General features: G+C 46.7%; 5 protein-coding genes and 4 long non-coding RNA genes across 11 annotated transcripts in view; 4 read left to right on the top strand and 5 right to left on the bottom strand.

Annotated features, from left to right (window-relative positions):
* The window catches only part of LOC135399944 (uncharacterized), a 10,473-nt gene extending 4,616 nt beyond the window's left edge, over positions 1–5,857 (bottom strand). For both annotated transcript variants that reach the window (XR_010424463.1, XM_064631683.1), the window contains exons 1-3: positions 5,695–5,857; positions 5,567–5,639; positions 4,534–4,804 (exon numbers count right to left, since the gene is read on the bottom strand). The gene's annotated coding sequence lies outside the window, so the exon portion shown is untranslated. The remainder of the gene's footprint in view (positions 1–4,533; positions 4,805–5,566; positions 5,640–5,694) is intronic.
* An 11,915-nt stretch (positions 5,858–17,772) lies between these two features.
* LOC135378346 (luciferin 4-monooxygenase-like) lies at positions 17,773–129,918 on the top strand. The gene is made up of 10 exons (XM_064611363.1): positions 17,773–18,068; positions 51,310–51,517; positions 62,796–62,902; positions 63,441–63,640; positions 64,112–64,283; positions 80,686–80,857; positions 112,124–112,224; positions 117,849–117,993; positions 123,430–123,684; positions 129,775–129,918. Exons 1-10 carry the CDS (start codon positions 17,946–17,948, stop codon positions 129,897–129,899), a joined length of 1,608 nt encoding a protein of 535 aa, XP_064467433.1. The 5' UTR covers positions 17,773–17,945; the 3' UTR covers positions 129,900–129,918.
* On the bottom strand, positions 36,370–36,727 carry LOC135378349 (uncharacterized). The gene is made up of 3 exons (XR_010418334.1): positions 36,593–36,727; positions 36,476–36,524; positions 36,370–36,410 (listed from the first exon to the last, which is right to left on the bottom strand). It is a non-coding gene; the product is annotated as an uncharacterized LOC135378349 (long non-coding RNA).
* Positions 43,432–45,665, top strand: LOC135378481 (uncharacterized). Its single transcript, XM_064611534.1, has 5 exons — positions 43,432–43,560; positions 43,648–43,777; positions 43,915–44,058; positions 44,877–44,961; positions 45,313–45,665. The coding sequence occupies exons 1-5, from the start codon at positions 43,448–43,450 to the stop codon at positions 45,663–45,665; spliced, it is 825 nt and encodes a 274-aa protein (XP_064467604.1). The 5' UTR covers positions 43,432–43,447.
* Positions 102,234–104,050, bottom strand: LOC135378347 (uncharacterized). Its single transcript, XR_010418332.1, has 4 exons — positions 104,011–104,050; positions 103,866–103,928; positions 102,693–102,755; positions 102,234–102,595 (listed from the first exon to the last, which is right to left on the bottom strand). It is a non-coding gene; the product is annotated as an uncharacterized LOC135378347 (long non-coding RNA).
* On the bottom strand, positions 105,664–106,585 carry LOC135378348 (uncharacterized). Its single transcript, XR_010418333.1, has 3 exons — positions 106,319–106,585; positions 106,056–106,254; positions 105,664–105,714 (listed from the first exon to the last, which is right to left on the bottom strand). It is a non-coding gene; the product is annotated as an uncharacterized LOC135378348 (long non-coding RNA).
* Positions 129,919–145,287: 15,369 nt separating the features above from the next.
* On the top strand, positions 145,288–146,267 carry LOC135399955 (uncharacterized). 2 transcript variants are annotated; one of them, XR_010424466.1, is made up of 4 exons: positions 145,288–145,371; positions 145,939–145,995; positions 146,056–146,127; positions 146,188–146,267. It is a non-coding gene; the product is annotated as an uncharacterized LOC135399955 (long non-coding RNA). The 2 variants fall into 2 exon arrangements; XR_010424471.1 differs by having other exon boundaries at positions 145,353–145,371; positions 145,936–145,995.
* A 16,781-nt stretch (positions 146,268–163,048) lies between these two features.
* Positions 163,049–172,916, top strand: LOC135399966 (neuronal calcium sensor 1-like). The gene is made up of 4 exons (XM_064631698.1): positions 163,049–163,277; positions 163,522–163,755; positions 164,815–165,024; positions 172,733–172,916. The coding sequence occupies exons 2-4, from the start codon at positions 163,523–163,525 to the stop codon at positions 172,914–172,916; spliced, it is 627 nt and encodes a 208-aa protein (XP_064487768.1). The 5' UTR covers positions 163,049–163,277; position 163,522.
* A 20,277-nt stretch (positions 172,917–193,193) lies between these two features.
* LOC135378350 (diacylglycerol O-acyltransferase 1-like) overlaps positions 193,194–288,358 on the bottom strand; it is a 99,960-nt gene continuing 4,795 nt past the window's right edge. Inside the window, exons 2-15 of the mRNA XM_064611365.1 lie at positions 214,234–214,321; positions 211,419–211,459; positions 209,975–210,060; positions 205,622–205,674; positions 205,440–205,542; positions 201,687–201,815; positions 201,497–201,592; positions 200,762–200,865; positions 199,831–199,911; positions 198,489–198,533; positions 198,212–198,324; positions 197,787–197,940; positions 196,398–196,460; positions 193,194–194,704 (exon numbers count right to left, since the gene is read on the bottom strand). Coding sequence (XP_064467435.1) covers positions 194,543–194,704; positions 196,398–196,460; positions 197,787–197,940; positions 198,212–198,324; positions 198,489–198,533; positions 199,831–199,911; positions 200,762–200,865; positions 201,497–201,592; positions 201,687–201,815; positions 205,440–205,542; positions 205,622–205,674; positions 209,975–210,060; positions 211,419–211,459; positions 214,234–214,321 — 1,318 coding nt within the window. The 3' untranslated portion in view covers positions 193,194–194,542. The remainder of the gene's footprint in view (positions 194,705–196,397; positions 196,461–197,786; positions 197,941–198,211; positions 198,325–198,488; positions 198,534–199,830; positions 199,912–200,761; positions 200,866–201,496; positions 201,593–201,686; positions 201,816–205,439; positions 205,543–205,621; positions 205,675–209,974; positions 210,061–211,418; positions 211,460–214,233; positions 214,322–288,358) is intronic.

Below are 288,358 nucleotides of genomic sequence, written 5' to 3' on the forward strand. Positions count from 1 at the left end.
CTTATTGGCACTGTAGGCAACGACTCGGAGGCGACCGGTACAAGCGGCAGCTTTATTGTTATGAACTAGAACGCTACATGAAACCTCGGTGGAACGGGCACGAGCCCGAATTCCGATGCGATGCAGACGAGGCTGCCACATGGTTCCCTCTCCTCGGAAAACGCAGGTTGCAGACCAGGTGTTGACCAGGTGGTGACAAGGTGGGTGGAGGTCTGGGTGTGGACTAGAAAATCCGTGTAACGGCGAGCGGTCGGGTCCATTGTACAAGTCTGAGTGGCGCAGGAAAGACGTAGTATAGGGTTGATGACGGCGTCGTAGGTTGATGAAGAGGGCGGCGCACGGCTGTCATGGCGGAAGTCTGGTGACGTATGCAGTGGGGTCGTCTGGCGGAACAGGGGAACATGGGGCGAAGAACCGCCCGGAGATGCGGAGTGAAGTGCCATAAACCAGCTCTGCAGCAGAACACGTCAAATCTTGCTTGTAGGCGGTTCTGATGCCAAGGGGAATAAGCGGCAGACGGTCACACCAGTGCGTAGGATCTTCAGTAGCTCGCAATGCAGCTTTCAATTAACGATGAAATCGCTCTATCATCCCGTTTGCTTGAGGATGATATGCAGTTGTTTGGATGTGTTTCGTGCCAAGGGTTGCGCAGATGTGACGGAAGAGGTGGGATGCGAATTAGCGGCCCCGATCCGTGGTGATAGTTTCAGGCGGTCCAAAACGGGCGAGCCAAACTTCGAGAAACGCACGAGCTACCATCTCAGCAGAGGCATGAGGCAGAGGGCACACTTCGGGCCAACGAGTGAAACGATCAATGCACGTGAGTAGCAAGATCTTGTTGCGGGAAGGAGGAAGGGGTCCGACAATGTCGATGTGGACTTGCTGGAATCTCAGGATGGGCGGAGCAAATGGAGCCAATGGTGCGACAGTGTGGCGAGTAACCTTCGATCGTTGGCAGGGTATCCAGTTCTTGCACCAACGTCGAATGTCGACATTCATACTCGGCCATGCATAACGGGATGTAATGAGACGTTGCGTGGCATGTATTCCGGGATGCCATAAGTTATGCAGCAAGCGGAATACGGTGGGTCGGTAAGCCGTGGGCACGAAAGGACGAGGTGTACCGGTGGAAACGTCGCATGTGAGGGGTATGCTCGCTCCAGGTCGTGGAGCACAAGGGAGGGCTTGGTGGTGGTGATGTGGTGAAGCTCTTCGTCAGCACGTTGGGCAGCGGCGAGATCGGCGGGGTCGAGATTGGTGACATTCGGTGAGCATGACGCCAAAAGCTCGCTGACAGTCGGACGAGACAAAACGGCAGCAACCGCGTTCTGGGCTCCCGAGATGTACTGTTGTAACGAGATGTAACGTCCGAGGTGAACTCGCTGATAAAACTGAGGTGGCGCAATTCACGGGGAGAGTGGTTCTGCGAAGCAACATGAATGGCGTGGATGAGGGGTTTGTGATCTGTGAAGACCGTGAATGGGCGACATTCAAGAAATGGCGGAATGCCAGGTAGATGGCAAGTAATCCACGTCTAAAAGTGCTGTAAAGTGTTTCGGCAGTCGACAGCTATAGCGGGAAAAGAAACCCAGAGGAGTGGATGTATTCCCCGATGTGCGCTAATGGAGAGCTGCACCAACGGCAGTACTTGAAGCATCCGTCATGAGGAAGAGTGGGGCGTCTAGTATAGGATGAGCGAGGAGCGTTGCTTGTGCGATGGCTCTCTTGATGTCGGTGAAGGCAGCTGTGGCGTCAGGCGTCCAAGACAAAGGATGGGGGTTTGATTGCGGACTGGCCAGGAGGTTGTTTAATGGCACCAACGTCTCCGCGCAATGAGGGATAAATCGCCTGTAGAAATTTACGAGGCCGAGGAATTCCCGCAACTTTCTGTGAGAAACAGGCTGGGGAAAGTCTTGAACGGCTAGGGCTTTGGAAGGGAGAGGCGTGATGCCATTGCTGTCATTGATGTGTCCAAGGAACTCTAACCTGGTAACGCCAAACTCGCACTTAGCGGCGTTGACAACGATCCCATGTTCACGTAGTCGTTGAAAGAGTTGGCGTAGGTGGTCCTCGTGTTCCTCAGGCTTTCGGCTCGCTACGAAGATGTCGTCGATGTACGTGAAACAGAGACCACGGAGGACAGAGTCAATAAAGCTTTGAAGGGTCTGCGCAGCATTCCTGAGCCCGAACGGCATACGGGTGAATTCGAACAGGCCGAAAGGTGTGATGATGGCCGTCTTTGGAATGCTGGCTCGGTCGAGCGGAATCTGATGATAGGCTTTCACCAAGCCGACTTTGGAGAAATAGGTGGCTCCATGGAGATGCGCTGTAAAATCGTGGTAGTGGGGAATGGGGTAGCGGTCAAGAACGGTGTTGTTGTTGAGAGCACGATAATCGCCACATGGCCTCCAGTCTCCAGGCTCTTCTTTTGGGACCATGTGCAAGAGCGAAGCCCATTCACTAGAGGACGGGCGCACAATGCCAAGCTTCAGCATGTACTCGAATTCCTTGCGAGCTATGGCAATGCGGTCAGATGGTAATCGTCGGGCGCGGGCGTGCACAGGTGGATGTGGGATGGGAAACTGGAGCTTCCGGGTTGAGGGGTTGAGTGATCTCGGGAAAGTCCTTGATGACGCGCGAGAAAGGTCACGGGGGAGGGCTGGCGGCACAAATACCAGTGGATGAAATTGACGTCTTGACACCGTTTACCGAGATTCTTGTAATACAATCAATGAGGCGGCGACGGTGGGAGTCAATGAGGAGATCGTAGTACCGTAGGAAGTCTATGCCCAATATAGCATGGGCCCACGTCCGCGATGATGAAAACCCAAGTGAATTGACGTCGCAATCCAAGGCGAACGGCGTGGGCACGCTGACCATAGCAAGCTATGGGAGATGAGTTGACGGCCTGGAGTTGATGAGTTGGTTTTGTGTGGTTGCGATCAGCTGGAGTCGGTGGAAGAATACTGACTTCAGCTCCGGTACCGATTAGTTATCGCACACCTGTAGTCCGATCAGCAATGAAAAACAGACGGCTGGGCTGTGTCCCGGCGGCATTGACCGTCATTGGTCGCCGGGAGGCGGGTTTCCCGACCAGGTACAAGGCGTCCTGCAATTTCGAGCACTGGCGCTAAGGTCTGATGATACCAGCAGTATGGGCCAGCAGGCTGTGACCGACGAGAGGAGAGACGCCGAGGGCTTGAGTAACGCCGCGGGGTTTGACGGCGGCGACGAAGTGGACTCGGAGAACGGGGGCGGTCACGAGCGACGAGGGCGGCCATCAGCTGAGTGAGCCTGTTGATGGAAGATTGAAGCTGATGTACGCTCGCAGAGAGTGTTGCAACACTGGCAAGCACAGGTCCAGCGGGCGGGGCAAGGGCTCGTACTGTGTCATGGTATGCTGAGTAGCCGCGACAACTGGAGGTAAAGAGGTAGCCGGAACAGCCAACGGAAGGCTGGCATGAGCCGAAAGGTCCACAATCTTATCGGCAAGTCGAGCCTGCTCCTCGAGAGTGATGTTACCAGGAGCTGTGAGGACAATCTGAACTTGCGTTGGCAGACGCTGCAGGAATAACTGCTTCAGAAGCGGAGTGTCAGCAGTATGATTATCCAGCAGCTTGCGCATCCTGCGGTGTAGTTGTGGTGGTTTCCGGTCCCCGAGGTGTTCATCATGAAGCAGTTGTTGTAGTCGGCGTTGTTCCGACGTCGAGGTGCGGAGGATGAGCTCCTACTTCACTACGTCGTAAGGTCGTTCCGGAGGTTGCGAAATAATTAAGTCACGAATTTCAAGTGCCACGTCCGGTGGTAGGGCGGCAAGAACATGACAAAATTTGGTGGCCTGGCTGGTGACGTACCGTGCCGTAAATTGTGCTTCAACTTGGCCGAACCAAAGCACGGGATCGCTGGTCCTGAACGGTGGCAGGTGCAGAGGAACGGTGACAGAGTCGTTGTGGCTGGCTCCGGCTGATGCTGGGGGGACCGCTCTAGCTACGGGAGTTGCTTGGGGATCGCCGGTGGCCGAGGGCGGATGCTGATCGTTCATCACGTCCGGGTCACCACTTGTAGGCAACGACTCGGAGGCGACCGGTACAAGCAGCAGCTTTATTGTTATGAACCAGAACACTATATGAAACCTCGGTGGAACGGGCGCGTGCCTGAGTTCCGATGCGATGCAGATGAGGCTGCCACAGCACAATAATGTGCCAGAGAGAAAGAGAGAGCGAAAAAAAAACAGTTTTGGTGAAGAAATGCTGCCAATGCACAGTGCAGATCCCTTGAGATAACGACAATCTGTATTGACCATGAAATTATGAAATCACTGAAAAGGTTAGCCAGCTGTAGGACTCGAACCCACACCATCTGGATTACCGGTCCAGGGCTCTACCAACTGAGCTAAGCTAATGTATTTGTCCCTTCTGTGTGTTCCAGACTCAGAACATCAATTGTCTCTCGTATTGACCAGTTTCACAAGATGAAAAATGCAAACACTCTAAAAATGAATGCCATGATGATAAAGCACTATGGTACACTCACCTTTGCTTCTTGTCTTGAAAGAGGTTTGAGTTCACTTGTCACACGTGTACTTCTGCGGTGGGACCTGTGTAGTCGCAGCCACCTGAGGGAACAACCAGAAACTACACTGAGTAGCACACTCAATGGAGCACTTGCGCTGGATCTGCTATTGGAGAAGCATCGGAAGGCTTTGTTGGCTGTAGTTGTCCCATAGGCGGCGTCACACAGTGGAATAGGGAAGGTTAACTGTCTCTTTGTGTCACGTTGTTAGACCCAAGCGGCTGGGTGGGTTCTGTCGAGCACAAAATTGTGATAAATACATATATGTATAATATTTGCAACATTTCGAGGTACATATGTAGCATATGATAGCCTTATTTTAGTCATCAAATGGCAGAGTGGGCCTGTTGGTACATGACTGAATTAAAACTGGAGCACGAAACATGGACGAAGAAACACACAAGACGACACTTGCCCAGTGCAACAAGCTTGCACATGGAGCATGTGTCGCCTTGTATGTTTCTTCGTCCGTGTTTCGTGCTCCAGTTTTAATTCAGATTTGTTTTAGTCAAAACACTGTTTTGTCTGAAACAAGGTACAGAAAGAAATGCCACACCTCTACATGAATATCTGCATTCAATTTACTGATCAAAACCCATACTGTAGTGCACACCAAAATGAACGAGTTAAATAGCATGAGGCAAGCGTGCTTCTGTACATGGAACGCCATGCCATAGGGTCTAGGGCAGGGGCCATATCCAACCAACTTACATAATGCGCTCAAGGTTCGAATGTGAGTCTTTTTCTTCCATCACATTCGCTTACCAAACTACGCTAGCTTCAGGTCATTTTGTGGCAGTTGCCAATGATGCCATATAGTCCTCTCAATCACTAGCTTGTGTGCCACGCACTGTACGTTACGCTACTGCTCCACATTTCTGATTTAACTCTGCTCGTCATCAGATTTTTGCATGGTACACATATAGGCTATGCACTGCATTCACGACAAAAGCTGCGCATTGCCCGTGCAACCGGACAGCGTATAGAACCTTACCTGTCCGAGCTAGCTCTTCAAACACGTCCACGTTGGGGGCATGCGATTCATCCGCGAGGGCCTCCTCCACCAGCTGCACAGACAGTGACTCAGTTAACACAAAAGCAGAGCATACTTTTCCAGCTCACCTCTTCTCGTCTTCTTTTCGCGAGCTCCGCGTTTTCTTCTGAAGCAGCCGGCTCATGCATGTGGACAAGAACGGCACCGGGCTTCAAAAGCTCCGCGAGCTTTCCCGAGGCCAAAAACAAACTTCAAGCGATCGGCTAATTGAAAACTGTCCAGCAATGCGTGTTCAACCATGTGACCACAACAAAACGCCAATGACGCAGGCCTGCACAGTGTTGCCTTAATTCCGCTTGCGGCGAAGAGCGGGCAGCATAATTCGATTAAATTCATTTTCTAATGTTTCCGATCGTTTCAAAACGAAATATTCCGGTTACATATCTTTCAGGCACCCACTATTCCGACCGCACCGTCAGTTCAACTGCGTTTCTTGTCCGGACACCACCTTGAAGGCTGACACGGCCAGAGTATGTAAATACAGCAGCAATGAAGTCAAGGAGTTGTCCAAGAGACAGAAATCCCAGCGGCAAACCCATCAAGGCAACAGAGGGCCAGGAACTGATATCGCCTTCTCTCCCTGTCTGCCTCCAGAAGGATAGAGATCTTGATGTCTAATGACTGAATCCAAAGTTGAATGGCTGCTGTCTGAAGCGGAAGAGTGGGACCGATACGAAAGACCGGGTGGAAGGTATGTGCGAGCTGTGCTCAAGGCCAGCTGGTGACCATAGCTCGGCGTTTCTGGCCTTCGAAACTCACAATCCTGCTACGAACTCACGTGAAGGTCGAAATGGCGTATCGGTTAGCTCGATCACGCCGCATATTAGTGCACTCACCGGATAACATCACACTTGTGAACAGAGCAGGTGTGATGTTATCACGCCTTATTCGATTATTGTGATTGTGGGTTTCGAAGGCCCGAAACGCCGAGCTATGCTGGTGACATGAAAATCCGCAGGACATTCTACAACCGGTTGCCATGGTCGGTGAGGACGCGTGTCCTTCGTAAATGCGCCGCTGGTGGGTAACCGAGGAGCATCGCAAAATGTAAGGCTATATGACGCGACATTCCATGATGTATCGCGTACCGGTATACGTGGTGCGAGAGGCATCGTCCGCGCAGACTTCTACGTATTTAGAGTATTGTATTTAAGGTACTGTATTTTAAATACTATTATTGACATCTTGGTATCTTACTCAATACTTTTCCGGGGGAGTATTTGTACTCTATTTCAAATATATTTTGTGGTATCTTCTACTCAATACTCTAACAACTTTTTGGATCGCCTCTCAGTTTTCGATTTTCTCTCTCTCTCTCTTCCTTTTTTTTTTTTTTTTTTTTGCATTGGCATGCTTGCTGTTCAGGAATTTCCATTCCCGCGTCCATTCAACCCCCTATTGTTGACCTTTCTGGAAAATCCGAATTCAAGAGCAAGGGTTTTATGATGAGTGTGCCCTGCAGCTGCCACAGAGTTCTAACCTAAATATCTCATCTGGCTCTGTTCTGGCCCTCGAGGATACCCCTGCTTGGCAAGCTTCTACACTTTATCTTTGTAATGTATGTCAGATCGGTCAGTGACTGCCGCAGGCCCTGCTGGGGCTTTTGTATCTAGGGGCGCAAAGAAGTCATTCTGCACGTTCGTCGTCGTTCTACAGTCGTTCTCCGTTCTCATCAAAGTCACGTGTTTCAAACTCAAACGTGTGTCAAATCACGTTCACGTTTTTTTCTCATCCGCCTACCAAAGTATCTTAAGTGTATCTTAAATAATTTTGGAATTATTTGCTACTCTAACTTAATTACTTTAATTTTCAAGTATTTATACTCTATCTTAATTACAATTTTGCGGCAGTATTTGCTATCTTATTTTAAATACTGTTTCAGGTATCTTGTATATGTCGTCCGGTGCCAGGTCGCGAATTATCGCCGCCTGGCAAACCCCAGTGACGACTCAGCGTGGCCCCACAGACGACAGTACCGTTCTACCTTGGGTTTCCATGACGATATGCATGTTGCCTAGAAACGATTTTGAAAGATGAAAAGAATTAGTAATTTGTTAATTCTTTTCATTTTTCAAAATCGTTTCTAGGCAACATGCCTATCATTATGGATTAGTAATTTGTGTAATGAGTGCCTATTTCTCCATTTTCTTCTTTTCTCATCAACTCACCTGAATTAGTAATTTGAAAGATGGCCAACGGTCTAATCATTTGATGGGCAGATGTGTTCCTTGAGGGAGAGAGAAAAACTATTTTGGAAAAATTGTAATCTGAGATGAGGCTGGACTTGCGCGGGCAGTCGATGAACTGGTACACTACGCGGTTAAATGACCCGATATCCGAATGTCACTCATGAATATGTTTACTACTGACCTCATACTAGAGCACTGCACGGGCCTAATTTTCAGGCCCGTGCCCGGCCGAGTCCCGGCTCCTACGGCCCGCACCCGGCCCGGGCCCGACGTCTTCTATATATTTCCAGCCCGGGCCCGGCTCGAGCCCGACTCCGTCGGCCCGGGCCCAGCCCGTACCCGACTGTTTCCATGCTCAGGCCCGGTCCCAGCCCGCCTCTGTTCTATCTGTTCTCGTGGTTCGGTGGCGTATTTACATTTACTAAAGAGCACAGCGCAGCAAGGAAAAGGACACAGCTAATTGGTGGAGAGTCAGGAGGTGCACTCGAATGCAGCAGCGGCTGTGTTTCTCTGCCGGCAAGCCGCTCTGTGCTTGGTGCTTGCTTGCTTGGGAACGCAGCGCACAGCGGCCTATGTACATTGCGATTCAAGAGGGACTCATCGCCGCTCTATTGCACATGCTCCGGTGTTAGTTCCCCTTTCTGAAACTCTCACGCGAACGAAATATATGTCAGAACACCTAACCTAACCGACCCTCTTTCCAGACTCTCACAAAAACGAGATATGCCAGAACACTTAACCTCACTGACCCTCGTGTCGGACCCTCACGAGAACGAAATATGTCCCAGCACCTAGCCTAACTGATGCTCGTGCAGGACCCTCAGCGCGCCCGCCACATCAATCGTCCCCAAATGTGTGTGAGTGCATGCGTGAAATTCAGACCCATTCACTAAATAAGCATGATCACATGTATTTTATTTACAGTAGTTTATTTTTCAACGGGGATTTCGATAACTTTATTTTGAGGTACACCCAATTTTTCGATACCGGTTACCGGTTCCATCTTTCGACACTGCTTGCTGGTTGCGCGTGGGATGACCCAAAACCTTTACCCGTCTGTCTTTGCACCGAGGACAAAGTGAGGTCTACTGACGAAGGTAAGGAAAAGCTCGGGGTCACTGGGGATTATCCGCTGAACTAATGACACAACACTGAACGAAAGGTTTGGTGTAATGTGAACTACCCTGTGAAAACCAGGGAGTGTCTAAAAATATAGTACTGAAGTTTCCGGGCAATACTCAGCGCGTAATGAGGCGGAATTTGTGCTCCGAGACCTTCGCGTCAAGTTCCTTTCATTCCATTCAAGACATTTGATCGAACGTCGTTTGGTCGAACGCGGGACATTTGATCGAAAGCCATTTGATCGAACACCGTTTGATCGAAACGGCAGCGGTCGTCTGATCGATTTTTTAATTGGTTCGCTTGGAGCGTTGATGAAACAAAAAAGAAGAATAAAACAACAAAAGAAAACTTCAGTTCTAAATGCTGTTATCCTAAGGAATATTTCACTCCGTGTAATCCGCTTGCCCATAAACACATTCCTCATCCTAATCCACCTTTTTCACATCCAGAAGGCGATCCGACAACTTGATAAGTTTTTCCTCTCTGACAGATAGTGACTAAACATGGCATACATGCCATTCACCCCTAGTCCCCCAACACTTTGTCAAATAATAATTGATGTCAATTGTCAAATAATCAACATTTTTGACAAATAAATAAATCAAATAAATAAATAAATGATATTTTTGAATGAATTATTCGCGTCGAACGTGGACAAATTTTAACAATGTATTATTTAATTTACGCTTCAGAGTTCTCCAAAAAAAAAGAAAAAAGCACAAATTCATTTTTTCACATGAAATACGAACTGCATTGTTTCCTACACTGACACATCGTGTTATGTTGTCAAGCGACCGTTATTATTATTTCTTTTTTTTTTTTACCCTATGTCCTTTTATTATTTGTCGCATCGTTCCTCTTGATGTCCAAAAGAAACAACCTCTGTTGGAAATATCGCGACTCCCGCTGCGAGGCCCCGCCGTTCGACCTTGGCTGGTTTCGTGTGTGTCGACCCAAAGCCTTTATCCTCCCCCCCACCCCAATCCCCCTTTATTTGTACGGCTTGGTAAACGGGGACGATTAGAGTCACTAAGTAGGAGGATAAGTCAAAACAAAGCGTTCAAAGCGTTTCAAAGCGTCGAGGTTAGTGTAGTTTCCCTTTCTTTTATTAATAACGCGCCCTGGAGTAGCCAGTCCCGAGTGGCTCGAGACTACCATCTCCATTTTTTTCTTTTAAAATCAATCAAAAAGGAAGGTCTCTCTTACTGGGACTTCCCCTCTGACGTCATTTTTCGGGGCTCGTGTAATGTGAAAGAAAAAGAAGGAAAAACACGGGGGAAAGGAGTCTGTAAAATATATTACTGAAATTTCCGGGTAATAATAAGCAGTGTATTTTGCGACAGAAATTTTGTAAAGTATTTTGCACCAACGCCTTGAAAATGAATTCAGATATCTCGTAATACCTACATACCAGAACTATATATCCCAAAATGTCATTTTTGCATGAATAATAGAGGTATTATCAAGGTAAATTGCATGTAGGCGAGTGCAGGAATAAAATACTGTTTCGAGCACTAGATTTTCCAGTTCGGCATTGTAAGCGCGGTGTGCAAGCAATGTTTATAGCCTAATGTACCGCCGCTAGTACAGTCAACCCGCGGTTCCCCGAAAAATTGTTCATAAATCGAGGGATTCATAAACCGAAAAATCCGTGACGTGAGTACTATCGAGCAAATAGAACAGTATTTCCGAGTTGGGATTGTGTTTATAATGTAATATATTGTGTAGTGTTGCTTTCGACCACGCCTTCTGCTGTATCAATGTCACAAAGAACAGACTTTAGCACATTCACACTCTGTTTATTATGCAATACTAAATTGTTTAATTTTGCTTTGGACCTTCCGCTGTGTCAATCTTGTAAAGAAGAGATGTCGGCACATTCGCATTCGACTGGTCTCGGACTCTAATCTCCGGGTGACAGCGGCCATCTTATTCCAATCAGGAACACTTCGTCGCCCCTTGTGCGACCCCGGAAAACCCGTTTGTTGTTCGGATTCCGAGGGGTTAAGAACCGAGGGTGCAATACCTGGAAAACGTTTTGTCCATTCAGGCGTCATTCATAAGACCACGGAATAATCCCTTTGAAGGTTTCTGTTGGCCTCGGAACGATCTGTTCATAAATTGAGGGCAAAAACGGTGGGCAACTCCTAGTTGGTTCCCAGAAATTCCATTCATTATTCGGATATCGAGGTTCATAAAACGAGGGAAGAATGCATGTAAAAAGTTTGGTTTCTCGTGCTCGTGTTCATAAAACGAGGGAATTCATAAATCGAAGGTTCATAAATCGAGGGTTGACTGTACATCCACTTGAGAGCCTTCGAGATACCGATATCGCAGGAGAGCTTTGATAGCACATGAAGTAACTTTTCCGTGGTCATTTCCTGATTTCTTTACGACGTCATCGGCTCCATTCCAGAACACACCCGGGTCGACCCGAGAGTAGGGGGTAGCTACTCTCCGCGTTCCGAAACCTACTGGATGCGCGACTCCCGTTCCAAAAGCGGGTAGCCTACTCGAGAGTAGCTATTCGAGATCAACTCGCTCTACTTCCTATCAGACAGGTGTAGGTAAGAGTAGTGACGTCAGAGCTGTCGTGTGCATTGAAAGCTACGGTCGTCTGCTTTTGCTGCTGCTCGTCTCGGCAGCATCATAGAGGACCCAGGAAAGGTCCAATAGGGACTTTGCAACCTGATGTTTTCTTCGGAGCAACATCAACGGAACCATACATACAACACACATCAGATCGTTGCATGTGAAGGTCGAAACCTGTTTATGTGCGTTTCAGAGCTAGCTGCGGACGAGAACAGCGCTACCCTTTCTCGGAACGTGCGGTAAGTATCCCTAATTCGTGGCGTGAATGCTTTACGAATCCACGCAGATGTCCCCATACCGAAGTCAACAGCGTCACACTAAAGCAAAGACGCGGATAGCGGTTCTTATGTCGCGGGGCCCAAATGTCAATGTCGTCTGCTGTCGCCATGTTGAGAATCGTACTCGAGCCTGTTCCACAACCTACCCGAGGGTTACCCTACTCCCATGGTCACGTGGTACAACTCTGTCACGTGACCAACTCCTACTCGAGGGTTAGTTGTGGAACGCACCCATCGAGTAGGTTTTGGAACGCGGAGAGTAGCTACCCCCTACTCTCGGGTCGACCCGGGTGAGTTCTGGAACGCAGCCACAGCAACGCGAAACGCAACTTGCGGATGGCGCATTGCATTCCATGCCAGGAGATCGAAGTAAACTTATGAGACACTGAATAACAGGTATGTTGGCAACTTTTTTCATTCCTGCACATCATTTCACACTACACTGTAGTCATACGTGGATGCATGGTGCCTCGCGATGCTGATGGATGTGCATGGTTCTAGTTTTTTTCTTCTTCTTTTTTTTTTTTTTTTGCGTAACCGGGGTATCGGTACCTGTCGCGTTGTGGCTTACATGTGACCAAATAAGTGTCATGATGGTCCTCATAGCGCTTCCTACGAAAGACAAAACCAAACATGTGGGAAGGCATAGCGGTTGAAAAAGGACGTTTTTGATGTTTCACATAGAAAAATGTATCGTTTTCAAGTTGCGGCTGGTGTTCCATGTGCCCGCACCTGTCCTGCGTGTGTGCTTAAACCAACGACGTCGCCCACCACTGCGCAAGTGTTCTGAGCACACACGTTTCCACGTGAAGCCTGCAGGTAACTTTTGCAACTTTCCCTTGTAACATAGAGATTCTGAATTTACATCTTGTTGCTTAAGGCAATTCCGAATGCACAAGATGACACACGCTTACAACGTTGTGACATCAGTGCAATGGTATAGCCAGAAGGGGGTTTTGCGGTTCAACCCTCTCTCCCCCCGAAATGATACCTTTGGGAGTGCATTTTGGAGTGGGAAATGAGGGGGAATCTTTCTCTCTCATATAGAGTACTCACAGAACCCCTCCAGAAATATTTTTCTGGCTACGCTACTGCATCAGTATGACATAACTGTCCTTGAATGGTTATTCATATTTAAAAAAATCATTGTCTCGAATATGTCTACCTATAATCAATAAAAATGTCTGGTTGGTGACATGGCTTATCATCATGGCCAAACAAAAGCGTATGTCATTTTGTACAACACCCTATGTATTTTTTTTAGCTATTTCAGAAGGACATAAACTATAGAAGTCAGCTCCTGGCATATGCCCCTGTGGAGTAATTTTCTCGGAATGCACAACAAGAATTTGGTCACAAAATGACAACAACAACAACAACATAGATGAATGGATGATGATGATGATGTGGGATGTTTCCCTGCGTTGAGTGCAGGACCCTACTCCATTCCAAAAAGGTTCATATGAAAGGATGACGAGGAAAGGAAATCCCTACAGTTCGTGAAGGAGGCCGGTGGCCCTCAGAAAGAAAAGAAAAGCGCCAAGTGCACGGCACTGATGTCCAGGGTTACTCCATGGGCCGAGAACTTTGCAGATGTTGAATGGCCTCTGATCCAGCATTTCAAGTTGACATTTAAAGGCCCGTCGCTCGCGTACGTACTGGCTGCAGCCTTCGAGAATGTGTTGGATTGTTGCCGGGAAACCACAAGTTGTACACAGCGCCGTGTTGCTGTGGCCCAGCCTATACCGGAGTGCAGGGGTGAATGCGACGCTAAGTCGTAAACGACGCACGAGAGACATAAAGAGGCGAGGGAAACCGCCTGGCATTTCAAATAAAAGCGTTGGGTCAACAGCATACAGAAGCGACCACCGGGTGATGTCATGACACCATTCCTGATGGGCCCAAGGCGACGTCAACGCGGACAAGAGGGAGCGCCTATCCCCATTCGAAAGCATGATGTGGACTGCTGAGCGGCGATGGTGAGCCGCAGCAGCTGCCCGATCCGCTACTTCATTGCCTCTTATTCCAATGTGGCTAGGGACCCATTGGAGGGTGAGCCGGTGACCCCTGTCTTCTAAAACCTTGAGCGTCGTCAGGATGCTCACTACCACCGGAGCCAAGGAGCCACGGATGCCCATGTTGTCTATGCACTGCAGCGCTGCCTGCGAATCTGTGTAAACCACCCAGAGGCTGGGGTGGTCATCCAAAATAGACTTTAGGAATAGCAGGATGGCATACAACTCCGCAGAGGTGGCCGAGGTGCGGTGCGATAGGCGGAACCCACGTGAAATTGACTCCTGTGGAACTACAAATGCCGCAGATGAGCCGCCAGTAATGGAGGAACCGTCCGTATATACGGCGGTTTGGTTTCCGTATGCAGCGTCCATCCACTCCAGAGTAGCCTGCTTGAGGACTGGAGCAGGGGTTTGGCTCTTCGGCCCCTTGATCCCCGGGATGTGAGACGAGATGGATGGTTTCGGCAGTGTCCATGGTGCTACTGAAGAAGCGGTTGGGGCAACAGTGAAGGCAGGTATATGGTCCGTTAGTTCTTGCGCACACTGCGCGATTTTGCTGCGGTTCCGCTTACGAAGCTTCTGTACCAGTGGGTGGCGACGATGGTGAGCGCAATCGCAAATAGTGGCGGAAAGTTTCTCTCTTGCGGAGGACGCCAATTGGGAGTTTCCTGGCTTCGGCTACCACCATCCTCGTCTCAGTGCAACGCGGAACGCCAGGACAGGTCCGCAAGCTGCCCGCCAAGACGCAGCGGAGCTTGCGTTCGGACGTCCGTGATAGTCCGTGCAACACAGGAAGGCTGTAGACTACTGAGCCACGAACAAGCGCTTTGTGGAGTGCAAGAAGGTCCCGCTCACTACATCCCCAGCGCAAGCCGGCAAAGTGACGTATCACATTTCCCCAACGTTGCGCCTTTGAAGTGAGATAGTCAATGTGTCTTGCCCACGACAGCTTGCGGTCCAATACAACACCGAGGAACCTGTGGTGCCTGACCTGCCTTAACGGGGATCCCCCGATGTGTACTTGGAACCGGCGCATCTCTTTCCGGGTAAACGGAAGGGTAGCACTTTTCTCAGTGGAGATGTCCATCCCTGCGTTCAGGAAGTAGGCATGTATGGCATCAAGTGAGCTCTGGAGCCGACGCTGAATTGCAGGGCGGGACTTGCCAACCGTCCAGACGCAAATATCGTCAGGATAGATGGACAGATGCACCCTCCGAGGAAGGCACCCCTTGAGGCCCATCAAGACAATGTTGAATAACAGGTGGCTAAGGACACTTCCCTGAGGAACTCCCTGTGGCACAGTGATCTTTTCCGTGTCCCCCTCGCCTGTAGTGACGAAAATCTTCCGTTGACGGAGGAAGTCGGAGAGCCACGTCAGCGCCCTATGAGGCACCTGGGCTTGCAACAACCCAAGAATAACACAAGGATGGCTTACGGAATCGTACGCCCGATTGATGTCCAGGAAGACAGCCATCGCTATTTTTCTTCGCGCCTTCGCTTCTTCGACCGAAGAGACTAAATCGAGCACCGAATCCATGGAGTTACGGTGCCTGCGGAAACCCGCCATTTCCTGAAGAAAAACAGATCTTCGCTCCAGCCACCACTCGAGCCTGTGCAGTATCATACGTTCAAGGACCTTGCCTAAGCAGCTGGTGAGGCTCACGGGTCGGAAAGACGCCAGATCAGAGGGTTGTTCCCCGGTTTCAGGATGGGGACTACACGTGCCTCCTTCCACGCAGCAGGGACCTGCCCATCCCTCCATGACGTGTTATAAACCTCTAAGAGCGCCAAAAGGGATGCGTCGTCCAAATTGCGGAGCGCCACGTATGTGACCTTGTCTGGACCCGGCGACGACTTCTTGTGGGAGAGTGCCAGCGCAGCCTTGAGCTCGGCAAACGTGAGGTCTGCGTCTATGCCAGGGTGAGACACTGACGGGACTTGACTAATAGCATACTGCAGCTCCAATGCATGGCTCCGAAAGGCTGCACATTTAGCTGCCTCGGACCTTGCTGCCAGAATTTTGCAGAAGTCGTGGGCAACTTCCTTCTCAGGCCTAGATACTGAGAGTGCCAGAAATCTGAGGGGGTTCCTCGCGGGAGGAGTTTCGCGGAGACTCCGCGCAATCCGCCAGACCTTCGCAGGGCTGGAAAACGGAGTCAGAGACGCGCAAAACTGACGCCATCTTTTTTTTGTCAACAGCCTCCAAGGTTTTCTGTACCGATGCATTCGCACAACGCGCGACTTGTGCATCTGCAAGTTGGCCGGATCACCGAGCCTTCCGCTCTGCCCGTCTCCGAATGGCACGCAAACGCTCCACCTCCGGATCCGTACCTGCGTGGCCAGCGCTGATCTTTGCAGTCATGGTGGAAGACGTCAGAGAGTTCACAATATGGCCGGTAAATTCGCCTGCGGTCATTCCCACGCGCACGTCCTTTTTGCACAGTTCACGAAAGGACTGCCAATTTGTTAACCGTACGGTTCTGCGGCTTGCCCCGGATGCGTACTTGGAGTAGGAGACAAATATGGGAACGTGGTCACTACCTCTTCCGTCCAGATCCGTGGACCAGGTCAGGTACGGAAAAACGTCCCTCGAACAAAGCGAAATATCTAATACGTCTGTTGAGTAGTCCCGGCGGAGGAATGTTGGAGACCTGTCATTTAAGACACAAAGATCCAGGTCTTCAATCATATCGCACCACAGGGACCCCTTGCTGTCTCGTCTGCGACTCCCCCACAAGGGGTGATGAGCGTTGATATCCCCAACAACAAGGAAGTGATCACCCACCCCTGCCAGGGCTAGTGTTAGGTCATGGGCTGTCGTCTGGACTGACGGCGGCACGTACACGCTGAGAACAGCCAGTGAAAATTTCCCAAGAAGAATCTTGCAGGGGACACAGTCGAAAGGCAACTGACTCGCCGTGTGTACTTGCGTCACAGCCAAGTCTTGTCGCACACATAGCACTATCCTCCAAGATGACACCCCCTGCTGACCAAATTCGGAAGTCTGGCTTCACGTATGCTTCACAGATGGCCAAAATGGGAGTCCGGTACTTCAATAAAAACAACTTGACTGCCGCATAGACTGCTCAGACTGCCTCATTCGCGGAGGGAGCGGTGTGCTTGTATGTGCACCAATTTGTGGAACCGCAGCGGCCCTCTGGACGACATCCGTATCGGTCTGGCGCAAGGGAGGCGAAAACGTCTGGGGGTGCTGGGCATCCAGGCTAACCGTTGGGGAATGAGTAGCATGTTGCTTGAATATTGGGAGAATGTAACAGATACAAATATCGTATGACACAGTATCGAAATAAGAGATTTTTCACAAGGGATACATGAAACACTGTCACGTAGTATTACAACACTTGAACATGAACACATAACACTTTTGGGGAGCATACAACAGAGTGATTTGTAATACGCCTGATTTTTTTTCCTTTTTCTTTTTTTGCCGAAATGAGACTACATTTGGTGAGACATCTTCGGCCGAACTGGGGGGGGGGGGGGGGGGAGAGACATCGGCCGTAATGATTCGTGCTTTTACGTGAAAATGAAATAAATAAAATAACGACATCACGTATTGGCGAAGTAAAGCTTGATTTCTTGACTGACAGCACCCCAAACGCGGTTGCCCTGCCTTGGGGTCGTAGGAATATGATTACATCATTCCTGGATCACCTCTGCTCATTGTTCCAGGGATTGGATGTGTCAACAGATTTACGCCACATTAGACGTGATTTGATCGGCCGTAGAATTATGGCCGGAAAAAGTGATAATCATTGATGCCGTGACTGAGACAAAATTGCCCACATACTAAAATGGGCTTCAAGCGACAAATTCAGAAGATATCGCCTTATTTGCTACTGTAAACGCGTGCAGTCACGCTCTATCTGTTTGCCGACGTTATCTCACTTAACAGAGGAAGGCTTCGACGGCAGATACACCCACGTCATGCTACTATTTGCAATGTTTTATTGCAGTCACCCACAGTAAACCCAACCCCCGGATCTTTTGTTGCACCCAATTTCCACATGAACTTCTGCAACCTTATAGCGGCATCTTCTGTTTCACACGAGTGCTTCTGACAAGCTAGCCTTCACTTGCCATCTTCTGCGCCTAGAGGAAAATGGCCGTCGTTGTCGAGGATAAAGTAGTGAAATCAACGTGTCAAGATCTCAACATTCCCGATGTCGATGCAGCAGAGTTCTTCGTGGAAAAATTTCGGACCTTTGAAGACCGCACCGCACTGGTGAGTGTGTTTCCCAGCCAACTTTACCAGTTTTTCCAGGTACTGATTGCACGCTTTATACTAGTCCACCTCGGGTAGAAATTCCACACACACACACACATATTCAGCTATCTGTTTGGAGAAGACACAAAATGCAGGGTAGCTCGTGAAAAATAATATAGAAACGAAAACACTGAGACAGATGTACACAACTGTTGTGTCGTCCATATGTGTTCCTCAGTCTCGTGGATTTCCTTTCTATCAGTATCTGTTTATTGATTGATTGACTTACTGATTGATGCTCTGAAAGCGAGCATTACAGAGGGGAGTGTTGATAATGTTCCGAAAATTATCAGTATTAATACATAGAAGTGAAGGTGGTAAGATGGCTCCAGTCCGTACTTGTTTTTCGCAAAAATGATTTCAAGAATGCGTCTGTCCTACAATGGGGTGGAATGCGTACTTTGTGTTGATGGTCGACACGAGATTATATGTACGATGAGAAGGATTTCTTTTGTACGAGCTAATGGATAATGGTTCTACTGATAATGTAGATTTCATTGATGTGACGCTTGCGATTCGACTGAAGTTGGATAATATGAAGCGAATGGGCACAGTCTTGGACACTTTCAAGTCAGTCGATGAGTACTGAATGGTCGGGGTCCCATGCAAATGATGCATACTCTACTTGGCTGGATTTTTAAAGTGACAATTTCAAGTTGATGGGGGTCATGTAAAAAAAATTTTGCGCTTTGTCGTGTGCGTTTTCTTTCTGTGTGTTTGTGTGGGAGCGTAGGCACATGTGCGGTTCTCGTTTTCATTCCATAACCACGCTATTTTCTTATTGCACGTGCTTGAAAATGATACCTCCCTTACCCGTTTCGTAACATGGCTTTCTATGACCAGTCATCAATGTGAGTCTGGTATCGGAGGCTGGTATTCATGGGCTAGGTAGTTGAGCCCCGTACAACAGATGCAGGCCTTCCGCACCTACTCCTGCTCTCACCCCTTCTGCAAAGGGCCAGTGAAGCGCCATAGAAGCGATGAATGGTTCATCACATCATCATTCCATGTGTGCACATCCATAGGCACGAAGCTTTCATTTTGTCGGGGGGGGGGGGGGAGGGGGGGAGGCGTTGCGGGCTTCGGTCCAAGAGCGAACGCAAAGTGCGTAAATGTATGTGCGTGTGTGCGCGTGGGGGTGGCGGGGGGTGACAAGAGCACGGTTTCCCCGATGAGCTCCTCCATGTTATGCGTGCATATACGGCGCCGAAGGGGCATCACCGGACTTCCCTCTTGCACGGCGACTTTTACGCGTTTACTATTGCCGCACACGGAGTTCCTAACTTCTGCGCAGGCAAAATTTTCTTGGATACGTTTTGTGGTATTTCTGTTACGCGCTTTGAGTACACTCATTCCAAAACTCGCAGTGATCTGTGTCCTATTGACATGGGCCAGAAAGAACAGATGTAGTTGTTGTAGGTAGGTTGTGGAAACTCTCCCCAGAACGACTAAAGATTGTTGCATGTGCGTCTCGCAATTTTTATTCGATTTCTACACTGAAATCACGAGTGAAACGAAATGAGATTTGGAACAATTCCTACGCCGTGGTGAAAAATGCGTTCCTTCGCACTGCGTACCATCCCATGAACTCGTCTGCAATGGTATCAAGGTTTAATTCGCGGGCGAGCTCTTTGTGGCCGTACAGAAGCGTCGTGTGGTTCAGTCGGGCTTGGGACATTGTTTATCTCAAATATGTTTTGATGCGACGGAGGCAGGAAAACGATTTTTCTGACGTGCAAGACGTCAGTGGAATGGTCAGTGCGACTTGTAAGAGTTCTGTCATTTCCGGTAAAAGGTGTCTCGCATACGGCTGCCGTCATCGCCCGAGAGGAGTTCTACAACATCTTGAAATGCTTTCAAGGGCATGACGCAACGCTGCTTAGCAATATTGATCGCCATGTCCAGGTGTAACTCAAGACGTCCCTCATCAAAATCGGCACCGTAAAAATTAGAGATGTACGTGCTGTTGCTTCTCCCTGTGACGAAACTCTCTATGTGCCATATGCTGCCACATAATTGGTGGGGATCTATCAACTACCGATGATTGCACACTGTCGACCCGCTGTCGATACATGTCTTCCACTGACTGGAACGCGTGAGCGTTCGATCCCTCATCATACCGCCGGGGCACCTTTGTTTGCCTTGAAACCGGAACACATGGCTCTTCAATGGCAAACTTCTGGGTAGTTACTTGTGTAATTAGATAATTATGTTAATAGAATATTCTGAATAACTTTTTCGCCTCCAACAACAACAAATAAGTTAATGATAATGAATGGGGAAATTCGCCACGTAAGGTGCGGCCCACTACCCCAAGGCACAATGGGGCAGGATGTGATGTGTCCTGATGATGAGGTGATGAACGATGCTAAATAGGGATAGTCAGTGGAGTCAGTAAGACATCAGAACGGTAGGCAAAACCACAGCACACAAAAACACACACACAGCACACAGGTACGCAGGCAGATCATAGGGTAGAGAGGAGACCAGTGTCCCGGAGAAAAATCTTCAAATACATACTCAAGAACTTGACGATGTTTCGCCTCCGTTTGCCCCGTTTCGTTCGAGAAGCCGTGCCTAAGTTCAATAATACTCCCTTTGACGTTTTCCACCATTTGTTCTGCTCTGTCAAATCTCAATCCCGGTTTCTGGAAAGCTGAGCTCACGGTCTCTAGTCTTGAGAACACGAGGGTCAGGAGCCTGAGCATAAAAAACGTCTCGAATCTTGATAATACCTTCGCGGACCCACTTGATTTCGCTTCGGCCTCATTTCGTTCCTGTGATGCAATCTCATCAAGAAATGTCATCAGTGGCTGTAATTCTGAACGCCTTCAGCGTGTGGGCAAAATTTTCGTAAGCTTGTGTTTCCGTCCTATTGTTCATACTCTTGGAACGCATGGAGGCGCTCTGCAGCAACAACAACAATAGATGACGACGATGAAATGGGGTGTTTCGCTTTGGAGAGGACATGACGAAGTTTATCGAGTTCGTTATGACGCCCAAGAAATCACGACACATGTCCAATCGCTGGCTCATGTCCTGATGCGTTAAGAACATGCGCGACACAGTGCACGTATATCGCTCGGGGCTCTTCATGTCGTACCAGAGCTTGACGTCCACTGTGCTGCCTTTTCATGTTTGCCACGCCGTCGTAGCACTGTCTACGACACTTGTCAATAGGAAGATTGAATCGACGTAGGATTTGTTTCAAGTTGACGAAGAGGGTTGTCGCTCTGGTGTCTGCTGTACTAAAAAGACGCAGAACGACTCCTCAACTTTTAAGTTTGCTTGCACTGTTCGGAAGCATATTGACATTTGTTCCTTGACGGATATGTCTGTCGTCTCATCCATGATCGCGGCATAATGCCCCACTTCACGGATTTCATATTTGTCAGGGAACGAAGTACATCATGAGTCATCATTTCCAACTGTTCGTTTAAAATGTCGTGCGAAATCCACTTGAATTTCGTGCGGCGAAACCACGACTGCACCTCCGGTACATGATTTGCGCGAAGTTCTAAGAGCTGTTGCGGATTGTTCTCTTTGTCGTCACGGCCGCGTATTGCCAACTCTTGGCAAGCTAGATACTGCAGAGGCAGAGACGATGGTGTCGTTACTAGTGCATTACTAGCATTCGATGCAGTCCTGTGAAAATTTGTCTCTTCATGTGGCCTGAAATCTCTCGAGAGCTTTCTTCCAGTTGCTGAACCCATTTACCACAAAAGTCCGTGTAGAATTCTTGTCTCTTGAAGTATTCGGAAGAGGTAGTACGTTCATCTCCGAAGCAACGCGGCAAATTGCACGGAACGCCTTTTCTTTGTCGGTATCATATGAGAGCTCCCAGCTGGACTCCTAACGTCGCCCTTTTCTTCCCTGAGGGCATTCAGTTGGGACAGCAGCTTGGTTGGAGGAAGTCGTTACGGCACCATCTGAAGAGCCGCGGCTATCCTCGGTAGTGCGTAGGTACGTAAGTACGTAGCCCGATCGAAAAATCCATCAGAGCCAATCCTAATGGAACCACTAGGGCAATAGACCTATCGTAATTTCCGACATCTCCAATAGGACTAACGGGTTAGCGGTTTGATGGGACCATTAGGTCCTAAGGGTCTAATGGCCTGCTGGGAGCGCCACAAAAGTAAAAAAAAAGTAAGAAAAACTGTTTCTTTCTGTCTTTTTTCCGACTCCTGTCATAACAGAATTTAATTTCTCTTGCGTGAATTCTTGCCTTCGTTTCCAAGACTTTTCAAAATATACAATACGCGCAGCATTTCAAGAAGTGAACAGAAAAAGTAAAAGATAAAATAACATAAACGCTCTCCAGAGCTGAAGGACCAAACCCTCACTTAGGATGGCAATGTCCATTTCCTTTGATGCATTGGCAGTGGATGCAGACAGCACATATATACTATGCTTATAGCTTGTTCTCCGTGATTTTGCGAATCCGATAGCCCTGTTTGCTGCCGCGGTTAAACAGAAGGGGTGAGGTGTCTCCATTTATTTAATTTACTCACACGCAACATTGAAGTAAGGAATGGATTGGGGTATTAACTCAAGACTACCACAACGTCTGTGTTTTTTACTCATTTTGGTTTAGAGACTCTGTAGATCCATCGAGAATCGATCTTCTGTAGTGAAATCGTGCGTTTTTTTTCTCTCTCGCAACACTCCATTCCATCAGAGAATTCCGTCAAGACTAGGAACATTTTTGAAACTGCCGACACGCGACATCCGGCGGATATACAGAAAGCGACGTCCACCTATGAAGCACCCAGTCGTTTTGTGGATGCTTATGGTACTCGCGCATCGCACGTTGTCTTTTATAGAAGATGGTTAAAAATCGGGCTGTTCGGTATTTCATACTTTAAACGAGCATGGAAATGATCGGAATAAAATATGACGGGAGAAGTAGAAATTACGATTCTGAGCCCTGTGATACATATTCGCACAAAAAGTTTGAGCGTAGCGCGCAATCCTGGAGGCGAGGGAGCTTTGAATCTCGCGGCAGAAATGCCCCCTCACTCGGCTGCCAGCCGCTGACGTCATATGGCCGCGCCGTCTTTTTCTTTCTTTTTTGCGATTTCTCCGGCGTCGCGGCGCCGGCAAGCCGACCGAGCAGGAAGCGTTGTTGTGCATCGGACGTCGTGGAAAGGACAGGTGATGAACTGAACACTCTTTGGGCGACACGTCTGCTCTTCTTGACGAAACGTGACGAAACGTTTTATGGAGTTGGAGCCTAAGCTCTGCCAGCTTCGATTTCGCCACACGAATGTACCGGAGGCTGGTAAGTGATGCTCCAAAGTGTGAACGAACATTCGGATTGAAATAGTATAGTGCTTCCTCTTGGATACAAATGCATAGTCATGAAGACGCGGTGCAGTGACCAGTGTTTTCACTTGAAGAGGTCGTCGACCATCATGACTTCTCCGTGTTGTAGTCAACACTATGGGCTCTGAACCGCATGGACACTGGCATCTTTGAGGCGAAAGAGCGGACCGATGAATCCATAGCTGTGTAACATTGGGCTTACCATATCTTACTGATACCAGGAGTGCAACGTCTCCACAAGCACAACAACATAGATACCAAAATAAAGTCAGTAGAGTTCATCTGCTAGCGATCTATGGGAAACCCCAAAACACATGGCCAAATAAGCATTTTCTTTTTTGAATGGTCATACGCAGCATACAACAATGGCACATGGAATAAACCTCCAACTGACAGGAATGTATTTAGTCGTATGATATATATGCTGCACACACAGGCACAATACTGTTCACTAATTAACGACACCTCAGCACAATCGGAACAGAAACCACAACCGCGTACGACCCCCTCAACCCGGGCCGTCACGGCAACACAGAGGCCTAGCCACACCTTTTACATTGCCCGCAGTCTTGTTTTATGCAAAACGTACGAGACAAATCATGTAAGAACGCAAGTGAATGTCAAACAGCCCCCCCCACCCCCCGATCTCAGTCGGTAAGTCGCCACGATTCCGGAGCTAGCAGACGATTCTGGCGGGGAGCGGACGCTTCCGGCAGCCAATCAAGTGATCGGCCGCCTGACGTCACCCACGCCAGACTCGGCTTGGGGGAGACTGTCGCCGCGGAGCGCATTCTTGCTAACTAATTTTCTCAGGAAATTCGCGCTTTTCGAAGGAAATATTTTGCGTGACAGTTTATGAAGGTAGTATGTTCATATCAAGCGGTGCAAAAATATGTGTTCCAAATGATTACCATGCTCCTTTAAAAGCGATAAAAACCCCGTGCCGGGAAACAAACAAAAGGACGACACAGCACACAGCACAGACTGACAAACGAGATTTTTATTGACAGACCTGCTTCTTAGGGTGCGTTCCAAAACCTACTCGAGTCAACTCGGGAGTAGCTCTCTACTTGAAGCGCCGTTCCAAAACCGGGTCGAGTAACTCGATGACGTCACTACCCGCGTTCCAAAACAAGGTGGAGTAACCAGAGAGTTAACTCGATTCAACTCTCCTCGGAAGGCCGGTCAGGGAAGGTTCGCTCGAGTAATGACGTCATGCTTTTGTCGTCTGCTCTTTTCCCCGAAAGCGCGGTATCGAAACCAGCTGAACGTGTTGTTGTCGAACACTCTTCCGATGCGGATTGTGCGACATGTTTTTGAGGACCAGGCGAACGCCCAAAGACATGTGAGCCGGATACATTTCCCAGAACAAAGTGACTCTCGCTGGTGCGCTTTTCTGTATTGTCTTCATGTACGTTGCTTTTCCATTATCTATTTAGTATATGTTCACTAACAGCTGCCCTGCAATGTTTATTTGTTTCACTGCCTCGTAGCCACGTGGTCCTTGTAAAGGCACAGCTCTATGTGAAACGTTCAAAACTATATTAGGAGCAAACTCCCCGTCAAAAATTGTCTGGCGCGCTGCAGTAATTACCCGGAGTTCTCAGTGAATGACAGAGTAGAATTGCCGCTAACGGTTGCATTTTAGGGGTCTCCTTTAGACACCAGGCTTTGTCAGGTATCACAAGAGGGTCATGAATTGCATTTTTCCCAAATTGGAGTTCTCATTTCTCTCCCCGCTTCCAAGACTGAAGCAACGGGAGTGACGATGCCCTCATTCGCACATTGTGGTGTTTTCTAGAAGGACGGAAATCCCCGGACATGGGGGATGAGTGACCTGCAGCCTCTAACCAAGATACCCTTCATTGCAGGTGGCTAACAATGTGGAACTCGAGAAAAGCCCACAAATACGGGAGGATGAGATATGTGTATTTAAGTGTATTTTAAATATAAATACGCCTAAAACGGCATTTAAATATAAATATAAATACATTTTTCTTGCGTGTATTCAAATACGTATTTTAAATGCATGTATTTATATTTTAAATACAATGTATTTAAATACTGCCCATTCCTGGTAACTACATACACAAAGTGCTGAAAAAGCCAAATGCCCGCTGGGCCGACAAGACAGAGTTCAACTATGTCCGACGGGGCATGGTGACTCCTGTAGACAGCTCACAATACATTCCCAGTCATCGTTATCGTCGTCTCTGTAAAATAACTCTGACGCGCGCGAGATGAGAGCGGTGACGACACCGGCCTCCATCTTAACTCGGTCGGAGTCCCCCATGCGTTCCCAAAGCTACTCGACCGGGCGCGTACTCTGCGGTCACATGGTACAACTCGGTCATGTGACCTACTCGACTCGAGGGTTTGTTTTGGAACGGACCCTCAAATAACCTGAGCCAGCAACGCCCTCTTCTGCAAGGTTACCCTTTCACACCCTCAAGCCTGCCTGGACTTAGGAGTTGCTGACAGGAGGGACTCTTGATAAGTACTGTGCTTTCGAAAAGATTACCGAGAACCTTGCAGAAGAGGGCGTAGCTGGCTCAGGTTATTTAAGAAGCAGGTCTGTCAATGAAAACCTTGTTCGTCAGTCTGTGCTGTGTGTTGTGTCGTCCTTCTGTTTGTTTCCCGGCATGGTTTTTTTTATCGCTCTTAATACCTTGTATCAGAGTTCGAGGTAACTCGTTACTGTAACTAAGTTCCCTTTTTTGATAACTTGTGACTTAACTCGGTACTCTTGGGACGTGGTAACTTTCAGGGGAACTCGTTTCTTTTTCAGGTGACTTTGCCAAAGCAAGTTGCTTTTAATTCGCTTTTCACTCACGTACACATATTTCTTGCTTTCTCTCCGGTTCTTTCATGGCATTTTATGCCATAAAACGTGATATTCAATCAGTGACAGTATTCTATTCAGGAGGTAAGAACCGCTGCCATTGAAATGAAGCTGAACCATTGTGAGCCCGCAGGGAGTAAGATGCAAAGCGTTCGATTTGTTGGACATAAACGAAAGCGATCTAAGCGTGTGCGGTCTGAAGGAGTTCGAAAGGCGGACGGTCATTTTTTTCCGGATCTCCAACAGAATAGACAGCTTTGCGTTGAGTGAGTAATACACAAATGATACTGTTTTGTATTTTATATCGCTTTTATATTAAACTTGATAAAATTGTCCATTTCGAGTGCCGTTTTGGAGGCGATTTTGCCAAACGCGACCTCTCAGGGTGCAACAGGGGAACAAGGTACGGGGTTCAAACCCAGTGATCTTACTTCCAAATATACATATTACAAAATCAGCTTAGGACATCTTTAGTATTACTGTTATATCAAATGATATCAAGCCCCGAAGTTGATGAAATTGGCCACTTGGCCATTTCGAGTGCCGTTTTTGGAAGCGATTTTGCCGAACGCAACCTCTCAGGGTGCAACAGGGGAACAAGGTACGGGCTTCAAACCCCGTGATCTTACTTTCACATATACATATTACAAAATCAGCTTAGGCCATCGTTAATGTTATTGTTATATCATATGATACTAAGTCCCGAAGTTGATGAAATTGGCCATTTGGCCATTTCGAGTGCCGTTTTGGAAGCGATTTTGTCAAACGCGACATCTCAGGGTGCAACAGGGGAACAAGGTACGGGCTTCAAACCCCGTGATCTTACTTTCACATATACATATTACAAAATCAGCTTAGGCCATCATTAATGTTATTGTTATATCATATGATACTAAGTCCCGAAGTTGATGGAATTGGCCATTTGGTCATTTCGAGTGCCGTTTTGGAAGCGATTTTGTCGAACGCAACCTCTCAGGGTGCAACAGGGGTACAAGGTACGGGCTTCAAACCCCGTGATCTTACTTTCACATATACATATTACAAAATCAGCTTAGGATATCTTCAATATTATTGTTATATTAAATGATATTAAGTCCCGAAGTTGATGAAATTGGCCATTTCGAGTGCCGTTTTGGAAGCGATTTTGTCAAACTCGACCTCTCAGGGTGCAACAGGGGAACAAGGTACGGGGCTCAAACTCCGAAATCTGGATTTCATGTATACATTCTATAAAACCACCTTAAGGCATGTTTTATTTTATTTTTATATGAACTCATGTTAAGCCCCAGATTTGATAGCATTTTATTTCTTCTTTTTTTTGCCTTCGCGAGTGTTGTTTTGGAAGCAGTTTCTTGAAAAGCGGCTTTTTCTTAAGAGGTTTTTCTTAAGCGGGTTTCTTAAAGGGGCTTCGCACGTTTTCAAGGGTTCGATCTGCTGCCGAACGTTGCGGTAGCCTCTGTTACAATCCTAGTACAAGCCGTTCATAGTATCTTTTTAGCACCATGATACAACTCATTTGAGTCATTGTAAAGGGCCCTGCAGCCGCCTTTTCCAAATTTTGCGGGGGTTTCCGATGCAATCACAGGAGAGGGGCATAACATAAGCCATCGCGTCTTTATATGTGTGTAAAATGTCTGCCACCGTGATTAAAGGGCTCTGCTGCAGCCTTTTATGGAGTTTCCGGCCGCGTCCGTTATAATTAGGGTTTGTGGTTTTCGGCATTTATTTTCAACCCAATTCGGGGGGTGTTTATCGGCATTTATATGGGGGACTATAAATCGGATTTTTTCGGCATCTATATTCCGCCCAAGAAATAAATGCCCGAATACGGGCATCTATTTATTTCGCATGAAGGAAATCCTATTTTGTGCCAAGTAACAAGGAACCGAAAAGAAGTGAAGCGATTCATGGCTTCATTAACAATGTCTTTTATTGCCTGTGCCAAACCAGCAAACAAGGAGACTACCTCTTGTTGTAATAGATGCAAGCGTACATCATCATGCTCGCATCTGTCATAGCGGCTCGCTCCTTGCGATTAATAACACACAGTTTAGAGAACGCGCGCTCAACATTAGCACTAGAAACAGGAATAGCCAGTATGCTTAAGGTGCACTGCGATAACAAAGGCCATGTGCTGGAACGGGTCGTCCTAAACTGAATAGGAGATATATCTACCTGAGGGGCAGGGCATGCAGCATATTCGAAAAACTCGCGCTTTATATCATCCATACGAGATTCATTTCGTAGAACAAATAAGAATAAGTCCTCATACAGTGAAGTGCCTCGAAGTGCCTTGGAGTGCCTCATGAACGGAAACAAGGGTCACTCCAAGTCGTAACTGGAGGGGGGTAGATAGAGGAATATAAAGAACACAGAAATGAACTAGAAGGCTAGGGCAGGGGATCAGCGATCGGCTTTTGAAACCGTTTGGGAGCTCCGTACACTCGTGATCTCTTTTTAACCCGACAACAACAGACCACAAAGGTTCTGAATAGTAAATTCACTAAAGAGAGGTGTGCCACTAAGTACGTGTCCTGCCAAAAGGCGGTCACCGACCGCACAACAGAGCTGAGGTCATCCTCCTATAGGCGCTTAAGCACAACGAAACAAGGGCACAGCCCGAAGATAATAATAATAATAATAATTTATTTCACCAATGACACTTGGTGGGGGGATACAGACAAAAAGCTGCAAAAACTGCAGCTTGACGAGGTCTGACCCCCTTTGTACAGATAATGCCAAGCTCGAGAAATAGTCGACAAAGGGAGATTCCAAGGGCATTTCCTTTAACGGTTCCGCGAATGGCAGCTGTCAGGATACGAGAAATTCGGATTTTTTCGGAATATTCCGAATCTGAAAAAAATCATTCGGGGGGTGTTTTCCGGCATTTCTCGGAGAATGCCGAAAACCACGAACCCTAGTTATAATTCCAGTAGAATGGCAATAGCATAAGCCGTTGCGGATACGTATATGACTTTGGAACTATGATACAAGGGGTATCGACCGTTTTAAAGCGCTCTGCTGCCGCATTTTCCGTATTTTGCGGTAGCCTCTGTTACAATCCCAGTAGAAGGGCATAGCACAAGCCATTGATGACATGTCATTGGCAGCATGATCCAAGGGGTATCGCCCGTTTTGAAGGGCTATGCTGCATCCTTTTCCAATATTTGCGGTCGCCTGTGTTATGATCTCGGTAGAATGGCATAGTATAAGTTGTTGATAATAAGTCTTTGGCAGCATGATACAAGGGGTTTTGCCCGTTTAAGAGGGCTCTGCTGCCACGTCTTCCGAATTTGGCGATCGCCTGTGTTCTAACTCCATCAGAATAGCATTGCACAAGCCACTGATAACTTTCTTTCTTTCGCTCCATGATACATGGAGTGTTACCCGTATTAAAAGGTCTTGCTGCCGCCGTATTCGAATTTTGCGGTCCTCTCTTGCGCAATCCCGGTAGAAAGGCATAGCATAAGCCGTCATGAATATGCCTTTGGTACCATGATACAAGGGGTTTCGTACGTTTTAAAGGACTCTGCTGTTTCCGAGTTTTGTGGTCGCTTCTGTTGCAATCCCAGTAGAAGAGCATCATAAGCCGTTGATAATATCTGTTTGGAACCATGATTAGAGAAGTTTCGCCAGTTCTAAAGGGCTCAGCTGCGGTCTTTTACGGATTTTGCGGTCGCCTCCGTTACAATCCCAGTGGGCAGGGCAATAGCATAAGCCGTAGCCGTCTCGAATATGCCTTTGGCACCATGATTCAAAGGGTTTTGCCCGTTTTAAAGGGCACTGCCGGCGCCTTTTTCAAATTTTGCGGTCACCGCTGTTCCCAGTACAAGGGCCTACAGTATAAGTTGTTGATAATGGCTTCGCTATGCAGAATACACCAGTGACTCTTTGTGGTGTATTCCTTGGATACCCCTGCCATCATCGGGGTTGCAGAAAGGTTACTTTTTACTTTTCTGAAAGAAGTTCAAGTGATGCGATGTTTCAGAAGGAGCCTGTGGGTCATTTCTTGCAGGTACACGTGTAAGCGAATCATAGACTTCTCTATGCGTGCTGCACTTCGAGAAAAATTGGTTGATTACCATGAACAGTGAAATTCAAACGGCTTCGTAACGGATATGTATTTTCATCTATGACGTCTTTTCCTCAGACTTCAGCACCAGTGCCCGTAAGTGTCTGCTTCCGTGTAAATGTTCGCACTGCCGGAGCTTTTAGTCCGTTGCGCAACTCTATCAGCACCGAAGAACAACGACAATTTCTTCCTTGTCATTGTTGTTGTTGCTGGCACTATCATCAATACGCATAGAAGTCAAGATGCGGTACCCGGCGTGATAAGATGTCTGCGTGATTTCGAGTGGAGCGAACCATAGGGGGTATATCTTTATGGATACGCATATATATGGGTATATGCATTGGTGGCAAAGCTGTATCAGGAAATCTCATGAATCACGGAGGGGGGGGGGGGTTGGAAAAATCCAGCGGGAGTGTACACCTCCCTGGGGGGTGGGGGTAATGAAACCCTTGGAAAAGACTGCAATTCTAGCAAAGTACATTAGCGTAAACAGCTGAGCGGTATAGTTATTTAGCATTCGCATATACAATTCATCAATGAAAAACTTCACTTGACACACGAACAGAAACAAATGAGCTTCTTTTCCAAATGAGACTCTGAAAATTCGAAAGGCGTTTCAAGTTCTTCGTACATAGTTCTTCACGAACGATTATCCCAACGTTCAGGAGCACAAATTGTCGGTTTACACACTGTATTGTTGATTCTGCTTGCATTTTCAACGTGAAAAAGAAAAAAAAATCGGGGAAAGAGAAATAATTAAAAAAATTTCACACAATGACCCTCGTACTTAACTACTCCATCTCTTTCCCCCCCTTTTTTTCTCTGCGCCTCTCTGTGCTCCGTATAGTTTTTGGCGCATGATATCCGGAGAGGCTGCTGCTATGCTGCAAGCCCATAAACTTAGTGTAACAATTAAGATGATGCCATTCTCTGCACTTGTTTCCACTATTACTTCTTAATTATCACATTACTTACAGTGTAGTTTATCAAAATGCACGTTCAGACCAGATCGCTATAACTACTTGTTGAGGTTCATGAGTCACAAGAACTGCTCGAATGTGAATGTACGTACTTCCTAACGTCGACAGGAGCAGCACTAGATCGAGCAAGGGTAACAACAATGCCTGAAAACCTGTTTTCATTCCGAATTCTTCATTATTGGGGGGGGGGGGGGGAGCAGCTTTATTCTATTTAGTGGTCAAGAGCCCTCGGGGCACAGAATAGCTGACCGCAAGCCATGCACATGCGGCCCGCGTGTGTAAGAGCCCTGATTATCCTGATCTAAGCATTCCTTCACCTTAAGCGAGAAATAAATAATGTACTCGAGGGCGCGTAGCACTCCTTTAGCGTTATCTCCAAATCTGCTAATGAACAACTTTATTTTTGACGTTGGGGTGTCTAATCGCCACCGGCGATATTCTACCCTGTTCGAGTTTCTACTCCCCTATACAGGCTATACTCAATGCCAATCTTCATACCATGGATCCATACAACTGGTTATTGGAAATCTACAATAAACATTCGAGATCAAGTTGAAAGCTATAGGCTGGGATTGGCTTACATTTTCCACGCATAACTTTACTACTGAATACAACAGACATCTGTCGACGTCTGTACGCCGCTCATAGCCACAGTTACTTCGCGGCGCTAACACGCAATAAAAGAAAATAACTGAATACAACAAGATCCGTACGGTGCATCCGATGCACCCTACATTTGTAGTTGTAAGGGACGAATATCGCCTCGGTAGAAATACCTTCACCCGCTGGATCACGTCACGGAAATGTTTCCTTTCCAGGCGGGGGGCGGCAGACGTGCATTGTCATTTAGAGATGCGATAACAAACCATCGAGCGCTTTTCAAAATGAACCCACAGCAAAAAGCTCATTGTCGTGTTATTTTGGTTTCGTCACTGATTTTCGTTTCCCATACTTCAGCCAATCAAATTTTCCTACCTGCGAAAGGCAAAATCTGAGATGGGACTTTAAGTTAGAAACTGCAATATATCTGTTGTAATTGTCTGTTCTTGTGTTGTTGTAAACTGCCGTGTGACCTATCCACCTGCGACTATACCTACAAGTATGGGTAAACAGTATTGTAAATACACTCAAATAAAATCCACTCAGTGTTCTCTACTTCTTCACCGCCTCGTGTGTCGGTAACCTTGTGTATTCCTACCGACTGCTGGGATTTGGGAATATACACCCCTTTGATTCTGAATGTATTTAGTTCTGCACCAAAATATCTGGTCCAACGAAGTCGCCACAGCACTCGCAGACGCCAAATTGTCCATATCTTTCATTTCATTTAGTAATAACTCTGGATATAAACGTGATATCGAAGACGTCATCATTTAGTTACGTAGTCTGTATATCCATGGTTAATAGCTATGAGTCCGCTACCCATACCTGTTTCCCTTGCTACAGCCTGCGAAGTAGCGTTGTTTATTGACCCCCCCCCCCCCCCCTAGACCGGAGGTTGACGAAGGCAGGGCTGGAAGACGTGGCGGAAGTCGGCACGGCTGCGAAAAGGCGGGGTTGTCACCGCGGATTCCCTGATAGGAAGGAAGCGGGAAGGATGCGACCTTGCGGAGAGTCTGGAGCCCAATTGACGCATCGCGGAGCTGGTAGGGCAGCCTGCGGGAGTGAAGGGCGAGGAGGCAGGCGCCGAGAGGTTGGTGCTGGGGAAAAGTCCAGGAACGCCGGCTTGACGCGGTTTATGGATACGACCTCGAGGCGATCCGGAAATTTGAGGGTCACTGTCTTGTCTTGCCTCGAGTGTACCAGGGAGGGGCCGTCGTAAGGAGGCTGGAGTGGTCGGCGGATGGCGTCGTGGCGAAGAAAGTCATGGGTGACGGTGGAAAGGTCTGGGTGCACGAAAATCGGGTGAGAACACAGTAAATCCGAAAACACCCTTCTAAGTGTAAATGACATGTTCCAGGGCGCACTCCTTTTTGTACACCTCTCAAATGAGAGTGTTGGAGTACACCTTTTTGAAATGGTGTTTTCTACGAGAAACACCTCTTCTAAATGGTGTATTCTGCAATGAACACCATTTGAAATGGTGTGCAGTGTTAAAAACACCTTTTTACACCCATTTGTATCAGTGTTTTAACAGGAATACACCAATCCGCATGGTGCCCCTGACCAGAATGGCACGTGCAACAGGATGTACTGAAGCCCAATTAACACCATCCTGCGTACGATGTGAAGAGTTTTTGTGGACTTTCTGTGGCTTGAGCGAAGTTCGCGACTCCAGCGAAGCCGTAGCCACCTGTCTGCGATTTAGAAAAGCTGCGAGTGCAGGTTCGAGATCGCGTCGGGGCAGGGAAGTAGTACAGCGGTACACGTTTCTCTTGCTTACGGACAGAATGCTGGCAACAAAGAATGTACGAAATCGAAAGCAGGAATGTTGCAGTACGAATTTCTTCTCAGCATGTTGGAAATACGCCACGGTTTCTTTTCATCATTTCCTAATCAAGAAGAACGGAACGAAATTCTCATATGTGTTTACCCATCGCACGGCTTTCATGATCGACTGTGTCGCCGTGGTTTCATCTTAATATCAACCTTATCGGAATACAGAACAAGGAACCGGCATTTCTTTGTCTTGCTGACATGTATGCATTTTCAAACTTCATGCAAAGTAAACAACATCACTGTACTAATGCACCGTAGACAAGCATCCACTATGGGTGTTCTCTGTGAGAGAAAGCTTCTGTCTGGTGGCGCACACGTATCAACGAATGACTTGCAAAGATAAAAGTATCAACCAAGTTGTACGTGAATACCAAGAGCAGTGCAGAAAAAGAATACTTCACGTGCGAGAGCATGTTTGCAGCACTCAGATTTTCGCCGCGCAGCATATGGCATGGTAAGTAATTGCACATGTATGGTGTTAAGTGAAGACAAAGTGTCAGATATACACGTGTGTGCCACGGGTTTTCAAAATATATGTATCGTTCACGTAAGCCTTTGACATGCAGTAAGAGTTCTACAAACGTCACGTCATATGAGCACGATTTGTCATCACCAAACGAAACAAAGGCGTGTTCTCTTGAGTTCTTGCAAATGCCCATGTGTACGTTAACTTGTTCACCACAATTTTTTATGATTACTTGTGCCTCAAAGTTCGGACAAAACTCTCTAATTCCTAGAGACGCTACACTTCCAACGGAGCTTTTGTTCATTTGCAGCACTCACATACTACGGGACTATCGGAGGAGAAACTCAAAAATGGCATTACCTTGCAGACTACTAATCCACATTCCAAAACAAATGCTAAGTCACTCTTCTTGAGTAACAAATCCCTCTTCGCCTTCTTAGATTCTAAAATGCATCCTTCGTTCGTTCGACTCACGTTTGTAAACAAACTCTGACGACGGAAACTTTTTTGCCTACTTTTCTGAGTTGAACTGGCACAGTATGAGATAACCAGAAGACAAAATTAATTCCTTTGTCATGAAGCACGTCAATTTATGCATATGAAAAACTGAAACAGATTAACATAATGCGGTCGACACCGCAGTCCCTACGCTCGCTTTGCACGGGAGACCTGGGCCCGCTTGCACGAAACAATCCTAAGTGTAACACTTGGCAAGTGTTGCACTAACGCGTTAGTGCACTAAGTTTAGGGTTGCGGTTAAGTGGCTTGCACGAACACTTCGACGACCGCCCTAAGTCGAGTATTCTAAAGTGGATCGTGGCTACGAGCAGTAGCAGTTTTCGGAGACTCTCATTGGTAGAAAGAGAACTTCCGGAGTTCATCCCAGGAAGTCGTGCGTCACGGCATGTTTGGATTCTGGGAAGTCGTCTGCTTCTGCCGTCGCACGTAAACAGTTTGTAGAACCAAAATAAGGTATTGTACTATCATTGTAGCTGCAAGAACGAGTTAGGTCACTTGTTGCGTGCTTTTGTTAAATAAAATAAAGCCTGTGGCCCAAAGTATGTCTCGAATTGCTCGATGATTGGGAACTTATCGCCAACGGCAGTGCCGGTGAGAGGCACTTCGCGTGCGGCGATCATTTTGAGAGATGTTGCTAACGAAAAGCACAACACGTTCGGCACCCACAGCATAAAAAAATGAGACGTTGTTAGTATTGCGAGGAAAATGCGTACTGTATTGCGAGATACAGTTGGGGCCAACGACGAATCTTCGATACACGGTTCATAGCGGCCGACATGTTAGTCCTAAGCTTTAGTGCGGTAGTTTAGGGTGCTCCTAGGACCCTTGGCCAGCGTCCTAAACTGCGCGGAGCGAGCGCCACCACTTTAGTGTTGTAGAAGTTTCGTGCAAGCCACTTACGGCTCCGGCACTACACTAAGTGGGGAACTCGTTAAGTATTACACTAAGTTTGTTTCGTGCAAGCGGGCCCTGCACTCGTCCGCCATCTTGGAATTTCGGGGCGCCACCTATAGTTCACTGGAGTCGCGACTCGCTCACAACACGCATAAAATACACGAAAATAAGTACTGCAAAACTATATACGTATCTCTTTTATTCCGAAAATGCATACCTTGAAAGTGGTATCCAGTGTCGACACAATCGTACAAAACATCCCGCGCACACAATAGTGAAGTATTTCACACGTACACATGCTTCATGCGACACAGTGTCGCGTCGCACAATTGACTGAGTCAATGACTGGCTGCAGTCTGAGTTCTTCTGGCGACCCACGGTGAAACGGCGACGTCCCGGAGGCGCTAGAGAGAAATGTGTCTGAAATAGGGCGTTCAATCGCAAATTAGTAATGTTCAAAGGCAAGTGAGTAAAACTGAGTAAAATGGTCATAGCAACAACGAAGTTGGTTCACCCAGCTTACTGTTCAACAAAGTAAGGCCTGCAAAAACGATAATGAAATTAGCAGAATCAACACCGGCCACGAACTGATACTTGTACACTTACCTGACGGGACGCAGGACTGCAGCCGCCGCTCGAAACAAACAAAAACCTACAGCACAACAGTCATGGTATGAATACAAGTGAAGCTTGACCACACACTTCTATCACACAGCTTAACCGTTACGACGCAAAATCATACACTCCTTTGTTCTTTCATGGCCTGCAAAAACGAGAATGAAATTAGCAGAACCAACACCGGCCAGGAACTGATACTTGTACACCCACCTGACGGGACGCAAGACTGTAGCCGCTGCTCGAAACAAACAGCAAAAACCTACAGCACAACAGTCATGGTATGAATATAAGTGAAGCTTGATTACGCACTTCTATCACACAGCTTACCTCTTACGACACAAAATCATATCCTCCTTCGTTCTGTAATGGACGAGCGAACGCTGAGACAATTGAAATATGGTGCAACCGTTCCAACGACATTCCAATGATGCTAATGGCGATGACTCCTTCGTGACGAGGCGAGGGCGAGGCACGGAGGCGCAGAATCAAAATGTGGAGCAAACCTGTCGCATGCGCATGATCCTCATGTGGTCGTATAAGTTGGAAATATATTGTATACTGAACTGAAGTATAAATAATACGAGGAACCGCCTTCTCAAAGCCTAATGTATTTAGAGTTTAAATATCTAGCTAAAAGGTGGCAAAGTGGCATTCAAGCTATTACATTCAATCATAAGTTCAGATTCAAATACCGCTTTGTTTAGAGAGCCGATAACACGAATCTCTCTACCCTCCAGGAGTGGCGTACACCCCGCATTGTTTTTTGCAGCACACCCAGAAATTGCTGATATTACCCATACAGTTGGTCTCCCAATGAATAGACCCACAAATATGCCTCTACACACATATACCCCCCCCCCCCCCCCCCAGCAGTATGGGATGCTGGGTACCCCCCTGAGGTCGACCTCTAGTGCCTTTGCAACGTCGCATGGGATCACACTGACATGCTATTTCTTCCCTAACTTAACTCGCTTTTGAAAACACCCTTTCTGACATGCTTTCGGTTAAAACGGTGCAACAGGGGGTGCAGAAGGGTGTAAATCACTTCAGCACCTTTTCTGATCCCAGCATCTGGAGTTTAAAAGGGTGCTTTTTTCAAAACCCTTTTTTAAACACTGCCTGTTACACTCTTCATCATGGTCACTGGAGTAAAAAAAGGGCGTATATCACTTTTTGGATTTACTGTGAAGATAAATGGCGTGGGGTTGGTGAGCGAAACTCAGCCACATGCTCTTGGAGGCGTGTGGCGAAGTGAAGAGGGTCTGGTGAGGGCTGGGCTAGACTCGCGGCGTCGAAGAGCTGCCCTGGGAGACTCAAGACGGATGCGAAGACGAGGGTGGATGGTGCAACGCCGCAGTCTACCTCGGAGGTTGCAAGAATGCCGAGGAGCGTTAATGACAAGCGCTCTACCCAATAGGTCGGGTCTTCACTGGCGCGTAAAGCGGTCTTCAACGTGCGATGGAACCTCTCCACCCTCCACCAGTCCGTTGGCGCTTGGGTGGTAAGCCGTGGTGGTAACGGCGGGAGCTCCAAAACGCGTCACCCGCAGGAGGAGAGGAACGCGAGAGCTGTTGTGTCAGCCGTGATATCCTTGATAGGTGGCGCTTCCGGCCACCGGGTGTGTAAGGTACAGAAGGACCAGTAGGCAAGGCTGAATGACAAGAAGTGTTTAATGTGGCAGCCCGGCCACAACTGAACGAATGAGAATGATACGCGCGCTCGATGGAAAATCATACGCGAGATACGCGTCGTGACAAAACGTCCGTGGCGGCGCTCGTCGTCCATTTCCGTCGGCTGCTACATGCCCCCCCCCCCCCCGGCTAGTGGCAGCTTGGAGCTGTCGGCCCACGTAACGTGTCTCTCGATGGGCTTCGGACATAAAGGGGAAGGGTGGTTGACGCCGGGAGACCAAGCGTTGGAGGGAAACGGTGCCCGTCGGCGAAATCGGCGGGGCAAGGTCCATGTAGGCCGGCTTTAGCCTGTCGACAGCAACGACGTCTTCTTGGCTGTTGATAGAGATGCGTAAATTCTTGCCCTTGCGGCCGAGGACGGGATGAGGACCGGAGTAGGGCGGCGTGAGCGACTTCCGCACGGTGTCAGTGCGCAGGAAGACGTGCGTGGTGTACCCAGTGTGCAGGCAGGTGGTGTACCCAGTGTGCCCTGTCCTCTTGGGCGATGAGGGCGGCTTTCAAGTTGCGATGAAGGCGCTCTACGAGGCCGTTGGATGCAGGGTGATATGATGTGGTTCGGACGCGAGTTGTTCGGAGGACGTCGCTGAGGCCCTTGAACAAAAGGCTCTCGAACTGTGGGCCGCGGTCCATAGTGACCTGAGAAGGCACGCCGAACCGAGAGACTCACGACGCGACGAAAGTGTGGGCGACAGTCTCTGCGGTGGAGTCTGCCATCGGCGTGGCCTCGGGCCATCATGTGAAGCGGTCGACAGCGGTTAGGATATAGCGGTAGCCAGCAGATGGTGGGAGAGGGCCGACTATATTAAGGTGCACGTTGTCGAAACGCGCGTCAGGAGGCTGGAACTTCCTGAGGAGGGATAAGGTGTGGCGGTGGACCTTCGCACGCTGGCAGCGGTGACAGGAGCGAACCCAGGCGCGGCCGTCTCGGTTGATTGAAGGCCACACGAAGCGGTCTGCGACAAGCTTTTGAGTTGCCAGGGTGCGCCAAGTCGTGGAGAGAAGAGAAAACGGCCCGGCGACACGCGACAGGAACGAAAGGCCTAGGTTGGGGAGACGACGTGTCGCAACAGATGGTAACGGAAGTGCCGGTAACGGGGAAGTCTTGCAGCTTGAGGGAGGTGGTGTTAGCGGTGCGCAGACGCTTCAGCTCTTCATCGTGGAGTTGGCAGAAGCGAGGTCCTCGTGCGAAAAGATCTGCGTGGTGGAAGGAAGGGCGGCGACGCGACTTAAAGCGTCGACAGGAGCGTTTCCTTCTCCCGGTACGTGCCTGATATATGCGCACATTTCAGCAAGATAGGCGAGCTGTCGAATCTTCCTTGGGGAATACCGGCTGCTGGTAGAGTGGAAAGCGTAGGTCAGGGGCTTGTGGTCGGTTAGGATGGAGAAAGGGCGACCTTCCAGGAAGAAACGGAAATGCCTGACCGCGAGGTATACGGCCAGCAACTCGCGGCCGAAAGTGCTGTAGCGCTGCTCGGTAGGCTTCGAGAAGAAAGCTATGGGGCGCCATGCTGTGCCAATCTGCTGCTGCAGCACCGCGCCGACGGCTATACCAGAGGCGTCAACCATGAGTGTAGTGGGTGCGCCGTGCCGGGGATGGCAAAGAAGAGAGCAAGTGGCGAGATCGGCCTTGATCTTGAGGAAACTCGATTCGGCGTCAGAATTCCACAGCAACTTCTTCGTAGCTCGGTTCGACTCACCCCTTCGACTTGCCGTATCCAGATCCGCCGCTGGGCCGCACAAGAGGCGCAGAGATTCATTCGAGAATCCGCCCGTTTCAACGACTTCCTTCGCTCCATCGACCCGGCGGTGGAGTTTTCCCCACCACGACGTCTCCAAAGACCACAAGAGACACTCCTCCACCGACTGCGCCTCAACTTGGCATACACGCCACCGCTCCAGCGCATGATGGGGAGGCAGATCTCGGCCCTCTGCGATGCTTGCGAAGTGGTTGCGGACACATCGCACCTCCTGCTGACCTGCCCCAAGTACACCAACCATCGGGCTACCCTTTTCCGCTGCCAAGCGAGTCGTCAATGTACGCCAAGATGAAGGGGAGGCCCCTGATGATGCTGTCTATAAAACCTTGAAACGTTTGGGCCGCGTTGCGGAGACCAAATGGCATTCGCGGAAACTCGTACAGCACAAACGGAGACGTATTTGCCGTTTTCTTGATGTCTTCAGGGGAGACGGAGATCTGATGATACGCATTCATAAGATCGATTTTACTGTAGATGGTAGTGCCGTGAAGGTTGACCGTGAAGTCTTGCAACCGCTGGAGCGGGTAACGGTCAGGCACAGTAACAAGATTCAATGCATGGTAATCACCGCAAGGGCGCCTGTCGCCGGTCTTTTTGGGCACCATGTGCGAAGCGGAGGGCAATTGCTGGAGGAAGGTCTGGCTACACTGATGGAAAGCATATGCTCAAATTCCGCTTTTGCAATCGTGAGCTTCTCAGGAGCTAGCTGACGTGCCCGGGCGAAAACAGGGGCTCTGGTGGTCTGTATATAGTGCACGACATCGTGTGCGACTGGGCGCGACCAATCTGGTCGTTGCGTGAGACTGGGGAAATCCTTGAGGACGGCAGCGTATGGCGAGTGAAGGGCAGAAAGAGATGCCGCTGGGAGGGCTCGCAGAATGAACGGAGAGAGCCTGAACTGACAGATGGGTGGACGTATCTACCAGGCACTTGCGGACGACGCCCACAGATAAGCTGAAATGGTGTAAGAAGTCGGCGCCCAGGATGACTTGGCCGACGCCGGCCACAAGGAAAGGCCACGGGAACGTTCTGCGAAGGCCCAGATCGAGGGTGGCAGATAGCTGTCGGAAAACGGGAATGCCGGTGTTGTTGACAGCCGTAAGATGGAACATGGTTGGGCGACGCTTGTCACTTCCTGAAGCGGGGAGCACGCTCATTTCTGCGCCGGTGTCAACGAGGAAGCGGGTCTTTGATGGCAGAAGCTAGCACTACCGCCATCATTCCGGTATGCGGTTGAAGATGTGGCGATGTAAGTCATGGGGAACAAGAGGTCGCGGTTTTGCCGCCAGAAGTGTCGCATAACAAAAGCCTCAAGGTTCCGGGATAAGGGGGCTTGTGGATGTCGAGGTACAGCGATGACTGAAGAACGGCAGGCAGGCAAGGTAGATTGTGGGCCAGGCCAACAATGTGAGCTCGAGAGAGAGAGTCCGCAACGACGTTAGCGATACCAGGAATATGCCTGATGTCGTTCATAAATTCGGCAATGTAGGTGAGGTGACGGATTTCTCGAGTCGAGTGAGAACCAGAGGCAGACGTGATTGCGTAGGCGAGAGGTTTGTGGTCACTGTACACGACGAACTGGCGTCCCTCGAGAAGGTGGCGGAAATGTTTGATAGCCAGGCACACGGCCAACAGCTCGCGTCGAAAGCGCTGTACCGTGCTTCGGCGGTCTTGATGGGTTTGGAAAAGAAACCCAGCAGTTGTAAAGGGTGAACCGCATGGCCCGAAAAACTCGCCGAAAACGGGACGAACTGAATTCGGAGCCGAACTTTTTTCGTGCCCCACCCAGATGGAGGCGAAGTGCACGCCGAAATTCGGCCGAAAACTATCGTGGTTGCTAAGTTCATGTGCAGTATCTGTCTCATTACATATATTGTGTATGCGCTTACTTCGACAGTGTTTTTGCGTATTCCTCCTTAAATGAGTTTTTATGCTGTGTTAAATTTCCTGCATCGCCGTACTACGCTTGGTAAGCTCGAAAATATGAATAGAACTTTCCAGATGCGAAACTGCGGCGCGACCAGTTGCCCTCTTCATCGTTCTCGATTACTGCGTTCGCGTTTACCTAACTTTGCATTGCGAATTTGCGATTATTCTTCCAAATACCGATTTCTCGCTTCGTGTTGTTCGACGACCATGGAGAGAAGACGACGGTTGCTGCTGCTGAGGGAAATCTTGCTTCTAAGGGCCGGGTCCCATAGCTTTATGCGAGCAGCAGCAGCAAAGCAGCAGCGGTGCGGCAGCAGCAACACGGCAACATGGCAGCAGAGCAGCTTTCTGCTGCCGCTGCTCTGCTGCTGGAGGCGTCCCATAGCTTCGTTTTGAATTAGCGGCAGCAGCGGCTTAGGAAACACAAAACGTGTTGGCAACTGTGTCATTGTTTACATTTCGCACATTCCGAAGGCGTACGCAGCGGCTAAGGGCTAAGCCTTTTAGTGCACACACCTAGGAACGCAATCCTAGGTGAAAGGCGTTTGTGTGAGAGATATATTGTGGATTTGGAGCTCATAAGTGAACTTTGAGATGAGTGTGGTGGTGGTCTGAGCCTCGTATTACCTGACTCTTCGTTGATGTGTAGTCAGTTTCATGACATTCAACGTAGGTTCGTCCTACTGCTGTGCTGTGCAGAACAGTCCTTGCTGTGTTGTGTGGAGATTCTTCTACGGGATCTTGTCGTATAAATATTGCCTCGTTACTATAGTATTCGACATTTTGATTTACGGTAACTGTCAAATGCGTACGTTGCTCTTAGTGAAATAAAACTGTCTAACGAAAACAAAGGCCCCTTCTGCTAGTACTCACTGCTTTCTGCCTGTTTTCACAAGGAATGGGTTCATTATCTATCTCTATCGAACCTTTTTTTGTTGTCTGAACGTTGTCTATCTCCTCTACCCTTTTCAAGGGTCAGTTTCATTTACAACCACCTAGCAAGGTCTTGGAATACCGACCACAAGAAATTTGTTCGGTTTGGTTTTCACACGGCATGGACGTGAAAGTAATTTGCTTGTACGTTATCAGGTCACGGGTTTTGAAGTACTTTCCAGAAAACAAGCGAACATGTAGCTACAACTGGTACGCAACATATGTATCACGTAGGTTCGGTCGAACACTTTATTGAACTTTATGAACTGAATTATGTCCTGAAAGCGCACTTCACGCAGTCCCGATGATTGAACACTCGCTCCAAACTACTGGCAATCACAAGCGTATCCAGGTCTTCAGAATCAAATCACAGAACAACCAGAAACAAACCTTCTGCCGTCACTCACCGCCCTGCTAACCCTAAACACCGTCGAACGAAAACAATACCAACCAGCCTCCTGATTGGCTTTCGAGACCGGCTGCTCAGGCTGCAGAGCAACAGGGCAGCACAGCAACCAAAAATTCGGATACGAGAGCAGCAGGGAATTTCTGCAGCTCGGCAGCGCTGCTGCTCTCGCCCAGTGCTATGGGACCGCTCGTGTCGCTGCAGCTCTGCTGCTCCGCTGCTGTTGCTCTGCTGCTGCTGCTCAAATCGAGGCTATGGGACCCCGCCTTAAAGCAACGGCAGCGCGTGTACCGCTCTTCGTGGGTCCGCCCTGTACGGAGAAACAGGAAAGACGAAAGCGAGTACTTCACTGCGGTACGTTGTCTTGTTTGTTGTGCTCATGACAGAGATAAAATCCTCCCTCTACGCTTTACAGATGAAAACCATGAGAGAGACAAACCCGGAGCTTTTCTTTAAGTTCTACAGGATGACTCCCGAGCTGTTTGACCAGCTCCACGAGATGGTCAGGGCACAGCTCACCAAGCAGCATTGCGTGAGGGAGCCAGTTTCTTCCGGCGAGCGCCTCGCCATGACACTAAGGTAATGTGAAATGAAGATACTGGCCTCAGTGTCAAAATGCTGCATTTCAACGCAATAAAAACAAATGATGTACATGAAAACACGCAGGTACCTCTCCTCTGGCGACCCAATACAGGATATTGCTCTCAGCTTCAGGGTCGGGGTGGAAACAGCTCGTGAGGCGATCTATCTCACGTGCCAGGTGATTTGGGATACCCTCTCACCATTATACATGAAGGTAACACGCAAATCAACAATTCCTCGAAGACAAGTGAAGATGCTTGTTTATGCATGCAGTCGTCTGGATAGTTGTTTATGTTCCTGTACTTTCATGGCTTGGCATCTAATCTCATATGTATGGTATTGGTTTTCCAGCCTCCCACCGAAGACGAATGGAGGAAAATAGCGGATGACTACTGGCAACGTTGGCAGTTTCCAGCATGTGTAGGTGCCGTCGATGGCAAGCACATACAGATAGAATGCCCAAAGAAGAGTGGGAGTCCGTTTTTTAACTACAAGGTACTTACACACAGCTTGTAGCTTTTTGTAGACACATAAGAGCATACTTTTCCACTTATTTACACTGTTTGCATATTTTGCACATTTTTGTCCACATTGGTGTTGATACACTCTTTAAAAAAGGGGGACTTTTTGGGGAGTGCAGCCTTGCCACATATAGTATTAGTCGCTTTGGAGTGTTCGATTACTCACCAGTAGGGAGGTAAAGGGTCGTAAGGAACAATAGGAAAATGCTGTTGTGCTAAAGTTGCAGACGTTATTGCGGTGTATCCTTAAGGCCAGTTCCCACATATAGCGCTTTGCTTCATTCAACCGTGACGTCGCGGAAGCTGAGCTTTCGATCACTGCTTCCGATCACTCTAAGCAGCAAGACAGGAAGGCGACGATGACGACGTGAAAATGGCCACGAGTTTCATCTGCCAGTGCATGGGTGTTTGGTTATATAGTTTGGTATCGCGATCACAACATCAAAAGTGTCATCCCCAGTGACCTCCAGTTGCTTCAGGCACGAAGCAAGATGTCGTTTCTATATAGTATGCATGTAGCTCTAGCCAAATAATACCCGTAGCTGTCTTATGATTACTTCACGTAGCGCACATGTTCAGTGCTATATACTTTACCAGCCAGTCTTCATTTCCACAAGGGTAATAAAAAAAATGCTGTTGCTTATTAATTGCTGTCTTGTATTGTATTATAATGCTATTGTTTATTAATGCTCTCACATTAATAAACTTCAGCAATAGTAACATGTTAATATATTCTGTAACGTGTTATGTATATATGTTATGTTATAATATCTCGCCCCACGTCTATTTCAGAAAACGTTCTCTGTAGTCCTGATGGCAGTTGCCGACAGCCGATACAAGTTTGTCTTCATAGATGTAGGTGCATCGGGATGCACAAGTGATGGGGGTGTCCTCAAAAATTCTGCTTTTGGATAGCGGTTGGACACCAACACTCTTGGATTGCCTGGGCCAACTTTCCTGCCCGGCACAACAACATTAACAGAACACGTCTTCGTTGGGGACGAAGCCTTTCAATTGCGGAAAGACTTGATGAGGCCCTTCCCCGGGAAATCCAGTAGTGAGGTCACCACCATCTTCAACTACAGGTTGAGTCGAGCAAGATACACCCAGTATATTTTTGGCCTTGTTGCTTTCATATTATTGAAACCAGAATCATCGTCATTACAGCCAAAAATAATGCAACATTATAAGCATATATCAAAATACCATACTTTTTCACCCTTTACAGACGTTGTGTGGAGAATGCATTCGGGATACTCGTGGCACGGTTTGAGGATATTTAGATCACCTCTCAAACTGGACCCGAGCAACGTTGACAATGTTGTGAAAGCTTCTTGTATGCTGCACAACTTTTTGTGCACACACATTGGATCTGAGACTTTGTACTGCCCTCTTGACCTGGTGGACAGTGAAGACAGAGCGGGGAACTTCTGTGAAGGCAGGTGGCGCCAAGAAATGCAGCGGAGCTCGAGCGTATCCGAGCTGGAATCGTCCCATGCCCGCAACAGTAGCAGTGCTGCGGTTGCCCTCCGAAACACTATAGCCGCGTACCTGATGACTGAGGAAGGCTCTGTGCCATAGCAGTGGAAAATACCCGGTGTACGAAATGGACCCCAGCATTAAAGCTGTTTTTGAATGTGGCAATTTGAGCATGGTTTCTCAACCTAGTAGAAGGAATCCCCGAAATGGGTTCATGAAACCTAGGGCTCTTCGGGTGGAGGAGCGCTGCACTTTCCTCCACTCGTTTGAGCCTAGGCTTATTCATGAACTCGGCTGTATGACTAAAATGGAAATTGAAAATGCAGAGAGAGTGGCTTTTAAAATCTTATAATTTATTGCTACACAATAAATTCACTGGGTTAGCTGTTTTGCTGGCTTGAATATGACACCGCTAATCTCAGGAGGTCGACCTGCATTCGCCCTCTGAGATGTGCTGGACACTTTCTTAAATGGTCAGCCATCACGTGCCCAAAATACTCCTCCGCATCCGGCTTATGCGTCAAAAGCATATCAAGGCGTTCAATTTCCCTGTCATATGGCTTGCGACGCTTTTTTGTCACTGGTGTGCGAGATGCACAGGTTACAAGCGAAGGGTCGGTTGTGATGTGTGGTTCATTCCGTCTTTGTGGCTGCATCCCCACTAACTCATCAATGTCATCGTCGTCTTGGCTTTCATTATACGAATACATGTCCCTGAATATTGTCTCAGCAGCAGACACAGAAGAGCTGGAATCGGGGGTCATCTGTGGCTGTGTGAAGTCCAGCTGCAGTGTCTGTGCTTCTGGGGCTGGACAATTTCCGCTGCCTCTGAAACGTAAAATTACTGAGATGCATAAAATTTTAGTTAGTAGTGCAATGGCCATGCAGTGAGCAATAGTATTCAGAGTTCCCGCTGTTGTTTACTTTCTGCAAAAACTATTTTTCTGCTATTTCACAGCACACGATAAAACTAGCTCAGAACAAAGGCAATTCATAATGCACATCAAGAACTGGATGGAATGCAGCAGAAATATGTGTAATATGTACTAAAAAACTTGTTCGTTGAACACTGCCACTGTTCAAATATTGGCTGCCACCAAAGTGAGTGACAGGTGAGCTACTAACCTTCGGAGTTCTACAGAATCTTTCAAAAATAACAAGGTTTTGAAAAATGGCCATGTGATGGCCACTGCATCGTCGGCACCGTCTCCACTGCGCCCGCTCGTTTTGAACGTCTTAAAATGGCGCTTGAAGGTATCGCGGAGGCCCTCCCACCGTTTGCGACAGTCATCAACTGAAAAATAAAATGAATTTTTTGTTCGAAAAATGGTATCGAATCGTAACAAAGGCAAAACATGCATAACACCAGCAGCACTTACCGGGGACCTCCAGCACAGCGGCTACCTCATTCCAGAGGTGATGCTTTAACGTTGCGTTTTTATACCGCGCCGAACACACTTCCCACAGTGGCTTCCGCTTTTCCATCTCGTGAATAAGTTTTTCGTTGAATTCGAGTTTCGCAGATTTGCGAACAGGAGCCATGCTGTGGTCTGTCAACGTCAATGCATGGCCGGCACATGTGCTCTTGTTTATAAGCCGCCGCTGTTGCTATGGCTGCCATGATTCCCTTTCCGGTTGACCAATCATTGGCTGCCTGTCGGTTTTTCGGTTGACGACACTTCCCATTTCGGAGGAGAAATCTGGCGTGGCCAGATCGGGCCGAACTCGGTCCGGAATTCTGTCTTCCGAAAAAAGTTCGGTCCCGAATTCGGTTCGGAAAGAATTCGGACACTTTTCGGGCCATGCGGTTCACGCTTAACCGGTCCTGCGGACCCAGCTGGTGCAGAGCGGCCCCAACGGCTTCTGAAGAAGCATCCACGAAGAGTGCGAGTGACGAGTCTGAGATGGGATGAGCCAAGTGTGAGCCGGAGGCGATGTCCTGCTTTATCTTCTCGAAAGCTTGTTCAGCGGATGGCATCCACTCGATGGTTTTGGACGGACCGCCAGGACCAGCAAGCAAATGACAGAGCGCCTTAATGGTGTGCGCGCAGTGGGGTACGAACCGGCGGTGAAAATTCACTAAGCCCAGAAATTCGCGAAGCTTCCGCCGTGTGGTGGGGCGGGGAAAGCGGTCAATGCCGTCAACCTGCTGGCGCAGAGGGGTGATGCCACAACAGTCAATGCGATGGCCGAGGAGAGTGAGGGAAGGAACACCGAGTTCCCACTTAGCAGGATTGATGACTATGCCATGTTGGCGTAGACGCTGGAACAAGTGGCGAAGATGTTCGGCGTGTTCCTCGGGAGAGTAGAAGTAGCCACCAGAATATCGTCGAGGTATGCGAAACAATAAGGCAGACCGCGAAGGACCTCGTGAATGAATCACTGGAAAGTTTGAGCAGCGTTGTGGGGGCCGAAGGGCGTTCGAATGTATTCGAAGAGGCTGAACGGAGTCGTTATTGCGGTCCTCAGAATGTCACTGGGCTCCATGGGAATTCGGTGGTAAGTCTTGACTAGATCTTGGAAAAGTGTGAGGCGCCATGGAGGTTTGCGGCGAAGTCGTGAAGATGTGGTAAATGGTAACGGTCGGGTATGGTGACAGCACTGAGCGCCCGATAATTACCACATGATTACCAATCTCCCGGGTCCTTTTGGAGCACAATATGCAATGCAGAAGCCCATGGGCTGCTGGACGGACGAATGTACCCCAAGGCGAGGAGATGGTTGAACTCGCGACGAGCGATCGCAAGCAGGACTGGGCAGGAATAGTCAAAATTTGTATTATAATACAAATACATAATACTTGCTAAAAAATGGTATTATAATACTAATACATAATACATTTTATTTTCAAGTATTATAATACATAATACTATTACTTCCCTGTATTACTCAAGTAATACTAGTAATACTTTTGTGCCGTGGCAGACAGTTATTAGAAAAGGAATCTCAGACATATTTCTGAAGCCACCGGTTCGGTCACCGCAGGTTTATTGCAGTTGATTGCACTTAAGAAGAAGCATCTTTTCAAATACGCCATCTTCTAACGATCGCCTGTTTGGTCTGAGTAGAAACTGCCGAGACGGTCAACCCGATGCAGAATTTATACCATGCGTAGCTGTAACAAGGAACACTGCATTCTATGGAAGACATTGTGCCTGTGACTTAAACCAGGAACCAAGAGCACAGTGGTCAGGTTGTTCACATTTAGGCTACGTGCCTTCCTGGAACGACAAGTACTTTACGGGTTAACCCTGGAGAGTCCAGGAAAAAAATGACAAAAGATCACGACGAAGTGACTAACTGACAGCTCTCAGGGCACTCTCTCGCGGGACGCAGGTGTGCGTGTCTATAATCCCCTTTTTTCTGCCTTACTTTCTGACGCACTGCCCTGGCTCCATTCTATGATATCACCCCCTAAGGCCTCCGGGTTGTTCACCCAGAGTGGAGAAGTTTCTCAGAAATTTGAGTCAGCCAGCTCCTGTAATCGTCCCTTTGTTGCACGTTGAAGTGTGATCCTCTGTTGGCAGAACTAGGTCGTGTTCGTAGGATTGGAATGGTACCGAAAGCATACACGTGCAAGAGTAAGACCCATCACCTCAGGCAGGACAGGTCATAAGTATTACGAGTTTTGCAGTAATACAATGCAAGTAATACTCGAATTTTTTGTATTATAATACGTAATACAAATACTCTAAAGTATTACAGTAACGGTATTATAATACAATGTATTTGTAATGCTGCCCAGCCCTGATCGCAAGGCAGCCAGGCGGTAGTCGGCGAGGTCTGGCATGCGCCGGGGGCCTTTGGTGAGGACGTGGTGCGTGGTGGTATGGAGAGGGGGTGCATCTGTAGGTTCAAATGGACGATGTCGGGGAAATCGTTAAGGATGTCACGGAACTGCACAGGTGCCGATGGGCGGTTACAGAAGGCGCACAGAGCCAGTGCGGTTACAGAAGGCACGAATTCCGAGGACAGACAGGCCAGTGCTGTTATCAATGAGACGGCGTCTCTTCACGTCGAACATCAAATCAAAGTGCCTGAGAAAGCACCGATGATGGCATCAGAGACGTCGGCTATGATGAAGATCCATTGAAAGTTCCAACGCAGGCCCAAGTCCAGGGTGAAGGGGTGCTCACCGAAACATTTTATTGGTGAAGAATTTACAGCTTGCAATGAATGCTGAGAAGTGCTATGACAGTCCGAAGAATAGGGTGGAATAATACTGACTCCAGCGCCAGTGTCGATGAGAAAGCGAAAATGGTTGATTGTGTCGTTGACGTAAAAAGCATAGTTCGAGGTAACTCGTTACAAGTAACTCATTACTGTAACTAAGTTCCTTTTTTTGGTAACCTGTAACTTAACTCGGTACTTTTGCGCCGTGGTAACTTTCAGAGGAACTCCTTCCTTTTTTAGGTAACTTTGCCAAAGTAACTTAAGTTAAGTTCCAAGTTACTTTTAACTCGATTTTCACTCACGTCCACATATTTTCTTGCTTTCTCTCCGGTTCCTTCATGGCATTTTTTTTTTTTTTGCCATAAAACGTGATATACAATCAATTACAGTATTTTATTCAGGAAGTAAGAACCGCTGCCATGAAGCTGAACCATTGTGCGCCCACAGGGAGTAAGATGCAAAGCGTTCGAATAGACCTCTACCGGAGAAACGTCATCATGACATAGACAGACTGAAACCGAAACAAATCGGAAGGAGAGGGCTGGGTTCCACGAACGGGCTTTTGTTCGCTGCCTCCCATTGAAAGAAAAGTAGGACCGAGGGTCGCGTCCCTTTAAGGGACCATATCGCAATCCCCTCTAGACCGTGGCTCTTGGACGCGACCTTGTTCACCTCTAGCTTCGAGCGTAGTTCAATTCTACCAAAGTTTGGCGCTGTCGAACACTATGACGTCATTTGTTTACAAACAGGGAGAGGTCTATTGTTGGACATAAACGAAAACGATCTAAGCGTGTTGCTCTCCTCCGCAGGCAACTCAAGGTCTAACTCAACTGCTCACACGCGCTGCACCTGCGTAATGCTATTTTGTGTCCGAAGTAACTTGGAAGTAACTCGTTCTCTATTTTTAAGTAACTCAGTAACTGCGAGTTACATTTCAGGCTGAAGAACTTCGTTATTAACTTAGTTACATTTTGCACACGGTAACTTAACTTGTAACGCGTTCTTTTTGACAGGTAACTTCTCAATCTATGGTAGAAAGAGGCGGCTGTTATCAGCGGCTGTTAAAAAAGCATTACGGAAACTTCATTATATGAACTGAGACCTTTCTGCAAATCGATATTTCACCCCCTCTTTATTTACCTCTTTGCTTACCTTTTCTTTTTGTTTGTTTTCCTCTTCTGCGTTCTCCTGGCTTTGTAGTTATAGTTTTTGTCGCTTTGATTGTTGTTCCGTTCGTTTACACTATTTGTGGATTTATCTGTGTCATATTTGTTGACCTATGACTCCTTGGATCTGTATGTGACACGTCGCTGACTGCTCCAGGCCCTGTGCCACAAGCCTTCCGACTTAGACGTGTCTGTTTAGGTGTATGTTATTGTTTATGTTCCTGCTGTATTATTATTATCAGTATTATTCTTATTAGTGTGCTACTTTTTTTTTCAAACTAACACGTTGCATAACAGTTAGAGAAGGCAGTTGTGGGTGAACATGCCTGCTTTTTGGCCACGAATGAATGTTCGTTGCATACATAACCGAACCTTTAGTTATTCTTCCCTTTTTTAAATTTTCCAAGGTTGACTACGCAACTGGATCAACGTTTACGTACAGCGAGCTAGAAGACGTAGGTCATCGAGTGGGTGCTGGTCTTCAGAGGCTGGGATTCCAACCTGGACAGAGGACGGGTATCCACAGCGGTAACTCACACGACTGCCTCCTGGCAGTGCTCGGTACAATATTGGCCGGTGGAACCCTAGTCTTCGCAAAGGCAGCTCTCACACCGCGTATGTAGTCTGTGTATCTCAGAGACCGTGTATCTGTGTATCTTCACGTATCACGCAGACGTAAGCGATGATATGCCAAGTGATATGAACACCTAGGTTCTCTTTTTAGTTGTGAAGGTGACAGTTTATGCACGATGTCCTACAAACTTAGCGCATTAGAGTCCTGCTGCGCTTGCGCCGTACGCATTTCTTGCGTGAGCAACGAGATGGCGCCACAGGCGCCTCGGCTAGGCAAGCCTGTTCCAATAGTGACAAGCAAAGGGGTCTACTCAGCTGCCTAGTCAGGCGGCTTCGCGGGCGCGAGGTATTGGAACGCAGCCTCTGTTTACAAACATGTGACGCCACGAGAAGACTGGTTCGAGGTGATATCTTGCTGTGGAGGGCAAGAAGGGGGGGAAACGCGTCGGCTGATAGGCTGACGAAGCTGATAGTGCCGATCAGTATGCTTTGCGCGGCGACGTTACGTTATCAACGACGTAGGGGGCACAGGTCGTCTACGGACCTGTTTCACGACGTTTGGGGGCATTCCGAACCGTATTCTGCAGCGCCATTTGTGGTCGTGTAGCCGGAGGTTTTTCCGTACATAGCGATGTATCACCTACGCTGCGGCTCTGAGAAATCGTGGCGCAAGGTTTTACACAAAACAGATGACGTTCCCGCTACGGCGGTAAGGCAGGGATCACGCCGGACACGACCGTCTAGTGATCCCACTTTTCATGCGGTACGTATCGGGTGCCGTATTTAGAGTGTACGCTTCGTCAGCAAAATGCGAGGAACAAACGTGCCGAACGTGCAATTCTTCTGCCACGACAAGAAGCCTGCCGGCGATTGCTGCTTCCAACTGCCGTTTGGCGTCCCTGTCGTTGGGCTCGTGAAATGTCATTTCTGGTTCGCCCCAGACGATTTTTTGCCGTCAGAAACACCATGATGCGTTCCCGAACTCAGCAACACGTTGCAGTTTCACCACTGAGCGAAATTCACAGCACTTTCGAAGAAATAGGTTGTTTCATACACGTAGCCATGCACAACGCCATCTTCAAAGCAGACGATGTCTACAAGAGAAAATGGGGGAACGGCGCCGGCGGCGCACCGCCCTGGCATTGGTCCTGTTGGCTCCTACGTCACAATGATGTCATCGGAGGTTTCGCTGATCGAAAAAGCTCGTTTATTTAAAACCCAAACATTTCTCAGCAATGAAAATCAGTGAAATCGATTGTCGAATGATGCCAAGCATTCTCGTAACCATTTCCTGCCCATGTCTCTGGATGCGATAGGCCCTTTAAAGGAAATCTGACCAGAAGCTGTGGGAGCTCTTTCGTACTTGCAGTCGATCAAGCACCCAAAAAGGGCTCTCCGTGCGAAAATTCATGCATTAAAACCCCACAGTTTCTCTAAATTCGAATTTAAACATTCGACTTCATCCGAGTGCAGCACGCCTAGCGTCAAACTCAGAAAACGTACGTTTATATAGAATACCCATCCGGGCCCCCAACAAAATGACGTCGACAGGAGGGCCACTGACAACACCCACAATTGGCTCAAACGTGTCACGTGGCCACGCAACACCATGTCAATTCCCTTCATGAAATGACATTTGTATGTCAATATGTCTTTGTTACAGAGTCTCAAAAAGAAAAACATACCCTGCATTTAACACCTGCAGTAGGTTTTACGATTGCCTTTCAATTTGGGCACAATGTTCCGTATGGTTCCGTATCCGGCCAGCTGTCATGGCTGTCATGGTGTTGGAGTTGTCTGAAGAATTTTCGAGCATGTTGTTCGCCATATTTTGAACGGTTCACCTATCATTGCGGCGTACTGTTATTGATATGCTGCGAAGCAACGAACTGCAACGCCGTTACACTCGTCTCAGCGAAATTCTCTCTGCTGCCTCTCAAAGGAGTATCGGGGCCTGATGATGCAGTGCAAACTTTGCGTGCAAACCAAGTGTGCTCTCGTGCGATCCTAAATGAAAGGGAGCTTTAACAAGGTTAGTATATTTATTTTTCAGTTCCAAGTCTACGTACTGAAAACCATGCAAGCGTATCTAGGAACCTATTCTCGTCAAAGTAAGCGACCTGGATTACTTTGTGTTTCGCCTATCACTGGTCGCTACGTGAATAAGGCGTGAAGAACAGAGGTGTATGTCACGCGCCCTTAACCAATTGTTGAGCACTTGATCCTGCACCACCTGCACCCTTCATGGTTTATCACAAAGATTGCAAGGTCAAGAGCTCGACTATGGTTGAGGGCGCGTGACACTGACTTCTGTTCTGACATCACATGTTCACATCGACCTCGATTACTTTGACGAGAATAGGGCCCCTGATCATTGTAGTGCACGCAAGTTAGGAGTGCATAGACAGAGTGCCCTAGTGAGATTTGTAGCTGCAGTGTAGGAGGTATGCTTTCTTATACATCCCACAGAACCCTCCGCTTTATAAACTCAGCTATGCTTTATATGTAACGCTTTCGGTTTCTTACTAGGCGATGCCGCTCTGGAGCATTGAGATGGTGGATGGTCGTGGTGGCTGCACCTCTGCTTTCGAATGATGAGACAGTCATTCCACACTGCGCTTACTGGCTGCGTATCGAGTCTAACAACTCCGACAGACCTGAACTGCCTCTTTGCACGAAAGTTTGAAATGTAAGTATGTGCTACATTGGTTTCGCTTATCCACACTACATACTGAATGTATGGTACATCATCGTACTTTTGATACTATAGCATATCTAGCGTACAGTATTATTCGACACCTACAGCAACCTAGTGGTACCTAGTGTGGCCAACTTGACACCAGGCCATTTTATTCTTCTTTCATTTTTTTTTTCATTTGCGGAATAGCAAGCCGACATCTCGTTTGGCTGACCTTTTTTGCCCCGTTTCTTTTACCTTTGGTCTAAGGAATATACCCCCCCCCCCCCGACACCATGCCAACAATTGCTTCTGCCTTTTCTTCAACTGCCATTGTACAATTGAAGTGCCAGGTTTCCGTTGGATGCTATGCTATGGCCAGATATATTTTTTGCTTTCGTTCTGGAGTTGTTTTTGTTTCGGAAGAATAGTCACTGTGAGGTTTGTTTTAGGAAATATTAAGGGAACTATTACCAAACAGTTTTGTTTCAGAGCATGCCTTATGCACCCGCATTTCAATGGAGGTTTGTGTTACAAGCATGACAGACCACTCAACAGTGATGAACACTCGAAGGTGAAAGTCGTGGCACGAAGATGCGTTAATCTGTGGGAAAAGTGCTTGGTATGTGTCGAGGACATAGGTATCAAGCTAATTCCTGCCTTCAGAAGAGGCGACAACGGTGTTCCTTCAATCTACCGACCAGCTCAACAATTTAGTGTCCCCTGTAAACAAACGGAGAACATCATATATTAGCACATTGTTAACCATCTCGAGTCTATCAATTTCGTTTTCAAATACCAGTATGGTTTTAGAAAAGGGTACTCAGGCCAAATTAACGTAGTGGAATTCATTCACAACATTTAAAACTGTCTTGAATACGGGTCCACATAGATTTAATACTTTTTATTTTGCAAAGGCTTTTGACATTGTGCTTTACGCTCGCTTGTCGGCCAAACTAGCCTCATTAAAATTTCATGCTGCCACCATTAACTGCCCCTGTCCCTCTTTTCAAGTTCACGAGATGCACTATGACGCTGACTTCAAGTTCGGGAGGCATTGCCTGAAGCAACTTCAGCAACTCAAAACAATTCGTTCGCAAAAGGTTTACTCCTGTTTCAGTGCTTCATGACGGGACCAGCTGTAGCAGGGCCGGACTATCACCAAATGATGTGTAAACAACCTTATACAACGATTTACGGCACGAGTAACATTTTCATTTCCTAGAAAATGTGCCTTACATAATGCATCAGGCAATTTCTTTTCTTGGGCATTTCTTGTGCACCATTGTAAAACATCAGTTTGTTTTAAGTATCCACAAGGCTTCGAAACTGCTGTACTTACTGCCACCAGGGCAGTAAGTACAGCAGCAGCGGCAGTCTTTAGTTTAGTAAGTACAACAAAAGTTAAGTTTTCCAAGAGGTGGATTCGGCATTGGACAGTATGCTACACTACGTGGGGTCAATTAAGCACTGTGCAGACAAAAATTGAGAGATGGGGGCAGATGTACTGACCCCCACCTTACTGACAAAAGTTGCATATAAAAGTGCATAGATATTGCAAAGTAACTTAGTTACAAGTAATGACTTACCAAGCAGTTCACCAGTAACCGCAATTAATAACTCTTTCTTGGAGAACAACTTTCATGGTGAATGCCAGCCTGTGGCAGGTAGGGAACAAAGATGTCCCATGTTTCTGAAACTGGAGAGACAAACACGAAATTCTGAAGTAAAACTACTAGCTGTTGTTACAGCTACTTTACAATTACCTGTTTATCAGTCTAAATTGAGAAACTTGTCGTGTCGCCCTAGCTGTCGCCGGTTGGTATTCACCATGCAAGTTGTTTTCCAAGAGAGAGTTATTCATTACAGTTACTGGAGAGCTGCTCGGGGAATGATTACTTGCACCTAAGTTGCTATTGAATACTCATGCAGGTGTTAGCACATGGAAAAAGGGTACTGTTAACACTCTCCCCAAATGGTAGGCCCAATTGTTCAGTAAAGTTCATCCTTCCTAAACTTTTGTATAAATGTCACATCATGCTCAGGGACTGTGAGATTGTGTTTGTTAATGAGGTTGAAAATATTTTGGGAGGAAATTTTTGCTCAAGATACTGTTGGTATCTTGTCAAGATTGGTAGCAACGGTACACAATGTCACGAAAGGAGAGATCATCTATCGTCCCGCAAGACTCATTAAAAAGGACTTTAGTGTTGTGTTTCAACACAACATATTGAACTCATTGCCATGCATCGTCCTGCATGGCTAGGAATCATACTAAAATACAGATACTGAATTATTCTAAATGCGATAGATAAGCTGTGCGAAGAGGTACCTCCAGGTAGTATCTTGGGTACTTCAAGCCTGTGGCACTTTCTGCGCGGCGGGCTTGCGAGATCCTGTTCACTGCACAAGCTGGGATGACCATCCTCTTGTTTTCCCAAGCTTGTGCCAAACCCACCTTGCAAACTGGCGATACGCAGTGTATCTGCATTGTCTACACAGAAGTATATAAAATATAGTTAGGCAAATTGGTAACCAGTCACAGTACAGGGTGTGTGGCTCTCCACACACTCCACAAACTCCAGTGGCATTTCCACATGTACCTATGAGCCACTGCAGTTATAGGCACACATCCTGTATATTAAACTACACGTATTGTATTTTTAGAAACCATAATTTTTACTTTTCACTGAATCAATCAAATCACTGAAAACCTAAGCGCAGGTCCGTCTTTCAAGCCAGTTCGAGACATGTTATCCGTCGGTCCTTGAGGATCATGCGCTCCATAAGTTGGATGTTCTCAGGAATTCTGACACCGGGCTCTGAGCCGCCCCGGCCGGGATCGTCCTACACTGATGTACGGCCGCCTCGGATCCGTTTGCACCACTCAAACGCTTTGCTGCAGCTAAGTGTATCGTGGCCGTACTGAGCTTGAAGTCTTCTGTGAATTTCAGATGACTTTACGCCTTCATTCAACGAGAAACTTCATGACAATTCGCTGCCAAGCGGGGTGTACGGGATGCTTGAAAAATCTCTGCGGCCCGATTTTACGGAGCACAAAATTGAAGCATTTGTTGAAGGTTATCAAGCAAAAAAGTGCGCCATTGACGCTTCGGGGATGGTCTCGAAGGTTCAGTGGCAAAGTGCAATGCGTGGGCGCGTATTACGGAGTTTTTTTGGCCGTCTCCAAGTCCACTGCTGCCAAATACGCCGCCATCTTTCCTCGTAAGACTGCTCGGGAGCTCTCGCAGGATTCCGCCGTAAGCTGCGAAGATTTTGAGACGCGCGCCCTTCGTGGATCTACACTTCGTCGTAACTTTCCCGTACAACGGAGTTACTACAGATTCCGTCGCACGAGCTTTTTGCGAATCCGACCCCTGGATGTCTTCTCGAACCATGATAATCCTGGTGTCTCCAAGTAACACAAGGTAAAAGGGTAACCGGAGTAGATTTACACGTACGGCGTGTCAGCCTCTTCGTGTGACGGAAAGATAAGATGAACTGCCAGGTACACAAAACACAAACGTATAAAACCTGGACTGCTGTACCTAAGGGGGAAAGTGAGTGGGAACGCCCGTCATGAGAAAGGAGAGAGGACAGCTGTCTTCCCTTCTTTCTGATTACTTTTTGTTTTAATGCGTGAGCATTAGAAGCCCCAGTTCGAAGAGAAGTCGTTGTCGTAGTGGAGTGACCAAGGTCAGGTCACCGGAGCTCATCCAAAACTGCCGTCAAACTAAGGAAGCCGCCATTAGGTGTCCCCGTGTTGCCAGGCCAGAACTGGCGGAGCCCGCTAGTTTTGGCGGAGGAAATCTGAACAATGGTTTTGGTTCATGTTTGTCGTTTTGTCACTGTGTGTACCAAACAAAGACGTGTGAAACGTGATAAAAAGCGATTAAATCTAGAGTGGGGTCATATCCTGTGTGTTTTATTGTTCCGATGTGTTCTTTTAGACTGGCCTCCAGCTAGCTTTCTAACTCGAGCCTACTTAGATTTCGGTTTCTATTCCGTGGTTGTCAAACCTGTCAAGCCATAAAACGCGTGAACGTAGCTTTAATTAGTGAGTTTATTGGCGATTTCAAAGATATCGTGGTTACCGATGCCTTTAAATGGAGCCGAAATCCGAGAGCTTCGACGTTCAGTTCCAGAAGTCAGCAACATAAACATAAAACTCCCCATTGGCCTCTGGCGATGGAACTCCCCATTCATAATCTTAAAATAAAGTTGTTATTGTTGTTGCCCAATAAATGCATCAAAGAGAACTACAAGGGATCAGGAGTATCTTTCCTAAAGTAAGTACTTTTGAGTAACTACTTTCATGTGTGTGAAATTCTTCCACTATGTTTTTGAGTGAATTAAGTTTGTCTTTCCCTTGCCGTGCAGCTTTGTACATCAGAGTGCCAATATATACAAACATAGCTTTATTTTTGTAACATTTACGCAAACTTATAAATTTCAACATCAGAAATATTTTACTAACACATGCAGCATTGACTAGAGGGCACATGCCGCAAGGTAGCATGCAGCTTAGCACCCACCTTATCCCAGTTACTTATATTGGTTTGATCCCATCTGCAATGTTTTTGTTCAACCGTCCGAGAAAGGGTACCGAAAGAAGCAGTGCAAGTTACTAAGAAAATAATTGCATTTCAGATACAAGTACACACACATATAGGAGCACCTTGTATTTTCCTCAAGATAATACAAGCACTCAGATATTTTCACTCTGGGAATATGCCAAGCAGATGCTGCACCATCCCATGAACAGCTCCACTCGGGAAGGCTCTGTTGCGATGGGGATGCATGCACCTGCAGCTCGAGATCCTATAGCTTTTTCCTACACATTTGAAGATGTATTATGCATGTGCTACATAATGATAAAGAGGGCACTACTTCTGTTGTTTCTGTAATATTGTTAATGAAAATTTGTCGCCCTCACACGCTCCCACAACAACATACGAAACGATATTCGAAATGGGTCCAGCGACTTGAGGAAGTGAATGTGAAATCCTACAATGACTGCAAACACGACCTCATGTGCTCCACTCATTTTCAGCAATGCTCCTTTTATGGTGGACACAGTCGAGCTGTACTGAAGCCTGGTGCATGCCCTAGCGTTCCGGCACCAGGTCAACAAAGTATACATGTTCAGTATCACGGTGGGTCGCTGCCTGCGTTATGCATTGCGCCCCCCTCAAAATGAATGGACCTGTCCGCTCCCGCCAACTTCCGGCCGCCGCTAGGGTGGCGCGGCGCGAAGAAAAACGCCACTCGCGTGTTCCGTGGACTTTTGGCGCAAGCTGTACTTTATCTCGGTAACAAAGCTATCACTCGCAGCTCAGTTGTTCGGTTCTTGGGTATTAGAGAGTTTTAGTACATCGTACGCAAAGGCGATAGCGTACTTACCAGATAGCGTTCGTGGTTCTGCGCATTGCGCGATGCTGTCTTTCTGTTATGGGCGTGCGCAGAACCATCAACGCTACCCCTTACGTACGCAAAGGCGATAGCGTACGATATACTAAAACTCTCTATTGTTAGCTAGGATCTTATGTGTGAAAGCTACCTGGAAGTAAGCCGGTTGGTTGCTATCGTTTGACACTCTTCTTGGTGACGAAACTCCGCCGGAGAACAATAGGTCAGGCTTGCCTAGGGCGAACCGCCGCCGTGCGGAGGCGCGCGCGTCTGTACTTGGGGAAAACGGCGGCTGATACGGGGCAACACCATAGATTGAGAAGTTACCCGTCAAAAAGAACTCGTTACAAGTTAAGTTACCGTGTGCAAAATGTAACTAAGTTAATAACGAAGTTCCTCAGCCTGAAATGTCACTCGTAGTTACTGAGTTACTTAACAAAAAGAATGAGTTACTTCCAAGTTACTTCGGACACAAAATAGCATTACACAGGTGCAGCGTGCGTGAGCATTTGTGTTAGACCTTGAGTTGCCTGCGGAGGAGTGCAACACGCTTAGATCGTTTTCGTTTATGTCCAACAATAGGCATCTCCCTGTTTGTAAACAAATAACGTCATAGTGTTCGACGGCGCCACAAATTTGGTAGAATTGAACTACGCTCGACGCTAGAGGTGAACAAGGTCACGCCCGAAAGCCATGGTCTTGAGGGGATTACGATATGGTCCCTTAAAGGGACACGACCCTCGGTCCTGCTTTTCTTTCAATGGGAGGCAGCGAACAAGTGCCCATTCGTGGAAACCAGCCCTCTCCTTCCGGTTTGTTTCGATTTCAGTGTGTCTACCAATGACGTTTCTCTGGTAGAGGTCTATTCGAACGCTTTGCATCTTGCTCCCTGTGGGCGCACAATGGTTCAGCTTCATTTCAATGGCAGCGGTTCTTACTTCCTGAACAAAATACTGCCATTGATTGATTCAATGTCACGTTTTATGGCAAAAAATGCCATGAGAGAACCGGAGAGACAGCAAGAAAATATGTGGACGTGAGTGAAAAGCCAGTTAAAAGTAACTTGGAACTTAACTTAAGTTACTTTGGCAAAGTTACCTGAAAAAGGAACGAAATCCTCTGAAAGTTACCACGGCGCAAAAGTACCGAGTTAAGTTACAAGTTACCAAAAAAAATGAACTTAGTTACAGTAACGAGTTACTTGTAACGAGTTACCTCGAACTCTGGGCAACACCTCTTCTTCTGTCAGTGTAGACAGACTTTCTGAAATTCACGTGCATCCTTGGACTGTGAGCAGATTTCGGCTGCGTATCTCTGCATGCCGCAGACGTGTTGTGTCGCTCGGGATATGATAATTCTGGTGAAAAGGTGTCGTTTTTTGCGTTGCTGACCGCTGCAATCGAGCGAGAGAAGTCCAGGAAACAGCTGAAGGGCTTCATCTTTTTTTCTTTTTTTTTAGATGTCGGTTGCACTTCGTTTCTCGTGAGTTAAAACATGCAGCTTAACCTGGCTACTCCCAGATCACGGTGGCAGAAAAGATTCACCACTGACGATGAGCAGTGCAAGGCCAGGGAGACCGACCTCAGCCGGAGGCTTTTTAGAGAAACGTTGTCAATTTTGGGGGCTGGGAACTGTGTCAGCAAAGCGTCTGTGACCTTCGGCCCTGCTTTGGCGAGCCTTTTGGACTGTCCCTCCTCCCCCACCTGATGTGTTAAAAGTGTGCGGTTGTCGATTAAACTTTAGCTGTGTTTGGGACTTTGTGTTGTGTCGTCTGTTTTTCGTCTTTTTCCCAGTCTCGGGTTTTCGTCATGGATCTTAGCCACCAGCTCGCTTGCTTTTTAACCATTTTATCTGAGTGCAAACAAGTCTGGCCATCCAAGGCAGCAAGACATTTTGACATTCCATGAGTCACACCAGATCATTGTTTTTGCTGATTAACATAATTGATTATGTAAAGCCCAGTCATTCATGAATCATGACCCTTGATGTTCTACGATATAAAGTCCTCATTGCCCCCCCCCCCCGCCACTGATTGTGATCACTAGAGCGCGGGAAAATATGCGCTAAAAACTGCCGAAATATGCATGCAACTATGCACTGAAAATCTTCTAAATATGCAGTGTTTTTCATTGTTTTTGGTACGAAAGCACCAAATGTTTACTTAAAAAAGGAATAATTGTGTTCTGGATATCATAGGGTAAAATAAAGACACATTCGTTCTGCAGAACACAGTAAAGAATACTTGCGCCACAGTTATGAATCATGGAGCTAAAGGCTTTGCGTTCGTGATTGATAAAATAGCGTAAACGCAGTCTAGCTGGTGGACGAAACTCATGACGAAACAAAAGCCTGAGCATGGGTAACACGAACAAACGTGTCGCATTTTTCGTGTTGACCATGCTCGGGCTTGTTTCGTCATGGCTTTGATCTCGCCACTGCATCATGCCGGTTAAAATGCGAACACCGCCTGTCTTCGTAACGGTAACGTGGTGAAGGTGAAGTACGGCCCATCAGCCATGCACGCTGTGGACGATGGAGCAGCCAGGGTACGGGCTCAACACCCGCACCGCAACATGGAAAATGTTCGATTCCGACCAGATTTTTTTTTTTTTTTTTGCGAAAGATGACCCAACGTCGTCCCGAAACCAGCACAGAAAGAGTAGCAAAGGACCGTGCTCTCGGTTTATTACTCACCGACTTATCGCGTCATGAAATTCGGCATACTTTCGTTGCATCGTAAATTTTGACCTGGCTACTAAACCAAAATTACAGACGTTTTCAAGTCAGAAGAAAGGGAAAAGCTAGAACCGTCGCTTCGAGACGCTCAAATTGACAACCGCCGTCAGTTCTCCGTCAATTTAATGCTGCGGAAGAAAACGGTGTCCCGCCTGTTCGTGCTCCATTGGCACTGTTGTTTCAGCCTAACTGGCGTGTACCCTTGCAGCCGCTCTCAGCAGAAGCACCGAAACGGTAACGTAAGGGTTCCTTGTCCTCTTTTAGCGCTTCTTGCATTGACGGAGAACTGATGGCGGCCGACAATTTCCGTGTTTCGAAAACGAAGGTTTCTCGTTTTGTTTCTTCGGTGTATGTTTTGCGCCTTGAAACGTACTATCTAACGAGTATACGGTGAGTGTGTCCAGTGCAACTTGAAGCAACGCATGAGTCTAATTGAAACGGTCAGTTCATTAAAGGGCAACTCTAACGAGGCTTTGGTGTCCGGCATTGTATTTCCAGGAGAATTACGCTACCAGTTTGAAGATGCACAACCGGACGTGGTGTTCTGCGATCAAGCGAACGCTTCCAAGACCCTGGAAACTTGCAAGTTCATTCCCTCGGTTAAGGTAAAATAAGATCGCACGAGATTTAACTCAATAAGAACCTCGAAGTGGCTCTCGCGGTACTCAGTTAACAATACTCTAGTATTTATTTCGTTCTGTTTCTAATACTGCTCATTATAATGTCGTGTATATAGTACTGCTGGTCAGTTTGAAGCGCTCTCGCTGTCAGTTTACTCTCGTTTGAGTACAGAAATAACGCAAAAGTAGTGCTCAAGCATGGATGTTTTGAACAAGTCTTTCTGAAGGGGACTTGGGGAAACCAAATTGAAGCAGAAGCCCGAGGTCTTGAGCCACGGATGTTCTGGAGAGATACTTTTCTTTGGAGGCAAATCTTCAGGACTTGGCTGCATTCAAGAGACCATTTTGGGCACAGTTGTGTGTGACTTGAGCCGGAAGTTATCATGGTGCAAAACAGGAGAACAATAACTGTGTTATTATAGGGGGATACACAACATTGGGAGTACCTAACATTAAGCCACCTTACATTTTTTTCACACGTATTTTCGCAACAGTTGTGCAATGAAAATCCATTTTGTTGCAGACGCTGGTAGTATTTGGTAGCCACGACGGCTTCGTGTCTTTCGGTAAACTAAAGTGCTGTTCGAGATCCGACTTCTTCCCTGTTCCCAAGCGAGATGCCGGGGACGCCCTGGTGATTATGTACTCAAGTGGAACGACGGGACTTCCTAAGGGCGTCTTGATCTCCAACGAGAATTTCATCATTATGTGTCTTCTTCCTTCGTGAGTGCTTCCCTTCATCTATGGCCCCTTCAGTCAACAAACGTAGCTAGGTTGTGGGTACTGGGTAGCCTGACCTTAAGCTGAAGGCGGGCACAAACCACGACATAAAACAGACAGACAGACACAAGAACTTGACAACGAGTCTGAAAACAACCAGGAATGAAATGTTTATTTCATCAGGGGCTCAGGTTGTAGACAGAGGGAGCAAAACAGAAAGTTGACTCCCTCCTTCCTTATGCCAACCTGAGCCCTTAATGCAATGAAGTTTTCATTGCTGGTTTTCAGTCTCGTCTGTCAAGTTTTTGTGCCTCTGTCTGTATTTTTTGTGCCACATTTCTGTGCATGTCACAAGCCCAAAGTCATGCTACTCACAACTTTCCTACACCAGCTCGCTTCTCCGCTCGTTCTTGTATCAACTGAGTATTAGCTAAGCTGGAGGATAACTTCAAAATATAATTTATCGATGAACAGGCACGAATCAGTGCAGTGCGCCAGCAGAGACGACGTCTACTTGTGTGCAGCACCTCTGATGCACCTCTCGGGGCTGTGGAGCACATGTTTCTTCTTTGCGACTGGATCTTGCGTCCTTCTTCTCACTGCTCCTGAGCCTGAATTAGTATTCCCCGCCATCGAAAAATACAAGGTACGATCATCTCGTCAGAAACCACTATGGCACTATGGCACGTTCCACATTTCTTGGTTATTCGTCAAGTGCACTATCAACTACAAGGTCCTCTCATGAGCTTATCAAAATCTTCAGTATGGAAGAGGCTCGAATGTCGCCCCTTAGCAATTCATCTCGTACATTTTTCCCATTCATTCCCACTTCCAAGTAGACCAGTGGTTCCCAAACTGCGCCGCCGTGCGTCCCATAGACGAGCTCGTCGCGACCCCCCCCCCCCCCCCCCCGGTCTCCCTCGTCACGATGCCTGACGTCTTCCGACCTCAGCGCTAGACGGTTAGCCAAACCGCTACAATAACATTTTATTGGAGCTTCATTCAGATCGAGTTCTCTGGGTCAAAAAGTCTTGCACAACGGTCTTGCGGGAGCGCACGGCCATGACAGCATAGCTACCTGTCCCTAGTAATTAAGATGGTCCGGTTTCTTTCTTCTTTTTTTTTTTTTTTTTTGTGTAGAAGGTCTCTTCGATTTGGCTGCACTCTGAACTAGTTCAGGCGGTGCGCCACTTTCGTATTCGTGCGAGTGTCGCGCGCGCCCACTGCACTCTCGTATTCGTTTTGCAGTGGTGCAGCACTAGTTCTGCACGAGTTCACGGCCGGCCTGCAGTTGTTGGATAGGAAGTGCAGTACGAGCGCGCGCGGAGCAAACGACGCGGGTCCGCGTAAGCGGCATTGATGTTGGTATACATTGACGGTTCCTCCTTGGAGCAAGACAGTGGACATGAGTGCGATGCAGCAGTCAGTGAAGTTGCATGGTCGCAACACGTGGGGGATAATGCGGTTATCATTTTGAGACCTAACCGAGCGGATTACTCGAATTCTCGCCTGCACGGTATAGTTATTACGCTTGTCGTCACTACTCCGGCAAATGACGCAAGCTTTGGAACGGCTGGGACTAATTCTTACTAAAAATACACACAGATGAAGGACCAAGTAGGAAAAAATTACAGGACGGTTACGACCCGTGTAACGCGAACTTCAGCGTCAGCTGTGCGTGTGGTGAAATTAGGCCGGATGAAAGTATGTAGACAAATTTATTTAAGCGTGATGAATATTGATTTGTGGTCGCTGAAATAATTGGCGAGGTGAGTGGTGTCCTGAACGAGGGGGCTGTTCTGGAACACAAAGTCTATGCATGAGCCATGTCTTGTTGTGGGTTGGCGGATGTCGGTGTTCTTGGCCAGTGAAACGTTCACGTTGAAATATCCTACGACGAGAAGCTTGTGCGTGCGGTAAGGCGCGAGCACATACACGATAAAGTCGCAGATGCGTTCCGGCGCCGCGCGAGGCGAAAAGTAGCACACAGCCACCACGAGCCCTGTGGGAGGCTGCACGGCACAAATTTCTCCGACATCGTCTCCAGGAAGGGCGACTTCAAGTGGAGTAGACTAGACACTAATTCGGCACACGGGTAAGTGGCAACTCCGGCCGCTCGGTTGCCCTTGCCACTGCGACGTATCCCGCAGCAGCACTTGAAGCCGTCGACTTGTATCAGTCTCTCCGTCTTCATCCACGTATCGGAACGACACGGAACTGATGTCTTACGGAGGACATAGTCGTGTGCAACGTCTTCTGCGTGGAGCTGTATGGAGCGTACATTTAGGGCTGGGAGTGTCAACGAGTGGGGCTTGTCTAGTTGTTTCACGCACTGCGTAGTGATGGCGGGTAGGTGGTGGCTTTGGAGTCGATGAAATTCGTCCGCCAAAGTTCTGTCGATATTCACCTTTACATGATTGAAGTTGAAGTCATCGCCAGCTCACTCAGCTGTCTCACTTTCCATCGATAGCGGTTGTAAACTGGCGCGATTCTCCTCCTTACTGCCGGCGCTGAGCGCACATGCGACAAGAGTTTTATGCGGACATGCGAATGCCGGCGACGCCGACGCGATCTCCACGACACAGCTGACGCTGTAAAAGAGGATAACTCGTGTTCGTATTATCTGCCACAATGTTCTCGTGATAGCCGGGAACACGATCACTATCTTCCCTTTCTTTCGCGCAAGCAAGTCGAATGCATACGTCGTCCACTCGCTGCGTACAGACATTGAGCCATAACAAACACTTATTCCAACGATATAGTAAAGCGAATGAAGCACAGCACACACAAACAGTGTACATGAAAGAAAAAGCAAGCATAAAGAACATGACAGTGGCTGGGTTTCGGACAGCAGACGACTAGCCTGCTCCTCACTCGCTTCTTCGTTTTGGAAGCGACCGCGCAGCGCTAATACTGAACCTACACTGGCACTGTCTCAATCGGCAGCGCACGCGATTGCACCACATAGGCACTTCCCTGAACTAGTGCCGGAGGTACAGGCCAAATCGAAGAGACTTATAGTTTCTCGAAGCGAGGACGGTGTTTGACACCGCAACCCTCAGTCCAGGCTCGATCTTGAGCTGTGTGTCTTGAGTGTCGCCAGAGCGGAGAAACGAAGCTCGCATAAGTACGTTGTCGCAAACAGAAGCATTGTTTTCGTGGCTTTTCTCGTCAATATTGGGTATTCCGTGGCCAAAGCTGCCCAAAATTCCGGAAGTGCTTATCGCGGAAACCGCAACCTCAAACTTCGATCTGAACTCAGGTCCATGAACTGCTCTCCGTCTGCTGTACTAAAACCTTCGGGAAGAAAAATCGTGCCAAATGGATCCCTGATGCTGTCGTATCTCTTGAACTGGCTCTGCGGGAAGTGCTTCTCAAACTGAAGCTTGAGAGCCGAGATATATCCTTTAATATAACCGAGGACTTCAGCTGTGTCACACGACTCAGCACAATGCGCCACGACTGCGCGGTGCGCCGTGAAAGCCGTTCGTGTATGCCGCGATAGACACAGACGCCGTGACCTTTAGTGGGAGCGAGTGTTGTTCTCACGACAGAGACTTTGGCCCTCGTGCATAAGTGAAATCAGGCGTGAAAGCGAGGCTGTGTGATGCATCGAAAGCGTCGCGTACCCCGCATGCAAGCGCATTTATGAGAAACATCCGGATCTCCTGCCACGGGCTTCCTAGTAACCTAGAATAGCAGGCACGGCGTGACCTCTTTTTCTTTTTTTTTTTTAATTTGTGGGGCGCTTCGCGACCCCCTCGGAACATGTCGCAACCCACAGGTTGTGAACCATTGAAGTAGGTAAAATCTGAGGACGAATAAAACACTTACGGATTTCAGTATTCGTGTAACAAGGAAAGACACGTCATCTAAGATACACTCACTGTTCTTGGTTTCTTTTCTTTTTCAATTGGGTTTTGTTTCATTCTTATTGACACTATGTGCCGAGCGAATTCCTTGCTAGTTGTTACCCGAGATATAAAATCGATGTACTGTAAGAAACAGTTCCGTATTTTTACTGCACAAGTGACTGCTAACTCTGTTGAGTGTAACCTATATTCTGCGCAACTTCCGTTTGCGGTGCACGTTGCACAGTTACGGACTGGGCTTTCGCAGTTTAAGCTCCCCTTAATGCAAGTGGCCCTCCTTTCGCTTATGGGAGTTGTGCGAATTTTGTTTGCAATAACTACTTTACGGCAGGTATGGGGGCAACACAGTTAGCACACTGTAAAAAAGGAAAAAAAATAAATCTGTAATTTTACACACAAGTTACTGCTAACCCTGTTTCTGGCACATGTGCCGTAAAGTAGTTATTGCAAAAAAAATGTTTGGAGTGCATACTTCACAGCTCTCATAAGTGAAAAGAGAGCCACTTACATTAAAGGGATACTAAACTGCGAAAACCCAGTCCGTAACTGTGCAACGTGCACACCAGGCGAACAGAGTTAGTACTGTAGAGGTGGGCGCCGGGACCCTTTTTGCCGGCGGCGACGTGCTGGTCGAATTGTCCTTCGCGGCGGCGGCGGCGTCAGCGGCGCGGCGTGTATTTAGACATGGCGGCGGCGCCGAGAACCGTAGATTTCCATTTTGGGATCACCACGATCACCTTTAATCATGCCTTCAATCTTGTGGGTGTAGTGTCGTTACTTTGATGTCCTGGATTGAAACCCCCCTTGATGATTCATACACATCTCGACGCTACGGTGCCATTTTGTCAAAAGACCTCCTTATTCGTCACCCACCAGGCGGCACCCCGCCAATCATTCTGCACCACTCACACAGGTGGAGCCACAAACACTACATCTTCTTTCTTTCTTTCCAAACACAAACATCCATCATAAGAATAATCCCAATCTAACTATCTCGGAAAACCATAATCCCATAAGTCCCAAAAGTTCACAAACACCTAGTCCCGTAAGTCCCAAAACTTAACACGCACTTGCAGTTAATAAAAGTTTGTGCGGTAGAGCACATAATCCTGAAATCTTGTAGGTTGGCGTACCTGCCTCCGCGGCCTGTTCACCAATGTTTCTGTTCCTCCGGCTCGTTCCGTAACTTCGGATCTTTCCTGTGCCGGCACACATTGCGTGACTTGTTGCCCTTCTGGTTCTGATGTATCTGCGGTATGTGGACAAAATACATCCTCATACTGCTCAGTATCGCCAAGTCTTCCACCGAAGAACTTCTTTACGTGGGTTACATTTCGCTTGCGCACAACACCTTCATTGTCTTGCACTGTTATTGTTGGTCCATATCTATTAACAACTTTCCACCTCTTCGGCCAGTACTCCGTACTCAACTTGTCCGTCTTCGTCATTCTCTTTATCAATACTTCGTCTCCTCTTTGGATATCCTTTTCCTTCGCTCTTCTTCTCCTGTCCGCATATTGCTTTTCATACAACTTCCTTTCTTTGTCATGCACATTGACATTTCCTCGCTTCTCCTCAATCTTTACCTCTGGAAGCTTTGTTCTCATGGATCTTCCAATTAGAAGTTCCGCTGGTGACCTTCCTGTCACGCAGTGTGGTGTACTTCGGTATGCTTGAAGAAAACTCAAAAGCATGCCTTTTAAATTCCGGTTCTGTAGTCGACCAATCTTCAGTGCTTTCAGGAAAGATCTATTCAGTCTTTCCACTTCGCCATTCGCTTGCGGCCAATAAGGTGTAGTCCTGTCGTGTCTTATGTTGCACTGCTGTAAATATTCCGCAAAATCTCTCGAGACAAACTGAGGTCCATTATCCGTCTTGATACTTCTAGGGTAACCAAATCTTGCAAATAGTTCTTTTAGCCAGGTAATTATCACGTTGGTTGTCGTCGTCTTGACGATCACAGCTTCCGGCCATCTTGAATGATAGTCCACCAAAACCAAAACATATTCTGCAGATGGCAAAGGTCCACAAATATCAAGTGCTAACTCTTCCCAAGGCCTGGCAGGTAATGGAGTCGACTTTATGGGCTGTGGTTGATTTTCTATTGTTACAAGTTGACAAGATGGGCACTGTCTTATCAATTCCTCCACATGTTTGTCCATGTTTGGCCACCATACTTTGGTTCTCAGCAACTGTTTCGTCTTAACAATGCCTTGGTGTGTCTCATGAACTATGTCCAACACTCTTGCCTGGAGTTCACTGGGAATTACAATTCTTGTTCCTTTAAGGAGTAGTCCCTCTTTCTCCGATAACTCAGACTCCACCCTTTTGTAGACACTGTCTTCATTGTTTGGTTCCCATCGTCCTTTCCGTACCTTGTCCAGTACTCTCTGCAGAACAGGATCTCCTTTCGTGGCTTTCCGAAGTTCATCTTCGCTCAGTGCTTTTGGCGTTGCTTCTTTGATCACAAAGTTTACGTAGTCTTCAGTTGCAGTCCTTTGTTTCTCACTTCTCTGTTGCATAAGTCTTGATAACGGATCTGCAATGTTCGTCTTGCCTGGCTGGTATATCACCTTGTACGTAAATGGCATCATTCTTAACAGCCACCTTTCAATCCGAGCTGACGGTTTCGACCTTGGTCCGTAGATTATTTCTAAAGCTTTGTGGTCAGTTATGAGTTCAAACTCCACGCCGTACAGGTAGAGTCTACATCTTTCTACAGCCCATACGACTGCTAATGCTTCTTTCTCTGTCTGAGAATATTTCTTTTCTATGTCCGTCAATGCTCTGCTCAGATACACGACTGGTCTGAACATCTCTCCTCGTTTTGCTTGCAGTAGAACTGCTCCTACTCCAGTGTTACTGGCATCCACCACGAGCCTTGTCCGTGCATTTTTATCGTAGAAAGCCAAAACAGTCTTGTCGGTCAGACAGTTCTTAAGTTCTGCAAAATCTTCATCATGCTCCGTTGTCCATTCCCACCTGACTTCTTTCTTTATGAGTTCTCTCAACCTTGTAGTCTTTGTAGCCAAATGTGGTATGTATCTAGCACAAAAGTTGATCAATCCAAGGAAGCTCCTCAACTCCGAAGCATTACTGGGTGTCCTTGCATCACGTATAGCTTTAATCTTCTCAATGCTTGGACTGATGCCATTGCCAGAAATGGTATGTCCCATAAAATTAAGTTTACTGAGCCCAAAATGGCATTTGCTTCTGTTAAGCGTTAGACGTTTCTCTCGAAACCTGCGAAGCACTCTATCCAGTCTATCATCATGTTCTTCTTGGTTTCTCCCGTACACAATTGTGTTGTCTGAGATGTTACGTACTCCTTCACATCCTTGCAGCACATCTTGAATAATCTTCTGAAATACTTCTGGTGCACAAGAAACACCGTAGATGAGCCTCTTGAATCTAAAATTTCCAACATGTGTCGAAAACGTTGTTATATCCCGTGATGCTTCGTCCAACTCAATCTGGTGGTATCCTTCTCTGTGATCTAATTCCGACAGCACTTGTGCTTCACCAATCTCCTCTAAGACGTCATCCACAGTCGGAATGGGATACCTTTCCCTTTTTACAGCTTGATTCGGGATTCTCATGTCCACGCATAATCTTATTTTGTCATTCGCTTTGGGCACCACCACAACGGGAGATGACCACGTGGTTGGTCCATTGACTGGCTCAATTACATCTTCGTTCAACAATCTTTGTAGCTCTTCTTCCACTTTCTTTCTCAGCTGAAAGGGGATTCTACGATGTGGCTGTGCTACAGGCACTACTGATTCGTCTACATGAATCTTCAACTTGTAGTCTTTCAGTTTTCCCAAGCCTTCAAACACTTCTGCGTTTGTCGCGATGACGTTCTCCATCCTTGTCTTTCCTAGCCTAACTTCTAGCCTGTCTTGTGGTAGTACGACGAGTTTTAGATCAATGCTTGTTTGCTTTCCTAGCAAGGATACGGACTTGCCCTTCATCACGTGGAAATCAGCTTGTACTCGCCTGTCTCCTTTTGTAACTGGCGCTGTAAACTTTCCGATCAGCGGTAAAGGCTGTTCCATTCCGTAGGGAAACACCTTGGCACTTGTCTCGGACAGGTAGAGACCATGTCTCTGAAGTATGTTCCACTGCGCTTCATTGATAATGTTCAGCGAAGCTCCCGTATCCACAACCGCTGGAATGTCAACATCGTATAGCTTCACCATGACTGTATCATGGCAGTCTTTCGCTGTCACTTTGAACAGTTGATACTCGTCGCCCGAATGTTCCGTTGTTGTTTCATTCCTTTCCATCTCTCCTTGAACATTGTAGGTCTTGAACCTTGGTCGATTTCTTCCGACATTCGTACGACAGACACGTGCAAAGTGTCCCTTCAAACCACACTTGCTGCATGTTTTACCTTGCGTTCGCTGACATGAATCTCCAAAATGTCCTTGTTGTCCACACCTGGTACACATTTTCGGTTCTTGATGACCTTTTATGTTGAAACGTGACATTCCTTGTGTACACCTCTTCTGCGTCTGTCGATGTTCGATTCTAGGCCTAGCCTTCCTCGCGACCAAATTTACTTCTTGGCGTTGGATTCCGTTGTTTTCTTCCATCACAGTAGCTTGTTTATCGCTTTGTTCCAGCAGTTTTGCCAGTTGTACTGCTCGTTCCAATGTGAGTTTTTCTTCTTGAAGTAGTCGGCGTCTTAAGTTCTTGTTTCGGCACCCATGCACAAGTTTATCTCGTATTACATTCGATTTCTCATTCCCGAACTCACAGTTTTCTGCAGCCAACTTAAGTCTTTGCATGAGTTGATCCACCGTTTCTTCTTGTTGCTGCTCAATCTTGTGGAACAAGTAGCGTTCATATGGAACGTTCTTCTTGTCTCCGAAGTGTGCGTCCAGCGCATCCAAAGCTGTTTTGTACGTTGTTCCTTGATCCGTCAGTGTAGAATACACTTCTTGGACTTTCTCTCCAGCCAGATGAAGAAGCAAAGCTCTCTTTCGCTTGTCGGGAATTTCCGGTTGTGCATCGATGAAGAACTGCCATCGTTGTTTCCATTTGCGCCATGCCTCACTTGGATTCGGGCCATCGGGGTCGAAATTATCCAGGTTTCCAAAACATATTGGCACCTCGATGTTTGTAGATCCTGTATTAGTCATTTCGTTGCCGCTCGTCGCCAAATTTGTAGTGTCGTTACTTTGATGTCCTGGATTGAAACCCCCCTTGATGATTCATACACATCTCGACGCTACGGTGCCATTTTGTCAAAAGACCTCCTTATTCGTCACCCACCAGGCGGCACCCCGCCAATCATTCTGCACCACTCACACAGGTGGAGCCACAAACACTACAGTGGGGGTCAAACAGGTGCCTCTGCGTCTCTGCATGTCATGGCAGCATGGCACTTGATCAAGCAACTACACGATGAATCAGAGAAAATGTAGGTTAACGCCAGTACTCCCTGTGAGCAACAATTATGATGCGGCATACGAGCAACAAAGTTACCTTCATAATTTTTGAAGTACACGAACCTACCCTTGAAACGGCTTTGAAGCGAAAACGTCCTCGAAGAACGCAGGCATTCATTAGAAAAGTATTCTTTTTCCGTACGTCGACACACATTTCCAACGTTCCAAAATACCGTCACACATAGCTAGCTTGCTCGTCGACGACGAAGTCAAACTGTGTAGACGTGGAACTTTCTGCTCCTGAAAATCTATCTGTTGTTTCCTCATTCCATTACCATATCTGCGCCTGAACTCGGACAGGCCCTGCCCTACTGTGGCCTGGGGGACCCCTCCTAGCCATGGAAGTCGTCCGAAGCGGCGACAGCGCCTCGTCTACCGAAGGGGCTGGTGCCGGTGATACCGACTCCTCTTCTAGCAGCAGAACAATTATCCTGCGCAAGAGGCAGATTGATAGAGACATCGCTTTCACATCATCTGATGACGACGACCGACCCTTCGAAGAGGTCCCCAAAAGAGCGCGAAAGACCGTTCGCTCAAACATTGGGCAACACCCTGCGCCCACGGGAGTCACGGTGATATTCGCTCCCCATGACGCAGCAACGAACCTCGCCAGGCTGAATCACCTGAAGATATCAGACTTCCTCACTTCCGAGTTCCCGGGGAGGATTAAGGAAATAAGACCGAATTTCGCGAAGAACATAATCGCGGTGGATGCCACTTCCCCAACAGCAAAGGTCTCCTTTTTAGGACTCGACCGCATCTGCTCAATCCCTGTTCGAGCATATGAACCCCGTCCCACTGGCTCTTGCTACGGCGTCATCACTGGTGTGGACGCCTCACTATCGGACGACCAAATACGGCAGGCCATCAGGTCCAGCCCAGCGGTCATCGCTGCGAGGCGGATAAAGAAGGACTGTGGTGCTGTGCGGCTGACCTTCGCCGGGGCCGCGAAGCCGCGTGAGGTCAGCCTCCATCTACTGACCATGCGTATAAAACCTTACCTACCGCCGACGCCGCAATGTTACAACTGCCAGAGGCATGGGCACGTGGCAGCGTGTTGCACTCGAAAAAGGATCTGTGCCAACTGTGGAACGTCCCACGACTCCCCCGACTGCCCCCAGAGCGTCCCCAAGTGCGTCAACTGCCAAGGCAACCACCAAGCAACGTCGATCGATTGCCCTAAACGCAAGCAGCAGAGGCTTATTGCCAGGGAACGCTCGCGCTCCAACAGCAGCTACCGTGAGGCCAAGGTCAAGATCCACAACGAAGAACGCCGCAGGCACCGTAGACGGCGGAAGCGGCGACATCGGGCAGGCTCTAGGTCCGCTGACCAGGTAGCTGGAAGGCCACCTATATGGAACATGGGTGACTTTCCCCCTCTGCCTGCTTTGGCCTCTCAGGACGCCCCTCACACAGCACCGATCCCCATCACCACGCCCACTCCAATAGCGACGTCTGAAGCCGCCAGCAGTCAGGCAACTTATACTCCGAAAGTCCGCCGAGAGCGTCCAGCCCAAACAACGGCCCACGACTCTGTCGATATGCAGATGGTGATGGTTAAGCTGCTCTTTGCAGCTCTGAGGGCCATCATCACTGCATGCCCCGAGTGCAAAGCGCTCCCGGAAGTCCAATCGATCTTGCAGTTAGAGAAACTAATTGCCCCCACTCCTGAGTACCCGGTACGTGGCCGGTAGGCCCGGCCGGATCCAGCTACCGCTCGTTCTCATGCTGCATGGCTGTACAATATCAAACGACCACGATTTTCCAATGGAACGCAAGAAGCCTTCAGACGAAGCTCTCAGAGTTCCGCCAGTTCGCGTGGAGGTATAAGTTCCTAGTAATGTGTATTTCAGAATGTGGGATTCGGGACGACTTTCGCCTATCCAACTACATCACCTTCGTGTCGCAGCCCAACAACGCTAGAAGCCGAGCGGCCATTTTCGTCCGATCAGACATACCGGCTGTGAAGAGGTCCCTTGTAGAAACAAGTGGAGGGGAGTATGTCTGCTGTTCAGTGCGAATGGGTGCGCTTGACTTCACTGTGATTTCCCTGTACTTGCCCCCAGCGACCCGATATGACGTGAATAACCTCAAGAACATTCTGGACGGCCTGACACCACCGTTTGTGTTATGCGGGGACTTTAACGCCCACCACGTCAGCTGGGGGAGCGCACGCTCGGACTCACGGGGAGAACGACTTGCTGTGCTCTTCGAGGAGATGGACCTCCACCTCCTCAATGATGGCTCCCCGACATTTGTACAGTCCCCGCTGATATCATCGTGCTTGGACCTCGCAGCTGTGTCTGGCTCGATTGCACAACGCTTCACCTGGCAGGTCGACGCTGACTCCCTTGGAAGCGATCACCTTCCACTGCTAATCAACGTCCGCGGCGCGCCAGGGGCTCAGCTGAGGCGCACGGTCAGAAAGACTAACTGGAACAATTATAGGGCTGCCTTCGAGTCTAGTTCCGCTGATCTTAGGGACGCTAGTCACCACGACTTCTGCCGCGCGGTGGTCAGCGCTACTCGCAGTGCCACCAGCGTCTTCCAACTTCCCGTGAAATTTGCCGCCGTCGATACAGAGTACGCTAAGTTGCGTGCGATACGCCGAAGGGCTGAAAGACGCGCCCGCCGTTCCCGTCTCCCCGCCCACAACCAAGAGGCCAAACGAATACAGAAAGCGGTTCAGAGGCACCTCTACAAGCTGGCTAGGGACCACTGGAGGAGCTTCGCTTCGTCCTTATCTCCGCGCACTCCGCAATCCCGAGTCTGGACGGTGCTAAAAGGGCTAGCCGAGCCGGTTACCCAACGCAACCCGTTCCGTTCATTGTCTTTGGCCACGGGTCGCTCAGAGATGAGGTTGGCCGAGGAATATTGCGGCAGACTAACATCGTTGCCTACCGACGGTTTAACGTCTGCTCGAGACATACCTGTGGCCGATGTCCCACCGGCGGAAACTTCCCTCGATCATATGTTTTCGCTTCCTGAGCTGGAATCAGCCTTGAGACATTCATCACAACATACCTCCCCAGGCGCTGACCAAATCCCCTACAAGGCCCTACGTAATCTCCCCTTGCGCGGACGCCATCTTCTTCTTCAAATCTACAATGATTCGTGGCGCACAGGGTCGGTGCCTCCAGACTGGAAGTCCGCAATGGTTGTCCCTATCCTAAAACCCCGTAAATCACCTCATGATATTGACTCCTTCAGGCCGATCGCCCTCACCAGCTGTTTGTCGAAGACGATGGAGCGCATGATTCACTCACGGCTAAGCTGGTTTCTTGAAAGTATGCGGTACTTCCCGGAGGTCATGGCTGGATTCCGGCAGGGCAGGTCATCCATCGACAGCGTGATCGATATCGTCTCTAGTGTTCAGCAAGCGCGGTCTGAAGGGCAGCTCACAGCAGCAGTTTTCTTAGACGTCATGAAAGCATACGATAGCGTCTTCCACAGCGCCGTCGTCGCAACTCTGCAAGAATCTGGTGCAGGCGCCCGAGCCGTCTCCTGGGTCCGGGACTTCCTATCTGATCGCACCCTTTTTGTGCGCACTGCCCACGGCGACACAGCTCCCTTCCCGGTAAGCCGCGGGGTGCCGCAGGGCAGTGTGTTGAGTCCATTGCTGTTCAACCTTGTCATCGCCTCACTCCCCGCACACCTACCTGCCAACGTCAAGATCACCATTTACGCAGACGATGTCTGCATTTGGACTTCAGGCACCCGGAGAGACGCGATTCAGCGGCGCCTGCAGCAAGCCCTCGACGTCATTGAGATATATCTCGCCGACAGAGGCCTACGTGTCTCCACAAGCAAAACAGTCGCCATGACGTTCACCAACCGCTCATTTAAAAACTACCCACTCTACGTCGCGGGAACGCCACTTGATTTCGTCCCCCGCTACAAATATCTCGGGGTCATCGTAGACAAACGGCTGTCATGGTTCCAGCACATCAAGGCCCTCTCTACCAAGACGAAGAAATTCGTGAACGTGCTACAGCGCATCTCTGGAGCGTCGTGGGGTCCCTCGTGCAGTGACCTCCGACACGTCCATAACGCACTTGTGCTGGTACGGTACCACCTCCCAGCGCTCCACGGGATCAGTAGGACGGGTGAGCGAGACCTCCTCAATGCCCAAGCGCGCGGCCTGCGGGTATGCCTTGGACTGCCACGCACGGCTGAAACCTACACCGTACTTGCGGAGGCGCAAGAGACGCCCGTGCATATTCTACGGGACCGAGATACGCTCCGCATCTTTGCGCGCCTCGTCACGCAGCACCCTTGCCACTACCTGCTGTCCATTGAGGATGCCCGCCCCGCATCGGCCTTTGGCGGAGCCGTCCGCCGTCTTAAGGCTATCCTCCCGGATCGCTCCTCACGTGTATCCTACGCCCCTCCTTTATGGGCCCTTGCCAAGCCCCAGGTATTGACCAGCGTCCCTGGCCTAGGCCGAAAGAGGGAGACGCCGTTAGCCGTTGCGCGTCAGCTCGTCCTCGAATACCTATCGACGCATCATCAACACCGTCAAGCGATCTATACAGACGGATCCGTAACACTTGATGGGGCCACTGCGGCCATCTACGTTCCTCAAGGTAACATCGAGGAAGCTTTCAGGCTCTCCCATACCACCTCCTCCACCGAAGCCGAGCTCTTCGCAATCCACGCGGCCCTCCGGCACATCACGACATCGCCCCCAGGAACCTGGACGATCCTGTCGGACAGCAAGGCGGCACTGGAGACACTCGACTCATACTGCACCAAAACAACGGACGACCTACACACAATGGCAATGACCCTAGCCAACACCGCCCTTGCTTCCGGGCACAATATATGTCTGCAGTGGATACCCAGCCACATTGGCCTCGGCGGGAACGATCGAGCAGATGCTGCGGCCAGGCGCGCACACGAACAACCCGACGCCGCGGCGCGCATACCGCTCACCCCTTCGGCTTGCCGCATCCAGATCCGCCGCTGGGCCGCCCAAGAGGCGCAGAGATTCATTCGAGAATCCGCCCGTTTCAACGACTTCCTTCGCTCCATCGACCCGGCGGTGGAGTTCTCCCCACCACGACGTCTCCAAAGACCACAAGAGACACTCCTCCACCGACTGCGCCTCAACTTGGCATACACGCCACCGGTCCAGCGCATGATGGGGAGGCAGATCTCGGCCCTCTGCGATGCTTGCGAAGTGGTTGCGGACACATCGCACCTCCTGCTGACCTGCCCCAAGTACACCAACCATCGCGATACCCTTTTCCGCTGCCTCGAACGTTTCGGGCACAACCAGCTCACGCTGGCCGCACTTCTTGGCCCTGTGCCTCAGCACCAACAGTGGGCCATCACAACTGCTTTACTGCACTTTCTGAAGTGCACTGGCCTGGCCTCTAAGGTCTGAGCTGCGCGCTCCAGGAGCCTCACCTTCGTTTTCTTTCCTCCCCTCTTTTTTTTCTTCTACTCTTTCTTCTTTCTTCGTTGCTATTTTTTTCCCTTTTCACTTCATTTTTTCGTTTTTGTTTTTCCTCCTTTTTACGGAGACTCATCTTTTCCTATTCGTCCTTTCCTTTCTATTTATTCTTCGTTCTCTTTTGATTTTTTTTAATGGAATAGCATGCCGACCTTGGTCTGGCAGACCTTTCTTTTCAATAAATATATATTCCCCCCCCCCCCCTTGCTCGTCGAATTGAGCGTTACTTGAAAATTTCTCACATGCGCTTCGAAAACTTTATCTGTACCAGTAACAGCGGATTCGTCGTCGTCCGGCTTTATAAAGCGTTCAAAACCTTGTATCCGTAGGGCGTACCGAGAGCAGGGCAATGCGGGTCGTGCCCCCCCCCCCTAAAGCTTCAAGGTCATTGTGAACATTGTGCGTTCTTTATTCGTAGGTTGTTACGATTTTTCTGAGATGTGATAATAATATGAACCCCTGAACACGCGGACTGCCCGCAACGTTCGTCGCCAGGAAGAGAGGTGAGAGGCTTGCATCCGTCTCTATGAACACCTTGCCCCTCACCCCTTGGGAGAAATCCTGGCAACGCCCATACGACACAGTACTAATGCACACGATCACGGACACAAATGCACAGACATTGAGACGCAGCAGACCCGGTTTTTGACCGTTTTCGACCCACGCGCCGACCGTTATGCTCGACGGCAGCGCACGCGTCTAGCTTAGCAGCACTTGTGCAGTAAAACTATACGTATATTTTTCTTACAGTACAGTCACTGTTGTGCGTGGCTATACATACATGTTACCAGGCATGTGCGAATAGTAGGATGTTGCGATTACCGGAGAAAATAATTTTATATCCGATTCGATTCCCGAATCGTATCCACCTGTCTTCCAAGCCGCATATATTCGAATAGTTCCAGAAGAAAACAGCGCGAACCGCAGAAAACAGAAGAAAACAGCGCATGCCGTGAACTATCCATCGCTGAACCATGAACAGCCTGTGAACTCAAGTCGTGCCATCTCATTCTTCAGCGCCCCACTCTCAACCTCAACGCATTAACCTCTTTTCTTTTCTTTTTTTTTAGTCATCGTTTGCTTCAATCCATCTCATCCCTCTTTCACCGTTTGTTAGTCATCTTTTTTTAAAAGTAATCTTTGTTTTTAATCTATCTCATCCTTTCGCCTTTACTTAGTTTATCCTTTATTTCCTAATTATTTTCTTTATCTTATTCTTCTTATCTTTCTTTTTCTTTTTCAAGCCGACGTCCCGTTTGGCTGACTTTTCCTCCCCTTTTTCTTTGTTCTAATAAATATATCTCCCCCCCCCCCCCAATCGCTGAATTTCGGTATGCAAATGAGCCAAATGGAAAAACGCGCACATCAGGAGCGGATCACCCACCACCCGACCTCATCCCATCGTCATTCATGTAGTTGTTGTTGTTGTTCAACCTCGCCCACGGAGCCAGCTGAGCGGCGCCTACTCCAATCATCTCCATCGCTCCAAATCATGTGTCCATCTGACGTGAAATGAACGCTGTAGTCACTGCGTTCCTGGTCGCCGCGGTTTTGGCTCATTTGCATATCAAAATTCGGGGATGGATATTTGAACGCACTCTCGCGCGTTTCAGGATTTTTTAGACGTGAAATGGCTTGCAACTACAATAGTCTCTCAATCTGTTATCTCGATTTTGCCCGAAATCCCCTAATTAAAGAGTTAATTAATGAATTTTAGGTAATTAGTCATCTTGTAGTTGCATATTTTCCTCGAGAGGATGTCCGCCTGGCCGTGGAACTCAACTGCAAAAACAACATCTATGCTGCTTTCATAGCTTTTTATAAGAATTCTGCAAAAGCTTTAAAAAAAAAAAAGCAGGAACACCTTGTGTACATGTATACTGCATATGTATCCGTTCTGGGGCTTAATCGCTTGCACGCGTTACGAGCTAACGAGGGGCGGTGCACTCGTCGAGAAGGGCACTGATAAAGCACGTGCACGGCGCTCTTCGCGCGATATGTGAAGGGCGTGGTATACGTCACACGCAATGTGTCACGTGCCCATCATTTTGAATTTCCTGCCCGCCTTTTTGAATTTCCCGACGCTCGTTAGCTTGTAACGCCCGTAACGACAACGCTTCGTACTCGCTTCGGGTTTCGCACATGTCTACACTTGCCCTTCTTATGTTGCTATCATCGTGAAAGTGCAGATATGAGCACCATGAATGCGGTTGGCGATCTCAAATTTTTTATCTCTGATTTTTTTTTTTTTTTCAAATACAGACCACGACGATGATTACATTTCCCACGGTAGCACACAAGCTACTGCAGAGTCCCCTCATTGATGCACACGACATCGGCAGCATGAAGGAGATTATCATCGGCGGGAGCCCCATGCCGTCGGTGGTGGCGAAAAGGCTTATTGCAAAATTTAATATTGGCTACTTCAGACAAGGTAGGTTTCAGTTAACATATTAATACTTTGCATTCAAACATGCAGGGTGACCCACGTAAGTTGAATACAAGCTTTTAAGAACTGTTCACTGTGTACGCGAATTAATTGACACTAATTAAATTTAAAATCTAAAGAAGATTAAGAAAAGAAATTAAGAGAAGAAAAGAAAATTTAAATTATCTAAGAATTTGTTCATATCAATTTTGTGTGGCGAATTGCTGCACGCAGGGTACGGCTGCGGGTTATTTCGACTGCCTGGGGTTCTTTAACTGCACTGGCGCAAATATCCGACACAAGATGCTGGAAGCTAAAATATGAATCTGATAGTGCCTATGTGCCAACTGTAAATGCAGTCCAGTACCTCTTTGCGTCTTGCGTGTTTCTTTTCCCCATGATCGAAGGAAGCACGCGAAATTAAAAAAAAAAAAATGCCCACGTGACTACTCGTTTGGATTGCACCACTCTCAAACGTGCTCTGGACGAACGAAGTCCTCCTCCGCCTGCCGGCTTAGTGGCCCGTGGCCCCGGAGAAGGATAATAAAGGACCGGACTTCGTTCGTTCAGAGCATGCTGCACAGCGCTACAATCCAAGCAAGTAGTTACGTGGTATTTTTTAAGATTTCCCAGGCTTTCTTTGAAGCCTTAGAGGAGTACAGAGGGCCATCCAAAAAAATTTCAGATTAAGACGTGTGATGAAAGTGTGTGTGTCATTTTACCGAATAGCGCGAAAGGTTTTGATATGTGCAATTTGTTTCCCAGAAACAAACTCACATAAACATGGCTCCGCGCGTTCACCCTTAACTCGCCACTCCAGGTATAACGAGGATGAGAAGGTATGATGCCACGTCACCGATGACGTTATAAGGAGAACTCGTTCTGGTTCGCCGGTCAGTGGGGGTCAGCACCTTGTCCCTTTGTCGCCGTAAATCAGCTTTGCCAGCTCTCTCGGGATAGAAGGAGCGGGCGAATCATTACCGAGCCAGGAGGAAGGCTTTTTCAGAACCCCCAACAGCCGAGTAGCAGCCGACAGAGGAGTAGCAGACAACATTTCTCTAGGAGTCATTCCAGCTGAATCGTCCCAGTCGCGTGGCCCGACCATCGCGGATTTCCGAGAAAAAAATTTATAATGTTGCCATTGATGGGAACATGAACCACACAAAGTATTTTTTCCCGGAAGCGCGTTGAATGGCCTCTAGGGGGCTTTGAACTCCCGCACGAAGCAGTAAACCAGGGCGCGCGCGAGCGCGCACTGGGCGAGTGCGGCTTCACAATGGTAAAAAATTCGAACCGGACTGTCTTCACAAAGCCTGGTACTAGCTCCACACCGGTCCACACCTGTCCGCCGCGGATCATTCGCATGGGAGCGTTCGGTGAAATATCCTCTAAATCCACTGACTTTGCGATTTTTTGCCGGACTACAACAACAACAATAAATGAAGAAGTGATGATGGCATGGGATGTTTCCCCGTGGTAGCCACAGGACTAACGGACTAGCTATTAATGAAACTTCCAACAACTATTTTTTTACAAGTTCAGACCTGTCCAAGTAATGAGCAGAAAAAGTTTCAAACTCGAATACCGCACGTTTTTTTTTTAAATCGCAAAGTTGCGTGTTCAAGCAAAAACCCGTAACTTTGTTGAGCCGCCCTGAACTTTCTGAACATGCTGTGACATCGAAACCGGCTCGGAACAGTAGTCCAATGTCAATAATCATAACAAAAATTTTCTCAGAGGTGTTTTTCATTTAAAGCGCGCAGCGATTTTTTAAAGTTACCCTGGTGCAGCAGGCGGCCTGCAAGGGCCGACCTAGTCTCAACCGAAGCACGCGCGACACGGCGGCTTCTTTTGTATTTCGTTGAACAAAGAGAGATTAGGACCACCTACAGCGACAAACCTGGGCTCATGTACCACCGTATTGACACGACATAATGAGTCTTCCGGCGACCACTACACCTTTCACCGTGAGGGCAGCTGAGCACCTCCATGAGCAGCTGTCGCCTTCTGTCGGACGAAAGACCTTGATCAGCTAATCCTTTCGCGGTAACACAGACTCGCTGCCGACTTCTTCCTCTTAGAAATAACTCTCAGACCTGGCGGCGTCTACATGCAGGAAGTGGTGGATGGGTGAAGGTATAGTTAGTGCACATAACCAAGTTCGTGAGAAACAGAAAGAAGAAGGTAACATATCCTTGAGTCTGAGGAAAAGAGGGACAACACAGGGAACGAGGAGAGACGAAGTGCACACGGAGACTCACAGAAACAAACACAGAGAAGTCGGTGCTGTTATCATTCGTGAAATCCCAGTGGTTTGCTTCTTCAGTGACTTGTGCATTGTAGTTGTGCGGCCGGCGACGGTGCGCGTTGCTTATGGAAGGAACAGCTGGTGACAGTGGCTCAGTCGCATGAGATCCTGAGTCGCCGTGTTTATGCTCGTTGGGACGTCAGAACTGCACGGAAACTGGATTGCTTGATTTTTCGTCTCTAGAAGATGACGAGCGGTTCCTTATATCGTCCAGGGCTCGGCGTGACGGCAGAAATATCACGAAGATATGCCGGTACCACTATGACATGTGCGTTCGGCACTACCTGCAAACTTTAGCGTCGAAGAACCGTGTTAACCCGTTTTCCAGTCACAGGAAGAAAGTGAAGGGCACGAAAAACATTAACGTGAATTTGGCACGAAGGGCTGCATCACTGTCTCGGATACCTAGCGATCGTCTTTGCGTAACGTGCTACTCGTACAAGCAATGCCTGAAGTTTGAAGAAGAAAGCGTTCCCTGCTGTCTCCTCACACGGCCATCTTGCGCCTCTTCGACTGACGCCCACAAGCAATCGGTTGCTGATGCCCTTAGTGGTGTTGATTTTGGCTGCATGGCTTGTGACCCTGTCATGGACCTGGACTTTACCATCAACGAGTTGCAGTCAGCAATCTCCTACTCTAGGAAAGTATCCTCACCTGGGGCCGATGGGATTACGTATCAGGCCATAGCCTCCTTAGGGGATGCGTCGCTTGAAAAACTGCTGTGCTTCATTAATGACTCCTGGAGAACTGGTGTCGTGCCTGACGTATGGAAAGCGGCTCGAGTTATCCCAGTTTTGAAGCCAGGGAAGTCGCCAAGGGAACTGGCTTCATTTCGTCCCATTAGCCTCACAAGCTGCTTGGGCACAACAACAACAACATAGATGAATGGATGATGATGATGTGGGATGTTTCCCTGCGTTGAGTGCAGGACCCTACCCCATTCCAAAAAGGTTCACATGAAAGGATGACGAGGGAAGGAAATCCCTACAGTTCGTGAAGGAGGCCGGAGGCCCTCAGAAAGGAAAGAAGAGCGCCAAGTGCACGGCACTGGTGTCCAGGGTTACTCCATGGGCCGAGAACTTTGCAGATGTTGAATGGCCTCTGATCCAGCATTTCAAGTTGAGATTTGAAGGCCCGTCGCTCGCGTACGTACTGGCTACAGTCTTCGAGAATGTGTCGGATTGTTGCCGGTAAATCACAAGTTGTACACAGCGCCGTGGTGCTGTGGCCCAGCCTATACCGGAGTGCAGGGGTGAATGCGACGCTAAGTCGTAAACGACGCACTAGAGACGTAAAGAGGCGAGGGAAACCGCTTGGCATGTCAAATGAAAGCGTTGGGTCAACAGCATACAGAAGCGACCACCGGGTGATGTCATGACACCATTCCTGATGGGCCCAGGGCGACGTCAACGCGGACAAGAGGGTGCGCCTATCTCCATTCGAAAGTATGATGGAGACTGCTGAGCGGCGATGGTGAGCTGCAGCAGCTGCCCGATCCGCTACCTCATTGCCTCTTATTCCAATGTGGCTAGGGACCCATTGGAGGGTGAGCCGGTGGCCCCTGTCTTCTAAAACCTTGAGTGTCGTCAGGATGTTCACTACCACCGGAGCCAAGGAGCCACAGATGCCCATGTTGTCTATGCACTGCAGCGTTGCCCGCGAATCTGTGTAAACCACCCAGAGGCGAGGGTGGTGATCCAAAATAGACCTTAGGAATAGCAGGATGGCATACAACTCCGCAGAGGTGGCCGACGTACGGTGCGATAGGCGGAACCCACGTGAAATCGACTCCTCTGGGATTACAAATGCCGCAGATGAGCCGCCTGTAGTGGAGGAACCGTCCGTATATACAGCGGTTTGGTTTCCGTATGTAGCGTCCATCTGCTTGAGGACTGGAGCAGGTGTTTGGCTCTTCAGCCCCTTGATCCCCGGGATGTGAGACAAGAAGGATGGTTTCGGCAGTGTCCATGGCGCTACTGAAGAAGCCGATGGGGCAACAGTGAAGGCAGGTATATGGTCCGTTAGTTCTTGCGCACACTGCGCGATTTTGCTGCGGTTTCGCTTACGAAGCTTCTGTACCAGTGGGTGACGGCGATGGTCAGCGCGCAATCGCAAGTAGTGGCGGAAAGTTTCTCTCTTGCGGAGGACGCCAATTGGGAGTTCCCTGGCCTCGGCTACCACCATCCTCGTCTCAGCGCAACGCGGAACGCCAAGACAGGTCCGCAAGCTGCGCGCCAAGACGCAACGGAGCTTGTGTTCGGACGTCCGTGATAGTCCGTGCAACACAGGAAGGCTGTAGACTACTGAGCCACGAACAAGCGCTTTGTGGAGTGCAAGAAGGTCCCGCTCAGTACATCCCCAGCGCAAGCCGGCAAAGTGACGTATCACATTTCCCCAACGTTGCGCCTTTGAAGAGAGATAGTCAATGTGTCTTGCCCACGACAGGTTGCGGTCCAACACAACACCGAGGAACCTGTGGTGCCTGACCTGCCTTAACGGGGACCTCCCGATGTGTGCTTGGAACCGGCGCATCTCTTTCCGGGTAAACGGAAGGGCAGCACTTTTCTCAGTGGAGATGTCCATCCCTGCGTTCAGGAAGTAGGCATGTATGGCATCAAGTGAGCTCTGGAGCCGACGCTGAATTGCAGGGCGGGACTTGCCAACAGTCCAGACGCAAATATCATCAGCATAGATGGACAGATGCATCCTCCGAGGAAGGCACTCCTTGAGGCCCATCAAGACAATGTTGAATAACAGGGGGCTAAGGACACTTCCCTGAGGAACTCCCTGTGGCACAGTGATCTTTTCCGTGTCCCCCTCGCCTGTAGTAACGAAAATCTTCCGTTGACGGAGGAAGTCGGAGAGCCACGTCAGTGCCCTATGAGGCACCTGGGCCTGCAACAACCCATGAATAACACAGGGATGGCTTACGGAATCGTACGCCCGTTTGATGTCCAGGAAGACAGCCATCGCTATTTTCCTTCGCGCCTTCGCTTCTTCGACCGAAGAGACTAAATCGATCACCGAATCCATGGAGTTACGGTGCCTGCGGAAACCCGCCATTTCCTGAGGAAACACAGGTCTTTGCTCCAGCCACCACTCGAGCCGGTGCAGTATCATGCGTTCCAGGACCTTGCCTAAGCAGCTGGTGAGGCTCACAGGTCGGAAAGACGCCAGATCGGAGGGTTGTTTTCCTGGTTTCAGGATGGGGACTACACGTGCCTCCTTCCACGCGGCAGGGACCTGCCCATCCCTCCATGACGTGTTATAGACCTCTAAGAGCGCCAAAAGGGATGCGTCGTCCAAATTGCGGAGCGCCACGTAGGTGACCTTGTCAGGACCCGGCGACGACTTTTTGTGGGAGAGTGCCAGCGCAGCCTTGAGTTCGGCAAACGTGAGGTCTGCGTCCATGTCAGGGTCAGACACTGACGGGGCTCGACTAATAGTATACTGCAGCTCCAATGCATGGCTCCGAAAAGCTGCACATTTAGCTGCCTCGGACCTTGCTGCCAGAATTTTGCAGAAGTCGTGGGCAACTTCCTTCTCACGCCTAGATACTGAGAGTGCCAGAGATCTGAGGGGGTTCCTCGCGGGAGGAGCTTCGCGGAGACACCGCGCAATCCGCCAGACCTTCGCAGGGCTTGAAAACGGAGTCAGAGACGCGCAAAACTGACGCCATCTTTTTTTGTCAACAGCCTTCAAGGCTTTCTGTACCGATGCATTCGCACGACGCGCGACTTGTGCATCTGCAAGTTGGCCAGATCGCCGAGCCTTCCGCTCTGCCCGTCTCCGAATGGCACGCAAACGCTCCACCTCCGGATCCGTACCTGCGTGGCCAGCGCTGATCTTTGCAGTCGTGGTGGAAGACGCCAGAGAGTTCACAATATGGTCGGTAAATTCGCCTGCGGTCATTCCCACGCGCACGTCCTTTTTGCTTGGGCAAGGTAATGGAAAGGACCGCCTTGACTGGTTTCTGGAGTCCCGGACGCTCCTACACCCGGCGCAGGCAGGTTTCAGGAGAGCTCGTTTTACAATGGATTGTGTCTTGAATGTGGTAACCCACGTAGAATAGTCTAGATCGGATGGTCTACTAACCGTGGCAGCATTCCTTGATATTAAGCGAGCCTATGACACTGCAAGCCACGGCGAGCCACTCCATGAGCTTTTCTCACTGAGCGTTACTGGGCGAGCTCTCAGGTGGATAGCCAACTATCTACGTGGTAGAACTGTCTTTGTGATGACTTCGGATGGTGAAACGTCTCATCACAGCACAACAGCAGGTGTCCCACAGGGCGGAGTCCTCAGCCCACTCCTCTTCAATGTCGTGATGGCTGCTCTACCAGCTCTCTTGCCACGGGGTGTCAACATCGGCTTGTATGCTGACGATATATGCATATGGACATCCGGCAAGCAGTGGCCAGCGCTATAGCGCCGCTTACAGTGTGCCCTTGATGTTGTAGCTGCTTTCCTGGAAAACAGAGGCATAGACCTCTCTCATGAGAAGACTGTTTTTTTGCCTTTTACTCGCCGTCATTTGAAGAACTTTCAGCTTCATATAGGTGGGAATGTCGTGCGGCGTGTTACACACCATAAGTTTCTTGGTGTGGTTCTTGACCGCTGTCTGTCCTGGAGAGCGGAGGTTCGTTGTCTGAGAGGTAGAGCTGAGTCTCGACTGAGTGTCCTGCGATACATCTGTGGTGCCCGCTTGGGGCTTTCTACAAGGGCATTGCTTGGTCTGCACCGGTCCCTCATACGACAAATGTTAATGTACCATCTTCCAGTGTTGCATAGTCTTTGTCCTTCGTCTGAACAAGTGTTGGAAACCGTCCTTGCAAAGAGCATGAAACAGTGCCTTGGTGTCCACAAATCAACGCCAACTGCCCCTGTCATGGCTGAAGCCAAGGAGCCTTCGCTGGTCTTTATGCGGACGGCACAATCTCTTGGGCACTACATGAGGCTCTCCACTCGCCACTACCGTCACACATTAGTGCGTGACATTCTTCGGCGACCAGCATCCGGGTACTGCCAAGCCGTTTTAGCTCACCGCAGCCTCATTCCAAAGCATAAAAAACTGGTTCTACCCGCAGTCCCTCCATGGGCCCTTCAGGCACCATCTGTGCATGTCAATGTCCCTGGCTTGACTTCCAGAAAATCGGCTACAACAATTGTTCTTCGCCAACTCACCCTGAGTCTGCTTCATCGCGATGAAGGCAGAATTAAAATCTTTACTGATGGCTCATCGACACAGACCGGCTCTACCTGTGCATTCGTAATCCCTGAGCTGTCGATTGAACGAAGCGCTAAGCTGTCGCACCCGACGTCGGCTGCTGTGGCCGAGCTGCATTCCATTCTTATGGCGCTTTCCTTCATTGTGTCCCGTCAACCACCGATGCACTGGACCATATACAGTGACTCCAAAACCACCCTCCAAGCTTTGCAGTGCACCCTGGGCTCGAGCTCCCTCGCTCCACTGGTGTGTGACGTCCTCAGGGAGTATTCATGTGCTGTCACACAGACACATAACATCACCTTGCAGTGGATCCCAGGTCATTGTGGCGTCCCTGGGAATGAGGCTGCCGACCTACTTGCGAGACGGGCTCATGTGGCACGAGGCATACCGACGCACCCTACGTATTTCACCCAAGCGGACGCGAAGCAAGCAATTGGTACTCTCATGGGACGTCTGTGCAGTGAACACTGGCGCAGAAGTGTCCCTTCTACGTCGTTCCTGCGCAGGGTGGACCCAGATCTCCGTTTTTATATGCCGTCAGCGCTTTCTCGACCCATCACGTCGCTCATCTACAGGCTTCGCCTCAACGTGCCATACAGTGGACGACTTTTGTTTAAGCTCGGCATGGTCCCGTCCCCCAACTGCAGTCTGTGTGATGTAGTTGAGGACGTGGATCATATACTTCAAGACTGCCCGAGGTACAGTGCACACCGATGTACCCTTGTGTCGTCCCTGTCTCGCCTGGATAATCGGCCATACTCCACCGAAAAGGTTCTTGGGTGCTGGCCAGCAAATCAGCTCATACCTGCCATGCTCTCCCTTGTGCAATTTCTCGTCTCGACGGACCTCTTTGACACATTGTGACACTCTTTGTTTTTAGTGCCTTGAGACTTCGCTTCTGGTGACAAGCTCGGTGATGATGTTCTCATTTATTCTTTCAAAGCGTTTCAAAGCGTCGAGGTTAGTGTAGTTTCCCTTTCTTGTATTAATAACGCGTCCTGGAGTAGCCAGTCCCGAGTGGCTCGAGACTACCATCTCCATTTTTTTCTTTTAAAATCAATCAATCAAAGCGTTCCCGCGCCGCAAGGAGCCCAAGCTTCTTCCGCTAGTAGGTAGACATATGCCAAGAAGGTTATGAAAATACAGACGCGTGCGAAGTCGATTATATCAAAAGGGATTGGAGTAGACCTCGGCGGAGACTCAACCGACAAAACAGCCATGGGTGGTGACTATGAGAACCTCCTGTACGAGCTCAACGAAAAATACAAGGACGAAGTTTCGACAGCTATAGGAAGACTTCAATTCTGACCCTAGCCCCTGCCTCCTGGTCGAGGCAAAAAGTGACAGACTTCTTTGGAGCCCCTGAAAGGCAGGTGCGAAAAGCTAGAGAACTAAAGCATAGCACTGGGGTCCTCGCGGAGCCTTTGCGTCGTAAAAGAAAACTCATGGCCGAAGAAGTGAAAACGAACATACGAAATTTTTACGAAGAGCACACAATAACGTACTGCCTTCCCGGACAAAAAAGACGTTATTAAGGGGCACCAGAAAAGGATAGTCCTCGTAGACCTACGTGAAGCGTATGAGGCATGGAAGAGCAGCAATCCCAGCCTGAGAGCGGGGTTCTCAACATTTGCTAGCCTTCGCCCAGCATGGTGCGTTCTGACTGGGGCACCTGGAACACATTCCGTTTGTGTGTGCCTATATCAGAACCTGAAGTTGATGCTGCAAGCTATAGGGTTTAGAGAAAGTTACACGGAGCTTGTGCGACTGTTGGTGTGTGACATCGGGAAGGAAGAATACATGCTTTCACGCTTTGCACGTCGCCCTGGGGTAGGTCATGTCAGGCAGCACCTTGAAGACCAGGAACTGCTCTCTTCAGAATTTTGGGATAGCGTCACATTCCAACAGTGGTTTACCGGCCACCATACTAGTCCTCAGACATGCGTCTTGTCAAGTGACGAATTTAGGGACCGGCTACTGCACCAACTGGAAAATATAAAGTTCCGCCACTTCGTCACCAAGGAGCAATCCCGCTATTTGTCATCGCTAAGCTGCCACCAACGGAAGCAATTGTTGTGCTAGATTTTGCAGATAACTATAGCTTCATCGCACAGGACGCCCCACAGTCATTCCATTGGGAAAACACCCAAGAGACCATTCACCCAATTGTTGCATATTATGTCTCCGATATCGACGGGAGCCTGTTGCATAAGTCGTACGCCCTAATTTCTGATTGCACGACGCACGATACCGCTGCCGTCCACACGTACATCAAGGTGTTCCTACAGGCCTTCCTTCCTACTGTGGAGAAGATTGAAAAAGTACACTACTTTAGTGACGGTGCTGCTTCGCAGTACAAAAATAAGAACTTTCAGGCTGAATTTGTGCTTCCACAGCAAAGACTTCGAAATCAGTGTAGCGTGGAACTTTTTCGCCAGGTCTCATGGCAAGGGACAGTGTGACGGGGTTGGCGGAACATTAAAAAGGCTCGCAGCTAAGGCAAGTTTGCAGAGGCCTCATGGAGAGCAAATTCTGTCACCACATCAATTATTTTTGTGGGCACAAAAAGAGTTAAGGGAGATCACGCCACTGTGGGTCTGCGCAGACGTCGTGCAGAAGGAGGGGCAGTCGCTATCATCTCGTTTCGCTAATGCAGTTCCTGTTCCCGGCACTTGGAAGTGTCACTACTTTGAGCCTGTTTCCTTTTTTCACTACTTCGAGCCTTTTTCGAGCACGTCCGGGCATCAGTGACATCAACGTCTACCGAGAGCTCTGTGTTCAAGGTGAGTAGGGACTGTAGCAATGAATAGGTCACAGCGTTAGTGCTTACGCTAGTATTTGTGTTCTCCCACGCCTGCATAACTGTAAATAGACCAAAATAAAAATCAAGGCAAGTAGTTGTTGCTGTCTGTGGTTTCTGTTCGCGTTTTGTTTGAGCAAACGTAGGAAAGCTCGCTCCCTCCCCGCGTAATACGGCTGAGACTATAGGTTGGCCCTTGCAGGCCGCCTGCGGCACCACGGTAACTTTAAAAAATCGTTGCGCGCCTTAAACAAAAAACACCCCTGAGAAAATTTTTGTTATGATTATTGGGACATTGGACTACCGTTTTGAGCCGGTTTCGATGTCACAGCATGTTCAGAAATTTCAGGGCGGCTCAACAAAGTTACGGGTTTTTGCTTGAACACGAAACTTTGCGATTTTTTTAAAGAAAAACCGTGCAATATTCCAGCTTCAAACTTTTTCTGCTCATTACTTGGACCGGTCTGAACTTATAAAAAATAGTTGTTGGAAGTTTCTTTAATAGTTAGTCCGGAAAAAAATCGCAAACTCAGTGGATTTAGAAGATATTTCACCGAACGCTCCCATGCGAATGAACCGCGGCGGACGGGTGTGGACCGGTGCGGAGCTAGTACCAGGCTTTGTGAAGAGAGTCCAGTTTGAATTTGTTACAAATGTGAAGCCGCCCTGGTTTACTGCTTCGTGTGGGAGTTCAAAGTCCCCTAGCGGCCATTAAGCGCGCTTCCGGGAAAAAAATACTTTGTGTGGTTCATGTTCCCATCAATGGCAACATCATAAATTTTTTTCTCCGAAATCCGCGATGGTCGAGCCACGCGACTGGGACGATTGAGCTGGAATGACTCCTAGACCAATCAGCGAGCGTTCTCCTTATAGCGTCAGCGCGAGGTTCTAGGCAGATCACAAGCTGGTACTGCTCTTCACCGCCGTTGCACACGGTCGCTTTTTGCGGCGTACTTTAAATTTAATTTCTGCGATAATTATGACTCTGTTGTGTGAATTACTTCGCATGGTGCATCTTACTGGCCTACTTAACAGTTTTATAGGGAGAAAACAGGGTGTTAAAAATGACTTCTGTGCTACTTTAATATTGTCACGTAAGAGGTATTTCATTGCAAAAAAGAGAGTCCAGGGTTTCTCAAGGGCTATCAGTATCAAATTGGCATTCGGCTTTAAAATTGATGGCTTAAAATTCATAATTAGCATGAAATAATGAGTTAGGAGAAAATACTTGCGCAAAACGTGATACGGAAACAAATATTTGACAAGATTTTCTATAAAGAAGCCACATTACTATGAATATTCTATGTGACAGCTTTAAAGCATTCACATAACATGCATTATAAATTGTCTAATTTACAAAAATTACAAATTGCTACTGATTATGGGTCTTTACACACCATGAAAATGCTACTACAAGGTCATATATACTGCAAGCTATGCACACATCACCACAAAAAAAGAAAATAAGCCACTGCGGGGAAAAAAGAACAAGGTGTACGCCAGAAAGACTCTGTGCACAAAAGGAGCTAATGAGTGCCTGGCTATATGAAAATACAGGAGGGTATACACAGTGCTAACCACTGCAAGTAACATCACTTTACAAGAAGAGTAAGCATGCGGATCTTGTAAAAGGAATGTAGAGCAGTTTCATGATCACAGAAAAAATTTGGAACTGCGTCAATACGGCAAATGACAAGACCTTTTGTGGTCCAACACAGAAGGTCACAGTATGATAGTTCAGAACAAGCAAGCTGCATCTGCATCTTGCAAAATATGCAAGACAGATCATGCATATTTTGTGCCTAGGTAAAACCGTCTGTCTGCAATGTCCTGAATGGCAACAGCGCTGTACTGCTTGCGACACGGTTATCTCAAATCGGCACCCTGTGGTTTATGCCATCTGAAACCTCGAGGTGTTGCAAGATCATTTATTTCGACTAAGACACATATGCAGCATGTGGTCTAGCTTTAAATACAATATTAGAACAACATTTTCGAGGGCACTCAAGGAAATATGAGCTGCCGAACTATTGACAGGCGATTTCAGACTACCGTGTCGCGAGCAATACATGTATGGGCACTTCATCTCGAGCAAGCCTTCTTCACAACAGTCACATCTTACTTTGCCGTCAGGACTTGCAAGGTATGCCATAGTAGGATGGACATAAAGGCCAACACATACACGTTCAAAGTTTTTATGATAGATCCGCGTGTGTTCAGTGTACTCTCTAGGAGCTGTGTTCCTCATGTTCTAGTCCATGGCGAACCGCAGCAGCGTTCCGGTTGCTTCGTTCAAAGCACACCAGTGGTGACTCAGTCAATGCCACAGCCAAGTTGCTGGCAGCTGCTGACGACTTGCACTTGACAATCTTAGGGAAAACTGACGCTGTCAGACGGCCACATCTCTGCTCATACCATGCAAGGCAGAGCCTTTGGTCTTTTGTTGCTGCCTCAGTTTGTCGTCTTTGAAAACCTGGGAGGCAACATAGTTCCTCAAAGCTGAGCCACTCTCGTCCCTCTTCATTAAGCTTCTTGTGCTCCGTTGCTAATGTAGCAGGCAGGGGATCTGGCAGATCAGCTGCAGCACCACAGTCATCTGCACTACCAGTTGCATATGACCAGGCGCATATGCATATTGTGCATAGGCTGTAAAAATCACAGCTCTTGGTAGCACTGCCTTTTATGGTGTCAAGTCTTCAGAAGGCTTGCAACTAGGGTTGCCACCAGGCCGGTATTATACCGACACGGCCGGTTATTTGCTCGCTCTGCCGGTTGCCGGTAGGAAGCCGATACCGGCAGCCTTTTGCCGGTATTTGTTTCTCAGGACCTTTCATAGGGACTTTTGCGGGATTTTCCCTTCAACATTCCACTACAGCTTGAATAAATCTTGGGCACAAACCAACTCCGCAGTCACCAGTTGTTTCCTTAGTTATTCATTATTATTATTATTATCATTGTTATTCATTAAGTCTTGTGTTCTGAAGATCAGTGGTTGTGTCGACCCAGCTAGAACTTAGGCCGTATACAACCATCATGTGAGATATCCGCCTGCAAAGAAGGGTTTGTTTGCGTCGATGCGTTTTTCAAAGTAAGCGGCAGTCCAATCCGGTTGCTCAATACGATCCAGTGTAGCGTTCATGCCTGTTTATAGCAATTTCTAACATCAATGATCCAGCCACATACAGGAACATATGTTTCCTCGTATTATCTCTCTCTCTCTCTCTCTCTCGTTTTCTGTGTGTGCTCTTCTATCCCTCACCCACTTCCCTTTCCAGCGAGTCTTTCCTCCTTTCCTTCTATTCCACCTCCTCTCCCTCAGCCGGTATTTTTGACTACAAAAGGTGGCAACCCTACTTGCAACAGGGTGTGTTGGGGCCACTGCGCTTCCTCTGATAGCGTTGTTATATTTTTTCATACTTGTGCTTCACCAAACGCAATTGCTTCACTAGGGTTTGCTCCGCCCCGAAATGGTTGCTTTTGTGTGCGTTCCTTTGTAATTGATTTGCATTTGGTAAAATGAACCCTCACCAGGGGAAGTCGTTGTACTTGGAGGTCTCTTTCTCCAGCTTTTTCGTAAGAGCGGCCATTGCTAAAAAGGAAGTAGGATGCTGGACCGGAACCAGAAGTGACTTGCTGCGCTATGATTGGTTGCTATTATTGGCGCGATGATTGGACGCCCGTTAACTGACTTCTGCGTGAAATATCAAACCTGGGGTCGGATTCACAAACAAGTTCGTAAGATTCGCTACGATGTCGTAGTCTACAACCGTCGTAAGACATCGTCGCAAATCGCGGGGTTCAGTATTCACGAAAGGATCGTAAAGGAGAGGGAGTTTCACGATGGGCAGAACGAGCAAGAAAGAGCAGCTGACGTGCTTCCTGAAATGTGACCGTGGGATTAATGAGCGATTGGGCCCGAGGTTATGTTATTGTTATAGCAACGACGTCAGCTCAACCAATGGGGCCCGTTGTATCTTATGCCACATGCCACGGTGTTTGTCAACAAAATCGCTCGGTATTTTCAGAAGTGTGTTCTGAAGTTGATATAGAAGTCACTCATCGGGCCTCAAAGCGTGTCCACCGGCCGAATTTTACGGAGAGTGAGATAGAGACCCTCGTGGAAGGGTACAAAACAAACAAAAACGCTATCGACGCCAGTGGAGATGGAGCAGCAGGAGCTAAAGACAAGCAAAAGGTCCCTAAGCACATCACTGCAGCCCTCTTCGCGGTTTCGGGAATTACACGGAACTTTGCAGAAGTAGAAGTGGACAGACTTTAAAAGTTCGAGCAAAAGAGAGGTATACGATGTGGACGTTCGCAGGAACAGCACAATGGGAGGGTTCATTGGGAATTACAATAGTTGTTAGGGTGGATATTACAGAGAGGAAAGGAAAGGACGGCTATGAAATTTCATAACATTCACAAGTATATTAATTTCAAACGTCAGGAGCAAGTGTAGACCGCAGCGCGGCTAGTACTGGTGACGATACTGGAGGAAAGAGTGGTTGGGGCCATTGACCGAACTGCTGTCCATGATATTCCTGGCAGTTTCGATATTGGTATGTGTGTGAGGGGGGATGAGTGCACCAAACACCCTCACCACAAACTTGTGTTAATTAATTCGCTGAGAATGCTGTGCTCAGCTCTGACTCAGCACAAGAACTCACCAATCCAGGCACATCCCATCGACCATGTCCAACGACGCCTCTTTCAGGGGCTACGTTTTCTCCCATGTGTACTTACCTTCAGAAAAAGCGACTGCGAATGATATCTATGTAGAGCCTGCCCAGCAGCCTCAGGCATCCGCCTCATGGTCAAGCAAGGACTCATGTTTGAGCAGGGGCATTCAGAGTAGAACCACGCACAGAACCACAAGCATACTGTACCTCCTCATGCTTCGTCACGTGCATTCACAGTGTACAGTCAATTGAGTCAATAATTATATGCCTCTCTTCTCAGATTAGTGTGTGCATGGCATTTCATGAAGGCGTCAAGATGACAGCCGCACTGGGGCAGAGGAAGTTTTGGAGACTCACAAGAAAACTGAGAAACATTTAGCAGGCCTGCTTGTCCTGCAATGCGAATGCTTGCCATATAGAGCAGCATAAGTATGGGGTGAACACATTGCCAGGTGGCAGCTTAAACCATGGCAACAGTGAATAGACTGCGTACATAAGAATGTGGAATCTTCATTTATTTAGTTGACTTCAGTTACAAAATTATTTAGGAGCGTATTCAGACATAAACGTGTTTTCTAAAACAACCACACTTTCCATCCCCCGGGCACTCCTCCTGCACAATTTCAGAACATGCACACGTATACGGAATGTTCATAGAGAAGGACCTTGCTTACGCTACATTGCATGACAACTGCCTGGACATGACCAAACATAATTTACCCAGGGTGTTTTTTAGAAGTTCACTCGGTGTGCGAATGAACTTCATTTGAGCGTCCACACTGCACTTGTTACACCAACGACGATGCGGGAACAACTGCTTTGTTTCACGGCCGCCAAATCTCCAATCACCAACTGGAAGCTTCCACTTGAATAAAAACGAAACGCAACCATCACCTGCACGTCCCCGCGAATAGCGTGGCACCGATCAGTTGGTCACCTCAAGGAGGGAGCCAACACGTACGTCGCACAGGCTATACGAATCCCAGCACTTGACATCCTATGATAGCGTAGCAAGTGATGGCTCTCGGAGACGTCAAACAATGTCACACGTTTCCAACAAGCCTCTCACGTCGCAAACCTCGTCGCGGTTCCAACTGTTCGAAATCCACACCGGCCAAAGTAGGCAGCCATGTTTGCTGTTGATTGACTTACGACAGCTCGGGGGCTCTCTTAGGATTTCGCCGTAACTTATGACGACCTTACGACGCCCGCGCTTCGTGAACCCGCACTTTATCGCAACGTTGTCTTACGACGGACTTGCGACAATTTTTGTCGTGCGAACTGTTTATGAATCCGGCCCCTGCTCTGATATGCGTAAATCGCGCGCTGCGAGCAGCTGCAACGTACGAAATTTCACGCTGGGCGTGAAAACTCAGCTTTTACGCAAGAAAAACGCATCATGCGGGCCGGCCTTATCTCTGATATGATAAGCTGTTCGAGATACTCACCCCGCCATACATTTGCAATGAGAAGCTAGCACTGTTTCGTCCTTCTTGACAAACGCCCAGGCGTCGTACTCCACACCAGTCCTCTGAGACGGCTTAAAGGAGCAGTCTAAGACCGAGAAGAAGAAAAAAAGGTTTTGATCGTGAAGGAATGACCGATTACTAAATAACGTTTTCACGCAAGAAATATGAGCGCGGCAGAAAACTATCGCGCGCAACAGTCGATTGATTCTCACGAGTGCGGAGAGCTCTCTCCTACCATTGTATAAGGAAGCACCCGCCGTACATGCCCTTCCATCATCATACTGTACCTTTCTGTGGACCTGTACGATTGAAGGGCTTCCGGTGTGTACGGTCCTGACGTCTGGGCAAAGTATGCATATGTACAGCCAAAAGTGACGTCGGGTCGTTCGTGAGGAGCGTTGCGCCATTTCTCCGCAGGAACAGCATACGGGTGAGAAAACATTGTTGCATCAGCCTTATGGCGTTTAAGCTCACTAGCAGGCAATGACATCGCACATTCCGAAAAACACATGCCACTTTCGCTTTCATTGTCTCTGCCGCCGGCACTCACAGTCGCCATTTTGAATGCAAGAGCCAGCGCAGAGGGCTCGTTGTCGTTTGGTAAGGTTGGTAGACAATACTCCAGCTGCACCATAAAACAAATGGTGCTCAAGAAAAAACAATAAAATGACTGAGATATATTTTGTTTTATCTATATCTATCTATCTATTTATTATCCTTAATATTGCGCAAGAAACAGCGCGGCATCCGTCTCTGCACGCGGCACCACAGACATCCACTGGCACGCAAAGTTATGCGTCGAAACTCTCGGTTTCCTCGCAGCGTTTGCTCCAAATCGGGCTTTGCCAAAAGCAATCCCTCCTCAATCGACCCAGCATCCCCCTTGAACGTTTATGGTACTTAAAATATGTCTGCATCCTACATTGCCAGAAACACCTTCTGCACCGTGAAGCCCTCTGTCGTCGTCTACCCTAACTTGGCTACGGCACTATGACACTGGCTATACCACAGGGGTGCCCTGTCGTATCCCTTCCCATTGAAAAGAGCGTGCAACCCTGCGCAAAGAACTGTGGGACGGTTCAGGCCTGACGTTTACGCAAACGTCATCACTCACATGATCAGTAAAATGGCGGCGCACATGATCGCCGGTGAACACGTTTGTAAACAATGTCACTTTTGCTTCTGTGATTGGATTCAAAAGCATGTTTTGATCGTACTGACAAGTTTGATCGAATGCAGCAACAGTTAAACATGATCCTCATGGATGTGGCCTCATAGTACACGGTGAAGTGTTGCGTACAGCGGCTAATTCCTTCGCAATATTTCCGCGGTACCGGCTGCCCGTTGATAAATAAACCTTGTTGTGAATGTATGTCATCTTTGTGTTTTACCTAAACTGAATGTGAAGTGTCCACAAAAAGAAAAAAAAAAAAAACGTCCCCTACCTCAGTCAGTTGGGCAGCCGCAGTAGTTTATCGCTTTACCGGGTTTTACCATGACATGGTGTTCCTGAAACCTTGGTTAGGAAGTTTGAGAGACAAGTTGGTAGTCCAGTAGTTACTAAATGAAGTGTTTACTGACGCAGGTTAAAGGAACAGTGCTGGGGAGACCCAGAACAAAAAGCAGCAACAAACTATTTACATGAGCCAACGTTTGCTCTTGACATACACTATGTGAAGTTTGTATTGTATCACTATATACAAGGCAACATGACCCAAGGGCAAGTGGGTGAAATATTTACAAACTATAAAACAATGAAGGGATGCTCTATATAATATATACATTACTGTAGTAGAACAGAGTGTGTTACAGTAGTAACCTGTGAAGTGGTCTTAACCATAGATCGAGAAAGTGCCCGTCATAAATAACTCGTTACAAATTCAGTTACCCCGTGAAAAATATAACAGTTAATAATTATGTTCTTCAGCCTGAAATGTAACTTGCAGTTACTGAGTTACTTACACTTACCTTACTTCGAACAAAAAATAGGTAAATAGTATTTGGTAATAGTGTTAGGTAATTAGCAGCGCGTGTGAGCAGTTGAGCTAGACCTTGAGTTACCTGCGGAGAAGTACAATACGACTAGGTCGTTTTCATTTATGTCCAACAATAGACCTCTCCCTTTTTGTAAACAAATGACGTCATAGTGTTCGACACCGCTACAAATTTGGTAAAGTTGAACTACACTCGAAGCTAGAGGTGAACAAGGTCAACCCCGAAAGCCTCCGTCTTGATGATATTATGATGGTCCCAGAAAGGGATGCGACCTTCTTTCCTATTTTTCTTCCAGTAGGAGGCAGCAAACAAGTTCCCATTCGTGGAACCCAGCCCACCCCTTCCGATTTGTCTCTCTCTACCAACATTATGATGACGTTTCTCTGGTAGGGGTCCATTCGAACGCTTTGCATCTTGCTCCCTGTGGGCACACAACGGGCCAGCTTCATTTCAATGGCAGCAGTTCTTACTCCCTGAATAGAATACTGTCATTGATTGAGCATCACGAAATGGTAAAAAATGGCATAAATGAACCGGAGGGAAAGCAAGAAAATATGTGGACGTGAGTGAAAAGTGAATTAAAAGTAACTTGGTACTTAACTTAAGTTACTCTGGCAAAGTTACCTAAAAAAGAAACGAGTTCCTCTGAAAGTTACCACGGCACAAAAGTACCGAGTTAAGTTACAAGTTGCCAAAAAAAAAAGGAACTTTGTTACGGTAACGAGTTACTTGTAACGGGTTACCTCGAACTCTGGTCTTAACCGTGATACTGAGTACCTGCTCAATGCAATGCTTCTTGCAACAAACAAAACACTTCAATTACTCCCCCTTAAACTGTGTTAACTTTGTGAAAAGCTGCCTGCAGCGCTGTCTATGCAAGTCAGCAGTGGCTTGCCTGCTTGCATGATGTAATCGTACCTCGAGGTATTTTTGTGCTATACTCTTCACAATGTGATAGTAATGATTTTCCAGTGGACCCTGATCAAGCATATGTTGTTGCCGGAGTGATTGAAACACTTGACTTTCAAAAAGGGGTTCAAGCACACGAGGAAGCAGTTCACTCCAACTCGAGAATAAATCCAAATCCTAGTGTAACAAGAATAAAAAAGTATTCCCTCGCTTGCAGCAAATGCAGCTTCTCTATATATGCCCATGAGATAGTGTCTCCTTCATTATCTACAAAGGTTTCCTTGTGGGACAGGGCATTGCGGATTAGTTTTAGCATATGACATGCGTCCAAAAATGCACTTATTGGCTCACCAGTCTCAGGGTGGGGAAAGCTTGTCTTGAGGCCCTTTTCGTAGTCAAAGGAGCAACCCAAGTTGCGAAGCATGGCAACGTTTGACGATGCCCCATCACAAGTGATTGACACGATGGTTGCACCTGCTTCATGTAAAAGTGATAATGCCTCGCGCACAAGGTGTGTCTTCTGCTCACCAGATATGCCATCAACTAAGAAATAGCCAATTGGCAGCTTCCACTTTTCCGTGATGGAAACAATCATCACAACAAATGCTTCTTTGGCTATTGCTGTATCATCGGTGGAGTCAGGCCCGAGGCTGACATAGCCGTATGTCCTCCTTCCATCCCACTCGACATGTTTCCTTATTGCCATTTCATCAACCATGAGGCTGCACACTGTAACTCTGCCTTTGCTGTTTTCATAAGCTGTCTTCATTCGGAGTGCTGTGAGGGCTTCTTTTGAGAATCCTGGTTCGCCGTCGATTGATTGATACCACTTCTTTATTGTCCGTGGATGTGGCAGGCAGGTGTCGAAAGTGCTACGCACATATTTATAAGCACGAGGGGAATAAAAGTGGAGTGTCAAGGCAAAGGCACGTAACTCTGGGCTGTACTGACGTGGCACGGGTTTTCCCTTCTGTTTTGCTGTTTGTCGTTTGAGGATGTCTTTGTGGGCTCCTGCTATGTTTTCTAAGCAGTCTGCATTTTCTTGCAGTAGTATGTTCTTGGACCTCAAGTCTTTTATTACATCTTCGAGGTGTGCCACTTTTTGCTTTATGCGTCGCTGTGCCTGCTGGAGAGCCTTTATCCTCTTTTTGCTGGCAGTGTGCAGCGATGCCACTCGTTTCACCTCCTTTTTCAAAAACGCCTTAACAGGTGTGTCCTCAGTGGCATGGCTGTCCTGGACAGTGAGCATGCAGTCGTCTTGTTAGACGTAAATTCATAACACACACATTGAAATTTACCAGCTTCTCGCAATAAAAAATAAGTATGCATCATTTAACTTATGATTTTATATATTCTACAGTGAAATTATTGTGCAAAAATGCAGGTTGCACGGTACATAATTATGCCAATCAATATTAGGTACCTCATTGTAAGTTTAATCAAAGGACCTTCAGAGAAATGTCTCAGCTTTCTTTACCGCTACGTTGTTGCAGTTCACATCCCCCCTGCCTTTGTGTGAAGGGTCAGCTGCGAGTGTTTCCACCTGACTTTCAGTTTATAGGAACAGGCATGATTCATGATTGATTTGTACCATGCACATGATTAGAAGCAAACGAGATGCACTAACAGCTTGCGAGGGCTACGTAGATGGACAAGCTGGAGTGCTCTTCCTCTATGCCTCCCAATCCTACTTCCTAGAATAAATGACACAGACATGCAAATCAACAAAGAATAAATCAATGTAAGTATTTTATTTCATCATTGAGTGTACATCATAAATGCAATTCATTTTTCTCATGCTGTTAGTAAAAATCAGTCAAATCACAGATCTAAATCAATACATGCCATCAAGATGTCATGTTAGGAATTAGAAGATACATGCAAACACATTTGATGGAATAGAAAGAGGCTGGTTTATAGTGCGTAGTACGCTCCAAGTAGGCTACGTAGATGCAGCCTGTACAAAATGTCAGCCGCCATCATACTCTCGTGATGAAAGATTTTTCTTCTAAAACGTAAAGGGCACAATAAACCCTTTAGTGTTCAGGGTACATCTTGCTCTCCCTTTCTCTTTTATTGTGTGCAATATGTTGTATTTAACGGCACTTAGTTATTAATTTCGAGGTAGTGGCCATGTCTCAAGACAGATTGGTATATCCTCCAATGACAAGAAGAACCATATGGTTTGAATGTATCCCCAACTGTAGTGGCACAGAGAGATTCTATGTTACTGTTGATATAAGCATGCCGCACATTCCCTCTGTGGTCTGAGATGAAACAGTAGCCCTCCTGATAGTTCTTACCAATATAATCCCTCTGGTAGGGGTCACAGGAGTGGAGGTGCTCGCAGTATCCTATGTGTCCGATAGAAAAATAAAATGCATGTATATACCTTGACTGCACTTAAATGTATAGCATCCTTTCAACTGTTTTGCTTTTGGTAGTCCTCACCAGTGAAATCCTTCTGCTAGATGTGGCAGCAGCATAGGGAGCATAGGTGATGGCACTGGTTTCCTGTATACACAAAGGAAAGGAAAAGATGGAGATCACCCTCAGCTATAGCTAAATGTACTGTAGAATTGTAAAAGCAGGTGTACACCAATAAAGAAGGCAAAGCATAAAAACGTTAGCATTCACAAAGCATCACTACTGTGTTTCCATACTTATAACCCCTTCATAGCAACAGTGTGGGCGAGTTGGTACATACTGGACACAAAATACACTGCAGAGACCGGACATGACTAGTCAAATGAGACGGATGATTCAAATTCATAATAGAGGTGGTAACAGTGTGCCTTCCATTACCCTCCTTTCCCACGAGACCCAGTATGTCAACCACAAAATTGTTTTCATTCCTTCCCAATAAACCACAGTTGTTAGTCAGAGCTTCATTTGTCTACTCACGTCCTGTCTCTGCGCTGTTTTTTGTGCCAGTTTATACCTAGGGAGTGACTTTTTCGGGTTCAATGCCTTTCTCAGATTCGGGGGGTAAAAATCAGGCGATAATTGTGCCTTTGTTATACATATATATAATTATATGTATAAATATATATAATTGTGCCGGGTGTTATCGGGTGTTTTTGTTTCTCCTCTTGTCTATTGAGTCCTTTCCTAATCTCTCTTTTTGTGTTTTTTTGCGGGATCGTGACCTTCCAGTGGTAATCCTCGAAGGCATAGACAGTGTTGACACACATGGGTGTATTGCTGGGAGCGTAAGTGACCCATTCTTAAATGTGTTACACGTGGCGACCTTTGTTTGTCTTCAGTGGAAACGTCACTTGAGGATTCCATAGTGACTGGAAATCAGAAAGAAATCGGGTTTAACCCGAATTGGTCGTGCATCAGTTCGGGGGTAATAACCGGGCAGAATCGGTTTTAACCCGAAAAAGTCACTCCCTATTACCCCTTCTTCATTTCTCTTTCACATTAACATGTCTCGGACACTTGATAGCCTTATGGACATAATTATGTTTCGGCCCAGCTTACTGATTTGACCCAGGTATAAAAATAACCTTGGGTCATGTGTACCAATATGTAAATTTCCAAACACAAATCAACAGGCCGGTCCAAAACATTCAAAACAGGATTGCATTGAGCAGTAATTCTGACAGTTGACATTCTCACCAGTGAGGTATTTAAGCTTGAACAAGAAGCTTGAGGTGATGCATGTCCAGCTCGGACATATCCCTGCAAAATTTGATGAATGCAGTACTGTAGCACAGTTAACTCTGTGCAAGCATATGGAGAACCAGAGAAAGCAAGTACTTACTAATACGTCCTCATCTTCGAGCTCTGTAAATGGGTTGTGCAACGGGTTACAGTCAAAGCCCGTGCTTTCCTGCAGCCAAAGTAAATCACATATAATACAGGTTTGATGGTTTTAAGAAAGCATAAAAAAAACGATTGTTCAGACCAATTAGATGCCGTTAGATGCCGATGTTAGAAATTATGGTGCTCTGTGCATATGACTAATATTTTGCATAGCTGAAAAGGCAGCAATTTATCTGTATAATGTAAAAACCCCGAGACTAAGGAACACGAAGGGACAGACACAACACCCTTCGTGTTCCCTAGTCTCGGGTTTTTTACATTATGCATCATCTTCACCAGCTCGCGTGCTTCCTAGCCATTTTTTCATAATTTATCTGTGCCCTGTTGTGACCCCGTCAGATGAAAAGTACTGATAACCAAGCAGAACGTGCACAGTGACGTGCTTTGTTTCAGCACAATATAAGAAACAACATCGAGTCGTCTCACTTTGTGTTTGCTGGTTGACATGTTGAGTCACTCAGTTATCTCGATATCAGTTGTTTAACAGGAACCACACATTTTAGTGCAGCATGATTTAGCATCATAAAGCAAAATGTACTATACTTACATCACTCATCTCGGCACAGGAGCTGGACAATAAGTCTTGCTGTCAGGATAGAAATTTCAATGTGAGCTGACATGTGGAACTCACAGCAGAGTAAACTAAACTGTCTAAACTCTGAGGTAATAAGATGCACAAATAAATTAGCAATACGCTATGCAAGTAGGTCTCTGCGCACGAGAGGGGAAATGTTTGGAAGACGACATGACAAAGTGAGTATCCTCTCCGAAGGCAACAATAGAGGACCACATGTGGACATGTAGTAAAATTATGACACTATATGGTGAAAGACGAAGCCACCTGGTACACAGTGTAATTGATGGCCCTCTTATTTTCGAAAAGGGTGGGGAAATTAGGATGGCTCCACCGGCACGAGGAGAAAGGGGCAACCTAAGGGGCTGCGCAGATAGCTCACACGCTTGCATAGCATACAATGGCATACAAGTTGATGTGTAGAGACTACACTCCTTCACACAGTAAGATACATTATGCATACTGATTGTAGCAATAGTAGACAATGGATAGCAATGGTGGATAAGTTTTTTAGACTCTGTGTTAGTACTGCAAAGCAACTGTGGCTATGTGTGGTGTACTGAGATGGATAGATGGAGCGAAAGAGAACAGCACGAGGGAGTGGTAGAAAGGCTCTGCATCCTGTGTCGAATTCACAGGGGAAATGTTGCATGATGTAGCAATAATTGTCCAAATAAAAAATCATATACATGTTTGAGGACTTCAAGTCCTGTAGCTCACAGCACCCTGAGTGTGTACACGAAAGGGCCACTCACTTCATGTTCTCCCTCACAGGTTTCCTCTAGAGCGAGTTCCTCCTGTGTTCTGGCTGGAGCTGGGAGTTGCTCCTGTTCTCCACCAGGAGCTGTGACTAGTTCCATCTAGGAAACAACCAGTATGCCATACAGCAATTGCCACGACATAGCAGAAAAATACAGAATATAAACCTAAACGTATGAAGCACAAACACTGTGCAAGGAAATGCTGTGAACACTGCGTATCATGCCCTGAGAGTGTGAACACGAAAGTGACACTCACTTCATGCTCTGCTTCACGTGCTGCCTCAGGTGCTGTTGAAAGCTGTGCTACCTGGAACATAACCGACATTATATGTGTGGCATAGGTAATGAAATATTGCTAGGGATTGGCAGAAAAATGTAGATCACAAGTTCATATCTCATGTGCTGCACTTTCTCGTCATGTTACTTAATTGAAAATTTCAATAAGGTTACTGCGCATGACCAAAACAAAAAGTATGTTCTCTGATAGCATTACTTACAGAATTTGCTATTCAAGTTTTTTCTTTCCTTTCTTTTATTTTTGTCGACATTAACGCTCACTGATTCATAACAGGTTGTCACAATTTCTTGTACCGTTCAAACAATATTATACGCACTTTGGAGTACGGGAACGAGAGCACTCAAACACACCTGCAGCTCAGGAGCAGACACAGAAGGATGAGCGATGGGCACCGCACCAGGTCTTAATCGAATCCGTGCTAACGATGTCCTGTCCATGTCACGGTTCTGAAAGTGCTTGGAGCACACTACACTGTGTTTGCTGGGTGTCCATCCAGTTCTCCCAATGGCCTCAACCCAAGCTTCTCGAAGCGTAGGATCTCGTGGGAAACTGTAATCAATAAATAGAAGTAAAGTCAACTGTCGTACGATGTGCGACAAACGCATATACTTACCAGTGAAATGTTACGCCCGAGGCTTTTGTTGCCTCGCCGGACCGGTGCTGACAGCCCATGTAGCAACAACGTCCCATATTTATTATTGTAAAGTGTTATTCACAACTTTAAATACCTAAAAGACGCACAACGACACCAGACTAACACCACATAGTTGCGTTTGGCAAGTTGCCACCGATTGCCACACAGCATAGAAACCACGCCAATTTGTTTTCGTCGCCTTCCGTGCGCGCCGTATCGTCTGCTAGTGACGTCAGGCCTGGACAAGATGGCGGTTTTGCAAGGAGCGACCGCTTGGGGGTGGTTACAAGGTCTGGGACTTCTGGCACCCCTGTGGGCTATACCTTACTGGGTCCCATTCGTCAGTCGACCCAATGGGCAGTCACCACTGCGCTGCTCCGCTTTCTCCACGCTTCCAACCTTGTCAACGCCTTGTGATTGTGTGACTGTGTGTGTGACCTTTCAGTTTTAGTTGTGTGTTCTTCCTTTTCTTTTCTTCTTTCCTTTTCCTTTTCTTCTTTCCTTTTCCTTTTCTTTTCTTTCCTTTTTTCTTTTCCTTTCTTCCCCTTTCCCTTCTTTTTAGAATAGCAGGCCGACCTCCGTCTGGCTGACCTTTCCCTTTCTTTTTTTTCCTTAATAAACATATCCCCCCCCCCTAAAATATGTGTAACTGTGCACCGAGAGTCAGCTCTACACTCCTAAAAATGAACTTCACCACATAGCACGCTCCTAGCCAACCATCACCCCGAATGACAACGTTCTCGCCTTAGATTTGTTGAAAACGGGAGGAGGAGCCTATTTTGTGCCGTGCATAATGGCACAAAATAGGCTCCTCCTCCCGTTTTCAGCAAATCAGGGGCGAGAACGTTGTCATTCGGGATGATGGTTGGCTAGGAGCGTGCTATGTGGTGAAGTTCATTTCTAAGAGTGTACCATCCGCTGCGCTGAGACAGTATTGTCTATCCATGATAGAAAATGACCACAACAGGACAGCTATTTTCACCGATGGACCAACAACAGCAGTTGGGCTGCGTCTGGCTTTGTTGTCCACGAACACAACAGGGAAGGAATATGACACGGCTATCCCAGAGCATCCTCAACAACGGCAGAACTAGTCGCCATACTACTCGCTCTTCATTTTTCAATATGTGGTTACATACCCGTCTGCAGCGCAATAGATCATATATAGTGATTCAAAAGCTGGACTACAAGCAATAATATCATTCCTACGTAATGGGTGTATGATACCCGCAGTCCACGACATTCTGACTGTGTACATGCAATCCAGGAATGCTGGCCATGGCATCATACTTTAATGGATTCCTGGACATGCAGGCATATACCCGCCACGCGGACGTAAAAGTTAGTTTGGCCCCCCAGGCATGGCTGCCTCTAAGACGCCTGCCTCTTCACAGACGAACTGTTCAACTTGCGAACTGTGGAAAACACGGAGCACGTGCTGGTCACTTGCCGACGCTTCGACTCTTGTCGGCGAACACTGAAGAACGCCCTCGTGAAACTTGACAACCGAACTGGCCCCCGCGAAACTTCACAACCGACCTTTTAGTGATGAGAAGGTACTGGGGAGCTGGCCAAAGCAGCACCAGCAACCGGCGCTGTGTGCACTGGCGAACTACCTCATGGACATACGCGCTGACATAATCTTTTAAATCATTCAGTTTCCTTTTTTTTTTCTGCTTCTATTCTATTCTATGCCTCTTCACAGACGCTACATAACGAATGGTACTGAAAATGAGCTCTCATCAGTGCAGAACGCGAACTGTCTTTTGCAATATATAGCATGCATACGTAATTCATCTAGAGGCATCTGGTGGCGAAAAACGAGCGATCACTATACATGCACAGACTCACATGCACAACAAATGAAATAAATAAATAACTTAACTGGAAAATATATATTAAACAAGAAACAATTGATGTTCTGAGGCTGGAACACATAGGAAGGACAAATACATACAATTGTATACATACAATACATACAATTGGTAGAGCCCTGGACCGGTAATCCAGAAGATGTGGGTTCGAGTCCTACAGCTGGCTAACCTTTTCAGTGACTTCCATCTTTCATCATTAATTTCTTAGGCATTTGAGGATTTGCATGTATTTGTCCTTTCTATGTGTTCCAGCCTCAGAACATCAATTGTCTCATGTTCAACTGATGCAGCCTGCGTCGATTCCGTCGTATGAATGCATGTATGAGTGAGAAAAACGTGAGAGTGAAAGGGGGATGAGTGAGAGAGTGGTTGGTTTGTCCTTTCAGATGACGCACCCTTGGAAGTCACTGGGGGGGGGGGGGGTTAGCTTAGCTCAATTGGTAGAGCCCTGGACCGATAATCCAGAAGATGTGGGTTGGAGTCCTACAGCTGGCTAACCTCTTCAGTGACTTCCATCTTTCATCGTAAATATATATTATTTAATTGGCAAACCTGGCACTACAGCAGAGGCAGGCGCACGAGGACGTCACAATACAAACACTGCAGCTGTAGTGAACTGGTAAATCAGAGGCACACGAAGTAGTAAAACACAAGGACGACAATTGATTAAGCAAACGAGTACAAGTTGCTTAGACACGCCGTCTTCCGCGAGGGACGTTAAATACGGGGTGCCGTGTGATGAGCTTTCATCGCACGTTAAAGAACCCTCAGGTGGGCAAAAGCAATCCACAGACCGACCGCTGTGGCGTCGCTCATGATCTCAGTTGTCTCGCGACGTAAACCCCCAATTATTATTATTATTATGATTAAGCAAAGAAGGGAAGCAACACACGGTGTTGAACCGCGTTGAAGAGACAGACAGACGCTGGGATCAGTGTTGCTTGACTATCCGGCAAAAACGTAACTACGAAACTTTGTGGTGAACATACGGTAAAAATACGCCGATAAAATTCCAGTACTTCAATCCTGAGCTTTCTTCATAGTTCTGAAAATAATCCGCAGTTCATACAGAAACAGAGACACAATAACATAACTCACACTAATCCGAAACTCTCGTATTGAATGTGCGGCTAGATCGAGAAAACAGTAACTTTTGCGCATTACCTTATATGAAGGTTACCTTGCAAACGAAAGGAAAACACACCAAGGAAATGCAAACGCGGAATTCGTTTACAAGTTACAACGTTCATTTAAACGCTACATTTATAAGTTACGACGATTGGATTTGGGTAGAACTCAGAAGTAACTTCTATTGCTCCTACAACGTCAGGTTACAAGTCGTTTTTAACCTCTGAATAGAGGTATCGCCGTACCAACGACAACAACAACAAATAAATTAATGATAATGAATGGGGAAATTCGCCACATAAGGTGCGGCCCACTACCCCAAGGCACAATGGGTAGGATGAGATGTGTCCTGATGATGAGGTGATGAACGATGCTAAATAGGGCTCGATAGTCAGTGGAGTCAGTAAGACATCAGAACGGTAGGCAACACCACAGCACACAGGTACGCAGGCACACCATAAGGTAGAGAGGAGACCAGTGTCCAGGAGAAAAATCTTGAAGTACTCAAGAGCTTGACGATGGTCGATCTGGTTGGAACAAGGGCCGAGGATGGTTGCCAATGTACATGGTGCGGCCGTGATCGATTGCAGGCGACACTGCAGAGCTTCTCTTTGGAAGGTGTAAAGATGGCAGTCGAGGAGCACATGCTGGGTATCCGCCAGAACAGCACAGCGAGAGCAGAGCATAGAGTCGAAGCGGCCGATCAGATGCTTGAAATGGGGAGTGAATGCAACCCCGAGACGAAGCCTGTGCATCAGCGACGCAAAATGGCAAGGCACACGAGAAGGCATGGTGAAGCCAAAGTCAGGGTCCACTTCACGCATCAGAACTCTTGATGGAACGTCACGAGACCATTGCGCATGTGCGAGAGGCCTCACCACATCATTTAGGAAGGATCGCCGTACCGGGCGCATAACTTCTACGACATTTTGAAATCTACGTCTATTAGAGGTTACACGTCGGTAAAAGTTACAACAAAGGGTACCGAGTCAAGAGTGTACGGGGGAATGAAGCCACTGATGAAGTAGCGGACCTAGCACATCTGTCCTCATCAAAACATCTAGTGACATATGCCAAAGCAGATGTGCAAGACATATTGCGGCCCCTTACACAGATTATGACTAGACAACAATGGCTGCAAGGCGATGGGAACTCCTCGTTGCTCCATCATCTAGTTGACCCGGATCTGAAATTTAGAGTTCCGTTCACATTACCTCGGTCTATCCAGACGCTCTTGCACAGGTTACGTATGAACCAGAGTCAGAGTACTGCATTCCTTTTCCCCGGCACTATGCCAACAGCCGTCTTGCAACATTGAGAGCGCCGCTCTCCCATCGGACAAAATGTGAAACTCGGCGGCATTTTGTTGACGTGCCAGTGGAACGACACACTCTTAAAAATGAACTTCACTGCACAGCACGCTCCTAGCCAACTATCACCCGTAGTGCCACAGTTCTTGCGCCTAATTTGTTGAAAACAGAAAGCGTATGCCTGTTTTGTACCAAATATGTACTGCATAGGGTGTACAAAAAAGGCGTACGTCTCCCGTTTTCAACAAATCAGGGCAGAGACCGATGTCATTCGGCATGATGGTTGGCTAGGGGCGTGCTATACGGGGAAGTTCATTTTTAAGAGTGCAGCTTCTTTCCGCCCAGGCAAAACGACCGTATGCTGCGATAAACTTATTTCACATTGCGAATTGCAGCGCGTTGACCGTAACAGCACGTGTGATTTTATTTAGAGGGCCTTAATCCACTGTCGTCAAGGGGGTATCGTTGACCGAGAGAAAGAAGAAAAAAAATAAGAAAGAGATGGCGGTCGGGGGGGGGGGGGAGACGCAAAAGCGTGGTCGAATAAAGAGAAAGAACGAGCGTCTACAGACAGGATCCGTCATTAACGTAGCAGACGAACTTAACGGAGCCAATATGGCGTCGAACTTGCAGTTGTACATCAGCTGTAGTGCTCTGAAGCTATTCAATGACTCTAGTCTGAACGTCTCGAACGGGCGGCAATTCTTCCATAAAATTGAGAAGGCTGATTCAGCGAACTGTACACTTTGAGCAACCGTGCACTCTTAAAACAGAATTTCACAGAAGAGTGTGGAGGACAGTGAGCACGTTCTCGTGCACTGTTCTAAATACACATCTCAAAGGGCTACCATGAAATCTGCTCTCGACCGATTGGACAACCGCAACATCGACCTCGTAAAAGTGCAGGGTCCTTGGCCACCTGGCAAAAGGGATGCTGCCTTGTCAGCGCTTGTGACATTTTTTCGGAGCTGTGCGTTGGAGTCAGTCTATTAGGACCGTGTGATTCATTGTGCGTAACGTTAACCGATGATTTGGCCTTTGGCCGATAGCGCCGATAGTTCTCGGGAAAATGGCGTATTTTTCTTTTTTTTTCTCCATTTGGGGGGGGGGGGGTCTGTTTATGGGAGTTGCTGAATTTGTCGTGTGACGAATTCAATCTCTCCCTATCATTTTCCCCCAACATCAACATCAACATATCTTAATATTTACATCAGTAATGCAATAAAATAACTTCCTTAGTTCAAGTCTACCAAGTTGGCGTCGCTGTTGTACTGTCCTACATCATATGTTTTTATAGAAAGGGAGAGGTCTATTATGTATCTCCGAGTCGCTTGTGGAAGCAGACGCCCCGATAGTGTTTATTAAACGTATTCTGACCAAAATGCACTGAAAGTTGTTTCGGACGTGTTCTCGACCTTGCCGCTCTTACGACTGAACGTGTTATACGTTTCATCCAGACCGTGCATTTACAGGTTACGGCATGACCGAAACATCGGGAATGGTCACAATAACGCCTCCCAACCACTGCGAACATGGCAATGTTGGAAAACCAGTTCCACTGTGTCAAGTGAAGGTGAGTAAAGAAACTACAGCAAGATTCTCTTACGGCTCGTTATGAGAAACTGAAATTGCAAAAATTTGCAAATACGGAACTGGTGTAAGGAAAGGAATGATCATTGGAGCTATGTTGTCCAAGGAGTTTTAGTTTTCTTTTTGTCATCTGTTAACAGATGCCCGATGTTAACCCTTTGTTGGACACGAGAAAGTGTGGCATTGCACATCATTAAGAACACTCCCACTGATCTTCTGGTGCATTTTTATACATAAAAAAACTAAACCCGAACGCTGAGAAACTTTTTGCAGCCGACAGAAAAATGGGACTAACTTGTCCCATGAAGCAGCTAAGGAACTTCGATGAAGTGGGATAGGGTATGTCCCACGATCCTCTTCAGGCCCCTCTTGACTGCCTGTAAAAAGGCCAACAACACACTACGGAGAGTGGAACAATGCAACAACAATGCATGGCCCAACAGTAACACAAAATGATGCCGCCACACTTCTAACGTACTCTGCATAGAAGTAAAGTGAGAGAAAGAGCCTCGGTTGGGGGGGCGGGGGGGGCACAACAAAGAACATAATGCGCAAAGCACTATGACGTAATGGAGCAGTTAAAAGTATTTGCATTAAAAGGACTATAAACATATCGTGGAAGGATCCAACGTTGGATCCTCCTGCTCGTTGGACCCTCCAGCACGTTGAACCCTTTGACGTATAATCGGCTGCACCTAGGATGTGTCTATAATGTGTTATATAATAATGTGTTATATATGCTATATATGTGCTATATATATGTATGTGCTATATATATGTATGTTCTATATATATATGTGCTATATATATATAATGTGTTATATAATAATGTGCTATAATTTTATAAGGGGCATTACCAGCTTCAGGCCAACACGAGTCCTCGCGCAAAAATTCTTCATTCTCATTTGATGTGGTGTGATGTCGTTCTTGTTCCCGTACTGGGTATTTTCCGTGGGTTTTCCTCAGACATTTGACAACAGATGTCGGTACAATTCCCTGTGAAGTGGGCCCAGGACGCACGATTCCCCCTGCGATAGTCGTCACGTTGCCCGTCTCTGTGCGGCTGACCATGGCAAGCCGTTCCATCAACACTACTACCGCCATTTTTCATCGTTTTCTTTTACCTGTGCGGCTTTTGCACGACTTTCCTTTGCTCTTGCTTCTGCTTGAGGCATGGAATCTCTTATTTTGGGATATTGTTGGGATCGTTCTGATCGTCTGACTAAGAAACACGTCCTCCCTGGTCATTTGTCCTCGGTTTCCTATAAATGGACCAAATGGAGGTGCTACAACTGCCAATTGCATTCGATGTGCGTACATGAGCCAACTAAGCCTAACGCTTCAGCCACCCAAAACACCCTCCCTAGCGAGAATACGAGTTCCGACGCTACAAATGAACGAACGCTAGCTATACGTGTGGAGGCTTTTTTGTGTCACTGCCGCAGTGCAAGAAACAAACAGTTCGCAAAACAAAACAGACAACAACAAAACAAACAAACAAAACAACAAAACAGACTTTCTTATCGCTCCGCGAAAGGTTCCATAACGGCACATGAAACGATGCAACAGGCTCCGAGAACACCAAAAAGAAGACACGTCGTAATACGTCCCCAGCTTTTGATGCAAGTGTTGAACTGCTCCTCAGGTTACTATTACCCCTCATAGATAGAGCCACAGCAATGTCCGGAGCAGTGCATGTAGCACTGCGCTCATGCGCCACGTTGCAAGCCCATTGGCCTAGACTGTGCGCGCGCTCCGATTGGTCGAGAACGTTTTGAAATCGCATTTTGTACGCGCGCATGTGCGTGCAGCGTCTCGGCCGTTTCAGCCAGGCGCCCACAGCTCCCCATAGAACCCATAGTTTGAGATAATTCAGGCAACACTGGACATACAACCAATGAAACTGCGCGATGCCTAGCAGACAGCCAATCAGCAACCTCTCCGTTGGGCTCGGCTTTCGGCCGCCCCTGGCTACCATGGACTTCTACTGGTTTTCATACCTGGCACCTCCAAAATAACTAAGACATTTTTGATAGGGTAAATACATATTTATTGATGCAACGTATAGACTCCAATGTTTGACTCATATATTCACCGTGCGTACAGGACGTTTCGTTCGTTGAATAGACTGCAATCAAACCCAGTTCGAACTTGCACAGCACACACACAGTCTACTTCTGGAGGCGAGCGAAGTCCACGAGTGCGTGCGTTTCACAGATGAGCATCTTCTTCTCATACTGGCGATGCACCGAAGGTCACACAGTCACGGGAAATACTTTTGTCGTTAGAGCACTCTCTTCTTATTCACTGTATTTGAAAATGCGACAGCGCTCGAAAGTGTTCCTCAGGCGTCAGCTCACTAAGCATTCCAGTTCCGAACCGGCTAGAATGTCCGTAGGTTGACACTTCATCGGAGATCAGTACATGACCAGAGTCACTATAACTCACGAACAAACCCGCGAATACACTTCCTCAGTGGCGTATCCAGAGCTACCTGCGCCCACGCCCACCAGTGAGTCTGCGCCCCTGTTCAGGCACATATCGAGGACACAGTTGGTCATGTTTTGTAAATACTTTAATGAAATCCACAGAACTACTACACATGCAGACGGCCCACTAACGTCACATGATAGCCTTTCTGGCTTTTGCTGCTGCAAATTTGTCGATAATGTCACTGAAATCATTTTTTCTGTTTCTTCTCGTTCAACACTTAGGACAGCAAGCTCGGAAAGCCTGTCCTGGCCCATTGATGCTCTTAAATATGAAAGTATCAGCTTTACCTTGCTAAATGACCGCTCACAGCTGGCAATTGAAACCGCGATCGTGAGCATTATCTGGACCACAACCCGAAGGTTCGGGAAGACATTTTTATCTCTATAGTGAACAATAAATTCAAGAAGCTCTTCGGGTCTCGATATTTTGTTTTCTGTGCGCCTCGCGAGCAACATTCTGCAGTCCAAAATTTCTTCGTACAGCTCGTTGCCGTCAACATCGGAAGTGTAAAATTTGCCGAAATCGCCCCTACACCTTCACACCTTCCCTAGCCCGACACACGGGTTCAGGTCGACCCTCTTGTTGGTCCGCCCGATACGAACTCTTTTCGTCGGGTCCATTTTCTTGTTCAGATATCTCTGTCAAAGTCCCACTGCTGCGATCGGCTTGCTACCTAAACATCCCCAAATGCTGTTGTCGCGTCTCGAGTAACCGTACAGGGTACTGGGATCTCCCTTTTGTTTAGGCTGCTTTGGTCTCGGCCGTGACAGTCGCTCACTGAGCTGGTTCGGTTTGCTCACGGTGCCCCGTTCTCGTCAAATACGTCACGCGCCCAGTTTAGCTACCTCGTGGTTAACATGATGTCCTTGGGGATGCGTTTTCGTGTGGTCCGCACTAGGTTTCACACTACAACCTCTTCAATGGAGGGTGCTTTAGATCATTTATGAATGTGCCAGGTTGAGTGCACGACCTGGCACATTCACACCCGACCACATAATGGCGCCCCTGTTCACCTTGCGCCCATGGCACCTGTCCACACCTGCCACACCCTAGATACGCCACTGCACTTCCTCTTTGGTCGTTGCGGTCAACCGACATCGGCGAGCCGCGGAGACAGAGCGACCTTGCTTGGAGCTGGCCGCCTGGCCGACTGCCCAGACTGCCCGCGAAAAGTGAGCTGTCAGATATTTCGAAACTTTGTCAACCAATCCCGGAGCGCGCAACCTCCTTCGGCCAATGGCCATCCGTCATCATGCCTGACGATGCAATACCACGTGACTATGACGTGTTTTATTTTTCTACTGACGCGAATTCGGGGAGCTATGGAGGCCTGGTTCAGCATAGTTTCGAAATAGCACGGCCGGCATGTCGTCCTCCTGTGTTCGGTGGTGTCAATCAACAGAACAGTTTGCAGAAATATGTTCGCGGGTTTACTCGCGCGTGAGTCTACGCGTGTTGTGCTGTTTCTGGACACAACTATTATCCCACGAACAATCTATCAACTGCGGTATCGGAATGCTTCATGAGTTGGAGCGTGAAGAACAAGTTCGAGCGCCGTTGGATTTTGAGGGCTGTCAACAAAGACAGGATTACGTGCCACACAAATTCTATTCGCTTCGCTATAATGTATGCATAGATGCATCATCATCATCAAGATGCTCATCATGAAATGGTACGCACTCATATGAAACTGGCTCGGTATTAGAGTTGAACTGTGTGTTCGTTCTGCTTCATGTTCGAACTTTGTCCCAGTGTGTCAGCAACGCAGTGGGCTTTGTACGCACAGTGCACCCATGTATCAGATCTTTGAATCAGTGCTTTGTATCAAATAAAGCTTTATTTTACCCAAAAATCTCATTAGTTATATTTGAATACCAAATAACGGCGGCAGGCCTGAAATCCAGTAGAAGTCAATGGTAGCCAGGGCCCGCCGAGAAGCCAGCCAGACATTGAGGCTCTTGATTGGCCGACTGGTTGTGCATAATATCCACCACGTCGCAATTTCATTGGTTGTGTGTCCAGTGTTGTGTGAATTATCTCAAACTATGGGTCTATGGGGAGCTGTTGGAGCCTGGCAGTGCCGTGTATGCCAAAGGGAGTCTGGCCATTAATGGGACCTGCCTATACCTGAGGCTCCACCCACTTTTCGAGGTATCTAACCAATCACAGGTCGAAATACAGTTGTCTATTATCACATCCATCCAATACTTATACCTCACCCTTATTTACTGGGTGCCACCATTTTGGAGAAACTCGATTGATTTGGATTGAAATCGATATCACTGGTGAGAGACCCAAACGACGGATTTTGCGCCCACTTTTATCAACGCCATCTGCATGGAGAGAGGCATGTTGGGAAGGCTTAGAATTGCAGAAATGGTTGCTGGCAGAAGTGATTGGCCAGGAAAGCGGTACAACCGCTTCTTCGTAGCAGACGACTGCCGGTATGAAGTTTTAAATCACGTAATGTAAGTAGATCGAATCAAAAATGAGCAAAGATGTATGTATAAATAAAATGCAACTATATAATGCAAAATCCTACGTATAAGGGTCGTCCTTCTTGCTATTTTCATGGTATCACGGTCTTAACTACGCCTAACGTTAGCGACGAAACATTCCATTTTTACTTAAACAATGATGGCGGAGCGAAAGTTGAAGCTGATTTTGCAGATGCGTACATGAGGATATATACTCACCGTATGAAATTAAAGTAGTTTGTGAAAATATTTTGTCACGAAATATCCCGGGTACCCAGTACCTCCCGGGTACCTCCCAGGCGTGTTAGCTTAGCTCAATTGGTAGAGCCCTGGACCGGCAATCCAGGAGAAAATTTGGTGTCATGGCAGCTCCCATTGAAAACGGTAACCAATTACATGCGCCTAAGTTTGATTGACAGGTCAAGCCTCTTTTTAGGCTCCTCCTAATGGACAGACTCCCTTAATCCTGGACCGGTAATCCAGAAGATATGGGTTCAAGTCCTACAGCTGGCTAACCTTTTCAGTGACTTCCATCTTTCATCGTAAATAGTCCCTTTCTTTCCTAGTCCCGCCTCTTACGTTATGCAAGAATGTGTTCGGCTGCTTTGAATATTGTTGTAACGTGATGGAATCGTAGGTGGTGGATGTGGAAAACGGTGAAAAGCTGGGCCCCTACAAGCACGGCGAACTTCGGGTGAAAGGACCAGGATGTGTTCAGGGTTACCTGAACATGCCTAAAGGTGCTACTGACCTGTACGACGCGGAAGGATTTCTGAAAACAGGTGAGTCTACGGGGTTCATACACCGTCGTAGAAACCAAACTCAAAGCTAGCATCCTGTCACTGCTCAAACATATAATACTTTGTGTACAGACCTCTTAAGCGTTGATACTATACAGGGGTCCCGGCTGACCTTTCCTCCGTTTTTTTTCCTTTTCGTCTAATAAATATATTCCCCCCAGCTGAATGCGAACAGATTTTTCATATCTATATATATATATATACATATATATATATAGGACAAATAGGTTAATACATGAGACGGCTACGAAGTTGAATAAAAGTGAAGTAATAAGACGCGGACTACTGATTACAGGAACGTTAAAAAAACTAATTTATTTAATGGGCAATTTAACACGTAGATTAAAAAAGAATGATCGACGTTTCGACAGTGGCACTGTCGAAACGTCGACCATTCTTTTTTTAATCTATGTGTTAAATTGCCTATTAAATAAATTAGTTTTTTTAACGTTCCTGTAATCTGTAGTCCACGTCTTATTATTTCACTTTTATATATATACAGGGTGTCCACGCTAAGTGTGAACAGATTTTTTAAAAAATATATCAATCACTTTTTCCGAGATGAAATCAATTGCAATATAGCATATGCTGAAGGGCACTCCGTAGGGGGGCAATAACAGACTCCTAAGGCAATGTCTTAATTAACTTTCTATAATTAACTTTTTAATTATAAAAGCTACGAAGTTGCTCCAATGAGAACATCTGATCTCTTCGGTCACCAGATACCAAAACCGTTTTCAGAACAAAAATCCGTTCGGTAGACCGTCCGCAAAAAATTCGTGAAGGAACGCCATTTTTTTCTTTATTTGGTTTATTGCGCATCTTCAAAGAAGCGGCTTCCCTTTACCCCCAGTGTGAGAGAGTGAAAGAGCACAGTGCCGCCTCATGCGTTGAAGATTAGCTTTAACTTGCGGAAACAAAACAAAAACACAAATCTATCGGGTGACTCTATCGCGACTGCCCTTATCTTGGGCTGCATTTTCCGTTTTCTTTTAATCTTTTTCCAGGACGCAAGAGGCGATAGTGTGCTCTTTCATCCTCTCGTATTGGGGACGAAGGAAAGACGCGTCTCTAGAGATGCGCAATGAATAAAATAAAGAAAAAATGACGTTCCTTCATGAATTTTTTGCGGACGATCTACCGAACGGATTTTTGTTCCGAAAACGGCTTTGGTATCTGGTGACCGAAGAGATCAGATGTTCTCATTGGAGCAACTTCGTAGCTTTTATAATTAAAAAGTTAATTATTGAAAGTTAATTAAGACATTGCCTTAGGAGTCTCTTAATGCCCCCCTAGGGAGTGCCCTTCAGTATATGCTATATTGCAATTGATTTCATCTCGGAAAAAGTGATTGATATATTTTTAAAAAATCTGTTCACACTTAGCGTGGACACCCTGTATATATATATATATATAAAGAGGGGGGAAAGCCATTAAAGAAATAAGTAAATGACGCTAGACGTGTTTGAAATTCAAACTTACAGACTAAGATGGCTTCTATGGCAGCACGTAGAGAAACAGATACTCATGGAACGAAGCGACAGCACTAGAGGACACGTGTTTCGCCGTGTTTGCGGCTCGTCAGCCCTGGGTAGCTGCGCATCGTTCGGGATTGGCAAACCAGGGGTCACTCAGCGAGCGATATACACCTGGGAGGGTGACTGAGCACTCCTCAATGCCACAGCGCAAGCCAGTGAATTATAAAGAGGGGGAAAAGCCATTAAAGAAATGAGTAAATGACGCTAGACGTGTTTGAAATTCAAACTTACAGACTAAGATGGCTTCTATGGCTGCACGTAGAGAAACAGATACTCATGGAACGATGCGAGAGCACCAGAGGACACGTGTTTCGCCGTGTTTGCGGCTCGTCAGCCCTGGGTAGCTGCGCATCGTTCGGGATTGGCAAACCAGGGGTCACTCAGCGAGCGATATACACCTGGAAGGGTGACTGAGCACTCCACAATGCCACAGCACAAGCCAGTGAATTATAAAGAAGGGGGAAAGCCATTAAAGAAATAAGTAAATGACGCTAGACGTGTTTGAAATTCAAACTTACAGACTAAGATGGCTTCTATGGCTGCACGTAGAGAAACAGATACTCATGGAACGATGCGACAGCACCAGAGGACACGTGTTTCGCCGTGTTTGCGGCTCGTCAGCCCTGGGTAGCTGCGCATCGTTCGGGATTGGCAAACCAGGGGTCACTCAGCGAGCGATATGCACCTGGGAGGGTGACTGAGCACTCCTCAATGCCACAGCGCAAGCCAGTGAATTGGTGAATCTGGTGCTGTCGCATCGTTCCATGAGTATCTGTTTCTCTACGTGCAGCCCATAGAAGCCATCTTAGTCTGTAAGTTTGAATTTCAAACACGTCTGGCGTCATTTACTTATTTCTTGAATGGCTTTTTCCCTCATTATATATATATATATATATATATATATATATCACTTTTTTCGATGTGAAGTCAGTTGCAATATAGCATATGCTGAAGGGCACTCCTAAGGAGGGCACCAGCGCACTCCTAAGGCAATGTCCTAATTAATTTTCAGTAATTAACCATTTAATTATAAAAGCTACGAAGTTGCCTCAATGAGAACATCTGGTCCCTTCGGTCACCTGATACCGTAGCCGTTTCCAGAACAAAAATCCGCTCGATAGATCGTCCGCAAAAAATTCGCGAACGAACGCCTTTTTTTTTTTTTTCATTGCGCATTTTCGGAGGCGCGTCTTTCCTTCACCCCCAATCTGAGAGCGTGAAAGAGCATACTATCGCCTCTTGCGTCCTGGAAAAACATTAAAAGAAAACAGAAGATGCAACCCCAGATAAGGGCAGTTGCGATAGCACCACCCGATACATTTGTTTTTGTTTTCTTTCCGCAACTTGAAGCTCATCTTCGACGCATGAAGCGGCACTCAGTTTTCAAAGGCGTAATGCCTTCTGTTGTGCACATGTTCACTGTTTACGTTCTCTCTGTTTTTCTTTTTTTTTCTGTTCTTCCTTCCTCTTATTTCTATACCAGTTCTGCATACATCATAGGGTCCCGCCAGAGTGTGTGATTCTTCAGCTTTAGTTTTGTGGTCTTCATTTTTCTTTTACTTTTCTTTCCTTCTTTTTGTTTCCTTTTGCTTTCTTTTTTCTTTGCCTCTTTTGTATTCCCCCTTTCACTTTTTTTCGAATAACTAGAGTCACTAAATAAGCTTCGCATCAGAGTATCGACACTGAGGTTCAAGTGAGAACAGGAGCGCCATCTTGTTTCCGCACCACACCTGTACCATCCCCAGGTGAGGATCAAAAACGACTAACATAATGCTCGCCGTGTCATAGAGAAACGTGTATGATTGTTGCGCGATAATCCATGTGTTGTCCACAAGAGCGTCCCGAAGATGTCAAGGCCGTCAACTGCTTCTTGTAAACGAAAGGAACATTTCACCTGCGCCCGATAGATGGCATCGTGCGTTAAAGTGCGCAGTGCGCGTGCGTGGGAAGCGTGGGGCGGAAACAAGATGGCGCATGCTCGCTCTTGGAACTCAGTGTCGATACTCTGAAGCGTAGCTTATTTAGTGACTCTAGGAATAACAAGCCGACATCCATCTGACTTACCTTTCCTTTCTTTTTTTTCTTAATAAACAAAGCCCCCCCCCCCCCCCGCTAGGGTACTTACTTCGCGGTGCGCTCTTCCCCCCCCCCCCCCCCCCCCAAAAAATGAAAACTCTCCGCCTCTGGGTATAAGTAATCTAGAAGCTGCATACTGTCTGCGGGAGGACGTCTGCCTGGCCGATTAACTCAACTGCAAAAATGGCATCGCTGCCGATCTCATAACTTTTCATTAAAAATCTGTAACGTATATAAAAAAACGCCCTATACATATACCGGGTGTTTATTTTTATTCGTTACATAATTTTTATTTAAAAACTAGCAGAGCAAAATAGATGCCGTTTTTGCAGTTGAGTTCTACGTCCAGTCTGACATCTCATCGAAGAAAGTATACAACTACAAGATGACTAAGTACCTGAAATTCATTAATTAACTCTTTAATTATGGGATTTCGGGCAAAAGCGGGAGATCAGAATGAGAGATCATCCGAGTTGACAGCCATTCCACGTTTAAAACATCCCGAAACGCGCACGTGCGTGAAGATATCCAGTCCCGAATTTTGATATGCAAATGAACCGAAACCCCGGCAACCGGGAACGCGGGGAGTACAGCACTCATTCCACTTCAGAGGGCCACGTGATTTGGAGCGGTGGAAATAATTGGAGTAGGCGCCGCTCAGCAGGCCAGATAAACCGCTTTCCGGCCTTGATAAGCCTCCGTCGGTGTGGGTGATGCGATCCTCAGGAGCGCTTTTTCGATTTCGGCTCATTTGCATACCAAAATTCGGGGTGAGTATTTTAACGCACGTGCGTGCTTTAGAATTTTTTAAACGTGGAATGGTGTTAAACGAAGATATTCTCTCAAACTGCTATATCGCTTATGCCTGAAATTCTCCAATTAAAATTTAATGAATGAATTTCAGGTAATTAGTCACCTGGTAGTTACATACTCTCTTCCAGAGGGTGTCCGCCTGGCCGTAGAACTCATCTGCAAAGGCATCTATGCTGTTCTCATAGCTTTTTTTAAAAAATTCTGGTCAGTCTTACGTGACGCACCATATGTGTGTATATATACATAAAAAAGGAAAGTAGCCGAAGGTCTGTGGTATTTCTGTGTATTATTTCTGTGGACATTCCTGGAAACAATTTCTCTACCGATCTAGCAAATTTCTCAAAAGGGAATAGAAAGACCTGTGTACACATTTTCTAATCACGGTTTATACAATATGTATCTAGATTTGTCTACCAGATTTCTATACATCCTGGTCGCCAAATACTCAAAGGAATTATGTTGAAAACAGATAAGGGCTACATATAGAACCTATATAGAAATTCAGCCCACTCTAACCACATTGCTGTGTACTATATCGAATATATGCTTTTTTTTTTTTTTTTTGTAAGGGTTTTGCCCGTGACCCTACACCTGATTGGTGGAAATGAAACAAAATGAAATGAAATAGTCAACGTACGGGCTTCGACTACTCTCGACACTGATGGCGATGTACAGGTTAGTTTCTCCGCACTATTGGCGCGGTATCTTCGCCTCCGTGACGCGCGTTATACATAGAACGTTTTTCAAATTCCGCTAGCTTTCCGGGGAACTAATTATACATTACATATCGTCGCACGTCATACGCCAGAGGATACGGCGACTGAGGTATGGCAGCACGACAAAAGACCGAAGAAACGGCTTCAAGATGCAGGGTTGACCTCTAGGTTCTCTAAACGAGATCTCCGCCTCTACAACAGCGACTGCAACGTGTTGAGTGTTTTCATGAGCAGCATGTGCACATGATGAGCTGGACTGAAACCTTGTTTTGTAGGGGACCTCGGCTACTACGACGAGCAAGGGAGTTTTTATATAGTGGATCGAATGAAAGCACTCATCAAATGCATGGATCAGCAAGTGGCGCCGGCTGAACTGGAAGATCTGCTCCTTCAGCACTGGGCTGTCAAGGATGCAGCAGTTGCAGGAGTTCCACACAAAGAATATGGAGAAGCTCCGAGGGCGTTCCTTGTCTTGGACCCAGCTGCAGCAGGAAAAGTAACAGAGGGGGAACTATCACGAATTGTAGCAGGTAAAATGCGCGTAGGCAAAGCTAAGACATATCTGCACATTCTCTAGTGTCGCTTTATTAACGTCTATGATGCAACATATAAAGCATATATAAACATAAAGCACCAAGAGATAATTAGTAAAGTCGCGCGTATATTAAAATAAAGTAGTTGACGACTCTTTTATGAACATGTTACAGTAATCCCCAAAACCCATAGATGGCTCGGTTGCGAGCTTAGAGGTTAATTTAACTTAGAACCTTACTAACAACACAACCCCAATCCAGAATAAGATACGCCAAAGGGACCCATACTTTTCTTTTTTTAATCAAATCGGCACCTAATAGACAAAGAAGCATGAAACACTTGAAAATTTTGTGAAGAGCTCCCCATTTGCACAGGTACGGGGTCTGTCTCCTGTCCGTCCGTGTCTACTTTGAGCGCTTCACTCTCTCCCCGCATCTTAGCATTTTTCACTTTTTGCGTATCATGCCCAATATTGGCGGACACGTCTCCCTAAAGTGCGCTTAGCCTAATAGCACGTGTTGTGTAAGTGAGACAACTTTACCTTTGTACACGTGTATAGGTGAGAGGAGGCATGAAACCCGAAAGGAAGGATCCCAAGCAGCACAATGTACTGAAAGGCGAGTGCAACAGGGATGGACGGTATGTGTCTTATGCAGACTTGTGCGTAACGCGTTACTAGTAATTGCGTTTTTTGTAATCAATTACCTTTTTGAGTAATTTTTCGAGTAATCAGTTACTTTACTGTCAAAGTAATTTTTCGAGTAATCAATTACTTTTCTGAGTAATCGATTACTCAGTAATTGATTACTTTTCCGGCAGAGATTAGCTTATCTTTCAGATGTTCTGCCCCAAGTCAAGCCCCTGGTGCCAGCAGCCTTTGTTGGGCTGTTCTACTATAGCAAGCGGAGGTCATTGTAATAACGCTCTGGAATTTCAGTGTCTCTCTCCCTAATCTCTTCTTATGCCAGTGTGATGGTACCTGAAGCTTTGAAGGTTTAGTGAGTCATGGGGAAGTTCCACGCAATGCTCTTCCACAATCGGGTCAACGTCTTCCCGGGCGTACAGATCTCCTTGCCCTACGTGTTTTTGTTTGGCTTGTTATTTCAGGTGTTCCGCTGTTGAACCTTTTTTTTTTTTTTTCTGAGGCACACAAAGACGGTTATAATTTGCGTGAATGCAGAGTAACGACCGAAGTAACGCGTTACTTTTCTATTCGTTAATCAATTACATTTGAAGTCGAGTAATTGGTAATGGTAATCAATTACTTTTTCCACAGAAGTAACGGTAACGGTAATCAATTACTTTTTTCGAGTAACGGGCACAAGTCTGATGGATGTGTCTTAGTTTCACGAGTCTGTTCAAGGCCTTCCACCTACCCGTCCACCCCTATTGCACCCGACTTTCAGTACATTGTGCTGCTTGGGGAGGAGGACAGGAGAGAGCCAACACTTATCACGGGTCACTTCCTTTTGATTGGTGATAACGGGCACTGCGTGAAGAGCTTGATAAGGATTCTTCAAACTGTTTCATTGCCCAAGCATCACAATGTACCGAAAGTTGAGTGCAATAGGGGTGGCCGGGTAGGTGGAAGGCCTTGAAAAGACTCGTGAAACTAAAGAACATTGATAAGACACATATCGTCCACCCCTATTGCACTCGACTTCCAGTACATTGTGCTGCTTGGGTGCTTTCAAATGTAGCACAGTATAAGTGTTCCACCCCTTCCCCTGTTTCACCGAGATTCTGCTATCGCTTTCAAATGCCAGACTTCTTTTTAGACGAGTATCGGTGGTACAAATGGCATTCTCAATGCCATCCTACCTCCGATGCTTTCTTTCGGTACTTTCGACACTTTCGGTATTTTTGCAGGGCGTTTCATTTAAAATGAGTCAAACATTTTTATAAACATGGTGCATTACACTTGAACGAGACTTAGTGCGTAATGTTAGTAAGGGTCCAGAGATACACTCAGTCGATTTTTTGTTTCCTCGTTAATTGAAATAAAATTGGTGATCCTTTTAACTGCAGGGACTATAGCAAAACTGTCAATTGTCGGAGTTGTAGAGGGGGAAAGGGGTGTTCGATTCTCTTATCCGTCATTATGTACCTCCTCTGAGTTCCTTTTCATTTCTTCTTTTCCCCGGTTTCAAAAAAAGCGCGCCTGAAGTTTTGCAATACTGCCCGACAGCAGCACAAACGCGCACGGAAAGAAGTGATCTCTTCGTTCGTTCAAAATGTATAGGCCACTTTACTGTTTACAAACAAGAGGCGCCATCTGCGCATGCGCGGAGTTGGTGTGGGCAAAACACACTGAACGCTGCCGTGCGAATGCTTTCCGCAAGTGCGACATTGGCTGTGTTGCACTGCTACACCGCTCTCAACTGTCTCCTTCCACAATACCCGAATAATTTAAAGCTATGAAGGAATCAGACAGGTGTCGCTACAAGACCAAGTTGTTTATGAACGGTATACATCATGACGATCTCTTTGCGCTACACATCGACAACTGGACAGCTTGTTGCAAAACTCGCAGCCTCGTTAAATGTCGCGAAGCACAGAAGTAAGCAGCGTCTTCACCAGTTGGGGTCTGGGTTAGAACTGTCTTTATTTACAAAGCGAAAAGACTGTACAAAGAGGGAGAGAACTGAAACTTGATACACGTATGTACTACAATACACGGAGTTACAGTGAGGAGCGAGAGTGGGAAATCGTCCCGAAACGGTAGGCCATAAATTATCCACTGCTGTCAGTGTCCGCTCCTCCGTTCACATTCAGTCCGTTTTCTGTTACACAGCCCAGCCGCAAAACATGCCGCCGATCACAATCGCATTGTAGTTTATCTAATATTTTCGCCGAGCAAGTTCACTGCTGTATTGTGCAAACGTACAAGTCACTGGATTACTTATTTAAACCTACAAGTCACTGGATTACAAGTCACGATTACTTCACATTAGACAAGCCGTTTGATCGGGGCGTTTCTGAAAACAGCGCTGATTTGCTACGGTGCACCGGTTCATGTTACCGTCGCTTATTTATACGCAGGTATCATGAGGGAATCTCACAAATGCGATATCAGGGAATCTTTCCGTTTGCCTGATCAAAACGATTCACAATCAAACGATTTCTTCGTTCTGTGTTGCGCAGAAACTTATGAAATGTGATTTTAACCTCTAATCATATGATAAAAAGTTGAAAGTTCGACATTTCGTGTTTGCCTCTGGTGTTGCTTTCGACATCTTGGCTTATGACTCTCTAATCCTGTCTCTGCATCCGATTTTTACTAGTACATTCCTACCAAATTTCTGAGCAAGCCCTACATGGCCGATTTGTAATGTTAGTGCCTTCAAAGCTACCAGAAACGGACCGGTAGGCTTGGTGATGTCCCGAGTGATTTGATTTGACCTTACTGGCGCAAGGGATGTCCCGAGTGAATTCGAGCATCTATATCAGAAGCAGGCTAACCCAAAGCAGTCGTATGCGACCCGCGTAGTTCATCCATGGCTCAGTGCGGCCCGCGGACACGAATGAGTGCGACGCCCCTGGTGTACACTAAGAAAAGAAAAAAGGATGATCGGATATCGACAGGGTGCTGGGAATAATGGGGCAACGTTATCTTAGACTATTGACATCGCTTTGTCGAAGGCGAAGTACAACGTCACCTCGAGTGTTTGCAAAAATCGCCGAGGGTGCACTATTTCACGCGCAAAACATGCCGCTAAAATAAGCAGGCAGTTGCACAGAACGATGCATATCTGCGAGCACTTGCTTAAAGGAAGGATCAAAAGGCGCGCTTCTGGCAATGTATTGTCAAGTTTCTGCATAGGTACGACGCCATGATCGGCTTGACGTCAAGAAAACATTGACACAACACGATTATATGCGCCAGGTCCTAGTTGTATTCGATGTGCTTAAGTGAGTTGAACATTGAGGCCTATTGTCTCACTTAGATGACATTTACATTTTGTTCGTGAATGACGCTGACCGACAGCGCAGGCGCAACGGTCGGCCATGCACAGTTTAAGCACGCTGTCGCATGCTTAGTGCATGGATGCATGCTTATGTATCGCATGAGACAAGTGTACGCATGAAGAAAAGAAAAATTGCTTTCGCAGAAAAAATGTTCGCTTCTCCTAAATAGACGTATATAACGTCGTTAGACAAAATATACCAGCTCACAGCCATTAAGGTACACCTCAAATTTCATACTGATGGCAACCAAGCTTCCCCGTGGTGCTACGAGGAAAAATTAAGAAAAATTGTGAAACATAAAAATAAGCATACATTATATACATGCAAAAAACACGACGGTCACAGATAAGGTAGAGATTAGAAGGGAATCATCGGCGGACAGATCACATGGCAATAACGATACACTACAGCCATAAGAAATTTTGTACATCTTTTTACCCCCATAAGTACAGTGTCAGAAAGAGTTACGAAATTGATACTAAGAAGAAGAGAGTGTTCGATTTCTCAAAACGCGAACCTCAGGGGAACGCAGTATCTGCAGCGTTGTCTTTTCTGGTTTTAAAGAAGTCACCAGAAATGTTCTTCAGTCTCTTTGGCCGTGAAAACCCAGGCAGCACAATATACTGAAAGTCGAGAGCAATATGGGTGGACGGGTAGGTGGAAGACCTTGAACCGACTCTTGAAACTAAGGGTACATTTATGCTGCAGCATCACTGCTGGCACATGGCACATCGCTGTTTGGCGATGACGAAACAAACACATGTATCTCTGTGGGCGCGTTCATGCTGCAGCATCGCTGCTTGCCAAAGATGCACGCCATGATCATCGCCACAACAATGCTGCCAAACATGTTTGAACATGCCCGGGGACTACCTGACTTCTCGCGATGACAGGTCAAACACAGAGCTCTCTGTTGGTGCATTTACCCTGCAGCCTGGCTGCTCGCTTATCCTCGCCGCTGCTTGCCGCTCTGCTTGCCGCTCTGCTCGCTGCACCTAGGAATGTAAACATGTTTGTCTTCCTGGTATCATTGATGACTGGCGTCTTGAAATCCGACCTGCGATTGGTTGTGATGAAGTCGGTTTCCTCCTTCCCACTTTTCCTCGTTTCCATCCTTCCACAGTGAACGCTGCTAGGCGACTGATATAGCGAAAGCGAGCAGCATCTTGAGCAATCTGCAGGGTAAACGCACCCTAGCGGTTATGCGAGCAGCGATGTGCTTGAAGCTGCAGCGAGCAGCGAGCAGCGATGCTGCAGCATAAATGTACCCTTAGGAACATTGATAAGACACATACCGTCCACCCCAATTGCACTCGACTTTCAGTACATTGTGCTGCTTGGGAGTACACCTTTATTTTGTAGATGTTATCAAATCCGTCTTGCGGTGCTGGTTATCAGAGGAGAATACGCGCTGAACTCTGATAATTCCCCTCCCTTTCGAGTTTCATTCCTCCTCCCATTTACACATGCTCAAACGCACAGTCGGCTTTCCTACATGCCGAAGTGTCGTTAAGCTAAGCCCTCTTTAAGTGTAATGTCTCACAGTTTAGTCGCACTTTCGTGCCCTCGGGAACAATATTGGCTCGCTAGATAACCAAGACATTCATTTTAGGTTTCAAACATGGTCCCTCTAATTGTGAAACTGCAGTGGAAAATTACCTAAAGCGGATAGCTTTTGATTTATAAGACTGTGAAATCACGATGGAGCGCGAATTCTGCTTCTGTCCCATTGAGTACAATGTGTAAGATTTCAAACGCCGGGGGAACAAAAGCCTTTATAGATATATGGATAATTCTCTTTCGGAATAATTTCTTGTATATAGATCTAACAGGATCCGGTGTGGAACCAGTGAAAAGAGTCCACGTTTTCCGCCAAAATGAAATTATACGTTTCTTATGCATTGCTTCTATGGGTGTAATGCAAGCGAAGCACGCTTTAAGTTTTTGTCGGCGAATCTTTTGCATGTTGTACTTTCCGCCAAAGGATTAGTCACACAATATACTTGGATTGATTTTATGGCGACAGGTTTATTGTCTACTGTTGGCCACGGAGGTCTTGTCAGTGCTTCCTAGTTGCACGCATGAAACAGTGTAAGCTATTCTCTTTCTTTTCACAGAGAACCTTGCACCGCATAAACACTTGTACGGAGGAGTGGAATTCGTGGAAAGCATTCCGAAGTTGGACACTGGCAAGAACCTGAGGCGAGCTCTGCGAGATGCCTACATTCGAGCGAACTGTTAAAATAAATAGTTACGTCATGCAACATATGATTATCATGTCTGCAGAGTAAAGTACCAGTAAGGCGTGTGGATTGTGAAAGAAGTCCGCTCGCACATCAGTGGCGTACAAATTCACTTTGTGTACAGATAGATGGACTGGAAGCGACGATTTACCTCGCGAATTCACACCTGTTTCTTTTCATACCACGCGTCCATGTGAACTGTGTCGAGGGCAGCACATTAATGGCGAATTCGTGTGGTCGTTTCGTGGCAACTTTTTTTGCCAGATCCCCAGCAATCATGTTCGCGTGGTTAAAGCGAAGCAATCTCGGATGTTCGCGTGGCGCTTTCCGAGCGCCAGGAATTTGCCAGCTAGCACTTTTTCGCCTGGCCTCGATTGGACCGGGCAGCGGGTTGCCCAACTATATCCGGTGTCGTCACATCCGCACTGCAAGGGTAGCGAGGGAGCAAAGATGACGAGCGCGATGCCCCTAGCGTGATCCAAGCGGCTAAAACCGCTAGATTCCTGGCACTCATGTTCGGGTGGCAACGGGCACGTGATCCAGCGCGTGCAATTTCCGAGCGCTAGGCCGTATTGCCATGAAATGACCGCCGGAATTCGCCACAAGATGTGTTTTCTGCTTCGACGCATGGATGACACTTGACATTCCAAAGTCGCGTCGTCGTCGTCCGCAGGCCACGCGCCACTCCAATCTTGTAGAGAAAGTTGCGACGGATAGGTATACGTTCAGTCGTAGGCAATGTATTAAAGATTCAGTTCCACGCAACATACGAGTTGAGATGCGGAAAGATAAGATCGGGTCTACCCCATCTATAGGAGATTAATTCCACGTCAGCCAACCACACCGAGTTTGCATACATCGTCACACACTTTGCCGATCATTTTTTGCGTGCCACTGTGAAATACACATGGCGCACACTAGCTAGCAGGTAGACTCTGAGCACCGCTACAGCTGTTGCTTCGTTTTCATAAATACCAACATGAGCTATCCACAGCAGGACGATGTCACGTCCTGTTGAACCAGAGGAGTTATGCTCCGTAGTTATGTAAGGCAGAACGCAGTTCGAGAAGACATGCCTCTGGGTCTGTAAAGATTACCCATGAGGAGATAGCGGTCATGAATCCGATGTGCTGTAGCGCAAGAAAAAAACAAAACAGAACACAGAAGTTCCGCTGCCCACGAAGACGTCAGGTATGAAAGACGAGCAGTTAGTTGGAGATGCTCTTTGGGCATTACAGCAGAACAAAGAGATCCTGTGCCAGAATGTACATAGTGTCCCGAGGAAGCATTTATTGCGAGAGAGACAAAAACGCGCGATAGTGCAGGACAAGTTTGATTTTGGGGACCGACTGAATGCCTCAAACCAAAATCAGTAGAAACACAGATGTTATCCTGATGGTGAGTTAATACTACAAGGAACCGGTCCGCACTTCAGTGTTGTTTGTGTACGTAACTGCAATGAAAATTAAACACCTCACCCTTTATTTTCACTGGCAGGCGAGAAGGACTCTCGAATTTGCGGAAGCTAGCAAGTGATATAATGTAGATGGTGGTGATGAAATGGATCACCATTGTCGGCAACGCCACGGCACGACTGACGCCCTGGGGGACAGTGCGTCCTGTGCCGACTTCTAAGGGAACTGTGCCGACATATGTCTGAAAGCGTCTGAGGTAAACCCAGGAAGAACCTCAGACAGCACAGCCGACACCGGGATTTGAACCCGGGTACCTCCCAGTCTCGACGTGACATGGCCAGCACGCTAACCACTGAGCCACGGAAGCTGGTGCGATATAATTAACTGCGGGCTCTTGATATACTTTTTGTTTTATTCTGGTTTACAGTATGAGGGAACTTTTTCTCAAGGACGGCGTGGTTCCTGACGTCTTATTCGGCGTGCCATTGGTTGGCACAGCAGCAAATCGGAAAGCACATAAAAGCGCGCACACACACAAGCGGCAACCGTGCTGCACGCAACATGCAAGCGTCGTCAGTTCATCGCACGCTATGGGGCGGCCACGAAGGGTGCTCGGCGCGCCGCTGCAGAACGCGAATGGTGTAGCACATCGAGCAGACAAGAAGTCAGACGCCCATTGGCTGTATGACGACAACATGACTCAACAGCGAGGGAACGCAAAGCGGCTGCGATGAGACGAAACCGAGAGAGACCCGAAAGTTGTCCGTGTGAAAGTTGTCCGAAAGTTGTGCGTGCCTACAGAACCGTGAGCCACATCTAGCCCTTAAAGCGACAGTCCGGACCTCCGGAGTGTATTCGGATTGCGACTCCATTCAATTGTGCTCCACACGTATATCATCCACGTAAAATAGAAAGGGTGAAAGCTTCCCCGTTTTAGAGAACATGAATTAAATCCTACGGTTAACCCACATCCGGTTTCGGCTTCTCCGTGACGTCACTGTTGTTCTCGACGTCATAACTGTGCAAGACGCCACAACAACACTCGGCGCTTGTTTGAGGTGCAAAGTGAGATTTTCAGGTGAGACTTGACCCAGCTGGGATTGGCGATTTGTTTAATAACTTATGTTATTCCTAACTATGTAGCTTGTAACATTTTCTATGCAGGTGTTAGTGCTGTAACTCAGGGAGACGCGCCTGACAAATGTTTATGCTGTGTAAGCCCAATCTGTGACGAGAACGAGGTCGAAACTAAACAACACTTACTTGTCTTTTCAAAAGGCATTGGTACTGCACCGAGCTAGGATTACGTAGTCGATGTGCCACTGTCTGTTCCTGATATTGTTGTTTCCCGTACGGGAATATTGAATTGTCTGGTCCAAGTGAATGGCAAAAAGGCGATCGGCCTAGATAATATTCCCAACTCATTTCTTCAACGATACGCGGAATGGTGCAGCGTTTATCTTGAATAAATCTTTGAGAAATCTCTGGAGTCCGGTCACGTTCCACGACAGTGGAAACAAGCTAAAGTAGTGCCTGCTTTCAAGACAGGTGATAGGCTAGATGTGTCTAATTAACGACCGGTTTCCCTGCTATCGACCTGTAGTAAGATCCTTGAACATAGTTTATACAAGCACCTAATAGATGTTTATGAACAACATTTTTTTTTTTTTTTTGCACCATCGCAGCACGGGTTTCGTAAAGGTGTGTCTACAACCATGCAGCTCGTTGAAACGGTACACTGTCTTGCGTCATCTATTAACCTTTGGGGACAATTGGAGATCATATTTCTTGACCTTTCTAAGGCATTCGATAACATAACATAACATAACATATTCAGGAAGAGGAACGTAACAGGAAGGTATTCACACTGATACATACAGTACAGACTTGGAGATATACAGTACATAGCACTAAAAGGGAAGGGAAAAAACTGTACAACTTCACGTGTTGCTGAGTGAACGCAAGAGGAGAGTTTTAAAAACGTTTGAATGGGAGTTAAATATATCAACAGAGGGGTGAATTGCGTTTGTCATTTGTTGAATACGTACGATCGGATTTGCAGGCATATGGTGGGATAAGAACAATATATTCGTGTGTCGGGTTACATTGACAGGTACGACGATATGAAGCTGATGTAATAAAGATGGTGTATCGAGAAAACTGTGTAAGATCTTATAACGGAGCATAATGTCATGAAAACGCCGTCGCGTTGAGGGTGATTGGAGGTTAAGAAATGACATTACATCTCTATAGACATACATTCTAAAGTGAGGGCTCTTTCTTAAAAATACGCTATGTACAATGTGTAGAAATTTTTTCTGGGCATATTCAATCCGTGACGAATCAGTGCAGGAAAGAGAGTTCCACACAGGAGACGCGTATTCCAGTCGCGGTAAAATTAAGGAACGATACAGATGAAGAAATACAGAGTGTGTGGAAAAGATTTTGCATGTATATGTGAGCAAGCCAAGAATTTTGAGAGCTGAAGAGCATACGTAAGAGACATGATCATGAAAACGCAGCTGGGAGTCGAAAACGACCCCCAAATCCTTCAGTACATCGACACGCTTGATGGCATCGGAACACATGTATGTATTGCATATTATGTTAGTTTTTCTTGAGTAAGTCACATGTTTCGTCTTCAATGGATTAATAGCCATCCCATTTTTAGAGCACCTTTCAACCACAGAAGAAACGTCAGTTTGTAGCTTATGAACGTCATTTGGGTCGTGGATAACTTTAAATATCTTCACGTCATCGGCGTACTGAAGAGCATGAGAATGACGAATATGCCCAGCTAAGTCATTAATAAAGACATTGAAAAGGAGCGGCCCCAAAATTGAGCCTTGAGGAACACCTGAAGGGGGAAAGTAAGGAGAAGAAAAAGCACCGTGCACCTTTACGACACAGCATCTGTCACTCAGAGACGAAAGGAAGAAAGCAATCAATGCGTTTCCGAGACCAGTCATATGAAGTTTGTGAAGTAAAATAGTATGGTCCGTGATGTCAAATGCTTTTGAAATGTCGAAATAAATTGAATCTACTTGTCCTCGTGCTGAGACACAAGGAGCCACAACGGACATAAACGATATAAGATTGGTGATTGTGGATCTGCCTGGCATGAAACCATGTTGTCGTTCACATATCTGCGACTTGAGAAAAGAAAACGTGCGATCTTAGACGATCTGCTCAAACACCTTTGAAAACGCGCACAGTAGACTGACAGGACGATAGTTTGACACATTTAAAGGATCGCTGGACTTGTGGACTGGTACGACAACCGAAGTTTTCCAACAGGTGGGGAACACAGAGTCACGTAGAGACAGGTTGAATACATGAAGGAGGACGGGTGCAAGGAGGTCAGCGTAGGCTTTAACGAATACTGCAGGAATTTTGTCGACCCCTGGGGTCAAAGTAGGTTTTTCCGAATAGCAGCGATGACCTCCTCGAGGGACACCGCTATACAAGGAAGGTGATAAGATGCGTTCGACACGGAGCTCGAATTCGCGATTGGCTGTGCGTTACCGCGTTTATATACTAAAGAAAAATGTGTAGCGAAGAGCTGAGACATCGAGGTTGGGTTAGAAGATACCCCACCGTTAGTGTTCAAAGCGTACAGATTGTTTTCGTTTTTAGAAAGACGCACGTGTTTCCAAAATCAAAATTGTTTAGGATTACTCTTGAGATCCATTTCAATGGATTTGATGCGATTAGCATAGTCACGTGATTGTGCCTGTTTAAAGAGTGTCCGGTAGTGAGCAAATAGTATGTAGTGTGTTATGGGGTTATGCTTTTTGAATTGCCGGTGGTGGAATTTTTTCTTCTTTAGGTAAGATAGGTTAGGATAGGTTTTTTATTCTTTAGGTTTAGGTAGGGGGCATAATCGCTTCATCGTCGTTGCGGTCGTTAATGAGTGGCGGGAAATTCAAAAAGGCGGGCGGGAAATTTAAAAAGGTGGGCACGTGATAAAACACGTGCGCGGCGCTCTTCGCGCGATACCTGAAGGCCGTGGTACACGTCACGCGCAATGTGTCACGTGCCCACCTTTTTGAATTACCCACCACGCGTTAGCTTGTAACGACCGTAACGACGATGAAGAGATCAAGCCCCCTGGTCTCCTTCGAGAACCAAGTAGGGTATCTATGAACATTATGTATGGTCCGAGTGGACACAAAATAACTTATACCTGAATGAACAATATCTGTAAATAAAACAGCAGCACTGTTAGCATCAGTGGCATTGAATACGGGTTCAAAATTAACAGCTGCGAGATGATGATATAGACCAACGTAATCACTTCGACGAATATCGAAAATATCGGATGCTACATGGTGACTACGGAAAAAAGTAGGCACTGACACTGCAAAAGGTGGATGATATTTGTCCGGCGGAATCAATGGGGAAGCAGGCCTAATCAGACGTGAAATTGGCCTTGCGGACGAAACAAAGATCAAGGAATTGTCGCCTATGGTTGGGGACAGTGTTAACTTAACTTAACACTTAACAGTGTTAACAAGAAATCGGCAAAGTCACGAAGACAGTTTACACCGTTCAAACCGTAAGACGGTTGATTAACGGCAGGGGAAAGTTGTTGAGCTTCGAAATGAGGTAGATTGAAATCACCTAACATCAAGATGTCACAGTGTCTATCAAGTAATGGCTCCAAGGACAGAAGGTACTGGGAGAGTTCTGACGGATTAAACAATGGTGGGAAGTAGTGGGCACCCACAAGTAAGTTGGGGTCATTGCGAGGCGATGAATTTCTACCGACTCAGGGTATTGCTCCAAGTCGCGTCGACGTATAACTTTCAAGGCATTGGACACTGCAATTAGGCACCCACCGCCACGTGCAGTAGCTTTCCCAGGAACAACGCGATCAGAACGGTACACACTATAGCAATCAGGAAAATAGGCGCTGTTCGGGATAGAGTCATTTAGCCAGGTTTCAGAAAGACAAATGATGTCGTATTCGCATTCACACACAGCTGAGAAAAAGCTCGAACCCTTCGTACGCAACTCCACGCACGTTTTGGTAGTAGAGACTTGCCCACTCATTCTTGACAGCCATCCGTGGGAGCATGTTGGTCGGAACTGTAGATCATGCTGCTGTGGAGCCGACCCCTGAACTGCTTGACTAAGCAGCCAGAGGGCCACACCGCAGGATCGTAAAGGAGGTCAAAGGCAGCGTCGTCAGTTGAGATGTGGAACGAGGCGTAGGTTTCGAAACGTGATTATAACTTTGTGCACTTGATAGACGAGGAGTCAGTTTTCTTTGCGACGAATGCAGTGAGTAAAGTGGGCACAGTGGAACGGGGCGAACACTGTTCCCAACCATAGGGGACAATTCCTTGATCTTTGTTTCGTCCGCTCGGCCAATTTCACGTCTGTTATAGGCCTGCTTCCCCGTTGATTCCGCCGGACAAATATCACCCCCCTTTTGCAGTGTCCATGCCTACTTCTTTCCGTAATCATCATGTAGCATCCGATGTTTTCGATCGTCGTCGAGGTGATTACGTAGGTCTATATCATCATCTCGCAGCTGCTAATTTTGAACCCGTATTCAATGCCACTGATGCTAACAGTGCTGCTGTTTTATTTACAGATATTGTTCGTTCAGGTACAAGTTCCTTTGTTCCCACTCGCCCTGCAAATAATAATAATAATCTTTATTAACGTGCCCAAGAACAGCGAAAGTCTTGGCAATAATAATAATAATAATTGGCAATAATATTAATAACAATAATTACATTTCATTTCATTTTATTCATTCAGCTCTCACTAAGTACACAACACAAGCGGGCCCGCCTAAGCCCGAGGGGCTTGTGACACAGGGCCCAGTGTCAGCAGCGGTTGCCTACAGCATGAAAATTATGATACGTGCCTTCCCAGAATTGCGGGACATCCCCTCCTAAAGGTGGCTCTACCTGCGTACTCCCTGCCCTCCATTGAAGCAATGTATTCCACCTAGCTTTGTTAGAATATCCGTTGACCCCGAGTTTTAGCAAGAACTGTCCACACTTAGGCGTTTCTTTGAGATGTCCCTCGATAGTGTACAACTCAAATGGAAGCGCAAGAGCGTCAGAGTTTTTTTCTTGGGTCACTTATTTTCGCCGTGTTGGCTTCATGGAGGAATGCATTGGCGTGCCTTTTTGCTTGTATTTCGCGATAACAATGGGTTCCCCAGAAAGTGTCCACGTCAGGCTGAACCTGTCCTCTACGCTTTGCAACTTTGTGTGCAACTGTATAGGATGCTCCAGTTTTTTGCCCATGACGAAAGAAGTGACGACGAGTTCAGTATGGCTTCCGAAGCATTTGCGTCTTGATCCCTTACGACGAAAACGCGATGTGTTGTTGGCTCAGTGTTGTTGGCTCAGTGGTGTAGATGTAGCCGGGAATGGCGTTCGGGTTCCCTGGTTCGATCCGCGGACCATTTCGTTTTCGTATTGCCTTTTTTAATTTTATAAAGATAGTTCCAACAATAGTAGCAGACGAGAGCGTCAGTTTTCTTCCTGAAGGGCTTATTAATGCCGTACTGGCACTATGGCATAATCAATTCCTCGTTCTGTTTTGCTTTAATTGCGGTAATGCCGACCTCTCGCCAGTACGCCTAGTGTGTGAAAGGTAGACAACTTTCCATTGCATGCCGACTTGAGCTTCACCGCCTTCCGGCGTACATGGCAAAGGAACAATGGCTAGGGGAAGGGGGTCGAAATTCCTGTTTCTCTCTCTTTAGTTTTCCTCTTCATCCATTGTGTTCTTGTTCGCACCTGCATGCCTTCTCACCCATTTTAATCCAAACGTCATAAGTAATGCACGTGCCACAGAGACTGTTTTTCACCCGGATTAATCATTACAGCGCTTACAGGACGAGTGGGAAAACCGGTGTTTTTACCCGCTTCTCACTTATTACAAAGTGTACTCTTCATGTGGGAGTGCGAGGACTGTTGTTTCGGCCTAGTTGGAGTCTCTGAGTTCGTGTTGTCAATTGCAAGCGCATATTATGTTCATTGCATTACGTAAAAAAACGCTTTAAACACCCGCAAAAATTCCGGAAGAATGTCAATGTCGATGTCGATTTCCAGTAGAGCACCGCACGAGACGCATTCTTAGGCCCTTGCTAGGCACGACGGCTCCATACGTAGCCCAAGCACGGCCCAAGCCCGAAGTATTCTAGGTTTCCCGGCCCAATGTAGTCGGCTGTAAAAGTTGACCATGGCTCACTAATAGTGGGGTAGATGGGTAGAAATCCAGCGAACCGCCCTTGACCTCAGACTCATTTTGGGACCATGGGACACACGAAAGCAGATGTCCGTCTTGCGACCCTCATCAAATTCCTGCAAACTACCGGCCTGATCGACTCTCTCTAAAACCCTGTCAGCGTCGTCAGCATCATCCTCATCACCATCCTCTCATTTTTCCCCAATAGCAATGGGGTAGCATTCTGCTCAATGAGCGGAAGTCATCCCCATATCATCGTCATTATGTATTTCTCTCCTCTCCTCTCCAGCGAACCGGTAGAGGTGTAGGAAGGGAGTTGCCTCAGGACAGAAGCCGCCGATATTTCGAACAGAGACTGTTCTTCTTCTGGGCACCGTCCTCATCATTGGCATGGTATTTAAAGGGTTAGGTGTGACGTGTTTAAAGGTTCATACGAATTGTGGGTCAACAGCCCGGAGGGAAGAAAGGGTCCGTACGGGCTTCTACGGCCGGAGTGAATGGCTGCTTTGTTAGAGTGTGGAGGGTTATGTGAACGTAGTGATCTAGGCTACAGACCGGTTACGGTTCAGGTTCACGAAGACATGCTTGAGCCCAACCTAGGCCCGTTAATGTACGGGCCCTGGCTGGGTCCATAATGTCAAACCCGAGCCCATGCCAGGCCCACAAAAATAATGCTTTACGCATTGTTTCTAGTTTCTGCTCTACTACAAGGAATATCACGGGCGTTTGCGCGGCTTCGCTCTTGGTGCAATGAAACGAAACTTTGACATAACGTCCATTGATCCCTATCATCTTATCACCACCGTTTGCGATTACATCTCTTTTCCTTTTGTCTTTGATTGTCGTGTTTATTTGAATACAGTTTACCAACCACCTTTTGTGTTAAAAGGGAGAAAATACTTCAGTGCAGGGGACACAAACAATAGACGAACACGAAGCGCACTAACTGAAAAACGGAAATTTGATTTGACAAAAGGCAGCTTTAGCAAACCGTTGGTAAGATTATCGTGCCTATCGGAACCAATCGCAGTCGACTGTGACTCAGAATCTTATCCACTGATTGGTTCCGGTTGATACGGTTCGACGCAAGCCACGTTATCAACGGTTTCCTAAAACTCTCTAAAGAAACACGCTTATAGGCGAGCTGCACTACAGCTTTGGAGCAACGCCAGCGCCACGCTGCGGGAGAAGCGCGCATATGTCTGCTGTCTCGGGCGTGTTGGCTGTTATTGCATGATAGAGTGAACCAATGCCTCCTGTATCTCTATGCCTGTCAAGTCAGCGGGCTCCCCTTTCTCTGCGTATGTCCGCGTTAGTATGCGGGGCCTCCGTCTGGTGCCGCCAAATCCCTAGGATACGCATACGCACCGAGTGATAAAAACACAGCAGCTGTAGCTGCAGCGTTCCAGCAGCGTTCCCAGCGTTCCAGCAGCCGTCCGCAAGCAGAATTTAACATTCGAAACGACAGTTCTCGCGACCCTCGGGAACTAGCGCCACCGCTGCATAAAGCGGGCCGCGGGAGAGGAGGAACAGGAAAGGGGCGCTGGAGTACGGAGCGACCGTCTTACCAGGCATTACAGATATAGGAGGCATTGGAGTGAACACAGAGTACCAAGTGCGAAGTGCCGTTGGCCGAATTCGTTTTCGTATCTCATAGGGTATAGCTTCTTTTCATTAGAGAGAGAGAGAGAGAAATACATGATGATATGGGGATGACTTCCGCTCATTGAGCAGAATGCTACCGCATTGCTATTGGGGAAAAATGAGAGGATGGTGATGAGGATGATGCTGACGACGCTGACAGGGTTTTAGAGAGAGTCGATCAGGCTGGTAGTTTGCAGGAATTTGATGAAGGGTCGCAAAACGGACATCTGCTTTCGTGTGTCCCATGGTCCCAAAATGAGTCTGAGGTCAAGTGGTCGGCTGTCAATCCGCGCAAAGTCGTTTGCCAACAAGTGACGCTCCCTCCTATAAGTGGCACATGCGATGATCACATGGTCCGCGGTCGCTGGCACACCACACTCCGGGCACAAGGGACTACTGGCACACACTATCTGGTAACGGTAGTACGGCGTAAAGGCAACATTCAGCCGCAAGCGATGTAGGAGGGACTTAATGACGCGTGGTAAAGATGTCGGTAAGCGACACGAGAATGTTGGGTCCACAATTCCCAGTATGGTACTGACCGGGACATCCCGACGCCATTGTTCGACGGATGAGGAGGCAGCCCAGTCACGAAGAAGGGACCGTCCTGTCCCCCCTTGGGAGAACAATCGGGACACACTTGCCCTGGTGGTGAGCGGCCGCTGCCGCAGCGTCGGCAACGCGGTTGCCAGAGATTCCGCAATGACCCGGAATCCATTGAAAAGCGATGGTGTGGCCGTGGGCAGTTATGGACTTCAGTAGGCGTAGAATGTTTATCACAAGTGTGGCCAGTGAGCCGCGGAGACCTGAGGTTTTCAGGCATCGAAGAGCTGACTTGGAGTCCGTACAGACTACCCATCGCCGTGGGTCGCAGTTGGCCGCATATTGTAAAAACAGCAGGATTCCGTACAGCTCGGCTGAGGTCGAAGAGGTGCGATGGGACAACCGGCACCCCCGGGTGTGCGGTACCGAGGGTACTACAAAAGATGAGGATGACGAAGTTTTCGTTGAGGAGCCATCCGTGAAGACCGTGCAGAACCCGTCATCTGCGGTGCCGATGAAATCCATAGTCAGTTGCTGTAGTACGAGGTCGGGGTAGCTCCTTTTGTTGTCCGTGATCCCTGGGACATTAGAGGGTTTTAGTATATCGTATGCAAAGGCGATAGCGTACATGCACTAAGACTCCCTATTAGTTAGTGTCAGTAGACCGCTACCGGGAGCAGGTAGGCTGCCGCGTCTACCGCACCCTATAAACAGATAAGATTTTGAGTCACGCTGTGTCTGTCATTGGTTCCGGTAAGCTAACGGTGACGTTATCACCTGTCCCCTAACACTGGCTGTTATGGGGTGGGGGAATTTCTGGAATACACCGTAGAGGAGAACATTGTGGAGACATGTAGCCTTCGTCACTATGCTTATTTTTATTTTTGCATACAAATTTATTACACAGTGAAACTTAACTACGCTTTTGCAGTGTAACGCTGGCGCAGTCTCATTAACGCACATTAATAGTAAATTTTAACATACCGTACGCTATCGCCTTTGCGTACGTAAGGGATAGCGTTGATGGTTGTGCGCACGCGCAAACCATAAAGAGAGATTTGCGCATTGCCCAGAACCACCGCGCTGTCCCTTACGCACGCAAAAGCGACAGCGTATACAAGGGATAGCGTGGTGGTTCTGCACACTGCGTGAAGCTCTCTTTATGGTTTGCGCGTGCGCAGGACCACCAACGCTATCCCTTACGTACGCAAAGGCGATACCGAACGGTACACTAAAGCTCTCTAATATCTGAACTGAGAACAAACGTTTTTGGACGCCGGTCATTCTCAACTCTTCTTTGCCAACACTGGGTAACATTATAAAATTCACGGTACATCACTTCAGACGATGCAAAAATTCGCGGGCTGGTCCTAAGTTTAAGGGACCTCTAATGAGTCTGAGCCACACTTTGTCATCGCGGATTAGGTAACAATCACCGCGTTCCGCACGCTATGAGTTGGAGTTCAGACTTCTGAACAGCAGTACAGCAACGGACAAGCTTGGTAAACGTTTGCAAGGCTGATTCATCACATTTTCACTCCATTTAGCATGCGTGTTCTTCAAGGATGTGAGGATTACAGTTTCCCACATAATGATTTCACCATAGTAGAGGCTAGTCCTCGGGTCCTGCCGTGGCAATCACCCCCATGTTTCAATAGCTCCCTGACTATGTTTAAGAAACAGAACACACCACCTGTTGTGCTCCAGCAGGAGTTTGAATCCCTTAAAGAATGTCTTGGGCAACACAGAGCTTTTTACACTGACGGTTCCAAAACACGCACCGCAGTCTCATGTGCAATGGTAACCGATGGACTCACACAGTCATATCGTCTACCTCACATGCTCTCAGGTTTTAAGGCCGAAGTATACGGAATAATCCTCGCACTGAACTACATCTTAGAAAGTCACACCAAGTCGTCAGTCATTTACACAGGTTCTCTGAGCTCTTTTCAAGCAATAGGCAACATAGTGATGTCCAAAAACCTCCTTGTGTAGAAGGCACAGTGCCTTGCTGGTAAGGTAATTAAAAAGGGTCTCTCTTTAACATTCTGCTGGGTACCCAGTCATGTGGGTATACTCGGGAATGAACTCGCTGATGCAGCTGCTACAGCTGCTCTTTCATCTGAGGTGAATCGTTTTGATGTACCGTCCCAAGACATCCGACCCACACTTATGAGGGCCCTAAATACCAGATGGCAGCAGCACTGGGATACACTACACACCAACAAACTTCACCTGGTTAAGCCCACCATTGTAAAACCGACACAGATTTTTAACAGTCGTCTTCATGAAGTTGTTTCTGCCAGGTTGAGAATTGGGCACACTCATTTGACCCACAGTCACCTCCTCTGCAATGAAGAGGCTCCACATTGCACTCGATGGGACGAGATGAAATCTGTCCTCCACATGCTTATTACATGTCCATCACATGAAAATCATCACAGAAACACACCGACTTCACCATTTCCACGAGCTCTACACATACCACACACCTCTACATCCATCCCTTTTGCTGGGGGATGAGGCTCTTCCACCATTTGAACGGGTGTTTAGTTTCTTTGAAGACGTTGGCGTTTTAAACGCATTGTACTTTTAGCTTTATGTCCTTTTATTCTCTAACTGTACAGTTTTATCTTAGCTGAATCACTATACTTTTAACTAGTACTTTCCTTATCATTGTCTTGGCGCATTATGGCCTTCGTTGCTTATGCGCCAAGAAAACCTGAATCATCATCATCATCAACATTTTTCACTCTGCGTCCGGCGTGTGCGCTCGTGCAGTCTCCTCAGGCTTTGTTCGTCTGCTATAGGCTGTCCCGCGCTCGATATCTATCGATACTTCATATACAAATTCCCTTTCTCGTCTGCCCGCGCCTCTTTCCATCTTCTTTCCTCCTCACGTCGTGCTTAACCTTTAAGTTGACTTTCTTACATGTCGTTCTGCTTTCATGAAAAACCGGCATCAGAGGAGGTGTCCCTGAATTCTGGTCATGAAGGACACTTTCCGAGAAAGCTAGAAAGCCCCAAATTTTTTGGCGTACTTGAAAATTCCCACAGAACGGAACAGCAAATTTTAAAAATCTTAGTCGCTGTCGTTTTCGCCCTATTTAATGCCAAACGTGGCAATTTCTTCAAAGTTTGACGTTTTCAAGGCCAGTTTTGGAAATGAAGCGGTCGATGGATAGTAATCGTTCGGTATGCATATGATAGAACTGGCTTCGAAATAACGCACATAGGAAAATCGAAGATGCAATTTTTGATAAGCGCGAGAAAATAATTTTTACGTGGGACAGGGTCTGCCACGCCGGTGTCGGCATTGGCTAGCACAGTGCAGCTTCTGCTGCTCTTGGTTTTGGGAGATACGTGCGTCACGGGAACCACATTCCACTAGACTTGAAGCTACCTGCTGGTGGCATTGGAGTTGGCTTACAGGTTCATCCAGCAGACGCTGCTAATTAGTTTATGGGCAGCCTTTCCGGCAAATACGGCGCCCGGACCGTGCTCGCCGGATTACGGCAATATTGATTTCCCAAGCTCTCACCGGGTGTGTGGTGTCACTGCTATTGTGGAAGAGCTGACGCCTGGTAGCGTGACCGAAGACGAACAGTCGAGAAGCCCTCGTATCCCTGCAGTTCTCTGAGGTAAATAGACCTCTTCTATTGCACTTTGGGCGCTCGGATAATTTCGTACTTTGTACTACCCTGCATTTGGACATTGCGTTACGTTTTTGGAGCCTCCGGCTTTCTTTATGTCTGCCCCTCTATCCGCGTGGCGGTAAATAAATAAATATTAACGAAGATACCGAAATTCAGCGAATAATGAATATTGCCTGATGATGCATATTATGCTGTCAGTGGCGCAACGCATCGTGATAAACTAAAGGAGGACAAAACACGGCGCTGAAAAAAATCTTGTCAAGTTCTCACTGGAGGACAGAATTTTCATTCGTCAAGTACGGTCCCCATGCTGAATGGCTTGCTTTGCAATGTGTGCATTGTTCCTTATTTACTTTAAAGAAAATGCCGAAAGGCGAGCTGAAATTTCATGTGCGAAAGCAGGCAGGGTTGCCACAACTAACGCTTGAGCGCGCAACCTTCTGCCTTGCTCGTTGGGACCATCCGACAGCCATAGCACAAGCTATAGAAAACAGGAGCAACTATTTGACTTCGATGACTTGAGCCTCCTTGCCTATAGAAGACGGTCTCACTCCGCGCTCGTATAGAATGGGTCGACATCACAACCCAGTAAACCATTCATATCCATAGGACATCCCCATAAGGTCGCGAACATCCTGAATATATGGACAACCATGCGATATCTACTGGATGTCTCAGAACGACATTCGCGTTTCGGTATTACCCAGTAAATAACAGATGCCCTACACTGTAAAAAAATACTGTGATTTCTACGGGCGTTTAATAGTATTTGACGACGGCGTGTTACCGTAAACACAAATACTGCGAAAACTACGTAACACGGTGGCGCCATCCATCATGCGCCAGCCGAAAAGTTGAATGCGGAGGCAAGGCCAAGCCAAGTACGGCACACTGCCGTCATTCGCAACCGCCGGAAGCGGAACATCGTGCGCGGACGATCGTTGATGAAGGAGGACGAAGTGGTCGTTGTAAATCTCGTGAATGCACGTAGTCAGGTAAGCACATTTCTGTTCGCACACCCTGTTCTTTGCGATTTGAGCGTGGTGCACCGTATGCCTGGTTTTTGTTCAACTTATGGGACACCAGTTAATCGTGGCTCGCGTTTGCTGTGAAGCGTCTCCCTAGTTCAGATCTCCGTGTGTCATGCGTCCTGGTTCGTAGGGTCATCAAGGCGCTCCTATTGTAATGTATCGTTGCGGAAGGTGCCCTTGTGTTTTTAACACTCTTATGGGCTACGTTGACCACTGTACGGGGGCGAACTATGCAACACTCAGATGTCACATTTTGGGACGTTACAAGAACACACCAGGACGGTCGCCTCGAATCGATTTGCTCTCCGAAACCACGAAAGTACGTCACGTCCATTCGTGCTCCCGTCTGTTCACTACAAATATAGAGATACTGTCACATATGAAGCAGCACATACGAGAGGGCCATGATCAGATATCCTTATGAACGCTGCCAGAAGAAGTTCCGTGCCACCTCCGCGTTTCGTGTGCACCTTCTTATGTTCTTCCTTTGAAAAAATAAAACGGTGAGTATAATTTCCTTTCTCTTAGCAGGGTTTTGATGCCAGAGCTGACTGATGGGTTCACGTGGTTCCTTTGAAAAAATAAACGGTGAGTATAAGTGCATGTCAATTGCCCTGCTCCCTGTAACAATTTCCTTTGTCTTTGCAGTGTTTTGATGGCAGAGCTGACTGATGGGTGCGCATGGTTCCTTCGTATGTTCTTCCTTTGAAAAAATAAATGGTGAGTATAATTGCATGTCAGTTGCTCGGCTCCCTGTAACAGTTCCCTTTCTCTTTGCAGGGTTTTGATGCCAGAGGTGACTGGCGCATTTTCATCACTATGTACATAGAAAATAAATCACAATGTGACAAACATCACAATCTGTTGCGCATGGTCATTGCTTAAACTGCTCTCATTGCTACGATTATATGTAGAAAAAAAAAAAAAAGAGGGGCTCCAGGGACGGGCACAGCACGATAGGGGTACGCGGCATATGCCAGTTAAAATTACTGGCCAATGCAGTTCTTTTAACGACCACAGCACAGTAATGCTACACGTCGTATGCCTGTTAAAATTACTGGCCAATGCAGTATTTTTTCACGGGCACAACTTATACGGGGCCACCGTAAAAAAAACGGCCAATGTTTGGCAGCCAACTTTCCATGCATTTGCCCGTTTTTTTTACGGTGAAATTTTTTACAGTGTAGGTACATCTGCAGGATATCGCATTTTGGATATTTGACTGGAGGAAGCAGCCTGGGGATCGCTGGGATATCAATGTAAGATCCAGTACACGACATTTTGGGCACTGGTTGAACGTCACAGGAACGTCGCCAGGTCTTTGCAGGGAGATATACGGATAAATGTGAAGTTTATGACATCTTGTTTCGACAGCCACTTTTTTGTTGTGCTGAAAGCAAGCAAAAACTTCTGTAAACGCTAACTGGATATGGAAGAAATCGTTATATATTTTTATTTATTTTTATTTATTTATTCAAACTACCCTACTTCTCCACTTACTGTGGAATTGCGTAGGGGAGAGGGAAATACAGCTGATACAAAAATGTCAATCACTATATCTAGCTAACAGAAACTCAGTGCTTTCTAAGTATCAGGAAGATTCAGACATAAATAAACAAAGCTTCATGGAGAACGTGTTTCTACTGTTGGTGGCAACTAGGTCCCGTGGAAGGCCATTCCATTCTGATTTATTATATATTTTTATGGTTCACGTGCTGCAAGCCGTGAAAGTATTTATCTATGCGTAACGCTCGTCAAGCAACAGTGGAATTCGATCACTGTTACAGCTCCACTAAGCAGCTAGTCACATTATAGACGATAGCTTGAATTAAAAACACAGTATTTGGCAGGAAGAAATGTGAGTCACGTTATTGGTTATACCTTGACTCTGCAGATACGTGAGCTACTTGCAAAGACAGCCCCTTTCACCGTAACAAACGTTTTACACCCAATACACTTAGAATGAACGTGCCCCAACAACTTGTACTTCAGTATATGCTCCGGCCTCCGGTCATTTCGCCAAGAGAGGCCACGTTGCTGTGTTCACGTAGCATGAGCCCTTGCGTTTTGTGGTCTATTTTTGAAGCGTGATGTGGGCAAGCTGAAGCTTGTCCCATCCTACAGTTGGCAATACAAGAGAGGCCACTGCGAATGATCTGGTCTCTCTTCAAATCCGCGCTCGCTGTGGAGGGGGCAAAAAGGGATCCTGCTGTTTTTTCAGCGTTTTTTGGGGGTGAGAGCATTTTTAACAATAACACCTTAAATAATAATCTTAGGCTATGATACTATAATATACTTACTGATCAAACTACAAACAGCATCAAAACTACTCAATTACGGGGTTTTCATACTGGCACCGGACAATATCCACCTCATATCCATATGTCCATGGAAGACATTGTCTGGAGATTCCTAGGATCAGAAAACAGGGGTAAAGTCCAGCTCCCATGGATATCCATTGGATGAGTTGGACCCTCACGAAAATCCACTGGATATCCAAATATCCAAGTTGCGACGTCTTATGCACGTCTCTGTGCAGTCGGTGGTTTGCTGGGAACTATCTGCAATCACTCTACGTGCACAAGTACGTCTCACATGTCGCATCTAAGAACTGGGTAAACGCATTCTCAGCCCACCAGAGGCCATGTTGCGGTACAAGAGTCATATCTTGGAACATGTCTAATGAAGCACGTTCTCTCATCCTGTGCCCACGTGACAGATTGAGTCCCAAGGGCTTGATTCGGGTCAATAAGGGAATCCACGAGACAGGAACTGTGGACCAAAAAGTGGGCGAGCAGAATATAGACAGCCCTTGTGGGGTCCACCACGAATCAGCACTGCAATCAATGAATGTGTGCCCTGCCACGCTGGATGAAACACCGCTAAACAGCAAAGGAAGTTGAAGCATCGGCGATGGATATGCAAAACGAAAACTAAAGAACGTGTACAGTAAAATAAGGAACCAACTGGAACAAAGTTTATCAGTGTTTTTGGAGGACACTTCTTCGCACGACGGTATCTGCGGTGAGTACGAGTCACTGCTGGTGGAGCTCGAACCAGTGTTCTCTCACTCGCAAGAAAAGTGTCTATTCTCACCCTTGCACCTTCGACTTGGAGCAGAGAAGAAGTGTGCGATTTCTTCGGGGCAACTAATCATATGGCAAGGCAAGCCAACAACAACTACTACATGAATGATGGGATGAGGTGATTCATCGCAACAATTGCGGTACCATACCTCAGTGCCTGTGGGTTAGTACATGAGTGGGGTGACGATGAAAAAGGTGAGGCATACACACTCGCACACACACACGTGACAGACGACAGATATCACACACGTGGGTGCGTCGTAACTGATGTGATAGTAGGGGGGGATATATTTATTAGACGAAAAGGAAAAAAAACGGGGGAAAGGTCAGCCAAACGAGACGTCGGCTTGCTATTCCAGAAATAAATAAATAAATAGATAAAGAAAATTAAGAAATAATAAATAAATAAAAAGGAAAGAAAAGAATTAAAGAAAGAAAGAAATAGGAAGGAATAAGAAATAAAGAAAGAAAGAAAATTAAGAAATAGGAAATAAACAAAAAGAAAAAGAATTAGGAAATAAAGGATAAACTAACAAATGATGAAAGAAGGATGAGGTAGATTAAAGACAAAGATGACAAAAAAAAAGATGACTAACAAACGGTGAAAGAATGATGAGATGGATCACAGAAGATGACTTTAACAGGAAAGCATGAGGTTAATGCGTTGAGGGTGAGAGTGGGGAACAGAAGAATGGGGGGAGATTGCACGACTGAGTTCACAGGCTGTTCATAAGACCTGAATCTCTCAAGAAAGTCAGAACTGCTTTGGTCACAGACCGCTGTGTGTGATCTCGTACTGGGCCGAGCAGAGTGGCCAGAGAAAAGTCCGTGCACCGCAGCTCGAGTAGGCGTCGTCTCAGCGTGGCTCGAGGGGTGTCGAATCTGTGACAGTCGAAGAGAAGGTGTGGAACATCAGCTTCAACAGCGCAAATGGGGCATTTGGCCGACTGGAGAAGACCCATTTTACAGAGAAGTAGAGGTGTCCTGGCGGCATTAAGGCGTAGTCGGTGTAGAATGGACGTTTCTTGACGCGAGCAGTGGTGTGTGGCAACGAAATCCATCGACGGGTCGATAGACCGGAGATGGTCATTCAGTCGGACAGCGTCCTCTTGAAACTACCAAGTGCCGTTACGACGGAGTCGCTGTGTCTGTAATCGACACGATGAGGCTGGAAGTGGTAGGAGACAGTTATTGGAGGTGCCGTCCCCATGTGCCTGACGTGCTAAGGCGTCTGCGCGGGTGTTTCCGTGCAGGCCGGTGTGACTGGGTACCCATTGGAAACACAGGCTATGACCAAAGGATAGAAGTCGGTTGTATATTGCGACTATCCTGGTGTCTAGGCCGCCGATTGTTCTGGAACAATAATTTGCGAGAACTTCTAGCGCCACCTTACAGTCCGTGAACACAACCCAGGCGCCAGGCGGTGATACCGCTATGTGGTTCAACGCGGTCAGTATGGCGAAGAGCTCGGACTCAGTAGATGACGTTTCGTAGGGGAGCTTGTGCGCCACTTCAAGGTTTTCATGTGGCATATAAAAGGCTGCAGTAGATCCGCCTTGAGACACTGATCCATCAGTGTACACAGGGAGTCGTTGAGAGTACGCTGAGTTAAGGTGCGCCAGTGTAAGTTGGTGAGCAACAACGGGAGGTACAGAGTTTTTCTTCAGAAGACCAGTAATGTGGTCACATACAGGAGGCCTGCGAAGAGTCCATATTGGCGGGGCATAGGAAAGCACTGATGGTGTGGTGGGGAGGTGCACTTTCAGGCGGTCAACAGCAATACCAATGCTGGAGTCCGGACAGTCAATATCAACGAGCCGAAGATGATGGTAAGGATGCTGTGTCAGGTACCGCGCATATATCCGGAGTGTTTCCACGTCTCGTAGGACGCCTGCTGGTGTTTCGCGTGCCTCTGCCAGGACAGAATAGGTCTCTGTTCTAGGGGTGTGGGGGGGGGGGGGGTAATGGAAGGATAGGCTCGCCGTTGTTGGCCACACAGTAGTGGGCGCCGTCACGACTATAGCCAAAAAAAAAGGACACAAAACACAAAGAAAGGACGGACGGATGGAGGATAGAGGAGGATGAAGGATGGGGATGCGGTGAGGGTGCACGAGTTCGTCGGGGAGAGCAAAGTATTAGATGGGTCGTTGAGCAAGGCCTGCCTTCTGCAGAAAGAGAATGAGGTTTCTTGCTTTGGCGGAACGTTCGGCAGAAGAACCAGCGGGGTAGCGCGGGGTGTCCGCTAGCGTGCCCGAGGTAGAGCGAGGGAGATGGGCTTCGCGCGCAGAATGGAATGCTTGGCACACTCGCAGGATGTGTTCGATTGCTTCGGGTTGTTGACAGTGGCGACAGCAGGCGTCACTCCTAGAGCCGATCTTGAATAGCTGAGAGTTGGTGAACGCACACCCAGTGCGGAGCCTATGGAGCATGGTCTGTACGCTTCGAGGAAGGTTTTTCATGGCAAGAAGGGTGCGATGATGGTGCATGATGTCCCGTATCCCAGGGTGGCGCAGTTCAACAAGCTGCTGAACGGCCATCTGCCTGTCGGTGCTACCAACCATTGCTAAAGGCAAGAAATCGCTCAATTTGCTCAGACGAATCAGTGGTAAAGCATGGGGCTGTAATGCACGATCCATGCTCACTCTGCACAGAGCTCTTATTCTATCTCCGATTCTGTAGACGACGCCGTACGTTGACCTGCCGCCAACACAATGGCTAAACCTCGAGCGTATCCATCGGGCCGGTATACGAACAGCGCTTGGTCTACACAGCTTCTCCAGCACTACCTATCTGGAGTCAAAGGAAAAGTCCGTCAGCATCCATTCAAAACTCAGACGGCTCCAGTTCATAGACAACGCAACACTTCTGGGCAGGAAACAACTCCTCATCGGTCTCCAAGGCAACCTCACCACGTCCGTAGGTCGCCTGGCGAGGTCGCACGCCAATTGCCCCCTACCGTACGACGAATGTATCAAACGACCTGTTACTCCATGGCGTGAGGTAATGCCCAATATATCGTTGCACATCCCAGGGCTAAGAAAGAAGGGCGAGTCCAGCTCACTGGAAGCCAAGGAAGCTGCTGAGGTCCTAATTAGTGACACTTTGCGCGCTCACAGTCTGGTGTTCACAGACGGCTCCGTTGACGCAGAGTGTAGGAGCGCTACTTCCTCCTTTTATATCCCATCATTAAATGTGCCATGGCAAGGAAAATCAGTTCGATACCCAATATGCTCTACGACGGCTGAGCTTCTGGCAATATTGCATGCAGCAGCTGCGGTACAGGTCAAGGGAATCACCAAGGCTGTCATCCTCGTGGACTCGCGTAGCGCTCTCCAAATGGTGATGAACCCCACATGCAATAGCATTCTAGTAAGGTGTATCAGAACGTCATGTGCCCAACACAGGACAATCGGTGGAGACATCTCCCTGCAATGGATCCCCTGCCACGTCGGTATTAGTGCCAACGAAAAAGCGGCCCAACTTGCATCTGTTGCACACTACAGCACTAGCCCTAGTTTGCCAACCCTGGGAGACAGAGACAGAAAATTGGTCATCAATGAGATAGTTCTTATGCAGCCCCCTGGGATCCGGGACATCCTGGAAAATCATCGACTTCGTCACCGAGAACGTCAAAATTGTTACTTATGATGACAGTAACGGGAACGCCATCCATGCCAGAAGAGACAGATTTCAGGCTTTTTACAACAGCATAGACTTCATCATAGGTAAAAGGAAATAGAGTAAAAGTGTTACTCATTTTGCCAGTTCTACTAGAGGAAAGCGGGAGCACACTCGGCGTTAAGCTTCGCATCAGGTTTTGGCCAACATTTGTAAAATACTGATTAAACTTGTCGACTAAGCCTACATGATCGTCGGGAACTTTTAAAACTGAATTCATTACGGACCAAGTTTGCCTAACATTACCAGAACTTATCAAGATGAGGTTTGGGTAGTATTGTTTCTTTCGAATTCTGATTTCGGTTGTTGCCAAATTACGGTGTTTCCTAATCTGCGAACGGTAGTATACGTTACGTTTGTGTTTCTTAAACTTTGAGTACCAATAAGCTTTCTGCTTTAATATATTTAAAATCGTCGATGACATCCAAGGACACATCGCTTGGTCATAATATAGATACTGAGGAATATAACTAGAAATGCTGAAGAAGATGCTGCTGAAGATGCTGAAAGGCGTTGGGAATCTGGCAGCTTCAAGTTTCTGATGAAATACGCCCTCGAGCAGTCGTCGAGCTTACCTGTAACGATATCAATAGTTGTTTAATCTGCCGAAGAAGAAACTTCACTGCTGCTGCCGCAAGTGCATCTGACGATGTGCAAAGAAAATCGGGACAAGGTGATGGTGGTGGTGGTGATGGCGAGAGGGCTTGCCGTTGTCGGCCTCACAGAGGTGGGCAACGTCACGACTGACGCCCTGGGGAATGTGCGTCCTGGGCCGACTTCTAAGGGAACTGTGCCGACATACGTCTGAAAGCGTCTGAGGAAAGCCCAGGAAAAACCCCAGACAAGGACAAGGAAATCTGATAAGGAAAACTCCCACCAACACCTGCGCCATCAACCGCAGTCTTCGGGTTTGAGCTGAAGAAATACACCCACGAGATGTCGTCGAGCTTATCTGTAACGATAACAATAGTTGTTTAATCTGCCGAAGAAGAAACTTCACTGCTGCTGCCGCAAATCCATCTCAAGGCATCTCATCTCGTGGCTTGTATGGCTGAACGAGATTTTCCTACTGTCCATATATCATCCGCGTATATTGACAGGTTCGCACACTTGGGAACGCAGCCTTTGAGACCCACCATGGCATGACAATGTTAAAGAACAAAGTACTCAAAACACTGCCCAGGGGACTCCCTGCAGTAGTGTAGTCCGGCCTGCATCACCTTCTCCAGTCTTGACAAATATTGTTATTTGGTGCAATAAGTCACTAATCCATGCAAAAGCCCTTTGGGGGACTCGGTAGAAGCGCGGACCTGTAGAAGCGCGTACAGGACACAAGTGCGACTCACTGTATCGTAGGCCCGTTTTAAAACACATATTGTTCAAGTAAATATTGTTTATTCTACTAAAAGCATACACTGATCAGTAAAAAATAATCAATAGATCTCTATGTACGTACTACGTAGCAGTGTTGGGGGTAACTCGATACTGTCACTAATTAAGCTACACTTTTCAGTAACTTCACTTAACTCGTTGCTTTTGAGGTCCAGAAACTTCTTGAGGAACTCATTCATTTTTAGGTAACTTGGTCAAAGTAACTTCGAGTAGGTTTCAATATCCTTTTGTTCGATTCTCTTCTTCAAATATCGCGAGCTGCGTCCTCCCTCCCTAGTGACTTCAGACGACAGCAACGTGCACGCTGGCGATACGTGCACGGCGCGTCTGACTCCTTTGGTGTTACACGGTGAATGTTACAAATTCTATTTTGGCCATAAATTAGGAGGCTCAGGTGTCGCTCGTCTTAGCTACGAGCAGTGTACTTATAATGACAGAAGGCATTGTGCAGTCGCGTCAAAACTTGGTCTACGAAATGTGCGTAGAAGACAACTCATAGAACATAAACTTGCTTTGTGCTCCGTTCAAGAACTTATTGCGAGATCAAAATCATCAAATCACTCCCTAAAAAAGCACATAAATGTAGACTTCTTTTGTCTTATCAGATATTCATGTAGTTTTGCATATCAATGCTATTTTGAAACGTCTTGCACCGCCCATTGTGAGATCAAGATTTGAATTAACTATAGAAAGGTCAAGAACTGAAAAGTATAAGTAGTAGTATACGGTCTTGTCCAGCTGACGGCCTATCCAGTGCACGGCGTGTTTATTGACCCCTGGGCCGACTTCACACGCGAATTTTTCCCGTGGGCGGTGGGCGGAGGGCTACCCGTGCGCTTACCGTCGCACATTTTTCCACCTGGGCCGACTTCTTTCGCAAATTTTTTCATGGCACAGTGGGTGGCGCGTGAGCGGTTTACATGCAAGTATAGACATGCAAAGGACAATCATACACAAAAGTACAAATGGAAATATATTTATTAATACCAATGCTAGGAATTGTAATGCCAATCTGTGAAGAGGAAAAATTCAGCCAAAAAACCTTCACGATCTAAAACAGAAGAAACACAAGACAATACAATTCACATAATAAAGAATATAGTTACTCATTACCGGTATGATGCAGTAGTTTTGAAGAGGTATCACACAGAAAGAATCAAACACAATTCATATATTTTTTTATTATTGATAATCATACACACGGGTTTTCAGTGAATCTATGTCACAGGACGGGACTTTTAATAAAAGAAGATATTCTTAACCAATATGATAACAATCAAAATTACAAGTTTTATTTTAAAAAGTCTAAGATCCTATAAATGAGCACCATCATTGCGAACACTATCTGCAACGCGTCGATCAACGCCAGTTCGACTTAGCCAAAATTCTCGGGCCATGGTCGGACCCCTCACATCTGATGCAAGGCCTACGAGTTGTTGCTGAATTCCTCTCCAGCACTGGACTAATGGGCGAACTCTAATAGGACACCTTTCCATCATCATCACTTTCTCATCCCTTCCACAAGCGCAATGGGGCAGTGTACCGCCATAACGGCGGGGAATGACCCACCACGTCACCATCCCATTTATGTGCCATAACTTAAAAACCCGAGACTAGGGGACAAAAAAACGACAAACACAGACAAAGTCTCAAATTTTTTGTCTCCTAGTCTCGGGTTTTTAAGTTATGGATCTATACCACCAGCTCGCTTGCTACCTCTCTATCCTCTCGTTACCATTTATGTGTGTGTGTGTTGAAACACTATCAATAGCGGGGTTTTAATTTCAATTACAAGTCATGATAGATGTAAGTAATTAATTGCGCATAACAGAGACCCTGGAAGACCATGGACCACATAGAGGGACGATACGAACGCAAGAGGAATTAAAATCTATATCAAAGGACACCACATCTAGTTAAAGAACATATTCTTAATCAATACGATTACAATCAAAATTACAAGTTTTATTACAAGAAGTCTAAAACTCTTATACGTGACCACCATCATTGCGACACTAACAATAGTGGGGTTTTAATTTCAATTACACGTTCCGATAGATGTAAGTAATTAATTGTGCACAACAAAGACCCTGGAAGACCATGGGCCACATAGAGGGGCGATACGAACAGAATTAAAATCTATTCAAAGGACACCACATCTAGTTAAAGAAGATATTATTAATCAATACGATTACATTCAAAATTATCAGTTTTATTATAACAAGTCTGAATCGTGATCATCATTATTGCAACACTAACACTTTCCTCATTATCATGTAGCGGAAACTTTCTTATTAAGTGCTGTAAGGAATTTCGAGCACAACATGGAATCTAAGTTGCATATGTTTTGTTCCAACATGACACAACTTTTAATTAATCAATTTCTTATAAAGTGAATAGCACAGACGTAAGGAAATAATGAGAAACAACACAACACAACATGATCAACAGCTAGCACTAATAGAGAGCCAAACCTGCGCATCATCCAACACGCAAACAACAGATACATGCAGGAAAATAAGAGCGAAACAATCTATCAAAACGAGAGACATTACAAATTTAATAACTTCCAACTGTGACTAGCACAGACTTAACGCTGAAGAACCGAGGAACACAAACAATAGCAAGCAAAAAACTAAGAACAGACATCGATATCAGAGCGAACCGGTTTCTCTAAGCGGCGCATTCTCCACACGTAAACAACAGAGGAAAATAATCTAGCATTTGAACTATCATAAAACCATCCTCGTGACTTAATCTAATCGAACACTATACAATTTTCATTCTAACAGACACCACAAACCTTACGTTGTTTTATGAATCCAACATACAGAAAACAGACATGGTACAATAAAAAACAACCAGGGCACCTATCTATCGCTTTTTCCTCCTTTTCCTCAAAGCGGGGAGACCTTATCTCTCTCTATACAACCAAATCGAAGAAACACAAAAGGAAACTGTGTATGCTTTTGTCACTCCAAGGGGTGGAGAACTCACTCTATCACACATTCCTTTCCTTCTTTCGCCAAACAGGACGTTCTCAAGGCCGCTTGCCAGCCAAGTTTGTGCAGAGGCGATTTTTTTTTTTTTCAACATTTATCGCAACAGATGCTAGTATTATTCGATTCTGAAGAACACAACAAGAATTCTATCAAAACAATGCCAGCAAAACCTAAGAACAGACATCAATATCAGAGCAAATCGGTTTTAGACAAACATTTTCTAAGCAAACGAGAAATATTATGATAACATAAGCGAAGCAATACTCAGTTAAGACGGGAAACATTGCACATTTAATTAATGTACTTCGAATTTTTGTAGTATGTTGCAATAGAAAGTTCTACATAGACGATCTGCACAGAAACAACACATCTGAAGTGCAACTTAGAAATATGAGACTTTCCCAACTCAGAGAATATTCGACTCAAAATCATTATTTTTATTAATGTCAATCGAGTGAACAACTGAAACAAATACAAGACAATAATTATTTCAGGCAATCATTTTCTAAGCAAGCGAGAAATATTTAAAAGTTTCCTACAGAGGAAATCAACAGACACAACTCATACATCCTGCATACATAATTCCCAACTCACAGAATATTTTTATTGATATTAATCGAGTGAACACCTGAAACAAAGTCAAAACAATAATTAATTCAGGCAAATCATTTCTAAGCAAGCAGCGTGAATACACCACAGAATCAATGAACAAACAGGATCAACTAGAGGATTCGAACAATAAAGTGAGAGATGGAAGCCGCCGACCTTAACCTTCCCCCACATTCCCGTCAAGGTTACGCCCGTAGGGAGGGGAGGAATCTTGCGCGGTCTTGTACATAGAATCATTGAAAGCACACGTTTTTCTTACACATCACATATTTTTGTAAATCAATTTCCATAATTCTCATGGCGACATGGGCGGAATATTAATAACATTCTAAACCTGATAGCATAACAAATTTTTAAACAATAAAATGAGCACAGATATGCTTTTAATGAAGTGGAGACGCACACTTGAAAACAGAACAGAAAATTGGCTCTACATCGAAGAGATTGACAGATTTTGCACTCGTTACCATAAGTCATGGGAGGATGTGATAAAGAACTGCTTCGAAAAAGAAGAGCCTCGAAATGATTCCATTATCACTGCATTTCGATACGTCATAGACATGGTCGTATTCGGAGATATGGTAGAAATTACAGAATTGAAGATGGCAAGAATTTGTATGCCGAATCTACAATAGTTATAAAAAGATCTGCACATCAACATCGAAAGGACCACTGGGATTGATGGTGGGGTTTTTGAGGTCGGCTAACGAAGAATTGAAGTACTTGACACCAGATATAATCGTAATCATTGCAAAGGGCATTGCATTCATCAAGAGAGCAGTGAGATCAAATTATCATATACAAGCGGTCTATATCGCACGATTCATTATGGATTTGTTGAAATTACATCTAACTATTGACATGGAAAGTACATAAAAATCTTATCACGTGATATGTTCCACTACAACAGCTATGCAATTATTTTCTTCTATCAGTTCTTGCAATGATGTCGAATGAGCAGAAGTTCAATATTCTTGTACAAGGTCTAATGTATCATCACTTATTGAAACTGAACGACGATATCAACCGCGGTGGACCACCGGACGATTTTCATCTAATACTCTCTTGTACGCCATTCAAGAATGTTCATACAAAGAAAGAAACATCAATAAGAGATTGCGCAAATTCTTGGCAACTAAGTAACTGGCAAAGTTACTGAAGCGATACAAATACGGCATCCTCGTATCGATTGCATTAATCAACGCTGGATTCAAGGGACCCATAATAAGGAACTACTATATGATGCATTCTCAATTAATCAATCAAGACAACAAACGAAAACTCTACAGTTTGAAATAGGACAATTGTACTTTATCAAAATAAACAAGTGTATAATTGAAATAATAAATGTAATTTCTTTCATCACTATAATGAATTATATGCATCGCAACGAAAACAGATTGATTTCGAATATACTTAGCATAGTTAGATTGAGAACAATGATTGCTAAGGAAACGAATATTCCACACTACGTGCAAGAATTCTCATCTGGAATCAGAGCTGACTGTCAAATAGGTTTTACCCGACTACCCATAAACTCTTTCTCTCTCCCTCTCCTGTCAACAATAGAACGCAGAGAAGCATGATCTTTACAACTTCAACATCCGAAGGATAGGATTGACGGGGAAGAAACGGTACAGTTATGTCACTGAAATTCAGAGGCATGATACATCAATCTTTGTTTACAAAAGAGGATCACTAATCCGTCCTTAGTCCGTCCAACTCCAACTCCAGGATCACTAATCTTTTGCGAAAACTTATCATATTTTGTATATTAAATATTATTTTGTATATTTCTCAACCAGCTGAACTAGGTCTCTTGTTCTCTTATTCTTGAGCAATGACAAATGCATGATTGAAAGAATGTCTATAACATCTTTTGGCAATATATGTTGAAAGGAATTCACTGCCAAATGCTGCGAAGCAAACGGGTGATTTTACAAGTACGACGTGCAGGCGGAGTCTACAATTATAATCACGCCATCCTCGTAACACACAGCGCACAAACGAATATTAGATAAATTCTAATTGGCAATCAGATTTAGAGAGGATGCGAACCACACAATTATCATCAGGAATGTTTAACCAATATTCAATGAGGATGAGCATCATGTATAAGCACAATGGAAGATATGTAAACTTAATTCTAATATTTTCTAAGCAAATATTCCTTTTGCAAACTTAATCATTATAAGCAGCCAGGTCACACATAAGCGTAGATCATTTATCCAATTCACAAAATGTGCCTGAGGTTGCCTAGCTTGCCGCACCCCAGCCAGGCCTCCACAGCTCCCCGCATTTGCGGCAATAGAAAAATAAAATCACGTCACAGTCACGTGGTATTACATCGTCAGGCATCATGACGGATGCCCATTGGCCGCAGGAGTATGCGCGCTCCGGGATTGGTTGATAGTTTCGAAAATCTGACAGCTCACTTCTCGCGGGCAGCTCCAAGCTAGGTCGCCGCGTCTCTGCGGCTCGCCGATGTCGGTTGACCACAACGACCAAAGAGGAAGTGTATGCGCGGGTTTGTTCGTGAGTTATAGTGACTCTGGCCATGTACTGATCTCCGATAAAGTGTCAACCTACGGACATTCTTGCCGAGTCGGAACTGGAATGCTTGGTGAGCTGACGCCTGAGGAACACTTTAGAGCGCTGTCGCATTTTCAAATACAGTGACTAAGAAGAGAGTGTTCGTAACGACAAAAGTATTTCCCGTGACTGTGTGACCCACGGTGCATCGCCAGAATGAGAATAAGATGCTCATCTGTGAAACGCACGCACTCGTGGACTTCGCTCGCCTCCACAAGTAGACTGTGTGTGTGCTTTGCAAGTTCGAACTTGATTTGGTTGCTGTCTATTCAAGGAACGAAACGTCCTGTACGCACGGTGAATATATGAGTCAAACATTTGAGTTTATACGTTGCATCAATAAATATGTATTTAGCCTATCAAAAATGTCTTAGTTATTTTGGAATAACGGGCGCCATGTATGAAAACCAGTAGAAGTCAATGGCAGCCAGGGCCGGCCGAAAGCCGAGCCAAACGGAGTGGTTGCTGATTGGTTGGCTGCTAGGCATCACGACGCATTTTCATTGGTCGTGTGTCCAGTGTTGCCTGAATTATTTCAAACTATGGGCTCTATGGGGAGCTGTGGGCGCCTGCACCAGCTACGATCCTCCACATCATCGAGGACTGCGAGCGGTACACGTGTGAACGCCTGGTACTTCGACGCCAACTTGAACTCCTCGACCATAGACCATTCAGCCTGTCCCAAGTACTTGGCCCATGGAGCTCCCCTGCGCATCAGTGCCGGGCTCTTCGCTCCCTTTTTGCTTTCATGCAAGCCACTGGACTCCTCGAAGAGCTCTAAACAGAACTCCGACCTGTCGTCGCTTCACTCTCACCATAATTCATCCTCTCATATTAACCACTGTAAAGTGGGGTAGGGTCCTGTGGCTACCACGAGGAAACATCCCATGTCATCATCACTTCTTCATTTATTGTTGTTGTTGTTGAGGTTTCCCAAAGACATACTGAAAAACTATCATCCTATTCATAGTGCCACAGCTTATGGACACTACTAATGGAAAGGGCATACTTTAATTTTAGAGGTTTTTAGCTCATAATGAGGTAAAACGCAAACTCTACACCAAAGATCGTTTCATTTCAATTTTTAAAGTCAAAACTATACATACTTTTTTACGAGTTTGAGATTTTTAAAGATACAGATTAAAAAGTTGTACATATTCAGACATCCTATACAACATATTTGATTGTGCATTAAGTGCTAAATTTTGTCGAAACACTTCCAGCAGAAGTCTTGTAAAGTTGAGAGTACCACACATCAGTAAGTGTTTAATTAAAATTTGGACGAGTGTTGCAATTTACAAACTTAGTTTAGAGAGTGTAATTTTCACAATACACAAGCTTTAACTAGCTGACTTTGACACACGAAGGTTTTGAGAAGTCTTTCGCGATGACAGAGAATCGAATCGAAGAGTTTGATATTATCTGTAAACACTACATGATAACCTGGATTCTCCTTGCCGTGGAGATTGATAATTACGAATATTTTTCGGATGAAATTTACTTAAAACTCGAAGAAAGGGTCATCCGCGTGACGACGAAGACGTTTCTGCAACACGCTAGGCGACGTTTCCCCGACGCTAAGGACGTTCGCGAAACCGAACGCGATTCTGTGCCCGACGCGTTAATCCACTACCGCACGCGAGCGTGTTGCTTTTTTCCAGAAACGAGTTCGTCGTCATGCGGACCCTTTCTTCGAGTTATAAGTAAATTTCATCCGTATATATCTGTAATTATCAATCTCCACGGCAAGGAGAATCCACGTTATGACGTAGTATATATAGAAAATATCAAACGCTTCGATTGAATTCTCTGTCATCGCGAAAGACTTCTCAAAACCTTCGTGTGTCAAGTCAGCTAGTTAAAGCTTGTGTATTGTGAAAATTACACTCTCTACAACTAAGTTCGTAAATTCCAACGCCCGTTCAAATTTTAATTGAACACTTACTGATGTGTGGCAGACTCAACTTTACAAGACTTCTCCTGGAAGTGTTTCGACAAACTTGATGGCTGTCGTCGCCGCTTCCCAGTTGCCTTCTGGCAGGGCTCTTCTGGCAGCGGACAATCTCTTTTTGCCACACAATGCAGCAAGCGTATAAATCTGCTGCCATCTTACAGTGGAACGCGCGTGGCCTTCGGAATAAGCTACCTGACTTGAAAACATTCGTTCTTCGGTATCAGACACCTGTACTTGCCATTTGCGAAGCGTATGTCCCCCAAGACTTTCGACTTAGTGGATATATGATTAGAGATATGATGTCCAATGTGTGACACATTGGACATCATATCTCCGTCTCAAACTATCATATGCGTAAGAAATGACCTGACCTCGGCACTGATTCACTCTCGATGTGACCCATTTGACTACATAAAGTGTAGAGAACGCATGGGCCGTACCGTACTGACTGTTGTGAGCCTGTACATTCCACCGTCGGCTACTGTTACAGCTCGCAATATTAGGGATATATTTGCCTGTCTCCCTGCCCCGTTTGTTGTTGGTGGTGATGTCAACGCACACCATCCATTGTGGGGTAGCAGAAATGTTGACACTTGCGGCAAAATCTGGGCGGACGTTATAGAGGATCTGCGACTTCATCTTCTCAATGATGGGTCTTCTACGTTCCTCAGCCGGTGTTTTCGGGCAGGCTCTCTATACCTTTCTCTTTGCTCGAAGGATGTATCCAGGTACCTGTCGTGGGCGGTTGGCCTGGACGGTCGGGGGAGTGATGATCACCTTCTCATATTTATTGGTTTTCAGAAACAACGGCATAAAGTTGTAACGATTACGGATTGGTCAGCATTTTGCGTCTAGTGCTTTCGCGCCTTGTGTTCCTCCAGCACCCGACATGACCTCTCGGTAGACGAGATGGCAGGAGGCATCGAGGAGTCCCTTCGTTCATCAAGCAAGGATGTTAAAGTTGTCCCTGGACATCTCGGCGCAAACCCTAGGGTTGAGCAGCTGCGGGCATACCGTCGACGCGCGGAGCGCACAGCCCGTCGTACTGGGCTGCTCAAAGACATTCAAATTCCCGATTACTCTTAGTATATTAATAGCTTTGCTCAGTAGAGATTTCCGGCGCACGTCAAAAGAACCTCAGGTGGTCCAAATTATCCGCAGTCCTACCCTGCGGCACGTCCAACATGTCGCCACACTGCGCAGGACAAACCTTACGTGTAACATCACAGTACCATTATATTATATAGCTTTGGCCAATCTTCCTTTGTGGATCACGGCCAATGTCTGTGAGGAAGAAGAAGAAATTTTCTCAGGTCGCATCATTGTGCTCTCGTCGTCATTAATCCACATCACCAATCCCAGTTGTCTGAGCGGGATGAGCTCACGTGCAGCTGGATCGCAATGAAACTGACGCGAGACGGCGGGAAATTTGAAAGCTACCGGCAGCTTTAAAATTCCGCGGAGAAGGAAGAACGTTATGCCGTAGCTGAGGCTCTGGGAGCGGGGCGAACCCAGGCTCTTTCAAATTGTTGTGTTACAAGTGAGGAAGTCTGTAAGGTACGTCTCTTCTTCTCTGGGCCTCGGTAACATGATCGTCGCTTCATTTTATTTTCTGTTTGAAGTGCTTGTACGCAATACGCAAATACAGGGGAACGAGGCAAACGTATTCACCACCGTACCACTAGCTGTCAAAGATTACTGTCCGTTGTCCATTGTCATACGTGTCTTAACTTGCTGCCTTGGTTACATTGTTGATCTTGCACACTATTTCTTCATGTAAGTGTACGTCTCTTCTCAGTAGCATGGGCGGCAGATCAAGCAGGTTGCAAGGGGATGAACTTATTGAACTGGTGGAAAGCACGGGCCTGAACCAGAGCATTCTCCGGCGATGGCATAGAGAGTTCCTGACCGATTTCCCCCGTGGCTTCTTTACCAGAGAGGAACTGAAAACAGTTTTCGCTAGTATGTTCCCTTCAGGGCATCCCGAGACATTCCTTGACTATGTCTTCAACGCCATGGACAAGAGACGCATCGGGTAAGGCCTATCTGGAATACGGTAGATGTTTATTTGTGTAGACTGTCATAGCGTCTATCGATCTCTGTGTGTCTGTTCACTTCCCAGCTGTGTTTGGTGCGTACTGCGCTCCTCCCTGATTACAGAATGCGCAACTTGTATGCAACTAAGGCTCTCATTGGCTAATAAGCTAAAAATTAAAAACATTGCTCATGATAAATAACGATGCACTGTACCCTTCCTAATTTACTAGAGAGTTTTAGCAAACTGCGTCCTCCTGCACGGTAGATTACCGTCGGCATGGCCACGCAACTGCGCATGCTCAGATGACGTCACCATCACCGTATCTCTCCGGCCGTCGCCGGAGCTCCGCTCGCTAGCCGCCATTACGGGAGACATTTACGGTAGCAAATTTTATCATGGCTGTGTCGTCTGCTACGGTGGCACCTGCTAGAAAGCGATTTACAATCGCTGACGACAAGGCATTCAAAAGCGAAAGAGCGACCGGAGCCAGACTTTTTTCTTCTTCTTCTTGATATGGGTTTGAGAGCTTTCTTTCTGATCTCCCAGTGGCCTACTTCCGAAGAATATACAAGGTGTTCCGGCAAAATGTATACAGAATTTTTAAAAATAGATCACTTTTTCCGTGATGAAATCAATTGCAATATAGTATATGCTGAAGCGCACTCCGTAGGAGGGCACCATCAAACTCCTAAAGCAATGTCTTCATTAACTTTCGACAATTAACTTTTTAGTTATAAAACCTACGAAGTTGTCCCAATTCGAACATCTGGTCCCTCCGGTTCCCTGATACCAATGCCGTTTCTAGAACAAAAATCCGTTCGATAGGTTTGGGAAGGAAAACCATTATATTCTTTATTTTGTTCATTGCGCATCTCAGAGACGCGTCTTCCCTTCGCCCCCTGCGAACGCCGGGGGCGAGCGCCGTTCACCCCAGTTTACTAAAAGTGTTCGCGCCGGCGTTGCCCCGGATACGATCGGTTGGCATTCACCGTATTTGTTGCCGATCGGGAGCTGCAAAATCCGGTTTGCTAAAACTCTCTACTGTGTTTGTTCCAGCTACGTGACATTTCGCGACTTCGTGAAAACCATATCGGTGTCCGTATCCGGTAGCCCAGACGAGAAGCTTAACTGGGCGTTTGACGTGTTCGACCAAAAGGGAGACGGCGTCCTAACCCTCGACGAGCTGATCAACGTTGTCGAGGCCCTCTGGAACCTGCATGGGGAATCGCTCGTCATAGAGGAGACAAAGCTGCAGCTTATACGCAGGTCAAAGCCTCCCACAATATTTTTCGTCTCACAACAGTGACATGTGTTACGAGTAGCAGCCAAGGTTTTGAAGTGGGGTAGTTGGTATTTCATGATCTAGAACACAACGCAGCAACAAGATAAAGACGCACAAACGCAGTTCTGCCGTTGTCTTCCTTGTGCGTCTTTGTCTTGTTGCTGCGTTGTGTTCTACAGGGTGTCTTTTTCGGTACAGATTTTTCATTAAAAAACTATAAGGGCTATAGACATCCTGTTTTCACTTCTATCATCTCCGGGCTGGCGGACGTTCTTGGTCATCTGTTGCTCAACCGTCGGATGACTAATTACCTAAAAATCGTTAATTAACTTTTTAAGTTGTCCCAATGCAAACATCTGTTCCTTTCGGTCACCTGGTATCGTAGTCGTTTTCAGAACAAAAATCCGTTCCATAGATCGTCCGCAAAAAATTCGTGAAGGAACACAATTTTTTCTTTATTTTGTTCATTGCGCATCTTCGGAGACGCGTCTTTCCTTCACCCCCAATGTGAGAGGGTGAAAGAGCACACTATCGCCTCTTGCGTCCTGGAAAAAGATTAAAAGAAAACAGAAAATGCAACCCAAGATAAGGGCAGTTCCGATAGCGTCACCCGATACATTTGTTTTTGTTTTGTTTTTTCTCCGCAAGTTAAAGCTCATCTTCGACGCATGAGGCGGCAGTGTGCTCCTTCACCTTCTCACATTGGGAGTGAAGGGAAGACGCGTCTCTGGGGATGCGCAATGAACAAATTAAACAAAAAAATGGTGTTCCTTCACGAATTTCTTACGGACGATCTATCGAACGGATTTTTGTTCTGGAAACAACTACGGTATCAGATGACTGAAGGGACCAGATGTTCTCACTGGGACAACTTCGTAGCTTTTTATAATTAAAAAGTTAACTAACGATTTTTAGGTAATTCGACATTAGACGATTGAGTAACAGATTGCCAAGAACGTCCGCCGGCCTAGAGGTGACAGAATTGAAAACAGGATGTCTATAGCCCTTATAGTGTTTTAATGGAAAATCTGTATTAAAAAAAAAGACACCCTGTAGCTCTAGAGTAGTGACAGTTGCCCTCTAGCTATTTCCAACTGTGGTTCACAGTTTAAGTGTAGGCGCTATGGGGGGTTACACCAATAAATCTTTGTAAGAATAAATCCTTCAGACGATCTCTTTGAAAACACATTGTTTTACAATAAACCGCGCAAAATTCCCCGATAAGGAATCAACCACGCAGAAATCCACCCAAATAACAATCGCTCAAGAATCCGCCATGAAAAATATAGCGTTGCAATTTGCAAAATATATCGTTAAAAATAAACTGTTTAAAAATATAGCGTTAAACATAAACTGCTTCAAAATATATCCTGTAGGCCAACACGACAGCGGAGTAATACATATGTATCTCTACGCAGAGGATAGCAGTACGATGTAGCTTACATTGGTGGTTTGGCCCTTGTTGGCACTCACCCCCTACCTAGTGGAATGCCACGGCTGCCATGTTTGTTTGTTTTTTCGTGTGTGTGTGTGTGTATGTGTTGTTGCTACGTTTTCTTTTCTAGGGTAGAAAGGCTGTGCATTATATGCATGTCTCGCGTTATATTGCCTAACAAAGCACGGATAGGAAATGTAACAGTGTTGAGCGCTCGTTCGTTCGTGCATGTGTCCTCAGTTCGCCTTACACTGACGTTCAAGTGGAGCGCGGTTGTTTCGCGTACGAAGCATCGAAATACGAAGTATACTCGTGCTAGGAGCCCAATGAAATTCGCCGACTTCAGGACTATTTCTCGAAGCGCATTGTCCATTTCACTCGCGGTCATCCACGTGACTGTAGCAACCGTAGGGTGGATTTGGGGGGATTCTGAAATGATTTATTTTGAACGATATATTCTTAACCGTGGATTCCTTAGCGTTTCTATTTACGCGGGGATATTTCAGCGATTATTTTTGTGCGTTGATTTTTAAGCGTATATTCTCGGAGATTTATTCTTAACAGTGGTTACTTGATTACGCGTTTACTTTTGAAAGGTTATTTTAAGGGTTTCAAACGGGATACACCCGCCTCTATCTCGGTTGCTGCAAGAGACAGGCGACATTTAATGTAGCTACAGAGAAATGAGAATAGCCGAGGCAATCACCGTCCAACATAATTACTTTCAGCCTCCAGACATCCAGGTGATCACTGATCACCACCACCAGGTCACCGGTAATTTCGTGCGGAAATGACGTCAGTGTCATCGCTTCCGTGTCAAGTGACTCACAGGTTCCGATAGGCAAGGTGCTTTGTGATTACTGCGTGTTTAAAATTGGTTTCCCAGTCGCTTCAGAAGCAGTATGGGTGGCTGTTGCGCTGTTGTGAAGGGCTGACTTCATGACTACAATGACTGGTATGGCTTGTTGCAGCCGTTATGCTCAATGTTACATTACGTGCGTGCTTACCGTCGGTAAATTAGTTTATATACAGAGAGAGAAAAACAGTCTATTAGTCAGGATCTGACAGTCGCGTTTTGCCGCTTTCTAAAGAAGTTTGTAGAGCCAGGCACATCCACCTCCAGCACCCATAGCGTGCGTCGTCTGCTAGTTGAGACACGGAAGTCGACCCTTTTTCCATGATTCTTAGAAAGTACCGGTGACCTATTCGCGATAAATCCAATGTGCTCTGGTGCCAGTACACCCTGATTTTGGTTCATAGGGTCATTTCACGCCGGGTCAGGCAGGGTGGTCCGGTCGACCTGTCAGATTTTCTTTGGTTCCAACATATATTGAAGCCTACTGCTTAGGAAGTACATTGGCGGAGGAAATAGCTGAAAATATCTTATAGTTATTTTTCAAAAAATAATCTTCAAGAACGACTATTTACAGCACTGCGCTTCCTCACCAATTTCAGGCCTCGTATCTTCGTAACCATTAAGGCTACGCCGTTAATTTTTTCCACAGTTATTGCCTATGTGCTGCTGTACTATTTGTTCGGTCTTTGAGGTTCGAGGTTTTGCAGGTGGCTAGATAAAAAATCGCAAAGTCGCCTGATTTGCAAAAAAATAATAATAATAATGATGATGATAAACTTTTTCGGCGCGTAACTGCTTTTCTGTAATTACCAGAACATTAAAATGAGTGACATCGTTCCATTCGTGTAAAACACGTTGTTGGAAAATCTCGGACATACTTCCTAACGCGAGTTTAGTGAGGCGTGTTAAGGCAAGTACGCGCAACTTCGGTAGCGTATTTTCCATATTCGCCCATTCATGACGTAGATAATATTCCTCACACATGTTGTTGGTGACAAGCTCAGATAGCGTACTGAAAAAAAAAAAAAAAAAGATCGCTTTAAAAGTGGCTGAAGTTCATTTTCGGGCTTTCCGCACACCCCTGCCGTGGCTGGTTCGTGACGGGCGCAGCGAGGGGGACAGCGGACGTTCGTCCCTTCGTGGCTTCATGTTATATTTGAGATAGTGAGCTTCTGGTTTATTACGAAACGAAGTTCAAATATCAATACACAAAGACAGGAATTACGCTCCGTAGGTCGACATGAACGTGGGCCATACGCGCAAAACACAAATGGAAAGCACCTATGCTGTCCTTGATGATGACAAGCAGAAAAGGGGACAAAGTCTAACAGTGGAATGCTACTTTCCTCCATCCACTCTTCGAAGTCTTTGCCGGGTACACTTCACGAACGTCATTACCTGTTCATCCTGCTTTCCCACACTGTATTCTAGGAACGCGCTGGAGGTGTTATCATTCTCGTTTTCTGGTTGTACGAAAGTTTGCGATACTTTGCGCGGGCAGATGAAGCATCTGAATATTGGGCAGCTTCGCATTTCTAATTACCTTATTTGCCGTACATCTCAGGTTGTACAGTGTGGCAATGTGCTTAACTACGCCACCGACACCATCGCATCCACTCTTCCCGTGTTCCGTTGCAGTAAACACGCACTTTGCTACTAGGTAGCTTGTCACTCATAATAAAACGCTAAAAACAGAGAAAGGGACGGACAGAGAGCAACGTAGCGCGCTCTCTCTCTCTCTGTCCGTCCCTTTCTCTGTTTTTAGCGCTTTTATTCTGAGTTCAAACCCACAGGCTCAAGAAATTGTTGTACTTAGGTAGCCCCCCCCCCCCCTTGTGCTTCGTAGTTCTTACCACCGTAGCCCACACAGAACACACGCGGTCTGCGCTGTGAGCTCTGTTCATTCTACGCCCTTGCAAAGGAGCACTGAGGTTTTTGTGTTCTCACACACAGCAGGAATATGAAGTGTTCTTCCTATATGAAGTGGCAGGAAGCCAACAGGCGCTACGGAAAGAGGCGCCTTCTCCTCTTCTCTCGACCTCCTCTCGAATATCTACTCGGAAAGCGGATTATGTTTCACTGCTTTATGACACATGATCTCATGCATCCTGCAGAAAATGCGCAGCTTCTTAGTTAGCACCTTGCGTGTGACCATCGTCAAATTACGGCTTCATAAAACGCTACCGCGGCTTCGACACCGCGCCATACATGTTGCTGTGATGGGGTTACTTTTGAGTGTCCGCAACGGAGCCTCGCCCACTTTTGAAGTGATTTTTTTTTTTTTTTTTCAGTACGTTACGTGAGTTTGTCATTAAGAACATGTGTGAGGAATACGAACTACATCACGAGTGGGCGAATATGGAGAATACGCTACCGAAGTTGCGCGTTTTTGCCGTTCCACCCCTCACTAAACGCGCGTTAGGAAGTATGTCCGAGACTTTCCAACAAGGTGTTTTACACGAATGGAAAGAGTGTTTACAGACAAATAGGACGATGTTGCTCGTGTTAACTTTCCGGTATTTGCAGAAAAGCAGTTTGCAGAAAAGCGTTTTTTGCAAATAAGGCGACTTTGTGATTTTTAATCTAGACATCTGCAAAACCTAGAACCTCAAAGATGCAGTGGTCTAGATGGTCATTCTTGAAGACTACTTTAAAAAAAAACTACACGATGTTTTCAGCTATTTTCTTCGCCAATGTACTTCCTAAGCGCTAGGCTTCAATATGTATCTTGGAAAGGAAAAATCTGAGAGGTCGACCGGACCACCCTGCCTGACCCGGCGTGAAATCACCCCATATACAGGGAGTTTCACCTAATGTGATAAAAAAATTCTAACTGGCGACCTACTCGCCGGAGGATTGTGGGACTTTCGGCAATTATCGTCCGGTAACTTTTGCCACCATTGAGGAAGGCTTCGGACAATTTTTAATTGCACTAATTTTTTTTTTAAATTGAACTTTGAAAATTGCCAAGCGAATCTCACTTTTTTTACAGAAATGTGAAGTCTTCCATGGATAACCAAAGACCCAACAAAAACTATGCACAGTATCTCAACAGAAATAGTTTTAAAAGATTTGTGAAATTTCCGCTTTAGCCCCGCCTGCTTGATTGTCGCAAAGAAGAGCGCACGGAAGATTCGGGAAGAGGAGGAAGTGTTCCCGACTCTTCCCAAGCAGCACGATGTTGTGAAAGTCGAGTGCAATAGGGGTGGACGGTATGTGTCTTATCAATGTTCTTTAGTTTCAGGAATCTGTTCAAGGCCTTCCACCTACCCGTCCACCCCTATTGCACTCGACTTTCAGTACATTGTGCTGCTTGGGTTGTTTTACCTTTCTTTCCCCCGCTTTGTCCTTGACGCTGGTGACAACCGTCTTATCACAAAGGAAACAAAAGAACCTTCTTATCAAAAAGAATGCAAAACAAATGAAGGCAGGGACACTTCTTCCTCTAGACGCACATTTCGCGCGCGCTTCTTTGAGAAAATCAAACAGGCGGGGCTAAAGCGTAATTTTTACTAATTTTTTTCGACTATTTCTTTTGCGATACTGTGCATAGTTTTTGTTGGGTCTGCAGTTATCCGTGGAGGACTTCATATTTCAGTAAAAGAAAGTGAGGTTCGCTTGGCAATTTTCAATGTTCAATTGACAAAAATAAATTTCCCGCAATTAAAAACTGTCCAAAGCCTTTCTCAGTGGTGGCAAAAGTTTCCAGAAGCTAATTGCTGAAAGTCCCACAATCCTCCGGCGAGTACGTCGCCAATTCGAATTTTTTATCACTTTAGGTGAAACGCCCTGTATATATTTGGGTTGTGCTGTCCCCAGCTGATAGATGCATCAGCAAAATGTCTTTCTTTGTCGCCTAGATCAAACAAAACCTGTCTCGTGAATGAATGGGTAAGTGAGAGCAAGACTGGATTTGTGGGCATGCATGACTTGATGTATCATGCTGGATGAATGCGGATATGTGATCTTCACAGCATTACATCTCCGGCGACCGACCGGATGAACTACTATCCCCACCAGTTACGACGCACCAGCGTGTGTGATATCTCATTTGCGTGTGTCATGTGTGTGTGTGCGAGTGTGTATGCCTCCTCTTTTTCATCGTCATCTCACTCATATATTAACCCACATGCACTGAGGTATGGTACCGCAATTCTCACGGTGAATCACCTCATCCCATCGTCATGCATGTAGTTGTATCATGCTAGGGTGAGTCATAAATATTTGTACCCTTCCGACGCCCGATGGCTGTGGCGCTCTCCTAGCAGAGCGAATGCAATCCATCCGCGTGTTCGAATGTGGTTGAATACACGCCGACGATCCCACACGAAACGTCTAGGAAGCAAAGGGCGAAAATGCCGTGAGTAACGTCACGGCAAGACGATGATGTGCTAAGTACAAATTTGGCAGCCTGAGCATGGAAGCCCTGGACGACCGAAGAGGATGCTCCCGTGGCAAAACAATGCTTGCCTACATGTGGCACGGTCGACCCAGCAAACATTCCAGGAGCTGAATACCGCAAAGCAATGTCTCACTCTAGCGCATAGCGGAGACCTCGCGCTGTGATTACCACCCGTCCAATGGCTCACTTCCGTCGTGGCAGTGAGGTAATGGGGAAGGGAAGCTGGAGTCCTGAAAACCTTTGCCGCTGAACTCAAGGACTGGTATAGCGATGGGATCCAAGGTCTGGCTCAACGTTGGCTACAGACCAACGAACATATGGGAATTTATTTCGAGGATTGAAGACCAACGGATAAAACAACGAATCCAAACCAAAGATATCAATAGCTCAAGGTATCAATATCTATGACTCGTCCTATAGTAGTTCGGGCACAGGCCATTCCTATCACTATCATCCCAAGGGTTCAGATGCGGGTACTGACCCCAGTACCATTGATGCCTCAGCGATATCTGAGTATTTTAATTTCATTGATTTCTGGGCGTTTGGAAGCCCTGCCAATTGTTCTGTTCCTAGACAGTGTATGTAATGTAGCAATTTGTCTCCTCTTGAAAACCCGAACAATTTCGCCCGTACTTTATCACCATGGTCGTAGACACAGATCTTGCAAGTGGGGGAAATGGGGTCACTGCCATCCTAGTCTGGAATATTTTGATGTCTGTAGGTACTTACTCGCTGCAGCAACATGTAGGTGAAAGTGGTTCTTTTGTCTTTTTTTAATACCTCCCAAACTGCTTAGCAAGGCAGGGAGGAACTGAAATTCTATTTGGTTATACTGGGCCGGTGATATTGATATTGCCTCTTTTGGTCTACCCGAGTGAGAGTTAGTACTGGAGGCTGCAACAGTATTGAACTAACCCGGGAAATGCACCTGGTGTCGTATTAAATCCGGGCAAAATGAAAGATTCAATGAAATGACATTCTGACATTGTCCTCCTGCAGTCGGACAAAGACCATGTTCCGTCGCCTAGACATAAAGCGTGATGGCAAGATCAGCCGCGAGGACTTCCGGCAAGTGTTCAAGAACGACCGTTGGATCATGAAGAATGTGCTGCAGGTTTATTCACGATCTTTGGGTGCTTTCTCGAGAATTGTCGACGAAAACCCAAATAAAGAGTTTCTCTAGCCCACCATAAGCACATCTTCCACATTCGATAGTTGACAATGTAAGCGCTAGTCGGCACCAGAAGCATACAGCGCGGAACTTTTGAGCGGCCTCATGTACGGCTAACGTTTTTGCATAGAAACGCCTATTCCTGCGTTAGTGCCCTGTATTTGTACACTGAAGGAACTATGAAGAGACTCCCGAAAACCTTCGGAGTTCTCGATGGAGAATGTTTCTCAAGGATGACTTTTATCTGAAACATGCTATTTTTGCCATATTTCATTCAACGCGGACGCAGTTCACTCGCACAAAAGCGGTCGCTCAACACAGGGGAGAAAGTCTCCTGCGTTTGGCGTCTTTCTCCTGTGAGGGTCGAACCGAACAGTGTGCTTTGGCACCATCGCCATTGTCATTAGCAAGCAGTGGCCCCGAAATAGTATATAAGCGTGCGCCACGTGCTCATGTGCGTTCTTCATCTGTTTTAACGTCATCGCATATGGATGTTGGATCCCGGCATGGAGGAAGGAAACACAGGAGCGGCCGTTTCGAACAGATTTCCGTGGGACCCCTCTGGCGGTCGTTTGTGTCAAAACCGCCATTACTTCCCGTCCACCATGTGATCCTCGCTAAAGTTTCGGTTTAGCAACGCTTTGTTATAGCTTTGTTGCTCGCGTTGCTTTCCGTGCTTTTATGCCTTTCCAAAGTAATTTACTCTTAAAATGTGAGCACCATTGCGGAAACGTTATGTTAACGTGTGCTTACCACGGCTGCGGCTGTCGTTCAACGGAAAGCAGCGCTGTCGCGGGAATAAAGCTTCATTTGTAAGCACGTACATGATCGGTTGTTTCGTGCCCCTCTGTGTGTGAGAGCCATCTTGAACCGTTCGTTTGCGAGCTGGCGCTGTGCTACAACTGCAGGTTCATTTGATTTCCTCCATTGTTGTACAAGCTTTAATGGCATTCTTTGCCACTTCAGCAACAAACGCACAAAACGTGGCCACGTCGTCACACAAACGTCGCTTCCACGAAATGTTTCTAGTCCTCCGTGCTTGTCCTGCAGACCATAACAGGTCTTGTAATAGAAGAGTAAACCAAGGGTAATCCTCCGAGCACACAGAAATAAAACTGCACGCGGGCGTTCATCACAATGAGGATACCACTCCAAGACAACCACGACTCCCGTCGTATGCTTTGGCAGCCGGCATGCGCATGCTCTTGGAGTCACGTGAGCGGTCACGTGGTAGACAGGAGCATCCCAGAATGCAATGCGAAGGCTGGCACAGCCGTCCCAATGGAAAAAAGTTGGAAGGGCCGCTCCTGTGTTTCCTTCCTCCATGGATCCCGGTATTATCTCATTCGGCCCTTCAACCACAGGGGTGACACAAACCCGCCATTGTTTGTAACTACCCTCAAGCGGGTGCCTTTGGAAAAACTGCCATCTTGTTCTGGTCGCACGTCATATAAAACGTCATTTTGAGGTCATGTGACTTTGTTGACATGTTGTTTTGCCGCTTGCCGACATATCTCCGTCGTCATAAAGCCAAAAGATGAACATATTTTGCCAGCGTAAACTATGCGGTGCTTCTTTCCCAACATGGTAGCCCATTTCTCTTTAGTTTAAGTACATCGCATCGGCTCAGAGGTCGTCATCACATCTTTGGAAGTCGTCAACAGTACGAGGCCTTATGTGCAAAACTGCGCGTTTTACTGCGAGATTATCGGATAAAAATAATTACCGTGATCGAAAGACATCCAAAACGTCGCGCAGAAACAACAACCGCATTGTTTACAGTTTGGCCGCCGATCACGGGCGCCGCCATCTTTAAGGTCACGTGTGCCTTGACGTTTGCTGTGGCGTGAAACCAGGACCTGTCCAGGATGCATTGCGTTCGCCCGGCACGCTTTCGTCTACGGAGCAATACATTGAGTGCCACCCCTGCGCGTTCAACGCCCAAATTGTTAGGTAATAGTCAATTTCTCAGTCTTTCATTGTATGTATCATCCATGAGTATTCAGTAAAGTGTCTGTGTGTTTTCGAACTGTCGTATTCATGAATCTATTGAGTTAGGCAGATAGCAAGGGGCATCGTGTCCGTCAACTGACGCTTGTCTCCATTTTCACCTTTTTCGCCCGGTCTATCTTGCCTCACACTCCATCGAGCCGCAGCGGTCACGTCGCGGCAGTCGCCTTTTTGGCCACGGCTTAGTTAATGGCTCCGTTATTCTAGCCAGTGCTCGGTTCCGCATGGTGAATGTATTAGCGCCCACGAATGAGTTGGCGATGCATATAGAGGCTTTGAGGATTGCTCTTCGTAGTCCCTTTAACTGGCCTATATCGCTTTTTGTAAATTATCGCGTCAGGTGGTCAACTTGCAGGTATAATTCAATAGCCCAGTGTGCGGCAAAAATTTTGATGAATGTAACCCAGGAGGTTGCGAGCTTTTATCTCATGTCGACTTTTTTTTCTTTTTCTTTTTTTTTTTTTTTTTGTAACCCGTATAACACAACGCTATCTACGATCCCAGCCACAGGAAGTACCATAAAAATTAGACGTTTGTGGTTATACGCATTCTACTTCTTTCGTCTGTATTCCCGGTTCGTTCACCAAACTGAGCTGAGACCTTGTCGTTCTCCTACTTGATGACAATACATTGCGCGTTGTCGCATCGCATCTTCAATAAATAAAGCCAATACACATATTCTTATTACGCAAAGAAAGTTCGTGCACCAGACGCAGTTTCATAGGTGTGTGGCGAATATCACAACGTGTAACAACGTAATGGAGAATGTTGTTGACGATGCCAGTCGAACTGTGTTTTTTTGACTGTTCATGTGAGCCACGGGGGCTTGTCAACCAGTTCATGTTATTTATGGGGCGCTGCACCTGCACCCCTCGCTGGAACGTCCCCGAATGGGTCAGTGTAACCCGATACCCAAAGCAACGTCTTCCGAGAGGCGCATCTGGTCACTGTTTCTTGTGCCTCTGTCTCTCCCTTCTTTTTGTAAATAAAATAGTCGTCTCTTTTCAAAGCTACGAGGTGGTCGTGTGTTTTCTGGTCTCTGCGAAGTTCGGGCGCCCCCCGACGTTTGTGTTCGACGGACTTACATTTTTATCAGAAGTGGGATAAGGACTGATTGGACTGATGAGCAGGTGAACATTTTCATCAATTTTGACTCATCTGGACTTTAGCCCGTAAGCACCGAAGGTAGACAATGCCGAGATCGCAACGAAGACGCCCTCAGGGATCGAAAGCTAACGGCTCCGAAGATAACGTTACGACCAGCGACGAACACCAGCAGCAATCTGGTTTAAGTGACGAAGACGGCTCGTCAACGATTATCGAAGCTCACGACGGCAACGACGTTCCAGCAAAAACGATGACTGAGCTGGAAAAACTTATCAAGTATATGCAAGAACGTGACGAAGTTCGTGACAAGATGTTCTACGACTTAATCTCATCGAAGAGGACCGATGATCAAGCCCCTTCTGCACGCATCATGCCGGATATCTCCAAGGAGGTCCATGTGTTCGACGGCGCCGGTGACGAGAAGCAAGCAGAAGAGTGGCTACAGACATTTAAGCAGCTGTCCATCCAGTGCCAATGGACTGAGCCTATGAGGCTAACCGTGGTACAGACGAAGTTAAAGGGACCTGCAGCAACGTGGTATCGCAGTAAGTCAAAGGAATGTGATACGTGGGAACATTTTGAGTACCATTTTAGGAATATGTTTGTGCCTGTTACTAATCCTGTAACTAAGTACGAAGAAATGCGCAACAGAGTTCAAGTTAAGGGCGAATCAGTGCTTGATTATTTTATGGATAAGATGCATCTCTGTAAACGCTGTGAGCTAAAGGACGACGAAACGAAGGAAATGATCCTTCTAGGTATTGCCGACAGGTCAGCGTACCAAATGCTTATGCCTAAACAACACAGCTCATTAGAACAGCTACTGCATGATCTAAAGCGTCACGTCCGATTGGAGAAAGAAAGAAATGACATGTTTGGCAGAGGAATTCAAAAATCAACGCCCGAAAACAAGAAAAAAGTCGGTATCAGTGCAACTGAAAATTCAATCCAGACTCGTAAAGGAGGAATGTGGGCCCCTGCAAAGGACTCGCAGGGCAACCAAAAATGTTTCAATTGCAACGAATACGCCAATCACATCGCTAAAGATTGCCCCAAAGAGAAGAGAGTAAAGTTTTGCACGTCATGTAACAAGTACGGTCACGGAAAACGAGAGTGCAAGTCGCGAAGTGAGAAAGCGACGAAAGAATCCCTCTGCGTCGGCGACAATGGCCCCAGCAAATACGTAAAACAAGCCGTCATCAACGACGAAATATTGGTGACATCATTTATTGATCAAGGTAGTGCCGTAAGCATGATTACAGTTTCCGCAGCAGCCAAATGTGGACTGAAAATTTTCGATGTCTCTGAGAAGGATGCGCTATATGGACTCGCGCAAAAGAAAACCATGCCAATTGGCAGGACCGCCATTAAGATATGCATCGACGACGTCACAGCTGAAGTCCCAGCCTATGTTGTGAACGATAATGTCATTCATTACGATGTACTCGTGGGACGAACGCTGATCGATCTTGGCAACGTTGTCATGATTAAAGCGAAGAATTCCATGAAACTAATCGACAGTCGTAAGGACGGCCCCTTTAAGGATTTCACACTGGACGATGGGGAAATCAAATGTACCATGAGGAACGAAGGCTCTATTGCAGTACCGCTGAACTCCGTGCAGTTAATCAACGTAAAGGCTGAAAACAGCAATAATTCAGGGACTGTTCAGGTTAACCTCCACGAGCATGACATCGGAAGCCTACTTGAGCTACGAGATGGAAGGACGCAAATTCCGATCACAAAGAGAAGCCCCGATGAAATAACAATAAAGAAGAACTTCACACTCGGTAGAGCTGTGAAAGTGGTCCCAGTTTCCACACACGTTTGCGAGCTCAACGACGTTGACGAGAGTACGGCACAGGGCATAGAACAAGTCCACGATGTTTCTCCAGTCCTCACAGTCGAGGATACCGTAAGTGAGCGACGTACCATGGAACTCGAAGTACAATGCGGGCCGACGGTAGCACAAGAACAGAACAGACAGCTGATCACATCGCTGACCTCTTCCCGAGATGATTTTGCATTTGACATCCACGAACTCGGAAAAACAAAGATGGCTGGAATGAAAATCGAAGAAATTGATGGTTCTAAGCCAGTCTACAGCAAACCATATAGAGCAACGCACAACGGAAGAGAGCACATGCGTGCTACTGTCTACATGAATGCCGCAAAGACAGGTATACCTAGATGTCGACAAAGGTCTAAGCAAAAACATACAAACGATCCGCCAAGAAACAAGAAGAATGATAAAGCAACAAGAAAAGCAATCTCGACAGTGCAACTTGTGAAGATCAAACTCTCCAAGATAAGAAAATGGCGATATCGTCGCAGTGCGAAGACAACCAGTAAGCGGTGGAAAGACAACCAAGGTCCAACCAAAGTATCGTGGTCTCTTGGTCATCGAAGCAATGTTACCTAACGAAACGTGCCGCATCACTCGTATATGAGCGGACAAAAAGGGAGCCGTTATATAGCTCTACGGTGCATGCCGACTCAAGCTATGGAGTTCGCGCTCAAGAAATGACGATGGTGATGACGACATAGACTCGGATTCCGTGTAAACGAAAACGTGTAACATATTGCATTTTACCACGTATGTTCAATTGATATTGAAGTGTTTTATTTTTGACGTTTTTGATTTTATGTTTTCAATGCTGTTCAATGTTTCAATGCCCTTCAATGATTGATGTACCTATACCTACCATGTATTTAAGAGCATAACTGTTATGTGTTTTAAGTGTTCTTCATTTAGTAATGTATAACTCTACGTTTTTGCTATGATGGAAATTTCGAGGACGAAATTTTATAAGGATGGTCGAATGTGGCGAATATCACAACGTGTAACAACGTAATGGAGAATGTTGTTGACGATGCCAGTCGAACTGTGTTTTTTTGACTGTTCATGTGAGCCACGGGGGCTTGTCAACCAGTTCATGTTATTTATGGGGCGCTGCACCTGCACCCCTCGCTGGAACGTCCCCGAATGGGTCAGTGTAACCCGATACCCAAAGCAACGTCTTCCGAGAGGCGCATCTGGTCACTGTTTCTTGTGCCTCTGTCTCTCCCTTCTTTTTGTAAATAAAATAGTCGTCTCTTTTCAAAGCTACGAGGTGGTCGTGTGTTTTCTGGTCTCTGCGAAGTTCGGGCGCCCCCCGACGTTTGTGTTCGACGGACTTACAGGTGCGACTTCGTTGTACCGTTACTCGAACACTTGGTTAATTGGCTTGGAGAACAAGAGCCATGTCACCGTCAAGCTCTGAACGAGGTGGCGTGCACTCAAGTTCTCTTCTCATAGTTTAAGTATCAATAAGTACCCTTCTGGTTATCATACACTGGTGCTCAGGCATTTGAGATTTGCATCCTTCCAGGCATCCGAGCAAACTGTACGTTCAGTAGCTTCCTCAGATACAACATCGAGACAAGAGATTGGTCTGGTGCTAAATGAAAACTACGAATCAACTAGGTGTATAGGAGATGTTGTTCCTCTACTTGAGTCCTGATCGGCGATGATGGAATGTCCCGGAGGACCGGATGTGCTGGAGACCTTCTCAACTCGTGGCTTCACTCACGTTGCCGATAGAACTGAAGCTTCTTCCGGTGGCGCGTGTTCATAGCTTAATGACTTTGTCGTTGTCCACGGACCGCCACATCACTCCCACCTCAGATGCGGAGCGGCGACGACGTTCGAGACAACTACGTTTCACGCACTTGACCCCCATGACCTTGCACTCAAGTGTTGCACTCACAGATTGTCAATTGTTGCACTCAAGCCTATTGCTTGTCAGTGGGCTTGAGTGCAACACTCAACGAGTGTTGCACTCAAAAAGTTTCGTCCAAGCGGGCCCAGATGCGCTACCGAAGGCGCACACAGCACGGCACTCGTCAAGGCAACACGTCACAACATCGAGTCACAGGAAAAGCGGCGGTCCAGTGGTGTACGAGGAGAGTGCCTGAACATGAAGAAGTGGCGTAGGTAGAAGTCAATGCCAGGGGCCGCAACCGGCACGGGAGCGAAAGCTCTTAGGATCCCAGGAAGGGCGAGGCTGCGTTAGCCGTGAGAGAAGTGCCGAGACGCTAGCTGAAGAAATCGCGCTGTGGCGTTGGTTGGCCCAACGTACCGCAACTGGTAGGCGAAGGGGAGACTCTGATGTCGCGGCCGGCAGGAGAGGGGCGCCATATATGTTATGGGGCAGATCGGGTCCATGAATTCAACGCTCGCGATGTAGCGAAGTCGCTTGTGTGCCGGTGGATTGTGCTTTGCAACATGACTGTTGACTTGCAGGAAGCCGTCGAAAATCGTCAAGGTCGAGGAGTGTGGATGGATGACAGGTTTGAAGCGTGTCGAGGCAGGCACAGCTACGGTACCGAGACCGGGCGACGAGCTCGAACGTGTCGCAGGTGAGTTGTCGTTGATGACTGATCGAGACTCAGTGCCAGATTTAAGGGAGGGGGGCATATGCCCCGGGGACCCCACCAAAAGGGGGCCCTCACCTTCTTCTCTAAACGATACGGCTTGAGGTTCTCTCCAAATCACATATGCAACAAGAACTGTCGTGCACTTAGAAGATACTACAACAGTTGAAAGATTCGTAGAGTTCATGCCTGGTCAAGGGGAGGACATGTTCATATTCGAAGCACATGGCATAAACATCAAGGGCTGTCGCGAGCAGTCTTACGACAGTGCTGCGTTCATGAGTGGAAAGCACAAATGTCTTCGATCATTATGTACGGCAGAAAAATCCTCTGGACACGTACTCTCGGAATCTGGTGTCAATCATCTGACGAGTACTGCCCCGCTGCTGTTTCCTTTTTCGATTTACTCGAGCAGGAATACGAGTTCTTTGCAGCACCCACGCATAGACACAATGTGGTGAACGACCTCCCTACAACGGCTTCCGGCGACTGCCCATAAAAGCAGACCGTGCCAGCATCGAAAAGAGTCACTGGTACACGATCAAGCACTGCTGTATTTTCTTGCTGGGAATCATTGCTAGCGATCGAGATGTAATGGCTGAAGGGCACGTTAAAGCTGGCACTGTCACTGACACATTGTTAACTTGAAACGGGAATGGATGCTGCGTTTTGGTACGATATATATTTTAGACATAATCGGGGGACAAGAGCAGCAAAAGGTTACAAAGTCAGTAGATGGACTTGAAAGCGCAATTTCCTTATTGAGATCGCTGAAAGTCTTGATTGACGCAAAGCGTGAAGCATTCGATCACTACCACACGATTGGGGAAGATGTAACGGGAACACGGGAATTTACTGTAGTAAGAAAGCGCTATCGATCCACGCCACTAGGCTACGGAATTGCATTGGAAGCATGGTTTAGTTGCCCTTCAGAGGAGTTCCGCATAAAGAACTTCTTGTCAACAATAGATCAATTTCTAGCTCTTCTTGATCAACGGTTGACCGCGTATGAAGAAGTGTCGTCCAGGTTTGGTCTCTTCGGAGAAATCGGCATCCTGGGCACCGAAGACATCAGGGAAAGGGGACTATGTCTGGCAGAAGTCTACAAAGAAGATTTCAATTAACGTTTTCCTGATGACGTGGTGCACTTCAGTCGCTCTGCCAAGACATTTTTGCAAGAAGAGGTCGGCAGCCAAGAACAGTTCCTCTTACACGCTGATTGTAGAGAAGAGAGTGAAGGAAGCTTTCCCTAATGTAGAGAATGCTATCTTCGTATATATCTCAATAGGATGGCTAGCAAAAGTTCGTATGAGCGCTCATTCTCGAAACCGAAGCTCACGAAAGAACACCCATCGGGCTACCAAGATGCACGCCAGATTTAATACCTTGTCACCGTTTTACATAGAAACTGACATACAGGCAGGGACGTCGGAACTGGGGGTGCAGGGGGGGCGGGGGGGGCAGCCTGCCCCGCATAGAATTGGCTGGGGGGGGGCAAAGCACCAGTTTTGCCCCACCCCCACCCTACCAATCTCTGCAATCACGTACGCTTTGCAAATTTGCAAAATTGTCGACGGCACGGCGACTCACTGAAGAGATCGTTACGCATAACATACTTTTGTGTGCATCAACGAAACAGTAATCAACAAATCCGGCGAAACTATACGACAGGCAGATAGCGAATTCCGAACTTGCCCGCAATGCAACCGGTGATGCAAGATGCAAACGCATGCACGTGGTCGCAGATGAAGGCTGCCGTAATGCGAGACACGAAGCGCCAGCGAGGGGATTCCTTCCTTACTCACTCGCAGGTTTGGGTTCCGGGGGGGGGGGGGGGGGGGGGCAGAGGTGTTCCTTCTGCACAATGCGGGAATAGAGGCGAGACCAGCTGGCTGCATAATATAGTATCATAATATGCCCCCTTCCGTGCTGTAATTTTAATACAGCTGTAACGGAATCCGGCATTTTGTCCTCTTTGCGCGGCCGTACTTTCATGTCTAATGACACCCCAGGAGCTGGACCCACGTCGCCAGAGGCAAAGGGATTGGAGAGTTGTCTACACGTGGCTCCGTTAGCTCGTCGAAGGGGTGCATGCAATACAGGTATTATAATACGTCCGAGTTAGTGGGTGACAAGCACTTAGGGGAGCACAGGTTTAAGATCAACGTCTCCAGAAAGAATAAGTGCCTGCAGTCGTCTCTGTTGGCTTACCTTTGCCACCTACAACTGTCTGTGTGTGTGTGGGGGGGGGGGGGGGGATATGAACATTTATTCAATAAAAAAAACGTGGCCTTTGTAATCTCCTACCTGTGCGGCACAGGGATCTCTGGAGTATGAGGAACAGATGTAGCTGCGTCATTTTGGACACCCCACCCCTTGTTAAAATCAGATGTCTACAGCTGGACATATGGTTTCACTCCACCTGTGTTGTTTACAAACCTGTGCCTGATGGTGCCTGCGAGCAATTCAAGTGTTTCTTGAACCCCCGGGTATGTTAAGTACCACCACATGTGCGCGGCGGCGGCGGACAACAAAGGCATTAGAGTCACCCAACACCGAGTAAAACTCAGGAGAACACCCCTCTTGGTGCACACATGTAACTCGAAGTCGGACGTCGCAGCACCAGCATCCATAAGATTGGGCACCAGCCTCCGCGATTGTCTATCAATATCTTTGGTGAGGTGAAGTTAAGCGTGATCATCGATTGGAGTTTTGTCTGCAAGCCACATCAAGAGGACCCCTCATCGAAAACTGCAATCATCTAAGTAGGTAAGACTTTGATTATATTTTGCCTACTTGCCTGAACCCTAGCCGACTCCTTATTCGATCCTATACCATTGTATGCCTTCCTTTTGGTAAATGTTATTATAGTGTTGATATTGCTGTCGTAAGATACCCGGTAGAAATTAGAGTGTTAATTAAATTAACACATCTCTCACTGAGACTCAAGTCGAACGGGCTCACAGACTATGTAAATTCTGTATAGGAAAGACAAGACCTATCATTGTCAAATTGTTGTCCTACAAAACAAAGGAAAACATTGTATCCAATGCGCATAAACTTAAAGGTTCGTCTTATGCCATCAGCGGTGATTACTCACTTACTGTACGCACTGCTCGCAAACACCTTCTTCACTTTGCTAAATCCCAAGGTTGTCGCTTCAAACTGAATCACGACAAGTTGATCATCAATGACAAACATTATGTATACGACCGTGGTTTAAAACAGGTTGTTGAACGTACACCATAGCTGATCTGTTCTGTTTCCCACCACTGTACTACCGCACATGCTTTATCTGTTGTTTTTTGTAACGTCCGCAGTTTGATTCCAAAGCGTAATGATTTGTGTAGTTTGTTGCAACCCTGTGAGTGTGACCTTGTTGCACTTACTGAAACTTGGTTATCGCAAGATATAAGAGACAGTGAGCTGTTACCAGAGTGTCCTTGCTTTACCTTCTATCGCTGTGATCGCGTAAACAGACGAGGATGTGGTGTTTTACTCACCGTTAAAAACTGTTTTAAATCATATGCTGTTCATTGCACAATCCCTATCGAAGTAATGTGGGTATGTATTGACTGCGTCACGTGTAGATTAGTAGTTGGTGCATGCTATCGACCTCGCTCAAGCAATGCATTCATCCCAGAATTACACAAATCACTACATCATATTTTTCACAAATTCACAAATTCAAAGGTTATTCTTCTTGGTGATTTCAACTACCCCTCAATTAATTGGAGCTCCACCTCAGCCTCTGGCAGTGAAGAACGTTCTTTCATTCATTTCCGTCGTGTGTTTGACCTTCATCAGGTGGTTCATAAACCCACTCGTGTAACTCCCACCTCATCAAACATCCTAGACCTAATCCTCACTAACGACCCAGATATAGTAGGTACTGTATTTTCTCCATGCGCCTTGAGTGGCTACAAAGTACTACACTTCACAGTATCTGTCCCCAGCGTGCCCCGTCGTTCCTCGTGCAAACGCATAGCATTATACGATAAGGGTAACTACGACCAAATAAATTCTGAATTATCCAATTACTTGGCTAACTTTCTCGCTAAATTTGAAGTACGGACAGTCGAGGAAAACTGGTATTTATACAAATCCAAGATTAATGCACTTATTGAAGCCTATATGCCCTCCATTCTCATCAAGACACATTGTCATGCCCCATGGTACAATCATGAAATCAAACTGCTCGCCCGTAAAAAGAAACGTCTGTACAGGCTTGCTAAGCGCTCTAAGTCTGCATCATCACTGTTAAAATATCAAGAGTGCGCCCGGAAATACAAATCATTGGTGACTTCTTCAAAACGCATGTTCTATAGCGAGGGCCTCGTTAACCTCTTGAAGCACAACCCCAAAGCATTCTACAAAGTTATAGACCTGTTTCTCTGGGCCAGGTGGCGCGAGTGAGCAGCAACGTCAGCGCCCCAAATTATGCAACACGCGGTAGTTTAGCAGACGACGCGGCACTTTCAAATACACGGTCTCGAGTTGTTCGCACTTTTGAAGAAGCACCGCTTTTTCTGTGTATTTCTTACGAGGAGTGTTCAAGTCAAACCGGGACTTTTCATTTTTCGCAAAAGTAAAATGAACTTACAGGCGAGAAATTAGTTTTATTTTTCAACGTAATCTCCAGCTGGCACTAATGCACTTGTCCCAGCGTTTCACGAGGGCTTGGATGCCAGCAGCGTAGAAATCCTTGCGGGCGCGTAGCAGCCATGATCGGACCGCATTCTTGACCTCGTCGTTGCAAGTGAAGTGGCGCCCCCCAAGGAACGCCTTTAGCGGCCCGAAGAGATGGAAATCGCTGGGGGCGAGGTCTGGACTGTAAGGGGGATGTGGCAGCAACTCCCAGCCAAGTTCCTGTAAGGTGCGTGTCGTGAGATGCGCGCTATGCGGGCGTGCATTGCCCTGTAGGAGGGGGACTCCTTTGGTGATGAGGCCCGGCCGTGCGTCATCTGAAGGGACAAACTAGCCACTCTCTCTCACTCATCCTCCTTTCACTCTTACATTTTTGCTCACTCATACACACATTCATACGACGGGATTGACGCAGGCGGCAACTGTTGAACATGAAAGAGCTGAGAAGGCGTGTTAGCTTAACTCAATTGGTAGAGCCCTGGACCGGCAATCCAGAAGATGTGGGTTCGAGTCCTACAGCCTGCTAACCTTTTCAGTGACTTTCATCTTTCATCGTTAATTTCTTAGGCAAATTGAGGCATTGTATGTATTTGTCCCTTCTATGTTGTTCCAGCCTCAGAACATCAGTTCTTTCATGTTCAACAGTTGCCGCCTGCGTCAATCCCGTCGTATGAATGTGTGTATGAGTGAGCAAAATGTAAGAGTGAAAGGAGGATGAGTGCGAGAGAGTGGCTGGTTTGTCCTTTCAGATGACGCACCCTGGAAGTCGCTGAGAAGGCGTGTTAGCTTAGCTCAATTGGTAGAGCCCTGGACCGGCAATCCAGAAGATGTGCGTTCGAGTCCTACAGCTGGCTAACCTTTTCAGTGACTTTCATCTTTCATCGTGTTCCTGGACTTTGCTAAAGCCTTTGATTCTGTACCGCACGCTAGATTAGTGGTAAAAACTCTCACAACTAGGCCTTGATGCACATGTTCTCTCCTGGATTCATATGTTCTTAACTGACCGCCTCCAGTCCACTTTCGTGAATAACCATTCCTCGTCCTTTTGTCACGTTTCATCTGGTGTCCCCCAGGGTACGACCTTATGTTCCCTACCCTTCTCTGTCTACATCAACGACCTCCCTGATTGTGTCTCATCGAGTATACTTCTATTCGCTGACGATTGTGTCATCTACAGGTCGTCCGCTCATCACAAGATAAACATCTGCAACGTGACCTACAGGCTCTGGAAACTTCGTGTGAGAAGTGGCTTCTTTCGTTCAACATATCTAAATGCTGCTACGTCCCTTTTTCTGGCACTACGGCAACCATCAACCATTCCTACACCCTATGCGGCTCCGCGATTCCTGTTAATAATCAGTACAAATATCTTGGAGTCATTATTTCTTCTGACCTCACATGGAATGCTCACGTTTCCTCTGTTATCAGCAATGCTTCTCGTACCATTGGTTTCCTTCGCCGTAATTTGAAGCTTGCTTCCCCTGAAGTTCGCCATATCGCATACACTACTTTTGTTCGTCCGAAACTGGAATATGCCTTTGCAATATGGGATCCCCTGCAACGATACCTTACACACCGTATCGAGTCCATCCAGAACGCTGTGGTCCGGTTCATTGTTTCTAATCACTCATATTCATCAAGTGTCACAAGCATGAAGTCATCATTATAGGTATTCCATCTCTGCAACATCGTAGGTTCATTGCGAGACTATGCTTATTCCACATGTTCTATAACAATCTTTCTCTTTGTAGACATTCCATAACACCAGCGCGAACAGTTTATCCACGCATTGACCATCCTCACAAAGTACAACGACAACAGTGCCGTACGTCTCATTTCATGAACTCATTTTTTTCCGCAAACGGCCATTTCGTGGAATAGCCTCCCTCACCACATAGTCGAACTTACTAACCCTCATCAATTTCGCACCGCTGTATCTAATAATTTCTCTGTGCCTGTTTAGCCGTGTACTCACGATTAACGTTGTATTGTACCTACCAGCCTCTATGTGCCACCCCCCATGTATTGCCCTGTTAGGGCCTTTGGGGTATGTGAATAAATAAATAAATTAATTAATTAAGCTGTTACTAGCACCTGCACTAGTGTGTTTTGTGTGTGGCTCCCGAACACGTGTCGATCGACAGGGGACAGTCCGCCCACTTCTTCTGTATTGTCCTAAAGGGGTTACATTGGTCAGATAGTGTATAGTCGTTTGCCAGTGGAGTGGCAAGCCCACTTGGTGCGACAACGAAACAGTCCCGACGAATTTGTGAGCCGACTAAAAGGCACGCTAACCCTCTTCAGTGACAACAGCGCATAACTTTCGAAGCTAACTTTCATTTTTATTGCTTTTAACGTGGTCACTTGTCTTTACAGATGTCCGGAAGGAAGCGCACGCTCGATGCATGGCTGGAGAAGCCATCAAAAATACCATCCTCAGAGAGTGTGGTAGATTCTGATGACAGCGTCGTGCAACCTTGTCTATCGGCTGCTCCAAGTGTAGTGGCATCCGCAGCGAAAAAGACAGGGGACAGGTGTGTTCCTGATCTCCAGACACAGTTCCGACCTTCAACTACCTTCGTATTCCCCAAAACGAATGACAGAGGATGTGTTTCGTCCTGGTTCGATACATTCAAGTGCATTATGATGTGAGTCATGATTCAATGTTGTGCTTCCACTGTGTGCGCGCCTCACCGGATTCAAAGGAATGGAAACCTCATTCCTGTGCGACGGATTCCGCAATTGGAAAAAAAGGGACGGAAAAGCTGAGAGCACACGAAAGACGCAAGTCCCACGCGAAATCACCGATTTTTTGGTACAGATGAAGCGAGGAGAGTCTGTGGACATATTGATAAGTCGCCAACTAAGTGACGAGCAGGAACGTGCGAGACTCGCAATGAAGACAGTAATCAGCTCCATTCGGTACCTAGCACGAAGCGGCCAGGCCCTCAGAGGACTACACGATGACACCGGTAATCTGTACCGCTTATTAGAGGAAAGAAGTGAAGATGTTCCCGCCCTGACGCACTGGCTCGCCAAAAGAAATAACTACCTGAGTGGCGATATTCAGAATGAAATTTTGGAGATCATGGCTCCCATGGTTCAGCGCTTCGTGGCCGTGGAAATAAGGAGCAGCCGATTCTTCTCTCTGGTGGCTGATGGAACCACGGACATTTCCGGTAAGGAACAATTTTCGCTCTGCATCCGTTACGTTGTATCCGTTACGTTACGAATGTACTGCCCACCCGACAGCAAAGCAACCACGCTCTATCTATCAATAAAGGGCATGCTAACTCGGCTCAGCCTCGATCTGAAGTGCCGGCGCGGACATTGTTTTGACGGAGCAGCCAACATGTCGGGAAGATTGAACGGCGTGCAAAAACAAATATCGGATGAACAGCCGATGTCAATCTGCGTGCATCGCAGTAACCATGCTCTTGATCTCGCTCTTCAAGAAACTGCCAGATCTATTGAATTGGTCAGCGATGCGTTGAGTCTAGTCAAGAATGTCACCAAAATAATTCTCGAATCGTCCAAGCGAAGAACTGTGTACGAAAACGTCGTCGTTGCACCGTGTCTTAATGACACAGATGTAGCCGGCGCACGACATACTAGTCTCGTGCCATTATGTCCAACAAGATAGGCAGTTCGTTGCAAGGCAATCACTAGGTTCATTGAAAATTATCAAAGAGTCGTAGACACAGTTGACTGCATCCTTCAGGAGCCCGACGCTATAAGAGACGATAGGAGGTCAACACTGAAGGGGTACCAATCATTACTGAGGAAGTTTGAGACAGTGCTCGGAATGCATGTGGCTCTAGCGGTATTCGCTCCCTGTGAGCAACTTGCACGCGCTTTGCAGAAGGAAGGACATACAGCTTCTGGAGCCAAAGCATCAGCAGAAATATTAGTAATGAGCTTGGAGGGAAAACGCACCGACGACGGCTTCGAATTGCTCTGGGGAGCCACCGAAGAAATCTCCTTCCGTCTGGGTATTGGACCACCAACTGAACCACGGCGGAAAACCATCCCAAGGCGGTACGGACAAGCCGAAAACCCTGCACCTGAAAGACACCTGGACGCAAAAACTTCATTGCGCAAATCCTATTTTGCGGTGATTGACGTTATAACGTCAGAAATTCGTCACCGCTTTTGCCAGCAAAATATGGAGATGCTTGTGCTATGATAACTGATTCGGCAGAAGGGAGGCCTCCCTCTCACGTAGACCTGTCTACGCAACTCAAACGCTACAGCGGAGATTTCGACTGCCAGAAGCTAGCTGCGCAGCTACTTCTCCTCCCGACGATTATAGGGCAAGAAATTTCGTTTACCAGCGTAACGAACATCCTCGGCCACCAGATAGAAACTGTTCGCAGCCTACACGACCAGGTAGTGCGGTTATTTTGCCTCGTGTTAAGTGTGCCCGCTTCAGTCACGTCGTCTGAGCGGTCGTTCAGCACACTCCGCCGAATCAAAACATACTTGAGATCGAATATGACACAGAGGAGGCTGACACATCTTCTGTTATTACATATCCACGAACACATTACGAAGGACATAAAGATAGACGATGTGCTTCGTGAATTTGTGGGTCGGAAGGAAGAGAGAAGATGTACGTTCGGTGCTGTGAAATGATTGATTTGATTAAAGTTATTAGAGAGTTTTAGTACATCGTACGCAAAGGCGATAGCGTACGTAACAGATAGCGTTGGTGGTTCTGCGCACTGCGCGAAGCTCTCTTTCTGCTATGGGTGTGCGCAGAACCATCAACGCTGTCCTTTACTTACGCAAAAGCGATAGCGTACGATGTACTAAAACTCTCTATTGAAGCAATACATGCAACGCAACAGTGGAGTCGAGTGGGTCAATATTGTACGGCGTCACGAACATTTTTAGGAAGCGCATTGAAACAGTGGTATTCGTCTTAACCGTAGCCGTACACTATAAGATGTACGGGGTGGAAACGGGTGCAGTTGTTGTTAGGTGTCGCGTGCATGCCCTTCGGCGGCGCCTGTCTCTCCCAAGCCGCGTATAGCTAATCGCCTTTTTTACATAACTTTATCCTACTACGCAATTTATTTGTACAAATATCCCCGCTTAGCATTAATTGTCATTATTCCATTATTATTATTCATAGCTCGCTTTATTATCTTCCTTACAAGAAGGCATACCAGATATGTTTAGGAACCCCCTGACCGCACCCCCCCCCTACGCGGGATTATTTCTGCCCCCCTCCCCCCATATTTGAAAACGTTCCGACGTCCCGGCATACAGGGACCAACTACTGTCCATTTAACGTTTTCATGTACATAAGGGTGTCCCAGCTAAATGCGAACAAAGTTTAAAAATGTATATATATATATATATATATATAACTTTTTTCGAGATGAAGTCAGTTGCAATATAGCATATGCTGAAGGGCACTCCTTAAGAGGGCACCGGGAAACTCCTAAGGTAATGTCCTAATTAACTTTCAATAATTAACTGGTTCGCGAACGTCGTTTCAGCTCGTGGATTGGTGTTTTTAGTTCGTGCTGCGCGTGCAGCGGGTGCTACGCCATGGAGCAGTCCCGGCGAAAAACAGTGCGCGTTGCGAAGCGGACTGGCGTCGCTGTCCGAAGGACGTGAAGATAAATGTCAGTGGAACATTCACGAGAACTGTTGTAGGCTACAATTCAGTGAATCGGTATTGGAAAATATAGCAGTGCGCATCATGCCGCGCATATACGGAACACTACGATCGGACCCGTTCCAAATCCACACGGCCACGATAGGCATGCACGCGCTTCTCCTGCTGTCTCATTGGATGCCGCCAACCTTTGCCTCCTGAGGATCTCGTTCGTTGCCGCCAAGGACAGCTCTGTGTTCATTGCGTTTTTCTTCTAGACGGTAGCGTTGTGTGAACTAATTTTGTTTGAATTGCACCGATTGAAACACGGGCTTTCATTTGAGAGCAAGTTGTTTTTGCATTTTAGTGCCCGTTTAACACGTGTCGCCCTCTGCCTAAGGCAGTGGCGTAGCCAGACCTTTAACCTCCACGTCGCTGATCCTGGGTACGCCCACACTCTCATCCTTCCGCACACAGCGAGATGAGAGATGAAAATAGAGAATATTTGAACGTTTAATAATGCGTTTACATAAGGGGTGTCATGAGCGGTGAGGCTGCCTCACGAGATTTGAAGTAGCTCGAAAAAGTCATGTAGTTTCGAAAGTAATCAAGTATGCTGCTTAGATAGACGCTGGTAACTGGAAAAACTTTTGCGATTGTCACGCTTAAACCTACCCCCCTTATACAGGGTGTCCCAGAAAACGTGTCATTGAATTATAATAAAAAGACTACACCACCTAGAATCATGCGGTCAACGACATTTGTTCTTACTAGTTTTTTTGCCACCTCATCATGTGCATGTCATGTAACCTACGTTTAATTATGTAAATTTTTGCGAAGTGAACTCAGAAATTTGCCAAGTAACTGAGGTCACTTTTTTACCCCACCAACATGAAGAGCGTACCGAATTTACTCAAATTCAAGATAATTGACAGTGATGTTCAGGATCTATCCAATCGGGAAATACACTGGGACACTTTCTGGGACACCCTGTATACAGGGTGTCCCAGAAAACGTGTCATTGAATTTTAATAAAAAAAACTACGCCACCTAGAGCCATGCGGTCGATGCGCACGATGAATTTTTCAGCGCAATCTTTGTCAGTCCGACGAAAGGAGGTTGGAAACCCAGCCCACCACGGCATCGCAGAAAGAGATAACACAGGCATGGCCTATCACGTCCGACTTTCCCTGGGATAATACTTTCCCTCTCCCAATTTTAGGAACTGTTACTTTTTCTACTATCACTCTGTGGGCTGGGTTTCAAACCTCCTTTCGTCGGACTGAGAGAGATTGCGCTCTAAAAGTCATCGCGTGTTATGGTCCGGTGCTCCGAAAAGCATGATATTCGGCTATTTTTTCCGATGGGATAGCTCGTGAATATCACTGTCAATTATCGTGAATTTGAGTGAATTTGGCACGCTCTTCAGATTAGCGGGGTAAAAAAGTGACCTTTACTTGGCAAATTTCCGAGTTCAGTTCGCAAATATTTACATAATTAAATTTGGGGTGCATGACACATTAACTTTAGAAGGTTTGGCGAAAACCTAATAAGAACAAATGCCGTTGACCGCATGATTCTAGGTGGCGTAGTTTTTTTTATTATAATTTAATGACACGTTTTCTGGGACACCCTGTATATGAGAGAAGTGATGTACTGAGGCTGGAACAACATAGAAGGGACAAATACATACTAATAAATAGTGATATAAATACTACTAATAAATAATAAACACTATAGAAATACTACTATAAATAGTGACTTTTATCTTTCACCCTGTATATATTTTTTTCTCCTCGGATCTGTACGATTTGCGGGGGTAGGCCTGTGGCAGGTAGGGGGGCTCGAGCCCCCCCTTGCCCCCTGTGGCTAAGTCACTGGCCTGATGTACTTCTTTTTTTTTTTTTGTAATTGGGAGTTAACGTCGCGAGACAACTGAGACCTTGAGCGACGCCACAGCCGTCGGTCTGTGGATTGCTTTTGCCCATTTGGGGGTTCTTTAACGTGCGATGAGAGCTCACCACACGGCACCCCGTATTTAACGTCCCTCTGAGGTACGTGCTAGCCTCGCCTTGGGGCGATTCAGAGGGTCAAGTGCCGCGGTCATAATAATGAGAGGACAATACATGTGTTTCACCCTACTGGTGACACAAATCTCGGTCATTGTCGGATAAGCGAATTGTCATACTAACGAGGTGGATTTAAATGGCAGCAAAGTGGTTCCAAAGAAAAACGGTCAAATTCTCTCGTAAGAAAGCCGGTCGCCTGAAGAACGCAAGACATTCGGTTGTTTGCAAAAAAAAGTATCAAACAAAAATGAGAAAAAGTTATTGTTTGCACCAGCTAGCTTTGATGGCAGCAAATACGGGAAAGAAATATTACTGATGCACTCGTATATCAGAAAAACCCTTGTGAACCAGGTCTTCTGCACTGCTACAATTCAGTTAAATACCTTCGTATTAGTTTTACAATTTATAAGTACTCTTGCAGAGACTTCCAGATAAGATGTGCTAAATTTTGTTTTATTGGCACTATATATATTGCATTAACAAAATACATTTATAGTAATCACATGTGCAAGATGCCTCATTTACAGAATACAGCATATTTACAAGCATCACCATACACAATATGTGTTCTGACACATTCAACCTTTAAGAAGGCACCCTGACTTTTCCTTGATGTGTTACCAAGACACAAGACTAGATTTTGTACTCTGGTATATGTGCATACACTCAAGAAAAATGGGGGAGCACGTAGGAACCCTTTTTCACATATGGCAGTGCAAACTGAGATGTGCATATCGTGAACGTTCTGATGCATGCAAAACTGTTCACTTTCAAACATGGAGAAAGAGAAGCGAGGGACAAAAGCTGAGGGGAGATAACTCGACAAGCTGTGTTGTGGCCTCTACAATTCGCAGCTCAATGCTATCCTGAAACGACTGACTGATATAGTGACCGGCATCACTTGTCGTCATTAATGACTTGACCATTTTAGTATAGTTACAGGTTGAACCAGTAGAAACACTTTCCAGAGGAAGTGCACAGTTACTCTCGATGTTCAACTGCTAGTATTCTGTAGTTGCTAACTTAACGGAAACTTACGTACACTGTGATATGTGTATGCAACATAATCTTTTTTCGGTCGTACCTTACTTGAGCAAGGGTAAAATTTTAATACACCAAAGCACTTCAGAACCCACACTGTTATCTGCAGCTACAAGCTATTTTTCAAGTAAAGAGCTTCATGAGATCTCTGCACTTAGTGTGCATACAGTTTCAACTTCACAAAGTATATAGAATAAGTTTTGCACTTGAGATAAATATACCATCTCTACTATATTCACACAGCTTACATAAGCCTTCTATGATGGTATCGGCGGAGCTCACTGTTATGCCTCGTCACCCGAAACAGACACTAAAAGTCATAAACAGATACAAACTTAGGGTACATAACATATGTGTAGTATTTATAACAGCAAAAATATACAACACAATCACAAAAATACTTCACAGTGTCAAAGGTATTGTAAAGTGTGCAGAAACATAGGCAAAAAACATCCTTGTACACCAACATCCAATGCGCTTCATTGTGGACTTATCACATAAAAATGGTAATATTTCGTCGGTAAGAGAAACTAAGGTAAAGTACATTTTTCTCACTCAATCAGCACATATTGCAGAAAAAGATAACAGATACTATGTTGAATCCTGCATGTACATGTGCATGTGCATGCCATGTCTGCCATAACAGTGCTTAGTTCTATTGTCACTGTTAGTCATGTTGGGGAGATTGTGGGGAGTCATGGCCGTCTGCGTCCCGCGCAGCTTGGAAGACTGTGCTGCAACTATGTAGATTCGTTGGAGCCGTAGTTGATGATGTAGTAGTCGTGGTAATACATGAGAATGGCGAGTGGCTGGCCTATCATTAGAGACATCCAGACTGCCATGTTGCCCAAATTGCGGTAACGGTTCTGTAGGCAGCTATCGATGAAGAATGCAAAAGGCACCTGTAAAATTTGTTTCAACCATTATAATCATGGGCCTTGATATCTGTAAAGATTAGGTTAAGGAGCTCTAAAATGCAACAAAAAGCAACTTGTTCTCAGATTAAAGTTGGAGTTTCAATAAGCACTGTGCAACCAAAATTATTTTACAGAATGAAGCCTGCTTTCAGGAACCAGTTCGTGATGGTCATCTGGCACACCTCATGGGTGCACCTCATGGGCTCACAGGCTCCAATACCCCACATATCCCATATGCCCCAATATTGTGTGTTTTTTTCAGTAAATCAACAGCACGGAGGCTACGGTAGTAAACTGTAATACGCTTATAGGCCCATACCACACGCATAGAGAAATTGTACACCCATCAGCAATGTTACTTTAAAATCAGGGACTTAGTCTTCCCCTTGGTCCTATCCACGTTGAAGATCATCCTGTCGATGACACGCCGATCATACGCGCACTCTTCCAGATCCTCTTGTGTTTAGCACATGTGCCATCACCGACAACTTTGATTTTACTCTTGAGCCTCCAGAGTCATTGAAATTGTCTACTGGAAGAGGCCGTACTTCTGGTCAATAGACATCATCTTCTTCCATGATGACGTTCGTCAACGATTGCGAGCTTGATGTTCAAGCCTACTGCGCCTTACATTTCTTTGGTTGAGACATCATCGCTGACTCAAAGCTGACGTGCCAAATTGGAGTGATGTGGACAACCCGTCACCAAAACACAAAATGATCAGCTCCAAAGAAGACAAAGCATCCAATCTAATGTGGAACGCAGGTCAATAGTATGATGACTAAGCACAGAGTCGCGTGGCGTTCCCGCTCCCGTGGTGTCCTACCATTCACAAAAGAGGGCAGCGTACCGTAGTAGGGCATCTGGCATTGTTGTATAGGTACCCAGAATGGCGAGCTCCGTTGTTACATGCGGGTCCTATCCCTATAGATACAATGCACACTTTTGACAGTCAAAGTAAAACTGATCATTGTACAAGGTATATCGTTGCACAGGGGATCATTACGCGCAGGTTCAACTTATTACGCTAAGGTCTTTGCGCAGGGTAGCTGAAGCTGATACAAAATGTACAAAGCAGCTGAAAGACAGACAAAGGAAAAGGACAAACAAACTACTCAGCAATTTGTCCCTTTCCGTCTTGTTCCAGTAGTACTAGGAGTCTTTCAGGCTTTCATAAACTATTTAACTGGATCATAACTAGAGCCTGAAGTTTTAGGGTTTTACCCAATTCTTCCCCGAATTTGCACCCCGAACTGAAGGTTGCCTCTTTAGGGTGAAACCCGATTTTTACCTGGCAAATTGCCCTCACTGGGATGTCTGTAGGAATGCATTAATTTACTTGTTTGGCAGAAAAATTCAGTTACATCACCATTTGTACCAAACCACTACAGTTAGTTGAGTAACTGAGCCCGATTTCACCCCGAATTTAGCATACTGGAAGTTTTTTCACCCGAATTCACATGAATTTAGTGCACATGTTTATTTACCCGATTTTTACCCCCCAAAGTTAGAGAAAAATATTTCCCGAAAACTTCAGGCTCTAATCATAACTGGGTCACTATGCACAGAAGCGCCAGTTTAACTGCATGACTGCTGGACCCCAGTAGACCTTCAAGTTGATCGGGTTAACTGAATGTCAGGCAGGATACCTAATACATCAATCGAGAAAAATACTTACTTGTGCTAGCATTCCCGAGAAGGCCCACACACGAAACATCTTTAGCGGCACACTCACCAGGTACTGAAAAGATAAACAACCAGATAACAATGAACATGCTTTCAAGGCTGTTGAGATATAAAACAACAATAATATACAGCAAGCACATACATGCTTTCAAAATTAAGGTCAAACCAAAGGATCTGCTCTTGTTCAAGAGACCTCATCTTCTGACAGTAAACACGGCCAGCTGGTTTTAATCACTTGTGGCAATGGTACATTCAGCTATCATTTGTGGTGGCGTACGACTCTGCAGCTGTGGCCATGGCAATATTTTAGTGAGGAAGTTCATTAGCACAAAATTTTAATCATGTCAGTAAAGGGAATTTTAAGATTCTCCTCATGTGTGCCCCACAGTGATAATCTCAAAAGTGCTCTTCAAACTCTTGATGTATCGCGTCCATGAATGTCCTGCATTCAGTGGGACACCATGCATATTACCAGGATTTCACTGCATCTGTGTTCTACATTTTATAGACACCCATAGTATGTTTTAGAGACACCGACAAACACATACAAAATAATGAATAAGCGAGTCTGAAGCAGAAGTTAAGCGGAAAGTAAAATGCTAGTACATAATTTATGAAAGAAGGTAAATGGAAGGTATTACTAGTTACAGCCAGTAATTAATCACTTCCCCCTTTTAAATTCTTTAATAAAGTACCAACATTTTACTTTCCTGTACACTTCTTATGCCCTTGTCACACGGGCAGCGCTAACCACGGTTAAGGCAACTGCGGTTACACGTAACCGTGGTTCGCCGCAGTCACACGGCCGACCGAACGGAGGTTACGCAGCTAACCTCGGTTATGGGAAACCGAGCTTGGAAACTTCGATTTCGCGAGGTAACCACAGTTTCGAGATTCCGACTTCCCAAAGTCAATACGTGTGTAATGACATTTTCCACAAATAATCATGCGCGTACCGCATATTTAATTATTGTTAAGCTTTTTAATTGCCATTATACCCTTTTCTTTTCATGATATACAGCGTAATCAAAATTTACCTGGTGCTTGTGTCACGATCAGGTGGTCACTGCTAACATGTCACAAACTGCCGTGCGACAACAACAAACCGTGGTTCACGATAACTGCAGTTTGGTCGGGTAACGTCGGTCAAGCGTAACAGTGGTTAAAACTGCCCGTGTGACAAGTGTATTTAGTCACCTTCTTAGACCATACTTTATACAGTTATATGCATTTGTACATCATTATTTTAAAAACATATACATATTTTTTTTTTTTATTCACGTTCAGGGCTCACTGAGGGCATCACAGAACAGAGTGGACAATGTGACATAGTTGACATAGGTACAGACACCCATCAAATAAAAGATAGGGGAACAAATACCTCGTGGAAAAAGGCAGAGAGGAGAAACACATGGATGCAGGCCAGCTGCTTTGACATCCCCATTGCAATAAGTGGCTTGTACAGATGTCGCAAGCACCATCTGTGAACTGGAATGTTCCAGTTCTGCCAGAAGTACTGTACTGTTTCTGCATTCCTGAAGATTTGCAACAAAACATGACATCTCAACGGAGGAGCACACATACAAAAAGTAACAACATAGCATTCTTCAAACAATGCTGCCATGCTGAGTGAAGAATTTGTGAATGTGAAACCAAGTCAACTGTCAAATTCCATAGCATTAGCTTCTGAACAGCTCAATACTAACCTAACCGGTAAATTTGAAAAAAAGGTGTGTCATACAGGATAACACTAAAACAGCTCAACATAAAATCAAATTGATTTCTAGAAGGGAAGAATGCACTTACCACCAGTCTCTGTAGAACTCCCTATCAGCAAACCTCATTAGCTCTGCTAGGGTGTTGAGAGTTGAGTGGAAAAACCAGTAAAACATCACCAGCCAGATCAAAATGTTTGGAACCTGCATCATTAAATAAACAAATCATGATGTTTAACCAACGCTGCCCTGAAGCAGCATTCAAACTAATTATATTTAAACAACTCTACAATGAAGCATGTAGATTACATGTGCCATAACATTTCAACACATACAGGGAAAGTTTAAAAGTCGTCGCAAAATCTTACCGCTAACTTGAGTAGTCGTTCAAGCATGGCCGGAAAATTCATCTCCTACAACCAGACAAAAGAAGCTTTCACATCTGAACTCTACCGCGCATTCCAGCGATGTGAGAAATACGGTTAAGCCTAGATATACCAATAGTCGATTTAAGGAAATCCTCTATTTAATGTACGATTTCTGTTGCACGTACGCTTCTCGATAGAGGCCAATGAATTTCTGCGCTCGATTTAACTAAGTATTTTCGTTCGGCATGTTCTATTTAATGAAGCCTGCAGCACAAGAAGCCTGAAAAATATTACTGCAGCACCGCATGCAATGGCAGGTGCCAATCCCCAAGTGAGAGCGAGAGGGGGTGAGGGAGGAGGAGTGCTGCACCCCATTAGAGGGAGAGAGAAGTAACATCAACACTATGCGTTGTTATGGGTTATTGACGTTGTCACGTGGAATGACGTAATCGGAAGATTGGGCATCCATCCATCTCATCGCTTTTGCTATGGAAGCAGCGCAGTCACACCCGTGTCACTTTCGTGTTTCAATCTCTTTCCTGTTGTTCTTTGCGATTAGTGCAGTCCAAAAAGGTTTTTTTCAGTTTACAAGACACTGACGATATTCGATGCAATGTCCAAGAGCGAAAAGAAAAGTGACGTTGCTATCCGAGAGTTAGGAACGTTCTGTGCTTGCATCAGAAGGGATGATTCATGCAAAACTTTTTTTTGTCTGCTCCTGAATGGAACCGTAAGTACAGCGACGAGGTTTGTGCTCAATAAATCTTGCACGATATTCAAGAAGAGTGCCGTTTGTACTTTTGAGCCAGTCTTATGAGAAAACGACGTGCACTAGAATGGGCTGCTCAGGTCGGTGCTTTAACCATTTTTTTTCAACAAGTCCAATTTAATGAATTATTGTATTTAATGAACTAAAGTGTGGTCATTTTGAATTTTGTTATATAAAGGTTCAACTGAAGCTGTCATTAACTTTAACGCGGCACTGGCTGGCGGAACATTTGGAGAGTCACCCCATTAGCGCAGCAGACACTCCGCCGAACACGCGGAGGAGGGTTATCATGGGGAGGAGGCGGCTTCTCGACAAACACCCCCAAGCATGAGTGAGATAGCCCACAACGCTCTCTCCCTATAGTTCTACTTAGCGCCAATAGGGTGACTCTCCAACTTCTTCGCCAGCTGTCGCTGCGTTAAAGTGAACGTTGCAGAGAGCTGTACTTGTTGAGCAAACTTTGTTGTGATCCAAAAATACTGTATCCAGTCACAGATGTAAGTGGAAGTCTAAAGCTTTTGAATCAGGGATAGAAATCTAGCTGTTGTCACCCCTTTAATTTAATTTCTTTACCTGAAATGGCTTCAGAGAGTTCTTCATAATTGGCACAATCCATTGCTGAGCAAGTGCCAATATTAATTGCAGAAGAAGAAGCTGAAAGTAGAGAAAATTGTCAAAATGTTTTTCAACTTTTTCAACTCTTACACAAGGCTATCATCAAATTATTTCGGAGGGCTTTAATAAAACTTGGCACATGATACAACTAGTTTATTATTAGATCGGCATTAGCGATCCTAAGACTTCATGGCAGGAATCTGAGGGAACACAGAGAAACTGAGGAGAAGGAGGAAATATCTATTTATTTACAGAAGACTAGAGCCGGGTGACACCCAGGAGTCTGTTCCTCCACTTCTCAGAAGTGCCTCAATGACACAAGAGGAAAAGAAAGAGAGAGAGAAACAAAACACACATGTGCAAAGATCATTAAAAACTTGTGGTGGGATGTCAGAGCTTGAGGCAATTTGCAAATTCCTAGATGAGAACCACTATTCCTCGCTCAATGCATCAAGAATTCAAGCGAATTTCGTACAAATACCAAGCATTTATCGACAGTAATAGTCCGGTGGCACCTTTGGTGATGCTTTTTGTTCAAAGTCCTCCACTTGAAGATCCCAACCCCCCAAACCCACAAATGGCACATCACAGGCAGCCACCAAAATGAAGGTAGCTGACATACACGAATGCGGTTGTCCATACTTTGTACATTAGCTGCAGCTACAGCACAATCAGGGGTGGATCTAGGGGGATGGGGGATGTTTTGACCCCCACATCTCCATTTTTTTCATCATGTGCTTCAATTGATCTTAGGCAGTGTATATAGCATGCTGGCTGGAGCCCCACCCAACCTCACCACACACACCACAGAAAAACCTTGGATCCTCTCCTGATCACGGTATTGTAAAAGTGAACCACACTAACACAGAAACAATTAAAAGTTACTTACAGATTCAAGGAACCTCCTAAAAAGAAACCTCTTGCGAATGCGAGCTGACCGTGGAAAGTTCAGCTCGTAGCAGAGCGTAGGCACAAACACGAAATAGTAGATGTCTGAAAATTAACCATACCAATTCACAAGTCACGTTCAAGCCCACTTCAAGTATCTTATATGTACTGCTTGCGACACGGTTGTCTGAAATTAGCGTCCCGCAGTTCAACCCATTCTAAATCTCCAGGTGTTGCAGGGCCATTCGTTTTGAGTAATAAACATGTGCACCATGTGGTCTACCTTTAAATACAATATTGACACAACATTTCGGAGGGCGACCAAGGAAGCGCGGACTGCGGATCCACTGATCGGAGATTTCAGACAACCGTGTCGCGAGCAGTACATAATTTGCACGACCATATGATCTTGTCACCATAGGCATCGACCAAAGATGTTGCATTGATCTATGATAGACGTGTTAGGTATGGGTCAAACCAGACAGCTCAAGGAGCCCTAGAAAACTGCAGAGAAGTCGAACTTCCCTCAAATGGGGATGAATCCCTTGCTGATTCAAAGGTATCTATTGGTGGCTTTTTCAAAGTAAACGAGTTCTACGATAATTAGGATATCTGAAGGATGGCGCCTGAGGGCTTGAGACTATGACAAAGGGTTGGTCAAGAAGTTATGAAACTTTCAGAAATCACAACATCATTTATGCACGATGCCTTTGCCCTCATTTTAAGTAAGACTAACCATTCAAGTTTAGATTGTCAGGATATGTAACGTAGACTGGCTTCTTGTGTCCATTTGTGGGTTGGTAGTGTCCATTGGATGGCTTGAACAGGGACTCTAAAACATCAAAAGAGGCAATGATAACATGGATGATGCAATGACAAAAAAATAAAAATACAAAATTGTAATCACAACGCAACACTACAAGTACCTGAAGAAGATCTGCGCTTCAAGCGCTTGAGTGCTGCTGTCTGTTGACGACACCAGAGGTTCACCATATGATAGGACACCAATTTGAGGAAGAGGACTGTAGCACATGCCAGTGCCATTGAAGACGTTACTGCAAGTCATTAAAAACACTTATTCTCTATGAGAACTTGTTCTACACGTACAGAAGCAATGTGATGGAAATGCAAATTCGTACAGGGTTTTTCGTCTTATTTGGTACTGAATTTGGGGGGTCAGGTGCTCTTTAAATCTAATTCGGGGCAAATCGATTGCTATTGATACATTCAGGTGATATCTGGTTACGTTTTCTTTCTGTCCAGCAAGTGGCTCACAGTTAAAGTAGCACAGAAGTCATTTTTAACACCCAGTTTTCTTCCTATAAAACTGTTAAGTTTGCCAGTAAGATGCACCATGTGAAGTAATTTACACCACACAGTCATAATTATCGCAGAAATTGAATTTAAAATACGCTGCAAAAAGAGACCGTGCACAACGGTGGTGAAGAGCAGTACCAGCCTGTGATCTGCCTGGAACCTCGCGCTGACGCTATAAGGAGAACGCTCGCTGATTGACCTAGAGGAATGTTGTCTGCTACTCCGCTGTCGTCTGCTACTCGGCTGTTCGGGGTTCTCATAAAGCCTTTCTGCTTGCTCGGTAATGCTTCGGCCACTCCTTCTATCCCCAATTCTCCGGGAGAACTGGCAAAACAGGTTTACGGCGGCAAAGGGACAATGCGCTGACCCCGACTGACCGGCAAGCCAGAACGAGTCTCCTTATGCCGTCATCGGTGACGTGCCATCATACCTCCTCATCCTCGTTATAGCTGGAGTGGCGAGTTAACGGTGAAGGCGCGGAGCTACGTTTATTTGAGTTTTTTTCTGGGAAACAAATTGCACACATCAAAACCTTTCGCGCTATCCGGTATAATGACACACACACTTTCATCAGATGTCTTAATCTGAAATTTTTTTGGATGGCCCTCTGTACTCCTTTAAAGGTGCGCATATTGATCAAACATGCATTTCGCATTAATTATAGTCCCAAGCAGCACACGTTGCAACATCAAATGTGCTTCATAGTTTATTATGCAGTCAAATAATATGTAGTCGAACCTCGATATAACGAAACTTAAGGGGATCGCAATTTCTTTCGTTGTATCGAGCATTTCGTTGTATCGAAAGTCTCGATACGCGAAGTCGCAAATCGCGGGCACGCACTGAACATCACGCGCTACGACCCGAAAAAGCATCTTGTAAAAGAAAATGAAGACGACGATGAGTATACCGAGAAAGCACACGTGCGAAGTTTTATTCCTGCGTAAAATATGTTGTTATTCTTGTCTGAGTCGTACCCAGAAGATGTGGTGTGACACTTTGTTCATATACCGCCAAAGCCTCCACAGCCTTCTCCATGTCGGGTTGCGACCCGGCAAACCTTCTAAGTATGTCAATGGCATCGACCACCTCATGAGCTGTCGGCACACAAGGTTCGACGTCTTCGCCGTTGTCGTCTTCGTTGTCGTCTGCACTGCGGCCGCAAGCGGTTGCCACGATCTCCTCTTCCGTGAGACTTTCAGTTGCCACAACATCGTTGTCTACGTCAAGAAAATCGTCGAGGCTTATGCCGTCACGTATGGCGCCGTGGTTACGTAGAGTCTCCCACGCGCTCCCGATACCGCTTTGCACAACGCGGTTCTGCTCACATTCTTCAGTAGTGTCATCATCTGGCACTTCGCTATCATCACACAGTACGAAACCAGCATGACGGAAACAGTTTGCAATAACGCTCACCTTTGTTGACGCCCAAGCTGCCGACAGCATTTCTAACGCCATGAAAACATCAGTTTTCGTATCTCGTCGCAACTGAATGTTCACAAGTAAGCGCTGGATGAGACGCTCGCGGTACCCGCACTTTACACTGTGTATTATCCCCTGATCCAGAGGCTGTAGCACAGATGTTGAGTTTGCTGGAAAGTACACCAGCTCAATGTTTGTCACTTTTATGCCCACTACATGATGGGCGGTGCAGTTGTCCAGGAGGAGACAAACAGTCCGTTTCTTTCTTCGCATATCGTCGTCAAAGGACTTCAGCCACTCTCCAAAAATGGCCCTGGTCATCCAGGCCTTGCTGTTGGCGACATACTTAACTGGAAGCCTTGGATGTCCTTTGAAGCAGCGTGGCCACATGCTTTTTCCAATGACAAGCGGCGGGCGCTTGTCGCTGCCGTCCATGTTCACACATAACATCACAGTCAGGCGCTGTTTACTTTGTTTTCCGCCATGGCAGCGGCTACCCTTCACGTCAAGCGTTCTGTTTGGGAGCATCTGGAAGAAGAGTCCGAACTCATCCGCGTTGTAGACATCGTCTGGCTCGTACTTGGCGAGAATGTCAGGCACGTGGCTCGAGACCCACGTGTTCGCCTCCACCCTGTTGACGGAGGAGCTTTCTCCACACAAAACCTTCCCGACGATATCGTGGCGTTCTTTAAATCGCTGAAGCCATCCGCTGCTGGCTTTGAAGTCATCACAGCCGAGGATGCACGCAAAATCCTTTGCCTTCTGCTGCAAGACTGCACCGCTCACAGGGATGCCCTTAGCTCTTGTGTCGGCGAACCACGTGAAAACCGCCTTCTCAACCTCTTCGTACGGCGATGTCTTCAGTCTTTTGCGCTGCGCAAATGCTCCTTGATCAGCTGCCTTCAAGATGTTCTCCTTGTTCTTGAGTATGGTAGACAGCGTGCTTGGGGACACGGCGTAGTCCTTCGCGATGTCCACTTTCTTTCTCCCGGACGCCACTGCTCTGATCATGGCAGCTTTGTCGTCAAGAGACAGCACTTTCCTCTTCCGACGGTCTGTATCCATGATGAGGTTATCCTGTCAACAATTTCCTTCGAAAACGTCACCACAAAGAGAGATGCGTCGCGCTACTGCTCGAGTCGTTTTCTAACTGCACCCCGAGGGAGAAAAGGAGGGAAACTCTGATGCGGGAAAGGAGAAACGACAAAGGAGACTTCCTCCTGAGTCATATCACTTATCTTCGGGAGGCATCTGACCCTAATCGCGATCGGCATACCCTTGCTGCGGGAACAGGGCACTGTTTGCGTTGCTGCGTTCCTTTTCGTGACCTTGACGTCGGATTTGCGGTCGTAAACCCCATCTCGTTCTTTCGCTGTACCGAGGTCGCGGCCAAAAAGCCTTTCGTTGTAGCGGGGGTTCAAATGTATTGTTTTCTACGGGCGTCTGCCGGGGAATCCGAATTATTTCGCTGTATCGCGAATTTCGTTGTATCGAGTTTCGTTGTAACGAGGTTTGACTGTACATTGCACATGCGTACTATACAGTGCACATGAAAGGGGATTGGAATTCGGGTTGAAATCAGGTTTAACCCAAACTGGTCCAAAACTGATTCAGGGGGGAACAATCGGAGGCAAACTGAAAAGGTCAGGCCCTACTTAAGGTTGGTGCAGAACATCTTATGAAGTGAAGTTCTGCCTTTAGAGTACACTCATGTAGATAAACCTGTGGTATATCCCTGACGGTTTCTCCATTCTGCATTTGTGAAGGATGTGACCCCAATGGCTGCATTTCGAACAAGAGAGAGAGGGGGGGGGGGATCCATAGTTGCTTAGAAAACTATCCTCCGTCACCTCTCATGCAGTCACATGTTCTCTCTTCTGTTCACCGCCTCTCATGCAGAGGTGCACTTTATTGGTATATTGATGCAGTGTTTCACTTACCAGGATTACAATTCCACTTTAAGACTACCATAGGTGGAACAAGCAAGATGAGGAAGAAGTTGATCACTTGCAAGTTGCGAGCAATCCCATCTGAAATCCTTCCCTATGAGGGAGATATATATACAAATACTTTAGGATGAGCAAAGTTACAAATAGCTTGCCATGAAAAGTGTTGCACTTACAGCAGCAATCAGTTTCTCAATCCAGAGAGAAAAGAGAATGCAGAAGTTTAACCCTAAAAAGAGGAGAGGAAGGGAGCAGTATTAAGGATGAATCCTGATGAGCACAGAAAAGAAAAAAAGTGCATCTTGTGCAAATGTATGGAATGGTAGATAGTAGCTCTAACATGGTAGCATGTTACAAAGTGTTGCAGGACTTTTGGGAAGTCATCTACTACAATCAAGAAGGGCAATGCACTTTCATGGTTTGTGGCTAGACTATGTGAAGCTATGATAAACATTTCCGGTACAGTACAACAAACACAATACAGGAAATTTCATCTTTCGGGTGGAACTGGTCCTGGGTGTGATTACACAAGTCTGAGATACTGAGGGTCTGCTAGGCTGCTAGTCATGTGTTATTTGGGGTATTCTGGTACAAAAAGATAACATGACCTTGACCATTGGACTGTTCTCATAACCACAACAACATAGGGCTGCGTGAATATGTGGATTTTCCAAATAGCAAAGCGAATAATTGTAAATTCCATTTGAATCGAATATGGAATTCCACATTTGAATCGTATCGATTTTTTCTGCCAAACCAAATGTATTTGAATAGTTCAGAAGCTGCACTTGTAAGTCCGAGAAGAGATGGTATAATATAAAGCAAGTGCTGTGAAGATCCCTATGCATATACAGGGTGTTTCACCGAAAGTGATAAAAAATTCTAACTGGCGACATACTCGCCGGAGGATTGTGGGACTTTCGGCAGTTACCTTCTAGAAACTTTTGCCGCCACTTAGGAAGGCTTTGGACAATTTTTAATTGAGGGAAATTTATTTTTTTAAATTGAACTTTGAAAACTGCCAGGCGAACCTAACTTTTTTTTACAGGACTATGAAGTCCTCCAGGGATAACCACAGACCCAACAAAAACTATGCACAGTGTCACAACAGAAATACAGTACAATCTCAATGATACGAATTTAGGGATGATACGAATTTAGGGATGATACGAATTTAGGGATGATACGAATTTAGGGATGATACGAATTTAGGGATGATACGAATTTAGGGATGATACGAATTCTTTTTCGGTCCCGGCCGGAATGCCTATTCTTCCCATGTATTAGAGTTCGGATGATATGAACGCGTTATCTTGCCTTTACGGATGATACGAATCAGCCGAGGATGCGACAGAGGTCGTTCCCCCTGACGCGAGAGCGCGCGAGTCATGCTGCTGCGTCTTTCGAAAAGCGAGGGCGATCATCACCACGAACTCCCTTACATCATGTAGCGCAATGCAAGCAATGTCTTTTCTTTTGGTGGTGGTGGAGATAAGATCAAAGGGATTGAACGGCCCGGAACCTTATCACATTATCTCTGTTTTGACCTTTTTACCCCCCTCTCAACAATAAACCGCGAAACTGTGTGACATCGCTCTGGCGGAAAACAGCGACCAGAACCACAGAACACGTGGAGGGAACATATCAGGACAACTTGTGGCAACATTAGGCCTCACCATTCCGCAAGTCAGCTTCACCTAACGCCTGCTTGCTTTAGGAGAAGCTCGCTTTAGACCACTGTCGCGCGACTCGCGGGTGAAAAGCACGTGCTAAGTCTTTGGAAACATCTCGCGTATTTGGGCAACATTGGCCGAAAACGGAGACACAAAGGCATTAAAACCGACCTCTTTCATTGACAGTAACGGAAAATGAACAGTCACTGTCTATTTTCTTGCCTCAATTTTTATTTTGGTTTAATTCGTTTGATACGAATTTTTTCCGCGACCCCGTGAGATTCGTATCACCGAAATTCTACTGTAGTCGAAAAAACTTACGCTTTAGCCCCGCCTGCTTGATTTTCGCAAAGAAGCGCGCGTGACATGTGCGTCTAGAGGAGGAAGTGTTCCCACCTCTTGTTTTACATTTCTCTCCCCCACTTTGACCTTGATGCTGGTGATTACCATCTTATCACAAAGAAAACAAAATAACTGTCGTATCACAACCCAAGCAGCAGAATGTACTGAAAGTCGAGTGCAATAGGGGTGGACGGGTAGGTGGAAGGCCTTGAACAGACTCGTGAAACTAAAGAACATTGATAAGACACATACCGTCCACCCCTATTGCACTCGACTTTCAGTACATTGTGCTGCTTGGGAAGGCGTTATTTTCTTTCGTGCCGTTATCCCGTACGCAACTCTCCGCAGTCTTGGTCTGTTGCATGGCGACGACAAGCACCAACAGCAATCCTTAACGTGACGTGATTTCACAAGCAGGAGTTGGTATTGCACTAGTTCTAGTTTTAGTCCTAGCTTGTTGAGATAGTTATATGGGAGCCAGTCCTTGTGACTGGTCTTCCGCCTCGATGCCAATACACAAGGAAGACAAAACAAATCAAGGCGGGGACACTTGATCCTCTGGACGCAAATGTCAGGCGCGCTTCTTCGCAAAAATCAAGCAGGCGGGGCTAACGCGTAATTTTCACTAATTTTTTTTTCGACTATTTCTGTTGCAATACAGTGCATAGTTTTTGTTGTGTTTGTGGCTATCTGTGGAGGACTTCATATTTCTGTAAAAAAAAAAAAAGTGAGGTTCGCTTGGCAATTTTCAAAGTTCAATTGAAACAAAATAATTTCCTGCAATTGAAAATTGTCCAAAGCCTTCCTCAATGGTGGCAAAAGTTTCCAGAAGGTAATTGCCGAAAGTCCCAGAATCCTCCGGCGAGTACATCGCCAGTTAGAATTTTTTATCACGTTAGGTGAAACACCCTGTAGAATGTAGTGATATGCTGCATGTTCATATGTATTCTGTGTTTGGTTCAGTCATAACTATTTGCTTCATATTTGCTTTGGTAACATAACTATTGCTTTTGCCTATTTGCTTTGGTTTTAAAATTACTATTCGCACAGTCCTGCTCAAATGTCTATATTGCAGCTCACAAACCTGCACACACAGAAACAGGCTATTCCAGACCAAACAAACTCGGAACACTGTCTTGAAGCGAGGCGACAGGAGGTGAACAGGAGGATATGTACCCACCGGCCCCATACATCCTGTGTCAGAACACTGTTTTGCGTTAATGCAAACGATCTCTCTAAGATGGTAACAAACGCCAAGAAACACGGACAGTCTACATCTTCTCGCAATCTCTCTAAGCAACATATATTCCGTACTTGTCTCTTACTTTTACTGCTTGAAGGTGAACAGAATGTTCAATAACAAGCACACAAGGCTCTCTTTCACAAACATGCTTAATGCATGCTGAGGACAAAGTGAATACGCCAAGGCAACAATAATAGCTATACTATTTGCTTTGGATTATAAAACTTGCTCATAATTACAACTGTTACCTACTACTTATATAATCTTACATAACATACACACTCAGTGGCCATGTTATCAGGTACACCCCTATCCTGCAAAAAGAAAAAAAAAATGAATGGATGGGCAAAAACAAGAGAGCAGCACGATTTGTAGTCAGGTATGTTTGTCAATTTATCCTTGCTTTCTACAGGTTTTGTGAAAGTTGTATGTATCTCTGAGACCATCACTCTTCTAACATACCATGGTGTCACGGCTGTACAGATAGAGCTGAAGAAACTAGCAAAATATCCACTCAGAACCAAGCAAGTGGATAAAAACTACTGGTGGACGACAGAGGGGAGCAACTTGTCAAGGGGCTCCCCAGATGCAGGAGCCAAAGAGGCCGCCATCCAGTAAAACAGCTGCAAGCATAGAGCATATCCAAACGGACGATACACCACACGTTGTGTCAGGCCGTTCCTCTCGTGCCAACTAGGAACAAGAAAGCTCCAAGAGGCCAGCACTGACGCACAATCACCGACTCTGGACACTTAAAAATTGGAAAACTGTTCAGGTGAATTGTGACTGCATTGCACCATGCAGAGAGCAGGGTACAGACCATGAAGTCATCGGCTATGAGCATTGGCACGACGTAGTGTCTACCAAGTAGGCTTCAGACATCTTGTGGAGCATAAGTTGTGAAGCTTTTTCCTGCAGCAACAGGAAGCCCTACTAGATATACGCTACGCAAGTAGGTCAGCTCTCTGCGCAGCTCCCCAGTTTCCCTCTCTCCCCTACTGTCTGGGGAGCAACCTCATTGGCCTCTCTCCCAGATAAGGGGTAGCAGCTCAAGGTTAGGCGCACATTTTCATCTGTGATCCCAAGCGCTGTACCATGCCGACGTATGAATGCCCCCCTATTGCTGCCTTGTGAGTGGACAGACATTTCGTCACATGGTTTTCCCAAGCTTTACCCTCTCTGACGTGCTGGGACAAACTGTTGTAACGTATTAAGCGAGGTACCTATTGTGGTGGCCACTGGCTGTAGGCAAGGTCATTGAGAAAAATTACCAAAAGTAATATAGACAGGTGGCCACGATCCAGGGTCAAGCAGCAGCACACGTATCCACTTCACTGGGTCGACCAAAATGCCATACCTGAAAAGGAGGGGAATCTACTCAACCTACTCAGCTACACTTTAAAAAAAACAGCATGGGAGAACAAAGTTGAAGAACAAGCATGCAGATGTCCGTCGATTATACCATTTCCCGTATCATACAATGATGCCATGCACCATCAGAATCTGAGTACTATGCTGTATTAAAAGATTAACTTTACAGTGGCATCTATGCTTCTGCATCTAACGCAATCCTTATAAGTAGAGAGGGGACGAATCCAGAATTTTTCGAATCCGGATCCGAATCCAAGGAAGGTTCTGCGAATCCACGAATCTTACGAATCTCGAATCTTACGAATCTCGAATCTTTCGAATCCTTTCTATAAAAAGAGTTTAAAAAGCCAGGAAAAAAAACTTCTACTGGAGAGTGTTTTGAAGCAGAATATGACACGTTTGTTTAATGAAAAATCGATAAATAATAGTTCAGTTTCGGGTGAAAGTAGACCCATATAGTATATTTAACATATTGTTCATCGACTATGAGAAATTCATAAATTCTCGTGTCTGAATTATTTCCATAAAGCTAAAGCAACAACCAAAAGCAGAACCATATTACTTTTAAACTTGTAATGTAACAGTTCCTGCCTGAACTCTTTCAGTCCAGAGCAATGGAAACAAAGAAACAAGAAAACACCCGTCGGCCAATGAGGCTTTCGGCGAACTCCGGAGGCTTTCGGCGCACTCCGGAGGCGCCAATTTGTAAAAGAAACGAACAAATGTGGTCGGTGGATTCGTAAGATTCGATTCGTCGTTTTGGGCACTGGGATTCGGATTCCCGAATCTCGAATCCCTGCCTAGGATTTGTGGATTCGCGGATTCGGTTGGCACATCCCTACTTATAAGCCTTGTGATGGTCATGCGTCTCAAGCAATATCATGCACGGCGATTCTTTAGTGAAAATCACATTATATCTAGTACATATTTAAAAAAAAGTAAGTTCAGCACTACAAGTCCTTCCACTGGCAACACTACATAAAAGGTTTCCATTCCCCAGGAGTGTTCTTATACTTGTGGGGCAAAACAATTATTCCAGTTTCAAAAACAGTCACCTCAAATTTAAGCAGTTATCTGGAGAAACGAACACATACATGGAGAGGAAAAGTAAGAACACGAAAATCTTAAACGAATTTCCTCTTCTCAGTCTTCCTTGCCCATCTAGTAAGTCTAGAAAGCATTCTTCAAGTCCAGTTGTTTTATATTTAATTTTACTTCATGTAACAATTATGTGTAGTTATAATAAATTACAACCTCTGCATTGTGCCACAGTTCAACAAATCAGTAAATGACAGGGAGGAGAAAATTTGCAAGCATGTGGAGTAATACTAATTAACTACTTACTTGATTAAATTTTCTAGGGCGACCCTGCCATTGGACAGAATCTGTAAGAGTCAAGCCAAAATTAGGCACTTATAATTAAAACTTTAGTGTGCCCATCAATACCATAGGATGCATTGTACTGCTAGATGGAATCACTCTGGAAGTCCAGCTATTCCGTTGCACTACAAATCACTGTCCCTATCACTGGCACTACAAACACAACCAATGCTCTGGGCACTCAAACTAGCAGAACACGAACACATGACGTCCTGCCCATAAGTACTGGATCAGTTTATTTATTTGTTTATTATATAGTTGTCTCAGATATTCTAGTTCGAGCCAGACAATATAATGTGCCCTGACCTGTTAGTTGGTACCTCTTTTTAAGTATCGCAAGGTTTGAGAATGTGGACACCAGCCATGAAGTTGTGACATGAAACAACTTGTTGAAAATTCTGTGTCGACAATAATGCATCGACTACCATCATAGCTAGAGGCAAACTGATGCTGAAAATGTCAGCCAGACCCATCACTGCCTTTTAATCTTGTCAGACTATAGTGCTTGCACAAGTGCTAGGCCACAGGTACGAGTTTGGCCAAGTTTGGTGCCAATATGTTCTAGGTAACACAGTGCAAATCTGTGACAAGCCCTATCTGGTATCTCACAGCAAATGGTATTGCTGTGAATGAAGCAAACTGGCACTGTGATTTAGTTTTTCGTTTGTTTATTCAGCTGGCTGACGCTCCTGGAGTAATGCAAAGAAAGCACAGTTATTACTTTCCACAGGTTATATTTGAAAACAGTTCAGTATTTTTACCACTGCCCAAGGACACTCAAGATGCAATATAGGTGCAGAGGTATGCTTTTGTTTCATGTTGTGTGAATTGCACTGTGCAGCACAACTTGGGCCATTAAGTGATACAGTTTGAAAGATGTTGCATGTGAGGTTCCTGTTGAGGAAGATTAAACACAAGAAGCATGTTCATCTCCTTCCCCCTCCATGTTTACAAGACATTCTGCAGGTGTATAGAGAGTTGACCTTGAGCACTGGCTGAATCAGGTTGCGCAAACACACACTCCAAGGTGCCCATTTCCTTGTGGACGCAGCTGTTTACCCTGTAAATCAACATGGTCCTTTCCAGAAACAAACGAAAAACAGGAGATATTCCAGTAATATTGCAACAGCGTGGGAGACGTTAATTTAAGGGAGGCATTGAACCTTTCAAATTTTGATTGGAAATACATGCATTTCTTATGACCAACATGTCTGCTTAATGATACCAAGTCTAGGAACCAAACCCAGCCAAGAAAGGCAGCAAATTTTAGCAGCCGTGATAAAAATTTCCAAGATACACTGTTCCCAGGCTGAAGCGTTGCCTGTCATCATACATTACGTTGCAACATAAAACCAATGGCTTGAAAATATCTTAGTGTGTGGCAAATGCACAATTTCAAAAAACAAAAACAAAGTGTACACTAGAGAGGAAGATTATGGAAACAATAAGGCTGGAACAGTTTGCCCGTTTACCATACAAAATCACTGATACAAGGTGGGTCACTCCCTTCCAAACAATTCGGGTTTGAAAACAGAAAATAGAATAGGTGTTCCAGCTTCATAGAGCTGGTAATTTTCTCCCCCAATTCTGCTTGACAGGAACGGTCACTGACACATAGGTTGGTAAATTGACAAGTGATGACCATTATGGACACCGTCCCCCATCACATCACGGAGAATGATATGATGTTGGATGATGGACAATGATATGATGTTGAAGCTGAATGATTGGCTACTGTGATGTCGAAGTTTATGTTGAATGATGGGTTTTGATGTTGAAACCCAATGATGAATTTTGAAGCTGCATGAAGTCAAATGATGGTTTGTGATGTTGAGGTGTGAGCAAGGTCCATCATCAGGACCGGCGTCTACGGAGGGGGGGCACAAATTTCCCACTTGTCCCCCCCAAGATGAAAAGCAGACGCCGGCACTGTCCGTCATGATGTGATGTGGAATGAATTTCTAGATATGTGCCAACCTATGCACTGAAAGCAGCTGATGAGCAAGCAAGGTACTGATCACATGATAGTGGTAACTTTCATGTCACAAGCTATAATATATATTCAAGGGCTTTGCCGGCAAAAATTCCATGCTCTTCCTAGTTAACCTTAAAAACTATGCGAAACTCCCGTTTCACTCATATGTATGCGGCTCTGCGTCAAAGATAGTAAGCACAGCGCAGGCCTGACGTCTAGGATGACGTCACCGTAAGAATATTCCCCTTCAATGAATTACCTTCCAGACTAATTCACAAACAAGAACTCCAAGGCAACAATCGCTGCAGGGGAACCCCCTGAGGGACCTTGAGAGGCGGAGTCCCAAATCAGAAACTGAAAATTTACCGAAAAGGTACGCGCGCGGAAGACATGAAGTACTGCGCATGCGTAACCGGCTGAGATGCTGTAACGAACGTTTGGATTGCAGTGAGCGCGCGGAACAAGATATGCAACGAAGGCGTGGTTGGTAGGAAGGACACCACACCTCTCGAGAATTAGAAATGTATTTCCCCCCAATCATGCTTTACAATATTGCTGCTTTCCTCTGCGACAACGTCGTCATCGTCCGTCGCCAAACGGGGCGACGCAAGGCTGGGGTTGTGTAGAACCGCGTAGAACCATGTAGAACGCATTGGGCAACGGACGCAAGACGATAGTGTCATGCCATTTCTAAACTACGCATCTAGACGAGCACCCACATCCACAAGCACGGCAATCAGAGGAAAATAATGCGTGCCCTTTTCACGTGTGTTAGCAGACGAAAATCACATGTAGGTTACTTACCAGCAAGATGATACAGAAGTTGAACAATCCTCGGTAGTTTGTCCATCCTCGTGATCCGCTGAGCAGAGAATCCTGAGGTCTGTGGATTCTGCAAAGGATAGAACCGTCCTCATCATCCACGGGTCTGTTGTCAGCCATCGTTTCGTTTTGATCCATGCCTTCCAGCATGTACGCAACTTCTTGGCTCTGTGGGTGTCGTCTGTTTTTCCACAGATTTCTACTTCGAAAAGTTTCCAAGCGCTGAACAACGAGGGCGCCACACGCCCGTAGAATTCGTTTTTCTCGGTCGCGCGCTGCACCGCTACCGCTGAAAGATGAAAGTCACCGCGCCTCTGGTGCGCCGCGCGCGCGGCCCACTAGCGGGTAAGTGTTTGGGGTGCAAATGAACTTCTAAGAACTTTCAATGAAATTGACCGCAAAGTAGGAAATGTATTGGCGATTTAAGAAAATTGAGGATAGAGATGATTCAGTATTCAGCACAGTCCTCCTTTCTCATTTCACCTTACAATGCCTCCTGTACCTATGCAGACTCATTGAAAGACTCATTTTTTCATTGTCATTGAAAGAAGTTTCTTCAAATATGAATATGACAATGATCACTTCGATATATTCCACGTATTCATACATAATCGAGTACAGCTTCAACTTCGTAATCACACTAATAGAGCACCAAATCCTGTACACAGAGCGAAGGGCCCCAGTTTGGTAGCAAAGACAAACTCACAACAGTTAGGGCTTCTTCTTTTTCTTTTCTTTTTTTTTTTTTGCAACCTTGTGGAATACGCTGGCACACTTCGAACACTCCAAAGCAATTCCTTGGCAGAATCTCAACAGCTCGGTAGGAACTGGTTCCAAGCACACAGTTTAAGGGCGAAACGAAAATAATATCACAACATAATGTTTGATTGCGGCTTGCTTCTTGACGGGAATCTTCAAGGACTGAAGTGTGATTTTAAGCGCACATCTCAGAACTTTGACTTGCTCGTAATCGCTACGGTATTATTTCGTGCTGCAATTAATTAATAACTCGATCAATTTATTTGTTTCGTTTTGTCTGACTCGTTTTATGATCTTGGAAGGCGCAAGCTGGGTTCTCCATTTTCCTTAATATGTGCTACCCTACTAACCATGAAGTCACTGACAAAAACAGAGATCACTGAATCGTGATTATTATACGACGTCGTCAAGTCATTTTATGCAACACGAAAGAAGTATGACACGGCCTAACCCTGTAAAGAAAGATGTCGCACAGTCTCTACAAGCTCTCCCACGTGAAAGATAAACCTTGATGTTTTTACTCAGGAGGACACTTCATTGTTGTCAGTCATCATTATTACTATTTCTTCGATAGCAACCCAGGCAGCACAATGTACTGACAATCGAGTGCAAAAGGGGTGGACGGTGTCTTATCAATGTTATTTAGTTTCACCGGTCTGTTCAAGGCCTTACACCTACCCGTTCACCCCCATTGCACTCGACTTTCAGTACATTGTGCTGCTCGGGTAATTACCTTCCCGAAGCCGATTGCCGATATCGTGTGCTTACCACGAGATAACAGTCGAAGTTCGAATTAAGATGCACATATGCTCTAATAGTATATAAATGTAGAAATAAATAGAGATAAATGTATTTCGTAAATCCGCATCCGTAACTCAGCTCTTCGTTGCGCGGATGTGTACTGCAGTATTATGAATAGTAGCACATTTCGGTATCATACGTCCGAGAGTCACCATGGCTTGTCTCATCCTTTCAGGGAGTTCCATACGTGCATCATCCAACTATAGGTTTTCACCAATATGCAATATAACTTATATACGTAGTAGAACCTTATAGCGTGTTTTATAAAGTATCGCCATGAATGGTACTGCTTGCCGTGTCCATATCCCTTGTCCGTATAGTTATCATAGGTGGTGGTATCGCCGTTGTCGGCCTCTGAGGTGGACAACATCACGACTAACGCCGTGGGGGAAGGTGCGTCCTGGACCGACTATCAAATAGATTATATCAAATAGGTATCAAAGCGTAGTCTTGGCTGATGTAGCTAGCACGACTTCCACGAGCCAATGAAAGCACAACTTCGTATCACGTGGCTTTTCCTTGTTTTCTTCTTCTTTTTTTTTTTTTTTCGTACGAATTTCCAGACTTCAAAGCAAAAGAAATAAGTGATAACATTAGCGGTAAAATTGCGCCAGTATCGCAAACACTGCTAACCTCGGATTATAAAAAATGCCAATTGTGCCTCTTTCCACACTTGGCAACAGCTTTTGGTTTACGCCAGCGCAACAACACACGACTGATTTCATGCAGAGTCAGGCAGGGTGATCCGGTTGACCTCTCAGATTTTTTTTTTCGTTCTAATATATACTGAAGCCTAGTGATTAGGCAGTACATTGGCGGAGGAAATAGCTGAAAATATCTTATAATTTATATATATAATCTCCAAAAATGGCTATTTCGAGCAGTGCGCTTCGTCACAATTTTCAGGCCTCGTATCTTCGTAACCATTAAGGCTATGCGCAGTTAATGTTTTCCACACTTATTGTCTATGTGCTGCTGTACGGTTTGTTCTATCTTTCAGGTTCTTGGTTTTGCAGGTGTCTAGATAAAAAAATCGCAAAGTCGTCTCATTTGCAAAAAATCGCACTTTTTCGGCGCGTAATTGCTTTTTTGTAAATCTCAGAAAGTTAAGATGAGTGACACCGTTCTATTAGTATTTAAATGCTCTTTCCATTCGTATAAAACACGTTGTTGGAAAATCTCGGACATATTTCCTAACGCGCGTTTAGTGAGGGGTGGTAAGGCAAAAACGCGCAACTTCGGTAGCGTATTTTCCATATTTGCCCACTCGTGACGTGGTTCATATTCCTCATACATGTTGTTCATAACAAGGCCACATAGCGTAGTGAAAAAAAAATTATCTTCAGAAGTGGCTGAAGTTTATTTTCGGGCTTTCCGCGCACCCCTGCCGTGGTTGGTTCGTGACGGGCGGAGCGAGGGCGAACAGGGAATTTCGTCTTTTCGTGGTTTCATGTTACATTTGAGATAGTCAAGTTCTGATTATAAGGTATATTACGAAACAAAGTTCAAATATCAATACACAAAGACAGGAGATACGCTCCGTAGGTCGGCATGAACGTTGGCCATACGCGCAAAACACAAATTGAAAGCACGTACAGTCCTTGATTGATGACATACAGAAAGGGGACAAAGTTTAACAGTGGAAGGCTACTTTCCTCCATGCACTCTTCCAAGTTTTTGCCGGGTACACTTCGCCATTACCTACACAACGCCATGACCTGTTCATCCTGCTTTCCCCACACATGTCAGGACTGTATTCCAGGAACGCGCTGGAGGTGTTACCATCCTCGTTTTTTTAGTTGTACGAACGTTTGCGATGCCTTGCGCCGCCAGATGAAGCATCTGAATACTAGGCAGCTTCGCGTTTCTAATTACCTTATTTTCCGTACATCTCAGGTTGTGCAGTGTGGCACTGTGCTTAACTACGCCACCGACACCGTCGCATCCACTCTTCCCGTGTCCCGTTACAGGAAACACCCACTTTGCTACTAGGTATAGCTTTTGCTTCGTAGTTCTTAGCACCTGCAGTGCTTACCACCGTAGTCCGCACAGAACACACGGTATGCGCTATGAGCTCTGTTCATTGTACGCCCAAAGGAGCACTGAGAGTTGTGTTCTCACACACAGCAGCAATAGAATGTGTTCTGCTTAGATGAAGTAGCATGAAGACAACAGGAGCCACGGAAAGAGACGCCTTCTCCTCTTCTGTCGATCGCCTCTCCAATAACTACACGAAAAGCGGATTATGTTTCACTGCTTTATGGCACATTATCTCAGCCGCTCTGCACGAAATACGCAGATTCATAATTCGCACCTTGTGTGTGACCTTCGTCAAATTACAGCGCCATAAAACTCTACCGCGGCTCCGACACCGCGACATACATGTTGTTGTGATATTATTATGCAATTATTATGTAATTCTATTACAAAGGGGACGAAAAGCTCACCGGACAAAAGCTTACCGGGGGCGAACAAAAGCTCACCCGCGCCCGTCTCTTTTTAAAGTGGAATATTTATTTTCATGGTCATAAATACGTAAAACGTTCTCCTGACCTAACCTTGGTTAGTCTCGACGGGTGCATATTCTACATGAACTGACCCATTCCCCAACGTGTGAAATACATAAAAGGCTCTTTGGACCTAACCTCGGTCAGTCTCGACAGGTGCCAAAAGTCCACTTCCCTCCTCGGCAAACTCAAAGAATGAGACTTTGATTGACTTGTTCTAATGATTTTTATTGATGGCCAAGAATGTAATAAATAAAGCAGTTGCAAAATAAGAGGCAAGTAAAGCGGTGAGCTTTTGTCCGGAGAGCTTTTGTCCGCGCCCCCAGTTCCACAGGTGTCGTCTGCTTGAGTAGTCATATGGTTTGAGAAATCAAGAGATAACGGATGTAACATTGTCATCGCTGTTAAAAGTACGGCAATAAATTCCGAGTGATACTAATAGCCAGCCTTGGGTAGTAACAAAGTTACAAGAAACTTGCAACTTGTTACTTTCTGCAGCAACTATAGCTATTTTTCCACAGAAAATAAGTTGCAACTCTAACTGGTCAGCGCTTTTGGTTAAAGTAACTGCAAAATGTAACTAAGTTACTCAGGTATCGCAATGTTTTCCACGCGTCAGTTCCCCAGCCGCGTCGTTTTTGTCGAGTTCTTCAAATACCATGCCGTGTTTCGCAACCAGGTATTCCACGAATTTTGTCATCTCATACAGATTAGCTCCCACCGTGCTATTAGTACCTATGGGAAATCCCCTGTTTATAACACAGTATAAGTATGCTTGGTCAGTGCAAGCGTACAAAAGACAAGGTTTTTTTTTTATTTATTTTTTCTGAAAACTCTTAACTGTAAAGTACGAGGGGTGTTCAAGTCAAACCGGGACTTTTTATTTTTCACAGAAGTAATATGAACTTACAGGCGAGAAATTAGTTTTATTTTTCAATGTAATCTCCAGCTGCACTAATGCACTTGTCCCAGCGTTTCACGAGGGCTTGGATGCCAGCAGCGTAGAAATCCTTACCGGCGCGTAGCAGCCATGATCGGACCGCATTCTTGACCTCGTCGTCGCAGCTGAAGTGGCGGCCCCCAAGGAACGCCTTCAGTGGCCCGAAGAGATGGAAATCGCTGGGGGCGACGTCTGGACTGTAAGGGGGATGTGGCAGGCAACTCCCAGCCAAGTTCCTGTAAGGTGTGTGTCGTGAGATGCGCGGTATGCGGGCGTGCATTGTCCTGTAGGAGGAGGACTCCTTTGGTGACGAGGTCCGGCCGCTTTTGGTTCAGCGCCTTATGCACATCCCTGAGAACCTGGCAGTAATATGCACTACTGATCGCACTATATGCACTATTGATATCGAGACATGTTGTCCGTCGGTACTTAAGGATCATGCGCTCCACAAGTTAGATGTTCTCAGGAACTCTGGCACTGGGCTCTGAGTCGCCCCGGCCGGGATCGCCCTGCACTGATATACGGCCGTCTCGGAACCGTTTGCACCAGTCAAACGCTTTGCTGCGGCTAAGTGTATCGTGATCATACTGATCCTGAAGTCTTCTGTGAATTTCAGATGACTTTACTCCTTCATTCACGAGAAACTTCATGACAATTCGCTGTTCGATGTGCGCGCTAACCTCGTTGTCGGCCATCTTGTCCAGCACGTGTCTTCTGTTTTGCACAAACTCTGTACCACCACGTGGTGAACGTGGATGCCTGTCGCGTGTGAAAATGACGAAAAAGAAGTAGCGCCAGCCATTTGTACACTCAGGAGACAGGAAGTCCCTGTTTGACTTGAACACCCCTCGTAACTAACCCATGACTTCTGTTAGGACACTTGCAAAACGCTTAGCTTCCTTGGGGCGTGACTCCATACAAAACAAAAACAGCTGTATCCATCACATAGCCAAAAGGTCGCGCTGGGTCACGAGTGTACAAGAGCGCCCCAGCTAGTGACAACTTTGAAAACTTTTGTATAGTGGTTCGTAAGATGTACACGTCCTTGGGCGCTATCTTCGTTAACACTGTCCCTTCCTCTATTCCATATCGGTGCGTTTGTTTGCACCATGCGAAGCTATTTCGGTCTCAGTTAATAGTAGCACTACTACGATAAGGGAAGAAGCGGTTAAGGCTGCTGGCGATAATGACGGAATGTCGCGGCTGAAGGTCAGACTGGGGACATCTTTGGTGCAAACAAAGGAGGTAGAAACGGTTTCACTCTTGAACGCAGGTAAAACATATCGAGATGATAATGACAATTTAGGGAAGGCATATATTGCATAGATGCAACAGACGGTCGTTGTATTTCCAACTGTAGGATGGGACAAGCGCAATACTTGCCCACATCACGCATCAAAAATAGTACAGGCATGCACTATTTTGTCTCATTCCACAGCGATCATTAGAACGCCTATCTGAAAGGAGACGGCCGTTTCGAGCTTGTTGGCTCTCATCGGCAGAGCGTAGGTCGTTTCTGCCCGTGTGAACCTGCAATAATGGCAAATTCCACTGGTCCAACTGGAACGTGAAAATCAGCTGCAGGGCAAGAAAGCGCGACTCTGAGCGACCAAGGACCTCGATATTCCCGGTTGCCAAAACCCGTTCTCGACATACACGTTCTGGAAACAAGGATCAAGGAATCAAGGTATATATATAATAAATCCTTGATCTGAGAAAAACAGATACTCATGGATACCCATGAGTATCTGTTTCTCTGCGTGCAGCCATAGAAGCCATCTTAATCTGAGAGATAACTGAGATCATGAGCGACGCCACAGCGGTCGGTCTGTGGATTGCTTTTGCCCGCCTGAGGGTTCTTTAACGTGCGATGAGAGCTCATTACACGGCACCCCGTATTTAACGTCCCTCGCGGAAGACGGCGTGTCTAAGCAACCTGTACCCTGCCACCATGTTGCTGGCGTCCTCGGCCGGGTTCGAATCCGCGATCTCGGGATCAGAAGGCAAACACGCTACCGATCCCAATCTGCCGATTCCCAGTTCGCCGCATGCAGTTAAGCGGGTGATCTGTGAGGGGAAGGTCAATCCCTTTCGGAAAGCTGGGAAATGATACAGGAGCTTTTCCGCGAGTTGGGTATGGTGGAAAATGGCCTATAGATAGGAAACGTGCGAGAATCATGGAATCACTTAATGAACAGTGGCTGGAGAACTAGTAATGGTGCTGAAAGATGACATCCATGAATCACAATATCAATAGCAATATTTATGACGAAAACCCCGCGACTATAGGGAACGTAGCAGCACGTGCAGATAAGGTCACAGCTGGGGCGTTTAACAGGGAGACGATAAAGTTATCCAAGGCCAGAGTAACAAAGGGCGACGTCTCCGTATCAAACTTCTCTTGTGTGTGATCTTTCTTTCTACGTTCCCTGGTCTCGGGGTTTTTCGTATTGAATCCTTGCCACCAGCCCGCATGTCTTCTCAACCTTCTTTCATTGACGATATGCATGTGTGCTGTTTTGTAAATTGTTCGTTCAGAGTAAGCAAAATATGTCTTCGAGGCACTTCAGTTCGTTACATTTTCTGTGCATTCTTTTAAATATTTCAAAGATATTTTATGACGGCTCCTAGACCTAGAAGCCCCAAGCTCTGCGTCATTATCGTGAGAGGTCTCATCGTCGTAACGTTGTGCTTGGCTATGAGGATGATTTTAAGCCACATGCAGTCCATCGACCCCTCGGTTGCCTTCTTCATTGCGTGTCGCTGCAGTCGTCAGGAGGAATCACTGCTGCACCACCTTCGTCTCAACGTTGTCCGCACCCATTTCTTCTTTACAAAATGGAGGTGAGGATTTATTGGCAGAAAAAAAAGGACAAGGAAAGATAAAAAAGGGAAAGGTCAGCCATGCAGCACGCCGGCTTGCCATTCCCTAAAAAATAAAAATAATAAAAAATGGGCCAATCCAGCTCCCCCTTTGGTTTCCATCTGTGGCGAAGTGGCTGACATTCCTCATTATCTTCTGCACTGCCACTAGCATATTCCGCAACGGCAAGCCCTCCGTGGCCGTCAAATACAGCTTGAGTGCAACACAACGTCCGTGGTCACCCTCCATGGTCCCAGAGTCAGTAGCGACACTGAGTCACGCCGGCAAGCGAGACCGCCATCTTTGGTCCGGCCCGGCTGCGTCGCTTAGGAATGGGACGCCAATCACCCTCTTCTCCGCCGAAGAACAGCGCGCAGTCGAGCCATGTCGGGACCGATCAAACCGGTTTTGGATGGAGGGGACTCAACATGGACGGCCCATTCTTGGAAAGAGAAACCACGTGATACGATCGGCCCAATCGCGGACTCCGAACGGTGGCTCCAGCGCGGAAAAGGAATGCGATACCCTGTACCCTTATTTAGTGACTCTACATGGTCCAGTCCCTCGGCCTTGGGCCGTCACCGCAGCCCTGCTCCGCTTCCTGAAAGACTCTGACCTTGCGTCTGCCCTCTGACTGGGCTTTCTTGTGCCTGTGCTGCACTAACTGTTTTCTTAGCTTTTTTCCCCTTACTTTTCCCTTTTCCTTCTTTATCTTTTTTGTTTATTTTGAGTTTCTTTCTTTTCTGAAATAGCAAGCCAGCATTAGGCTGGCTGACAATTCCATTTTCTTTCTTTTCATTCTATTAAACATATCCCCCCCTCTGTAATAACTTATTAACCAATTACAGAGAAAGCGTAATGCTTGTCAAGGCAATGAAAAGCTCCATGACAGATGAACGTAGGTACGTACGTAACGACCCAACAATCGAATTGGTTGGTTGGCGGCGTGTCAGTTGCCGAGCTTTCTGCCTGCCGGTGCGGCGGACAGACGACAAGTTGCACTGGGAGGAAGGACCGGCGAGAGGGGGGCAGCCGTAGATGAAGCCCCGGCGCGCGGCCCAATGCACGATGGTTGCCAACACCAGGAGACGTGAAGAGGGGGGCCGTGCAGGAGCAGGACTCATCCGTAGTCATCCCTGGGGCTCGTAATTTCTCTCGCCGGCCCTGCTGGGAGGACAGTGCGCCCCGGGCCACCTTCACAGGGGACATTACCGACATCTGAGGAGAACCCAGGGAAAACACCCAGACAGCGCAACTGGGTGGCTTTAGCCACTAAAATCTAGATCTAGCATCCTTCTTAATTGCCAACATTACCAATCTTCTCGAACCGCCCCCTCTCTCCCTCTCAAAATTGATTGGTCCCTGCCCAAATGCTTTATTTATTCATGTCTTTGATTATGTTTTATTTCTTTATTTTTTGTTTTCTTTAGGGAATAGCAAGCCGGCGTGCTGCATGGCTGACGTTTTCCTTTAATCTTTCCTTCTCCTTCTTTTTTCTTTTGCTGGCAATAAATCCCTCCCCCCCAGCCCACCAACGCTGTGCCCTCAAAGCTCTTTTGACATTTTAGGACACCGTAGGACTTCGAACTTTATTGTCAAGGGACTCATTATTTCCTTCCCCACATCACCATCAGCAATCGGGTAGAGTATCGCCCCTGGCGATGAAACCCCCCATTCATCATCTTAAAAATAAAGTTGTTGTTGTTGTTGGTGGTGGTGGTGGTGGTGAAAGGGCTTGCCGTTGTCGGCCTCACGTATGTGGGCAACGTCACGACTGACGTTGTTGTTGTTGTTAGCCGCTAAGTCACGGTGGTAAATTCGGCGAATTGGGAATGAACATGTCGGTCATCCGGCCAGTCGAACAAGCACGTTTGGAAGTCAATGGGCTCTCTCCCGGACTTCAATGCATTCGGCGAGCTGGGATTCGGCAGATTGGGAGGACACGCCATTTAACCACTCAAACGCACGGGTATTCGATGTCTGTCCAAGTCGTTCTAGCGAACGAGACCCACATTTTAGCAGCCGTTAGGCTTAGCAGGGCGGACTCTCATTTTAATGTCCCGGTTAGTCTAAGTCATAGTCAGGTACCATTTATTAACGGTAGTTTATTTTCCAACGGGGATTTCGATCACACCCGATCTGAAACGGTCAGTGATTTCAAGGGTGTGTCAAACGTCAAAAGTGTGAGCCTCTTTTTTAAATGCGGTCGAAGCTCGGACAGTAGAGCTGGGGGGGGGGGGGGGGGGGGGGATATAGGTTTATTGCAAAACAAAACAAAAACAGTAGAGCTGTTCAAGTAGTCCACACATGCTAAAGTACTGAGTTCTGCTCATATCTGACAGCTCTCAAATCCCACACACAAGCAGCAGTATCAACGATGACTCTTGCAAAGAACGCAAAATATGTATGTGAGAAGAAGCAAAACATATGGAAAGCAATTTCACCAACAAGGCGTATGGAATCTTAGCAGAGCTCAAACCACTATTATATTTATTTACTTACGATTTTTTTACTACCAATACCGTACCAATATGTAGGGGGAAGGGAAAATACATGGCTGCCGACACTTCACCACCAGCAACAACAAAATTTTAAAAAAGACGTCGCTAGCGCAGTAAACACCTGAAATAGTCCTTCTGGAAGAAACGCAAAGTGGAATGTAATGCGGGCTGCGAATGTCAATACTACCGCCATTTCGGATCCATACGTTCTTGGCGTGGACTGGTGTATTGTTTGGGTGTTGAATATACTACATGATATTATTGTAGTGCGTGATTGGGGAGTATAGTTTCTTCCGTTGTTGCTGGAAGGTGGTCCGTTTGATGTGCTCACAGATCGGAGATATTCCCAATAGACGTCCGACAGGCGGTATTCTCGAACAATAACTGGGCTTTATTTACATAGTTATTTACATAACTATATACAAGACAATACTACAGCGACTGAATTCACGGGGCTTTCGCCTCGTCTTCATCAAATCGTTGCGGCTCCCACACCCGGATTTTCGTGTGTCCTCCGCTTAAAAGGTTGACATTTGTGACACAACCCCTGCCAGCAAACACCAATCCCAGAAGCCCGGTCCAAACATCTCCAAGTCATGGTTGGCCTAGTTTGACCTAGTTGGACTAGTTGGCCTAGCCTCAAACCAGGCACCTCCTAATTGTCCTAACCTCTTAACTACTCGGTATTTATGGGTAACGGACCAAGCTGTCAACCCGTGCACCATGCAACTTTGGACAGTGCATCTTCCTTGGCCCACTCTACTGATTTATTGCCAGCGAGCATCTGGTCGCGAAGACCCCCTGAGGTGTCAAGTGTCCCCCGTCCAACGTGCCTTCCCCGAGTCTATGTCGGGTGGCTATTCCACTGAGTTGGAAATGTACAATATTCGCGAGGTTTCTAAAAAGTACATGGGGCATGATGGATTTGTTACAAGGAATGTAAGGACTGCTACAAGTGTCACAGCCTGCACTTGTCGTTTCGAAATGAAATTGTAAAAAAAAAAAAAAAAGCTTGCATACAAAGATAATCGTGCTTCGTCGTTGTAGCGCTTGCGCAATGTCGACATTCGCCAAGAAAGGAAAGTCACCGTGATCTGTCTTGCACAAAAATCTTTCCCAGGTTACAAATGTCGGGGGATTTTATTACTATGGCTAATACTATTATTAACACTAGGCTGGGATAATTCGAGACATTATTTCTCATCAAACCAACAGTTGCTGTTGGGCCTATCGTGTTGTGTCTTTCCTATTTACCCAACAGCATACCGAGAGCTACCGTTGTTTGTGCCAATGACGCTTGATGGACAGCTGTCACCAAGAGCGAGAGGTCACTGGCAACAATGGCTGCGTAGAAGACGATATGATGCTCTATTTGCGTTTCCTTAACAATAACCATGAGGAAGCCAACTTGCACATCTGGAATAACTTACTAGCGAAGGCACCGAAACTGTTCCCAGGGCACGACCCTGAGTGCTGGAGGCGCATGCCTTTCGCCGTGCGGAAACATAAATCAGAGGGCCCATATCCTGTGGGCACCCAGCGTATATTCACATATTGCCTGCAGTCATGTTCAACCTAAAGTCGCCATTGCGGGCGCCCTCACGACAACATAGTGTCTGAAGCGTTTGAACCGTTGCATATGTGATTTCCTCGCGTCATACTAACACTTGACATTAACTTTAACATTAGCTTTTCATAGTTAATTGTTAATGAGAACACATAACTTAATACTGAGAATAGTTAACCCGCTCGGCCATGCCGCTGGTTGGACTTCCTACCGAGCGAAAAAAATACCAGCTTGGTCTTGAACCTGTGGGAACTGGGGTGTTATATATATATATATTATATGTTTCGAGTGTGCTTTGATACGATCGTCAATAAGCTTTACCTATAGCTGTGACGTGGTATATTAACGGTTAGTTTTTCCCTTCTCGTTACATACATACTTCACACATGGGTGACTGGAGCAGCCGGCTCCTCGATTGTATTTACCAAGATTTCTTTTTTTTTCTGTTTTTTTTTACACTTAAACTATCCCGATGTGGCAGGCATATCGTTGCAGCAAAATCGTAAACAACAACAGCAACAGATAAATTAATGATGATGAATGGGGGAATTCGCCGCATGAGACGCGGCTCACTACCCGAAGGCACAATGGACAGGATGAGATGTGTCCTGATGATGAGGTGATGAACGACGCTGAATAGGGGTCGATAGTTAGTGAGACATCAGCAGAACGCTAAGCAAAAACACAACAAAGTCAATTCAGTGATGCGTCTTCTCGCAATGCATTCGCTTACACAAGTTTCCTACATTCTTTTCCTCAATGTGACGTTGACCATTGTGTGCGTGGTTTTTTCTTTGCATTCGTACGACATACCAATCGAATATGCCGTGCCAGGACGGAATAAAGCTGCGATGAGGCATTGAAAAACCTTGAAAAAAAAAAAAAAGGAGAAGAAAAACTACCTACAAGGAGAAGAGAAGGCTTGACATCCGTCAATGTGCACGCTTTCATTTTCTCTTTCGATTACACTCTCGCGTTTTGAAGCTAAAGGAAGACATTACTTGTATTTTCGAGGTCTTGAAATTCTTGCTATTCTATCGTGTCCAAAGAATGCCATGTCCCACGTTACGATGCTGTTTGTCGTTACTTTTCTGCCGTGGAAGGGGGGGAGGAGGGGGTATGTTTATGAAAAAGTGAAAGGAGAAAAAAAAAGAAAGGTTATTGGTTAGGAAAGAAAAGGTTAACTTTAATGGAAATACCGGATGTGTGGAAAGAGAGAAATAAACCCGAAGTGGCATTGGCACACGTATCTCGTCACCCTTCTTTCCGGACGAACGTCCGATAGCACCCGACGACGCATTTTATGCGAGCTAGACGTACGGAACGTACGGGGGGGGGGGGGGGGGGGGGGGGGGGCTGAGCCCTGAACTTTCCCAGGGGGTGCCAGGCCCCTCCAAGAAGTCTACGCAGCTGGCACTCAAGATGGACCTTCCCAGGGATATTCTAAGAATCGCGTGATTCATGCGAGTGTTCATGAAAATCGTGTAAAAATATCCCCCCCCCCCCACAGCGCCACATACGGAATTCCCGACACACTGCCCGAACTCTGTGTATGAAAGCCCCCCCCCCCCCCTCGGCAGATCGAAATCTCCCCGCCTATGCACGGAAGAATCGTGGACATTAAAGGGGTTGCGACAGGTCATCCCAGGTTATTCCAGATCAACGTAACAAAACGGTTCTTTGCACCGATGTGAACCCGCATTGAAAGTTTCACAGCGAAGAGGGTAATAGAAGTGGCGGAAATGGGCACCGTGAATACAGAAACTCATGCGGCTCTGACATCACAGCCCTCGCCGCCGCCAGTGAAGCAGCGCACAAGAAGTCACGTGCTTACGGTTGCCAATGGGAATAGACGCAGCTCTGAGCTCTCTGACGTCTGCACTTTGTTCAGGAGTGTGTATTCGAGGGCTTGTATGGTATCTCCCTAAATACAACGCGTAGAAAAATTATTCTTTTTTTCCTAAGTGTTCTTGCATGCAGTACAATGCGTCCATGATGTAACGAACCACATCTATGAAAGGTAGAAATCCAGCGAACCGGTAGACCTGTAGTAACCGGCAGATGTGGTGACCTTCCCACATCTATGAATGTGTCCCAACCCCTTTAAACTCTGCGGAACAAAACAAGATGTAGCGATGAAAACTTGGGAGTTGGGGATAGGAAAGTTTATGAAATGGAAAGGGAGGCTCCCGTGCATTGGAGTAGGCTATACCTAGCTATACCTATGTCAACATGGCGGGCACCGGAAAGTCGTGTGCAGGAACCGCTAGGGGCGCTACCGTTGCAGCAACCGAAACGAAGTCCATATGGATACTCATTACTGTTATGCACCGGTAGCGCCCCTGGCTGTATCCACACAGCTCTATGGACACCACCATTTTGGCATATCGGTATAGCATATATTCTAATGTACGGAAGCTCCAGTTTCAGTCGCTATAATTATATTATTACGGAGAGTTTAATTTCCACGGTTATTCTGTAGCTTCAGCTCGCATAAATGCGTCGTCGTGAGCCACCGGAAGTTCGTCCCATAAACAGGTAACGAGCTACGTGTGCAAATGGCCACTTAAGTTTTTCTGCACACACTTTTTATTTTGCACGGTGGCTGTGGGTATCACAAGAAAGCTCGTAACAGTGTTCGTTTAGCTTTGTTTTGAGTCGGGACTGTCGCTTCCATGGAACACCCAGCCCGAGCAGCAAAATGTACTGAAAGTCGAGTGCAATAGGGGTGGACGGGTAGGTGGAAGGCCTTGAACACACTCGTGAAACTCAAGGACGTTGACAAGACACATAACGTCCACCCCTATTGCACTCGACTTTCAGTACATTGTGCTGCTTGGGAGGATGGCTGAATCAACCCATGGATACAGACCACTGTTGCGTTGTTCACGACCCTACATGCCTGGCTACGTGTTCTGAAAAGTTACTACCATGAAGCCCGGATGACGCGATACCCCTTCACATATCACCCGTCAGCCCGTTTGGCTGACTTTGCGGCTTTTTTTTTTTTTTTTCTTCTTTCTTTTCCTCTTCTAAAAAATATATTCCCCCAACATTCCCCAGGTTTCCAACGTTGTTGTTGACATTTATCAGACGGAGACAGCAGACAGTCGTCGTATCTCGTGGTATCAGCTGCGTTATCGCGTGTCGCACAGCTGCAGAAAAGTTAGGACTCCTCTGTCACCGTACATCTCTCCTCTATTGCTTATCTCGACTATTTTTGGAACAGCCTCTCCAAAGTTCATAAAGACGCGAGCATTTTGCCGTCGTCAACATTGTGGCAGTCGTAGTAACACCGAGTCAGTTGTAAACACAACGCGCTGAGCGCGCGCTGTTTTTTGTGGTTTCGAGTCCGGGAGAGTTTCAAGAGACCTCTTCGAAACCCCGGAAAACGACAATCCTTAACTGAATGAGAGGATTCTAAACGGTCAGCACGTGGCCAGCGATCCCGCTCTTCTATTTTCCACTCCGTTCGGCCATTTCCATCAGTGACCACCAGTGAAAAAAAGAACATAAAGCACAGAGAAGGTCGATCAGTGGCGTCATATTAACAGAACCACGCTTTCTGTGGGCTGCCGAATCCGGCCTCTGGCTGGAGTCTCCCAGATGACATCTGGTTACAATAATGACGCAACGGATATGTTATCAACCATTCTGTAAGAGAGAGAGATGAAACAGAAGTCGTCACAGCTACTTCACCATTTCTGAATGCTTGGATAATCCTGGCCCTAAGCCCACAGCCCCAACTAAAATGTATGCATCCACGCTTTTCTAGTTTTAAATGCCTTTTAGTACCGCGAAGCACCTATGGCTGTGAGCTCTGTACAGATGGAGAAGAGACTGCAGGAAGGAGCTGGAGATGGGGGGCGGGGGTAGTGCGCATGTGTGGAGGTGCAAGCGCTCTGTGTTGTGTGTATACGTGTTTGTCTCGTGGTCGTCGTTTTAGCGCTCCTAGCCCTATGGAAGACATATACCAACAAGCCCAAAATTGCATCCTCGACTGACTGCTGGGAAAACTGTTCCGAAGTCTGTATGAAAAGTCTGCCGGAAAGCCCAGGGAAAAACTCACACAGCACAGCCGCTAATGGGTTCGATCCTACCACCTTTCTTGTCTTCAGCACGGCCTCGAATCGAAGCCGTGCCAGCCAGCAAATGCTATGCCAACTGGACCACGCTTTTCGCTACGACTAACGTATGTGCTGTTTTCCGCGAACTGGTGGACGAAAAAAGAAATACTGAAGGCCAGAATAATTTATCCAACTTTAAACTTTAAAGTAGCACAGAAGTCATTTTAACATCCTGTTTTCTTTCTGTACAAGTGTTAAGTAGGCCAGTAAAATGCACCATGAGAAGTAATTCGCCACACAGAGTCACAATTATCGAAGAAATTGAATTTAAAGTACGCCACTAAAAGCAACCCTGCCCAACGGTGCTGGAGAGCAGTACAAGCCTGTGACCTTGCGATGACGCTACACCGTCCGCTCTCGCTGATTGGTTTAGAGTATCGTCTGCTAGTCAGCTGTTCAGGGCTCTGAAGAAGCATTGCAGGCAGGGACAATGAAATCCGCCATGCACACGGTCACCCTTTCAATAGACCTATCCCTGTTCACAAATAAATGACGTCAGATGGTATAACAGCGCCGCCAACTTGGTAGACTGGAGCTACTAAAAATCAATAAGTCACAAGAAAGCCACATTTAAATGTAGTTTTTCATATTGTAAGGTTTTTACGCAATTCCGTGCATATTATTAGTTGTATGGCCCTGTTCTGCGCCATTCTACGGGTAACCCTATCTTTTCGGTAGCCCTTTCTAAAGATGGCTACCGGGCTTTTCCATCTTCAAGAGCCTGAAGGGCACGAGTTTCTCTCGGAGTGCACGTGGTGTCTCTCATAGACTCACTTCACTGCCTGACGTCATAGAGATGCGGCGGCGCTGCTGTCCTGTTTCGTGAGCAAAAATTTATCGGTCATCGAGTCACTGGGTGTTTTCAAAGTGGTGCAGCTGTTGGGTGTGGTGCGCGGCACAGAAAGGCCAAACACGCCATACACACCACGTGGTTTCCCACTCCCTTTTGCCCACCAGTGACATCTGCTCTGTGCGCATGCGCAAATACGCCCTCTTGTTTACAAATAGAAGTGGGTCTATACAAAGCAAGCGCCAACTAAGTCGTAATAACAAACCACATTCCGCATAGGATTACGACGTTGACATTCGAGACCATACAACAACCCTCCTCCGGTGGAGCCTTCTTTTCTTTCCGCGGTGGACCGGGAACATGAATGAATACACCAAAGCGACTAAAACGTGACCTTATTTGTGTGTACCACTAAACAATGAAGCGACCCTTGACCTTCGTGAAGGCATATGGCTTTGTGAAACCGGCTGTTTCGGTTTCGCTATGTCTACCAACGTCATGATTACGTCACGGTGAGCTTTCTTCCGTAGAGGTCTATTCCTAATCTCCCCCTAGGGAACAGGTTTACTGACTACAAAAGGAGAAAGCCCTCGCACACAAAAAGTAAAAGACAGGCGCTGACCTCGACTGACCGCGCAGACGGTATGACTTCATTGGTCGTCCTTCTCCTTCTTGTTCACCCCGGGAGGCGAGTCGAGAGTGAACAAGTGCGCCTGGGTTTGTGTATGTTTCTTTCTTTCTTCTTTTTTTTTCTGAGGAAAAGGCTGCATGCATCAAAACTAGGGGTGGGCCAACCGAATCCTCGAATCCTAGGCAGGGATTCGAGATCCGGGAATCCGAATGCCAGTGCCCAAAAAAGCGAATCTTTCGAATCCACCAACCACGTTTTGTTTGTTTCTTTTTAAAATTGGCGCCTCTGGAGTCCATCGAAAGCCTGATTGGCCGGAGGCCGTTTTCTTGCTTGTTTGTTTACATTAATCTGGACTGAGAGTTCAAGCAGGAACTCTCATTACAAGTTTAAAAGTAACATGGTTTTGCTTGTGATCGTTTCTTAGTTTTGAAAGAATTCAGACTCGAGAGTTTATGTATTTCCTGTAGTCGATTAACAACATGTTAAATAAATTACATTTAGGAAGAAGTATACGAGTATGTTTCCTCCTGCAAGTCAACTATTATTTAATTTGTTTTTCATTAAACATATATATCAAATTCTGCTTCAAAACACTTTTCAGTGGAAGTGTTTCTCCCCTGGCATTTTAAACTCTGTTTTTAAGATATAAATAATATTTTTAATATTTTGGATGGCACTCCGTACCCCTTTAAGAGCTCCCTAGCAAACATCAGTAAGTAGGACACAAACTTATGCTTGCTAATGCCTACGTCACTCTAAAATAGGGGCTGGACGCTCACATGAGGTTCGTTTTTCTCGTTTATTTCGAAAGCTACGAGGCTTTGCTGAATGAACCTTGGTACACCTCCCCTTTTTTTTATTCTTCTTCTTCTATCGGTCGTCATCATCATCATCAAGTTTGGTACACAGCACCTACACATATCTCACAGTCAGACATATTTTGAATCTCATGACTAGCGGACATGTAGCAACTGAAGATTGCTGAATATTACGACGTGATTTCCCTTATTCACCAGGTTCGCTTAACTCATTCGTGAACACAATGAACATTCGTAGCGGTATCCTCTAGCGGTGCCTCGAGCTCTCTCTGCAAGCGCGGGCTAATCCAGAAGGGGTGGTATGGCCAGGATGGCACTCCCTAACATATATTCTGTCCTTCTTCGTAAGTGTCTAGTTATTTAATATTCTTTGCATATAGAGCATAATACATTCTGTCGTAATTATTACCATAATGACAATAGTCATACTGCATATGTCATACGCTGTCGCCTCTACATACGTAAGGAATAGCGTTGGTGGTTCTGTGCACGCGCAAGACATAAACAAAGCTTTGCTCGTTGCGCAGGACCACCACGTTATCCCTTACGTACGCGAAGGCGACAGCGTACGATATACTAAAACTCACTAATAATGGGAGCGGACGGGAGTCTCCCCTGCATTTATGAGAAATACTTCATGCGAATTATCCGTTTACGTAGCAGCAACATGGGCTTCCCCCATGATATGAAAGGAGCAATTAAAGGAACGCAAGCGGACGACGCGGACGACTTAGCAAAGCGTCTGTGTTTTATCTTCGCTCCAGGTAAACGTAATGCTTTTCCCTTTTAACGGCCACTGAACATGTACGTAAGGCATTCTGCGTAAGAAAGGGTGATTATTTTAAGGTAGACGTTAATCTAAATGTTGTTTACCGACCAAGTGTGCCTCAACGAAGCAGCCCGCGTGTTGCAAAATGCTTCCTCGTTATTTAATTCCTCTTGCCGTAACGGTGGAACGGTGCAAAATTCGCCAGATACGCACGCAAGCATATGTGCCTCAAACGGTTAAGAAATACTGCCAGAAGGCACGTCACGGAAAAACAATTTGTTGTAGAGCTGGGAAAACTTGGAAGTCGCCTCATGCCGTTGCATCTACTCCGATTCTCTTTGTTTTACGTTTGCAACGAAAGAGAAATTACATACTATTCAATGCGGTAAGCGAAATAGACAACGATGACAGCCAGCGAATGAACGCCAACTGAAGCCCGCCGCCATTGTGCGGGTTCTCCCGCTTCTACCGGGAGGCATCGCAGCGAGGTATTTTCCCTCGAACTGAAAGAAGCAGGAAAACCAGGAGGGGACCGTTTTCTTTGCTGTGGCTCGCTGTGGCCTTGATAAAGGAGTTGGCTCATACAACGGGCGAAGGGTGGGCTCTCACACACCGGGAAGGCATTGGCACTGCTTCGGCACGCACTACAAAATTCTTCCGGGCGCTGAATACTTTTGTCGCGTTCCAAGTGGCACCTCAAATATGCACCACGTAATCCCGATCGTAGCTGCAGTTCATTGAAAATTGAGAGCGCCTCTAATACTAATTTATTATTTTTGGCGAGAGCTTCTCTTTGGAATCACTTCTGAACTGCATGTTACCAGCCCCATTTCTGTCTCTGTGACTTACTTCTCTTCAGTAACTTTTTCGTGCAATTTTTAATGAAATCGATTTTCGCCGGTTTTCATGGTCACTTGTTGGGAACGGATAACTTGCGCAAGTGCAGAGTGAACGAAGTACCATCGACTATTACAATAGGGATCGAGTACACCCCAACTTGATGTGATGTGTGTGATGTGATCAAGAAAAAAATGGGATGTGAGTTTCGACGAAGTCTAACTGGCTACCCCAGTACACTTACACAAACAGATGATGAGATGATGAAAAAACAGAGATGATGTCCAGAGAGAACAGATATGGTAATGGAGTTCAACGTGTAGTTCAAAAGTTTCGACCAAGTGAGGGTAAAACTTCGGAATTGCTGGGGGCCCACATAGGACACATCACACATTCAGGGTGTCATAGGATATCCATAAGCTCGGTTGCATGCAGAAAGTCTTCAACTGCCCTTAGCGCCTTGTCGGACGACAGAGGACCTCACAGCTTCGTGATGTCGAAGGTTCGGGAGTCCACACGAGAGAGGCTTGTCTCTAATGCCCTTGGAGCATCAACGTATTTCTGACACCTGAGAAGGATGTGTTCTACATCCTCTAGAACGCCACACTCACTACAGTTCACTTGTTTTATTCGTAACGAATGCTTTGTCTTCTCCATACTAGAGTGCAGCTGTTTCGATCGCGTTCATACAGACGTGGACATTTTACGTGGAAACTATCTTACGCGGATATGGCTGAAAATCGTATTTCATTACAGACAGTCAGTCACTACCCTGCTTTTCGTACAGAACAGTGTCCATACGCGCGTAGGCAGTTCGATATCGATACCGGCGTCGATACGTGCTGCCAGGATTTGTGATCGACACAGACGTCGTGGTGTATTACTCTTCTTTTCTTCCTTCAAGAAACATTCTCACTCCGCACGCCCGGCGGAATAAAAAAAAAGACATTGCAAACAGAACATGCCTGGAGAACTAAGCACGGTTTTATTAGCTCATACTCTCGCACATACCCATTTTTTTCTTTCTTTCAATCAATCAATCAATCATACTCTCGCGTGCCGAAGATACGCACATCTGTGTACACAAAGCTGATGATGAGAAGAAGGGAAAAAAAAAAAAAAGACGACGACGAAAGTCCTAGCAATGTCGGACTGGCCAGTCCAGTCCATCTACACTACAGGGTTAGTCTAGCAAACGTCACACATTTTTATCGCATCGGAAAAATAGAAGACGTGGTTTATCCAACCTCAAACTTTGCGTACTGGCAGCCATTTGTCTGAAGTTTTGTTGGAATTTTTTGTGAACGTTATGGTCCTCTAGAAGAACAATTAAAAGTCAAGCGAAATTCCACTCTATGCATTTTCTATGGCCTATCTCACTCACAAGCCGCCATTTTCTCCTATGTGCGCTTCATTTTCATTGCGCCACACACAGGTGGCACCAGTATACAGAACAAGACTGGAACAAGAGGATTGGTGCATAACATCAGAATCGGCATGTAACATCGTTGTAGGCAGCGCGACCTGTGTGAAGTGATATGTGAAGCTGACACAAGAAAAAATGGCGGTGTTTGTGCGGAATAGGCCATTGAAAATGCATGGGGCGAGATTTTGTTTGATTTTTAATTTTCTTTCTACATGACCATATCACTTACAAAAAATTTGAATGAAACTTCAGACAAGTGGCTATCAGCCTACAAAGTTTTGGATGGGCCAAACCCAGTCTTCTATTTTTATAGTACGATCAAAATGTGTAACGTTTGCTAGAATAACCCTGTAGATTAATCAAGAAAATGAGAAAAGAAAAGTAGAAAGGACGAGGGAAGTAGTAGTAGCAGGGGAGGGTGAAAGTTCAACCGACGGGAATCACCAGGGGAAAACGCTTGCCAAGTACCCGCACACACTTAAATAGGGAAAGGCACAAAATGGCTATCATTCGCGATTCTTATATAGTTCCTTCCTTTGTATTCCTATAGTAGTTGCAATATTCCAGTAATATATTACTGGAATATACAATCATGTCTTATTATCCGGACACCTCGGTAGTCTCTCCCCACATCGTCCGGATAACGAATTTTTTTAAGAGAATCAAGCCAATCTGGCACACGTTATTTTAGGAGGTATTCGAAAGTGGTTGTTTCAAGTTGCCGGGCGTCTCTGAGACGTGTGACAGAAGCCCGGCTGACACTCTGCATGATCTCTCTTTCCTCCAGAATGTCGTAGATCGTGGGTGTTCCGACGTCAGCACCCAGCGCGTCTTTAGCGCAGGCTTGAAGGCCAGAACACATTCCCTGGGCCTGTCTAGCCGACACCCGCACATCGACTTATTGTGCCCTGTCCCCATGTGGAACATGGACACCTCTCGCGCTTCACCGGAGCCATTTCGACTGTCTGTCCACACTAGTGACAGATTTCTAAGCAAAAAGGGGTCAAGGAGTATACCAGAAGGCTCCAGGGAAGGTGACGTAGCTTCGGCACAGTGCCGACGCCAGCAAATGCTAAGGACGGAGGACACTGACAACTATTTCCGGATAAGCGAATCAGAGTGACACTAGTTCTGAAACATTGCTTCCAGGACTGCATGTCCGAATACGGATAACGAATTCCGGTTAACTGAATACAAAACTAATGATTGCAACAAGCTCGTTCCCGATCAAGCAGACCGAACAACGAGACATGACATGTAACAACACATCATACACTTCCAAGTGACATTTTTTGCGAGGGAAACCGGTTTCATCCTGACACAGTCCTAATAACTTGGCGCATAACCTCGAAACACGCGTTTCACCCTCTGCCAGACAGCTAAGACGAAGTGGTAAGAGTGTACGAGGTGAGGGCGATCAACAGTTTCACAGGTTGTGCACGCAACATTTTTAGTCGCTCTTGTTAGCAAATATAGATAACGGAAGGAAAATACGACACGCAATAAGTTACTTTCCGACTACCAGGAACTAAAGACTTACCGTAATCGGTGAGATATGCAACTGCAATCGCGGTCGTAGCTTTTTATTTTCCAATAGCGTGTAACGTGTCCCATATACAGGGTGTTTACTGAGGGGGGGGGGGATATATTTATTAGACCAAAGGAAAAAAAAACGGGGGGGAAGGTCAGCCAAACGGGACGTCGCCACGTCGGCTTGCTATTCGGCAAAGAAAAAAAGAATAAATGAAAGAAGAATAAAATAAACAAAAAAGAAAAGAAATTAATTAGGAAATAAAGGATAAACTAACAAACGGTGAAAGAAGGATGAGATGGATTACAGAAGAAGATGACTTTAAAAGAAAAGCATGAGGTTAATTAATGCGTTGAGGGTGAGAGTGGGGCACTGAAGAGTGAGATTGCACGACTGGAGTTCACATATGCTGTTCATAAGACCTGAATCGCTCAAGACAGTCAAAACTGCTTTACTGTTTACGGGGTGTTTATTTTACTAACTTACTAACTAACTAACTACAGGGTGTTTATCTTTATCCTTTACATATTTTTTATTAAAAAGCTATGAGAGCAGCACAGATGTCGTTTTTGCAGTTGAGTTATGCGGCTTGGCGGACACCCTCTGGAAGAGAGTAACTAGAAGATGACTAATTACCTAAAATTCATTAATCAACTATTTAATTAGGGAATTTTGGGCAAAAGCGAGATAGCGAAACGGGAGACAATCCCCGTTGAAAGCCATTCGATATTTTACAAATCCAGAAAAGAGCGCGTGCCGCGAAATATCCATCGCTGAATTTCGGTATGCAAATGAGCCGAAGCCGAAGAAGCGCGCCTCAAGAGCGCATCAACTACGCCGACGGAGGTTTATCTGACCAACAGATCGGCACCTACTCCAATCATCTCCATCGCTCCAAATCACGTGGCCCTGTGACGTGGTTTTGAGGGCTGTGCTCCTCGCGTTCCCGGTCCCCGCGGTTCCGGTTTCGGCTGATTTGCCTGTCAAAATTTGGGGATGGATATTTCAACGCACGTGCGGGTTTCAGGATTTGTTAGACGTGGAATGGCTTTGAACGCGGACAGTCTCTGATTCTGCTATCTCGGTTTTGCCCGAAATCCCCTAATTAACTAGTTCATAGATTTTAGGTAATTAGTCATCTTGTAGTTGCATAATTTCTTCGCGAGGATGTCTACCATGCCGTATAACTCAATTGCAAAAACGACATATGTCCTGTTCTCATGGCTTTATAAAAATTCTGTAAAAGCTAAAAATAAACATCCTGTATAAGTGCATCAACATTTACGTTTCTTTTTTCTTTTTTTGACACAGAGGTGTATAAAATACTCAAAAGGGAAAAAAGAAAGAACGAACAACAACAACAAATAAATCGTGACTATGACATGGGGTGAAGGAGAAGAGACAGGCAAAGGGGGAATAAGATATCTTATAGGGAATATGAAACTTCCCGAACACCCTATAAAATGTTTTCCGATTAAAGTGCGCAGTTTTTTTAACCACGCGCTGTTGAAATCGGCTCCTGGGCTCTCCTCCACGTTTATCCTTTTCGCGTTCCTCCCCTCGCCTCTTGGGTACGTTGCGTTACGTAAGTTATGTTGCGTTTGCACACGGCTCCCAGAAAGGAGCGTCGTTTCAATAGAGGACGAGGACCCGCTGTTGCACCGCTGTGTTGTTGCAAGACCCGGACAACGAGATACTCGGCACAGAAGCTGATCGCCGATGATGTCATTAGTGACATAACTGGGCACAGCGCACGGCATCATGCACAGCAAAACCTGTCGCATGATGTGGCCTAATATCAGCGGCTGGTGACACTTAAAGCTAAGTTAGTTGCATTTTTTGCCTGTCACAACTAAGTAAGAATGGGTAAATATTTTTCATATAGAGCGCATTAATGTGTTACAGGCGTCAGGAAACACGTAGTATTATGTATGCATTATATTACCTGAACCTAAATTATCCGCATCAAGCTGTGACTGCAATGGTTTTTGCGAAGATGGTGATGATTATGCAACTAAGCAATTCGTTTGTTTCTTGTAAAGGGAAGATTTATTCGACGCAATAAACTCTGCAACGCACACGCATACACCCCCAGCGCCACACACACACGTGAGAACACACATGAACAAATATATACAGATGAACAACGATAGCATGCACACAGGAATTACATTGATAAAATGTATATCTACACAGTGAGGAGATCAGTCCGTCAATCAGTCAGTTATGGTGGCGCTCTGATTAGGGAAACGTGACCGTCCTGCACACAAACTGAAGGGTGGTGCCGCAATCGACGCCGGAAACCTTCTTCCCCGAGCGCGAGCAGCTTTCGCTTCAGGACACCAGTTACAGATGTCCGCGTAGTACGTACAGGGTCGGCCACACTTAAGAGTATCGCGGGAGCGCATGACCTGCAAGTACGCCAGCGCCGCGCAACGGATGATCCTGGGTTTGAGACCTCGCGCATGCCTCCCCTATTGAAAAAATACTTCAAAAAATCTCATAGAAACATAGCATTCTCTCAGAATTTCTTACAGAAGCGTCTTCGTCTCTCAAAATTTCCTACAGAGGATGCAGATTCATATACATATCTTCACTGGCACACCAATGAGAAAATATCCTGTGCGATAATTCAGGGTCTGGCCTTGTGATTTCTATGAGAAAACAGCGTGATTCATACAGGACTTGACGGGCCGCAGAGAGTGATATGTCGTCCGTGTTGGAAGGTAGTTCGTGCGATTTCGTATGTTTGTGAATAATCCCTCTTAGGTAGAAGTGTCATGGTCGCTCCGCTTTGTCGTTCCTATTGAAACTATTAATTATATAACCTGTTATGACATTTCATCGTACGTTAGTGGGGGCGTTTATTCCAACTGCCAGCAAGTTAGTTAGTCTGCTTTGAAACGAGGAAGCGCATGGACGCGGCTACGCATCTCAAGCAAATATCGCCTGGCATTCAGGATTTTCGTCGCTGTTGAGGTATATAGCACGTGTGCGTGTGGTACATAATCGCCCGTCCTATGCATTCCCATTCTTTATGCGTCTTTACCCCTGTTCGCAAGTATTCTGTGGATCGGAAGGTAGAATGCAGTGAGATGGTTATAGCAACTGTGCTTTGGGCAAACGGTATGTCACATATTTCTATGCTTATCTCTCACGCACACACATGTTGTTGTAACCGTGCTTTTTGAAATGCTGTTTCTTCTAGGTTAAACTCGTAAGAAGCGGCAGGCAGCGGGAATTAACGCATTGGATCCGAGTTCGTGGTCGTAACCCATTCTCGTCTCGAGAAAGGTGCTTTTACGCAAGAAAGCCTACGCGTTCCCAATGTGCAAAACATAAACATGGCATAATCACATGAATAATTTTTTTGGTCATCGCATTGGACATTTCAAGTACGTGTACAATGCGTTGGGTCATGCCCTTCTGAATTTATTGGCTGGGCCACAAATGTTCTGCAACATTCCTTACAGTGACGGCATGCGACTTACTCTCAATACTTCTCAGCAAGTAAGTCTGGGATCCTTCAATTTTTTCTTGCAGGGTGGCCCATTACCCTTTCTCACAGGCTTTCTGTTTGAGAAAATTTATTATACGACTCATACTATAGAGCACACTACGAGTACAGGCTTTCTTGCGGGCCTCGAGGCCTGTAAGAAATCCTGTGAGAAAGCCTCAAAGGCCACCCTGTAAGAAACCCTGTAAGAAAGCTGCATTGCCACTGCCTGTAAGAAATCCTGTAGGAATGCCTCCCTGGAATCCTACAGGATCCCTGTAAGAAACAGAGAAATTTTGTAAGATTTAGTCTCATAACCTCATAGAAATTCCTTCAGCGGTCTGAGAGATTTCTTTTGTAAGATTTTCTGAAGTATTTTTCAATCGCGCCTAGCGAACGTTCGCCACCTCCCGGTTGGGTCCGTCATTGCTCTCGTAACACTGGCGGGTGGGGAGACCCACCTGTTGTTGCTATTCAATCTCTGCTGGCGATGTTTTGATCAGTGCGTGGCGCGGCGTATTCTTGTACTTTTCTTCTCGATTCCGATAAGACAGAGATTACGTCGCGCCACGCATTGATCAAAACATCGATAGAATAGCAACAGCAGCTTGGTCACCCCGCCTGCCAGTGTTACGAGAGCAATGACAGACCCAACCGAGAGGTGGCGAACGTTCGCCAGGCGCGAGGTGTCAAACCCGGGAGCATCCGTTACGCGGCGCTGGCATACTTGCAGGTCATGCGCTCCCGCGATACTTTTAAGTGTGGCTGACCCTGTACTAGCAGGAAACATTGCGCCTACGTTGCGCGATCGCCTTACAGCGGGCGGACCACAGCGTCTGGGCCCCACAGGCGGTGATGGGTACGCTGATTGGGTGGACTGACCGTCTACGGTCGAGGGGCAGTGGGCATATTAGTACATTCGTGTGACGCCGAACAAGCTGCCAGAAAACCCTCGCAATGCGGCACTGAAACAACACGTGCGTGTTGGTCTCCACGCAGTCGCAATACGGGCACAGGTTAGTCGGGGTCACATTCCATGAGTGAATGCCCCACGCGAAGCTCCACAGGATGTCATGGAGAGGCACAGGACAAATAATCCTTGTCCACGCGATGAATGATGCTTGCCGCAAACGGCTAGCCCAGTCGTCATTCGTACGCACTGCGCTCCACAAGACTGACTGTGACCTCTGGGTGGGAGTAACTGAACTCGGGACTACAGGAGGAGCGAGCCGCATCAATCGCTGGCAGGAGGTGTGGACAGCTGCTTGGAAGCGAAGCGGCGATCGCGCTGCTGGATCGGACGAACAGTATGACGGTAGTGAGACATGTTGAAGTAACGGGCCCATCCAGTACTTCAGGAGAACACGAGTCGGCGAGGGTGCGCCAGAAAGAACTCGCAGGACAGTCTTCAGGGCAATCCTGCGGTTCATAAGGCCGATCGACATCCGGTACGGCCAGTCCGCCCCGCAACAATGGCAGCGACAGGAAAATGCGGGCCACGGGCCTATAACGTTTCTTCCGCCACAGGACGGACATGATGATGGTGTGGAGCCTGGTCACCACTGCGTGTGGCGCGATTGACACGTGGCTCAAATGCCATATACGCCCACAAAAGACGTTCCGCACGAGGTAGGCCCTTTCAAGATACGAAAGCTCATGGGCAGCTGCAGCTTCGTATGTCAAGGTGAAGGCCTGCAAGGCGCTCGTCCAGTTAGCTTTCGTAGGCCCGCTCTTGTCAAACACCACTCCCATAGTATTTTCAGTGATGGAACACATCGTCCTGTACATACCTGGGTAGTAATGTCATTACCGTAATGAATTACTTTTCCTGGTAATTTGTAATGTAATGCACTACTTTTTGCGTTATGTAATTTATAATGTAATTTAATTACATTTGGGCAGTAATTTTAATGACATTACTCATTACTTTTTACAAAATAATCGAGTGTGTGTTCTGTGTTTGCACATGGCAGAGAATTGGGAGGAGGAGGAGTGTCGTTGGGAGGAACCCGAGAGGTCTGCCTGCCTGATTAGGCGGCATGTTTCTCGGGAAGGGAAAGGTGGTGGAGAGGAGGAGAGGAAAGGGTGAAGTGGAAGTGGGGGAGGATAGCTGCGTCCATGGGCCGACTTCAGGGGAACTGTGCCGGCATCTGAGGGAAACCCAGGAAAAACCCCAGACGGCACAGCCGGCCCGCGGATTCGAACCACGGACCTCCCAGTCTCCAAGCGCACGCGTTACCGCTGCGCCACCGGAGCTGGTCAGAGAATTGGGGACCTGCGAGTTAAAAGAATTCCAACGCCCACTATGAACGGTGACGCACTCAGTCGGCACGGGGAACGTCTGTTCCCTTCGACGAGCCAGTTGCCTTAGTTAGGGCACCCACAAACAAATGTTCTTCAGGTCAGTGGTTTGCAGCCTTGGAGAATCATTGTTTGCGGGGCCCACCCTTCAGACAATCTTCCTGTTGTCGTGATACTTTGTGTCACCTTCGTCTCTACATTGTGGAACGATACGTCATACGTGGCACAGTAGCCTGACATGTAGAAGAGACAAATAGAAGAGTACAAGCTAACTGTTGTTACAGTGTCAGCATACATTTCCCCGAATTTCGGGGAAGGCAAGTTTCGTCAACTTTTGTGTTTTTGTCCCTTGTGCCTTCCACAAAACTCGGGAATATATGTACGCCGATAATGGCAAAGTAATGACTTTGTAATGTCATTACTTTTTCGTAGTAATTGTAATGTAATTTCATTACATTTCAGTTGGAGTAATGAGTAATGTAATTTAATTACATTCCAGCTGGAGTAATGAGTAATGTAATTTAATTACATTTTAGAGGTAATTTACCCAGGTATGGTCCTGTATATCCCTGAAGACAAAACGTGACAAGAAATAAAACTGAGCAGACCTAATAATTATTCTTTACGACCGCTGACAAATATGAAAATGGACAAAATATTCCTGAGAAACTACACCTCATAAATACCTTTAGCCAAGTAATGCTAAATACCTGTCCATTATTTTCTTCTTGTAACGTGCGTCCTATTGTAAAAGTTGTACGATTATTCAATTACCGCGTGTGGGGTACGAAGTGAGCGTGACCGCTGAATGCATTTCGAATTAGTCGAGTCTTCCAATGGGTCGAAATTGGAACTCGCATATTTAAATCTCGAATTATCCGAGGCACGGTGTTTCTCTAGGCGTTTTCAAACTGTTCCCCCAGAGTCGGCCCAAAAGCCACACTGATATCATCCTGATATTTTCACACGTCGCTTCAGTTGCTTCGCGCCACCATCACAATTATTCAGAAACAGATAACGGATGATAATTCGGGGTTTCACATGTGTGGACAGTTTGAGTATACCGCTGCCGGGAGCCCGGTAGGGTACCGCTTCTACAGCATCCAATCACCAGATAAGATTCTGGGTTGGTTCCGGTAGGTACAGTAACTTGACGCGGTGACGTTACCCAGGCAGCACAATGTACTGAAAGTCGAGTGCAATAGGGGTGAACGGGTAGGTGGAAGGCTTTGAACAGACTCGTGAAACTAAAGCAAATTGATAAGACACACACTGTCCACCCCCATTGCACTCGACTTTCAGTACATTGTGCTGCTTGGGTACCCAGGGTATACTAAAATCGGCAGAAATTGCGGAGTGTCTAAGCCGTCCTTGGCCATATTCGAACCCGTTACCTCGAGATCATTTGGCTGATCCACCAAGGCCGATAAACAGCTAAAAGAAGGAACAGACATGCCAGCAAGTGTAACCATTAATCTGACAACTACCCTATACTAAACGACCTTCAGCAAAGCAGGCCAGTTCACACACGCATACATTCGGCGAAAGCTTTAATCTTCAAAACACTCGCTAAAATCCAATCAATTGGATCAGAGATAAGAGGTACCGGTTCCTTCGCACGGTGGCATACAGCCCTGTCCAGATTTAGATAACAAACGGGCGCGCCAGTAACACGGGCATCATGTAAGATCTTGGCGCAGACATTATATTTCGCGTCACATAGCCACTTGCTCGTATTGCATCCCAAAACACCTTATTTTTAGTTTACGGCGAGCTGTATGTGGTTGACCTACTATGTGAGCGACGTGCATGTAAAGCTTAAAACGGAAACACTACCTTCCAGTGCACAGTGAACGGATTCTACATTCTGTTGATAGAAGAGTAAAGATAGTGCGTGAGCAAGCAAGTAAGCAAGCCAGGGTGAAGGTACGGCGAGATGATATAAAAAGACTAGGAGAAGCCAAATAGGAGTACATTACAGAAACGTTCGCAGTGATAAGTAAATAGATGGAAATACGAAGGTCTAGAAACGAGCATGCCATAAGATAGGTAACGGTGGAAAGTTAATGAAGCCTGGTCCTATATAGTGGTAGATCCTGATGGACTTTGGATACGGCCTTGGTGTGGTCTGGTAAATTGTTTGGGCGTTGCAACCTTGCAGTGTGCGACAGTAATGATGAACGACGACCGATCCTACCTTCACAGAGATTTGTCAGTAACTTCACAGACTTGGACTATGTCTCAGTCACAACAGCTTGAGACTGTCCCAGTAGTTGTGATTTTCAAGACGCGCGTCTGGGGATATACACAAAGGACGCATCAGGTTCGGATATAACTCAGCAAGTGACGAATGCAGTCGCAAATTTTATGCTTCGACGAATCGTCACAAGTTCATTTCCCGAGCCTCCACCTTTTCGCAAAAAGCTTCGATCGAGTTCCTACGAGGCTCTGTGACCCCGTAGTGCGCAGACTTAGAGTAACTTGAGTAGAGCAAGTTACGTATATCTTAGATTACTCTTTGAACTTCAAAGAGTCAGTGGTTACTATCTAAGTTGTACTCCTAAGTTTTTTCTTAGACAGGTCATAATTCAAAATGAAGGGGGAAAAAGGACGGCTTAGGAACACGACAAGACTTTCGTGTATGAAACTGCACTTCTTCGTGCTAGGTTTTTCGCACTCTTTAGACAGGTCGAGAAGAAGTGAACTTCATGCTGTGTTTTGCTTGGGTGAACTTCAAAGAGTCAGTGGTTACTATCTAAGTTGTACTCCTAAGTTTTTTCTTAGACAGGTCATAATTCAAAATGAAGGGGGAAAAAGGACGGCTTAGGAACACGACAAGACTTTCGTGTATGAAACTGCACTTCTTCGTGCTAGGTTTTTCGCACTCTTTAGACAGGTCGAGAAGAAGTGAACTTCATGCTGTGTTTTGCTTGGGTGATGTGCCACCTAAAGATGCCTATATTTCGCATCTCATGCGCATGCATCTCACATGTTCCGGGGCAACCCCGCTCTTCTGTGGAAAGAGGTAGTGTGCAGGAGCGTCAACCGTTGCGGGAGCTCTTTGCGTCACCGCCCCCCCCCCCCCATAATGGATCCATTTCCATACCGAACCGTACGCTATCCCTTGCGTACGCAAAGGCGATAGAAACTCTCTAATATATCATATACCAGAGGCTACGGTGACGGCGTTCCACGCCGAGACTGGGAGGTGACCCAGGTTCGAATCCGGGTGCCGGTTGTGCTGTCTGGGTGTTTTCATTTGGTTTTCCTCAGACGCTTTCAGACAAATGGCGGCACAGTTCCCCATGAAGTCGGACCAGGACGCACTATCCCCCCACCCCCTTCATTAGTCGTTAAGGGGGGGGATATACGTTTATTTCGGAAAGGTCAGCCTGACCGAAGGTCGGCTTGCTATTCCTAAATCAAAATATATCACAAAGATGAAGTAAAAACAAATATAAGATGATGAGGGTGGCGTGATGTGTAGATGACATGAAAGGTCAACTCATAATTTGTTCATGAGGTCTGTCGTGTGGAGAAAGTCGAGGAAAGGTCGAGTGACGCACCACTGACGGGAGTGTCGGACAGGGCCAAGTAATACAGGAAGGTCTATGTTGTGTGTGTCCCAGAGCAGCCAGGCGTCCTTTGAGGGCGCAGCGTGCAGTGTTGTAACGTCTGCAGTGCAGTAGTAGATGCGCTGTGTCTGCTTCCATCCTGCACGTTGCCCATGCTGAGGAGTTCAGTTGACCCACCTTGTATAGCAGTGACGGTGTTCGGGCTACGTTTAACCGTAAACGGTGCACGATAGTTTCTTCCCTTCGGGTGAGCCGCAGAGTGGTCGTGTATTCCATCTTCGGGTCGACGGAGTGTAGAAACGTGTTTTCAGGCACAGCATTTTCTATGAAGTGTAGTGTATTGCGGGCGCCAGAGCCGCCTCACCTGAATTCTGCTGGCGGACGACGACATCGGTACTGATGCAATTAGCTCACCTTCCTCATGAGCGCGGCGCGAAGCGTCATCAGCATATGCATTCCCGTGCAGGACAATAGTCGTTACGTTGCTCGCGTGAGCGTGGCCGACTACGGGTTCCATCATCATCAACACAACCACCATATGAATTCGTCGTCAATATAAATAATACGCATTATTTTTGTTGAAATGTCTAATACCAGCCAGGATGACGACCAAAGGGTTCTCCATGTGAAGTCGGCCAAGGACGCACGATCAAAACAGGCCGCTCGGAAATAGCACGCTACCATCACCACCACCACCACCATAGGCAGAAAAAAAAAATCACGCGCTCACAAAGGGCTCCTCATGTCGTCGCGTCAAACCCTTCCGTCGTGTCACCCGGTGCGGCCCGAATGCACCCTCCTAGTGACGCCACTGCCTGAAGGGCATGTTCGAAATGCTCGGGGTCTGCAGACGCTTGGGAGAAGGACAAGTGTTTCGTAGAGTCATAGTGAGCGAGGACTGCTGTGAGCGGTAATAATTGAAAGGAACAGTTGTAGTTGAAATGAATAGATGCAGTTTAAAGCAGGGAAGGATAACGGATGTATTTTGGTTACCGTTTCCATTTTCGTTACTGCTATATTTTCGTTTCCGTTATCCGTTTCTGATGCCGGCCTTTCAATTTCGTTTCCGTTACGTTTCCGTTACTGTTTCCGGTAATGGAACGGTTGTTACAGAGCTGCGGGAGGACAGCCCGTCCGGCTCTATCAGCACCCTGGTTTGCCCAAGTGCTGCTTCGGTGTCACGCGTATACACTACACAAGTAATTTTACGTCGTTGGGATGCGCACATCTTGCAAGATAAAAAAAAAATGTAGGAACATGTCTTCAGTCTTCAGTCACTCGGAGTCCAGCAACTCAAGATGGGCCTAACCATCATCCAATGTCGCATTCATAAGCGGACGCTCTCAGTAGTAAATAATACTGCCATGGCCACGGTGAAATGAAAAAAAAAAGTACAAAATAAGTAACTAAAAATCGTAGGCTGTCATACTCGTGCTATGATGGAGTATAGTCATGTGTTGATGTCATGGAGTTATAAGGACTGGGACGAGGTAAGCGCCGTATGCTCCCTCGACATCCAATATTGCGCTTTCTTTCCATGCTCTCGCGTAGTATTAGAGCATTACAGGGAATGGATACATCAAAACAAAAACAAAAAAAATGAAAAGTCACTCAAATGTCATCGCACAACAGGAATAGCCATTACCCGAATTCAATACCGGACGATAAATTCGTTTCTGTTTCCGGTAATGGAGGACCGCGGTATGCGTTTCCGTTATTGTTACCATCTCCAATTTCGGTAATATACCGTTTCTGTTTCCGTTACCATTACCGTTACCCTTCCCTGGTTTAAAGTGGCTTACGTTCGTTCTGTGTAGCCCTTCCTCTAAGCATCGGGTATCTACACGGACGGCATTGTCGGGTAGGAAGGAGAGCAAAGAGGAGAGTATGCACCGCAGGAATGGGAAACTAAGAGTATCCAAACCCGTATCCGTTTTTATCTTCACTTTGTTCATATTTGCTCGACGGTGAATTACACAAATTGTAACTCGATAGTATCCTGGAAGTAACGATTTACTTTTATGAGTGTTTAGTATTCTATACTCAAATACTTTTCAAGATTAAGTATATAGTACTCTACTCAGTTACGTTTTCGCCTGGCACGCGGTAATTTAACATCTTCCGAGTATCTTGTATAAGCCTGCTCGTGTATGACTTGGGGGCTGCATGGTCCCTCATCGGCTTCTGGACCAATTTCTGATCATGACATGTCTGCGTTCTGAAGAACACTAAATAGGCAGAGCCTTGTGAGATCACCGAGGAGCACGACGTTGTGGTGACAATGTGATTCTGTGCTGAACTGGAAATCAGCGCGAAAGACCGGCAGCTGCGGACCTACTCCAGTAAAAGTATTCGTACCTCCACATATTGCGGGGCCTGTGTGGTGCCTATCCACTACTAGTACTGCAGCTGGAGTTACAAATGTTATTCGCCTGTGTAGGAGCTATCAGCATACACGCATTCGATTCACGGGATACGGTATGCATTGCACAACTTCGCCGGCTCCGCCCAACAGAGATTATATAGTGCACGACCGTGTGCCTTCCAGATGGATCCTTTCGTCAGAAGTCCTGGGCAATCAATACAGTGCAGGAAATATGGACACGCTGGCACGTACAACCTATAGCGAAATGTAGAGCGCGGGTTGAACACGGACAAATTTAAGAACGAGACTAGACAGGAGAAGGCGCTAACTTACTATCTTGTATGTGCTTGCGATAATCCTCTCCCTGGCTTCCCAACGTTCTATACGAGAAACTTTTTGGTTGTAAGTTAACGCCTTGTGTAGCCTCGTTCCTTGTCCGTGTTCAACAAGCGCTATACATTTCGCTATGGGCTGTTACCAACTAGCCCAATTTCTTGTTATGATAGGTACAACGTCAGGGTTTCGTTGGTGCAACTGTGACTATGCCCGCCGCGCTGACGACAATACATCGACAACAATACGACAGAACCTATAATCAGTCTCTCACCGAATCTAAAATACCATCGTTGAACCTGCTCTTGAAAAATGTGTCCTGCAAGAAATCTGTGGTGTGCTAACTGTCAACACCACCTAGATAGGGAAAGCCTGCGCGCTCGTCGCCGTGACGTAACAAGTAAGAGTCAGCCAATCAGGATCGTGTTTTCAACGGCGGTAGCTCTTCGCGAACGAGCTTTCAACGGTCGTTGCCATGGAAACGAACTACCGTCGTCTGCGAGTAGTGATTGAACGTCCCCGCGTGCTAAATGGAAAAACTTAAAAATAAAGCGCAAAACCGTCTCAATCTTTCTCAAAACTGATTTTCTGCAAAGCGCCTTGCACTTTTTGTCTAAATATTTAGGTCTGCAGTTCCATAGGCGCGCTGCAATCATTTGCAAGTCTTTGAATTCGCAGAACTGTGAATCGCAGTAGCAGACGAATTCTGACTCTTAACTGAAAGAGGAAGAGGAGGCAATGCACAGGCTTTCTCTATCTAGCTAGGTGGTGTTGTAACTGTTCAACAATGCAATAGTGAACACCAAACGTTCTGGTTCATTGGGAGAACCTTCAGTAAGCATAGACAATCCGGCGAACCAGTGAGGAAATAGGAAGAACCTCAGGACGAGAGCCGCCGAGAACAGAGACTGTTCTTCGCGTTCCATGCTGGAGTGCAGAAGAACAACACAGAACAAGAGACCCACCTGACGCAAACAAGCACTCTGTGTGTTTGTTCTGCACCCCAGCATGGAATTCTATTACCAACGTGCCGCATCAATACCACGTTCTTCTTCTGGACTCAGAAGAAAAACAGCCTCTTTTCGAAACATCGGCGGCTCTCGACCTGAGGCCCGTCGTTTAGCACTTCAGTAAGTATATAGTCACACGAGGAGCACACGGGATCATCTGCTCGCTATTATCCCACCCCTCGTTGTTAAAAATGGCAATTGTCAGAGACCCACTTTTTGGTATGTACAAGGGGCCTGCTTTGGGACCCATTTACGCGAGTCCGCGAAGTAAGCAAGAACGGCGGTGAGGGAGGAATGTATGCTATACAGAATACTCACGTGACACGTATTCACGTGCTTGGTTTGGGAATATGAGTGATCGCTTACACAATAACTTTTCTAAAAGCTGTTATCGATTATACGACATGCTTGTCTTTATTTTTCTTAGAGACACGTGCACAGCTATGTCACAGCACCTGCGTTGGGAGGCTGCAACAACAGGCTGTTCGAAAGAGACGGCGTTGGAACTAGGCCTTTCTTGCATGTGTAGCATAAGACGTGTGCAACATCAGCCCAGAATTTTTACATTACTTTTCGTCTCACTACGTACTGGCTATCCGGCAAAAACAAAGAAAACGAAAAATGCCTCAGTAACGAACAACAGCAAATAAATTAATGATAGTGAATGGGGAAATTCGCCACAACGAAGTAACGAAGGAGAAAGAGAAACTACGAAATAAGCCAGACTGCATGTAGAACAGGAAAAAGTGGATGATTATGCATGCACCGCGCTGTAACACGCATTATTGGCATATCAGTCGCTGAAGCGTTTACCCATCGTGAAGGCAGTCACACTTACTCGAATCCTTCTTCCAAGTTCTCTCTAAACAAAATATGTCCCTTCTCCTGGACGATGCCGATTATATGTCAAAGGGTCCAACGAGCAGGAGGATCCAACGTTGGATCCTTCCGCTCGTTGTATACTTTAACACGTTGGATCTTCCAGCACGTTTGGACCCTCCTGGTCGTTGTATACTCCAACACGATGGACCTTTCAGCACGTTTGGATCCTTTAGCTCTTTGGAAACTTCTTCACGCGTTCCTCTATACTTTGCGGGAAAGATTAATACCGCAATAAACAGATGTCTGAAAAACATTGCGCGCGTGCGGTTGGGGACTATACTATGCATCCGTGGTATGCACATCACTGCGAACGGAAAGCGCGGATACGCACGGAGCCGTAAATCAAAATGAACGGTAGCATTCGTGTGTGTTATTAATACCTGGCTGAATGTCATTAAATTACTGTCAGTGCAAGGAATGCCATTGCATAGTGATGTCGTGGGTCCTATTGTGGGAGGGCAAATACGTCGGGGCACCCCAGTTGGAACTTGGAATCCATAGAGAAACGGCAGATACGCACAAGCCGACCACCACAATCAAACTAAGCACAAGGGCAGTGGTCGTAAGGAGTTTAGCCGATGAATCTTCAAACAATGAAGTCAACGCGTGTGACTTGCATAGGTGACATGTCAGACATTCGGAAGAAAAGGAGGACACCGACACGGACTTCGCAAGTCGTCTTTGTGTTCGTGTGTATGTTAAACAATACGGGAGGTCGCTTTGCAAGTTGTTTCTGCAACAGTTAGTCAGAGGACACTGGACCCTGTATATGAGGCAGGGTGTCGACCCATTTATTACTGCAAAAATATTCCAAAGGCCAGAGGGGCCGACATTGTTAAGAACCATTGAACTCCAAAAGGTATAGGCTCTCGCATGGCTTGGCACTAACGATGTCTATCTCATGAGGGACGAAACCTCTAAGTAAATTTTGTTACGTTACGTCGGAGCTCTCTACTTTACCATTTATTATTGTTGTTATCTATCATTGTATCCTTCCTCCCGCTGGATCCTTGTTCCCGTTGGATCTTCCGTCTCTGCTTGGAGCCATCTTCACGTTGGATACTTGTTCATGGTGTCACGTGACCCGATTGGATTCTCCTTCTCGTTGGACCCTTACGCTCGTTGGACCCTCGAGCCACAAGTGAACGATGCCGGGAATCGGTTGCATCACTCGACTTAGGGCAGCCACAGGCAAATATATTTCATGCTTTTAACTAGAGGTGGGACGAATCCAGAATTTTCCGAATCCAAGGAAGGTTCTGCGAATCCACGAATCCCCCCCCCCCCCCCCCCCAGCCGACTGACACGCGAAATCGTCATTTTCGCTATGACATTTCTTTCCATGCACAACAACAAATAGGACGGTGGTGATTATGAGGATTCAGCAGTGTAGCAGCACTAGCTGCACCAACATCGCCTTTGGCCACATGACCCTGTTTGTGCCCTGCCATCTCGCGCTCACGAGACGCGAGCTAGTTACTTCTTCTTCTACTCGAGCGACCGGCCAGAACGGTCAATAAAATAGTTTGGTCCGACTTGACGCCTTTTGTCTCCTGGCCTCACTCAACACGCGACAACTGGTGACCCGGACGTGATGGCCACTGGACCCCCTTCTGCTACTGGCCCTCTCCCAGGACCAGCAGGCCACTTTCCGCCAGTCCAGCAAGTCCCAGGACCACAGCAACAGAACGTTGCGGTGCCCGCTATTGCGGCGCCCCTGTTGCCCCCACCGCAAGTTTCCGCCGTCGCTATCAAGCTGCCGACGTTTTGGGCCGCCGATCCCGTCGTATGGTTCGGGCAAGCTGAGGCCCAATTCGCCCTTCGTCTCATCAGTGACCAACTGACGAAGTTCTACCACGTCGTTGCCGCACTTTCCCCTACTGATGCTTCCGAGGTGCGCGACTTGGTTGCCTCCCCACCGACACAATCACCATATGACGTGCTCAAGACTGAATTAATTCGCCGGACGTCTATGTCGGAGCAAAAGCGATTCCAGCGCCTGCTGACCCAAGAAGAACTCGGAGATCGCGCGCCTTCTCAGCTCTTACGGCGTATGCGCCAACTGCTCGGCGACCGTCCCGACAGCGCCGTAATCGACGATTCCCTGCTCCGCCAACTTTTCCTCCAGCGGTTGCCGGCCAATGTCTGCATGGTTTTAGCCGCTGCTGGCACCATGAGCCTGAACGACCTGGCCAACCTTGCCGACAAGATCATGGAAATGGCACCACCGCAGATCGCAGCTGTGGCCTCGCACCCCCCTTCTCCGCCTACGGCTACTGGTTCCAGCTCGCCGCAAGCAGTGGACCTTTCTCAGCTCGTGGAACAGATCTCCAACCTGCAGCTGGAGGTTGCAGCCCTCCGCCACTGCAGTCCTTCTCCGTCTTCACGCCGATCCCGCTTCGCGCATCGACGTTCCCCATCTCCAGCTGGAATTTGCTGGTATCATCGCCGTTTCCGCACCAAGGCTCGCAACTGTACACCACCATGCACCTTCCAGGGAAACTCCCGAGCCAGTCACTAGATATGGCGGCTGGTGACTCTGGCACTCGTCCATCCCGCCTCTTCTTTGTTCTTGACAACAATTCCGGACTAAAGTTTCTTGTTGACACCGGCGCTGACGTCAGTGTGCTTCCGTCCTCTCTTTTTCGTTCACCACGCAAGCCAACGTCCCGCACCCTGCAAGCTGTTAATTCCACGCCGATTGCGACGTACGGAGAGCATTCCCTCACTCTCGACTTGGGCCTCCGCCGCTCCTTCGCATGGATTTTCCTTGTGGCTGACTTGCAGTACCCTATTCTGGGAGCAGACTTTCTGAGCCATTTCGGTCTCATGGTGAACATGAAAAAACGCTTGCTCTGGGATGCAGAAACCCGGTTTCGCGTCAACGGCATTCCCTGTCGCCATTCAGTGTGCAGCCGCATCGCCCGCTTCAAGGCTGGAAACTGTCCATACTCCGCCATCCTGCAGGAGTTCCCATCCCTCTTGAAGCCATGTAACACCGAGCGGCCCGTGATGCACACAGTGACTCACCACGCTGTCACTACAGGTCCTCCCGTGCATGCCCGTCCTCGTCGCCTGGCCCCCGAGCGCCTCGCCATTGCGAAAAAGGAATTCCAACACATGCTCCAGCTTGGAATCGTCCGGCCTTCTTCCAGCAGTTGGTCATCGGCCTTGCACATGGTACCGAAGAAGACCGGAGATTGGAGGCCGTGCGGCGACTACAGAGCCCTTAACAAGGTTACTGTGCCAGATCGCTATCCCATCCCGCATGTTCACGATTTCGCCTCCAATCTCCACGGCATGACCATGTTCTCCAAGGTCGATTTGGTAAAAGCTTACCATCACATTCCAGTAGAACCCTCCGACGTTTCCAAGACTGCCATCGTTACACCATTCGGCATGTTCGAATATCTCAGGATGCCCTTTGGTCTGCGAAACGCCGCCCAGACCTTCCAACGGTTTATGGATCAAGTGCTGCGCGGCCTTCCCTTTGCGTTTGCCTACATAGATGACATCCTCGTTGCCAGCGGGTCCCCCGAGGAGCACGAAGACCACCTTCGCGCGCTTTTCCAGCGTCTCCAAGAGTTCACCGTCGACATTCGCCACGTGAACGGAACCGACAACCCTGTAGCGGATGCTCTGTCCAGGATGCACGTCGATGCTGTCACCTTTCCGAAGTTGACGATGGACTATTCCAAGATCGCCGAGGCGCAGCAGTCAGACGAAGAGCTTCGGAAATTGCGAGATTCTGCCACCACTCTTTCTTTCGAAGAGGTGCCTCTGCCCGGATCGCTCCTCAAGTTAACTTGCGACATCTCCACGGGCAGACCCAGGCCGTTCATTCCGCAGGTTTTCCGTCGCCTTGTCTTTGATAGCGTGCATGCCCTAGCCCACCCTGGTATCCGCGCCACGCAGAAGCTGCTCACCACCCGCTTTCTATGGCCATCGATGAACGCCGACGTTCGGGCATGGACCCGCGCTTGCCTCGTCTGCCAACGTGTGAAAGTCAACCAGCACAACAAGGCACCTTTAGCAGCATTCCCGCTCCCTGACGCCCGATTTTCCCACGTGCACATCGATCTGGTGGGCCCGCTACCCCCGTCGCATGGTCATTCATACCTGTTAACATGCGTTGACAGATTTACGAGGTGGCCAGAAGCAATTCCCATCGCCGATTCCACCGCCGAGACCGTTGCCGAAGCCTTTTTGCACGGCTGGATAGCCCGTTTTGGTGTGCCTGCTACCCTTACCACAGATCGCGGCCGCCAGTTTGAAGCCAGGCTGTTCACCCAGCTCTTGGAGACCCTCGGCACACATCGTATAAGAACCACCTCATACCACCCCCAAGCAAACGGGCTCGTTGAGCGTTTTCACCGTCACCTTAAGGCCTCCCTCTCCTGCGCGCGTGAGCGTACCCAGTGGTTCGCCGCTCTTCCTACAGTGCTGCTCGGTATTCGGACAGCCCTCAAGCAAGACATCGGCGCCTCCAGCGCAGAACTCGTCTACGGGACGTCACTACGTTTGCCGTCAGAATTCTTCCATCCTGTGCGCCCCGAAGCAGCCGAGCCATCGTCATTCCTTCACCAACTCCGTTTGACAATGTCCCAGCTCTGCCCTTCCCCAACCCGACGAAGCCTTCGTAGCCATCCCTTCATCAGCCCAGAGCTTGAAAGCTGTACACATGTTTTTATTCGCCGGGATGCCGTTCGTAAGCCTCTTCAGCCTCATTTCGACGGCCCCTTTCAAGTTCTGCACCGATACGCCAAGTTCTACCGTGTACAGCTTAATGGCCGCGAGGACAACATCTCCATCGATAGGCTGCAGCCCGCTCACCTAGACCCCTCATCTCTGGCGCATTTCACCCAGCTGGAAGTTTCTTCAGATTCGAACAAGTCTGACACACAGCATGACGATCGTACCGCCCCCTCAGCCATACCTCGATCTTTCCCACTGCGCCCAGTTTCAAGCAAGCACGTATCGTGGGATCTGCACCGCACTATCCAGCCTGCAGCTTCAGCATCATCTTTCTCCAGGGGAGGGAGGATGATGTAGCAGCACTAGCTGCACCAACATCGCCTTTGGCCACATGACCCTGTTTGTGCCCTGCCATCTCGCGCTCACGAGACGCGAGCTAGTTACTTCTTCTTCTACTCGAGCGACCGGCCAGAACGGTCAATAAAATAGTTTGGTCCGACTTGACGCCTTTTGTCTCCTGGCCTCACTCAACACGCGACAGCAGTTTTAAAAGGTTATGACATCCAAATGCAGTGGATCCCTAGCCACTGTGGCATTGCAGGTAACGAGGCTGTGGACGCTGCTGCACGCCGGGCTCTTCAACTAAGGCGCGCCCAGGTGATGCCGATCTATTTCACCAAGGGTGACGCGGGGCGAATGCTGAACGAGTTCAAACAACGAATGTGCAACACCTCCTGGTTAACAGGATCGGCTCGGGATTCGCTTCTGTACAAGGTCGACCCAGGGTTACGCTTTCGAGTACCACCTTCCTTTACGCGACAAACGACAACTGTCCTGCATAGGCTACGGCTCAATGTACCGTACAGCGCACGTCTCCTCTTCAAAATCGGAAAGCGAGACTCTCCGAACTGTAGTGAGTGTGGCGTTGTAGAGGATGTAGAACACATCCTTCTCAGGTGTCAGAAATACGTCGATGCTCGAAGGACATTAGAGACAAGCCTCTCTCGTGTGGACTCCCGAGCCTTCGACATCAGGAAACTGTTAGGTCCTCCTTCGTCCGACAAGGCGCTAAGGGCACTTGAAGACTTTTTGCATGCAACCGGGCTTATGGACATCCTATGACACGGTGAATGTGTGATGTGTCCTGTGTGTGCCCCCGGCGATTCCGCCACTTTACTCTCACTTGGGCGCAGCTCTTGAACTTTTGACCTACATGTTGAACTCCATTATCATTTCTGTTCGTCTCTGGACATCATCCCTTTGTGTTTTCATCATCTCATCATCGGTTTGAACTTTCTGTATTAAGTGCACTGGAGTAGCCAGTTTGACTTCGTCGAAACTAACATCCCCATTTTTTTCTTTATTCACATCACATCACATCACATCACATCACATCACATGAGGATGATGCACAAAAGCTGTCAGAATGGCATACAAAACTGATGAGACTTGAGTAAAGTATACAGGTTTATATTGCACGTTAAATCAAATGTTTAAATTACATACAATCATTCTATTCGTACCCGTTTTCATTCCAAGCTTCGCCCTCTTACAGCCTGCAGCAGTGTCGCAGTAGGTCTTTCACTGTGCACAGTCGCCGTCACACTTAATTGTAACGCAGGAGCGTGGCCTGCCTGCGCCGACGCCAGCGCCGCGGAGCATTTCCCGCTAGGTTTGAGGTCGCAGCGCGCATTAAGCACAGTCGGTGGCCAAGCAGACTTAATGTAGGTGCGATAACTGACCAACCGAGCATGCCGAGCGGCTGTCGTGAAGCAACTGTGTCTCAACCCAGTCTCGGGCTTATGTCCTGGGCGCGGTCTCGAATCCCGGGGCTAACGCTACGTGCCTCTGGCGTCTGCGCAGGCCGTGAAGCGCGTTCCAGTTAAGTATTACGGCGGCTGTAGGATTCGCGCAACGCCGTCACGACATTTTTGCCATCCGCGCGCGCTAAAAATTTCATCGAGGTAGTTCCCGACATTAACCTCGTTCTATCGGCTTACCTTCCCTCGCTTACTCTTCCCCATCATTACAGCCACGTTTTCCATTAATGACATCAGTCGCCCTTGACGGCTCGATACAATCTCCATTTGTAAGCGTTCATGGCCAATGACGGGCAATCAAATCGTTAATTCCACGCTGCCTCTCATACATTCATGTAGTATCTCAATACCAACAATGTTTTGGATTGCATCCGGACAAGGGACGCGTGCCAAAACAGTCAAAGAATGGCGTTTTTAGCCTTCGACTGGCGGATGGTCACCCTGACAGCGACACACGGCGCTAAGAAACGCGGAATTCCGGGTCTCCTGCTCGGTCAGAGAGCGGATTTTCAGGCATATGCCTTTTCGTTGGGAGTTGTACAGATGATGCCTTGTGATGTTCTAAGCACGAATCAGGTCGAAGGGGACCCATTAGTACCCTAATATGATGCCTTTTTTGCCTTTCTTCTTTTTTTTTTCTATTAGTGCCTTTTTTGAAAATGGACGCCGATAAGTGCCTAAATGGGCACTTTACTTGCTGTTTCGTGTTTATTTAATAGTTTTTGCAATAGTTTCCAGTCCTAGAGTGGAAAACCTCCCCACTTCATCATCACAATATATATGTTGTTGTTTGCAACGAAAAAAAGAGGCCGCGCTTTGCCGCGCTACGTCACAGAATGCAAGTGTCTTCCCCTGTGGCAGAACATATATTATTTTTCGCCTTTCCTTGGGTACCCGGTGCAATACCACGTCTGCCCTTGCAGCTGTGCTTTGTGGTGACCAGGGCATGGCTGTATAAACTACTCACAACGTGTAATTAACTGACAGTTACATGACTCTAAAAGTAACGAAATTACAGGAAAAGTTACCTTGACCGAAATGCACCTCAGTTAGTCAGTTACTCGTGAAATGTTACTTTTCAGTTATTTCCAGCTACTCATTTTCAAGGTGACCATATGTAAAACTTTGACATACAGTGTATCATACGTAATACTTATTGAAAACAAACTTCTGGAACGACCCACAACGTGCTTGGCAGTCGCGCTGATAATGCTGATAAATTTGTTCTTAACACCAGGACATTTTTAAGGTTATCACTAGAATCACGTTCCACGCCAGGACCTAATACACACATGGAAACTCGATCGAAGAAGTAACTTCCCTAAGTGTACAAGTTATTCGAAAAAGTAGTTAAGTTACAGTTACGGATACATGTTTCAGTAAGTATTTGGTTACAATAATTAGTTACGCAAAAAGTAGTTACTTACAGTAACTCAATTACCTTTAATGAGTTACTTTACAGCTCTGGTAGTAAGGCTCCTTCTCCCGGTGATATCCCTCACGAGTACCCGTGCTGGTACCGGCACGCATCGTCAAATCGGTCGATGTCGCGAGGCCGTTTTAGGCATGTAGGACAATTCGTAGACAGAATTTTACCCCGGAACACGTTGATCTGGTGCTTGTTTTCTACTGTCTTCACGCTTTCAATAAGAAGATGCGTGCACGGTGCTTTCCAAAAGAAAGAGTGCCATGCGATCAGAGCGGTTTTCTGGACGCCGAAATCTCCATAATATTTTCCTTCCTATTTCTCTTGTGACTTTATGGAATCTTTGCAGTGCAACCGATGAATCACATCAAAATTTATAATTGGAGCATACTTTTTCTGAGCAGCAATTGCCACAGAAGTGCACACGATAGAGTGACATGTTACCGTAATGCAACCAATGCGCGCGGCATCGCTCGTAGTGCCGGTAGTGCAATATCGATAGTACCTATTCTGAGAAAATTCACGCCTTTTTGGGACGTTTTTAGTGCCTTTTTAGGCGCCTAAAACGCGTCTTTTTAGTGCCTTAAAATGCGCTCTCCAGACTCATAAGGAACGCTGGGGTCATTTCCGTATTTCATTTCTGGGTATTCGCGATGATCTGTTGCTAGGCGGAGAATCCCTCGGCCCCCTTCTCAAGCGACATCAGAGACGACTGCGGGAAGGGCAAAAAGCAAAACGGTGAAAAATGATGGGAAATCGCCGCCCCCACTTGCGCACTATCTCGAAACCGGGAGAGGAAACGACGGAAGGGGACGGGACAGGAAGGGGAGCTTCGTAAATACCATCTTGACTAGCGACTCTAATATAAACAAGGCCTGATTGCCGATCGACGTGACGTAGTCATTCGGAATCCCGCCAATCACGGCCATGTCTCCTGCGATCGTAGCTATGGATACGAGCCACAGGCTGTCTATGTTTCAAATCGCCTGAGTGGTTGAAGGATGACATCGCGACTCTACAGGGTGAACCCCCCCCCCCCCACACACACACACAAAAAAAAAAAAAAGCACGGAGCTCTCTGCGTGAATGAATCCAACAAAGCAGTCGTGTATCGTAGTCGCCAGTGTTTTCTATAGTCTCTCTTTAATGGATTACATATAACTAATTAGCTAACTTTTACAATATGGATTTAAAGGTCGAGGTGTCAATACTCAAGGGGCCTCAAGGGGTCAATACCGTAGGGGTCAATCACCGTACCGTACCGTCAATACCGTACCCATCATACCGTAGGGGTACCGTCAATACTCAAGGGGTCAATAATCAAGGCTGACATCTCGTGGCCTTTTTTTTTTTTTTTTTTTTTTTTTTTTCAGTTAATTACTACTACTACATCTCGTGGCCTCGGCTGGCGGCGGCGCCATGTTTGAGTATTCGGGTGGTCGCGCTATGTGCGATTTCCTGTAATGGGACCATCTGGAAAGTCGGGAAACTTGCGATTCAAGCTTTTTAGCATGGCAGGCGAGCAGGAAGAATGCACAGCCGAGCTCACGAAGCTAACGTTATACGAACGTTTCTTTCGGACAACTTCGTTATTGTCTTCTGCAACGAGCAAACAGCATCGGATAAGCACGCTCGGCGTAGCTGCAACTTCGTGACTGAATCTCACGCCGAACTGCGGAATTTTGGGGACTCTGTCGCGTTTGTACATATGAATACTCAACTGCTTGCCCGAACTTTACAGCAGAGTGTTCTGATGCGGTGTGTTACGCAGTTACGTAGCGGGTCCCTATATGCGCGTTTGTGCAACATGGAGTGGCGATGGATGATCTTACTACAGGACTCTCTGCTTAGCTGCTGGTCCTGTTCAGTAAGGGAATAAAAAGCATTTGAGCACCTGTGACTAGACACATTTTGTGTACCTTCAGTAAAATATCCGATGTACTTTCATACTCGCACATGTAGTTGTTTGGTACCAGTAACCCAACAAAAGGTGAACGGATACATACTTTTTTAGATGGAAGTCATGTGGAGCTGACTTTTCACACAAAGAAAGAGGAAGAGCCCCTTTCCTGGAGACACAGAAAACCAGACTTTCTGTGATAATTTGACGATTTCCTCGCATCATATGCCATTTTCTTTGTGATGCAAAGGCAACGGCACATCAGAAGGAGCACATTGCTTTTGCTCTGAAATCTGATGTGTCGTACTTGGTTATCTGCTTGGTACATAGCTCCTTTTTAAAAGAAATTATAGCAACAACGTCCCAAACGGACATGCACCACTAAGAGAGACAGTGCACAAAGCTCATTTTCCCAATCATCTTCTAAATGCTGGTCTGGCAGCACGCTTCCACTGGAAATTCAACACTCCTGCACATAAATGAAGTCCTCTGTAGCTCGCGTTTAGTATAGACCTACTTCTGAAAGAAGCTGCCGTCCCGTGACACGCCAAACAACCTCAATCTAAGCATGTTCTGACCGTGAGCGTGTCACGCAATCAGGCAATAATAGCGAACTGAGGATTTACCTTATCGGTATTCGAGCCAATATTGCCCTTTTGGGTGCACAGTGGCACGAGCAGTGATGGGGAGTTGCCGGTCAACCTCCCGGGATGCCGCGTTGCTGGCGGTAGGCGATGTGGCGAAAACCGAAACCACCGGCAGCTATACTCAAACATGGCGCGTAAACGTAGTCTCCGTCTCCGCACATAGATGGCGCGCACTTATGCATAAGGCGTAATAGAGCGCCTCGAGAACCAACAAAGTGTTGAATGATTAATTGATTGATTGGTAAAATCAACCAACAAAGTGTTTCCAACAAAGTACGGTTTATATGTGCAAATGTGAAACAATCATCAAAAATCGCGGCGCGCGGGCGCGTTTTTTGTCACGTTTCTGTTTCGTTTTTGTTTTTGTCAATTGTTTCTGAAGCAGACGAAATGACTGTAGTGTGTTTCAGCCGTTCCCGCAAAATCTCTCTTCCGGAGATGTGATGAACAGCTGTAATGTTTATTTCTGTGTTGTACTTTGACGAGATACAAAGCCTCGAACAAATTTTGATGCCGTGCTCTGGCGTCAGGGGAGAGAGAGCCGCAGGCGCTGCTAATCGTTCTCGTAAGCACGTGACCACTCCCGCGCCTGCCGCGATGTCGCAGCCGAATAAGTTTCGGTAGTTTCTCTCTTCGGTATTTTCTACGCGTTCATTAACCGATTTGCTGTAAGACTCGGAGTGCATATTCACATCGATAAATTTCACATTATTTTACATTTATCAGACAGAACATTGGGCGAAGTGTCAAGCATGGTTCACACCACTCTTTCATTTCTGCGGACGCTGGCGAACGTTGGTTACCGTGAGAACAGACGCGTTCGAGATCTTCGGCAGCAAAACGGGGGGAGTTCGCCCGATCAGAACTTTTTTCCGACGAACGCAACGAAGCGCCAGCAGAAAACCAAACGCTACGTTACGGCGCATGCGTGTTGAGGCAGGGAGGGTGCCAGAAAAAAGATGCAGGATAGATTACACTTCCTCCGAACTGACAGCAGTTTCTGTCATGCCATGACAGAACATGTGGGCAAGCTTTGTCAAACGCTTCGTGGGCAGAGGTGTCACGGAAGTTGCGTAGTAGCTGACACGGGCTTAGCTGGGGGTGGGGTGGGGACGGGGGTCGACCCCCTCCCCCGATATGATACAATGGTACCTTGGGTAGTGCAATTGGGAGAGGGAAACGAGGGGAGAGAGAGATATACATGATGTAAATTCCCATAGAACCCTTCCCGAAATTTCTTTTTTTTTCTGGCTACGCCGCTGCCCGTTTGGATGTGGACAGACTAGCGGATGCGTGCGACACAAGCGATCCGCTAGTCTGTCCACATACAAGGACAGACTAGCGGATCGCTTGTGTCGCACGCATACGCACCCAGGCGTCTGCACGCAATGAAACGCAGTAGTGGGAACCAAGCTTTCCAGTTCACAACCAAGGAGTTTGAGTGACTCGTTTTCACTCGAACAGTTCGCGAACGGTTTTCAATTTAATTCATTTATTTCACCGATCAGGTGTGGAGGCACAGACAAAAAGCTGTAAAGTACAGCTTCTGCCGATGCCCTAACCAGAGGATTCCATTCTGAGTCAATGGAGAGTTCTAGTGCATCGTACGCTATCGCCTTTGCGTATACGTAAAGGCAATAGCGTACGATGTACTAAAACTCTAGTGTGGTGGTTCTGCGCACTGCGCGCTCTCTTTATGTTTTGCGCGTGCGCCGAAGCACCAACGCTATCCCTGACCTAGGCAAAGGCGACAGCGTACGTAAATGATAGCGTGGTGGTTCTGCGCACTGCGTAAAGCTGTCTTTATGTTTTGCATGTGCGCAGAACCACCAACGCTATTCCTTACGTACGCAAACGTGATAGCGTACGATCTACTAAAACCCTCTATTGGCTCTCCGCGATACTGTTCGCGAACCGTTTGAGTGGAAACGATTCACCAAAAGTAGAACATTTGCCCGAAACCATTTCAAACCAACAGCTGGACTTTCCTGATTTCGCCACTCGGTTTCCTCGAAGGCTATCGTTAGTGGAATGTTATCGTCGAATTCCGCCGCGTGCAGTGCGATAATCAACTTGAAGTGCCGAGCCAGGATATACTGCGTACAAAACGCTTACCTTACGCGCCTTTCCAGTGACATGATCACATCATTGCGTCAGCTAGTAAACGAAGGAGAATGTTCCTCGCACGTCTGTTAAATGCGCTTATCCGTATTTTTGAATTCAGTGTCAGGTAAACTTGTTCCCTGTAAGCGCCGCGAAGCATCTGTGGCTATGAGCGACGTACAGAGAATGGACAGGGGGAGAGAGGACAGCAGAAGGAGTACGGGCATGCGTCCAGGGTCGACTTCAGGGGGTAACTATGCTTACATTCGTCTTTAGAGACTGCCTGAAAACCCACTGCACTGAGCCACTGACAGCACAGTCGCTCGGGTAAGCTTGTGGGGCGCAGCGCTTCCCATGTTATTTTTTTTATTTTTTTTTTTATGCAAGCCAACACATCAAAAACATTAATTTCACTGTTCGTTTCATAAGTTGGAAATTGTAAATGAGGTTATGGACGACAGCGCCGGACACACACATATAAAAAGATGATGATGATGTGAGAATGTTGTCCACCAGAAAACTGTTTGCAGGCACAGTAACTTCGAACAATATTTCCGCGCGGGAGCGGTACAAGCTGATCGACCTTTCAAATAGGTGGAGTAACGTCGAAGCAGATATTCCTCGCAGTGAAGCTTGCGGAAATGATAATGTCCGTCCTAGCAAAAAAAAGAGAAAGAGAAAGAAAATAGAATTCTAGTGCATCAGATACGCTATCGCCTTTGCGTACGTAAGGGATAGCGTTGGTGGTTCTGCGCACGCACAAAACATAAAGAGAGCTCCGAGCAGTGCGCAGAAACACCAACGCTATTCCTTACGTACGCAAAGGTAGCAGTGTACGACGTACTAAAACTCCCCAATATCCGCAACGCAACATTTTGTGTGGACGGTCATGATGGGAGGATAAAAACGTAAAATTCTGGTAAGAAAATAGCTTTCTCTCTATCTCGTTTTCTTTCTTTTTGTTGAAGTGGAAGTCAAATGAGAGAGCAGGGATCCGCACAAAAACACATAGGCAAATGCACCATTAGCGAGCTTTAGTGTATCGTACGCTATCGCCTTTGCGTACGATATACTAAAATTCACTATTAATGGAACGTTGTTGCTACGCCGAAAAAAAAGCCCATACGTCGGCAATGGCAACCCATGACGTCATTCATCCAACAAGCTCTCATGTACAACGTGTGACTCATACGCGCATCAAGCTGTTCTACTCTATGAGATATTCGGACATTGCAATTCCGACTACAGGAAAACGTAAAGCAAATCGCTCTCCCTCTCTCTCTCTTTCTCTCTCTCTGGTGTGTAGAAGTCATTGCGCTAGAGCGGAAATGAAGTATGAAATGAAGCACGCGACATGCTAAGCCCTTCATGGCACCTTGCCATATTCAAGTTTGCACGCATTGTTCACAGATTAGATCGAACCGAATGGCCGAGGGATCGTAGACAGCGTGCGACAGCTGCTTTAGTTCCATTTCTTGTGGACATTGCAGCGCCTCTACCTTTTAAGACTTACTGATTTTTATTTTCGAGTGTTTTGGAGTAGCCGGCTCCTGTGTTTTGTGGGAGCACCATCTCCATATTTTTCTTTCCTATTTCCCACTCCAACAGGTTAGATATTCACCTGAAACTCGCTGATGGGTATACGATACGAGTTGAACACTAGAAGAAAACTGCAAGCTCATTATCAACCTTTAGGAACCCAAAATCTTACGGGCAAGCGTGCGTTACAGAGAGCGACCTTGAAGTTAGGAGAGGGTCTCCCTTCACGGCGTTCCACCTTTTCATTACTGGTATACGTAATGCAACGAATTAATGGAGCAGAAAAGGAGAAGAACGGAAGAAGAAAAAACGTGTTCAGCAGGTTAGTGCTGTCATGAGCGGATATCTCGTTTTGGCTCGCCTCTCCTTTTCGATCAATATATGCACGATCCCATCTGAAGGATTACATGCTCGTTAGAAGGGAGCTGGAGGGTTGAACTTTGAGACCTCGTCAGAGACTATATGCGAAACACGTATTCATGCGGGTTTAATAGAGGAATAGATCTAGTTACAGGAATAGTTTCTGCAGTCCTCAATATTCAAGGAGAGAAAGAAAAAAAAAATATCTAACCGCGATGCAATTTACTACGACCCTCTCAGTCTTCCGAGAAGCGAGTCATCATGCACGGAAATAGACGTCAGGTGGTGTCCACGAGTACCAATCACAGAATATAGCACACTGGAGAATTGAGCAGTTCGATAACAGTCCGGCTCCATACTGCAGAGATCAGTTGCATCCAACGAACTCGCCAGGATGCATACCAGTCCTTCATTTCCCCATTCGTAGCTCCAAACCTGTTTCATTCCATCACATCTGTCACCTCGCCATCACCATCCTCGAGTTGTCTATAAGGCACCGCCATGCACAATATTTCCGCTGTGCGGTCTATTACCACTGCGCAATCAAATTAAAAACAAACAAAAAAAGAACGCTCGGATAAAGCAGCCACCGGCACGGCCAGAGCTCCTCGGGTGACGTCACCAGACCTGTGTGACATCAGCCAAGCAGCCGTAAGCTCCTCTCAGTGGCCACGGAAAATTCGTCTGCTACAGCTACGGCGCTTCGGCCGCGCGGGGTACGTCACCAGTCACCTGATCAACCCTCCCATCGGGACTGCGAACGTCACGAAGTGACGTTGGCTCCTCTCACACATTCTTTGAAGGAGTGGAGGGTTTCCAGGATGGGTTTCTGGAGGGGGCTCTAAGAAGAATGTGCAGGTCAGAGGCCTCTCTCGCGCGGTACAAGTCAGCTGATCTCGTCGTTCCATCGCAAGAGCTCATGCTGTTTGTTCCGCAATACGCCACAGCCAAAAACGAAGAATTTCTCACTGATAACAAACCATTCAGTGAATGTAACCCGCTCCTGAGAAAAGAGTTTCCTCGACCAACCTCCTCCGTTCTGATGTGCAGCGTCCCGTTACACAATTATACCGTCGTCTGGCGGTACATACAGCTTCCGCGCATATTACCTGTCCAACACACACCAGGAAAGAAAGTAGGGAACGCCGTCCCATAAGTGAATAGTAGATGAGCCGGACCGTCTGCCGCGAATTACAACGATACCAAGGTCCTCTCACTCACAGTCAGCGTCCTTTCGTACTATTCTATTCGTCTGCCAGGAAAAACATAAGCAAAGTTCGAGCGTCTCAGTGTCTCCGCATCAGGAAATGAGCAGCGGTACATTTGGCTTCCACAGATATGAAGCAGGCACTGAAATGCAATGCAACTCAGCTGGTATAGAATTACAATGCGCGCGCAAAGTACCGTACTTTCCGGTATACGATGTGCGCGTTGTACGTGGTAAAAGGTGTCCCGAAGAACCTGTACGCTATCCACCGGCGCACGTTACACTACATCGGCACCCGTTCCTAATAATATGTCGTGCAACATCCTACATCACGCCTTGGTGCAGCCGCAGCCTGCTCAGCCTCTATAGGCAAATTCTGTCGCTGTAGTCACTGTCGCAGGTATAGTTTCCCGATCCATTTGCGAGGCGGCGGCAACTAGATTTTACAGCGTATATACTCCTCTCCAATATTATACATTTTTGATTGAGCCACCCCAAGCTATAAAAACAGAGAAATTTAACTATCGCAATTTTGTTAGGATGTATGTGTGTGCAATGGCGCCATAGTAGGTCTACAGTAGGTCTATCCACACAACGTGCAAAGGATATGTATCACGCCGAATAACAATTCCATGCTCTTACGTCCAGTACGCTTCTCTTGAGGGATTAGGCAGCTGCATTCGTTTAACGCGAACTCCACTTTCCCCGCGCTGTCCGATAGCACTTGGCTTTTTTATTATGTCTCCTTCAATTTTGCTTTGATAACCCGCAATTGTCCGCGTGTCCTGGAAACAGGCGCAACATTTGCATCTTGCGTGGTGGTCGGTCAGGAGCGAGGAGCGAAATTCCGTCTTAATAAAGTTGACTCGCCACCCTTCTTTTTAAGAGCTGTTTTCCAGCCATACTACACTGTTGCGCCACCTTAACTATCCTTCATCTTTTTTTTTATTCTGCACTAGCGCCGCGAAGCAACTGTGGCTATGAGCGGCGTACAGATGTGGACAGATTGAGAGAGGACAGCAGGAAGGAGTGGGGGACAGGGAGTTACTATGCGTCTTAGGTCAACTTCAGAGGGAACTGTGCGGACATTCGTCTGGAAAGTCTTCGGAAAACCCAGAGAAAACCTCAGACAGTACAGCCGGTGGTAGGATTCGAACCCACCACCTCCAGGTATTTAGCACGACCTTGGCTACCACCAACGAGCCGCAGGTCCTCCATCTTTCGCTCCAGTTACATAGCGCCAAATCTAGCGGCAAGCGACAGGCAGCGCTCTTTGGCGATACGCTACAAATAAATCAATATGAAGCAATCTATGTTATACCCCTGTCACCCAGACAGTCTTCAATGATTATTGAAACCAATGACCATTGAACAGCGACACCAAGCGGGTAACGTGTCCACTGGCGGATCCAGGGGGGCGATGCCCCCCCCCCCAAACGTCAGTTTGGATTGGATTTCCCTTTCTCCCCTCCCCCGCTATGCGCTCCGACAAAGGACCCCCCCCCCCCAAACAGAGGGTCTAGATCCGCCCTTGGACGTGTCACTCTGTTGCAGTGACGACGGGACCGGAAGGGCAGAGGGGCTCCCGGAATGTCGAAAGTAGCGGTGGCGCTGTAGTAGCTCACCATTCAAGGCGTGCCTTCACAACCCCTATTCGCGATTCCAATGAACTATAGGTGACGCCCTGAACTTCCGAGATGGAGGACGAAAGGAGGTCTCCCGAGCGAAGCAAGCGTAGTGAATGCGGTGTCGGCCAAATTATGTTCATCTGTCTCAGTTTTTAATACCCACAAATTGGCATGTTTCATGAAAACGGAATTAACTTTGTCTTCTGGTCATCTCATACTATGCAGTTCAACTCAGAGAAATAGGCAGAAAGTTTCCGTCCTCGAAGATTGTTTACAAACGTCGGGAGTCGAGCGAACAAGGGAGGCATTTTAAAATCTAGGAAGGCAAAGCAGGGATTCATTTCCAAGAAGAGTGACATGTCATGTGTTTTCGAATGTAGATTAGTATAGCCTGCAAGCAATACCATGTTTGCGTTTCTCTTCCGATAGTCCAGAGTGAGTGTTGCAAGGGAACAACAGCTCCGTTGGAAGTGTAGTGTTTCTAGTAATTGATCAGAACTTAGAGAAGTAATCATAAAAATTGTAATGCACAAGTTAACGTTCATATGGGCATTTGCAAGAGCTCAAGAGAACACTTCTTTGTTTGGTATGATGACGACAAAACGTGCTAATATGACGTTAGCTCTGACCCTGATGTTTTCAGGACTCTGTGACCGTATGTCAAAGGTATACGTGAACAAAACATATTTTGAAACCCTTGGCATACACGCGTATATCTGATACCTTGTCTTCACTTTACACCATACATGTACACCTATTTAACATGCCATATGCTGTGCGGTGAAAATCTGAGCGCAGCAAGACATGCTCTGGCAAAGTGAAGTATTAGTTTTCTGTACTGCTCTTGGTATTCACGTACAACTTGGTGTGATACTTTTATCTTTGCGAGTCATTCGTTGATACGTGTACGGCAGCAGACAGAAGCTTTCAATCCCAGAGAACATCTATAGTGGATGCTTGTCTACGCCGCATTAGTACGGTGCTGCTGTTCACTTTGCCTGAGGTCTGAAAATACATACATGTCAGCACGACAAAGAAATGCCGGTTCCTCGTTCTCTATTACAAGATTAATATTAAGATAAAATCGTGGTGACAAAGTTGGCCAGGAAACTCGTGCGATGGGTCGACACATGGGACTTCCGTTGCATTCTTCTTGATTAGGAAACAAAAGAAAGCGTGGGGAATTTCCAACAGGCTGAGAAGAAATTAGTCGAGCAACATTCCTTTTTTCGATTTCGATACATTCTTTTGTTGCCAGCATTCTCTCCATAAGCAAGAGAAACGTGTACCGCCGAAACGCTTCCCTGTCCGGATGCGTTCTCGGACCTCCACTCGCAGCTTTTCGAAATTGCCGTCAGGTGGCCACGGCTTCGCTGGAATCGCGAATAGCAATGCAATGCACTGGACGTGCGCGATAGCGTGCGCAAGTCAATACCCGAACGGTACAATGCTTTTACAGTGTTGCAATCAACAGAGAAAGAATCATTGCAACGATGAACGCAACACTCGTAGCAAAGTTTAGTTCCCGAGTCTATATAGTGAGTTTTAGTTTAACGTACGCAAAGGTGACAGCGTAGAGTCACTATTATCACGACGTGTGCTCAGCTTGTTATGCCCTACTTTTTTGCGTTGCAGTTCACACATAGGTGCTGCTACGAACAAAGTAAAGGATAGCTGGGGCCCAGTATGTGTTGTTTCGCGTGCGGTAATGATACTGTGAAGTCGAAAGCTTCAGTAGCTGTACAACAGAGAATCGTGCATAAACAGAGAGGAGAATATGGATTCATTTTTCTCATATTATACAGGTTGTTGGACAGAACAAGAAGAGATGAGACGCTCACCCTCCCCACTTCATCATCAGAATATATCTGTTGTTGTTGTTGAGACGCTCAGTCACATTACAATCGGTTCCATGTGTTTTGCAGCAACACGGCGTTTACAGCTTTCTGACTTTGTTAGACCCCTGAACATAAAAACACAGGCGAGTGATGACGTAAAACATCACAATGTTGGCAGTTAAATTGCGTCCATGATCAGGACACCCTACAGTATCTCAGTCCTTGCATCCCAGTCCTTAAAAATGTCTAGCATGTCCATTATACTGTCTTCAAGCTCTGTCATAAACTTCAAAAGCACCACAGAGGGATACTATATAGTCCACCCTTGTCACAGTATGTCACTAACTGTGCAGCACTCAGCTTCCTTCCTTTAGATGAGGAGAGCACAACTGTTCTTTGCAAGCGGCACATTTGGATGATGCAACGCAGTTTCTGGCGACATACCCAGCAGCAGAGCAGCGACTCCCGTCTGATTTATTACATGTAATGATTCAGACGGGAGTCGCTGCTCCTCTGGGTGTTAACAGTGATCAGGCAACACAGCCATGGCCATACGATCTGCAGACCCCGGCTCACCAGCCTCCATCAGACTGTCAGTTAATGTAGACTGTAGAGGCGCCAATATAGGGGTACCACGCGGAATGCGCACTTCTTGCCCAATGATTATGTGTACATAGTCACGTACAATAAAATGGGGCTCGAAGTGCAGTTCATACACGGTACATTGGTCCATTCGGGATCCAAGTCCCTGTCCCCACGACGGAGATTTCGCTGCCACACCTTTCGCCTGTACTCTGCCTCCTTGACTATAGCGAAATTTAGGATTTTTAGATTTGTCTCGAGTTCCAGAATGCCCTGCTACACCCGAGCTACACCCAGGAGCGTAGCTCCGATTTAATTACCTCTTTGATCCCATTATTCCTAGGAAGACAACAAATTTTGCAGCAGCCACATGTGTAAACAAATGGAGCGAATTCAAGTGTCGTCTACCGCTGCGCCACAACCACTTTCGACATCTGCAGGGTCACGGCGAACCGTCGGGTCGCTACACCATGGATAGTCTAGTTCACTATTATAACCTTGTCAAGGAGCGTTAGATCCAATGCTGTTTGAGAAGTTGACATGTTTGGTGGCGCTACGCATCTTCAATGGTCATCGGCTTAAATGATCATTGAAGACTGCTACGACATTATATAGCTTCCTCGTGGCTTGAGTGGGGGTGCCGCTACAGATCCTGTCGCTTGTGGGATTCCTCATATACAGGGTTCGCCAAGATAAACTTTGGGGTTTGTAATGGAGATAAAACAAATAAAAACTGTGTCGGGAAGCAAAAGTAGATGTTAGAGGACGTATTATGCACCAAAATTTCATATCGATACTGCCACTTGGCCCGTTTCTCTACGGATATATCGTGGAAATTAAAAAAAAAAAAACGGCTATACCTGTGTTTCAGCTCTTTCCATCAGATGAGGAAACGGTCGAACGCGGCGTTGCAGACGACTTCGCGCAGTTGTCCCCTGTATTCAGTTCCACTTGTTAATTTGGTTTCGATATCGTGCAACGCCGCGTTCGACCGTGTCGCCATCTAACGGAAGGAGCTGAAACGCAGGTATAGCCCAAATGGAAACACAGGTAAAGCCCCCCTTTTTTTTCTTTTTTTCACGATTTATCCGCAGAGAAACAGGCTAAGTGGCAGTATCGATATAAAATTTTGGTGCATAATACGTCCTCCAACATCTATTTTAGCTTCCCGACACTGTTTTTATTTGTTTCATCTCCGTTACAAACCCCAAAGTTTATCTTGGCGAACCCTGTGCCTTCTAACCATGTATATATACTTTCTAAACTGGTATAACGGCGCGAGGAATTGTTCAATTTGCGTAAAATATGTCTTTGCTGGTAGACTTCAGTCATTTCCAGTGCTTAACGCCTTAAAAACTTTGCTACGGCGTTCTGAAGACGACAAGAAAAAATCGCATTTCCTGTTCTATTCACTTTTTGATCACTCACAAAATATAAACACACCTGAGACGAGAATTCTAATTTCATTAAACGCTACACAAGTACAGGGATAGCCAATATAAAGTACCGTACTTCTGCTTTGTTAAGAATACCGCTGGCACGGCAGATGCCAAAATTTTCGTCAATGACGTACGGAGTGCTAAAAAATCGTGTCAAAAATTTTCCGCTTCCAGATGTATTACAGTAAATTACGAAAAATAAAAAATCGTTCGTTTCTACACATTGTCAATACCATGTTCCGACATTTTCTTGAGCTGACGGGAATCTTCGGGGCTTTGCAAATAACTCTGGAATGCATATTTACTAAAAGCGGTATACAACATAACTGCATATTATGCTCGGAAATTGTTTTAAAAAACTGCAAATTAAATATCGTAACAAAGTTTATAGGGTGCTGCGAAACAACGCGTGTGCATATACAACAACAACAACAACTACTACTACTAGTACATGAATGACGATTGGATGAGGTGGTTCACCGCAACAATTGCGGTACCATACCTGAGTGCGGCATACACACTCGCACACACACAAATGAGATATCCCACACGCGGGTGCGTCGTAACTTATGGGGATATAGTAGTAGTATAGCCTGTGCATATACAGACGAGGCATAGCAGGCGATATACAGGTCATTGGAAGTGTTAAGAGGCAGGTGTGTTTAAATTTTCACAGTTCTTTCAGAAAGAACTGGACCAAGTTGCAATTCTCATATAAAATTTCACGGAAATACGTCTTTCAATGTGTAGCTCGGCTTCCAAACGCACGTTTTATTCATTTCATCAGCCTTATAAACCCGGTACTTTATCTTGGCTAGCCCTATATAGATCTAAAACCGATACATCCAACAATACATACTTCGTGTGCCCTTTGAGCCATCTACCCATCTACGTCCTACACGATATATTTTCTCATTTTTTAGCCGACAGGACTTTCAACGGCTTCAAGCTAAGTGCAAAGCGTAACACAGTCACATTAACACGTATGTAACACACTACACCTAACAGGGTAACAACATAATTCCTCTATCGAGTGTGGTTGGAGAAACAAGGATGGAGGGTAAGTGAGAGGAGTAAGTGAGTACACCAGGAGTGGACAGATCGCACGCCGAAGTGGGATCAGAAACTATGGGACATCAGTGATCCTGAACTCATTTGAGGAGGAATCTGAGACAGAGAGCTGCGATGAGCTGGAAGTTGACTACGACCCCGGCTCTGCTGGATCGGAGTTTGATGGCTTCGAGAAGTAGCGTAGCCGGGAAAATATTTCGGGAGGGGTTGTACCGAAACTTTACATGGGGGAGAGGATTTCAACCTCGTTTCCCCTCTCCCAATGCACTACCAAAGGTACGATTTCAGGATGGGCGCTTGCGGATTGCGGATAGATGCGGTTCATTGTAGAATTCACGCACTGTACAACACACCAGAGTACTGAGGTTAAAAGCGCAATTTTTACACATGTTGACGAGATACGAGTACAAATCCTGCAACAAACTTTCGTGTCGAGCGCTGACGTCAAAAGAGTGAGGGCCGATTCTCATTGGTCCTCCAAAGCAGGCGAGCACTCCAGCAGCCGCCCCAGTGGCGGCGATGCCTGTCATTACGTCGGAGTGCGGGCAGTATACGCTATATGCAAGTATAGGTCAGCTGTCTGCAAAGCTCTGCAGTTTCCCTCTTTCCCCCGTGGAGCGACCTCATTGGTTCTATCTCCCAAATAAGGGGCAACATTTCAAGGTGAGGCGCACCAGGTTTATTCTGTGGACCCGCACCGGTCAACCAATACCGCTCTTTTGCTGCCTTCTGAGTGGACAAACACTTTGTCACGTGGTTTCTGCAAACTTTAACCCTCTCCCTCGCGAAGAGACAAACTGTCGTAGCGTATAGGCGCCAATTTTCTACGCGTCTATCACCCAGTTTGCTATATGGATTGGAATGCAGGTTCACGTTTATAGAAATTGTCCTATAATAACTCGGGGTGAACCCCTTTAAAACTTCCACTATCCCTCACACCCCTGTAAAACTTCCACTATCCTTCACAACCCCTGTAAAACTTCCACTATCCCTCAGATTTCCCTGGAGTGGAGTGCCTTTGATACTGAGCGGCCTGCTTGCCGTATCGGCGGCCAGTTGCTCAGATTGAAGGGGGAAAAGAAGCTGTGAGTATCTGTTAGATTGCCTAGCGTTATGTTCTCTGTCTCTCAAGGTACCAGAATGACGTGCAGGACAGAGAGGTGATTATCACACGGCGTAGCGGATATGGATTGGGGAAAACACAGACCCCCTAGTTAGGAAGCGTCTATGTGGGAGGAAATTTGAAGGGACTTCCAAGCGGTACTACAGAAGCCCGCCACATAGTTGTAAAACAGGTTAGAGGCAAGCGTACAACCGTGGGCGTTTCCCTGGAAACGCTACTCTACGAGTTCTGACGGTTTGTAGGTTAGCATAAGCAGCGGCTATTCTAACGGGAGTAAATAAATCACAACGATCTCGCGCGAATAATACCTAAGTGAATACGAAGCGAATAGCCCTAAAACCGCAACGACTAACCGGACCGGATATACATGCAGCACGTGCATGGACGTAGACGTGCGTTACAGCACGTATACTGTATGCGATATATTCATACTGGTCAGAATACGAAGTAGTGCTCACATTGTTTTATGTCCTCTCTATATGCCATTTTCAGCCTTACGTGTGCAACCTCGGAACCATATACCCAGGGGCGGATCCAGACCATCGGTTTGGGGGGCGGTTTCTTTGTCGGAGCACGTAGTCGGGGAGGGGGAGAGGGAAATCCAATGTATAAACTGACGTTTTTTTTTGGGGGGGGGGCGATCGCCCACCCCCCCTTGGATACGCCACTGCATATACGTACCTGGTTTGGAACAACCATCGATTCGATTCGAAATGTGAATATAGAATTCCGTACTCGATTCAGAAAACGAATCGAATACAAAATCATTCGTTTCGATATTTGCCAATCGTACATAAAAGCACAGGACCGTGATAAAAGTGACGACAAAAAAGACGGTGGTGACCAAACGAGTAAACAACAACGAAGCGGCGCATTCAGCTTGAACAGGAGGGGGGGGATATAGGGGGGAACAGGAGGGCTGCTTCAACGAGCTCCTCATTGACCACCCGCTTGTTTCCTATGGCGCCTCGACTTTTACTCCAAGAGGGTTTAGCTCGATATGGTTCCATCCCCACAATGTGTATACTTCACTGCGATGTCTTATAATCCATCAATTATTCCCCCTCGGCCTATGCAACTCTACAACACTTGTCCGCCATTTGCGGGACGATGAGTTATTGTTACTTTATTTTAACGAGGCACACGGGTTCGAATCCCGGTGCCGGCTGTGCTGTTTGGGGTTTTTCCTGGAGTTTTTCAGACGCCGCAGTGCCAAATAGATGTCGGCACGGTTCCCTTAGAAGTCGGCCCAGGACGCACATCCCCCAGAGTCGTGACGTTGCCATCTCTGTGGGGCCGACAACGGCGAGCTCTTTCATTAGGATCACCACCATTTTGACGATGTCAGAAGATGTTCATTAGGGTATCGTCGCACCATACAGACTTACCTGCTGATACATGTCCATCGCAGACAGATCCTGTCAAAATGGCGTAGATGCAGGTTAGCTGGTGAATGAACTCCATCAGGGTGTCTATCAAATTGCAGCCTTCAAATTCCCTGACTTTTCCAGGTTTTCACTGACTATTTCAAACGAATTCCCTGACAAAAACAAAAGGGAACTTGCTGCTTTTTGGCCAGATTCCCTGACGATCCCCTGATTTTCCCAGTCATATGAAAATTCGCTGACAATTCCCTGTTTTCCAGGTTGGTCTGAGTCTGGGCACACAGACGGACGACACACAACACGTCGTGTGCTGTGTGTCGTCCCTCTGTGTGCCCAGACTCAAGCTTTTACATGATGGAACAGATCCTGTCACGTTCCTTCATTCGTTAAGTGCCATTTGTTCTGGTGAAGAAGAGCATTTGTCCCCCTGGTTGGTTGGATGGTGTAAAAAATAAAAATACGCAGTATTTGTCCTCCAGGCTGTGTCTGTTCGTGGACAGTGTATTGCGCTACACGTATTATTGTCTTCGAGGTGTCAACATACCGAATACTTCCTCAGTCTTGACGCGGTACTCCAGTGAAGAGCCAGAGAAAGTAGTTACTAAGTACGGTAATGTGAGTATGTCCACACTACCATCCTGCGTAACTATACTTTCTCGAGCAAAGGCTGAAAAATTGTCTAGACGAAGACAAAAAATGTTGCACGAAAAAAAAAATAATAAAGGAGACGTGACAGGTTACACCGTAACGTACGAGAGACAAGGAGTTCCAGTTGGAATCCTCGCTTTTTACCAGATTGAGCGTCCCGGAGGGGGAAGACATCGAAGAAAGGAAAACAATCGGCCGCTTTCTCTCAACGAGACAAGGGACTCTCGATTGGTCCGTTAAAATCGCAGGGACAAACGCTTCCTGGAAAGTGTGAAAACAGATAGATAGAGAGAAAAAAAAAACTGCACTCTTTTAGATATGGACGTCACTCGAGATAAATCGAGTTTGCTAAACCACAGGCGAGACGCTATGGCTCTATCATATATATATATATATATATATAGATACTCATTGAACGATGCGACAGCACCAGAGGACACGTGTTTCGCCGTGTTTGCGGCTCGTCGGCCCTGGGTAGCTGCGCATCGTTCGGGATTGGCAAACCAGGGGTCACTCAGCGACCCCTGGTTTGCCAATCCCGAACGATGCGCAGCTACCCAGGGCCGACGAGCCGCAAACACGGCGAAACACGTGTCCTCTGGTGCTGTCGCATCGTTCAATGAGTATCTGTTTCTCTACGTGCAGCCATAGAAGCCATCTTAACTGTAAGTTTGAATTTCAAACACGTCTAGCATCATTTACCTATTTTTTTTTAATGGCTTCCCCCCCCCTCTTTATATATATATATATATATATATAGGTTACTGCTTTTTTTTTTTCTCCCTATTGTATGCTGTCGTTGAAAGGCGACGAAGCTTGAGCACAGCGCTATTCATCACGCAGTCCTTTGAAGCAGGGTGCTGCAAATGCGAGAAAGCGGAACTGTTCAATGTCAACATTATTTCACGCATGATGCCAACAGTTATGTAAATTCTAGGCTATTCCCTCCAATGAATGAATGAACGCTACAGGTGGGAAGCAAGCGTGCATTCATGTTCATCACACTATGAAACACGCGTTGCATAGGAAGTTCACAGTGCACGACTATTGTCCTGCAACTGTGCGAAACACCTCTCAATCAAGCCCGTGATCCCAAGAACCCGTAATTAAATTTTTATCCGCAACGCTGTCGCGAACAATAGCATCATCCGTCTGTTTTATCAGCTTTATTTCAAAGCGTATGGTTTCAAGTTTGATGCCTCTGTAGAGGAGGTGGTCTTCCCCTACACGAGTCCCAACCGGCGATGGTATGCCACGGAGAGGCGTTGACGGTGGCCTATCTCCATGGCCGCGCCGGTGGAACTGAGGCAGGTGCTCCAGGCTCCAGGCGCGCGGCCATCTTCGTCGTTGTCCACGGCCTGCTACAGTACTCCCCGTCCCAGACGCGGAGCGGCGAGAAAGAAGAACCGCGTTCTCACCGGAGGAGGAGAGCAAGAGCAACCGTGGATGACGCGCACTACTGGACGTCTTCGTTGCACGGCACAACACCCGTTGCGAGAAACTCCCGATGAGCGGGGCAGATGAGGGGCGAAGTCGTTGGGCGTCGGAGTCGAGCGTCAGAGTCGTGGCCAGGTGTGCCGCAACCGGCACGGGAGCGAGAGCTCGTAGGGTCCCAGGAAGTGAGGCTGCGTAGCCGTGAGGAGTGCCGAGACGCCGGCTGAAGCGTGCCGTGGCGTCGGCTGCCGCGACTGCCGAAACCGGCAGGGGAGCACGTTGCTCAGGTGTCGCGGCCGGCAGCGGATGAGTGTTGAGATGCAGAAATGAAGCGACGGGTCGTGAGTGTGCCAGGTGCCGTTGACAGCGCAGGCCGGTCCCTAGAAGCCGTGAAGCGATGGTCCGTGGGCGATCGGATCGTTGCGTGGTCGTTCGAATCGGTAGCGTCGACGGAAGCGGGACGTGAGCGGTCGGTCGAGAGGAGAAGGGCGTTATGATGGTAGCGAGATGCGTCGAGTAATGCAGTTGGCTTCCAGGGATAGCTTGCCTTGGTAGTGCTTGCCGACGGTGTCAAAAATTTGGGATGGTGAAGGGCCTAATTGCGCCGAACATGGTGTTCTTCGTTCGGGTCACCAAATGTAGAGGAGGTGGTCATCCTCTACACGAGTCCCGACCGGCGATGATGGTATGCCACAGACAGGCGATGACGGTGGCCTATCTCCATGGCCGCGCCGGTGGAACTGAGGCAGGTGCTCCAGGCGCGTGGCCATCTTCGTCGTTGTCCACGGCCTGCTACACCTCATTCAAAACAGCCACTTCAGCAACAAAATTTTGCTAGCGGCGTACAGACCTTGAACACAGTGTTGTACTAGTTACCGAAATAAGTAGCGAAATACCTATATCGATACTTCATTTTTAAGGTAACGAAGTACCGATGCCGTTACTAAAACTAAACTTAAAGTAAACTAAAAGTAATGCGATATTTTACACGATACTTTTGCTGAAAATACGAAGAAGTCTTGCATGAAATCTGCATCATCGAAGTTTTGCTTACGTGAATATTCCATTTGGATAATCACGAATTGTGAGAAGATAGTTTTGCAACAAAGAAGCAAAACATTTATCATAACTTTGGTTGACTCTTAGCAATAACTGGCGCTCAAAGTTTTCGTCTGTCATCCTAGTGCGCTTTCCTGTATGCGTGACACTGAACGGACGTTCCGCTGAAGCATTAAAGGAAACTGCTGTGACCACCTTTCTTTTCTTTTTTTTTTTTTTCAAGACAGAGTGAATGTTCGGAAAGCTGTTCTTGTCACTGTCCGCACAAGCCTCGCCCACTAGGCGGGGCAGTGACAATGAATAAAGGCAAGAAATATGACCGGTGAAGCAAGGGTGGGGGGCCCTATAACAGTATCGGTATCGGTAACGATACGAAGATCGCGTTACCACAAATTTGTAAAGAAAATACTCTTTCGATACCGATTTAAAAAAGTATCGCGATCCGCACTTCGACACCGAAAAAAGTATCGATTACGGTAACGGCGTTACGTACTGCGTGTACAGCACGGAGAAGTGGGGAGACAGGCGAGGGGAGTTAGTATACGTCCTGGGTCGAGTTCAGGGGAACTGTGCAGAGCATTCGTCTGGAAAGTCTGCCGGAAAACCTCAGACAGCACAGCCGGTGGTAGGATTCAATCCCATCACCTCTCTCAGTCTTCAACGCGATCTTGGAACACCGAGCGAATGTTGGCCATGCCGGTAGTGGCTTCGAAAACTGCAGCCTTTGTAGAGGTTCTTCCGAAATCAAACATGGATAAGGTGGTGGTGGATGGTGGTGGATGGTGAAAGGGCTTGCCGTTGTCGGCCTCACGTATGTGGGCAACGTCACGACTGACGCCCTGGGGAAATGTGCGTCCCCATGGATAACATGGATAAACATGGATAAAGCGCCAACAGTTGAACGTGATATTACACTAATGGCAAGCTATCCCGCGGTACACGTGAGCTCTCCGACACTGTACAGCTTGGGACAAAACTTTACGGAACACGGCACTGGCGTATTACTTCATCGGAGCGGCCCCCTGCTAGCTATCAGGAAGAGATTAAATAAGAAACGGGGGTTCGGCAATTCTATATATAGAATAGCCGAACCGCTCCCGTTTGCTGCTAGGGTTTCACTGAAATGGAGAAATGCGAGACCTCGGTGTTCCGTAAACTTTTGTCCCAAGCTGTACTACATCACGTAAAAGTAGATGTACGGCCCTCGGCGCCCCCGTTTCGACTGGCGTCCTATCCAAAATTGTATTCGTTTAATGGGAGCTACATGCGGCTTTGTCGCGTCCCGTCTCCATCATTCTAAATATAGCGGCCGAAGATGGTAAACAACACGTGCACAGCTGCACGTAAGCGTTGAACCCCGGATCAAAAGTTATCGCACCCTTATTCTCGGCGCTTCCTGCATCAGCTTGGCAGTCAAAGCGTCTTTTGACAGGAACGGTGTCGACGACCCGACCTTCGATGAAGTCGTGTCGATGAATCAATTCTATATTAAATATCCCAGCGAAATGATGGACCGCGGCGTGCAACTATTGACTGTTTTTTTTTTTTTTTTTTGTCTATTCGCCCGTACAAAGTCAGTATAAAAGCACGCATTGTGTTGGCGTTGTCTCGTGGTTGTACATGACGTCACTGTAAAGGGTAATACGTTTCTTTCGAATTGGTCAAAACCTAACACATGATGACATAGTACCTCTTAGTGACATCACTTTAGGAGATCTGTACATACGGACGTTTAGGTAAACTGCTGCATTTCCTACGCGCTTAAAAATACTACTGGCATAGCAGATGTCGAAACTTTCGTCAACGACCTCAAAAATTGTAATATTTGAGGTCCCCGATACGTCTCTGTAATTTAAGGGGATTACGACACTTCGATATTGGCAATTAATTACATCATGCACGCGTTGCACTGCACGTCAGAGTATAGCGCAATTGTATCAGAAGAGCGCGATCTCGATCACTCTCATTGGTTGTCAGGAGCACGTGGCTTCTCCCAAGCTCGCTGTCCATGACAACCGGCAGCTTCACCAGAATGCAAAATTTCTAGACATTTTGAATGAATTCCGCTTTGTTCATTCTGCTATCCGGCATCAGCCCCATTGCATTATTATCTCTACGTGTGTGTGTGTTCCGTCTCTGCCCTTCTGTTTTACCTCAGACATCGACCAGGCCATCATTGGTCCAGGTAGTGTACACCCTGGGTACGCCTTATTATCAACGTCTTCTCTTCTTATTGTTTTTCTTTCTTTTTTGAACTTATGGGAGAACCGAAAGGAAATGTAAATTAAATTTTACCGAAATTGTCCTAGGACGTTTAAGCTTTAAAATGTCCTCCAACGTGTACGGTTTGATTCCTCGAATAGAATATTTATTTCACTTGTCTACGACATGTTCAAAATATGATAAAACTTGACTGCTGAAAAATGTCGGACCTGTGAGCCACACGGCCGCCGTCCTTTAGAAACAAAACGATGTCGTTTACCTTCTCCAGTCCCAGTATACAAGGTACGTACTATAAGTGCATTAACTTGTGGCTGTCTAACTAAGAGAATTCCTAAACAGCCTTTTCCATCCATTTCCGTCTCACTTACGAATGATGTGTAGTTTCTACTGAAGAAACCCTACATATGAACGGGGTCTTTACGGGGTCTTTACTTTTTTTTTCTTTCAAGAGGATGAAACTCCTCAATCATCATCTTAAAAATAAAATTGTTGTTGCTTTTTTCTATTTTTCTTGTTCACAGATAAGTTTTGCATTCTTACCGATATGTATAACTGCTGAACCACATAGTTTTTCCAAGAACAATTACAGTTTGGAGTATAAGGTGTATCCTCCCCCATACAAAGAGACATCCACCTGTACTATGATACCTGTACAATCGGTCTGGAGTGCATTCACCTCCGCAATCTGACACGAGCCTGTCACGAACAACGCAGTCAAATGCATTCAGTTCCCCATGACTAATTCTTCTGATAGCGCGTACAGACAAAGACAATAGCGAGTTTTAGCAGATCGGACGCACGCAACGAAAACCCCACGGTTTCAAGGAAGCTGTCAAATGTGATGCCAGGATCACGTCAAAGGACCAGCGCCATAGGGCCTATCGCGTTTTCGGAACCTTCATCGTTAAAGCCTGCCGATGTCGCTGAAACTCCCTAATGAAAAACAATAGCATAAGCAGCAACCTTATAACTAAAGATCAGCTGGATGTGGAACAGCTCGTGGCACCAGTGCCGACCTACGTTTCCATTTTTCTCTTTCTACTTCTATTCTACTCTATGTACTAAAGATTGCAGCACGGCTGGCCTAATCATTTCAGGGCCGTTACTCCCCAGCAATGGATCTGCGCGAAAAAAGAGCTCTCTCTCCAGTCCTACCTATTCACATTCGAAGAACAGTCTCTCTTCGAAATTCCGGCGGACCCCGATCTGATGCTTTTTCTTCTATACTAACTTTACCTGATCGCTAGATTTTCCATTTCTCGACATTGCGATCCTGTATACTTTCATTGTTTTACGCTCCATGCGAACTATATGCCAGGACAATAAACGAGTGCAGAAGTCACACAACTTGTGGTGTTCGATCATCGTAAACACGCGTTCTGTATCTTAATCACCGCAACAAATATGATCATTAAAACGAGTCACGGCGCAAGAGAACATACGCGTGTTTATACCATGTTGTCACGTATATACGTATAGCTGCCAAGAGGGCCAACGAGACTGTCGCGCCCCCTACGTCCAAGTTTTCCGTCCTATATATCTTGCGCCATCTGCTCATATCTCGAATGTTGCAACCGATACGGCAAGTTGCGCACGTCGAGTACAGAGTTACGAGATACTGCACAAAGATATTCACACCCTATATGCAAAGACTCTTGACGCAAGACCTGCAAATCGTCCAGACGATGCATTCGTTCTCCCAGGAAGGCCATCTTATCTCGAGTGTCACATAGACTTGGAAAATTTTCTGCACTGTCAGTGATATCTCGGCGCGTTCGAGAGTTTTTGGATACATTTCAAACGGATATTTTTAGCCCGAATTATCTCGCATATCTCTACGCTTCGACTACTGCAGGTCGAAGAGTGGGACCTATAGCAGATAAGAGGTCCCACCCTTTTCCACAGTTGAAATCGCCCCTTCATGGGCAGTCTCAGAGATAACTGTGTGTTTTAGGCCTGTTTCACACGAACGTTTTTTCTCGTCCGTGTTTTTGACGGAGGCAAAACGGACCCATTGGGACCCTACGGGGCTCGAATGCCCTTAGGTTCTATTTGGCTTTGGTTCTATAAGCAAATTGGCGGCAAACACGGTCGTGTGAAACAGGCCTTAACCGCAAGGCAGTAGAGGGTGCAATCTCAGAAGATTTGTCTATTCGATAGCCTGAGTCTTCAGTACTCATGCGTCCCAATTTTCGTCCCAATTACATCCATAGTTCTTATTATGGGCAATACTGTGTCGAAGTGGTCACCAACTGGGCATTGCTACAGTGAACTAACAGAGGACAGTGGAACGACCTCGCCCTCCACGTGACTACCACGGCGGCGACAGCCAGCGGCGGCGCTGCAATTGACGACTATAGCAACGCCACAAGGTTAGTAAGGAAGCGACGCAGAATAAGAATACAATTAATTGCAATTGTTATTGCAGTTACAATTAATTACTCTAAACAGAATAGAAGAGAGCAAAAATCTCAATTCGTAAAATTCTAGATGGGGCCTGTTGCACTAAAGTTTCGCCGCAGCGCGAGCTGCCCTTCTCTAACGCAGAGCGCCCTTACTAGTAGACGGTCGTGCCCGGCGTGTTCCCTGCCTTACCACCGTACCGGGAACGTCATCTCATTTGTGGAAATCCTTGCGCCACGATTTTTCGGAGACGCAGTGTAGGCGACACATGCCTGTGTGCGGAAAAACATCCGGCTACACGACCACAAAGGGGGCTGCAGAATACGGTTCGGAGCGCCCCCAAACGTCGTGAAACCGGCCCCATTCTGACAGCCGTCCCAAGGCGCAGCCCCCTCTGTTCGCTGCACTGCACTCTTCTGGCTCACTGTAGCATTGCTCGTCCAAAAAAAAAACGGCGGCAAAACATCCAGACAACACTGGGTGTAAAACGAAACAAGTTGGCTACGCGTCGGTTACGTAGCCATCAGGTGCAGCAAGTCAGTCAGGAGCATAGGTCACTGTCGTTTGACGAACTGGGGATTATTTCCCACCACAGGTCGCCCCGAGCCATTTTGCCTCGATTTTGGTAGCAGATTAAAAATATGAAATGTTCTCTGTCACATGCGTAATTAGTTGCATTGGATTTACAAGCAACAAACTGTTAAACTACGCCGTCAACATAAACCAGCGGCATGGCCGAGCGGACTAACGTTGGTGTTAGCCAATGTCGTGCTGAAGACTGGGAAGTGGTGGGTTTGAATCCTACCACCAGCTGTGCAGTCTGAGGTTTTCCCTGGATTTTCCGGCAGACTTTCCAGGCGAATGCCGGGCATAGTTCCCCTTAAAAGTCGGCCCAGGAAGCATGCTAACCCCCCCCCATCCCCCACTTCTTCCTGCTGTCCTCTCTCCATCTGTCCACGTCTGTACGCCGCTCGTCAACACAGTTGCTTCGCGGCGCTAACACGGAAATTGAAAAAAATCCTCCTTAAAAAAACATTTTTCGAGCCCTTCCATGCTCCTCTAAGCTGCTAAGGGGGACGGTCACGAAGGTGACGCGAGTAAGAAATAAACGACCAGCGAGAATACGGAAAACAGCTAACAAATAAACTGTTCAACAACTGACAAGCATTTTTCCATTCCTTTTTTTTTTTTTTTTTTTGCAGATACTACTGGAGATGTCGACGTTGTAGCTCGAAAAAACATTCTTTCCTTCGGGACAAAAAGGAGGTTAAAATTACTTGCAAAGCATTACTTATTCGAAAACGACTAGGTGAATTACGTTCATCGTATGGTGTAATGAACTGAAACAAACAGAACTAAAAAAACCACAACGATAAGCTGAGCGAATAATAATTTTAAAACCGAAACGCGCACACGAATCGATGCAAAGCAAATACGAAGGGACAGTTACATACCGGGAGAGAATATGAAGTGAATAGTCGTATACACCGAACCGAACACATTTGGAATATCTGATGTATAAGGATTTGTATGAATGTAAGGATTTATCAGGATGTGTGTATGACCAGCTCCCGTGGCATAGTGGTTAAGATGATCGCTTTCCACGCCGAGACTGGGAGGTGACACGGGTTCGAATCCTGTCACCGACTGTGCTGTCTGAGGTTTTCCCTGGGTTTTCCGGAGACTATCCAGACGAATATCGGCCCAGGACACATACTAACCCCACTCTTTCCTGCTGTCCTCTGTCCATCTGTCCACGTCTGTACGCCCCTCATAGCCACAGTTGCTTCGCGGCGCTAACACGGAATTAAAAAGGATGTGTGTATGTATCAGTATTTTCGCATGAAGCAGCGCTCTCTGTTTGCATGCCTTCTATCGTGTCGTTTTCGGGCTTATGCGTGCAGGAAGAACTATTCGAATATGTTCGGTTTGAAAGAGACATTTTTCGATTCGCAATTCGAATCGAAGTTACATTCATTCGCTTCGGTATTCGAAAAATCCGATTACTCGCAGAACCATGCGCAAAAGTTACGCATATAGTCACATTTTCCTTATTTGCAGATCTTCCTTTGTTTCCAGTCTGTCGCTTATTTTTATTCGCTATTTGAGTTAAGAAAACCTATAGTTATATAGGTACGGTCTGACGTTTTCGGGTTAAATGTCTTTCCCGAATTCGGGGTGGGGAAGTCGGATCCTATTTTTAATCCTGAAATTCATGTTGAAATTGGGTACTATTGTGATACATACGAGTGTTATTGGTTTATTGTTTTCTGTCTGTCCAGCAAGCGCCCCGCAGTTAAAGGTGCACATAACGGTCAAAGATGCATTCCTTGGGAGTTATAGTCACAAGCATGTTGTAACAATGTGCTTGACATAGTTTATTGCTGCACTCAAATAGGATTTATGTCAGACCTGCGGTCCTGCGCACATATTGCTACTGTACGTGATGCAACGTAATACGTGATTGAAATTCGAGGGGGGGGGGGAATAATCGCGTTAAACCCGAAGTACAGGCCAAGTTTTTATCAGCACGACACCCTGTAGGCACTGCAAGTGCCAATCGCAAGAGTCAGCAGAAGCGTGCTCTTCCAATTCAGTCGACGTGCATATACAATCTCTCCTTGAAAAGAGCGAAATATAGAACGGCGATAACACATAACGGTGAACGGCATTTGAGAGTTTTAGTAGATCGTTCGCAAAGGCGATAGCGTACGTAACAGATAGTGTTGGTGGTTCTGCTCACTGCGCGAAGCTCTCTTTCTGTTATGGACGCGCAGAGAACCATCAACCCTATCCTTTGCGTACGCAAAGCCGATAGCGTACGATGTACTGAAACTCTCTGATATCGGGGCTTTAGGAAATGCTTCACAGTATGCGGAAATGTCTTTCCGGTAGCACGTCCTTCAAGTCCAAAGCGCCGTTGTCAACCTGGTTGCAATAATCGCTTGATATAGCGGCCACTATCTCTGCAGGCACGGTCGCTTCGTTAAATCGATAGCAACGCTGTCGACGTGGAGATGTTGGCATTTTGATAGTCGTTCCGAACAATGAAACCGCAAAACAATGCCCGATAAAGTGTATCATTCAGTTGTATTTTCTTTACAGATATGCAACGAACGTATAAGGACAAATTTTCGACTTCATTGAGATTTGCTGACAGTCAACAACAACGAGAGAAAGATGATGACACTTAACAGTCCGATTATTCTGATTATACGAACTGTCTGATAATTAATACTCAGCTATTTACACATTACGCCAATACCAACTGAAACCCTTGCGCATCTTTTTCTTGTCGTAGCATGTAACAGATACTAGGGCTCTGAATAGAGAGAGAAAGGACGAGACACTTTGTTGAAGAAGGTATACTGATAAAGGAAAAAAAAAAAACTACTTTGCTTTACCTCACAAGAAACTGTGGCCGCAGCCAAGCTTGTCCGCATGTACTCGTTTCGAGAGAGAGAAGAGGCCACCGCTATTTTCATACCACCAAGCCTCGACGATAGTCCGAGCAGCGAGCACCTATATAAAAATTGGGGCGGGCTCAGTCGTATCCGAGCCGTAGTGTTCTACATGAAAACGTCACGATCTCCGATTCCTTTGCTCCTTTGCGGGATTTTAATGCAAGAAATACGAGTGGTTATTCGTTTATTCATTCCATTCATTAGTCATTTATTAATACCAAGAACATTTAAGTCGGCGCGCACCGCCTCACATCGACGCTGCGCCTGGGGTTCTCTGGCGGGGTCTGGCTCCTCCACGTTGTTGAGCCCCCCTCTGGATGCACTCCATCGTCTTTTTAGGTCACTTTCACACTGTCACAATTGGAAGTTGTCCCGCTGGTAGAGGGTAAGGGCTCGCTGTGCGCGCCGGCAGTCGAATTTGCCTCTGCCGCTAATCTTCTTCGGCGCTCCCGTAGCTCTCTCGATCGCTCGCTGCTGGACTTTGGGGCCTTTCTGGGTTCCTCTCGAACCACCCTTTCTTCTGAATGCCGTTCCCTACGATTCTGATCATATTTTAGTTCCATATATGCCGACATCCTGGCAAACTTTTGGTATTTCAACTTTGCAAATTTATAAAATTTTGGTTATTGTTGTTGAAGCCGATATCGCTTAAGGTCCAGGTAGAACCTCTCAAGCGCTTTCTAACGATCCCTCGATCGGAGTCCTAGCTTCACGCGTTCGCGAGATGGACTGCCCGCAAAGTACGCGTACCCCTATATTTCCGTCTCTCTCGCACGTGCCCGCCACACACATAGTTTGCGTCAGCCGCCGCAATGACCTTGTTAGCTAGAATCTTACACGTATAAGCTATCTACATTTAGCCGGTTGGTTGCCATCGGGTTATTACTCACCGAGTTATCGATACATGAAGCTCGGCATAATTTCGTTGCATCGTAAATTTTGACCTGGCTACCAAACCGAACTTACAGACGTTTTCACGTCGAAAAGGAAATAAACGAAAGCTTCTAAAAGCTACGCTTCGGAGTGCCAGTTGCAAAGTCAGAGGACATTTTCCAGTGAAACGCCAACAAATTTGGCCACCGATTCATGCTGCAAATTTATATTTCAAAGTTGGCATCTGGTATTCAGATGTTCCCTGTTTCCCATTTTGTAGAAGCAAGTGCAGTACTTCGTCCAAAGCAATCTACTTTGGAAATGATGGATACAAAGTACAGAGGCCGCACGGCTGTGTTCACAGATGGTTTGTCTACGTTGAATGGCTCCTCCGCTGCCTTTGTCATACCG

Source organism: Ornithodoros turicata, chromosome 1, assembly GCF_037126465.1.
Source record: "Ornithodoros turicata isolate Travis chromosome 1, ASM3712646v1, whole genome shotgun sequence".
Classification (NCBI taxonomy): Eukaryota; Metazoa; Arthropoda; class Arachnida; order Ixodida; family Argasidae; genus Ornithodoros; species Ornithodoros turicata.

Coding starts and splice junctions, on each gene's coding strand:
- LOC135378346 (XM_064611363.1), top strand. CDS start 17,946: ATGGCCGTCGTTGTCGAGGATAAAGTAGTGAAATCAACGTGTCAAGAT. Junction 18,069..51,309: donor TTGAAGACCGCACCGCACTG/GTGAGTGTGTTT, acceptor AAATTTTCCAAG/GTTGACTACGCAACTGGATC. Junction 112,225..117,848: donor TTCCACTGTGTCAAGTGAAG/GTGAGTAAAGAA, acceptor ATGGAATCGTAG/GTGGTGGATGTGGAAAACGG.
- LOC135399966 (XM_064631698.1), top strand. CDS start 163,523: ATGGGCGGCAGATCAAGCAGGTTGCAAGGGGATGAACTTATTGAACTG. Junction 163,756..164,814: donor ATGGACAAGAGACGCATCGG/GTAAGGCCTATC, acceptor TGTTTGTTCCAG/CTACGTGACATTTCGCGACT. Junction 165,025..172,732: donor AAGCTGCAGCTTATACGCAG/GTCAAAGCCTCC, acceptor GTCCTCCTGCAG/TCGGACAAAGACCATGTTCC.
- LOC135378481 (XM_064611534.1), top strand. CDS start 43,448: ATGACTCCCGAGCTGTTTGACCAGCTCCACGAGATGGTCAGGGCACAG. Junction 43,778..43,914: donor TCTCACCATTATACATGAAG/GTAACACGCAAA, acceptor TTGGTTTTCCAG/CCTCCCACCGAAGACGAATG. Junction 44,962..45,312: donor AGGTGCATCGGGATGCACAA/GTGATGGGGGTG, acceptor CACCCTTTACAG/ACGTTGTGTGGAGAATGCAT.